The 251,117-nt window shown below is 40.8% G+C and overlaps 1 protein-coding gene and 1 non-coding gene across 3 annotated transcripts; both read right to left on the bottom strand.

Moving 5' to 3' along the window:
- Window positions 1–38,093: 38,093 nt before the first annotated feature.
- Window positions 38,094–38,252, bottom strand: LOC115577459 (U1 spliceosomal RNA). The gene has a single exon (XR_003983166.1). It is a non-coding gene; the product is annotated as a U1 spliceosomal RNA (small nuclear RNA).
- A 35,759-nt stretch (window positions 38,253–74,011) lies between these two features.
- On the bottom strand, window positions 74,012–185,081 carry nlgn4xa (neuroligin 4 X-linked a). Of its 2 annotated transcripts, XM_030410141.1 has the most exons (7): window positions 184,648–185,081; window positions 168,783–169,509; window positions 147,092–147,154; window positions 134,812–134,964; window positions 89,957–90,142; window positions 85,423–86,212; window positions 74,012–76,448 (listed from the first exon to the last, which is right to left on the bottom strand). In XM_030410141.1, the coding sequence occupies exons 2-7, from the start codon at window positions 169,231–169,233 to the stop codon at window positions 75,554–75,556; spliced, it is 2,538 nt and encodes an 845-aa protein (XP_030266001.1). In that variant the 5' UTR covers window positions 169,234–169,509; window positions 184,648–185,081; the 3' UTR covers window positions 74,012–75,553. The 2 variants fall into 2 exon arrangements, with proteins under 2 accessions (XP_030266001.1, XP_030266002.1); XM_030410142.1 differs by lacking the exon at window positions 147,092–147,154 and having other exon boundaries at window positions 184,648–185,080.
- Window positions 185,082–251,117: the final 66,036 nt, after the last annotated feature.

Raw genomic sequence — 251,117 nt, forward strand, 5'->3', positions numbered from 1 at the left:
GAATCAAATCGAATCAAATGATGTACAACCCTGATTCAAAAACACTTGCAAAATGTGTACGAACAAAATGTGATCATTTGCTCACTTTTTTAGCATAAAGTCAATTGAAAAAGTACAAAGACAATATATATTATTTTTTACCTTATCAACTTAAGAATTGCCAGCTACATGTTTCAGACAAGTTGGGATGGCCATCCAAAAGACTGGGAAAGTTGTAATGCTCCAAAAACACCCATTTGGAACGCCGCACAGCAGGTTTACTGGTAACAGGTGATGGTATCATGATTGAGTATCAAACTGGCATACTTGAAAGGCTCAGTCGCGAGCAAGGACAGAATGAGGTTTGCGAAACACTTTGCGAAACATATGATTGTATAAAGGATATCACTACATGGCTCAGGAACACTTCATTTGCATAGTGCCAAACAAAACATATCCTAAGAACTGCACTGAAACCTGGGAGCACACCAGGTTACACTAATGATTTACCCACAGGGTGAGCAGAGAGAGAGTTGAATCACACAACAAACACAAGATGAAAGAGCAGAGGTCATCAGTAAAGAGAAAGTCAGGGAATTACGTTAAAATCAACACCCTCAGGGAACACACAAGCAACATTTTGAGAAATCAGTTTGCGCGTGCCTCACGTCAGACAGACGCTCTGTCATAAATTGACCTTTTATCCGGGTTTAAAACAATTTCATGATCTGCTGTAAAGATCCTTGTTGTTTTACCTACATCTTTTGACTTGCTTAAAGATTTAAGTCATTGGAAGTCAAGATGTTTATACGACTCAACTGCAGTTAGCTTAACTGGGATGGTTTGTTTTTAACCTGGAGGCTAGGCTAGCCAGATGATTTTAAGGAGGATTATAAAACCTGTCTCATACCATAGCACCTTTGTTTTTCAATCCTGTCCCTGGGGGGGTCCTTCATGTTTTAAGGTGTTTTCCTGTCTCAACATGCCAGATTCAAATCATAGCTCGTCATCAAGCTCTGCTGAAGCCTGATAACAATGCATCACTTTGAATCAGGTGTGTTGGGACAGGGAAAACACTTACTTGCAGGACAGGGTGCCCCCCAGGGACAGGATTGAAAAACACGACCATAGCCTAGCCAGTTTATTGGCCATAACCATATTTCTCTAACATTAACTTTGGCATAGTTGTCCAGAGATTTTTTAAACAATTGCATTTATCCTGGCTACTTCTCAACATGGCCCAGTGTACTCGGGTGATTCTAGATAACGTTGAGCTAATCACTGGCCCTTATGGCGGTGTCATCTAATCAGAATAACAGCCCCCCTCAACTTCTAATGGTATTTCCTGTTTACAACATGGACAGTGATTTTGCTAGATTTTCGATATAATACGTAACTGGAACCCACAGGTGGTCATTTGAGAGGGTTCGGGGGAAATAATGAGAAAAAAAAATTGATTTCTGACAAACTGTAGTGATAAACATGTGTTGGATGTTTATTTGGGACAAATAAAATCCCAAATCTGAAAACAAAACACTAGCACATCTATGGCTGCCCCCTGAAAGTTGATGAGTCAGTCAGTCAGAGCCTAATTTTGTCAGGGTACATTGCACAAACAGAATAAAATAAGAGGCTTACAAAAATGCACATGGATTACAACTCAATGAGGTTGTATATATTAACAGAACCATACATATACTTTTGAATCAGCTGTTGCACTAGTTTAAAGAAATCTAACAGAGACCATGCAATGGTGTTCAACAGATAAGAGAAGCTGCAATTGGGGGGCAATATTGACCAGCAAATCCAACTCGTCAGAAAAAGAAAAACTGAAACTCTATTTAGATCACATTATCTTTATTCACGTGAAAAATATGTTGGTTGTTTTTTTCCCCAAAACCATGTTTGTTGCTTCGAATGTTGAAATCTTATATAAGGCCATTAGTAATTTGAGAAGTCCACTCAATAGAAGCCCCACCTTAGATTATGATACTTGACTCTGACCCATACAGGAATGGACACAGGACCTCTGGGGGTGTCCTGTGCTGTCTGGCACCAGGGCATTGATGTCCTCTGCGTTGCGGGGTGGGCACTCCATAGACCTTGGACTTGTTCTGGCACTTCACACAGATGCTCAATCAGATTTGGATCTGGGGAATTGGGAGGCTAGGCCAGTGCCTTGGGCTTTTTGTCAGGTAGTTTTCGGCATTCCTGAGCAGTTTTTGTGGTGTGTCAGGATGCATTGTTCTGCTGTGGGGGGGCACTAACATTGGGGAGCTCTGTTGCCATGAGGGGCTTGGTGTTTTCAAGTGGTAAACATGTCAATTCCAGGACCCAAGGTAGTCCAGAAAACATTACATTGTCACGTGGTGATCAATGTTATCAATTTTCCCTGTTGTTCCTTTTAATGTCAAGGCTGATCAGTAAAAAGTAAGCAATGATTAGGACATCTAAAAAACCCTGGTACAGCCCAAGAGACATAAAAAAAATCAATATTGTACTAGATGATCTTTACATATGATCCAAATTTACGCTTTATTGAATGTAATTACAGCTAACACAACCCCCTTTACAGAAACAAATGAGACACAAATGTGACATACATAAATCTTAAGAATGTGACATTATGGCCTCATAAATCCTTTGCATCTGATCGAGCAACAGCCAAAGGTCATTGCAATCCTCTGCTGAGCAGCATCAGGTGTAAGAGATGGGACAGAGGCATTTTTGACATTTCCAATAAGTCACCACTGTCAATAGAGAAGGTATATAAAGTTCACACAATCTTTGGTGAGGATTAAGCTGGGTACAGTCATGTTTGGACGGCTCCATCTATCAAGTACTAAAAGTGAAGCAGATATGCATTGGGTCATCCCTCTCCTTGTCACACCATAAGAGTAGGCGAGTGTGTACATAAATCTTCACCCTGTTTGCCACAGAGAATTAGCCTGACGCTTTGTAATGATCCCATAGCAACAGACGCTTCTCTTGATATTTATAAATTGATGATTATACGTGCTACATCATCTGATTATGCATGTCGACTGCTGCTCTCCAAACACTGGCACAGCTCAGGCAGGAAACAGTGTTTATCTAAGTATGATATCCCCTGCATGTGTAGGATGCATTATACAAGTACTTAGACTTAATGTAACTAGACAATAGACACAACCCCCACACACACACACACACACACACGCATGCATATACATATATATGTACGTATATGTGTGTGTGATGTCCTGTTGTCCTTAACACAACACAAGCCTTTTGTGTTTATCTTTTCATAAAACACTGAAAGGATGTGCTCCCAGTGCTTTCCCCTGTGGTATTGAATACCAATATTTTTCACAGCATTGCTGTGAAGTAGAAATTCTAGCATTGTGACAACACTAAATGCTACCGGGTCAGTCAATAAAGGCAAAAAACACACATCCTGAAAGCTGACTAGACCTCAATATCTTCCATGTCCTCCCTAAAAAAATTCATCAATGTCTTCATCACTCTCATAAGCCTTACTAGTAAGTCGCTGGCTGAGGTACACCAAGGCGCTGAGGTTGTTGTTTGTCACTGATCTCCTTTGGCTGGACAGCACCAGCTTGTAGATGCTGTTGCTTCGTTCACCATCTGCTGAGTTTATGCTGACTTCTGTGTATCGCCAAGACACTCAATACAGAAGGTCTCTCCTGCTGCCCGTTCCAGAACACATCGAAGTCAACCACTCCACACGCTGAAGTGTTGCTGGACAGCTGAAATAAGCATCAAATTCATCTTCAGGGACTGAATTGAAGCCTGAGAATGCATTTGACGAGGATCACACACCCATACATCTTGAAGGAAATTAATGGCAGGCTGTCCAGCTGTGCTCTTGCCACATATCTATGAATATAATAACAAATTAGTTGATTGTGTCAATGCAGTCACTTTTTATTGCAAAAGAACTAGTTTACATAGTGTTTTTGATAAAATGATTGTGAGTAGAGAAAATTAGCAGATCTACACAGGTTTTTTTAAAAGTGGGCACACCTGCTGAAAAGCACCTATAGGCAGCTTGTCTTTGATTTTTATTTGAAGTGTTGTACGTCACGTTTCACGTCATGAATGCACCAGAAACAGTTGTAATAGAAGAGAAAGACCCATTGTGCGTTGGTGGATAAAAAAATGGTGGATAAATTATTTTGAGCTTTACAACCCGAAATGACTCGTTTCACTGTCAAAATTTGAGCATTTCGGTCCAATAACATTTGGAAAGCCTGGAAGAGATGCATGATTAAACTATATCCCCAATCAAATTAGCCGGGTGCTAGACCGGAAGTACGCCAGCTCGGTCAGCTATCCTGGAATTTTCATAGCAGGAAATTCAAGCTTTTTTGGCTTCAAAACACCACTGAGCAGCTTTCATAGGAAGAATGGGGCTCCACCTCCAACACTGTGTCCCGTAATAAAATAGACAACATCCCAAATCCCTTCTTTATTCACGCGCCACCACAGCTGTTGGTAATGCGTCATACTTTGCGCGCAGTAATTAAGCATGTTTACCCAGGTCTTACATTTAGACCATAGCCCAGCCGAGCTGAGTCGAGGTAGTAAAAGACCCCAAGTCTACTGTAGTCAATTGACCCAGGTGTAAATGCAAATTTTACACATTCCCATTGCACACAAAGGTACAATCTTAGCAGGTTTAAGTGGGACCTACAGTGAAAAAGTGGTATTAGAAAGTCAAATGCTGACAGCAATGTAAGTAGCGACCCAGTCTTTATAACTCTTATGAAAACAAAAAAAATACAATATTAAAATGACATATTATTACAATTGTTGATCAAAGATTCACATTCCATCTGAACCTAACCTATACATTATATTTTTTGAGCTGAGTTTCATTTATCCATTTTCCTCTCTCTCATTTGCCTCACTTGCAACGTTATTTTTAACTAACTTTAGCAACAATAATGTTTGTGTTAATATATCTTCCACCACTGACTCACTCACGCATGCACACACACACATATAGTTTGTCATGCAAATAGCCAAACATGCTTCTATAACTCTTGCTATGACATATTTCACAAACATTTGTAATACACATGCGCATTTGATGATAACTTACCTCTATTCTTTCAGTACAGCTTTGGATGAAACAGCCTCTGCATCGTCGTATTCAAAACTGTGGCGATTGGTCAAATTTGTGGGAAAGTTGCAGTGATTGGATAAAATTGCAAGGTTGCAAAGAATGGATAGTGATCGGTTGAATTTGATGCAATTGGGTTCATCTCAAAATCCTGGAGGGACTGAGGAATGAAGAGCTAAGACAAATTGGTACCATGTCGCAGTCCAGCCCCATGAGTTATGGGCCAAGTTAATCCAAACCCAACTGTGTATTTTTACCAATGATGGTGAACATGTTAGTGTTTGGACCAAAGAACATACAAATAGACATCTGAGAGGTGGATAGTGGCTGGTTATATGGATATTGAAATGTGCTGGACTATCAAGTAACAGTTAGTAGAATATTAGTCAGGATGACAAAAAATTATTTGTTGTTTAATAATGTTTTAATACTTAGGATCTGTATAGACTCCAGAGAGAAACCAGTGCTGATTAAAAAGATAATCCATTAATTAAATCATTACAGAAAAAAGTACTCACCTTTATGTGAAGCAGTTTTATCCTTGTCTCAGCACACTCAGGTGAAACAATGATGTGTATGATCTCCTGTAGAGAAATCCAGTTACACCTAATGCCACTGATATTATTGGTTAAAAGTCACAATGACATCCAAGCCTGGGTTGCTCTGACATGATTTAGCTGTATTGTGTGCGGTACACAGTGTGTCACCACGGGCATGATGACTGACCTTGTTATTGCCAGTTCTCTTTGGTATTTCCCAGTAAACCAAAGAGTTCTCCTGGTCAGCACTTCTCACTTTACAAAAAGTCCATTCACAGCTCCCCAAGTGGGCAAAAAGGTTTTTGTATTTTAATAAGGCACCAAATTTAGACACACGCACAGTTCTCCTTCATCTGGGAAACTGTGCTCAGAGTAAGATAAAAGGCAGCAAGGCTCAGATGTCATTTACAATAATCACAAACCCTGGGGTGGGAATTTGCTAATTTGCAGCAATTAAGTCCAAATCTTTTAAACTGGTCCGGAACTTCACCAGTTAATTCTTCAGCAGATGCTGTTATAATCTTTAAAGGACCATAAGCGTGTGTGCAAAGATTAGGCTTGTACAAAACACTGTTAAAAGAATTATGCTTAGTGTGGACTTATTAATGTGCTAATTTTGCTGTGATGCATTTTGCAGAGGACGTGTTTGATTTCTAAACAGCTTCTTTAACAGACATTGTAACTGAATTATTCATAGCTTATGAAATGTCATATAGTTGAAACAGACGCTGAAGGAGAATTTAGTTGCATCTGAGCATTACAGAGCTCTGCAGTCGTTTCAGATGCAGCAGCAGTCACAGTGAGTGATGTAGAAATGATTAATGTGTATCAGTAGAAGGTGCAACACGAGCACCATGGGTGTTGATCACAAGCAGCGGATGATACACATGATAGAGATGAGCCCAGGAAACCCATATGATACATCTTTGGTGTCAGATACAGTTAAGAGGAGTCCTGTTTTAAGCAGCCTATCAAACAGATGCATGGGGTTTAGTGTGTGATGGTTTGAGCACTCTTAATGATAGAGAAGAGCAGGATGGAGGCAGATGATTTCCTTGCTTCACAACCATAACAACACTTCCTTGTTCTGACTCACATGTGACTAACTAACCAATCAGTAGCTAGAAGGACTGAGGTAAATGTCTTTTGGAAACCCAAAAGGTACATTCTTAGTCTTATCTGTGCTACTGAAAAGATTTAAATATGACACTATGTAAATAATAATAATGGTAAACAAAAATAAGCAAATAGTTACCTGTGTAAACATTTTTTAAAACGAATTAACTCAGGCCTCCTAAAATGACATATATCACTGTTCCCATGGGGAACTGCTTTAATTTTAAGAAAACATTGTTCTTTTACCTAAAGTAACAACATTACTTATGTTACATCAGTTAGAAATGTACTTTCTCTACACACGCAACTTCATTTAAGTTATGTATGTGATGCAATTCCACCATTTCAGTAAGTTAATATAACTCACCATTGATTTGATTTCTCATTGGACACAAACTAAGTGAAAGTCCTGTGCTTGTTGGAACCAACCATCCACAAAAACCTCCTCGACATGCTGCTCCTAATACCACTTTGCCTGAATTCCTCTGTTGCAGCCGTAGTACTTACTATGAACACTAGAGGTTGCCACCTAAAATGATAGCTTCTTTCACAAGTGACCTTTATGGTAGTCTTTTTCCGATGAGAACATGAAAATGATCCTGCCCTGGAAAGATCCTGCTGTTTTCATCCCAATGTCACAGTCATGTCAATAGCCACCAGAGCTTATTTTGTATGCTCGACGAATTCATATGCTTTTGAATGTATTTTGTGGCAGGGATAAAGTGGGCTGCTGCTGCAGCACTACAGGCATCAACACTCCATATGCAGAGGGGTCAGTCGCAATCCATTGGAAAAAAAAGAAAAGCTATGTTCAATCTTTCCCACTAAATTACCTTGGCAGATATCAAACAGAGTCCTTCACTCCTGCTGAATGATAATTGTAGCTGGCTGCCAGGACCAATCCTCTGGGGGTCATCTGTGGCAGAGAGGCTGGATGCTGTGAAGAAATTACCACTGCCTCCCTGTCCCTCTCCCTTTTTTTTCTCTCCTCCGTCTGCCTTGCATTCATAACACACAGCCTGGGAGGCAGCTCAATACAATCATACATCTTAAACAGATAATGACTCATGTGCAGCTGAAAATGATCAATGACCTATATTTATTAAGTATTTCAGAGCAGGAAATGAGGCCTAATTGACCTTCTCATCTTCATACATATCTAGTTGTACTCCAAGTCAGATTTGTAAAAGCATGTTGTCAGATTTTTTCACAGCTAGATGAGACATCTTCCAGAAATCACTGTTCGAGATTGCATTTCGACATTGAAAGTGTGAAACGACTGGAACTTTTGATGTAATATAGGCCAACGAAACCAGATATTTCAAGGTTATGGTTAACGATTATGGCTTTGAAGAAGGAAACATGGAGAATTGTTATAATGAAAAGTTCTGTATGGGGAGCAGGTTGAAGATCGTCTGGGTTAATACAAGCACAAAGCACAAGATGTTCCTTCAGGAGAACACTGTCGTGTTCACTGTGAAGCCAGAAGTCAATGGTGAGTTGTTTTAAATTACCAAAGTAGTGAAGTGATGTCAAGTAGGTAACAAAGGTATTTTTACGAAGAAAAATAGTGATTTTAACCCAAACCAATATTTTCCTAAACCATACCGAGTTTCTTTCTTTCCTAAACCTAAACACATTGTGACCAGAGGAAGGTCGTCATGTGTGGCTGTTACACTGCAAAGATCAGGTTGTTTTGGGAAGGTGCTATATATATATATATATATATACATATAAATGTTTGTGGGAGTCACTGACAACTTGTTCAGTTGTTATTTATGGGTCTTGTTCGAGAATTTGTTGAACTGAGTGATTTTTGCTCATAAACCTTTCCAAGCCATTTAAGCACAGCACTGCCACAACATAACATTGAAATAGAAGCTAAACGATTGTACAATTGCAACATAAGGGCATGCAAAGCTTCAACATATCTGTGGTTGGCAGAAATGTACATTGCCAATATTTATTCTGGCTATTTGGTGCACTATCGATAACATGGTCGCCCACACCTACAACAATGTTCAAAACTGAAAATAATAAATCAAATGCATAGCTTAGCTAAGTTACTTTGATTAAGACAAGTTGACCATGCTTGCATCTTTTTGGTTGAAGCAGTGCTTTGACCTACATGCTAACATCAGCATGCTGAAATCCTCCCCCTAAAACGTATTGCACAGTTTTCATGTGATGACGCTTGGAGGGTCACTGGGGAGTTTACCGGGGTAACTGTTATGGGTGATGTGTCTGGTGCTTGGCAACTAGCATAAGTTATAATGTTTCAAAAAAACTGATGCACTGGGGCACTTTAAAGGCTTTAGAAACACTAGGTAAGTGGCTTAATCTATAATAACAGTTTTAGTAGTAATACTTTGAGTCACTAACTAACATCTTCATAAATGATTTATCTAACATACAAATTGATGTAAGAAACAGGATTAGCGTTGCCTGTCCTGTTTGGGTGACTAGTCTAGTGCTCAAATAATTTAGGCAGGGTATCAAAGGAGTTACGAATATTGTGGATATTGCACAGATGTTTTATAAATACACACAGGGTCTGGACTCTGGGTTGAACATAGAAAAGTCGATGACATATTTCTCCGAAAATGTATCTTTAGCCTTCAGCTGTGCCACAGATGAAGTTTGTCATTATACTCTGAGCCTGTGATTCACTCACAAGTGATGTTGTTTTCAACTAAAATACATTTTAAACATTTGTTTCATTGTACACTTTTGAATGATGTCCTTCATTCTCAGTGTCGAACATTCCCTTGCTGGAAGTGCATGCAGGAAGCTTCATAAGTAACTGTCAAATCTGTCTCTGAGGACAGTGTATTTTTAGTCCCTGTCAAACTTTCAGCAGCATTCCTTGGAGGGATACTGAGTGGACATTAGTTGAAATGAGGGCAAAAGCTAAAGGATAGTGTCACATTTTAAAACAAAGGTGACCAGTGATGAGTTGTCATCAGCTAGTCTTATAATTTAAAATATCTTCTGTGATAGCTTTTACAAAGTACTCCGAGTCTCAAATGATCCTAGAGACCAGTGCAGAGAAGCTTATCAAAATAGACTGACACAACAAAAACACAGAAACTTCTCCGTCCTTGTAATCTTAATTTGTATGCCACTCGTGTAGTCACCTTTTAGATTTCACTTTCTCCCATATTTAGCAAACTTGAAGTTAAGCCGACAGAATGAAAAGGGACTTTCATTTCAACAATATAATAGGAAGAGACCCTTTCTAAATGGCAAAATGAATCTGCGATCGACCAGCTGCACATTAATGTGCACATATTCAATCCCGTAACAAAGCCTGAGACCAAATGTCCATACCTGTTACAGACGCAATTTATACACATCAGTTGTTTGCCTTGGTCGGTCGATAGAGAACTCAGGATCACCTTATGACATGTAAATGAGGGTCCTATAGTGTCACAAGACAAACGAGGCTAAATGAGCCATATTATTTTCCATCACCTGATTCTGGCAGTCCCTATAGAAACCCCACTGCTGCTGAAAAGTCATCATGCTTCCACTGAGACTAGATCATTGATGTACTATTCATAAGGCTGCATTTATTAGTCTGATTTTCAGTTATATAATGTTGATTTTGTTGTATTTTTCTGTTTGACCATGAATTAATTAAAACATAAAACCAATGCAACATTTGTGTGTCTATTTGTTTACATTGTAATTAAAAGGAATAGTTTGACCTTGGAAAATAAGCTTGGGAAATTGGCAGTGAGGATGGATATCCTTCTCTGGAGACTTGGCCCTACCACCTATTAAAAGCATGATTTGTAAAAAAAAAAAAAAAAAAAAAAAAAAAAAAACAATCAATCAGAAAAATAGCCTGGACCAACAAGTGTGGATCTTAATTTGTCAGTGGGTGCTGCTGATTCTGTTATATAACAGAAGTGATCAGTTGTAGAAATCACAATGTAATACAATCGATAGACTGATAGACATTGCTACAGTTTCGGCTGCCTTGATTTTCCCCTCCCATCCGACTGCTTTTTGACTGCCAGCCACCTGCAAGCCGCTTCCCACCCACATTTATGATTTTTGTGTGAATGCAATCACGAAAAGTAAAAAGCTAACGTTAGGCTAAAAAAACTGACTTCAACACCATCATCACCAAGCATCTTACAATGCTATAGTTTACACACTTTTACTATAAAATGATCAATCGACAAGTTGTGAAATTAGGGTTAGAAAGTTTGCAGTTGAAATCAGCCTTTAAAGACGGACCAGTGAGTAGATGAGACTCCATGTTTAGCTCAATTACATTAAATGTCGTCTAAACTGTAGTCTTAATTAGCTGCTTGCTAGCAACAACCTTTTTGAGACAGGTAAATGCTTTATCATTCAAATATGGGGTATTTCCTGGACTGTTTTAACCCGTAGAACAAAACCACAGACCTTATTTCATGCTTTTAAGCAGAACCCCATTGACTCATTTCCTGCAGCACTGTGTTAAGATAATTGCATCTTTGAAGCAAATTTGACCAAGTGGCCAAACTGTGTTACTACAATATCTGGGCCTATCACACTTGCCCAACAAGCCTTCGTCCTTCCTTTCTTTTCTTACATAGGGAAAAGGATGTCTATAAATCAGTGGTTTTTGTTAGGCACATCAACTTCCAAGTAGTAACATTTGAATAGCCCTTTTTTAAATTATTATGTGCTAAAAGTTGTAAAATCCATTCATTTGCATAGGCATAATGACACTCAGAGAGTGATTGCACCACCCTGCATGCTAATGTATGATATATTAAATTCTCCTGACTTCCTGCTAGATTTATGTGGCTGTAACCATTGATGTATTGGTCAAATGCATCAGTCTTATTATGGTTTAATAAAGTCATAGGCTGTATGCTGTAAAAACAGACTAATGTCTCTGTTACAAAACAAGTGGCTGGTTGCAGGTTATCAGTTGTAGACTTTTTGCTATCACATGGCGCAAAGGCAGAGGAGACAACCTCTTATAAGCTGTTTTTCCAACTGCCGTTAGCCAACAAAGGCAGAAGAAGGCATGATAAATGAAGATGAAGAAAACAGACAGACAGACAGATAAAAACATCAAACATGCAATAACAGATTCAACAGCATCACCCAGGTGTGTCAATCACCGGTGAGAAGCAAGAAATAAGTAATATTTAATAAAACAGTCCAAAAAACTTAGCAGCCTCTAGATGTGAAAGCAGACAGGGCCAAAGACGTTACCAGAGTAATTATTTTCATCAGCCCGATAGAGAGTGAGAGTTTGGGCTCACTGTTTACTGTTTAATATACTACCAATCAAGGTGAAGCAGCTTGGAATTCCTTAATCCCTGAACTCTGCTAAAAATGTCAGCTCATTGCTCATCAAAGGGCGGCTGTGGCTCAGTGGTAGACCCAGCGTCTTGTTTACGGAGGGCCGCTGGTTCAATTCCCCTGGTCTGTATGTCAAAATGTCCTTCGGCAAGATACTGAACTCCAAACTGCTCATGATGTTTTGGTCGGCACCTTGCATAGCAGCCACCGCCATAAGCGTATGACTGTATGTAAGAATTACTGTATGTAAGTTGCTCTGGACAAAAGTGTCTGCTAAATGTCTTTGAAATCAGGGCTTAAAACATTACTGTTTATTGTGGCTTCTCAATAAGACGCCTCTTTCTCTGATTGTTTATTTGCTTGCTTTGTTATTGCCTTTTTAAGGCAATCTATTTCATCTTAAACTAATTATTTGCTAACTTTCGCTTAATTTTATTATCGTTTTAAATGCAATTTCAGGTGGACTGAAAACCCTCACGCTGGAGTCTAGGTAGTAGTAATGGGATGAAAATTAATGGCTGAAGGCTCACTAGGTATCAAACAGATGGCTCATGGTGGTGCTGGTGGATAGCGCAGGAGGGAAGGCACAGAGGATCATTGGGAAGGTGAGTTGGAGATGCTAGAAGGCTAGTAGAGGCGGCTATGTACCACTAGGAACTGATGAGCTATCATTTAGCTAAATTAAAACATGTTGCCAAGTTTCCTTAGGGTCTCTTGTTCAGGACAAATTTCAACCCAATCCGATGAAAAATTATCAATTGAATATACATACAAGGAATCACTAAAATGTTGCAAGGGCCAAACTTAAAAAATATGAAATTAACATGCATTTGGAGTACAGCTTAGGGGTTTTGCAAGGTTTTTTGAATTAAATAGAAGTTTCAACATGTTTATTTCTATTTCAAGAAAATCCATGAAATGAACTAGGAAAAGTTCTGGGTGAGTTGCTATTAAAATATAGAATATTTTATATGTTTTACCGGCCTCAGGCTAAGGGGTACCTGGGCCAGAAGCTATTTTGCTGCACAGTCCTGGGTGGCTGTGAAGCAGTGAGGAACAAAGACAAGATATCAGCTTGCCTTCAACTCGAGCAAGTGAAAGTAAAAGATCCAAGTACCAGTATTGTAGCATTGGGGATACTCACATGTAAGTGGAATACCATTGCATCGTTACAATGTCAAATGCATGAGAATAACTAAACAAAACAGTTAAATTACAATCAAAATCAATCAGCATGTATTTCCCTTTTATTTTAGAACTTCTTCAGTCCTTTTACATAGAGCAAAATCACACAGTGTCCCTCTAAACAACAATTACCACCCATTAAACAGCTACAAATTTACCGTAATTTAGAGATAACTCATGAACTCCAACTTGAATACTTTCCATTAAAATGTTATGTTATGAATTTACTACTACACCTTGTTAACTTTGAAAGACGTGTCAAACAAACATTTAGTATTCTGTCCCCTACTGTGCCTGGTTTTACAGCAACACCTAATGTCACGAGACAATAAGAGCAATATTTCCCCAACTTCCCCAACTCGCCATTTACATGTAGAAATACATGAAAAACTAAGGGGGTGTCAGTCCGTCCTTCACTTTAAATTTAGGCTGTTTTTCCACCCTTCTAAATATACTAGGACAATATTGAACACAAAAGATTTTGCAGGAAGCTAGGAGAGGAAAATAGGAGAATAGAGGAGAAATTGTAAATTGTCAGGTTTTTTTCATACTTTGGCATCTGTTGATCAGCTGACATTTTCTGAGATGAACTCTGCACAGGACAGGATATTGCTGGGAAAAATGCAAAGCTTAACAGTGATGCTGACAACACTGAACAAAAGCATCAAGACTCCCTTGCCGCCAGTGTTGTCTGCTCTCTTTTTTTCCACTTGTCAGATGTAACTTTTCATAAATGCCAACATTTAACATCAAGTATTTTTGAAAAGATAAAGGTGTTTTTATGTTTTATTCCCATCCTTTTTGTTAGTCTTCACTGGATGTTGGGGCTTTACTTATCCTTCTGTGAATATTAACATTAACACTTGGTAAATCAATGAATGCCCTGATGCCCTGAATCCATTCATGCCCTTCATTGGGGCATTAATGCCCTGATATTGACTTTTTACTTGAAACACGTTGGTTCATTCATGATTTCGTGAAGGATTTTAATCATTTGTATCATCAGAGTGCTTCTGAATCCTTTCAGATCAACAGACTATGAATGAGAGTTGCAGAAGAGCAGGGTTTTCTGCTTCTCTGTAGCATCTGCTCTGTTTTATTTCCTGGTAATTGTTTTGTTATTTTTCCAGGTGTTTTAAGCTTTGAAGACAATTTTATATAGCTCCCAAACCCTTTCCTTACTGTGTCACCTGATGCACATGGGCCCATAAGCTTACATTGTGAAAAACACTGCTGTAAATTTGCTTGCCAAGGCAGGAGGATGCCTCTACGTAAAAGATCTGTAGTTCTATCCTGGAAGTCAAACCTCTTATTGGCTTCATTGACCACTGAGCAGCATTCACAGGGATGAACACGGCTCTGCCTCCGATGTTGTATCCATATTTATTGGATTAAATCAATGGGTGCTACGGGCACACAAACTGTTGGTCCTGTGGGCAAGCCTGAGACAGAACAGTTACAAGGCGAGGTAAAAGAAAATGCAAGCGCACTTGCTCCATGGGCTGCAGAGATGCGGAAGCTATTTGGAAGATCCAGGGAATTTTATAGCCAAAGTCGAACTTCCTTGGCTTCATGTGCATCTGAGCATCTGAATGGAGCCCCATCTCCAACACTATCCATTTCTCTTTGGACATACATGGTTTACTCCTGTTCGCAGACTTTGTGCTAAGCGAAGCAAACTGGCTGTAGCCAGCAGCTGCTTAGCAACAGAAGGTGAATGAGTGGTCATAATTTTATCATCTAAATGCAAGAAAGCAATTAAGCACACTTTCCAAAATGTCAACTGAGTTCTCTAAATAAAAGTGGGCTGCTATGAATATGAGGCCATATGTAATAAAATATAGATATAGAGAAAATCCAGTGCAACAATTTCCTCTGATTATACAGATACAACCCTTCTGCTGATTGTCTTTTCAATAGAGTGCTCTGTTCAGTGTACCACAACTGCAGCGCTTTAGTATTTTCCATAATGCCTGGGTCTCTATACATCATAATCATCTCCATCTGGAAACAGATGTAAAGTATCATCTGCCTGGCTATCATTTATTCAGTGCATTGCAAAATAGATGACTTTTCAAGTGCTTCTAAGCAGACTGTCCGAACCCATCTGGCACAAAAACAGCATAATGACAACTTTCTCTCATTCTGTAATTCAGCGGGAGGATCATTTCAGCCCAACAATGATAGTTGTCATCATTCCAGAGGCTGCTTTGCATTTATAATTGAGAACTTTTTGATTGTGAAAGTACATCCATAAGCAGCCCTTGCCATTGACATGATACATTTGGTTGATTGATTCTAACAAAATGGACTAAGCTTGTGTTTCTAAAAAAAAGGACACTCAAGTCTTAAATTAATATTATTCTTAAATACAGGACTCTAGATCGATACAAGGATCATTTCCAAGTTACAACATTTTATAAAAAGGGATCAGACATTTAGTTACAAGTGACCAGGTGCCTTTCATTAGCTGCCTTTACCATAGCACTACTTGTGTCTTTGTTTGTGTTACTTTGGCTTTGTCTTTCATTTGAGCTGTATGCATTTGTATAATTGCCTGTAAGGACAGGCTTGGCCATGCAGCTCAGGTGATTAATGCTGTTCTACATTTGTCAACTTGTATTAGCAGGTTTTGTAAATAACCAATAATAATAATAAAAAATGTTCATTTTGGACAAAGTAATAGTGTTACACACAAGAAGCATGAATAAACAAGCATTTGCTAATGCAAAAGCAGTAGGACAAAATACTAGTCGGTGGAATAGTTTGAAAACATTTGGGCTAATGTAAGTAGACAACTGGACTACCATGTTCAAATCCAGAGAAATCTGTAATTTTATCCAAGGTACATCACACCACTGTCGATGGTGTCATATACACTTTACCTGTTGTCTGTCCAGAGAGTGAGGAAGGAAGAGGGCCAACTAGTTGGCGAGTGACGTAACGTAAGTGAAGATGCGCGAGTAAAGACGCCTGAGTGACATTACGTAACTGACGATACCTTACATGATGCTATGCCACTTATGTAATTTATGTTAACAGACTGAATGTAGTTATTTCAACCCAAAGTATGATCTTCTCCTAAACCTAACTGAGTGGTTTTTGTGCCTAAACCTGAGAATACTGTCCTAATATAATGAACTGTGTCAGCGAGCCTTTATTTTGAATGTCATATATATATACACTACCAGTCAAAAGTTTGGACACACCTTCTCATTTAATGTTTTTTCTTTATTTTCATGACTATTTACATTGTAAATTCTCACTGAAGGCATCAAAACTATGAATGAACACATATGGAATTATGCAAACCCTTGGCCTTCTCTCAATGAGCTTCATAATGTAGTCAGCTGAAATGGTTTTCACTTCACAGGTGTGCCTTGTCAGCATTCATTTGTGGAATTTCCTGCCTTCTTAATGAGGTTGGGACCATCAGTTGTGTTGTGCAGAAGTCAGGTTGGTACACAGCTGACAGCCCTATTTGACAACTGTTAGAATTCATATTATGGCAAGAACCAATCAGCTAACTAAAGAGATACAACATTCCATCATTACTTTAAAAACTGAAGGTCAGTCAGCCTGGAAAATTGCAAAAACTTTGAATGTGTCCCCAAGTGCAGTCGCAAAAACCATCAAGCGCTACGATGAAACTGGCTGACATGAGGACCGCCCCAGGAAAGGAAGACCAAGAGTCACCTCTGCTGCTGAGGATAAGTTCATCAGAGTCACCAGCCTCAGAAATCGCAAGTTAACAGCATCTCAGATTAGAGCCCAGATGAATGCCACACAGAGTTCTAGTAGCAGACACATCTCTACATCAATTGTTCAGAGGAGACTGCGGGAAGAGGGCCTTTATGGTCAAATAGCAAATAATGACTACCTCATGAAGCTCATCAAGAGAGTGTCAAGAGTGTGCAAAGCAGTAATCAAATAGGGTGGCTATTTTGAAGAATCTAGAATATAAAACGTGTTTTGAGTTTTTCACACTTTTTTGTTCACTACATAATTCCATATGTGTTCAATCATAGTTTTGATGCCTTATGTGAGAATCTACAATGTAGTCATGAATTAAAAAAAATCATTAAATGAGAAGGTGTGTCCAAACTTTTGACTGGTAGTGTATTTACTTTGTCTGTGTGTGTGTGTGTGTGTGTGTGTGTGTGTGGTTGTTTAGGCCTTCATGATTAAGTCAACACAAAGGTGTGTGTGCTTTTGTGTGCATGCAGATGTTAAACATCAGCTCAAATGTAGCCTGAATACGCCCCAACTGCTCCACCTCCACATAAATAATGCCCAAAATAAACATCCACCTCCAACAAACAGTCCTGAACAGGATATGCTTTATAATGTGAAATTAAAAGGGGAAGTGTATTAAGCCATCTGCAACGGAGAGTGAAAAACTGAACGAATAACCCGTCAAATGCTGTGTCCGTTCAGATTACCTGCAGCCTGAGAAGCACATCTGCTCTTGATCCAATCAATTTGCTTTCTAATTAAGTTTGAAGGTGACGATCTGCACAACTTCATGGGGATAAATCTCTCAACACCTGGCCAATATGAAGTGACAAAAGAAAAACCTGAGACAAAGCCAGACGAGGCCAGGAAATACTTTTCCCCCTTCTTTTAGTCGGCAGTGTGGGATATTCAGGCCCACACCTCGGCCCGGGTTTCATTAGGTTGCTTTGAAAAGACTACCTATTCATCAATAATACATGGAGGTAATGCTTCCTTTTGAGACTGAATGGGAAAACTAGGCCGCAGAAGCCTCAATCCATGCTCCTTTCTCTCTAACTTTAAAGACACTTGAAGATATTTAATTCAAAAGCAGAACACACCTCAGTCTCTGCTACAGAATATATTTTATGGTGAAACTAAGTGCCTTCTGATTCTCCTCTAAGTCACTATTTGCCTTTCATCTGTACTTCCCCGCTATTTCCCCAAGGTCTCTCTGCTCTCTTTCACACCCATAAAATATTGATCCTTAAATATTTATCCTGCAAACATCCACAGAACCTGACCTGTATTCCCAGTATATGTGAAATATTCACCTTTTTGCTAAATAATTGATGGCAGCATCTGTGTGTTTCAGCACCTTTGTGAACCTTTTGGCGGGGGCCCTGCGCAGCCACTTGAGCATGTTTTACTGTGCAGGATCAAGCCTCTGAGCGACTGCCGTTCTTCGATAGCGACAAAGTATAGCAAGCGTTTTAATTGGGCCCTCGGCTGAGAGGTGGGGGGGGGTTAAAGGACTTGGAGTGTCACAGATAGTGGTGTAAAGAGGTTAGCATGATGACCTCTAAGATGTTGATGAGGTTGTTTTTTAGGTGGGTAAGACAGCGTGGTAATGGGTTGGGGATGACGCTGTGGATGGTGTTGGGGGTGGGGAGGGGGTCAGTGCTGACTTGTCACCTCTGTCCTGCCCTCCTCAGTGGAAGTCACATTGATCCACTAGCTGCTTCAACAGCTAGTTAAGACATGGTAATTCTCCCCCAGCTCTGCAGTCACAGCAAAGGTCAACAGGAGCAGCAAATCCTGGCTCAAGCTGGAGGACCCACAGGATATCTAGTGTCTGTTCACTTCCTCATGTAACAGAGTGGAACAACACTGTATGTGTGAATTATGCATGCATGCCTCAGGGGTGGAAAAGAGTGTTAAAAGATCAAGCTCAAAAAGAATTGGTACTGAAACTTTAGGAATTGTAGTAGAATGCTGCTTCTGTATTTCTTCGATCATGGCGCCCCCCGAGGCAGAAGTGTTTGTTCTCTCCACCCCCTGACCACCAGAGCTCTTTCTTATCCACTGCCATCTGACTCCTAAACAGCGCATAGGCATTTACAACCACATTAAGAAATTCCACCTCTTATTAATGTCCCGATCGTTTACATTTTGCACATGAGTAATTTTACGGCTCAGATTTGCACAGTGTTTTTTGTTATCATTATTATTATCATTGTATCTTTTTTTCTTTATTTATCACGTGCCTTGTAAAATTGCCTTATTTTGAATATTTTTTTTTTTTTTTACACTGATGCCATTCTGTGGACAATAAAGGAATAATTTCATTGTACAGAGAAACATGTTTCCTTACTGTGCACATGACAATAAACACTATGAATCTTGAATCTATATAGATGGCAAGGGTGTGTTTCAATAGCATTTCATCACATCTCAATCTGCCATCGAGTTTCTTTTCTTTATCAAAACAAAATGCTTCAAAAATCTCTTACTGAATCAGTTATGGTTAAGATTTCAACATTTGCATGCATCAATAGTGTTATGGCTCCAGCTGTATTTTGTATTTGTGTTACTGTTATTAATTTGTGTGTTTAGCAACTTTTGGTCCTTTTCTTTCACAGGGTTAGTTAGATCACCGATCGGAAGTTAAGATTGGGTTTTTGGTTGTTATTTTGGCCTGAGCTCACTCTGAACCGAGGCTTCACTGTCGTACATATTTTCTCTTGCACTATATATAGTCGCACTTTGTCTTTGTCAGTAAATTGCATTTGTAGCAAAATTGGTCGTGATTTCTTTCTGTAATATCACATGTGCTTAGATGAGCTTGATCAATCTTTAACATTAAGTTGTGAGCGAGTGGAAAGGAGCTCAGATTTCACAAGGGAGAGATGCTGCCACCGATTACTGGTGCTTACATGACATTTTTTTACTAAATAATGACAACGTGTAACTGCAACCTGCAACTGAGATGATAAACAAACTAAATAATATAATACTTGTGAGAACTGACTCAGGAAAATGACATTGCAGCATTTGGACTCCTGGCTCATAGCTCTGCATTTGACCATAACGAATGACATGCAACATTCTGCAATGCTGTTTTTTTTCCCATTATAATACCACAACCTTTTTTATAGATGTGGTTAGCTTGTGCATCTGCCTTGGAAGCAAGTGAAAGGAAAGAGCACCATATTTTTAACACCATAGCTGTTAAGCTGTTAATGAAACCCCAACACTTTCTGCCGATTATTCACATTCAAAACCTTGCAGGAAGTTCAGTATGAACTGACAGAAGGCTTTTAATGTGGAGGCTTTTAAGCTTGCGGGAGGAATTTCATTAATAGCAGCAGTGATCGGACGAATGCCAAAGTAGTGACCTCAAATAATGAGAGACTGAAAACATTATCAGTGACGTGACCCGAGTGGTTAGTGTTTGTTGCTGTATTGATTGTTGTTAAAATGTAAATGGTACAGACATAATCAGGTGAACCTGGAGGAATAGTTTGTATTTTAGTAAACACTGTATAAAAAAGGGTCAGGCTATGGGTTGAACTTAACATTTAAAACAGGGAAATTCAAAATGAATTTCTGCCCCTTTCTTCTTTCTTCTAAATTTGAGCTAAACAGAGGATCTGGTGTTTATTTGAAAAGCTGTGTTCAGATGTCTAATTTCCGTTTTACCAAGTTACGTTAATTATCTATTTTGTTTCCACTGATTGTTCCTGTGTTGTTTTTGTGCCAACAGAAGACCTGTCAGTCAAACAGAATGGCCAGTACTATGACTTACTGCACATTAGATTTTCTAGAATAGTGGTCAGTACAGCCAAGCCCACTGCACATGCTAATGCCGTTTCATGAATCCATTCAGAAAACAAATACATGCAGATCGAATGGTGAAATTGAATACACAGTAAGCAGTGGTGTATTTGTTTCTAAATGTGAGGGATTACAGTGCTTTCCACCCACCTTCAATATTCTTCCTCTGCCGTTGTTAGAAACCAGTCTTCAATTCTTTGCGTTGGCTTTTAATGTAAATATTGTCTTTTATTTCATTATTGACAGTAAACACAATTATAAAAGGGTTTGTTAAATGGAACTGTAAATGAATTGGGAATTAAAATGACAACACCATAATGTAGTACATTATTATATCAGTGTAAGAAAACAGAACATATTGAGGTGCAGACCAGATAGAAATATGTATGTACATTGTTAAAATATCTGTTTTGATATTCAGTATGTGCAAAATTTAAAAAATAAAAAGTCAAACACTTTCTTCAATTCCTTCATTAATTTGACTGTTTTGACTTTGAGGTGTTTTTTTTTAAGGTCAAGGGGTGTGAAGTGAATTCTTATCTCCCCACTGACTCCCACTCAGACTTACCCTACATGCATATTACTGCTTATTTATAGCCCCTCTTAGAGTCACTCAGGTGTGGACAAGAAATATATTCCATTACAGGTGCCTGAGCTCAGCTGCACCCCTTTTCGCTATTATGTGCCCTCATGTGTGCCTATACACAACACTTTATATATGTAAAAAGCAGCTAATGGATATACGAGTTGACAGCCAGGCCACTGTGGACATCGCAGTACATGGTTGTCCTCAGCTCCCTGAAGGGCAGAACCGAACCAGCCCAGTCACGCCTACCAGCTCCCAAGAGACCCAGTGTCCTCTGATAAGAATCCACAGGATATTCCAACCTCCTCATCAGTGGGCAGCTTTTAAACACTGGTTGGATAAAGTAGTTATAATATACTCTCAACTGACTTGAAATGGGTCCAACTGCACACAAGTATTGGATTGAGTGAGTCTAAAATAATACGTTAACCATTGCAATGTGTGGTCACTTTGTAGGGACTGTACTGTAACTGTAACAGTGTGTAATATCCAGCTAACATGAGAAGCTGAATGTCTCAATTTAGTTTAGTCAAAATTTAGTCAAAATTGCTTACCATTGCTCCATTTCTTACCTGTACGCTAGTATCAGAGCCAATAGTATCAAAAAGCCTTTTTTTTAGGCTTACTGGTATTTAAGAGTCAGTTTTGTCCTTGAAAAAATGTTCACAACTCATCCTGCACTTGGGGGCATATGTTCATTTTTAGCCTGCTGAATGCTCCTAGTATTTTATGCTGCTGCCATGGATGTATGAAAAGAGGAAGGTTGCCAGAGGTGCTAGGGACCGGACCTCAAGGATTACTGTTCAAAAACAGAACTTTCATGTTCTCTCTGCTCCTCCTCGGTTACTCTGCCTTGAGACACTCAGGACACATAGCTTGTTACTAGAACAACTGCTGACAAACTAGAAAAGAGCTGAGGCCAGTTACAGTACCGGGGGGTTGCTTAAATAAGGGCTGTACTGCTGCTAAATGTACACCGGCTGGCCAAAAAAATTTGATTGGATTTAAAGTGGCAATCTCAAAGACTTCTAGAAGCGGCAATTGCATTTTTCGGGCCTCACTGCTTCCCAGAGATCGAGTGTCGCCTGTGTGATGTCAGGCAATTGTCACTTGTCAGCTTTACCATGAGTCCATAACACCAAATGAAAGCTAAAAATAGGGAGACGTAATATTAGTGCACTCAGCAGCAACGTACTTGTTTTCTAGCTAATGGCTAACTACCTAATGGCAGCAATAGTTGGCAGCAGTAATCAGTTACTCTTGCAATATGCTGCCTCCTATTTGTTTTGAGTATGCATTCGAAAGGTGGACAATATTTACATATTGCACCTTTAAAGGGCCGCTTTGTAAGAAAGTTCTCATTCTCGGCTCATCAAATACTGATGCTTTGGGATTGTAAATTTGGTTGGCCACCATCCAAGTATCCGTATTTGATGAGTTGGGAATGAGTCAGCGAGGATGGAATAACATTCCCACCTTGAACTTGGTTGTAGTCCACCTAACCTGCAAATCTTTGTACTGTGAGAGGAAATCAGTGTATTTTGGCACTCTGCATTGTGAGAAGAGTTCCTCTATGGTCTGTGTTTCCGTGCTGCTGATCCACAATTGCTTGCCTTGCTTAGCCTGTTGCTTGTTGATATCTGGTTTTACCTGCAGTCTGTCTGTGATTATAGCAGCCTCCATCCCTCAGCCACTACAGATTTATGTGTGTGATTTGACTGTCAACCTGCAGCTTATTTATTGACTTTTGACTTATTGAATGTGCGTCAGTGGAGGCTGGTCTGTAGAGGCATAAGGGGTGGCTCCTCTGTTTTTGAAACATAACATCTATATATATATATATATATATATATATATATATATATATATATATATATATATATATATAGAATAAAAGAGTGATTAGTTCGAATAAAACATAATCAAATCTCAAAATCATTCATGCGATGATTGTTCTCTCTTCTTTTAAAAAATCCATTATCCAATTTATGATCAAGAACCAAACAGTGGCAGTGCAGGCAGAGGAGGTTGTCGCCTTGTTGGAACAATGTTTAGCTGCTTGTTAGTGACATTTACCTGAGTTATAATTATTTTTAACTGCGAGGAAGCTGCTGTTTGTGCAAATTAGTGAAGAAATCAGATGGATCTCTCTGATTTCCTTGACAATGATTCTGATGGGTAAGATGGGTGAGCAGCGCCTTCACGCAGAGGTCAAAAGGTATGTTACACCCCACTAATCTAATGTAACATAATCTTTTCTTCTTATGTATCCTATGGAGTAGAATAGAACAGCTTGCACAGTCATTCCAAGGCTGTTGACTGTACTTTATTTGTTACAGCGATAGTTATTTGTAATGTTGCCCACCCTATTTGTGTCAGTGAGAGTCGACTTTAATATTAGTAACAGCCTTCAAAAAAACTACAAAGTCAAAACAACAGCAACACCTCTTGAAAAATAAATACAGAAATAAACAAACAAATAAGGTTTTATATAGTAAAACCTCGGATTCAGGATGCATTTGATATGCTTTTCTATTAGACTGTAGCAGCCCATAAACTGGTATCTAAATATATATCATCATGTAATTTGTGCTGTAGTTGTAATGTACATGATTGGCCTGTATATCTAAAAACTCTACTTCTGCATTGTATGGTTGATCTGGAAACAACACAATTTAATACAAATGTATTTTGTTCAGAAATGACTTTTTTTGTTGAATATACTGCAGCAGAGAAAAGAAGCAAACAAGTGTAGAACAACATGATGCTGTGGGTTGGTTTTCCTCCTGTCCTCCCCAATTTTTTGAGTCACCAGCCGCTGCTGATCTGCATCATACTCCACCAGCTGTTGCTACTCTCCTTGACTGTTGAATTTGTTCTGCATATGAATTGTATCCAAACATTACATGGACCAAACTGTTGCAAACAAAACAGCTGAAGTGTTATAAGAAGTTATTATACAGCTCTTCTTAATGCTGTAGAATGCTCCATTCACTCCATTCACTTGAATGGTCCAACGTTCGGCGGTCAATTATTTTCGTATAATTGACCACTGCTAAGCATATTTGACCGTGGTCAAGGACAGTGGCCTTTTTGCCTCTGATCCACGTATTTCGTAGCACTCCGCGCTCTAAAATCTTTGCTCCGCAAGTAGTCGGTCACTTATCACCCCAGCGTCTTTGGTCGCTAAGTGTCTTCGGTCGCTAAGCGAACGGCGGTCATTATCGGGAAAATAAGACTTATTCTATACATTCTATACATTATCTCTTACTTATTCTTCCTCTTGGTGTTTTTTAACAGTTACCAGACATCTACGTTCATTACCACCGTCTTCTAAGCTGGAGCAGAATGGCATGTAGCCCAGGGAAACTTAAACAAGATACAAACAGATCTGTGATCTAGCCAACAAAAATGTCTGTGTTTGGCTACCTGTAAATGAAAGGGTCTCACATGCTGGCCACACTGGATACTGGATATGTTAGCAGGGCCTGTGCATGGCGTTACGTCTTGCTTTCATTTCGGTGTCAGCGTTAACAGGTTAGAACGGCCACACTGGCTTCGTGAGTCAAGCAAGTCTTCAGTGGTGCTTCATCTAGAAATTCGGAGTCTATCCTATTTTTACCGCAATGCGTGCTGTTCTTGGCAAAAATAGACCTGAAAACAACCTGCGTCTACCAGCACTTAACAACAGTTTTAATGTCTGTATCTGTAGAATATATTACAGACATGAAGAGAATACACACAACAGGCGAAGGGCTCCCACTTTTTCAGCAGGGTAAAGGAAAATCACTTCATCAATTTTATTAATAATTATCAGACAAACTCCATGTAAAGATGATGGTGCTGGCCTTCAAGGCCGTCATCAGAACTGCACCCATCTACCTCCAAACACTGGTCAGACCACACGCCCCGGCGCTCCACTACATCAGCTGGCCGGCCAGTAACGCCATCGCTGAGAACAAACAAAGGTCGCTCAGCAAAGTCATGACTCCTCTCTGCTCTGGCGCCTCAGTGGTGGAACAAACTCCAGACCAACCTCACAACAGCAGAGTCTCTCGCCATCTTCCGCAAAAGACTCAAGACTCACTGGTCAGAAAATGTAATTCAGTTGGCATTAGTTCGTGGGTGACTGTAGCTCAAGAATGGTGGAGCGGCCGTCCAGCAATCGGAGAGTCGGTGGTCCAATCCCCTGCCCCTCCAGTCTACATATTGAAGTATCTTGAGGCAAGATACTGATCCCCAATTTGCTCATGGCGGCCCTTCCATAGGTGCGTCAGTGTGTATGAATGGCTATCGCTCCTGATGAGATGGCAGCCCTTCTGCCATCAGCCTATCAATGTATATGTGGATGAATGAATCCTGACTTGTGTATAAAAAAAAACTTTGAATGGCCGCTTAGACAAGAGAAGCACTATGTGACATCCCTCGAAATTGACACATACAATCTGAAAAAATGTTGAAACCACTTAATATCAGATATATTTTGACTGGTCTGGCACACCATGAACCTGTGGGCTCAGTTATCAAACAGTATGTAAAGGCCCCCATGTCATCTTCCTATCTTTTTTTTCCAAAGAGAAATGTGATTGTTAATTTTTTTGCCTAACACCAACACAACCTCCCACGTCTTAAGGGGCAAGGGGCAATCAATAGCCATATTCTGATTTATAGAACTCCATTCCATCTGAGCTTAGGGTCATCTACCTATTTCCCACATTAGAACAGTTGAACACATAATTCCCTTTAGGTATTAATTCTTCATTGTGCTGATGTATCGTCCCTTACAACAAAATGATATTCCAAAGGACTGAAGGAGTGATTACTCTGCATCAGGCAGGTTCATGAATAATTTCAGTGAAACCAGTTGTCTGAGGAACAGAACATGGAGAGATCCAGATCAGTCTCTCCTGGATCTTATCAGGCCTGGAGGACTGACATGTATTAGGTAAAAGTGTGTAATAGACTAGCAATACTTTGCTGTGTCTAATACACTTAAGTCACTGACAAGTTTTCTGCTAATCTCCTTGGGACAGCGCTGAGCTGTGAGAATAGCTCTGGTTTAGTGGCCACAGTTGGTATTGCAGGATCGATTTATGGCAGCAGGCCCAAAAAAATATATTTTCACATACTAAATCTTTGCAGAAAGAAACTGCTGTTTAGAGTTTTCTGGATGCCTCAAACTGACTAGAACGGGTGTATCAATAAATTATTTCATGGCCTATATTCATCCAGGGAGTCAACAACTAGCTAGCTCTGCTGCCTGTGGGACAATAAGTTAACACAGTAAGACAGGTCTTTGTTCCATTGGCTCCTGTTGACAGTTGTCGACTATTGAAGCAGAAGCTTGTTTATTGGCGGATTTTATAAAACTAGATGGTGACACACACATGGTGTCCTTGGTTTTGGAGTCTCTGACTCTCTGCGTCCTCAGAGATCAACACACGTGTTTCTTTTACTCACATCAGGAATTTGTGTGTTGAATTTAAAAGTTAAGACTCACAATTTATTTCCACGAATGTATTCAGATTTGTTTTCCTCTTTTTTTGTTTTTAAATAGCAGATTCACGATTTAATGCTGCTTTTCTATTTGTAGCCCATATGTCATCACTGTTGATTCCGAATCCAATTATGATACAGACCTTTGGCTCGTTAAAAAAGTCTAAAGCACTTGATGTTGATGGTCCACGGAATCTGTTTACATTTTTAGGATATCAATTAAAGCAGCCTGTTCTTTACTTTTTGATAATTAATCAAATGACTCGACTTGAAAATTGGTGCACATTAATCACATCACTCTGGGCTTTGACATGAGATTGCAAGATATATTAGATCTGCTGATCAGGGAATTACAGACTCACTTTGTCTACTTAGGAAGTTGTCATATCAGTTATAATGTTTGACTTAATGAAACCAACATGTTTTATAATTTCATGATTGAATTAGCTCAGGTATATTTTGGTCCTGGCTGAAATTAGAGCAACGAGTCAGATAAGGCTGCCTGGGCAGCCAGGTATTCTGCCAGAGCCAATTAGAGAGCTTAAATGTGGAACGACAAGTAATGGCAAACCCTCACTGTTTCTACGAATCGCTGAACATCAAACTCTATAACTGTTCTGGATGACAAACAAGCACACATCCATGCGACTGTTTCTCACGGCAGAATTATTTTTCTCTGATCAGTCCCGATCAGCGACCTGCACAACTAGCCACACTGAACCACCCATCAAGTGTCGCTGCCATAGTAATGGCGACACAGATGTCACGTCGGTGAAGTCAAGGACAGGATTGCGAGCCACCAAGAGTCATTTAAATTAATGAGTGGGTGACATGGAGAGAGCTTCCTCAGTTTGACAGTTAACCACATCTGACACTTATGTGGGTGCAGTGGGAGGGTTGGGGGGTATATTTGAGCCAGAGTTGGCAATGTTCTTTGGGAACGAGGCGATGTGATGCTGAGCGAGGCCATCCAAGAGAAAGGTCAAAGGAGATGATGAAAAAGATGAAATGAGGAAGGGCTTCTCGCCAGGAAGTGACAAGACATAAAGAGGAGGAGGAGGAGGTCGGGATCTTCACCACCACCACCACCACCCCATCCTTCCATCACACACACACACACACACACACACACACACTCTTCTCTCCTTCAACAATTGCCAATTATCAGATATGCTGACTTGGTTCTGTTCACTTAAAGCTGTCAGTCACTGCAGATGGGCGGTTAACTGGCCCATTTATCCGACATTGTCAGAGCTGTCGGTGGGAGAGAACCCCCTCTTTGCTGATTTCTCTAACATTTCTTTCTCTTTAAGGTGTTCCACTTAAGTCTGATCTAGTAGTACTGAATGTCATGATAAGGAGAAAATGTTATCCAAAAACTGTTTGGACTACTACTACTGTTTTTGGAGACCTAAATGCGACCTAGCAAGCAGTTCTCAATTCTTTAGTCTTCATGTTCTTAACAGCCTTAAGTACCAAAGTGTTAGACAAAGAGAATCATTCTTGGACATGTATGTGTTCCTCAAGCCTTACCATGAGGGGGCTATCACAATAAAGTTTGGCCTGAGGGTTGTGGTACTAAATGGATGTTTATGGGATTATTGAAATCACAAGGGTTCATCCTGCTCAAAGCATGAATACTATCAGCAAACTGAATGGCACATCCAAGTTGATAGAAGTCCGTCCAGTACTTTTTGTTTCAGACAAAAATGACTGAACTTGGTTGCTGACAAACCAACCAAGCAAGAGACAGACATGGGTGACATAACCTCCTTGGCGGAGATGATAAAATTAAAATTAGCCGAGTTCATGAAATTAAACAAAATGTTGTTGTTTTTTTCATTCGTGCTTCTCAAGCCTACCAAACTCAGCGTCCTGTCAGTCTCGTGCACATATTCCCTCTGTAAGCTGGTGATTAACCACCTGCATTGTTGCTATCAGGAAAAGCAAAAATCACACCTGGCAGCAATTCTGTCCATAGTTAATATGTCTAATGATTTATCTCACTGGCTAAGCTAACAGCTTGTATACTATCAGTCATCTTTTTTTCCAGCTTGTTTCAGACTTTGTGTGTCATATAAGTTGCATCAGAGTTCAGAATGCACAGATACTGTCAACTTTGTTAATGTGGATTTTGCATTATGTGAAATATAATTGTTGGGTTCAATACATATGGCAGTAAAAAGACTGTTTTAGCTCTGATTTAAGTCAAACTGGACACTCAAGACTCTCGAGACTTGAGTCAGTCCAAGACTATGACCTTGATGACTCACTCTCTGATCACCCAAAATATTAAAGAGCTTGCTGCCAGTACAAGTGATTTACTAATTTGACAGAGCAGTATGTGGTCATCAGCATGATAGAGTGTTAAATGATAAAACTTTGTGACTCCAACCATTTTGATAATAAAGAGGTAACACGCAATGCAATACACTTAGCAAATGCATACCCAGGTAATAGCTTGGTATTAACAATAGACTGTAATTTGTGGAACAGGGTAGTAAGAAACCACAAACTAGGGTAAATTAGGGGGGGTAAATGCACCGAGCTTTCCCAAACTACTTTAGTCTTGTTTTCTTGCTTTTGTATTGTCTTATTCTTCACTGGATGTCAGCCATATGTTATTAAAGCTCTTTATGTTCCTGCGACCTGCCTGTCCTGTGTCCTGCATCGGGGTCCTCTTTTCTAAAATCTGACACAATCAGACTAATCACCATGGAACGATGAATATCTCATCGGTCAAACTCTGCGCCAAGCGAGTCTTTGAGATGTCAAAACATTGACCTGCCAGTGGCACTATGAAAAGGTCATGGGTCTACAAGACTTATTTGAATTATTCCTTGGGGCACTGCTGATGAGTGTTTTTGAGATTTCTCAGTCTGGACCAAAGTGATGGGCCGACAGAAAGATCGACACTGCCTCGAGCTACACTGCTGGAGTGGCTAAACATATCAGCTATACTCTGAACGAGCTGTAACTGTGAGAAAGCACACTGATCTCTTGGCTATGCAGCTTACACCAGCAGCCAGGTTGGATCTTGCATGATAACTCTGTGCCATCGATTAACAGCCCATTTCAAGAACCGCAGACCAGACAACAAACACTGAAGCTGCTGCTGCTCAAAATGTTTGCTCACTGCTGGTAAAGGTTGTTTTTTTTGTTCAGGGGACTCAACGACCATAACACACTCTGATCTGGGAGGTTTCTATGGTTGCCATGATCACGCTGTGAGTAAAAAGTTCGACCTCCTATATATTTTGCACACAAGCCAAGTCATTTCACCACATCTATCAACATCATTTTGATACATCTCCAATTTTTGAAGTTTTACTCCTTTTGAAATCATTTCTTTATTCACACCAGAGAGTGTCTGGAGACCTACTTTATAATTAAGAGTCCAATTCCACTCAGCCTCTCATGGATTCCCACTGTGTCTGAAACTCTATTAGATATCACTATGACAGATGTCTTTGTAAATTCAAACCCATAATCCATCATGGGGCACTGCTGGTGTCTAGAGAAACAGCTTCCTTGTTACTTTGAAGCAATCACTTTGGTAATTCGCAGCAGGTCTCAGGTCAAGTAGTGTTTGGATTGCAAATTGCTGAGAAGTAACAATATAGTTTGTGCCGCGACTCTCTGATGTAGACGTTTAAACTTTTCTACACTTTTATCAATTCTCCTCAAGGCCCCTGGCAAATGGTCCGTGACATTACTGCCACCCTAGCATGGAAACAGTAAATGAAAATGACCCGGAAAGAAGAATACATTTGTCTCTTTAAAGATACACTCTCACAAGGTATTTACAATGTTAAATATCACAGGTATGTAATATATAACACATTCTAGGTTGACTTACGTCCATTTGGTTGCCATACTTCCCATCAGCACCAGTATCATAGTTGCTTTTTCATGGTTTTGTGTTGGGAACTCAGAGCACTTGGCTAAATTTTGGACAAATATAGTGGTCTAGGCTAAATATTAAAACATGTGACCACTGACTTGAGGCACAAGAGAGGACATGTTGACTTTTTTAGTTTATGTAAAACTACAAGTGTTTCCCTAATTCACCTCTGTAAGGTCAATGACTGTATTTCTCTCATGTCATAGTTTCAGTTATGTGTATAAAAAAGGAAATTGTTTGGTGCTGATTATTCATTGCTTGTTTTGAGGTGGAGTTAAGCAAACCAACAAATCTCACGTTCACTTTTTCTTACCAAAAAGCACCATCTGTGTTTATGTGACTGTGAGACTACTGTGTCTCTAGCAGAAAATGACAGACTGGTTGGCTCTTTAGTAGAATTAGTGTGGATACAAAGGTGTTAGCCTTATTCTTCAGCAGTCTTTGACACCTGCTTGTACAACTATGGTTTAATCCTTTAGACCAGAGGGTCTTAGTTTCCACAGAAGTCTTTTTTGCCTTAGTGTTTTGCATTCCTACGTACCACCTTGCCATCAAATGACTCAGCAGTGTAATGTGTTTGTGATGCCTGTTTAGAAGAAATCACATCACAGATCATCCGACACTTTGCAGGCTCGAGCGCCGCGCTGTTGTCAGGGCAACGAACAAAGCAATCATTTGCATACAAAACACTGCACATGTTTATACATGTAGACAGAGTGAATAAGATACGCTTGGAACACACACAGACTTTCACGTTTTCATAATTTTTGGGGACTGTGCAGAGATATTATTTTCCTGGACAGTAACCTTAACATAAGTCTGCACCCTAAAATCTATTGACTTAGGGTTGGGGTTCAGCCTTTTAGTCCCTACAAAGCTGTCGGACCCCACATCGTGGGTGGGCTCCCAGTCTTGGACAAATATTTAAAACCAAAACCACACACACATTAACTCGATCCTTTCAAATACTGCTTGCTGCCGAGGAGATTATATTAGCCACCTGTTGCTGCCTGGCATTTTGACAGTGCCTCCCAGTGAAATGGCGTCTCATATAAACGAACGCAGTCGCGTCACCTGGCCCAGCGAAGAGAAATGAGAATTAAGGAGATTATTTCAAAAGATCAATCACAGTCTGTTGATGTGTTCCCACAGCTCCCTCTTTTAAAGGCTGCTCCGTGTCACTTTGAGCTGCTAGACTTTATTTGCACATGGCGAATCAAAAGTAACTGATCAAACAACAGATGCCTCGGAATGTTAATTGTGATTAGTGCATTGCCTAGTGACACAGGCTGGGATAATCATGATCTGGAAGTAGACAGGAAATAAAGCATTCATAGGTATACATGAGGATACCACCCAGATCAAACTTATGTAAGCGACCCTGTAATTATCTACCCATATATTAAATAATGAATATTCTCCATATGTGGCAGAAGCTATTAGACGCACAAGTCTTTGACGAAGGATGACAGGTGGAGTAATTGTGGCGACTGTGCTTCAGACAGCTCCTCCTGGCAGTACAGAGGGACGGCTGCATTACGACTCCGACTGTAGGCTTATTATTCCTGCTGGGCGAATGCACAGCCCACTCCGACAGCGTCCCAGTGGGACTAATTTACCACTGCATCATTTACAAGCCCCGGCTCCCCCCCAGACGCCGCAGCAGCCGGCTCTAACCAGCTTATGGCAGAGGCGTCTGTGCGCTCCGCCGCTGAGCTGGCTGGATTGATGATTGATTGGCGGATTGATTGATTATGATTCATGTGTTTGCTGCTGCGTTTCAGGCCCAGTGTCTCTGCGATGGCTGGCAGCTCATTTGTTAACATTAGAGCCTGCGTCAGGGAAAAACTACTTTGCATTTTAAGCGGACAGCAGTTGGCAGTTCGTGTCAGCGGTGGCTAGAAGACTGCGTTAGTGCTCACGTTATGTCACCAAATTCAGTGTTGGTGGGCCACTGCCTTGCTGCTGAATGACTGTCAAATGGAGGTGGGTGTTGTTTTAATTGTGATTTTTTTTTTTTTCAAACATGACTTGAATCATGTTGAATTTCAAGCAACAAGCAGCAACCCCAAACCCCAACATGACATCCCATCCCACTGATGATTCATTGTGTCCAAATTTTGGACAGGTTGAAATATTCTCTTTGTTTAGGAATTATTATGTAATTACCTTACAGTACCTTTTGTCTCAAATCTTTTCAGTTACTGTAAAAATCAAGTAGTCTCCAAATGTTTTTAGTAGGAGTGGAGAGCAAAGGGAAGCAGCAAATTGAAAACTGCGACTAAGTTGAGTCCAACTCATTACAGAATGTTTTGAGCAAGTAGGCTGCTGCCACTCCACTGTGCTTTCAGCTGCAGAGAATACAGAGATATTCAACTGAATAAATTAAACAAACACTGTAAACAGTGTTATGCAGTAGGTTAAGAGATGTGAGATCCTGGACATGCATTAGTTGTGTTGTGTGTGTCTCTCTAGGCCATCGACTCCTCTGTGCCCTGATATCTGACCTTTCAAGTCTACCGCATCACCTTCTCTTTAATTGTTGGAGTGAACTTTGAGCTGATTCATTATTCCACCGCCTCAGTCCTGTGGAGCAGCGCATCACATAATCCTGTTTATTTTTAGGCCGTTTAACACAAAGCCCGCAAGACTCGCTGTCTCTGTTTGGATTCTGTGACACAGGTTAGCACTGCTGATATTTGTTATGATTTTTGCATTTCACTTATCGAGACAGCATTTTTGACCATCCAACACGCCCATATGTGCGAGCTAGTGTGAGTAAGGTTAACCTAGACTATACTGATTCTGTAACTTACACATTGTTTGATAAAAGAGGTAATAATTGTGTACATTAAAAAGTATTTTTTGGGTCCTTGTGTGTCATGTGATCCCACAAAATCAAATGTGGCCATTATCCTGAGATATCCCTGTAATGCTTTTCAAGGAAACCATTGACCAGCAAAGTGTGGAGCTGATGTATGCAGCCATAGAAGTTGCTTTAATTAAATCGTGTGGTGTTGGTGAGACTGATATGATACATTGAGTCCGCATGAATGAATAAGATGCAACAAAGTGCAGTTCAGTCTCGTCATACGGCTTGTAATACCCTCCTCTTGGTCAAAGATGAATCTATGCTTCTGTTTCTCATGCACATCCTTGTTAGGAAATGACAAACAGAAGCTGTGTGTTGGCACATTGCAGCATACAGATGAGGAGCAACTGAGGAGCAGATTAATTTGAGATGCAGTAGTGTCTCAAACAAAATTAACCCTTTTAAAATAGAGCTCCCCCGAGTGGCTCCCTGGTGGCCGCAAGAGATTGCTGTTTACGTCATCCTGTTAATATAAAACGGTTCATTGACTTACATAACCTTTTAGCTTAGTTCGTACAAATTTCAGGGATATGAAGCGTTTCAAGATACCATAAGAACTGAAATCAAAATATTCAAAAATGCCAATGTTGGCACAGGCAAATTATTCTTATTGCAGAGGTCAGTGGGTTATATTATTTACTACTGCAGTGTAGAAATAATATCAGTGCAGGTCTTTCAGGGTTAAGTAGTCTAAATGTTGTCTTGTCCATAAACATCGGCAATATCTTAATATCAGCTATTAACTCCACTGATGGTCAGCAGCTACATATTTGTTCATGATTTGTTACTTATCATTTACTTATCTTTAAATGAAACAGCTGATTTAAAGAACTCACTCACATGCTTGATTGGTACCACTAGTAAATTGGGGTCTAGGGTTAAGATTTGCTGTTTCTGTGCCATAAGCAGCACAGAATTGGGGAAGGGTTTATCAGTTAATCATCCAGGTGTATTAATATTAATAATGGCAATACATATTATATCAGTCACCGATTATTATCAGCAATCGATTATTATTATCGATTATTATTAGCAGCAGAGTGCTTCACTGATAAGGGTTATACATATAAATTGTACATGTTACTCCGAAAGTGCAACCACATGCAGATGATTTGGAGACTAAAGTATTGATATTTGTGTGAATGGATGTCTGTCTCCCTCAGTCAGTGCCGTGATTTAGTGTCTGGAGTAGGAGTGTGGATAGGCTCCAGCTTCCACATCTCTGAAAGGGATTAGTGGATATAATTAAGAGATGGATGGACTATTACCTTGTTGTTAAACATTCACAATGACATTCATTTTGGTGGACGAAGCACAGACATGACTGGGAATACAAGAGACTTTCTGGAGACTAATGATTAATAATTATGTCAGCTTAGGAAAAAAGACAGTCACAAACTTTGAACAATAACAAACATCACGATTGTACGTATGCAGTAAGTCATACAAGAGTAAAATATAATGTGTGAATATTTTACTTTAGTAAAAAGCAACAATTGTAAAAAGTACCAAAGGTACAAGTATATGTATAATATTTTGTTTATTTGTGTAAGAATTCTGACAGCTGATTCCAGCTTCTACCAAGGTGTATAAGCCAATAGTATAATGTTAATGGTATCTGTGTTTCATCAGTGATCAACAGTCGTGGTAACTTGTGGGAAAAAAACAACAAACCTAAAAAAGGACTTCTACAGCATACTGTACTGCCCTAATGTTAGCCAACACTTACAGCGTTAAGGTTAGCTTGCGTTATGTTGCTAATATTGTTGACATATGATGTCAATGCATGTCATTTTTCCCAACAAAACACATGCACTAATGCACATACTTGCATGCTTTCTAAGTAAATAATCACCGAATGCACACGGAGTGTGTGTACAGAATACATATTTGGTGTACATTTCCTTTCTTCCCATCCCTCACCTCTAAACAAGTGCTAAGTTGATGTGGTCCACAAGAATCCATTTTCATTGATTTTAGCTGCTGTTCTTCTCATCGTTATGTCCCCTGTCACTGTTTTCCATGGGCTCAGGCCCCTCCATGTTTCTCTGCCTCTTTATGTTGCCCCTGTGGGCATTTTGGAGCACAGCACTGAGCAGGTTCGCCCTGTAAACGGAGCATCAAGGTCATTGTTAGCTGTGGGAACTGTGTACTAATAAAGCTGGAGCTGCAGCTGGAACAGCATGCTGTGATGCAGAGAGTGTTCTGCTAACTTCTCACCTTGTAAAGTCAAACAGCTGAGGGAGTCTGCTGTTCCTTTCATTTCTTTTCTTTGTAAATATTGTGGGCATGAATAAAAACCCTTTACAAACAGGTAATTATAGTCATCACCTTACGCCTACTCTTTTTATTATTTGAATCAGATGCATTTTGGTCATCCATGGAAACAAAATAAAGAATAAGTTCAATAAATACATTATTCCAGTCGCTAGGCAAAGCATATGATAGACATGCCGATCCACAAGAGGGCAGTGTTCGAGTGTGATGGTTTGACTCACCAAGACAAAAATGTATGAAGGTACCAGCATGGGGCATCATGACAGAGGGTGAACATAGTACAGAGAGCCAGAAATGGAGACTGTTTTAAGAAAGCGGTTATTTAAAATAAAATCAGGATGTTTTACTGAACCTAACTGTGGAGCGTTTGTGCCTTTATTTTGAAAGTACATGCAGAGATTTCATGTTAGTTATTGCTAACTTGACGTCAGAATAAGACCATGTCGTTCACAGGTAGGCGAGACCAAACACAACAGCGACACAGCAACGCATTACGGACATGCGACAAACATTACATCAGATCTGTCTGATCGGAAAGAGCTTATCAGTCGTGTTAGTTAAATGCTTGTCGTAACTTAAAAATCCTGTGTGGAGACCCTGCCCAACCAGACCCCTTGCACTGTGGCAACAATAGACCATATTCAGATGGAGGCCCTTTTCTCTTACATCACACTCAAATGTCACACTGCTGTGTTCTGGGCTGTATTGTGTTCTGTCATATAAATGTGTGTGAATTGAACAGCAAATCTAAAGAAAACAGTTTAATCTGAAATCTTATCATATAACCAATCTGATGATATGACATGATACATGATAACCAATTAGTTTTTATCAGACAACAACTAACATCAGCATGCAGCTACATTCTAAGTAATGTTACTGTTTGATACGATGCTCTTTTGATGTAATTCAATTAGGGAAGGTGTAAATGATCAACACACACCTCGGAGACATTTGTCTAAACCTCTAAGTGAGACACACAGGATGTAATCAAACGTCGCTGTTAGTGAGGAAGTTGCTAACGGGTTATCACATATATTGTTTTGCCTTGAAATATATATAACGTGCCTCCAGATTTTCACTATCTGCCGTGTTTTCAGTTGCTGATTCACTGGGAAGCTGTAAAATGAAAATTTGAATAAGGTTTGGATGCTACAGGGTTCCATGGGGCAGAGTTCTTTAATCCTGGTCCCGTGGGTGCATGTTTTAGACATATCCCTGCCCCAACGCATCCGATACAGTATATGGGTTGTTATCAGGCTTCAGTAGCGCGGAAAAAAACTGTTGCTGTACGTGCCGTGCTTCTTATGAATTTAAACTGCTGCAAGTAAATAAAAAAGCTGTCTTGCAATTGAAAATGTTTCAGAAAAAGATTTAAATGTGTCATCAACCACCTGCGCTAGTCACCTTCTTCAGCATTATATCATTTGTTTAAGGGAGACTGGGCAAAGGCAAAAGAAGGCAGAAAGTATTAACATCTATATTTATAAGGGTCATCTGAAATTACTTTGGCCCAACAAAAAGTGAAATCCTGGCACCGTGCCTGCGTTGCATTTCATGTTTTATTGTTTACTTGACCATGGAGCCCTTCATGCAAAACTGACAATAGAGGGGTAGGTAGTGTGTCGTAGGTCAAATCGGCCGGGGATGGAGCAGCAGGCAGGGAGAGGTCGTTATTGGCAAAAAAAAAAAAGCATTAATGAAACCAATAAGGGAAATTAAAATGGCACTTCAGTCTAAAAATGAATACAAAATCTAAACGCTTGAGTGACCCTTTAGTTACAACTATCAGTCTGATGTAAATTACACAAAACTGGGCTGAGGCCAGCTTTGGAGAGGCAGACTACACTGAGGATGGTTCACCACGGCAACAACCCTTACAGCAAAAAATGATGTAGTCGACATGTGTGTCCCTGCGCTCTTAACTCACATGCATCGGGTGGAGGGCCCTCACCATCAGTGCCTAGCCTGCCAACAATAGACAATCTGACACCACTCTCAGGGGGGAAACTCAATTCAATTCAAAATACTTTATTTGTGCCCAGGGGGCAATTAAAGGCACTTGGAGTAGGTGTACAGAGACACAAGCAAGTCAGCACATCAAGTACACAGTCAGCACGTTAAGTACACCAAAAAAAAAAAAAAATCAGGGGAGGGTCACAGTCCCCCACTACCACAAATTATGCAGTCGAGATTCCCACATTTTGGAAGTTCGCAGGGGTCAGCACAACCGGAGTGCAATGGCTGAGCCTTGCCCTGGGTGAACCACCTTATTGATCATAGTATCTCCCCTGTCAGGTACTTAATGAATGTAATCAAAGTGGTAGTTAGTGAGAAAGTGGTTCAACACTAACTATAGCTAATGGGTTTTCAAATATGCTGTTTTACATTGAAATATGCCCTGATATCTACCCGTATTTTCACTATCTATCATCGTTTCAGCATCAAGATCCCCACACAGTGTGACGTCAGAGGAAAATGGCCACTATGTGAAAATGGAAGGCACTCACCTTCACTGTAAGAAGAAAAAAAGTAATATGAAAAGCATTATGAATAAACAAATGACATGGGATCACCCATAAATGTGGGCAGGAGAACTGTGGGGTTTACCACACAGGGGTCTGCCAATGGCAGGTCACAGCTGGAGCAGCTGAAGGAAATTAACTAATAAATGCTTTGTGAAAAAAAAAAGAAACAATGGTGAAATGTTCAAGTTATATAATAACTTTTCTATATACATGCAAGACCAAACATTACCGGCAGTAAACAGAGAAAAATAAAATGATCAAAAGGCCAGCAGGAGTTTTATATAACCTGGCCCTGATCAGGGAGTTCGCTGAGGAGGAGTCAGGCCCGAGGCTATGTTCACAAACTACACAATACTGCATCCACTCACATTAGTGGAACCTAAAACAAATCAGGCTCTTCTCATTTCTCCATTTTATGCCTCCTAGTTGCCTATGTCCTACGTCCCCATGCCTGTGACCCAGAAATTGATCTCGGCACACCATATTAAAGGATGTCTCAGTTCCTAAAGTGCTCCTCAAGGAAAGAGGAGGCTTTCCAGAGGAGCTATAAGCGAGAATGCAATGGTGGACCCTTACCTGAAGTTTATTGAAACACACAGATGTCTCATTTTGTTAAATGTTTGGTGCCTCAACTCCCCTCTCCTTGCGTCTAGTCCTCGCCTCCACTGCCCGCAACCCACGTGGGAGAGACTAAGAAGCGAGGAGAGGTGGCACACAGAGATGTACTGAGAAAAGAGAAGAGGGGCGGACCGGTCACCTACATTAAGGTAGCACAGTAGTCTGTCTGTGGAAGGGTGCGAACAGACAGTAAATCATCAATTTCTACATAATGTTGCTTTAGATCAGTGAAGTCTGGTGAAGAGCACCATGAATGGACTCTCTAGAAGTCTGCAGACAGTTCCCTTGAGGCCCATTGTGGACTTCATCCATGTGGGTTCGGACAGCCCTCAGCTGTCACTGACTTCCTGCACAGACAATGAGCGAGATGTCTGGACATTTGGATTCAGCTAAAGTGCAGATGTTGTGCTGAATCTGAAGGGGAAAAGTAAAAACAAAACACCAAACAAAGAAACATAATAACAAAGTTTGGTAAAGTTTTAAAATGTATTGTCATTTTATAAAACACAAGGGGTTTTAAAAATAAAACTAAGTTCGAGGTTTGGACATTGGATAATTTAAACATTTAAAATATAAAGATGAAGATGTGCAATGAATCCCTTTGCTGACATCTTACAGAAGGCCCTTAAGCATTCAGAATCAGCAGGTACTATCAGCATAAAAGGACAGCTGCACAGCATCAGTTCAGTGTTACACCCACAGACAGGCTTTCTACATTTGCAAAAAAATGCACATTCCACTCATCTGTGTTCAACTACTGAACCTGAAAATGTATTCCACCTAATTATGTTAAAGATACCATCTCTTCCACTTGCAAATGTCATCCTCCATGCCAGGTCAGTAATAATGTTTCATAATGTGGCCATGTGGGTTTTCGTTCATTCTACAGTGTCCGCCAAAGTGGCTGGAATGAACGAATGATGTTTTCCTTTTTTGTTTTTTCTGCACTGGACACAACAAGGTGCTCCAACAGGTTTCTTTTGCACTTGCAGATGTAGTACAGGTGCATTTCATTCCATATGGCTTGCATTAGTATCCTTAATCCTCAAGCTGTCCCCTCTTCTTCTAATTAGGGTAAAATGTTAAACAGACGGCATTCAGGTAGCACTTTTCTAGCGTCACCACTCATCTGGAGCACCATTCATAGGCACACTCACACTCCGAGCCGAAGGGAGCAATTTGAGGTTCAGTACCAGGACACTTTGACACGTAGACTGCTGGGGTCAGGGGTTGAACAGCCGCCTCTCTGATTGGTGGATGACTGCTCTGCTCCCTGAGCCAGCCCATGCTTTTTTCTTTGCTGGTGAGCCCTTCAGGATAGGAGTTATGGCGTTTCGGATACTGAAACTCTCGCACAATTTGAAATCTATTTTAAACCACCCTTGCTGTCCTTTTCTCTGCACACGCCTCAAGCTGTCTCACTTATCTCCTCAAATAAATGGGCCAGAAATTTCTAGCGAAAAAAAAGCAAACATTTTCTTTAAACATTGTGACCCTAGTTCGTTTTTTTCATGATCTGAGCATGGTAGGCAGAGTGACACTTTGTGCAGGAAGCCATTCAAGTGAGGAAAATTGGGATCAGAGTACCATATTACATCTTAACAATACAATGTGATACAATAGATGTTTTCTTTTAGCACATGGCTTACCATTAAGATACAGTAAAGGCCCTCCAAGGAAAAAAAAAAAGTATGGTAAGCCCTGTTTTGAATATATCTCACCATCTCTTTTTATCACTGTTATGTGCTGTAGAAAATTCAAATCAAGTAAAAGTTTCCTGTAGAACTTTATATTTCCTGAGCAATATAATGAAATTTGCTCTCTGCATTTGCCCCATCCCCGACATCATACAGCGCCCAACTCCAGAACCTTGGTCAAGGGCACTGACTGGAGATCTGACCTGATGTTTCAAACCGTGCACCCAGAGAATCTGCACACTTCACACAGAAAAGCTAGGAATTGATTCTAGGACCTCCTTGCTCTGAGGCAACAGCGCTAACCACATGTGCCACCATGCTGAACTGTAAAATGTGCATGTCACATTTGATGCTTGTTACGTGTATATTCATACTCTCCACTTCTCTTCTGCTTTGCAGGGGACAGACACCCTCCTTCTCACGCTGTCTCAGTTGGGTTCTTCTATTTCTAGCAGTGTGTTGGTCCACACTAACTCTGAGATGCACATGCAACGCACACCAACCCACTATATTTGTTGATCCTCTAAGGCTATTCTTTTTATCTCTTTTTTTCAGCTTACTATACACTCATACACAATTCTGTCAGTAGTCAAAAACCATAGGGGGCAAATTTCTGGCCATGCACTACCCCTTATTCCTAACACAAAAAACTGTTCTGTAAAATGCAAAAAAAGCAAATGAGTGAAATCCAACACTCAGCTTACTAGAGACCATCTTGCGGTGGGATCACACCAGTTGCAACGCCCATAAACATGTTGCTGTTTCAAGCCATGAGTATTCAGTAGTCATTACTCTATACTACATGAGTTGGAGCTTTCATTTAATCCGCCAAGGAGGTTATGTTTTCACTCGTGTCTGTTTGGTTGTCTGTTGGTTGGACTGTCAGCAGGATGACACAAAAACTAATGAACGGATTTCCACAAAACGTGGATGGAGTCTGGGCCTTGGCCTAGATTAGATCAAATACACTCTTGGTGTGGATCTGGATAAGGGGTCGGATCCAGGAATTTCCTCTCACTTTGTTTATCATAGACCATATTCACAAGACGGCCATTTTCCTCTTACATCACAAGCTCAAATCACAAACTGCTGTGTTCTATGGTACAAGTCACACAAATTGTTATTAACTCGCTGCTTCCTGATTGATTTGCATATGTAGGGACAACGGATACTATAATATTTCAAGGTAAAACAACAGCTTTGATAACAGGAGCTAAAGTCACTAGCTCGCTAATGTTACTGTGTGATACAATACTGTTTCGATACAAAAGGATAATGAAAGGTGTAAATGAATTCAATGCTAGTTTGAAAATAGTCGAATGCTAACATCAGCTAACACGTTATCTTGTTTTATCATGAACGCAGCAATTGATTGTCAGATAACTTTTTATGAGCTGGAACACAGCAGCATTACATTATCCAAGCATTCAAGTTGACCATCCCTGAGGAAAAAATCAGCACTGTGTGAATACGTTCTAATGAAAGAACATTTACTATCTTTGAACAGTGATGAGTTACCATCTTCCCCATACACTACCGCCTGTTTTCACATTACCAAAGTTCTATATTAAGATCACAGCTGCAGCTTCAGGTAAACCTCACTGAATGTCACCAGCCACTTAATGGTTTAATGAGTTACAGCATAGTCTATTCAAAGAGCCAGCCTAAGAAAATCAGCTGTATTGTCTATTGCATCCATTTATTATTTTCGTTGTTGCACATAATGATCGCGACTGACAGTAAAAGCTACGTGAAACCATGTGTCTAACACCAAATGAATCCTGTACACGCTGCTCCTGGCAGAACACTGCTTCTGATTCATTAAGGCTAGTAGTTCACTCACTTCAAATAATAAACTAGTTTCATGTTGGAGTTCTCTCCATTATTCAAGAGCCCAAAATAATTCCGTCTCACAGCTTCACTCTCATTTTCGGATTTGCTTTCTGTTATGGCTCGTGTTGCATAATATGAGAAAAAAAATTGTAGCAGAGGATGTTTTATTAATGCAGATCTGCTGTTCTGTTTCTATACAGCATTTCCTGATCGACGAGAGAAAGGCAAGCTAAGGCGGGGCCAGACATGCAATGGGCCGAAATATCAAAATGATATTTCCGCCACCTGACATATTGTTCTCCTCCACCTCATCTCCAACTGCACCAGGTGGCTGATTGATGATAGGTGGATCAAGGTCCGTTGTCCGTTGGTCCGGCTCTCAGCAAGCAGCTGAAGTCAGGTCTCTTTTTTCACAGTCAGAGTAGCATATCTCTGCCACTTACCCACTTACCTTACTCCACAATGAAACTGCGTTCAGATAAATGCAATCAGGACGCAGTGATCTGACCCCTACCGCAGAACTACGTAATTTCTCGGACTCTCAATAAAAACAAAACAAAAGGAATCTGAACAGTGTTGTGCGGGCAGAGCTGGGCAGAGCTGGTTCATGGCTGCTGCTCAGCTGGAGGCATACACACCTGAAGTCACATGTGACACAGAAGCCGTTGACCACTGGCAGGGGAGCTTGTAGATAGCTTTTTAACTAGGGGGGGATTAAAAACAGGATTTATCATCATGACTGTAGCAGAAACTCGTGGATGGAACCACACTGTCACACCACTGTTGGGCGTTTATGCTATGTAACGCTGACTGCTGACTGGAGCTGGAGGGGAAATATGCTTTACTTCATGAATGTAATGTCAGAGAAAGGGGAAGGGGAAAAAGATGAGAGAGAGAGAGAGCCAGAGTCTCTGGTGAGTGCTGAGCTTACAGCTAATGTATAGTAGAGTGATCTGGATGATGTCACCTAGAATATGACAAATCTACTCACTTTACTCAGATGATTTACAGATGTGAAAGTCAGCAGGACAAAATTCCCAAACCATTCTGTTTAAAAATACATTCAAAAGTTTATCTGATGAGGCAAGGAAAACCCATGTAAATATGAGAAACTGAATGTTGTTTTAATACATTAAATTGTTTGTAATATTTTTTTGCATTTAACCCAGCAGTGGGCAGCCAACATACAGCACCCAGGGACCGATTCAAGACCTTAGATAGTGCTTTGGGCACTGACCAGAGGATTAACCTAATGTTCTGTTGGGGGGGGGAAACTCGAACAATCTAGAGGAGCCCACGCAAACCCAGTGCGAACATTCAAACTCGACACAGAAAGGCCCTGCCACAGCCGGGATTTCAACCCCTGACCTTCTTGTTATGAACAGTGCAAACCACTGTACCACCCTCAGTCCTCTGTATTCACATGATTCTTTGTCTGCTGTGAATCCTCTTTCAGCCAAAGGGGTTTGGGTAAGTCAGGAGAAATTAGCATTTTCCTTGAGAGACCCAGATGTCAAGCTCTTCTGTATCCTCGCCTCTGGTTGTGATAACAATAGACACAGGTCTCCGATGACACATTTAGACCAGGAGCTGGAGTTGGAGTCACATGTATTGTTTGATCTCCTCTATTGACAGACATGTCATCCGAGGGGAGGATTTCCTCTTACATGAGCTCAGAGAACTCAGACATGTTACACATAGTCACAGGTTTGTGTGAGAAAGTACTGAAATCTGTGATTGTACAGCCTGTTATTGTAATGTATATTTGTATATATCCCTTTCAAGGTTTTATATTACATCTGATGTTTTTGGAGTAATATTATTGCTTATTCATGTGTATTTGTCATTTAACTATTGAAGATGTTTAAGGTGGAGCTCATCTCAACTTCTTTATATACTGTTGGCTATGTTTGTTGTGTAGATGTCTTGTGAGAACTACACATCTATATAAAGTCAGAAAAACAGCCTGTTTTCAGCTTCGTCACAATGCCTTATCCAGCTAATCCAAGAGGATTTTTAACCTTCCTGTTGTGTTCGGGTCAAATCTGACCGATTTACAACTTCATAAAATCCTAAACATTTTAATTCTAAACATTTCTGATTGTTTAAAGGCCTTATGATATCATCCACACCAGGCATTTGAACATATGAAATTGCTCATCACCACTTTCATTGAATTCTGAGTGCTCTAATCAACTTTGTAACACCATTGGTGTTCCCGGTCAAATTGACTGGCGTAGGAAATTAATGGGTAATTCTAGATTCTGTTCATTCATTAGATGGAAAACATCCCCATGCACACCCACACATCCAAATCCACAACCACAAACACTCCCACACACACACACACACACACACACACACGCACATTCTCACACACATATATTCCCCCACGTGAACCACACATTTCAGACTGAAGAATTAGGTGTCATTTATGGGAACCTGTCTCTTTCTCATGCTTATGTGCCCACCTGGGAGCCACACACACTCTTCAGACCTAACAATGTATCATACCTGTTCAGAGGCCCCATATATAAAGATTTACACATTTCAAACTAAACTATTAGGTGGGAACCGATCTCTTTCCCGTGCTTCTGCGCCCATCCCCCCTCGTGAACCTTACTTTATAGAAAAAATGATGTAACATATCTTCTTGCAGACACCCTATATAAACCTTTATATGTGCTTTGCTCTCATTTTACTCTGTGACCACAGTGAGTAGGCAATGTACTGCCAGAGAGGCTCTGGGACAAATTTTTGAATCAGAAGCTGAACCGGAGATAGAGAAGGATGTGGCAGAACTGGAAGACAACATTGATCCTGATTTTGATCCGGACCTTTATGAGACTGACCAGTCAACAGATGAGAAGATGCACCTGAGGTAACATTCCAGTCCAAGGGTGGCAACTTGCTCCGGTATTCTTCCTCCCAGGACAGAGGAGGCAGAGCAAGAGTGGAAAACATTGTATGCATTGTAATGCATACATGTTGTGGATGGTGATCAACCCGGTCTGGAATCGGGGGAAATGCTTCCAGAGGCGACTCTTACTTACAGAGCTTGGGAAAGCTTTTGTGACTCCTCTCTTTCAACGGCAACATCACCTCCTCCGCACACCAGTCTCTGCCAGTCTGGTTAGGAGTCTGCAAGCCCCAGCCACTGCCCCAGGCTCTGCCCCCCAACAAGGACAGGGGAGAAAGAGGAAGAGATGTGAGCTCTGTGCCCCGAGAGACAATAAAACAAGACTGACATGCTACAAATTTGATGCCTACGTTTGCAAGACACACTCCAACCTGATTGTACATGCACGCACACACACACACACACACACACACTCACACACAGATGATTATTCATGTTGATTTTTTCTGAAGCAGTTGTCAATTTTATTTTATTTTTTTCGTACTGATGACTCAACCAGGAGAGTTTGATGTCCATCCAAGTCTGGAGGAGTTCCAGCTGTAACTGACCAAAAGATTAACGACAGGTATTTTGGTTGTTATTAGAACTACATAACTCTGTCATTCAATAGCACAGCATTTTGTGTTTGGGTTCGCTAAAGTTGAGCCAGACACAAAACATTATGGGGATTTAGTGATGTCACCAGCCACATGACATGACCAGTCTGTTCACCCTGCTGCCATCTGACAAAAGATACATAACTATCAGCTGCCATACCACCAGACAACAGAGCAGCTTCTTTCCTCAGGCTGTGAGACTCCTGAACTCATCATCAACACTCCACCATAAAACAATTCTCGTCTAGCATAAAGGGACTAAAAAAAAAAAGACAATTAAATGAACATTTGAACCTTTTGGTCTGCTGAAGATGAAAATTCAATTGAATTCATTTTGATGTAAAATTTCAAGCAATGGAAATCATAAACAGTAACATCCACATCCCTAGCATCAGATGATGAGTCCCATGGAGCTTATGAAAGATTTCACACAGCTTTGAAAGCTCTTTAAATAGCGTTTCTCATCTGGGGTGGTACAGCCCCCCGGGGTGTGTTCAGAGAACATTTGGGGGTGCTGGAGGCAATATTTTTGGAAGTGGTGTTCTTGGGTAGCGTTTGTTTGAGACAAATTTACACCAAAGAGTCCGGGTGGTATCAGTTAAAACTTTCAGCGTCTTGCAATAAATTGTGATCTCCAACTTTTTAACAGTGTATAATTTTCATAGCAACCACTATTAACTTCAGTGGTTCTGTCAGCTCTGTGTATTGCAGCACCATGCTGTAACATTTCACCAACATGGCATTTACTGTGTCAGCTGATGGAAATGGATGCTCTCATCTTTAGGGTTTCCTGTGGAGCAAATTAGTAGTTTCTTCCTCTGGAAAGTATTATATTTATTTATTATTTATATTTAGTTCTACCAAGGATATGCCAGGAAAAAGACTCCTGCATGCTGTTCAGTTCTTGGGAGAACCCGATGAAGGTCTAAGTACCGAAACGTTGTCGTCATTAAACTTAACTGCAAGTGAGGTGGACAGTGTACGGGAGTCTTTTTCCCGATTTTGTTGGCCTTTAGTCTTCTCCTATGCACCTGTCGACCTTAAGGTTGTGCAAAAGCTGTACTCTGTGCACCGAGGACATACCCTAATCACTGTTCTCACCATAACTACACATTTTAAGAAGTTATATTCTGCTGTCAGTCTTCAGCAGATGCCCTCACCTGATAAGCTGAGTCACATCAACACAATCAGCCAGCCTGATTCCAGCTGAGATTGGGGGGTGTACACCACTGAAACTTTTCCTTGCAGTGTTAAATGGTTTTGTCTGGTTGTGAATCTTTGCTTACATTTCACATCTCTGGGCGTCATGTAGGTCAAACATGCCCAGCATTACCTGCCTCACGGGCAGATTGAGCAAGGATTCAGCCAGGCTCTAAACACAGTCCAAGTATGCTTTGACCTGATGGCTGCAGGCGCAGTACGGCCGAGACTAACTTCTGTGCAACCTGAAATGGAGTCACTGACAGAGAACCACAAAGTGCGGAGCTGTCATTACATTCAACGCAATTAAGCTTATTTCGTAAGACAGTCCACTGTGTAGGATAGCCTACATATCTATCTGCTGTCTTTTCCAGTAACCTAAGACGATTTCCCTGGTGGGCTGCTCTTGTTGTCTGTTGGAACAAATAAAAAGACATTAAAGAACCATATTGCATATTACATTCCACCTCTCTCTCTCTCTCTCTCTCTCTCCCTCTTTCATCCCCCGTCTGGCTGGTACATCTAAAAACTGCTGCAAAGGTTTTCTCTGAGGATGAGTGCTGTAGCGCTGTTCACATTTTATAAGCTATGAATGGTAGAAGACACCGAAAAGAAAATTTCCTTTGAGATGCTTCTTTACAAAATAACAAAATAAGTGGATTAAGGTGGGAGGTCATTGAAGATTTTAAGTGCATTCAGTGGGAATACACTGTGAGTTTGTTCGGTGTTCACATTTTTTAAGGAAACTAAATGTGGATTGACACAATCAAGTGGCCAGGATGTAATGTAAGTACTGTAGTTAATGTTGGTGCAAACCACCGATATGCCCAAGATTGACATTTGTTCCAAACGTTGCATCACATGCTTATCATCAACATGGCTGCCCAACGGCTGAACAGAGTTCAATTCACTGTTCACTTTTAACTCTCAGAAAACATATGTCGCTAACATTTCCTCACAAGAAATACAGCAGAATCAGCCATTTTAGCAAAGTGCCTTAAGAAAACATACAGTATGTTTAGCTTCAAGTGACAAATCTCTCTTGCAGCCGTAGGAATTATTGGGACACAAAAGAGGAAATAAAGCGATAGATAAAGTGTGTATGTAGTGTGTAGTCTGCTGCTTGTTGGCAGTATTTAACTGTGAGTCAATGCCGCTAACTTTTAAGCTTGACCACCAGCCCTCACTCACCTTTACCATGCGGTTACAATAAGTTAATGCAGTTGTAATTTCAACCCAAACCATTTTCGTTCCATAAATCCTTTATGATGCCCACTTCCTCTACCACCGTTGCTGCTCCGCGGTAGCTCTTAATCTGGTAAATACTCCACGCAATACATTTATAGAAGCCATCCATTCAGGTCAACACGAATTGCATGTGTCAGCCTTAAATGGAGTGGATCTGGCTCCAACTAGTAGAAAGTTTGAGATTCTTGGTCCCCTGTCAGGCATTTATCTCAAGCGCTGTGATTCAGAATTGACTCAGCACAAGGCCATCAGCAGCAACATTAAAATAGAAGCTCGGTCTTAAGATCAAACCTCTCAGATATCAGTGGAGCCGTGATCTAATCACGAAATGCATTCTTCTGAAAATAAAGGGTGCTATTGTCTGATGGTGGTGTTATGTATGAGGCGGCCTCTTTGCACACGGCACATGATGGAGCAGCTTCACAGCCTGTAAATGAAACACTGACTGTTCACTGTGTCACATTTTGCTAAAGAAAGATCTCCCAGGCCCACAGCATATGAAGTGAAGTAGTGTTACAGTAAGAGTTATTTTGGTTCACAGCTGCTACACATTATAGGTATACCTTAAAAATAACTATACTTCATAAATAATATGTCACATCTTAATATCAACTATAGTTATTTCTGATGATTCATGGCATTTCTTATGTCTTACAAGTCTCACTTTGGCATGAAGCAGCTGTCACTCCATACAGTATGAACTTTACTGCACTATATGTTGGATGTTTGTTTCTAAACGGAGACATTGCAGTTCCATGAATGTAAGTGGATTCATCTGGACATGGGCTTTGCACTATTACACAGTTAAAGTAATGGATAAAGAGACATGATTCCAGTTAGTAAGGGTACTTTTTCAGGAATATGTCCCTTAGAAAATGTTTCTTGTAATTACATAGGTAGTGGGCCATGTCTCTACAGTAGTCCTCAAAGACAATCCTAAGGAGAGGCTTGAGTTTTTCCTGACAATTCTACTGGAGAATGAGTTGAGAGCTATGTTATTGCAATCTGCAACTTTTGCGCTTGATTCCACTGAATCGCACACATTATATTACATGTATAAATATCATTATGTCCGTTACCTGTGTGAGTGTGTGATTGGCTGGAGGTGTGTTTGGCTCAGTGAATGATGACTGAGTGTGAGTGTAGGGTGTCGGAGTGAAGTGATTGGTTCCAGCCTCCAAGCCAGAAGTTTAAAGGCCGGCTCCTCCCAGCTCCCGTGGGCTTTCCTCTCTCTCAACGTTCAGCCAGACTGCCAGCTTGTCTGTGTGTTGGAGATATTTTTACATAAAACCTATAAAATTCTTTGTAGCTGGTGATGCTCTGGAGAGGGGAAGAGGGGAGTCTCATTTTCATGTTGTGCCAGGGTTTCCACTAGGCCCTGGTTGAAAAAGGACTTAGAGGTTATGAGGTGAATGGCCCAGAGTAAAAAGCACATGACAGTGAAGACGTGAGGGGGAATGTTAATAGATGTTTAGTTATTGTCTGTCAGACCTTTAAGAAACTTATACACAACAGTGACATCGCACAACATATTTTGGCCATGCAGAAAATGTTGTTTCAATTTATCTGAGTTTTTGAGATATCTGTCTCTGTTAGTTCTGCCTCCTCCCAGTACAGTGCAGGTGAATGCTATTTTGTTTGTTGACACTGAAAAATGTAATTCCAAAAGAAGTCCCTAGGAATGTGTCTCTCCAGTTACTGACAGTAACCTAAGACCTCAAAGTTAGAACCACACCCATGGGAGTTTTAGCACCAAGTAGGTTCACCCAAAAAGGATTGCATCTCTTTTGGCCCTCAAGTTCAGAAGGGTGGGCATGGAGGACTGCTCACCTACCACCATGTAGCTAGGTGAAGATACATCTACATTGGATGTAAATGGTGGATAAAAACAACAAATCCCATGATGGCACTGACCACATCATCATCATCATCATCATCATCATCATAACTATGACTTTTGTTTTTATGTGTTTCACTTAGAGACCCCCACTGGCTACAAATAATTAAATGTGCATTGAAGGAAATGTCACCTCGATATTACTGGGCTCGCACTGGAAGTCGATTAATGAGTTCAGGAGCTGTAGCCGTAGATGGAACAGAGGCAAGGTTAAACATTTTGTTTAAATTCCTATGTTGACAATGAACACAGTGAACTTTACATGTTATAGTCGAAGTTCAAAGTGCAGATCCTGTAACCATGCTTAATGTGGGTGAGCTTAGTGTGTGGTTATGCACTTTGTCAATGGCTGTCAGTGCAGAGAAATGGAAGCAAATAAGCAGTAGCATTACAGCAAACGGTTAATGGATTTGTCAACTGGTTATTTGTGGTTCATAAAAAATGGAGGAAAGATGAAAGGAAGACAAAAATAGCTTCAGACTGTATCAGAACAAAGCTTGCGCGAAGGAGAAAGCAGTCTCTTGGAGTGAGGGAAAACACTGATCCCTTCATCTTTTCATGCTTGAGGCAAAATACAATATACAAACCCTGCTGCTGGCTGCTATTTACTTTTTGTGCCACTCCTCTGATCACTCAGTGCCCAGGTGTTGTGACTGCTTGGAGATGACAAACATACCGTGCACATTTTGTCGTTCCCTGTGCACGAGCCGGCTGTGTCGCTGTGACAGGCAAAGCGTTGATTAGGACACACATTGTGCCACTGTGTAGCAATTAGCACATAATCTGAGCTGTTAATTACTCTGCTTTTGAGCCCCTCTGAGTTGCATTGCTGTGTGTCTGTATGGTAAATACTGAGGGTTTACAACGAGGGTCCACCGGCCAAACGTCCAGTGTACTGAGCCTGATAATGCTGCTACACAGTTCACGTCCACATAAATGCAGCTTATTTCTCTCCATTTCAGCCCTCTGTCTCAGACCACTTGTAAAAAAATACTTTGCATTTGTTTGGAATGTAGTTCTATTTTTATTTTTTTTAATTATAGGCCTAACATCACAAGTACAAATGTTCATGAGTATTTGGCACTCAAGCTCCTATGGAGGAAAGTCAATGACAGTCTAGACTCCTTCACTGTCTTCAATCCTCAAGTAGTTCTTGCGCAGCTCTGAGGTGTGTTCGGGCTCATTATCCCCCCGCTGTATGAAGTCAAGGGAAAGCATGGCTTGACTAAAGTGACAAAGGGGGCATGGCATAAAGCTCTAAAAAGCTTTTCAGAAGCTGGATCAGTTGTATCCGAAGCGTGACCACAACATCAGGAGATCAATACATCAAGCTTTGTCCCCTGAGTTAGAAAACCAACTTCGTCACAGATACAGAATTTGCGAAACAAAGTCCAATCGGCAAACTCCCGTCAGAACAAGGCTGTCTGGTAGTGTCTCAGAGGACGAGTAGCAGTTTCTAAACCATTGCTGGGGAGGGGACACAAGACATAACACTGGGCTAAGACAAAACTGATTTTCAACATAGATGACTGACAAAGAGTCCTATTAACTGATGAATTCAAGTGTGAGATATATGACAGTAACAGAAGAGTGTATGTAAGGAGAGAAACTAAAGACAGAATGTTAGCCCACAGTGAAAGACAGTGATGAAAATATTCTAGTATATTGCAGTTTTGCCTCCTCTGGAGTTTGACACCTGCACTGAATCGACTCCGCCCCGATCAAGAAGAAGCACCACTTCATTCTTCAAAGGCATTCTCCACCTTCTGGTTTGATCTTTGTGGAGAAGGATTCATAGTGCAGCAGGATGATGACCTCAAAGCAAGAGTTGCAGGAACTCTTTCAAGGCTGTCATGACTTCCCCCCCGTGTCAGGACAATTGCATGCATTGCATTGCATTAGGGTCAAAGTCAAAGGTGTGGAAATACCAAACATTAAAGGGATAGGTAATTTTTTTTTGAAGTGGGGTCATATAAAGTACATATCTATAGTCGATCTGTTCCCTACCGTGATCACCAATCAGCGCAGCCTGAGTTTGGAGAAGTAGAGAGCCGCTCCAGCCCAGACGCTCAGCTTTGTACTGCAGTGAACGGGGTCAGGAGAAAAAGCTAAATTTATATATGGAGGTTCTACGATTCAGCAAATGTAGTGCCAAAAGAAAGGCCGGTCTGATGGCAATGTAAAGCTGTGTGAATTTTCTCTATACAACGTACACTTGAACTAATATAGATTTTTTTAGGTGAGCCTTGTTTTAGGTGGTTAAATTTCGCTTTTTCTCTGAACCCCGTTCACTGCAGTACAAAGCTGAGCGTCTGGGCTGGAGCGGCTCTCTACTTCTCCAAACTCAGGCTGCGCTGATCGGTGATCACGGTAGGGAACAGATCGACTATAGATATGTACTTTATATGACCCCACTTCAAAAAACACAAACTATCCCTTTAAGTTATTCAAGATTAAAGATGTGATTTGTATTGTTAGTCCTTATAATATAATAGTTATAATTTATTTCACACACACGCACGCATGCACGCAGGCATGCATGCACACACACACACATATACTACCTATATACATATCATCATAACTTTATGTTGTTTTCTGTTGTTATCTGTACTGTATGTCCACTGTCTGTATGCATTGATCCTCATGGTGTGATGTACTTGTCCCCCATGTCACCTTGTCTTTCACATAATTTCACCAATAAAAAAAAAAAAAATAAAAAAAAATGAAAAATGAAAAATAATGTTTAACATTCAAACAAATTTAGAGGTATAAAAACAGCAGTAACATTGCTGGTTTGAATGTTTATGATGACATGGATAATTTACATATGATATTAAGTGAAATTAAATGTGTGAGAGAATCATTATTAACCAACTAGCTTCATTTCACCACCTCAGCATCTGTGATTTTCCCCTGTCTCAAAGATATCCACGATATGGGTCAGAGTTTATGTACGGGTGCACACATTCTCCTGTCAAGTTTGTTTGTATTGTCAGATTACATCCTGACCATGACACAACATGATTTGTCTGTCCCACTCCTTACCAGATCGTGACTGCAATGCAGTTTTGTCATTTGCCGCCAAAAACAGGTTGAAGAAGAAGAGATTTAATGTTTTTTATGTTGTTCAGGTCTTTCAATATAAGCAGATGTCTCTATTCAAACCACCTGGGAATGCACATGCTGATAGACAATGTTTTCAATGCTTTTTGTGGAGTCAGAATAAGAACTTAAAAAAAGTATAATTAGTTTGGAAACTATTGAGGGAATATTCTGGTACAACTTGAAATGTATTCGCTGTAACACATCTCATTCTTTTGGTCTTTGTTTACTCTCAGTGGATCTGAATGAAATAGAGGTAATGCACACAGTACCTGGTAGAAAAGTTGAGATTTGTTGCTGTCTTTGTGTTGCTAGTGCAGACTTTGCTTAATAAGTGAGAGGGAAACAGGTGTGTATGATTGGCTGGCGTTTCTACAAAATGTGTCATATCACATTCAAATTACATGGTCACAGTTGGAGGGGAAGCGGAGGAGTTATAGGCAAGAATGAGTGGTTGCAGCCATTTATGGTCTTTTGACTGGTTGAGCTGCAGCTGAAAGATGACCCGTGGTGCTGTCCCGACAGCACAGATTTGGTCCATACAGAAACTATTCCTCCTTGCAAAATGGTTAACGGCATATTGATTTTTCTGAACAGCTTACCCTGGTGGAATCCTTAATAGAAGTCAACATTTCAATACGCTTCAGCTATTCCCTGCTTGTTTTTGTGACATTAAAGTCACTGCTAGACTTTGAAATTGGATTATCATGGAATTTGCTTGAATATAACTCGAGCCACTGTAACAATGGCAGAAACCAAGTCGACTTATAGGATCAACAACTTAGTGAATTTCACAGCAAATAGGGGAAAATAGCATGGCTTCTTATGTGATAAGGCTTTCTCTGTCACATTCTTAGAGCTGTGAGAAAACTGACAGAAACATAAAAGCACAGTGTGTTGAAGTGTCATTAATGAAGTTAAAACCATGAAAGCATTCATTTAAGGCAGTGCTCTGCCATTCCTTCTCGACTCATAAGTCTATGTTTAGAAGTGAAATGCTGGAGGCAGATAGATTTTGTTAACGTTGAGGTTGAAAATTGGAATGTACGCAGTTTTTCCCCATCCTTTTGATTGAGTTGCTACAAACACAGAAATATGACTCATCTCCACTCACAGGTATGTACATCAACAACCATCTTGAGGAGTGTATACAGTCAGTCAGGCTCAAAAGCAAAGCCAAACACTACACAAGAACTCAAAGAGTGTTTGAAGTTAAATTCCAATACTTTGGGATTTGAACTGGTAAGTAAAGTTTGGTTGATGTTCAATATGTTGATTGTGGCCATTTTTATGTGCAGGGCTTCATTTTTCAGATACTGTTTACTCATGGCTGACAACAAAGTCCTGTAGAAAACATTGCCATGAAAATGTACCTCCTCCTTTGGGTAAGGAGCACCATGGCTCTTCCCTCATCAACTCTTGTATCGTTGCTAAAGCCATGTGTGTAAATGCATTATAGCGATTTATTGAGGAATAATACATGCAAACAGCTTGCAGCTGTTAGGCAGTGTTCACTCATCACATCTAAATGTAACATGATTCTGAGAGATGAGATTTTGGTACGTTTGGCAGTGTGGACAGGTGCCCAGTCCTGCTGGAAAATGAAATCAGCATCTCTATAAAGCTTGTCAGCAAAAGGAAGCATGAAGTGCTCTAAAATTTCCTGGAAGATGGCTGCGTTGACTGTGAACTTAATAAAACACAGTGGTCAACACCATTTTGGGTTTTCATTATCTGAAAAAAACATTTTTGACATGTACCTGTAGTCCATGATTACCTGCCACCATCTGCTGCTTTTTCATATTGAATAGTAATAAGCCTGTTAAAATGTGATGTTATGATATGCCAAAAAAAATTGCTCAAGATCAATGGCAATAGTGTATGCTAATAGATAAAAGAGTGATGATAACAACACAGTACATGCTTTGAATTACTTGGATATATTTATGCAGTGCTCCTATCAGACTGGATGGCAAACAGCAATTGATAGAACATTCATTGCCGTAAGAGACTTGATTTGGACTTGTGACCAAAGACTTGAGGCAGCTAAGCCAAAAAAATAGTCAGCAGGAGTTAGTGATTCTACTGCCCCACTATAGTTTTGGAGCTGCCTTAGAATGTCTTTTGAAACATTGTCCAGTGAGGAGAAGTTGGATTTAATACAAACATAAGTTGTGAATACAGTATAGCTAAACCTGGCCAAACACGGTTGGACTAGTTGGACACAGGCATGCAAACCCACAATTAAGTCGAATGAAGCAGACAAAGCGCACAATCGCTGTGACATTTTATTAAAATATGAACCTTTAAGCTGGGACAATTGGGTAGAATATGCAGATGCCTTACTTTTCCCTCCATTTTGACTGTGTTTATCAAGAGAACTACAAGGAAACACACTTCAGCTGTAAATAAGGGGAACTGCATTATAGCAGTAAGGAAAGGTTCATTTGACCAATTAGCCTTTTCTCTCTGAGCATCACATAATTGAAAAGCACATCACACAGCTACGAGAGACTTTGGTATTTTTTTGTGAGAAAGTTATGAATGTGTCTAACGGAGATTTGATATTTGATCTTCCTTCACCGTTGATGAGAATGTATCCGGACTGCCTTTCACTTCATTTTAGGATCCTGATCCAAAATCCTTTGTGAGTTACAATTAGGACTGACACATTCATTATTTATAGGAGATTCTCAGATCATGGCCTGCACTTCTCCAAAGATTACTGGTCAGTATGCCCTGTAATTATTAGATGACTATTCTCACTGTACCTCTAGAGATTTCACCAGAATACCAACACCTTGCCATGTACTGGCTTATCTGCACTAAACGTCTATCCATAAGCACCAACTTTTGTCTCACATTCACACAATTTTTTTGACATCATCCAGAGAACAAAAATACACACCTGTGATAACCATGATAGATATGTGTTGATGATCCATTAGCTGTAGCCATGTTATCTTTTAAACAGCAACAATGGCACTCAGAACAGATTTCTCCCTCAAGGCCCTACAGCCCTCTTTGATTCAATTACTATTGAGTTTTATTGTGTCCTCTTCCACTTCTGCTTTTGTTTAATGGCAGTTGGAAAACAGTTTTTAGACACATTAACGCCACTTACTGGATTGTTATTCTCTCCTATATGTAATCTCCCAAATGTAATGTATGTACACATATCAAATTCCTTTTTATGAAATATAAATACATACATATATAACGCCTTCGGATCCTCCCGGAAGAGCTGGAGGAAGTGTCCGGGGAGAGGGAAGTCTGGGTGTCCCTTCTCAGGCAGCTGCCCCCACGACCCGGCCCCGGATAAGTGGACGAAAATGGATGGATGGATGGATAAATACATATATTGAATTATGTGTCTGGCAAATCACATATTTTGGCATTTGTCACACATTCGTACACAGGACATGTTGTATTTGAACAAATGTGTAAATTATGCATGAAGTGCTTATTGTTTTCACTAATCCTCATCTTCAACCTTAATACACACTATATATATATAAATATATATATATATATATATATATATATATATATATATATATATATATATATATATATATATATATATACACTACTCACAATAAGTTAGGGATGTTGTGAGAGAGACTCAGTGGATTTCATACATATGGTGTTTGTTTCACTTCAGAGAGTTTTGGGATAGGGAGGCAATTGTATTGGGGTGATAGACACACCTCCTATTGTGTTTTCCATGTAATGGTCTCACTGTGTACAGTGTGCCTTACATATTGGGGCCAATACCGAAAAACTAAAAGAAAACCCTTTTCAATGTGGCATCAATTTCAACATTCTGTGGGTATAAAAAGCTGGTATTGTCAGTAAGTCATTCCAAGTTCATCATTCAAGTTCGTTCATCATGGTGTGTCTCAAAGTGTCATCAGCAGACTTGCATCAAGACACAGAACTACTGGCAGAGTTCGTGACAGACCCAGGAGTGGAGCCCCATGAGTGACAGACCGCAACGATGACCAGTACCTAAGGACCTATGCACTCAGACATCGTCATGCAGCTGCCACACAGCTGCAGGCCCAGTTACGAGATGTGAGGGGTACTAAGGTTTCCAGAAAAACTGTTTGAAACCGACTCCACCACTTTGGCTTGAATGCCAGATGACCGTTTCAGGTGACTCCACTGACACCAAGACACCACCGTGAAAGTTTGCAGTGGGCACAAGACCATGTGACCTGGACAATGCAGCAGTGGCCTACCGTCCTGTTCACTGATGAGTTTCGGGTCACCTTGCACAGAAATGATGGTCGTCAGCGTTGCTAGAGAAGGCGAGGTGAGCGATACGCCGATGTCAACATGGTCCCCAGGGTTCCCTTTGGTGGAGGAGGTGCAACAGTCTGGGCAGGCATCACCAGTCAGCGCAAAACAGATTTGGTTATTGTAGATGGCTCAGTCACTGCACGTTCTTACCTCAGAGACATCATAGAACCCATCATCATCCCCCAATTCCGCCAGCACACCCCCAACTTTCTGTTCATGGATGATAATGCTCCACCACATCGTGCCAGAATTGTCACAGCTCGACTTCAGGAAGTCGGAGTGCCTCATATGGTATGGGCAGCATTGTCCCCTGATCTGAACCCCATAGAGCACGTCTGGGACCAGCTGAAGCACAGACTGGATGATCGTACCCCACCCCCACGTGACCTGGCAGAACTGCGTGTAGCACTTGTGGAGGAGTGGAACGCATTGCCTCAGAACAACATCATGAGGCTAGTGAGGAGCATGAGACGTCGCTGTCAAGCTGTCATTGCGGCAAATGGTGGAAACACCCGCTACTGACATTGTCAATTTTTGTTATTTGGGGCTATCCTTGTTATTGTCTAAATTTTTGGGGTAACAAATATTAAACTAATGAAAATGGTGTTTCTTCTCATTCATTATTAGTAATATCAAAGGGAACTTTTACTTATTTCATTAAAATTCAGACCAAATAGGAAAAGCACTCATGTAAATAACAATATCCCTAACTTATTGTGAGTAGTGTATATATATATAAAAATATATATATAAAAGGCATGAGGTAAAATACCACAATGGTAGTTTTTAATTTTTAACAATTGGCTGTGGGCTTACAAATTACAATACTTATATCTAGGGGTATAATGGTACACATATTCATTATATGTCAGTGGCCGTGCCCATATGGAAATGTTATAGATGACATATATGCCCCTATATCAAGAGTGATGCTGCCATATATGTTACCTATAAGGCAATATAAGATTGGAACTAACTGCGTGAATGACATAACTCACATAGCTAAAACAGTTACTGTAGTCTATTAAAAACGTTTCTGAAGATTATCAACAATAACTACTGAATCACAGGTAACAGGTGTGGTGGTTTAGAACACGAAACACGTAAACAAAGTTTACCTCAGTTAATGGCCTCAATGACATAGTTTCAAAGCATGCTGGGAAAATCCGCCCACCTACCCCCAACAGGCCCCCTCAATACATATTATTGCCTCATAGGTAACATATAAGACAGCATCACTCCTGATATAGGGGCATATCTGTCATCTATAACATTTCCCTATGGGCATGGCCACTGACATATGATGAATATGTGTACCATTATACCCCTAGATACAAGTAGTGTAAGTTGTAAGCCCACAGCCAATTGTTAAAAACTACCATCATGGTACTTGCAACTTGGCTCATATTGGTACTATACGATTAAAGATATTAGGGGGAAAGGGTAACATTTTCATTAACTGAAGGAGAGAGTGTAAGGAAAATATCACACAAATAATTTCCACACAGTCCCTAGGCACTCTCCCATGTTAGCAGGGAGGTAATATGTGCCTTGCTGCTGCCATTTCCATCTCTAATGCACAATACGCACTGCTCTGTGTACATTAACTTTGCTGTGGAGGTGGCGAGCTGGAAGTCAATGCAATTCCCTTTCAGTTGTCACCGCAGAGCATCTTCTTCCTGCTTGACAGATGAGCCACGCTCTCTCCTGCTCTTTATGTAGCACTGATTAGATCCAGAGGCTTCCTGTAGCATCAGCATCAGCACCTGCATGGTGATGCGATCCAGCTCACAAACAAACAGGTGAAAAATTAGTCCGGTGACTGTTACAGTTAAGATTGCTGTACTGTGCCATATAGAAGGAGTTTTGATGTAGTTATTACTGCATGTAACAGCATTAATACTCTGTCTCAGTTTTATCCTTTCCTCTGCTCTCAATAATCTTTAAGGCCTAACATTACCTCTAACAAGGCTTGAGAGTAAGTTTTGGTATCACCAACTAAATGACTACTAGACGTTAAAGCTACCAGCCTCTCTAAAGTTTGACTAGGCAGGTGGGTGTTTTATAAAAACACTGTGTACCTTTCTCAAGAAAGAGTTGATTGTTGTGCCTCACTTTCAGGTCATCAAATGCTGACACTTTGAACTGGACCCTCAGGTCTGAGCAACAATCCACTGTGTTTCTCCAAAATTGTTGTAGAACTTACATAGTGATGTTTTAACAAACCAGGAATACAAGTCATCTCAGCAGGGTAAATCTGGAGTGGGAAAGCCCCTCGCTTCATTAACATTACTGAGGTATGTTTGAGCAAGCTGCTTTAATGGAGCAGGTAGGACCTGCGTGGTTGAGACTGACTGTACTGGCACAGCTTCCATTTATGAATATACAACACATTCTCACTCCCAACTCATTAAATACAGCAGCTTGACTCACCTTCAAACTATTGCGCTCTATCTACCCCTCTGGTGTCAGTTCTGCACACATAGAGCACCACTGTCAAGGTAGTCATAAAAAATATCTACTTTGTTAGGTTTAGGAAAAGATCATCACTGATAAAACGTAAAATGTATGCTGAGTTACTAGCAGAACAATTATTCAAAATAAATCAAAGCGTCAAACTTTACAATGTACAGTCACTGTCCAGGCTGCTGTGTTTGACACTATATTTTTACTAACTTGATTTATTCAAATCACTAAGCCACCTGATTGCCATAATAACGATCATGGGTTGACGTAGTCTGACTATCAGTGAAAAATGCCTGCTCTTGACACTACATATAGCTAAACAATTCCCAAGTGCCTAAATGTGCACAAGCTCCCGGGACAAAACTGAGCCTATAAAGTTGTGTTTGTGTTCAGTTAATAAATGTAATCCCATTATTTAGTTTCCATCTAGCTCTGGTTTGGTCTCCACCAACTCCTGAGAAAATTGCCTGACTGCTTACTGCTGCTGGAAGGTTCTGTGCAGTGTTTTTACTGAAAACATCTCCTTGCTGCTCCTGGAAACCAGGTTGAGGAGAGTGCTCTGACTGAACCAAAACAGGGTAACTGCTGGCTGTAAAACTGAAACAATGAGCTAAAAGAGGGTGAGATGTATTTGTTGAAACAGCATTATAGAAAAGTGCAGGGAAAGCAATGTCTCTGTGTGAACAGTTAAATGTTTTATTTATGAGCATGTGAAACACACCATGTACTACATCATAAAGAGATCTTATATTATCTTTGTCAATAATGTTTTATTAAAAAGACAAAAACTTCTGTTTAAATCAAACTCTACAACCAGAAGCAGAGTAATACTAAAGATAACGGCTGGACTGCCGTTAATGTAAATAAGGCCTTTCTGTAAACACACAGTATGGTCAGCCTAATGTAGTTCAGTTGTTTTATTTCCTTTCATTTTCTACTGCTGATGCTAATTTGCAGCGAAAAACAGCGGTGTCCCACAGCACCAAGGCCTGAATTAAGCAAATATTAAAGCTCCCAGACAAGAGGAGAAGCAGAGCCGCACTGGGCTGCTGCCGATGCACAGCTAATATACATGTTTTCTATTGGATAATCAATGAAGACTGCGCTGCCTCTGTGTGAATACTCCCCCCCTGTAATAAACTCCACTTTTGTCTCACACAGAACAATAAAAGGTCCACTTTACTTAAAGTGTTTGTCATGAGCCACAGGCACAGCATGTGAATTTATTGCATAATTATTATATTCACAACTTTATAAAATATGGTAGAATACATATAATTGTATGCAGGTCATAATGAAATTACAATGTGTGTCTGTCTGATTATGATTCAAGAACTGTCATTGACTCCCTAAAAGGAATTACTGTTATGTACCTTCAAGTGTCAGCAGGACCTTTCTTATATGGTCCTGGTTTGGTAAGATTAAGGCACTAAAACCACTTGGTATAGTTGAGATAAAGATTGTGTATTCAGTTAAACTGTGTTAAAACTTTAAACTTTGGTTTCACACCCAGTCTCCTGGGCGAGGGTCCTGTGTTTGTTTGAGCAGACCATCCACCCCAAGCTCCCCATGTTGATGCTGTCACTTTTGTATACCTTGGCAGGTCACTGAATAAACCATTAGTCTATCAATGCATATTGTGTGCTAACTTCCATCAATCAGCTTTTTTCTCTCAGCCATATCATTATGGCATTATGGCATATTGTTTAGGTCCCCCTTTCGCAACCAAAACAGCTTTGACCCGTCAAGGCATGGACTCCACAAGAACCTATGAAGGTGTGCTATGGTATCTGGCTCCAAGATGTTAGCAGCAGATCCTTTAAGTCCTGTTGGTCCATCGGACTTGTTTGTCCAGCACATCCCATAGGGATTGGACAACACAGGCTAGATTTTGTTTCCCACAGGTTTCACAAAGCCTTGGGCGACCATGATCCTGTTGCAGCTTCAGCGGCTGTCTGTCCGTGGACCACTTTTGGTAGATACTCACAACTGCAGACCAGGAACATGTGTTTATTTTTGTCATGCCCAGGCCTGTAGTATAGCCATACTTTCTTGGAGGCATCTATTACTGAACAGTCAACTATTTCAAATAGTGGGCCACATGTTGCATTAAATTGAAGAACACTTGAGGTGATAGGCTGCAAGACAAACCATAGTCTTTTTTTTTTCAATGTGGGAACAATAGATTGATTGAGGTATTGTTTGACTTAAGATGTTTCTCTACAACATGGTGCTTGGTTATTCTGGGTGATACCTTAAAGGTATTGAAGAGTATAACAATAAAAATCTGTATTTTACCACATGCATGGTACTCTGCATTTAATCCATCCCGGATGAGCAGTAGGCAGCCAGCAGAAAATGGACAAATTCCAGATCAGAGTCAGTGCCTTGGTCAAGGTGACTGATTGGATAATTAACCTGATGTACATGTTTTGATGGTGGCAGAAAGCGGAGTACCTGCAGGAAAACCAATCAAACATGGGCGAACATGCAAACTTAACACAGAATCCCCAGCTAGGATTACTGGTAATTTTAGCAGTAGTGGAAGTGGATATATTTTGGACAAGTATTGTTAACTGGTTCATTCTTCCGTCAGAATGTAACTAGATATATCTTGCATCAACCTTTAATAAATGAGTGTCGGGACTAGTCATTAAAGAATTACAATCTAAACTTTGGAAGAGACACAACCCTTTTTTTCATTTGACCCATGGGCTGTGCCTTAGAACTTGTGATTTATGTTCCAACCTGGCCTAAAAACAACTCCAACCTTCCTCAGAGGATCCTGCATGTTTGTGCTGCAGCCGCATTGACAGGACTACATCTGTGTCTGCCGTAAAGAGGCGGGGAGAGATGAGAGACCTCTCTAATCCAGCAGTATTAAAACAACCTGCAGGGAAGTGAGGCCATGATTAAATTTGTTAGTCTGAGACAGACCCTTTACATTTTGTGAGTAACCCAATTTTGGCTGTGTCTGCTGGGGCCAGTGAAAACACAACTCCCTGCACTGCTGCCATCTAGCCAGCCACCATAAATCATCTGTGCTGTTTCATCTGGCGACGGAGTGGCAGGGCAAAATATCATCTGCCAATGACCTCCATGTCCTACATGCTATGGTTTCCATCAGGGAGTGATGCACACCCTCCTTTGTTTGCCTACAAAGGCTAACACCATACTATATAAAGACCAGGGCCTGTATATAACATTATATTTTCACAGGTTCCCGGCAGTTCCCAGCAATTAATCAAAAACAATGTACATTCAGTAAATATATAATAAACATCAACCTAAAGAAGAACATAATGTTCATAACATGATGTTACAGTGCTATAATTTCCAATCAAAGCAGAGAGAGGCAAAACTGTTGTCTTCATCTGTACCATTATTTTTACCGTTTAACATTTGTTGCTCAGTAAATATGCGTTCTAAATTTAAAACACACATGCAATTTGGTTGTCAATGATGTGCACTAAATTAACCAGGAGTTTGTTGGTTTATTATAGACTCCACATGTCATACATGAATGGCGGTGACTTTTTCTCCCTGCATGAGGAGTAGAGGGCCCTGGTGCAGGTAAATCCCACTGGACAGACCCGAATAAGTGTATGGAGAAAATTCAGAGTGCTGTATTGTAGGCAACTGGACATGTTACAGTTTCTTGAAGACATTTCACTGCTCATCCAAGAGGCTTCTTCATTTCTAACTGACTGGAGGGGGGTAGCAGGCTTTTAAAGTCTGTGTGGGAGTGTCCTTACAGAGTTGTTAAGGACCTGTGTGCGCTCTGAGTTAGGGTTGTTAGGGCCACTTGTGGGTCGTTGAACCAACCAGCTTTCATGCGGGTTACTGGGGCTAGGTGAGCTGAGATGTGATTAATAATAATAATAATAATAATACATTTTATTTAAAAGCGCTTTTCTAAATACTCAAAGACACTGTACAGAAAATGAACATCAAATCAGCAAAACAATAGAAAAGAGTACACTAAAAACACATTAGATTGTATCACAAAGGTATATAGCTAAACTTTAAAAGCCATTTTAAAAAGGGGTGTTTTTGTCCATGATTTGAATGCTGGAGGGTCGGTACAGTCATGGATGTGTTTGGGGAGAGAGTTCCAGAGGGTGGGGGTAGCTACAGAGAAGGCTCTGTCTCCCCAGGTTCGGTGCTTGGTCCTGGGAGGTGGAGTCAGGAGGTTTGCATCAGATGAGCGGAGGCTGCGGGATGGATTGTGGCGATGGAGCAAGTCAGTGAGGTAGGAAGGGGCCTGGTTATGGAGGGCTTTATGTGTGGGGAGGAGGATTTCAAACTGAATACGCTGTGGAACTGGGAGCCAGTGGAGGTTCTGGAGGACGGAGTGATGTGATCATGGGTGGGGGTGTGGATTGGTTGTTAAGTTGGCTGGGGCGGGGACTCAGTACTGCAGTAATGTCGTAGCCACCTCCTCTGTTCAAAGATGGATGATATAGATGAATTATTTTGCTGAGATCAAGGCTGAGATCAACTAAAGTATTTAAGGTCACTGAAAAAAAAAATCTTCTTGTACATGCTTTGGTAATATTATATACTGTACATCCATCCATTAATCCATCTATCCCCTAAACCGCTTATCCTGTTCAGGGTTATGTTGGGCAATGCTCTGTGTGCTTTAAACTAACTATCTCTTGCACAGACTGGATGGTGGTCATGCTTCAACAAAAATGGTAACTCCTAGTTTAAAAAAGAGATTATTATGATAACCCCATACATCACAGCAGGTGCACCCAAACCTTTGCTTTGTAGTCAATGTGCCGTGTATATCATCTATACTAGTTATGTGTGTATGAACACACAGTGTTGGTTATGGTGTCTGAACTTGGCACTCATACATTTTGATGACATGTTATTTAGTATATGTAAGCAACTGGCAGAATGCTTTCTTAGCATTAAATTTAGTGCTGTACCATATTTATGTTTTGGTGCAGTCTGCTTTAAAAACAAAAATTACATGTTTTCTCCCTTACCTTTGGTGCTCTATATCCACATTGTTTTGGTTTGATATCGCCCAAAGAGATTTCTGCCCTGTCTCCAATATAATGGAAGTAGATAGAACTCAGCTTGTGGTACTCAAAGCACCATTAAGTACATTAAAAATACTCAACAGCAATGTGTCTTTTCAGATTACTCAGGATAATCCACAGACCTTGTTGTTAGCAGTAACCCTTATCTTTCTTACACCAATATATCTACTCGGAATGAGAGACTTGTGCTCGTGAAAGCGTTGAATGTAAACATCAATGCCATCCTCTTCGACTGTATAATGTTAGCGAGCCTAATTAGCGTGCATCTCATCCATGAATACATGCTTGCTTCCTTCTGTGTGGTTTTATGGTTGGTTGATGAAGACAGGAAGGGATTTTGAGATCAGTGGAATTCCTCATTACTTCATTGAGAAATTAAAGAAGTTCTTTTGTTGGGTAACTGTAACTGTAAATATGCTAGTCATGCTTTATTAGCAGTGATGTTATAGAGAAATCAAATGAGAAATGCTGAACGTTTTGCGGATATGTCCGATTAACTTTTCCTCATTATGTTTAAAGAAACTCAATCTGCTCAGCATTACATTCCATCCAAGCATGCTAGCCAATTCACATGAGCGCCATTTGCATGCAATTTATAATAATAATATGGCTTCCCTTCATGACTGTTGAATTACTCATGTGTTAATGTGTTCAGCAGTATTGTTGTAACAATTAATCTTAATGCATGACCTTACCTGATGTTCTCAATGTGTAACATTAATTTGGACAGTAAGTAGGTACTGTAAATGTCATATCATTATAGTGAAGTAGTAATAGTAATGGAGACTTTTCTGATTATTTTACAGCATTGTTCGACTATAAAACTACATTAACTATTCAATGTTAAATATCCACAAAGTCAAAATCAATGCGTAAGTGTTTGTATCACTAATGTTTTTGCTTTATAGCTCACCTGTACACCATTATCAGGCCCAACCATCACAAAGGTCAATTTGTTGGAATCTTAATGGCATTTTAGACCTTGTAATACCCTGGAAAATGATTAGATATATAGATGACTCATCTTGCAGTGTGGGGGTGTATGCAAATGTTTTGTCCAATAAGTCTCTACATTTTTCCGCAGAAAAAAAACTTTATCGGTTTATTCACCAATTTGAGTTAAACTGGATCATATCTTATGGATAAAATATTTTCTGCCTCAAATCTGGGCTGGTGTTTTGTCGCATAAGTAACGGCTAACTTCTGTTAACCAGCTGCTTCTTGATAAACACCTCCGGACTGGGACCGTAGGCAGCCTCAGAGAATGATGGAGGCCAGTTGCAGTACCAAAGTGGTTCTGGCGTTTCCAGATTACAGATGCGGGTAGCTTTGTCGCTCAATAAACCGCTTATTTCTGCTAACCAACAGCCTCTCAATGAACAACTCTTGCTTCAGCCTGCATGCAGCCTCAGAGAAAATGGTGGCCTCTTACAGTATCTGCATGAGACAGTATGAAGGATTTCCTGACAGACAGATACATGTAGCTGTTTAATATAGATTTTGTTACATAGTTAATGATAGCATTGTTACGAGTCAGATTAGCTGGCACCTTTGTACTGTCTTGGTTGTCGTCAAAGTGGCATCTGTCTTGGTTTGGTATCCTCAATCAATATCTGCGACACGTCTCTCCCTAGCTGTCTGTTTTACAGGGAAATAGGTCATAATGCCGAAACAGATAGTACTGTTCTAAGTCATTTCACAAAACTTTAAGAAAATAGATCCTCTGAGGGCTTTAATAAACCTCACTCAGATTGAGAGGCAGGTAGAGATTTTTCTAATAATGAGCCCAAGGATAGGCTCAAAATCCAAATATTGTTCTGATATTCTGCTCCTGATTCTTCCTGGCTTTATCTTGCATTATACTGGAGCTTTTTTGTATGCACACCTTTGATTCTTATCCTAACTCTTTTGCTTTCTATCATCTTTGATGCATTTCGCCTGGTTCCCACAAAACATGTGAATCATTCTGCCACCACATTTGAACCAACAAATTCATACAGGCATGGACACTGCTTAACAATGGCAGCAACAATTCTAGATTTCTGTCATCGGAAAAAGGGGTGGTGAAGTTGTGCAACAGCTTAGCACACAATATGGCAGTACATCTGCTCAGCAGTCACACAGCTACATTCAGCAACATAATTACACTGCATCTGTCCTCCAACCAAAAGCAAATTTCTCATTCATTCCTTCCTCTTTTCCTGTCTATCCAGTTCACATTGTCGACTGTAAACATTCTAATTGAATGGCATCAGTTTGATGTTGTGATGAGACAATGGGAAAGTGAAGAGAAACGAGGACATTACAGCAGGCCAGCTGCTTCCCCCCGATGCACCCAGGTTACAGCATTAGTCCGTCTGGGATCACTGGCGTCCTGCTGGTCAGTCCATTACACACAAATAAAGCCATAAAGTGGACTGGATCAAAGTCAAATTCTGGTGCAGTGAATTGCATACAACATATTTTTCCAATTGAAGTCAGCACAAATGGATGGATGGATGGAAAAGGACATTCGCCAGCATGTAAGTTAAGCAAAAACAATCATCCCATGAATTTAATTGTTACATCTGTCTCTAAAGTAAATGCATTTATCACAAATCTCCTAAACTAACCACAGTAGTGCTTCCTACAAAGAGTACAAGGTGTAGAGAAATGGTATTTTGGATGGATTATGTTCGTTAGCAACCTTTTTTTTTCCACTCCATAAAGTGTGTCATCCTTTAATGAAGGGTCATACCTAATAGTGGCACAAACAGCCTGCTGTTAGAGAGGTGTAAGATACTGTGCATTATACAAATGGGGACAATGATGCATACTCCAACTCAACTCTAAGGTATTCATAGTGTCACACTCAGTTGTACAAAAGACAAGTAAAAGGACATTTTTAGGTGTGATGTAATTTGAAGTAAATAGGCTAAAATGAGAGCATTGGTTGTTTCAGCATCTTCCCTGTGGCTTTAGGAATTATGATACTTGTCCATCATGAGCAAAGGAGGAATTACTGTGATGTTCTTTTAGAGCTACAAAGTCTGCAGAGGAGGAGGTTGCGGAGGAAGATGAGTCAACAAATACCTGACTTTGATTCAGGAGGCTTTTGTTTCCTGTTTCCTCCCACTCAAACACTTTGGGTTTGTGATTGATCATGAACACATACATTTCATAAACATAGCTAAGATGTTCTTTTAACTACAACAGTGAAGGTTGCTTAACAAAGTAATTATTTTTACCCAAAAACAATGTTTCCCTCGACAAGTAGCCATTTGAACCTAACTCAAGTATCAGTGTACTGAAAGCAATAATTGGCAGCTAGAGCCGGGTAGAAAAATAACCATAGGCCGAAAATGAAAGAAGGTTGACCCATATTTATGTTTGTTGATAGGCAGAATCCTCTAGTGGCTGTAAGTATTTATTACAGCTGAAAAGTAGGAAGTGAGTAGAAGTTGTATAAAATGCAAAAAGTTGGCATAAGGAAAGAGGAGGTTGGGTGAAACAAGCATGGGACTTTCATCTAAGAGACTGCTGAACCAGAAATCAACAGTGACATATTATAAGGTAAGGTATAAGGTAAGTGACTGAGGTAACTGCAACAGTTGTGTTGTTTTGGGAGCCTGACCATTGACCTGTTCAGTCATTTAGGTATGGCGATGCGTTGGACTATTCATCTGAAAGGGGGGCGGCTCCTCAAAAGGTTGGCATAGCTGTTATATCATGAGTTAGAGCTGAAGAGTATATATCATTAAAAGAGGAGCCAAGTACAGCTCCGAAGGATTTTGTCGATGCAAAACATGTTTTTACTCAGCGCACTCTCCTACTGATCTGATTGGTTGAAGCTAGTCTGTGATAGATTTATAAAAACTGCCAGACCTGCCAAGTACTTTTCTGGAAATTCCTGCTCTTTTCTAAACAGATGCTAGGGACACCTTTCCAGATGGTTCTGTGCAGCAAACTGTCTGATGCATCGGGCTAACTGACCCTCTAAATTGGCTTCTGGATTATTAGTGGGTAGTTTGGGCATTTAAAACCTATAGGATATATACAAACTGCAATGAAAAGGGGAGAATTGCCCACATGGTATTAGTCTTGCAGACACTGGCCCAACAAATAAAAGTTACATTGGAAAGATTTACAATGGGGAGCTTTTGCTAACTGGGAAGACATTGATGATATGCAGACCAAATCTGATGTCTCACTAACAGCCTCCCTATTAGCAAATGCTCCCCATACTATGTTTCTTTGCCAAAACTTGGGCTCAAGTATACTACATGGTAATCCGGTCTTGGATAAAAGATAGGGTATTTTGGATTTTCTGGCCATGACGAAAAACCTGCTGCCATGAAAACAATGGCAGCAGACAGTGTAATGGCTCCATCCAGAGACCTACAAGAAGATAAACACACATGCTAACACACCTTTTATTCATTAATGAATGGACAATTTTTTTAAATTTTGGAAGTGCATGTTGAGGCTACGGATTTAGAAATTCAGCTGGCATGAGTCCCACAGTCCTTTGCTGTCATCTCCTCTGTGTCACTCATTTACATGGGCAACACGTGATGTAGAAAATTCTGCAGGTCAGGTACTTCGTGCTGCAACTGATGAGAGAACTATGGAGGAGACTGAATGTAAGCAAAGTAAAACATGTAGAGGGGGATTTCTGGAGGCCAGTGGCTGCCACCTCAGTTTCTCACCACTTAACTGAATATATATTGACTCTGAAGATTTCATATTCATCTATTAAGGCTCCAGCTACCCAGGGAGGGAAATGCAATCAACTGGCTTCGCTGCTGAGGTATTTACCTGCATTTTAATTCATGTTTGGGGAACACAGCAGAGGTTCTCACTGCAGCTGCTCACAGCAGGGTTTGCGCTGCACCTAAACATCTCAGCCCTCTCTCCCATACCCCGACCCATTCACACACGTACACATGAAACCTTCATCTCTGCCCACTCCCATTTGGTGCACTACCTTGTCACCGTGACGATCGATATGCCTCGGTAATGGCTGCCTGGAGAGGGGAGCTCTTGAATGACAGTTCTGGGGCCGTGGTTGAGTGATGGAGCACTGTTGCCAGCTTAATTAACTTCCAGTCGAGTCTCCAGTATTCACATTCAGCTTCCCCCCACCACCCCCTACCGTCATTCTCCCTGCTTACAAAACCCCCTATCCGCGCACGAACCCAGCATCCTCCTCCACCCCATTACCCTAAGCATAAACAACATGTCAATTAAAAGGGTGCCTGCACATTCACACTGCTTTGTTTGCACACAAGTCTCAAAATAAATATTCATCTCAGTATGTATAAGGCTTGTTTGCCGGATCATATATTATGGATCAAACAATTTTGCTAATGAAAGAAACTTTTCCCCATCTCATAAAAAATAATTTTACACATCAGCCTGTACTTACGGGGGAGCTTTGCAAATGTCGCAGGAGATTGCATGGAGACATCCATTGTGCCTCAGTAACTGCAGATTACTATTAAAGATTTCAATTTTCCCCCTGTCACTTCAGTTTTAAGTCAAAAGCTAATTTGCTTGGCTTGTTGCGAAGGGGATCAATAAATTGAATAGCGAGAAGGGAGGTGAGGTGGTGCTGATGGGGAGGCTGATTTCAAGGCAGTTTTACTGAATGCAAGATGCTCAGAGTCTGGATGCGAGTGTCAGGGGAGGCCTTGTAACCACGGCAGCAGCTCTCTTTGCTATTCAGCTCCAGAGGCGCGTCTTGTTTTCCCTTACGGAGCACAACAGCAATTCACAAAGGCCGAAACAGTCAAAGAATTTAGCTTAGCTGGCAGGGCCCAAACTGTTTGCAAATGCAATTCAATGTTTCGAAAGTTTCAAGTGCTAGATTGCCAGTATTGATTGAGTCGAACTCAATAAGAACCATACAGCTGCATCACTACAAGAGCCAATTTACGTTCTCCAAAATGGGGGACTTCAATTGTATCAGAGGAATGGTGTAATGAAGGTAAACAAACAGTGAGGTGGGCCGACATTACCAGTACTATAATGGTGTACACGGTAATTTAAATTCCCTACATATTTTCAGAGTAAAGTTCTCACTCTTTCTGCGTCAAATACCGCAGCCCGGTCAGTGGTCCTACCTCCTACATTGTCTACTGGAAACCCCTATATGGCCCATACTAAACCCAGAAATGTGGTTTCCTATGAACTTTTATTATCAAAATGTCATCTATAGGTTTAGCAGATGAGATTAAGCTTGGTTGATAAAAGTTGCATGTTGGGCAATTTGAGTAATTAACATAATGAGCTAATTAAGGGGAGACACTACAGGTGAAGAATAGGGACATTTTTTTTAACTAATATATATCACCATGAAACTTCTACAACTGATTACTTACATTAAGACAGTTATTTTTTGTACTATGAGTTTTCTGAAATTGTATGTTTAAATATGCAAATGATGCATTGTCTAATTAAATATGCGTTAATGTGCATACATTTCCAGAACATAAATCTAAACATTGGATAAAGCCAGGTTCAAAATTCTTGTTTGATTTTGTTGACATATTATAGCCAAAGGTTTGTACAGAGGGAATTTTGGATATCTCTTTTTATCACTCCATAAATCAGAAAATACTGGCAACAGCCATAAAAAAAATCAATTTTCGCCCTGTTTTTAGGAATAAAATGTTATATAAATCAGGTATGAGAAAAAAAACATTTTGAGAAAACAGACTTTGAACATATGTATTGTGTAAGAAATCTATAGAAGGAAATAGACAAAGTGAAGTAAAATGAACACCTGTGTATTTTGGATGTTTTCTTTCCACTAGTCTGAAAGAAGACATGTTATGGAAGCAAAATAACCAAAAATCTCAAAATTGACCAGTGCATAAAACAACAATGTTTTTGCCTGCCATGTTTCCCCTTAATTGCGAGAAACTGAAAATGGCTATAATGTTGCTTCTGGTAAACTTCGAATGTAGATCTTAGAGTCTAAGTTTGTGATATCCAGAAATCCAAAAGTGCAAATGTTTCATAACCCCCTCCTCCACCCTTCTATAGATTTCTTATATAATACATATCTTTCAAGGCCGTTTTCTCAAAATTAGTTTTTTCTCATACTCTTTTTTTTTGGCTGTTGACAGTATTTTCTGATTTATGGAGTGATAAAAAGAGATATCCAAAAACTCATAATACAAAAAAATAACTGTCTTAATGTAAGTAATCAACTGGGGAAGTTTCATGGTGATATATATAATAGTTAAAAAATGTTCCCTATTCTTCACCTGTAGTGTCTCCCCTTAATTAAGTAACTATGCTAATTACGCAAATTGCCCAGCATGCAACTCTTAGCAACCAAGTTGAATTTCATCCACTAGGCCTATAGATCACATTTCAATCATAAAAGTGTATAGGAAACAGTTTCTGGGTCCAAGAAATTTCCAGTAGACTAATATTCTAATTCTAATTCTAATTCTGCTAGGAGTGGTTGGGAGGATTTGATGGTCCATACAGGACTTTTTCTCCAGAGACCAGGTTTAATGTCCTGTTTGTAACTGAGAGTCAAGACTGATTTTGAAGTTATGTATAAGTTAGTTAATGTATCTCATGTCACTTACTCACAGCTGACAGTATGTATGATAGTGATAGGTAGCCTAAGACTTCACATTCAGCTGGATAGATAATATAATACAAATGTAATATTCAAATTAAATAGATACAATTTTTGTACAATTTTATTGCTGTCCTGATGCACTAGGGAAACATTTCCTGAAGGCCATAGGGGACAGCTGAACTCCAGCTACAACACACTCATAAACAGCCAATTACGTGTGTGGTCATTGTGTAATTGATAATACGCAGCTCTGGTCGTTATTATCATAGAAAGCTGCACTTTCTCTAAGGTAGTGAGTTGCAGAGGACACCCACATGTAGGCCCGCCTTCTCCCTCACATTCGACCATGTTTAGAAGTGAATTAACTGAGATGCTGTTGTGCTTTACAGACAGTACACAAGCCTGGTTATATCAATGTTTGAATAAAAATCTAAAATGTTATGCCTTCTGATGTTCAAAGATAGAAATGTTACTTTTCCACTACCATTTTCTCCTTGAATGACAAATGTGTTGTATCTTGTAACAGCATGAAAAGGATCTTGTAAGTAAAAGACCATTATTTGTATCTGCTTGGACCTGCTGCTTCAGTGACAACTTATCATAGAATAATTATTCAATAGGCTCCCGACATAAATTCGGTTTAAATAATTGGATCCTGTGGGGACAGATGATTTTGTGTTTTGAAGTCATTACATAAGAGTTCAAGTGTTAAATACTCCAGTTCATTAATGGAGGCATCCCGACATGTTTTGTATTTACAGCTTTGTGGTTACAAAATTAATTATACCATCACTTCCACACATACTCTTGATGCTGCAAAGGAAGAGCAGCAAGAGGATCGTATTTCAAAGACTTTGGTTGTATGTCATCCTGTTTAGATCTGTAAAAGCGACTGAAAGTATCTCAGAAATTATGCAAACAGTATTTTTGCAGTTCAGCTAAATGCGTTTGAGATTGTGCAGTATAATCAAACTAACATGGACAGACATTTGCACACACAGCACACACAACCATCAAATTAAACCTCCCAGCTTTCTTTTTTTCTCTTTTTTTAGAAAATACTGTGATATTTTATTAAAAATGTTGCAGAAAAAGTTTATACATGTGTCCAGCCAGAAATATCTCTATTATCACTTAAGGCAAAACCGCAAACAAATATAAGACAAACTAAGGATTTTAAAACTCTACATTAAAACCCTTGTTATCATGACTGGTTTAGGGAACAAATGGCAAGAATATATCTTTTATAGAATTTACAAATGTAGCTTAAAATCTTCTGGATGTATTTCCATTTTTTTTTCATAATAGGATGCAAAACGGAACGAGAGTTAATGGTTACTTCTGTTGTAATTTTATAATAATTAATATCATTAATATTTACACTCATTCACTTGCTTTTGTAACCCAAAATATCACAAGCCTGGCACAATACTTTACATATTGCTAGCATATGACAATTTGAAATATCTAACATATATTTCTTTACAAACATATCCAACTAATATTGATACAAAAAAATCACTGCCTTTTTTATTTCTAAATAATACATTGCTGGTCACATTGTAAGCTCAGGCAGTGCTGAGATTGCAAGACAGAAAAAGCCCACAAAGAAAACTATTAGAAGCATAACAGGATGACAGCAGGTGATGGGATCAAGTCAGTCCTCATTCTCAGAGATGAGACGTGTCTGAAAATGGAGAGTAAAGCTCTTCCAGGACATGCAATGTCTAAAGAGTGGAAACAAAGCAAATGTACGAGACAGTATGAGATGACCTGCAGACACAGAATGTGCAACTCTCCAAGGATGGGATTGTGTTCGCATTTTGGTCGTTCTGTGAAAAAATGAATGCAACACGGGCTGTAATCAGAAAAAGAATGAACGGTGTTTGAATATATTTACACGCATCTAAACAGAAAGCACAAGCTGGAAAAACCCAAAAGATCTCAGCCAAAATAAAAACAATAATAGGAGGAGCTCCTTTAATATAATTTTTTCTTTTTTAAAGTTTTAAATTTCCACGCACAACTATATACCTTTTTTTCTTTTTCTTTCTTTTTTCTTTTTTACAAAGTTTTCATAAATACATTTCAGGCTGGGGTGTAGAATTCTGTGCCCAAGTCAGGTGTCCGATGCATGAAGTATCATGAAAAGATGATGTTCCAGATGTTTAATTGTTGCTTTTCAACAACTGATGCCACTGACCTCCTTCTGTTGCCTATATTCATGGCACAAAAGCGTCTGCAAAGGCTTCTTTTGTCCCACAGAAACAGTTCATTTTCTGTTGTAAGAATATTAACAGTCATCCCCTGGTTGCCTTGTCTTTTGGTAAAACTCCTCAAAACCTTCCATGAAGCTTAGCTCCAAATAGAGTTATGACTATAGTAACATTCACTTTGAATATTTTCAATTTAAACTGTATATACTTTCAAGAAGGCATGGTAGCAAAATAACATCTGCTGAGTCTGTGCTTCACACAGTTTTATCTTGTCATATTTGCCTTGCGAGGTTATTGGCTGATCCAGAGGGAATCAAGCGTCATCCTTTTCCAGCGGAGCTATACCCTTGTGGTGGAGTGGCCGTGGGGTAAGTTGGTACTGTTCTGGCTGCCACCGAATGTATTGAAGTTGTGCAGAGGCTGCATGCCAGCCAGAGAGTTGGGGATCATGGTGATGGTGCTGGGCGTCATCAAGGGTATGTCGTCAGGCGACCGGCGCAGGGTGAGGGTGTAGTCGGGCGGGCACGTGAGACGCAGTGTGTCATGGGTCTGCATCGACTCGCACTCGTGGTGGTGCTCATGCTCCAGCTGCTGCTGCTTCATCTGCAGAGACATCAGCTCCTCACTCTGCAGGTGAGCCACGTCGTTGGCTGTGGAAGGTGTGTTGGTTGGAGCAGAGTTGCGTTGTGGGGTGGGGACACGGCGATTCGACTCGTGCCTTCTCTTGTCTTTCTTGTAGTAGAGTGCAGCGAAGGCGAGGATGTTCAGAAAAAGCAGGGATGCTCCAACTGCGATGGTGACGCTGAGCTCAGTAGAGTAGTCCCTTTTAGTCTCAATTACCACGGTTGACTCATCGGTCAGGTCACCACTCTTGTGCTGGTCGGTTGTCTGTTTGGTGTTGGCAGGTGGGACCCCTGGGTGACGGGTGGTAGATGGCCAGTTGTTTTTGCCAGGGAACCGTTTGGTGTAAGGGTAGGGGGTGGTGTCCTGTGGAGGTATCTTGGTGGTGGTGGAGACATATTGAAAGAATTCATTAATGTTATGGAGATGCGGAACTAATTCTAACCAGAAAGCAACCTTGGTCGCACGGTAGTGGTCTCGCACTCGTGGTTTGAGGCCAATGTGAAGGTAGAGTTGGTCTTTGGGGTTGTACTTAGTCCAGGCTACCTCCTCAAAGCGGTTGGGTTTTGTATGGATGAACTTTGTATCCTGTGGAACTGGTTGATTTGGATCCCTGAAAGCAGAAGAGACCAAAATCAAAGACATGTAATCAAATGACTAAACTGCTTTCATGTACCTTTGGCATATATTTCTGGACAATTTAAATACGTACAGATTAACAAAAAGTTCTTACTCCCAACTCGTCAAATGTAGCAGCTTGGTCAGTGGCTTCATGCTTTAAACTATAATGTTCTACCCCTTTAGTGTCAGTTTTGCACATTAAAGGCTTTGCAGTCAAGTTTGCGATTGTACATAGGCAACATCGATTCAGACTTTCAAAATAAAGCTTGCTGACAAACAGTTCACATATTATGACAAACTATGCCTTTTGGACTGTTGTGACCATTTGTGAAATGGTCATACTTTGGTGGGGTTAAGGCCACAAAATAACTTGGTTAAGTTTAGGAAAAGATGATCCTAACTTTTCATAACTATGTCATTTTATTTATGCTAGATAGCTTAATTACATAACATAAAAACAACAAAAACAAACCACTCTTCCCAATTGGTCACACAAAGGACTCAGACCAACAGTGTATGACCTGTCCAACCTTCCTGACCACCCTGTGAGTCTTATGGGTCCCACTCTTTATGATGCTGAACTAGAGGGGCACTTAGAGAAATGATGATAGAGTGGTAACTACAGCATTAGACTAAGAAGGATAGGGCCACTGAGTGACAAGTGAAAACAAGGAGTGAAAACAGGCTAAGTATCTCCAAACCCATTTTGACACAGTTACATTACGAGACAATAAATATATAAATAAATAACATAACCTAATGATCATATTTAAATTAGCTTTATACATTTTTTTCCACCACTGCATGTTGAAACAGATGAGAGAGTCTAGAGTCAAAGCCTTCCTTGTATTTTTCCACCCCCTTTGTTAAGGCTCAAGCTACACGTTTCTAGGTGACTCACAATTTGAATGCACAAGCTGACAGAATGTCCTGTGTCCTTTATAAACGAATGAAACGTTTCCAGGTCTGTTGTCACATTTTCTTAATACTCAGTCTCACCTGGGGTGTTATTTTTTTGTAGTTTGGAAAAGAGCTGCCTCTCTAGTGACTTTGTGGAAGCATTTCATTAATTTTGGAGAGGTGAGGGGGAGTGAAGGCTAGACAACAACCTTGGATAAGACACACTGGAGTGTTTGTGTATCTGTGTGTGTGTGTGTGCGGTTGTGTATCTGTGTGTGTGTGTGTGTGTGTGTGTGTGTGTGGTGGGCAGGCTGTATATCTAGATACTTAATAGGAAGGAGTCATTTAGAGTCATGCATTGCACTTTGGGGATGACCAAGGGACACTGACAAACTCCAGCTACTGTATTAGTGACAACAGGTCAGGGTTAGGTGTGTTTGTGCATTTTGTGGACGAAAAGGTCCTGAGTGGTTATGAATACATGTGTACACTTGAAGATGTGTGTGTATACATGTGTATGGAAGGTATGTGTATCTCCAATGTGTAAAATATAGCAGCCTGGACAGCAGGCATACACTTCTAAATTTGACCCCAAATTTGTTATCGTGCATCCCAAATGTACTTTAATTGAAACAGAAAATGCAAAGCTGCTGAGCTCAAACATCCCTTTAGGCTTCATGTTTGAAAGGATGTCATGTCAGACTAGAGATCAGTGTCATAAGCAATTAACAGATCCATAGATCAGGGAACATTGTGAGCCAAACCTTTGGTTCTTATGCAGGATAATCATCTGGAGTGAAGCAATGCATCAAGTCAGAGGAATAAACTTGGTTAAGACTCCTGCAGAGTCATCACATCTGAACCCTATAGAATCTGTTTGGTGGGTGTTGTTGGTTTGAAAGGATCATAACTGCACACAAACTAGAAGTTTTTAGACGTCTTTTTGGGAGCCGTAGCTGACCAGAGAGTTGTGAAACAATGTAATCACAGAAAGGGACGCAGTCATAGAGAGAAGTAAATCAGCAAATGCATCAACAGACCTCCACACACGCACCATCTGCTCGTGCTTCTTTGTAACTGCCTATTTTTGAATTACCACATTGAAATTGTTGTTCGTTTTTTCAAGTGAGCCACATGCCCGCTGCTTATTTGCTAAAGTAAATACATGGTTGCATTTTATAGTACTTTTATCCAAAATTTCAGCAATGTGCCTCTCACTTGCCCATTCATTCACACACAGACACACACCAATGGCCCATTGCTCAAGGATGACATGACATGGAGACACAGCCTTCATCTGAAACAAACAATTACTGACTCCATTGCTCTTGAAAATGTTCTCTGCATTCACTGCATTTAAAAAGTAATGCCAGTAGTACCAGAAAACCAATTATTAAATACTTCAATGGTAACCTGGAGTGAATCATGCTCAGGCTTGCTCTATAATCCGCTCTTATGCAAATGTTTCAGTGTGTCAGCTGGCTGTAATGACCATCTTACACAGACCCATCTAATGCCCATGACACATATTACCTAACGTTCTTTTTACTGTGGGAGGATTCATATGGGACAACTAAGAAGATATCAACTCTGAACTACATTTTGCCCAATTTGAGTAATTTTCAAATAGTTCCAGGAACTTTTTCAAGAATCAAGCTCAGGATGTAAAAAAGGAACTAAAAGTACCATTTGAGCATTCATGCTCTTTCAAACTGCATCCGCAAGTTCAACTGATTATGCAAATGTGTCAGAAAATGAATACAAAATGATACCTGCCTTATTTTGACACATTACTTTATGTATGTATATTTTTCCATAATTACATAAACTGGCCTTAAAGTAAATCAATTAAGTAACTAACATAGATAAAGGCAGCATGGGATATTTAAGAATAGCCACCTGTCGATTTCACACTCAAAACAATTACGGGGCAGTCTTTGGTGTTGTTGCTGCTAGCGAGGGAGCTTTTGACCTGGACATGCTGGGGTGTGCTTGGTTAGTATGCTTAGATTATGATATAGATATGCTTAGAACTTAGATATATCTGCAACACAATATAACAATCATAATATCCAGAAAGTTATTTCTTTGCATTGTGGTTTTCAAATAAAATTCTAAGATATTGCACCTGTAAGTTTTATTTTATGCTGTAATATGGAAAGTTGTAAACTGTCTCTGTAAAGGGGCAATGCGTAAGATTATAGAACCTGTTGAATTCATATGTTAAACAAATAGGGGGCAGCATATCACTGATGAAACCGCTAACTGCTGCTTACTGTAATTGTCATTAGCAAGTAAGCTCAATTAACTCTGCAGCTGGTGGGCATTTTAGCCCTCTCCGTAGATCCAGAGCTCAGGGGTACTGTTGGTATTTTTACTATCAGACCATCAGCTCTGAAGGTACAAATTAGCTAGGGGCAAGCTGGTTAGCATGCTAACTTCAACAGATATATCTGCAACAACTGTTTTATTAAAGACTATGGTATAATTGAAATGTGTCATGGGATAACTTTTGTCTTGAATTGGTAAAATTGACCCAATCCAAGTCTTTCAGATCACAACTTTCACACACTCACTATGTTATTGTTGAGCCAAGTAATGTGGCTGGCTTGCTGTCTGTAGATCACTTGGCCTGATTTTCATTTTGAGTAGAATTATATCCAATAATATGCTGTTTTAAATAAACAGCTCATCTCATTCACACATTTATCTACAACACTCATGGTGTAAACGCAGGCTCTTCCCAACCATTTGCTGCCATGCTGAGGTCTCTCAGAGAGGAAGTCATTATCTTCACTGTCTTTCCTTTCAGAAAGCGACAAAGTCAGTGCCAGTGAACCAACTCTGTGATGTCAATTACACAACATTTATCTAAAGTTTGCTAATGTAAGCTGCCTTAAGCTGCCAGTCATACCAGACCAAATAAGGCTTTAACCCCTGAGTGTGTGTGTGTGTATATATATATATATATATATATATATATATACATATATATATATATATATATATATATATATATAGATATATATATATATACATGCTATCGCTAATCCATGCTAGTGATGGTCTTTTTTTGAAAAAAAACGAGAACGTTAGACAAGATGAAAAAACTGACTGGACGTGGGCCCTTTTTTGTCTGTTTTAATGGTGTTTGTTTGTCGATATTTCTGACTTTGTTCTTCTGCAGGGTCTAAATCTGCACATGGAGTTGTACTTTGAAAATGTTTGGATGCTGGCAATATATCAGATTACATGCAGCTTCCTTTGGAGCCAAACTGCTTTTTTCCCATAGTTCCCAGTCGTACTTCCAAAGACCTGTAAACACGCTTTATTCAAAATCAGCATAGTCAACCTTTATAGCAGACAGTAAACTGCTTTAATTCATAGAAGCAATTCTGCGGTCATCCAACTTTCCAAAAGATGAGTGAGCTCATTTATTTTGTGTTGTGTTACGTTGAATCTGTAATTGTAACAGTAATAAACAGTTTGAGCATTAAAGCAGGAACAAAACAGAAAGGACAAACATTTGTCACCATCAATGCTGACATTAATTATAATTAAGTGAATTTTGCTAATATGGACCCCAGGAAGATAAGTCATCCCCATGGGAACAGCTACAGGGGATCATTTAAAGGTCACCTGTGCCATTCCCCTAATGTGGTTCCCTCATAAAAAAGGCTGTACTCAGCCATTATGCAAGGTCTGCCCTCCAACTGGTGGCTACATATGGAACCATACATAAGGCACTGCCAGCATGTGGTGGGCCTGTCATCTTAATACCAACATATGTTGAAACAATATGTCACTCCTCTCCCACTGTATTTGCTCAAAGAATTAGATAAATAAATAAAAAAAGGCAACGCTCAAAGCCTTCCAAGCTCACTGAACTGCAAAATGCATGCTTTGTTTGCATGTGCTTCAACAAAGCATCCAATCTGGTGCTAAGTACAGTGACTCTTGCCATAAGTGTACATGCTTAATCTGTACATCTCTCAGTCAGACAGGTGTATGAAAACTGAAATTTCACAGTCGCCAGAGTGGTGGAACAGATGCTCCCCTGTACTCGGATGAGCTGTAATGTGTTCAGTGTTACCTTGTACTTAACTGACACAAGAGCAGCCTTTAAAGGTCCCAAATGTAAGATTTAGGGATACATATTGGCAGGAATGGAATTTAAATCAGCTATCTTACCTGGAACTCAGAATAGTGTCTTTGTTACCTATTAATGAGAGCTTTACATCTACAATGGTAGCCCCCGATGGAAAAATCAAACACTGTTGGGCTTTCAGGCACTTAAAGACCACCATGGTTCTCATGCATGCTAGAAAACTCCACAGTATAACTGACAGCTGACTCAATGTTGTCTGTTAACAGCAAAAGATACAATACACCAGTGTTTTTCAATTCTGGTCTTAGAGGCCAACGCCCTGCATGAGCCCTCCCTGCCCCAGCATGGCTGATTCAAATGAATGGGTCATTATGTGGCGTCAGTAGAGCTTGATGAAGAGATGGTCAGTTGAATCAGGTGTGTTGGAACAGGAAAACATCTAATGCCCATTTTCCATCACATCTGCCTGCCTGGCTCTACTCGTTTTTCTTGGCACTGCTGGAGCTATTTCACCACAACATGGCTACCTGCTTGATGTTGTGTCTTACACCAATGATGCGCTTGTCCAGATCCCTGCAGTACTATCGAAGAATCAGTGCTAACAGAGTGGCTCCACTAATTCAGTTACAAACACATATACTTTTCATTTAAAAGCTTTTATTATGGCACAGCTTTACATTAAATTGGCTGCCTTCGCAAGATGTGAACCAAGGTTGCCTCAACTCGCCGCAGTAAAACTGGTGATAGAAGAGCAAATCAGTGCAGCTCGGTTTGACTCGGAGCAGCCAAAATTGCTAGTGGAAAAGTGGCATAAAACATGCAGTAGAGGGGGCCCCGGGAGTCTTTCTGAGACCTTTCAATTTTCATTTGACCTAATGGCTCGAATTTCTTTAGATGTAGTCATGCTGCAGTGTTTGTGAAGCCCAGAGGAATTTTACCCTACCACTGGAGGAAGATTGGACTGACAAAAGTACAGTCACCACTCTCTTTTTCCTCAGTGAATAAAAACTAAACAATAATGTGAAAGACATCTGAGCTAATTAATGTCGATCATTGAGCCCTCCCTGACAGAGTTGGAGGTAGAGTGGGTTAATAAGGGCCGAGCAGCTCATTTTTGCAGCCAGAATAAAATGTGACAGTTTACATTGCTGCAAACCACAGATATATTGAAATTGTATGTGCTATAGGTACCATATTCACATTTTTACAATATGTATGACATTTACATGAGCTGACTTCCAAATCAGGAAGTGGACTGGGATGGTGGTGGCTTGACAGCTAGGCAAGAAGGCTGCCAAGCAAGTGTGTGTAGTCCAAGATGTTTCAACATTTGTAACACATGATGGGACATTTTCCTGCTGTGTTCATGGCAACTAAAGTGGGTGTTTTGAATGAGACAAATGGTCATTTTTAGTTGTTTTGTGATGTCAAAACAGGATATTTTTCATGGGACAATGGTAAATTTTGAGGCATGCAACAAAGCAGATATTTTTAGCAAGACATCACGACATGTCCTGTCCAGGTATATTAAACCATGTGGTTTTTCATGCCTAAACCCAACCAGACAATATGTATGCAATTATTGCAACATTAAATTGAAAAATAAATCTGAAGAATCATGAACTTGGAAGATTAGGAATGCGAAGATTCAACATATCCATGGTTTGCAGGATGGTACATTTTCAATAGTAATTCTGGCTGATTGGGTTATATTTGTGCCCCTTGGTCTTCTATTTCTAAAGTCCCTGCAGTATTTAGCACTGTCTGCTTTGACTTTCAAAATTGTTTTGTTCCCATTTGTTCCATTGACTGCCCTGGTGTCACCCATTACCATCAAAGTATGGCATACTTGTATATTATGGCTTTTATATAGAAATGGTGTTATGTTTAAACATTTTAAATATGCCGGTTGAAACACAAATAACAATTCATTAATCATTTACGTGTTGAAGAAATTCCTCTGTTTCCAAATCAAGCCACCAAAGGCTTGAAAGAATAATGACAGCAACACACATACCCAGCCCGTACATACAAGCAGCTGCATTCGGTCGTATTGTGTGTACATCTAAACTGCCATATTCTTGTGCTCTGACATCAAGACGATTCAAAGCATCAGTGTGCACTACTTCACAACAGGAGACTTTGCAAAGAGTGTGGCAGAGCTGTTGAAAAATGGCCACACTCCCAGTGACAAATTTTGCTTTCAGTCACTGCTTTATTATAAGCACAGTGAAAAGAGGAGCGAGAGAAAAGAGCCATCCCAAAATACCTATAAGGCAGCCAATCTCCTGCTGAGCATCAGCTGGATAGAGGCCAAACAGAGGGGAGTGAACTATGAAGCTGATCAAGACTCTATTTATTCACCTTAAAGTGAATTTTCAGTATGACTAGGCTGCAAGCACCCTGATACCTAATCTCAAGGTGCGTGAAACAAAAACGTGATCCAAATATAAACAGCAGGCAAATCCTCTCATCAAATCTAGCACTACCACAGCACCAGAGGGGATTTGACTTGTTGTATTAACCTCCACTTGATCTCTTTGACTGTTAAGTTAATCATTAATACTCTAATCAGAAATAAAGTTTTTTGTTTATACCGTATCCCAAATCTATCTTTGCAGTATCAAATATGTATTCTCTGGCGGTTTTAAAGGTCATTTTAACTGTAAGCATAGTTGAACAGACAACACGGACCCATTCCCTTTATTCACAGGCATATGACATTGTCACTACATGCTGGGTATGCTACTTTCAGAAGTGACACTTTTCAGATGCTCTCAATTGGCAGATTAATGGTTCTGTATCTGATCAGATAAAATTAGATAAAACTGTTTGTTTTTTTTCATAATGAAAGTATTTGTGTTTGTTCATAGGTCATCAACATAGTGTACACAATGTACCAAAACTACTGCTAATCAACCAGACATGTGATTCAAGTCACGAGGTCCAAGTTTCAAGCAACTCCAAAGTCATTTTTTTTCTAGAACGAGACCCATCAAGTTAAAGGTAAAGTCATGTCGTGTCCTTGGTTAGGGCAAATCTAATTCTAAATCAGGTTAAACTAAAAACATAAAATGTACACTAAACAAGTCATCTTGTCTCAAGTCAAGTCATAAGGCTTAAACTTCCAGGTCCAATTCTGTGAAATCATGTTGCAAGAAATGGAAACAGTGTCCTGAGTGGACTTGAGTACAAAAGTTCAAAATATGTATTAATTTGGTCACTCCTGTTGTTTTTCCATATTCAATTACTATGAATGTTGAATTTTTTAGATTTATATGTACAGTTCCTATTATGCTTTGTGGCAAATTGGCATCTTTTCTTAAAGCTTTTCAGACTTAGGAAAATCTACAGCATGTAAAGTATTAGTGTATTATCTACCTGTGGTTTGTGTTTGACATTTCATGGACCACCTGTCTGTTAAACATGACCACGCAATAACTGGTGTTCCTCCTCCTCAATCAGGGAAAACAACAGAATAGCCAGAAATATGCAAACAGGGCATAAAGCCTATTTGAATTTAATTATTTTCTCAGCCCATGTTCTGTTGTCAGCTTGGTTCACTAGGTTGAGAGCATTGTGTTTTCCATGACCTTATGGATGAATAAATTCAACCTTGAATATTGCATGTTTAGACAACAATCACTGGATTGCTTTTGATTCTAAAGAAACATCAAAACATGATTATCACGAGGCAAGGTCTGAGATTATGAAGAGCACTCTTTAATATAATTTTTAAGCACATAACGGCCGTTTACTCTCAATGGACAGTGCAAATAGCAGGAAGTATTTGACTGAGTGAGTACTGTAGGTATATTGGGTGCAATTTTAGATACCAAAGTGAGTAAAGGTATATCATTTACTGTCAGAACAGATTCTCATAAGAAAGATGTCCTAACATGAATCGATATTCAGGGAAACCCAAAGAAAGGAAAGGACAACAGAGGGGAGTACTCACCCTGTTTTAGCAAAGTTAGTCCAGTAGGTCATGACCACAGCACTCAGCATCACGTCATTCTTGGAGAAGTTGCAGTTGAAGAGATCTGTCGGGCCGATCATGGGGATTCCAAATACATATGGTACTTCATCACCGTGGGCCGAGTCGGCCCAGCTAGGCTTCATGTCGCTCTGACAGTGGTGGTAGAAAGCGTAGAAATAGGTAGGTGAGCCATATTGGGCATGGAGATCAGCTGTGGCCACTGCTGGCGCCACCCACTGGTGGTCAGTGAACAGAGCCACTAGGGTCTTGCGCCGTGTCTCCGGGTTCTCCTTGTCCGCCCAGTCCGTGTACATGAATTTGATGGTCTCGCGCAGGGTGTCCTTGCCCTCCGGATAGCCATAGAGATGGTCCACAAAATCCGACACAGCAAAGTCAAAATCATTGGCAGACACACCATCCTCACTATCCACAATGCCATCCACAAACTTAAACCCCTCGCCCTGGTTGACCCCCAGCATGATGTCATAGTTGAGGAACTCCCCCTGCTCCATGAGGATCTGAGGGTCATCCGGAATGACATCGCCATCAATCACAGGCCCAAAGGCGATGTGGTACTTTGCGGGTGTGATGTACTGTTCAATCAGCTCTTTGTAATTCTTGTTCTGCAGGCACTCCACCAGGTCAATGGTGTCCAGCATGTTGCAGCCCACCTTCTCAGCCAGGGCACGCGTGTACTTGGCAGGCTGGTAGTTGACTGCCCAGCTGGACAGAGCTGTGCCACTCTGGATGATGGCTTTCTGGAACAGATCTGAGATTAGAGCTGGTATTAGTGAAACAGAAATACACACACAAGCGCACACAAATGGTGGCAGCGAAGAGTTCATACTTGATAATTAGGTGAAATGCAGCAAATGTTAGCTTTAGTTAAAAACATGAAAGAGGGAGCCATGTTTCTCTTCCTGATACAGATGTCAAACTCAAACTAATGTCATCTGCCTACACTGAGCACTACTACTGATGTGATACCAGTGACGTTATTTCCTTCAAATTTGAAGTTCATCCAAAAACACAAGTCTAAGCGATTTTTAAATTCTAAGTTTCAGAATTGTTTTAATCATTAAAATTATGAAATAAAAGGTCTTTGGGGAAATATCAGAAATGTTCCTTTTTGTCTCTCTGCCTCTGAGGAGGCATTTCTGTGTCTCGGTTTGATTGAAAGTTAAGCCCTGACAGGCTCAGTTCCAACGGTCAATCAGAGAAACAATGTAAACAGAGTTGTGCTGTAGCTTACAAGCTACTGAAGCACATACTGTACAGAAAATGCCATTATACTGTTATGATAAAATTCACTGGTGTGTATTTACCTGGATTGTTAGTCATCAGTATTAATTTATTTTGTACAATTCAAGAATCTTAAAGTTCTGTGTGGCTCTGTTTACCTAGCAAATGTCAAGATGTTAAGAACTGATTAGCTGAATTTGGGTAGGCTCATCTCATTTCACCTCTGTGTAATATAAATATTCAGTATTCACCTCATATTTCTATATTTCATATTTGAAATTATCTATTATTTTTCTCTTTTCAGTTTTACCCTGCAACAGTAGCTTTATACAATAATGGGACATTGCAGCAAATTAGTGGCCTATAGAGATCCATTTAATGGAGTCCAACAAATCACTAATTTCTAGTTAAATTAACCAATTACATTGAGAGAAGCCCAGTCAAACTTAGAATTCTGAAGCTCTGTCTTTTGTCTTTTTTCACGCTCGCACAAATAAACATTACAAAGCATTAAAAGGGTGATTCAGAATATTGACGGTACATCTTTGTGTCCCTGATGAGCAAAGCGAAACATAAAAAGTATTTGCTGTTCATATAGAAACAACACCTTAGGCAATTCCCACATCCTGGAACACGGCTTCACAGACTGCCAATCAGCAAGTAGGCCACAATACACTAGAACATTAGAGTTACGTGCTTTTTTTTTGTTTCAGAGTGTGCTATTTATACTTATGTAAACACGTCGGTGGTGACTCAACCAGGCCGACTTGAAAAGTATGTTTTGAGCACACAGCAGACATCCTCCACTAGGCCTGGTTAGCGGTACAAGCTTTTACTGCTGCCGCTGTGAGTCAGATGTGGAGCTTCAGTTAAACCTCAAGTCAGATGTAACTTCAAAACTATACTTACAGAGTGACTGGAGGTTTTTTTTTATGACCTTGGTATGTTTGCTGATGCACAAACTGATCGTACTACTGTGTTCATGGCAGCTTTACAACAACCGACCTCCGATAGCGACTGCAAAAAGGAGCATTACCTTTCTTGGTGATGTATTATACATCACCAAGAATGCTTGGCAGGGCAGAGAGTGTTTGTTGACTCTCTCTCAGCCATGATTTCCATCCATCAGAACATGAGGACTTTTATCTAAATGTAAAGTAAGCCATTCCTAACCCCTCAAGTACACGATGAACAAAATGAAACAGACCTAATAACAGCATGAGAAGACAAAAAGAAAACAGCAAGTCTTCCTCACTTTGATTGTCTATAAGGTAAACCCCAATGGATTTCTACCAGCAAGACAAAAAGGTTGATTTTGTGAGAAGGTGCATGTTTCACAAAATCTGTATTTGTCTCACACAGAGAGAGAAATGGTCTGAGAACTGCAGCAGCACTTTCTGAAAGCCAGTCCTCCAAATCCTGCTTGTTTTTTCCCTGACAGATGGCTGGCTGTATACATTTGAGTTGCACGAAGCTATTCATTTGTGCAAACCAGGAGCTGGGAAAAAATAAAAAGTCATTCTGGCTTGCTTAGTTATAATCTCCATTAATAATACATGTAAATAAAAATGTAAATACAGTATGATAATCCAGAATCTGTTCCCATTCAACTCTTCTCCTCTAATGCTTTTAGACTAAGGCGGCATACACACTTGAATGAACACATATTTTGGTAGGTGTTCTCTGCATGTGGTGATGAAATATGATGGGTAATCTGTTGACACAAAAGGCTATTTGTATAACTAATGCGACTGAACTGATTCAGTGAATTCTTCTTGCACAGGTGGTGTTTTGTTGTGGTGCTTCTGGTCTATCTGCTTGTGATTTTTATTTACATTTTTGCCACACATTTCATTTTTGTTATGCCCTGTATCCAAACACTGCATGACAAATCAGGAATCTCACTGATGCTACACTAGGCAAAAAAAAAATTGGGACCGAAATACCCTAAAAATCCAAAGCAAGAGCAAATCTGCAGCATAGTTATTGGCCCCTAAATTCTGTAATATGAGCTGTCATGGCTGTTTTTTTATAGAATCAAAACAGGTTCAAACACAGGTCAAGACTAAGAAAAAAAAAAAAAAAAAGGTGCTAACTAAGAAGGAAACATCTTTCTGCTCACAGCTTACTGGCATATGCAACATGTGATAGCAGGTCGCATAATGATGATTCAGCTTGTATTTACAGCTGTACTAGCTTTGGGCTCAAGACATAAAGTTCCTGAGCACGGAAAGGGAAAATTATCGGATCATTTATTTTGAAAGGAAATATTCCCATGGGTGTTCAATTGTGCTCCGACTATTGAACAGCAGTCCATCCATTAGATTGTAGCTTGTGTTGCTCTGTTGTGTTTTTCCCTGAAGGGGTTCCTTCCTCGTTCGCATGATTTTACAAATTATATATCATTGTGGTTTTCTGAATACATACTTCCTCCTGATGGGGGGGTCACTACTAGGGTTGGGCTGACGGTTTGACATAAAGATGAATTTTACCAGTAGATGGCGAAAGTGACTCAGCCGCTCCTGGGTATAACATAGGGATTCTCAGTGAATGAGAATATAGATGCACCACCATCCATCAGAACAACTGTAACACATTGTATTTTTATGTCTCTCAACAACCAGTCAACTTCAAATGCAAATGCAGCAGCTCGTCAATTCTGCGATTTAAGGACTAGTTGAGAATGAATCACAATTTCTTTTGTATTGCCCTTATTATGGTGAGTCTTTTTATTGTGTTAAGTTTTCCCCTTCTTCGGATCAAGGCTCTGAGGAAGGACAGATGATTTTGTTTCTCACACAGCCCGCTGAGGCAACGTGATTGTGGGTTATGCAACATAAATAAAATTGATTTGATTTGATTTAGCATGCACACATAGTCCAGGAGCTCAGATTACAAGCACACAGAGCGGGAGTGTGACGTCGTCGTCTGTTCAGGACGCCATTACTCACCTTTATCTTTACGAGGCGAACAGTTGTTTGCAGCGACGCTAATATTCTAGATCTCATATATTTAACCTGTTATCACACTGTCAAAATGCCTGAATATGTGAATCAGTCCGCAGAGAAAACATTCTAAATGTTGCTTTAATGTTGCCCTTAGCACCTGTGTGTGAAACAAAAACAGGGCTCTTCGCTGTGAATATTCTTAATGTATGAAAGCGTACAGAGTATGCACATATATAGCAAAGACGACAACATGATGAGAGGCCCTTTGTCTGTGCGTATATATCTCTGTGTGGTTATGCATGCCTGTGAGCGAGCAGACGTACCTTCTGAGTAATGCGAGAGGGTGAGTAGGCTGACGCACGATGCTCCGGCGCCAGAGCCAAAAATGGTCACTCTCTTCGGGTCTCCTTTGAAGGCCTGGATGTTTTCTTTGATCCACCTGAGAGCCTGAATTTGATCCAGCAGGCCGTAGTTGCCCTTGGCCGCCTGGTCTCCTGTGCTTAGAAACCCTGGATTGATGAAAACAAACAGGAGAAAAAAAAAACAGGTCTCAGCTTCACTTCAGGAAGGTTCCTGGCATTGATTTAATCCCGACTGAGAGTTCAAAACATTTGCACTCTTTGTATCCTAGAAGTGAAGTGCAGCATCCATAATTTTTTAATCTCATTTCAAGGCTTTTATATCCCTAACTTGTTTGAGTGAGTATAGTCAGTATTATTTAGAAAGGAATCTGAATTTTATCCGGCTGGTATTCAGTATTTAATGAAAATTGCAGGCTTTACTTTGTGAATAATAGCTTTATTATTGCATCAGAACAGTGCTTCCTTCGCTTTTTGGGTGAGGTCTGACCAGTAAGGAGCTCCGCACAGAAGTGTTTCCAATAATAAATAGCTGAAGCCTGTTTGAAAATCCGAATGCCACGTGCTGTGTTAACAAGTATTGTGTGTGTATCCAAAGCCTGACATCCTCTGTGCCATAGAGCTCCGTTGTTGCCTATTTCAACTTAGAAGAACACATCAATGAGCCACATTGCTTCACTGGATGACATGTTCCTTCATTACCACGAACACGCACACTCTAGTTTATTTTGACTCAGTCCTACATACACCGTCCTGTCAGAAATACTTACTTAAGGGCCAAAATGTGGATTAGTCAGCCTCCGAAAATAGTCAACAGATGCATTTCCTCCTGTTTAAAACTCTACTTTACAGTGTTTTAAATAAGGTAAGATAGAATTGTATCAATCCTGAAGGAAATGTGTATGGCAACGCTCAAAATTACAGTGACATAAGAATAACATACAAACAGACTAATACAGAATTAGTGTTAAAGTAAACATTGCTGAGTAAAATGATATACTGCTTGTATGAGAGAAGAAAGTGCTCTGCTTGTGCTGCCAAAGTCTGCTTGAAAGGAACACTTAAAAAAATAAGATGTAAAAGTATACTGTAATATTGTGGCGGCAAGGGTGCCAAAAATTCCTGTAAAATATCACATATAAAAAAACAATGAAATAACCTTCAGATATGATCAATCACTGTAAAAAATCTCATACTCTTAATACTTAATCAAAACCTCTTCATCAAAATAACATAAACCAAATACCAGCCATAAAACATTTGGTTGAACTTTTAAAGTAGGAGCCCTCTGCACTCAGTCACATAAACATTCATAACCCTAACCCTCATATTACATCAAGGCTGGAGCATTTTTTGTAATTTCTGGGAATTTTCAGGGAATAATCCCAGAAATTACAAAAAATGCTAATTCTGGGAAATTTTTTGGGGAATAATGCATGGATTATTTGCTGAAAATTACCAGAAAAAAATAATGCCCATTCTCTCAATGTTAAACAAAGTGACCCTAACCCAAAGGTAACTGGGTCTAATCTGGGCCTCTGACAAACTGCCAACAAACCAACCAACCAACTAATCAAACTGCAAACAGACATGGGTGTTTGTGTTACCTCCATGAGGGAAGTAAATCCATTAAAATATCATTGTACAATTCGTCATGAGATTTAGAAATTGCAACAATGCACTATGGCTCTACTTTGACCTTGACATTATTGGCCAGTATCAGCCTATCACAGACACATCAGTAGTGGTGACTGCATTATCAAGCAACACACCAAATTTAAACAGGAACATAAAAGAGTAAACTGTTCAGTACATTGTATGGCTCCATTGCTCAAGCAATGTTTGCAGCACATCATAGCTGATTGTAGTGGTGGAGCAATGTCAGATTTGTGGAATACATTTCTGAAAAGTTGATAAAAACACATTTATTTGACTTACATAATTACATCAGTCAATTATCAAATAAATCACTGTAAAACAACTTGTATTCAACTTGAATGCCACAGTTAAATCATTAAACCAATAAATAAACTAACATTCTTTATCTTATTTATTGGTTATAGATGTATCATATTATTTCATATTTGACAAGTCAGTTTACAGTCTGCTTTGTAATTTTATGGATACATCTGTGTATTTCAAAAATACAAATAAAAGTCCATAAAAATATCAAGAATTTGACATTGTATTTGACAATCATACCACCCTTGTGCAAGAATGTTAAGTATAATGAGGGCAGGGTCTGTTAATTGCTTTAGGGATACAGAGCATCCTGATATATTCAGGCCACCCCCCACTTATGACAAAATACAAATTGTATCATATAAAAGTATTAGTCATGTGCCGGCATGAGGGCAACGTGAGCAAAACAACTGGCTGCACAGAGGTGATTATGGAAACTGTGCTCGACACAAACCGACCCGCAAGCATTACACTGTGTCTATATAAGATTCATTTTAGGCGCATTTTTAAGTCATCCGTCACACACACACACACACACACATCTGACAGAACAGATGTGCCTCTATTTTAGTCAGTCCAGCTGCCCACATAGACTCTGTAATAGCTCAGGTTTTTGCGCTCCGAAGCGTATTTTTACGCCTCACGTCTGTTTTCTTCAGTTTTGCACGCGTTAACAGCAGTGATTGTGTGTTGGGGCTCAAATCACTTGCCAAATCGTGGGAGACCTACGTACACTTCAATACTGTGCCTCAATGCATCCTGTGTAGCCACAGACGGAGCACTGGAGCTGATGCTACACCTCCCTGTGTGGACACAGTGTTGGCTCTCTTTAGAGGCAGCAAATGTGTGAATGAGGTGTGTGTGCTGCTCATCTGCAGGGCGAAATCTGCCAAAAAAGAGACAATTTACTGTATCTGCCGTAAGTGTCTTCTTTTCCTGTATTGAAAATCCTCTGAATCCGCCTCCAATGATCCCAGCATAATTAATCATTACTTAGACTGTCAGTAAGCCATTCAGCACTGAATTCTGCTGCCTCAAGAGCCAAAACACAAATAGTCAAGTATGAAAAAGCCTTTGAATTTGATCTCACTCCACCAGAAATGGTCGGCGAGTCAAGTGCCAGACCAACCAGCCTGGCAGGGAGCGCCACATCCGAAACTTGTTTACAAATTAGCAAATGCGCCTAAACCCATTAAGTGGCTTTCTAAATGCTGCCACTGGGGGAACTGGTGGCTCCTCCTTGCCAGGCCTGTGAGCTCGGCGGCCAAGCCTGGCAGTGACAGCCTGTCCCTGCGAGCTGACCAAGACCGAGGCAGTGTAAATGACAAATGGGATGAGGACCGCTGGGTAAGAAAGGAGGAAAAATAGGAGAGGTGGCCTGTGGCTCTTTGATAGAGAGCAGATCCGGTTTGTCATGGTGAGGTGGTGGGGATGATAGAGAGAGAAGGAGGGCAGGGGTGGGGGGGGATTACAAGGCCTTTGGCAGCCTCATACACCCTGTAGGATGACCGCAGGTCTGTCGCTGCTCTCCCCTCTCAACTCCCCCCCCAGACACACACGCACGTGCACCTACACACACACACACACACACACACACACACACACACACCTCCTTCGGTCTTTCTCATTTTTTCTCTTGTTACCCCCTTTTTTTCTGTCTCCTGTCATCCCTCACTGCGAAGGAGCCGAGGAGCGAGGCATGCCTACAGGAGCTCCTGAGGACGTGTGAAGATTAGTCAAAAGCTTCATTTCAAAGGACTATGTCCTGAAAATAGATTGCATACATAACTAAGCCTACCACCTATGGACAACTTCTAAAAGACATAAGATGTTTTTTAGGTGTCTTTGATTTATGAATCAAAGAACTTTAATTGTTCAAAGATACGACCACATGCAGATGTTTCTTTTTTTGCTGGTAGGACTGAGGGATAATAACTTTAACTGCTATTAATATGAAGATTTAAAGTTAAGTCTGTGACCATTTGTTTCACTGGCTACAATTCCCACAACTGAAGCTAAATACCATTAGTTCTGTAAATTGGCCAAACATCCACTCAGTGGGCTGCTTGCTGTTTTTGCTGTTCATTTGTAATCACAGAGTGGGGCGTCTTGGTAGTTGTTGGTTTAATTAACAGCAGCTGAATACTGTTAATATTTTTATTTTCATGTATTTCATGTTGTTGTAATCACCTCAATATAGGCTGTTTCAGAATCTGGTTTTCTAGGATTTAGGGCCGTAAAGTAGATTGTCCTGTTGGTCTCACCCTTCTGCCTGAGTGTGGAGAGTAGAGAAAAAGGTTGCTGAAAAAACACTCTATAATAGTGATTACTGTTGGAATACAGAGCTATTCAATGCTTACTTTGATATGAAATTAATGCACACAGCAGCTTCAATAACAAAAAAGCCAAATATATGCCTGAGTCCACAGGTGTGGTGTGGCATTAAAAATCGAATTGAGGCACCCACGTGCAAAGACAGAAGCACACTTGCTTCCTCAGGGTATCTGGAAGTAGTCTAATTCTACACACTTGAGTTGAGTTGAACCCAATACAAGCGCATATTAGACCAGATGCTTTCTGAGCCACTTTGTGCCAAAAAAAACAACAACAGCATGATGACATACATACGCATAATATTAAACATCAACTCAAGCAGCGAAAAGAAACCTCAAAATGATATAACTATTTATAAGATGAGCAGACAGAGAGACAATTTGTCTGTCGTGTTAAAGGGCCACTTTGTAGATTTTTAGAAGAAATTCAAACTCAGAATGTATATTTTTTGTGTGAAGTGAATAAATAAGCTGTTCTCAAGGGAAAATGGGTCAGTTATTGAAGCTAGAAAGGTGGCATGATAGGATGCCCTTTATCTGGTACAATTATATCTTTGTATCCCCCTCATGGAGCCAAATAGGCCATAATAAACTATATAGCCCCAAGAGCCATACAAACTGCTGGCAGTCCTTGTTGACATCCTGATAAAAGCCAAGAGAGTGAGAGAAATGGTTGGTGAATGCAAAATGGCTCATGCTGGCACTGACAAGTTAATAGATTGTCCTTAGCTGACCTCTGGTGACCAGATGTGACTAGAATGATGAACATCTTAGCATTCCTGACTGTCTACTACAAGGTTTTCAGATGGTGCTCTCAAAACATTCACCCAGCAGTAACCAATAATCCAACCAGTGTCTGATTCATATGCTTTTATGATACGCTCATGCCAAAGAGAATTAAACAAATCAAGGTACACTTCCTGTAGCATCTTAAACTGGCCTGCTGGAGTTCAATGTGCAGCAGCTCATTTCACATTTCCTGTTGGAAGGAGGAAGTTAGGTCATTTTTGTGTGAAAAGGTCCGTTCGATTGACATGAGGAGGTGTCTTTAATTACTGTATATCGGAAGGTCACAAATTCTTATTTCAGCTAATAAAATATATGTCTGTATCAAAAAGATTTGAAAAGCTGAGGACAGAAGACTTAAAAGCTGTTATATTTGTCGGCCAATAACTGATGGAGAGTTTGTTTGCTCGCTTGTTTGATTTTTCTTTTTTTTCTATGTAAGGATTTTTTTGCTATGCTGCCAGTGACACTGTGATCTCTCACTGAGCACAGAGGAAACCCTTCATCATCAGCAGCGCTCCCACCGCTCGGAGGGGGAAAGCATTAATCCCTCACATTTGTATTAAGGCTACTTTGACAGGGCCTCGGAGCTTAATTTAGGTCAGTTATGACAAAGCACAGAGTGGTCGCAGCCACAGGATTTGAACAGCACTGAGGCGGGAGGTGTAATGAGTGACAGCGCCGATTGATTTCTAGCTATTCCAAGTGAAGCACTGTCCAAAAAAATAATACCTTTTTGTTTCTTTCGAGAAGTTTGTGAGGTTTGGGCATGTGGATCCATGCTGTTAGGTGCATTATAGCAGTGGTTCTCAAACTTTTCAAGGTCATTCCCCCCTTTGGAAGTACAAGTAAAAGTAAGACAATATTTTTCTTTTATTTACAATAAACCAAAACCACAACCTCTCCCTCGTGCTTCAGCAGCCTAAATTTAACCACACAAGGCTCCTTCCCACAAGTTAAGTGGGGTGCAATTAGAACTTCACCTTCATTTGGAGAAAAACACTGTCCGTGAACATAATTCTGGCAACAATTATGCTTTGTAGGAAAGAAATAGGAATATATAGGAATGAGACGGAAACAGATATGCAAAATGGATCAATTAATTATCTCATGACAACATCAGTATCAACACGGGGACGGAGCTCTAAACCTCCAAATCCTGATGACAAAACCCATGTGGTTGAACTTAAAAATGTGATGAGATGTTGGCATTTTGGAGCCATGATAGATTGTCACCTGACAACAGAAATGTGTTCCCAGAGCCAAACACGAGCACGTCGCTCCGTTGCATTTGGAGCAGCCAAAGTGACTTAATCTGCACAGAACATCTGAGTTGAAATTTAACAAAATGAATTTTCCCCAAGTCCTGGAAATACCATCAGAGTGTTATCTAAATGCCACAGCAAGCTAGTCTACGCAGTTTAACGCTTAAAAAGTAGCAGCATCAAATGACAACAGAGCGGCGGGAGTGACGAAAAATGACACAGAGTGAAATGGCACTGCAAGCTCTGTGGACAGACGGTGACCCGGCTGAATGCCAAGTGTTTCGAGCTTTGAGCACAAAATGTTCACAGACCAGAGAGCAGATATGAGTTTATGCATGTGTTCAAGTTCATTACACCAATCAGCCTGGAAATGAAGCAACGTCTGGTTTTATTTCCAAAAACCTCTGCTAAATGCCTTAAATGTAAATGTAAATATTGACACATTTACAAAATGTGTCATATCACGGTGCAAGTTTATTACCCGACTTTAATGTTGGTGAGCGGAGGGGACGCTCCGTTTGTTGGTGACCAAAATGGTGTGTTATTAACAGGACCCCTAGACAACTCCAGCTGTGTTTGTGGTGGGCAAAACAGATATTTTAAGCCAAAGTTTTCCTACCCCTAACCAAGTGTTCTGCCTTCAGTCAAATGAAAGAGAGCTAATTGAATTACCTTCATTCGTATTGAGAGAGAAAAACTTGATTCAGTGCATCTCCCAATATGTAAGCCTCTTTCAAATCGCATCATTTACCCTGAAAGAATCAGCACATCGAGGAATGAAAATGCAATAAAAATGACCTACTCATCCCCAGCTCAGCCAATGACGGCTTCATACAGCTCATCTGGCGTAATCCAAGTCTCCAGAAGCCCTGAGATCCCAAATTGATTTGAATAGATGTCATTCACATTCTTAAAGTGCTGCTAAGCTTCCGACACTTCAGACAAGGTGCCCGCTCACCCTTTTAGCGCTTCCTTTAACCACGCTGTGTGTTGTGATCAGATTTCATCACTATTACATGTATTTAAAAAAACAACATCTATGAAACCAGCAAATTATCTGCAAATTTGGTGCTGGTGACAGTAAGAACAATGAATAATATCGGTATTATTTCAGCTACCATTATCACAGCAGGCGCATTCTACAGAGAGTACTTCAACGAGACTGCATACCAAAGTAGTTTCACTTGAGAGAAGACTGCATACGAATCTCTGAGATGAGCATCCCATCACATCTTTGAAACATCTGGCAATCATCTCAAACGACTTTTCAAGACGGATTTCAATCCACCTCTGCCTCTTTGTTGCATTTGTACTTCAGTGTGATCTGTGACAGACATATTATCGTGAGTGGCTCATAGAGATACTGCATGTGTAAAGTCCCACATAACATCTAACATTTTGTGAATCCACACTAACAGTGCTTGGCAGTTTAATTGCAAAAAAAATTTAAAATACAATTGTGTGTCTTCTATTATTTTAGGAAAGGTCCTTTATCATGCTGTCCAATGGAGATGCATGGCAAACTGACATCGTGACAGTAATGGTTCCTAATTGTGCTCTCTGTCCAGAAGATAATCTCTCCGGCGGCTCCCAGATTAAATGGTAATTATCAAAGGGAATGATGGGAAGGGAATAGTTTGGGATAAGCCCGGCAAGGTCAGCGCCACTCAGTCTTAGCCACGTTCGAGCCCCCTGTCTGTCAGATATGAAGTCGTCCACTAGACCGGGTCAGACGGGGACGGGGGAAGGTGAAAAGAAGACAATTAAAGTCAGGCTTTTTTTCTTGCGGCTGATGTCTGTAATTAGGCTAAAGCATTAAGCCCACAAGGGGCATGCCTGGTGTTAAACATAACCTCCCCTGACTGACAGCGCAGCAGCGAAACAAACTCACCACAGCTGTCAGAGCACGTCAACCCACACCGATGCATTTGAGGGTCACATCATGTGGCAGAGTTTGGATGACAGCAGCGCAATGAGTCACACCGAGAATGACATTATGATAATGACTGGAAAAGACAAATGTGGACATTCGTCTACAACTTCCCTTTTTTTTCTCACTTAAGCTGCAGATTAGCTGTGGTTGGCTAGGCTACGTCCCGTCTCCACAGACTACACGTATTTAAGGGTATTTTAGAGGATGACACCGGTGTCTTTTTTTTTTTTTTACATCATCATTAACGCCTGTGAAAAAACCTGGGATGTACTTGCCTCTGAGACACTGCTACACTGCTACAGGATCTCTCTTACCTCCCCCCCAAAAAATTCATGATGAAGTGCTGAGAGACACAGTGCTCCCTTGACTAATGCCATCCATCATGTTCAACAACACATGCTCGGCAGTTTTGTCTCGCTGTGTCTTTATTATGCAGCTAATTACTAGTTTAATGGGACTACTTTAACTTTTTCCATATTTGTGTACCGTTACTTACATTGAACGGCTTGCACTCAACCAATCAGAGTATCCAATGGCTCAGACGGCCAACAGCCAACGTTCTCAGACTTCGCAAGTTGAATCGGAGCAGATGCTGTCCACGCGGTTCCAAAAGCTTCCAACGCAGCTGAACACACCGAAGTGATTTGTTCCTAAACTTTGATTTGTCCGAGTCTCCCCAAACGCTTCAGATGGCCAAACAGTTGGCCTGGTGTGTTTCAGACTTAAGAGCAACAAAAAAGTCTGTGTCATGGGAGGGATGGTCAGGGATGGAGTTCGTGCAGTGTTTGGGACCTTTTGTCTGATAACTCAATTGAAGTTTTGAGACTGAATGTATTTATATTCACCATATGACGGCATCAATAGCAGTTCAAAAGTCAGAATATGTCATCACACATGAACCGTTTGTTAGCAAGCATTGTTTTGCTACTTGACTATGAACAATGTGTAAAACTGCCACTTTAGAGGTATGTAGAACTTTAATTTGAGGCTTAAGGTCACTGCTGTATTGGACATGTTGAGAGTGAGAACATTTCAAACACTCGATTACACCATTGGTAATTGTAACTTCAGAGATAGGTTGATAAAACCAAGTAGCTGACCTTACATGGTCTCATAGACATGCTCTCTGTGTTTTAATAGAGTAGCAATAGCCATGCTTTGGCTCTCTAAATCAGTGGGAAAGCATGTCTCTGTGAACTTCATTTTGACAACAATGAAAGCTGGTGACATTTGCAGTCTGCAGTATTATAATCGTGCCTTGGGATTGTCACAAATTCACTGATGGGTTCGAAATTTCTGGGGGGTTTTGATGGTGAAGAAGGTCACCTCAAATCATGTTTTAAGATTCTTAATAAATAGGCTGTCAACTAAAGACCACAAGCAAAGGTGAAGAAAGAGTGAGAAACAGAAAAAGCTTTAATGGCAGCTTGAATTGACTCATTCAGTGCCAGCTGCACACAGATGTTGCCCAGCTTAATTATATGGAGATGTTTTGTGAGGCAGGTGAACAGTGTAAGTCTGGTGTCTGGGTTTTTTCTCTCATTTTTAGCGTGCAACTCTTTGATGCGATGTGACTTCTCTCCCAATAACGAGGCACAAAGTCTTCTCCTCTTTGTTTATTCTGACAATGAGAGATGACTGTTTCGCAGCATCAAAGGAAACAACAGTGAGTTCATTAGCCGATCTAGGGCGAGCCAGCTTTGGGCACAGATACACAAATCTATGCATGAATTCTGTGTCTGTACATCGGGTGTGTGACTGTATCGCAGTCTTGTGGCGTGAGGGCTGCCTGTGTATCAGGAACAGCAATCTCAAATCCAGAATTGATGTAGCTGGCAGGGGTGTCACGATTTTGATTCTGAATCTTTTCCGCTGAACCCAGGAATCTTTATTTGAAACTGCTTAACCCTAACCCATCCTCATCCCTCTGACCGGGAATGATGCTGAGAGGAGGAGTAGGAGGAGGAGGAGGAGGAGGAGGAGGAGGGGGCAGCCTCCTGTCAGCTGCTCTGTTTTTAAACAAGAAATAAAAATGTAGCAAAACGTGACTAATGACATGAAATCAAAATGAAGATTTGAATAATGTTGACACCCCTAGTAGCTGTTCACTGCTTACATCCAACAGTAGATGCAGGATTGACATCTCGAGCCTTATCATAGAGAGGATCTGTTAATCACAAAGTAATATTTCCTTAGCCTGTCATTTTAATCTTCACAGGTAAATTTCAGTGAGATAAAAATGTACAAGGGATATCTGGAAAAAGTCATTCTTACACCGCATTTAGTTGAAAAATATAAGTTTTACCTTTGTGGATTTTTGATTATAAAAGAAATTCAGAATCCCTTTTATTCTGTTGATGCATGCTGTCTACTGCATTGGAAAATAATAATCTCCTCATAATCACACTAACAGAAAGTGATGCCAAATCATGAAGTAGTTACTCCCACTTAACAAAGCTGAACTTTATATGTTTACTATGACGATTAACTCATTTAGTCAAGATGAAAATACTTCAGTGCTAATACCTCAAAATTGTACTTTGATTCAGCACTTTTTAAAATCAGGTGCACTGTAAATATGAAATACAACTATGACTCAAAAGTTTAGGGTCACTTAGAATTGTCCATTATTCTTAAAGCAACAGCACTTTCCAACTAAAATGGCATTGAATGTATCAGAAACATGGCTGATTCTTAATGGGATATCTCCAAAGGTGTACAGAGGTCCATTTTCAGCAACCATCACTCCTGTGGGCCAGTGACACATTGTGTTAATTATTCATGGCTGGAAACTGTTGCTGATTAAAGAAACAATATAATCGGCCTTCCTCAGGCTAGTTTAGTATCTGAAGCTTCCGCATTTTTGGGGGGTTTATTACAGTCTCAAAATGGACACAAAAATGTAAAAAAATATTCCGTAATCAGTCTATTTCTGTTCTGAGAAATGAAAGCTATTCCATGTGAGAAATTGCCAAGAAAACTGAAGATCTCATACAAAAAAACTCTCTTCAAAGGACAGCACAAACTTCTTCTAACCAGAATAGAAAAAGGAGTAGGAGGCCCTGGTGCACAACTGAGCATGAGCACAAGATCAGATCAGAGTCTCTCATTTGAGAACCAGGGGCCTCACAGATCAACTGGCAGCTTCATTAACTGGTACCCGATAAAACAGACTCAATGTCAAAGGTGGAGGGATGACTCCAGGATGCTGGCCTTGTAGGCAGAATTTTTTTTAAAAAGAGCCACATCTAAGACTGTCCAATAAAAGGAAAATATTAAAATGGGCAAGAGAGAATGGACACAGAAAGACTGGAAAAAAATGTAATGGACTGATAATTCTAAGTCTGAGGTATTTGCATCACATACTCTAGAAGAGAGTTTACGAGACACAGAACAAATGTGAAGATGACAGAAGTGTGCTTGACTCTATCTTTATACAACTCCAAACTATGAAGAACTATTTAGGGAAGAGGCAGTCAGCTGGTATTCTGTTTATAATTGAAGGGACCAGCACAGCCTCCTCATCTCAATCCTATTGAGCTGCTGTGGGAGCAGCTTGACTGTATGGTACTTAAGAAGTGCCTATCAAGCCACTCCAACTTGTGGGAGGTGCTCCAGGAAGCGTGGAGGGAAATTTCTTTAGACTACCTCAACAAATTCACAGCTAGAATGCCAAGGCTGTAATTGCTGCAAATTGACAATTCTTTGATGAAAGCAAAGCTTGAAGGACAAAAAAAATCGTTATTTCCAACCTTGACAATGTCTTTAGTTTTCATGGAAACTGCGACATTTTTCGGGTGACGTCAACCTTTAAAGTAGCATAGGGTGGTGGCACAGAACATTGAGACCTTTAAGTTTTTGATGTGCTAAATATCTTAGAAGCACCAGAAGTGTTTTGGATGAGATGTTAACTTTCATCTGTGAGCAGGCAGATAAGAATTCAAAGTATTTCTATGTGATGACAATGTGTTCACCAAGGACATCGGGTGGTGGAATGCTGTCCACTGCATTGTAACGTTTGATTAACTTCCAAAGCTAAAGAAAAAAACAGGTATGGTTGAAGTGAATCAAGGTAAAAACATCAAGGACAAGAAAGATAGATTTAAAATAGAAACCAAATATGTAAAATATGTAACTAAAATGTGTAAAAAAGCTTTCTCCTTACTCCTCTTCTCCCTCAGTAAAATGCTTCCTGGGATACACATGCAAGAGCGAAAGCCATCGACATAGGAGGGGGATAAAAAGGAAGTGGGAATGTGCCAGAGTTATTCTGCTGCAGCGAGCCCCTCTCGACTGTGGAAAAGTGCGATTGGTTACACATCCATTCAGCCGGGGCTCTACCCCAGTGATCCACCGGCGTATGTTCATTAAATTCTGCAGAGCTAATTAGAATCTATTTGACATCCGTGGGGAGACATTTGCACAGCTTGCAGAACTGCACAAACAATTCACGGGCACAAGCAGCCGTGCACACTGCAGGCATTTTAAATGGGAAAAGATGCCGTTACAGCAAGCAAGGTATTGTAAAGTAACTAAATAAAGCCTGGGACTTTCCTCCACTTGAAATGCCTTATTAGTCGTAATGGTGCAGTAATGATGGCACCTTTTCCTATTAAACCGCTTTAAACAATATAATCAGCCATTGACAGCCAATATCTATCATTATACATTTGTGTTATCTGACAGCTGTATCAGCACAGCACTGAATGACCATCACTGTATAAAGTCTGTGAGTTTAAATTGTTCAAGGCTTCTTCATTCTGATTTTCATTCATGCCATCCAGGATTTAGGTAGAAGAAAAGCTTTTCAAATGTCATAAGTGGAGAAACAAAAGAAAATGGTCCAATGGCCAATAAGTGAAACATTTTTTTGATTTTATTCCAAATGTAAATATTCCTTTACATTAACCGACTAATGGTACTCAGTGAAATGTTGACTGTGAGCCCCATTCGATGCTGTGTTAGTTTTACTTTTGACACAGGTAGACAGGACAGCATTTAATGCAGGACTCGCTTTGAGGCCTTTAACTTGACTGGTGCTTATTCAAAAACAAATTAATCCAATTAACACTAACCGGTTGACAGACAGAATAAGAGGGCCCCAGGGGACGCCCAATTGTGCTTGCCAGTTTGCGATCTAGCAATGTTAATAGCAACCCCAAAGCCTGAAATTAAATCCAGACTAACTCATATTTTCAAAGCAGACACAGTCGAGATTCAAAACACCAGTGCAAGAGCACAGAAGCCATTTTATCATGGGGGAGTATGGACAGCAACAGCCAAACCAATACTATATACAATATGTTAAGATACGTTACTAATCTGTAAAATGACAAGTCATGTAATTCTTATGGGAATTCATTTGTTTTTGAGACAAAAGCTATGACTTGCAATTATGTCTTGGCATCTCTTATTTATCAGTCAGTGGACACTTATCTGACTCATATGACTTTGTTGAACACGTGTATGTCAATTCTCAGTGTCTCAGCTCTTTACTTGGGTAGGGACGATACACCCAATTCATTAGTATCACAATACTTGGGTGCCAATTCGATATGTATCGATTCTACATATATTGTAATTTAAAATTGTGATTTTTGTGTTTACGTTTAAACCATGGCAACAAAGTTTAATCATCATTTTCTTGATACTGTGTGGTATCATGAGCTTCATTTCCCAAAACAATGTACATCACATGCCAGTCAGTCTTTCTGAGTTTTGTTTCAGCAACTAATTGCTATCCTATAGATAAATGTATAAAATCAAAAATATTTTAGGGAAACTGCTGCATTTAGCTGTTCTTAAGAAAATAATATATAAAACATAAAATAAGGTTTTAGGCTTTACTAAACAGAGTCCCTGAAAACTGAACAAAGTACAAATGTGAGTCTAAATGTGAAAGTACAAGTGGAAAATAAAGTGTACAATAGAATGATTACAATTAAAACTCAATGAGGTGTGACATTTAGCTGTTCCTACTCTCCATCTAGTGCTATGCGAATACATAAAATAGAAAACATAAAGGTGTTTGCTAAATATGAGCTGCCCTCTCCTGGCACACAGTGTCTCTATTAGGAATTTTGATCCTGAGATTTGACCCTTTGAAGTTGCCGCAGTTGGTCAGTGTGGTGGAGTTCATTGTAGCTCATTAAGAATGTACGAGGTACTGTACATGCCTATAAGTATGAGCATACATGTATACATGTATTTACATGTTAAACATGTGAAAAAGATGGACTGTTTGGTCACAACGCTAACATCCGTTAGCATGTTAATAATTATTATTATTAATTATTATTATTATGTGATAGCATCGATTTAACGGACAAAGTGCAAGTTACATAAAATCAATTTCAGGAATCGTTAAAAAACTCATGATACTCCACTCCACTCCTTCCTACTATTTATTCAAAATTGTCACAGTTGTCGTTATGCAACAGAAGATTGTATAACGAAATGTCTGTTTTAATTCCCTAAACTACACACACAAAGTAAAACCTGAGACCGACAGATTAATGAATAATCAAGTCAGAAAAATAACTTGCCATGGTAACATGTTGAGGATAAGTCTCACAGCCTGTGGAATGAAGCTGCTTTGTAGTCTACTGGTATGGTAATGTATACTTCTGTATCTATTGTCAGATGGCAGCAGGGTGACCAGACTGTGGCTGGGGTGGGGTGGGTGTTATCTGTTAGTATCCTTTGGGCTCTGTGCAGACACCTCAGTTCACCAGCATCACTAATGCTCAAGTAGGTGAGTACCATCACGGCACTGATCTTGTTGTAATACTGATCGAACTCCAACAAACACTATTCTGGTCTCTCGTTCTAATACGTGTTGCAATGTAGAACATTTTGGATTATCCATGGATGTCTCATTTTACAATAAAAAGGCTTTACATGAATGTGATTATAAAGGTAGTCATGTTGTCAGAGTGAGAGCATGGCAGCAGAGGGCAGGAGTGTCACAGTGGGGATAGTTGGTGGCACCCTGGTAAAAGGCTGAGCGCTGTTACTGCAGATGGAACATGAGCCAATCAAATCTCGACCCAGGTTGTTAGGCTTTTTTTTACACCGTGTCACATCGTGTTTGGTGAATTCACCTCATTGAGCAAACACAGAAGGATGAGGTATTAAAATCTACAGGTCAGTGTCGGTGTAAACAAGCACAAATCCCGGACGAATCACCTTGAAAAACAATCTGCAAACTGGGTTTGTCACATTCCAGCGTAGAGTGTGATAGTGAGACCCTGAGGCCTGCGACCGCCCGAGTGTTTGTCACTTCATAAATGTCAGCGGACTCGTCAAGCTCCGACCATATGTCAGTCCGAGTCAGGGCTACCTCCTTTTCCTCCTCCTCTCCCTAACTTCCATCTGTGACGCCGGGCCCGAGGCAGGTCTGCTGAGGCTTCGACACCCACATCATTAAAGCCTCATCATCGCGGGCCATCCACGTGACGGTACACGCTCACACACAGGCTGTTAGAAGACTGACAGACCTGATGCAGGATCTCTGACAAAGCTCCCGCTAAACAGCCAGCGACGATGAACCAGCCGGGCAATCGCATGTCTATCTGGTCCAGAAAAAAAGACAGGCCTGCACGATGTCTTCCCCTCCAAATTATTTTGTCTTTTCTCTGACTTTGCCCCCCGTAACACTCACCCACTCTCACTCTCACCACCCCCCCACCGTCATGCGGCTGAGTTGAGTGGGGATGTCAGCCCCCTCTTAGTTTTCCAAATTGCTCCCGAAACCTAGCCAGCCATGGCAGATCTGCACTCGGCAGAGGACGGAATGAGGGCACACGGAGAGGAATAAGTTTTTCCGAAATGAAACATGTAGATGTTGCTGAGCACGATGGCCCCCGGGAAACAGGCTTTTTAAACAGGGTGAAGGAGTCACTTAGTCATACCAGCGGATAAAAGCCAACCTTCAGGAGACTCGTGCAAGGACGAGGAGGCGATTTTTAATGATTTGATTATTACTGCAGCGATGTGTGTGTGGGCATTTGGATGTGTTAGGCAAGTCTCTTTGATGAGGATGCAAATGAACTGATAGCAAAAATGAGAATTCAAATCAGAGTCAGAACTGCTCACACATCAAAGATGCACAGTTACCAAGTACATTGGTACAGTTCAGGACTTTCTCCTGTAGTCGCTGAGCGTCCTCTCAACATTAGATCAGCTTTTTTTTTCCCCCTTGATTTTCTGTAAATCTTTGTTTTCTTCCTACTTCTCTTCCCTTCTTACCGCTCTTAATTTCATCCTTGCTCACCGCTGTCTTTCCTCGTTTCCTCGCGTTTTTCCGTCCCTCTTTCTGTTGTTCCCTTATGCTTTCAATCTATTTCCCCGATTTCCCTGCTTCTATTCTTGTCCTTCCCTGTGTTTTTTTTTTGCTCTCTATTTTCTTTCCATTTCTTTCTTTCTTGACCCTTGATTTGTTGCGTCCGCTTCCCTCCTTCCGTCTATTCATCATCATTTTCTTCCTCGCTATCCTTCATTCGCCCCGTCTCTCCTTTCCTTATTTCACTCTTTCCTTCCTTTAGTAATTGGTCTGCGCTTTTGATCTCCTCTCTCTTCCTTCCACCTGTCCTTCCTGAAGATAATATGTATAAAATATCATCATTTCCTTCTGTCTGTCCTTATTGATTTCTTGCTTATTCTGCCGCTTCTTCTTCTCTTCACCTCTTGCTTGTCCTACTTTTCTTTCTCTCTTACGATCACATTTGTCTCTTGTCCTTCAGTTGATGTCCTTGTCATCTGCTTTTCTTGCCTCTCTGCTCCCCTTTCTTCCATTCTATGCCTCCTTCCTCATTTTTTCTCCTTTGCTACTCGTCCTGGTTTTATTTCTGTCTTTTCAACTCTCCTTTTCCTCCTGTCTTTCTTCTGAATGAAATCTCCCCCAAGTTACTTTCTATCGCATTTTTCCTTTCTTTTCCTTCCCTCATAATGTATGCTTTTATTTCACCGATTGTATCTCTTTTCTGCCCTGTCTCTCTTACATCCTTTAATGTGGAAAACTGGAAGAAAAAAGGAAAAAAAATGAGGATCAGTCTCCTCTTATTGCGCTGTCCTTCATTTAATGTATTACTCTCCTTCTTTCTTTCCTTCTCTCTCTGTTTTTCTTTATTTTAAAGAATTCCTTGTTTATTGTTCATATTAATTCCCCTCTCTCTTTCTTTCATAAGCTTATCTGAATGCATTAAAAAATGCTTTCTATCACTGAAATTAACTGTAATTTCAGCTCCTCATATTGACCACTTTGACTTTTTATCCTCAAGAGCAGGTTTGACTGAAGGCTTTTACAAGCAATACAGTATTTTACAGTAGTTGTCTTGATACCTCTGAGCATCAGAATATTTTCTGCACAGTAGAACTCTTCATATGAGGACAGACTGAGGTGTGGATTCACTGTCATCTCAGCACACGACAGACAGCGAAAAAGGAAATAAGTGGAAATTGGAGGCAGCGGCGGCGGACCTGGCAGCGAGGGCTTAACAAGCTTTCTGCTCTGACCCCAGCTGTGCTCGGCCCCTCCTCGGACTCCTCCGCCAGCGATGGCGTACATATTGCAAGGGTGTATGATGTGTGACAGAGCTGTCACAGGTATCAAGCCTGTGTGCGGCAAATTCACCGACTGTGGCGAGGAGCGCAGGGAGGACAGGCGGGATGGAGGGGAGTAATGGGGGGCTGGAGAGGGAAGAGGAAGGGAGAGTAGGGATCTCCGTCGGAGTGACAGCTCGTCCAGGTGTGGGACAGCTGGGTGACAGTGATGGAGGGGGAGAAGCTCCGGCACACATTGTCATTACGTCCCCGTAGTCACTGCTATTCTTTGCCGTCTCGCAGACTTACTGCTGTGTTTTAGCAGATTTGTGCAGTAAAAGAAAATAATACAGTGTGCAGACATACTGTACTGCAGCATGTGGAGCTATACACATGCACACTCACAGTGAAACCCTACTACAGCACTGAGCACTGGACACACATCACTGCCCAGGCTAGATCTGGGTCACAAGGCATTAAATCCCCTTGTTCATCAGCTGCCCTTACACAAACACACACACACACACACGGGCGCAAACACACACTGCAACCCGCTACTGTCACCTCACCGCATACCATCTGTCCTCCAAAAGCTGGGCTATGAAATCCATCAGGGTCTAACAGGTCAACCTCCACAGAGCTGCCAGACGCACGTGAACCAGCCAGCTGACAATGGCCCGTCTCTGCTAACAACACAACACACAGCCAGGGTAGAGCCAGACACTAGGCTGATGCCGACTGCTGGTTCTAACCATAATGTGCATAAATAATTCATAGGAGAAAGAAACTGTTGTCTGAACGGTACCATAGTCGGCCTTTATTTGAAAATGATCTTGTTTCTTTTAATCTTTTTCATCCGTATGAAATATTTGTTTGGGTATTATAACACAAAAGGACATCTTCACAGTTAATCTACTGTGAGAAATGTAGTAGTTTTTGTTCTGTATCCACAAAAAAACCTGTCAAACACAGATACTAATCCCTCTGATGAGAAGCTGTTTCTTTATCATTTAAACAACTACATTACAGCAGAAACAGAAAATACACACAGACACAATTGATAATAATAACTTTACGGGTGTGGAAATTCCATGGTAAGTAGTTAATACTTGAAATGTCTTTAAAATGAGCCCTACTACAAGAAATAACACAGTATCATTTAATAATAATATACTGTTATTTACCAATATGTATCGTAATATGTTACCTGGTATTTTTTAAATTTATCTCAACTAAACTTCCAACTGGTCTCTGCTTTACTTCTGCTCATCATGTCATTTTATTTTCCCTGCCTAACATCCCCTCAGCAGGTCATTAAACTGAGTCGTTGCAACTCAAAGAAGCACTCTGTAGATATGGGGGAGACATTTTAAAAGACGGGAACCAGTGTGTTTATTCAGTAAGTTTGTATTATGACTAGGGGTGAAAAGGTATAACGTATTTCAGTATACCACGGTGGTGTAAAGCCACGGTGGTGACACCGTGAGATTTCCAAGCTCACGGTGACAGTAATTAATTATTTTGATATTATGCGGCGCTGCCGGTGTTATGCCGAGAAGTGCCTGCATGCCTTGATCTGCATGCCGCTCGCAGCATGAGGGGGGTGCAGTATTCTGCAGAGCTGGTTTTGAACTTGCCAAGATATGCATCCCTGGCTGCTTATGACAGACACACTGCTTTATGTATGGAGTCCATGTTCATATAAATAAACACTCTTATGAGGTTAGAGAAATTGTAATTAAAAGTGTTTATTCATATGAACATGGACTCCATACATAAAGCAGTGTGTCTGGCATAAGCAGCCAGGGATGCATATCTTGGCAAGTTTAAAACCAGCTCTGCAGAATACTGCATCCCCCTCATGCTGCGAGCGGCATGCAGATCCCGGCATGCAGGCACTTCTCGGCATAACACCGGCGCAACTCCACTTTCACAAGTAGGGAACTCACAAATAAAACATTTCACTTCACGTTCACATTAAGATCAGTGGTGGTCAGTTGTCACTCAGTCACATTATAATCTAATTTTACAGCTGCAGCAGTAGATTGAAAAATCGTTTCCTACCTGTGTGCTGCTCAAATGTAGGCCTATATTCCATTTAGTTCAGGGCAGGCTGCATTGTCAGCGTCTTTTAGTTGGTTCTGTGACTGTCCAATCAAAAAAGGTAGTTTTGGTAAGCACACGCGAGACCCACATGATCCAGGAAGCTAGAAAAAAGCATGGCATGATGATGGCAGACTCTGAACCAGAGGCAGATTTACCCGCGGGCCCGGTTGACCCGATGTCCCCTACTTCACCACCTCTTTATCCTCCAGCCAAGCGACTCTGTTCATTTGTTTGGGAGTTTTTTGGCTACCCAAAACAACCGGATGGATCCATAAAGGACGACGGAGAGCCGACTTGCAAACTATGCAACAGGAAAGAAGTTGCAAGATCGGCGAATACATCTAACATGATGTCCCATCTCCGCGAGTGGCATAAAAAAGAATATGCACAGCTTATAAATCCCACTGTAGCCGGTCTACGATGTTTCATTCAAAGAGCATGGTTTTGTTGTTGTACGTCGCTTTCATTCTCCGTGGAACGGCATGGTCTTGTTGTCTACAGAATATGCAGATCTACAAGGCATCACTACGTCGCTTTGCAACGCTTTGTTCACTTGTAGATTAGTTGTTTGTTTGGCGCATTGGCAGTGATGTCATGCCAAAGAAAAAAAAAGACAAAAGAAAGAAAGAGAGAGATTGAAGGAAAGAAGGAAAAAAATAAAATACCGTCACCGTGAAATACTGTGGTATACTGTACTAACACTGTCACCGAACTGTACTGTAAAATCCCATATCGTTACACTCCTAATTATGACCTCAATAATATTGGAAATATAAAAATTCTGAGTTTGAATTTATTCTCCAAACCTAGAGCCTCTTTAATTCCCAATAGTTTCTGTCGAACTCCTGCAGCTCAGTCCATCGAAATATATTTTAAATGGCTTGTTTATGTTGACTTATTTATGAGTTGACAGGGACAAAACTGACTGACAGATTGAGGGCTAAGCCCTGGACCGCCCCTTACCCCCTAGCTTAGGGTCCTAAAATGATACTGAAATGTTTTGTTAAAAAGGGGTTCAATATTTTTTTAACAAGTTTTGTCACATCCTTCAACTCAGTATTGACTTGTAATATCTATCCAAAACTGCAATGTTGCCAACCTTGTACGCACAATATGACATTTCTGCCAATGGGGGGCTCTAAATCAAAACAAGACAAAGGACGTAAGCAGCATGGGCTCATGGGAGTTGTTGTCTTTATTGTTCAGCGACCACCATTTCCAAAGAAAATCTGTCTGCATGTTTCAGATAGAGATGTTCATCGAGAAGGTAATGTTTGAACGTTATAGTCACAGTACGGTTAGTGTCATTCACCAGCTTCCTTCCCCACTCTCTGACTCTCTCCAGGGCGTTCAAGAAAGAAGAAGAAAATTCACGATGTCTCCGGCATGGATGTCTCCACAAAATTTATATAACAAAGGTTTAATCATTAGAAATGTTAATACATAAATCTAGCATATTGTATCTTTAACCAAGTGCATTACTAACCATCGTTCCTATCTTGCACTTTTTCATACCAGCCTGCCAGCCATACCTTCAGTATGCATATTGTTTCTGGCAGCAGTGATCTTCCATAGGTGAATGCCTCCATATTGTGACCTTACCATGCTCGGTCAGACGGCTGCAGAATACAGTCAGGCAGACAAATTGACCAACTGATGGAAGTGACCATAAAAAGGCGAAAAGACAGGTCTCAGAGAGACAGAGACAGGGCGAGACATCGGATGAATGAAAGCTTTCTGTAGAATAAAAAAAAGAAAGAGTCTGGTGGGCAGAGGAGGATCAACAGAGATCAGGCCGGAACAGAAATAGCCACGTCAGCTGAGTTTTTTCTGATAAAAGCTCAGCACTGCTGGTGTTTTTTCCCAGCTGGTATCTACTGACAAACTCTACCGAAGAATGCTTCAGTTGTTCTGATGTTCATTCCAAGTTAAGAAAATCAATCAAGGGAGATGAGAAAACTGACCTCCACCACAAAACAAGGGGCAACAGAGCACCGGCACAAACATTCTGTTCAACCAAGCATCAGGCTTCATTTATCGGTTATGTCGGGCCAGAGGGCTGTTTTAACAGCGCCTGAACAGTTCTGGAGCACCCGCATCCAATTGCAGCCAGTGTTCAAGCTGCGACAGGGTTATGTGGAGGGTGATGGGAGTTATTCTATATAATAAACAATCAATATCTGTGATAACATATCAGAGTGACTCCTGAGGCCACTGATGACGGAGTGTCGGTGTCTGTGCCCTGACTTGCCGTCGTTTAAGGCTGCAGCCATTACCCTGAGCATCACGCCAAGTCAACAGAAGTGGGTCGCAAAGCAGGGAAAAATTACGTAAGGAATCGATACCAAGCAAACACACAAGCATGTCAAAGCAGCTGCTAATCCTCTTTGTCGCGAGTGCCTCGCCTCTTTCAGGCAGCAGCTCCTACAGGGAAGCTGACGGGGGGACGTAAACAGCTTGATGCACCCCCCCCCCCCCCCCCCCCCCCCCCCGAAAAAACAATGTGTGAAATCAATGTGCTATTATTGGAATAAACAAACATAATTGAAATAATTGCTACTGAAGCTTTTCTAGTACATCTTGCCCTTTATAGCCAAGATGGCTCCTCAGCATTTTCAACGAGTCCCGGCTGCTTTGGTAATTATCACACATGAATGCAATGAAGAGCAGAAGTGTGACAGGTGATCTCCTCTGGGTGCTAAGAGAGAACAGGACATCACTCATCGCAGTCATATGGGATGGATCCAGGCTAGGGGCTATTTTTAACAAAATTCCCTCCTAACTCACTTTGAGTGTTCCGAAACTCAAATTAGGGAACACGACGCCGTGCCATCCTTTTGTTCAGAGGGTGCAATGCATAAGAAGTCACACTCCAAACAAATGGGGGCAGTCAGCCCAGTCGTCAGGATAATATGTTGGCACTTAATGTTTCTGCAAACCACTGATACATGCCACTTTGACATGTCTACAAAAAGAAGAAATATTTTATTAATTTCCAGATTATTATTCATTCTTAAATAAATGGTGAAAAAACTGTGTTTTTTCAAAGTTTGCTTCAATCATTTAATTTTTGTATCAATTTTTTAATGTATTTATCTATGTTGTGATGATATAATAGTTAGGTACAAAAAGACATACCATGAGATAATAACTTTCAATCAATCTTTAACAGTGAGCTTCTTAACTTTAAACTTATTCATTCTGAATGTCTATATTAAGAGCACATTACAATGTGTGCTGATGCATAAAGGTCATGGTGCATATGGAAAACATGTTGCAAGTTCAGATTTAAGAACCTCGGTTGTATGAGTGGAGGAGCTCATATTCATGCACATTCATTAGGATTCAGATGGGTTAACTAGGGAGAGTAGCAGCCGCCGCCGTCGCCGCCTCCATGCTTGTGTCTTCAGAACATCAAAGCAGCGTTGGCCCGCTTGGTGGTCGGCCATCTCACTCTTCTCCGTCTCTGCCCTCAAGTTGTTGAGCGACATCACTCTTTAATCAGCTTTGCATCTGGGGAACGCTCTGCCCCACAGATATCATGCAAATGAGCCCACTCCTCTTTGGTGCCTGATGAGGCCCGACGTGTTCGGGTGGTCTGCTGCTCTGTGGTCTGTACTCCGTTATTATGTAAGATTGGATTCGTGCAGGCCTGAGCCAAGGCAGCGCTGTGTTTTTCCAGTGATCACACAGGAACAAGAAGTTTACCTCTTCACCCTCAATTCGGTCCTGGCATGGATCTAGTTGTTTGGGTGGGATTCCAGGTGGATGGAGCTGGAAAGTGATCTTTTCTCTTGGCTCATGAGGTATCTGTGGGTGGGTGCCTGGGTCATTGAATGCGTTACTTCTGGTTACATTCACCTCAGCTTTTTCAATAAAGTCATGGTGGCTGGTGTCTCTGGCCTCTGAGATTGACTTCTGCTGGTTCTCTAACAAAAAGTGCAACATTATGGATTAAAAAAAAAGATGTCGAATAATTTACAAATAGAGGCGGAGGTATGACTTGAACCAGTGACACACCAAAACCTTTTCCTGCTTACTATGATCTTTGAATTTTGGGATCCAACTTGCGGGTATGTTATCTGGCAACAGACACAAATTATCATCATCACCTTTTAAGTGGAAAATGTTCTCGCAAACAGTTGCTCTTGAAACCTTAAAAAATATGGAGGATTTGAAAACAAAAGTGAGGGTCTTGTGGTCCTTCCCCTCAAAAATTGTGAGTTTCAGAGTCTTTTCTGTATTCTGGTAACTTTAAAGTTTAAAGTTAAACATTTTAATAGCAAGATAATAACACTGCAACAGGAGCAATTTTACTTTTAAATCCCAGGAAAAAACACTGATTGACAGAAACATTGACTTGGCAGACTTAACAAAATGTCTTTTCCTTTCCTATAAAACTTTTCATAAGAAAAAGGACATCCAGGACGAGTATGTTTTCTCTTATCTCTGTCCTTCTCTCACTGGTTGAGGAGGACAAGACTCGACGGTAGAGCAGACTACATGCTGTACAATAGCAGAAATAGGGGGAAGAGGTGCAAACATTTCTAATAACGTGCGAAATACAGGAAATTGGGAAGCAAGAAAGAAAGACAAGAAGGAAATGAAAATGAGGAGTCTCCCGGGAAATCCAGGGGGTCAGCAAGTATAACAGGGTATTTCATAAAGCAACGTCATCATTTGTTTGGAGGCAAATTTGAATTCTCACTCCCTTTTAGCTCCATTTTTGGTCCCTACCAACTCCTGTGTCTCTGGCTCTGCAGTTGTGAAATGCTTAATGATCACAACCTCTTCTTTTGTTTGTTTGATGCCACAGTGTACGGTGGGTTCTTAGAGCTTCTTCTGTGACATCAGCTGCCCGTTGCTTTCACGTTGTCCTTTGATACATTGCTTTTTTTTAAATTCCCTGAACCTTACAACGGTAAAAAAAAAAACATACTCCTGCACGCTGATTTTACTTGCAGATTATTTTGTGGGTGCTGCTTCAAAGTGGGCCAACATGGTGAAAAAAAAATGTGTTTCCTAAGAGTTAAAATGAAGACAGATGCTGAATCAGTCTTCATTTTAACCCAACAATGGATCGTTTTTTCATAGTTTTCAAGAGGTTCCAAGTCGTGTTTGCATACAGCATCCTAGACAATGCGACACACCCTTACTCAAAACACAATGCTACAAGTAGGGATTGCCTGGCTGCTTACATAGGCAATGGATGACAATGCATGGCAATGACTGGATCTGTGGACATGCACCATAACTGTGTATCTGCCTCCTGTAATCTTCAACAAAAATGACTGGAGTATTTTGACTTGTGCAACTTACAAGAGATAATGGTAGTCTGAGGAAACCCAAACCATAGTGCATGTTCCACACAAGGATGAAATTTTGATTTCAGAGGTGGGGGGACACAAGTCTTTTTAATAAAATTCCAACTCTTTCAGTCCACTGTGTTTTCTAGTAGTTCTTCTAGTTTTCTTTTGCTACTTTAAGTTTACTGTTCCCTTTTTTGGTTTGACTGGTTGTGAAGCATGTAGCAAAACATTATCACCCAATTCTGTGTTTCACCTGTTAGTCAACTTCACTCCAACTCAGTACCACCAATTTTACCCTTATTTTTGGAATATATGGTAAACAGACCTAATTTTATAGAGGAAAAAACTTAGTTTCACAATTCTCATGAGTTTAGATGTATAAAATCACATTTGTAATCCGAGGTTTTACTGTATTTTTCCCTAAATCTTTCATTGTTGGTGTTTTTTTAAACAGTTGCATCCTTTCAACATAAATAATGCATGAAAATAAGCGTATATCTTTAGCATTAAACATGAGCTTTTTAAAAATCTTTGCATTGTTGAGGCTCTACAGTTTTAATAATAATAATAATAATAATAATAATGATAATACATTTTATTTATCAGCACTCAATAAAACTCAAAGACACTTTACAAGATTATTGAGAGCTTTGTAATTGATGAGGAGGATCTTGAAGTGGATATGCTGCTTTGTTGGGAGCCAGTGAAGGTTTAGCAGGATGGCTGTAACGCATTTCTTTGAGTACCGTAAATTACCAAATAATAGCCGGGTTTCAATTAACCGCAGGGTCCCCTTTAAGTCTAATTTATTTTTATTTTTTAATCAAGGCGGAAGACGTGACCACTGACACTGCACGTTTTTCTTCTTCACCTTTTTCACATATTGTGCTGCTTCCTGTCAGTCAGTATCACACTGATGATCGCCATGGCTCCGGTGCAGCAAAAAAATTAAAAGTACGACTTGAAATTTAAAATTTCCGTAGTAAAATATGCAGAGGAGAACTCTGGAGAAGCAGCCGCTAGACGTTTCTCTGTCGACCCCAACAGAGTGAGAGACTGGCGAAAAAATCAAACTGAGCTTCAGTGTCTGTCCGAGGAGGACAGCAACAGGGCCAGGCTGCCTGCTGGAGGGAGGAAGAAGGCGAGCGAGGAGCCTGAGATAAACATGCGGGGATGAGTTATCGGCAAACGGGCACGCCAGGAGAGAGTGTCTCGCAAAATGATCAGGGCGATGGAGAAACAAATGTCCGCCACCGTGAGTGACAGCAGAGGTGAGGAGTTTCCTCCGCCGCAACAATTTCACTTGCAGAAGACACACAACTGTTGAATTAAACGCCTGATCTGTTAAGTGATTGAAACAAATAAACGACCCGGCTATTATTTGGTAATTTACATCCTGGCTGCGCCTAATTCCCAAACACACATACACACACGCAATCACGCAATCACATACGCACATGGACACCGATTCAATCGTTAATGTAAATGAAACCACTGATATTACAATCCTTCTAGCGGACGTGACCCAGACAGGAGTGGCAGATTAATAAAGACTCTCGGGCAACTAGCAGACCGGTGTGCAAGCAAGCAGGAGTGACAGCGGGGACGGCCAATCACACAAGAAACGGCAGAGCCAATCGAGGAGCTTGTGGGCGGGTCTAAACTCAGGGAAATGGGCTTCAGCTTGAGCGGCCATTTCCGCTTGGTCCTAGTGCTTGACGCGTCTCTGTTAAATATAACGTAACATTGTTTTTGGACGGTAAAAACTGCAGGGGACATAAACGGCCTTTTGAAAAAGTGTAGGGGACATGTCCTCTGTGTCCCCCCCCCAAAATTACGTCCATGGTTCCACATATGCTTTTATTTCATGTCAATTAATATGACTTTAATTAGAAAGTCAATTTTCTTTAATAAAAGGTTCAATCTCATTGAAATTTGAACTTAAAGTGGCCAGTGGTCACTTGGAAAATACTGTTTTTATCTTGTTACTTATTTATCCTTTAACTAAAAAAAAGAGATGCTCCTTCAGCTGATGCTTATTAACCTTACATCAGTTCTTGTTCCTCTCCCACACATACCGGTCACTCCACTCCTTGTAAATTTAGACATGATTTATTTCTCACTACTTACATACATTACTTCAGCATGTGAGCACCCTGCAGGACAGCATAATCTGCAATTTACAGCAACAACCATTTATGAAAAGCAACGCTGCCGCCATTTGTGAGCTGCATGTGAATTGTTCTTGAAAAGGGCTCCAGGCTGTTTATATTGTGTTCCTCAGTTCGTTCAACCCTCCACACCTGGGGCAAGAGTGAAACACTGACCCTTTGCCCTGGTTGAGGAACCTTGGATCACATCTCGAGCCGCTGTCAAAAGGTCTTCGGAGAAGGCTGACGCTACCACGATGGGCTGCTGCAGGCAGCGGCATAGCACACAGCACTGGGCAACAGCAGCAAGTGTTCTCACATGTCTAGGAAAACTTGAAAGCATGTGAGCAGCACCATCCCCTCCGCCTGAAGTGGCAACATGGCTACTCACTACTTAGAATGCGTCTCGAGATGGATCTCAAGTGACCGCTGTGATTGGATGTTACTTCACTGCTCTATATGCAAATCCAGGCTAGGACAAAAGGACACAATGTTTTTTTTCCACAAAGTAAGAAATATTTTCCTGTAGAACATTTGCAGAATTTACAAGAAGGCCAACATAATTAAGAAGTTGTAGAGAGTTTGTAGAGTTTTGTCCTGAATAAACGATTCACAAAATTGAATGATTTGTTTAAAAGAGTCTGGGGATTTTCCCCATGGGTGACAACGAAGTAGCTTATATTGGTTACTCTGTACTGTAATTGAAACAAAAAAAAATATCGTCTTCTTTCATAAATTTAGTGCAAACTGTGAAATCAATTGCCAAATGTTGAATGGTACGATGCAATTTAGATAAACAGGAAGATGTTTTTTTTTGTTAATCTGATTTGGTATATTACAGTGTATTATGTCACCGTTTTATTAATGGTTGTGGCTGGTGGAGAGTTCCTGCCTGTGTGATGGCTGAATGTCAGTGCAGAACAACGCCTTGAGAAAAAGCCATGCCTGTTTGATTCTGACACCCAAACCTGACATTTACTGTTTATGATTTAGATCTCCAAACCATTTCCAGCTATCAAACTCTATAGCAGTGTAGAGCAGAGCTGTCTCACTTTGACACCACATCATGAACAATTGACCAGTTATCCACAGGAAGAAAACCACCAATAACAGATGAAATTGATGCCGCTGCGACAGTTTTTTGGGTCTCTCGCGTCTACTATCCCGTCGTGAGAGAACATGAACAGTTCACTGGCTGATCATATAGTCCCTAAGCGATGTCCATCCTCATCTCTTTCCATTTTTCTTATTTCCATGCCTCTTCCACCTTAATACAGGAAATGACAGCCAACAGATAAGAGAACTTCAGTAACAGCCTCTGATGGCAGCTTTTTCCTTTCTGCAAGTGTAAGGAAGCGCTGTCTTTGATGTGCTAACTGTCTTCAAGAGCTGAATGAAGGTTTACTGAGCCTCTGCTCTTCAGCCATAACAGAGAGCAAGTGTGATTTGAAACCTCACACTGACAGCTGTATATTCACAGACACCTTTGAGTCATGTGGAACAAAGCTGTTGAGCTAGTCAGCTCTCTTCAACGCAGTTTAGTGTTTCCTATTATGGCTTTTACCTCAGCTGTCATTCAGATTCTGGGGCTCTGGGCTCAGTACCATCTTAAACTGTGCAGATGAATGTCCTTTGAAAATAAAATGCTAATGTGACATATCAGCTGTTATAAAGAAAATGCTGAAGATAAAGGTTGAGCGCAGGACAAACAGAGACGAACACTCCCTGCTATTTTGGTGGAATCAAAGCACGGCTAAGCATCACAGAATCAAATCTACATGACTGAGACGCAAGTTATTGATGTGGGTGTTGTCGAAATGGAATGACTTTCAAACCAGAACAGCACGGCGGCTCATTTAGAAACTTTCTCAAGGAATGCTGAATCTGTCTTTATTTTATCGTTACAACAGCAGCAGGTCACACAAGATGCCCTGGATGTGCATGAAGTAGCCTTGACCTCAAGTTTAACCAAGCAAGGGCCCACATTGGAGGTCAAACAGTAGAGTCATGATAATGTCAGAAAATATGAAAAGGCTGTACATGATGTTATTAGCCTGTATTTGCTGACACTGTACCCTTCTATACTGATGGACTGAGATTTTGCTATTTGATGGGTTTGATTTTTAAAACTTAAACTTCATACAAAACGCTGTAGAGCACTGGGAGCTGGTGGAATGGAAGAACCCAGAGACTTGTTGTTTACTTTCAGACTATCATCTCTTGAGGTACTGCTGTTTGCTAGTTTGCTCAGTTAGCCATGCAGCCAGCCACAGCAGCTTTGGAAGGCTTGCTTGGTTAGCATGCTAACTTCAGCAGATATCTGGGAAACACGCCAAGCTCAAGTGAAATTCGTACATACTGCGTCTTTAAATTCACTGGTGGTTTTGTTTTGGCTGACCTATCTTGGGTCAGAATAAGTGTTAATTCTTTCAGACATCTGAGATATTGTGCTGATCAGTAGTCAACAGTAGTAGATGTGGTAAAGTCACTTAATGGCACGTACCCACAGTATGCTTGCCACAGCACAATCACAGTAGGTGGCCCATTATATTAACAAACACATCACATGCTATTTTGAGGAAATTACCGTATTGGAATATGAGAAGTTCCATCAGAAGGCACTGATTGAACTGAAATATGGCGAGGGTCACAGGAAGTGACTCGTACACTCCCAGGAGGCAGTGGAGGAAATGGACCGTGCTGATGTTCTTTGAGTGACTGTAACTGCTATGCCAATGTAGACACCAGCTCTGTGAGCTCCAGAATAACAAATCAACTGGCTGACACACTGCTATCAGAGATTAAAAGCTAATGCGACTATCTTTGCTGTCATTCTACTCCACTTAGCCATCTCTGATGTAGATGTTTTGGGGACATTTTTTGTGTTTTGTTTTGTCAGAATGTCCATTTGAATGAGCTATTTGCCGTTCCCTTTCATTATCCACCAGACCTGCTGCGCTGCTTTTCAATTCAGGCAAAATGAGCCGCCATCTCGCCAACTGTAATTGCTGGAAATTCATTTGCGGCACGCAATTATCTTGACTATCCTTTGCTTATAACAGCATTTAATCAAGGGGACAGCATATCACTCTCATCTAACACATTCTCTGAGGAAACAGGACGGGAGGTGGGGGGTAGAAAAGTTGTTGTTGCTGCTACAGTCGTCATCTGTCATTGGAGGGCCGGCCAGGGAGATTGAAAACAACACAGCCTCGGATCATGGAGATTTACACAGCCGCTGACCAAAAAACCCCATTCTAAACAACATCCTACTTTCAGCCATTTTATCAGGCACTTTATCAGCCGGCCGTGGCACAGTCGTGTGCATGTGCAGGTTGAGGCCAGCAGGAACATCCATCTCCTCCTAGGGAAAAAAACCATCTGGGCACTTTTCAAGCCTCTCAAATCCCTCCAGTGCATCTGTTGCATTCTGTACATGACAGTCTGTGTGGAGAGCAGCTCCCAAAGCTAATAAATGCTTGATATTGTAACATTTTCAGAGCCAAGAATGACTCCTCCAAGTAGCATTTTGTTGTGATCCAACAGTTTTTCTATCCCTACCAGTTATTTCACGCAGCCGAGTTGCGAAAGAACACACGACTTCAACATGAATATCAATACACTTTGGTTTTTGTTTGGATTCAAAGTGAAGGCTGAGCAAAGGGCAATGACAACACTGACCTTTATAAGGCTGGATTGGTTTGAAAACACAGAGGCTAGTGTTATATAAGGAAAAACCTTCCAATAAGCTCTGAAAGCAAATGGAGTGAAGTAAGAGATCCACAGGGAGAAAGAGCCACAGTCTCCGGCAACAAAATGAGGGTCACCAGCTTCACAGAAGTGCCTTTTTGAATGAATGAATGAATGACTTTATTTCGAAGCAAAAACTGAAGCAACATAGAAAAAACTAACAAAACAAAGTCCAAAAAGAAGCAGGTAGAAGTGCACCCCCTCCTCACTTTTCCTCTTTTGCCTCATATATTGTTTCAACAAAAAAGAATAGGGTGGATATCAGTTTCATGTGTGGAGCTTCACTTCGGACCTGATAAGGCTAAGGGTAAGGTGACAGAGATTCATCACCAGGAATGTGTCGCCAGCAAAACCATTGTTTTACAATGGAACATGTGTCGGATGTGTGCTCCACTCCTCGCTGCACGTTGCATTTTTTTTTTTTTAAATGTGTTCAACTGTACAGCGCCACATTTCCCATTATTCACATATGAAGGCTGGGCCTGCATGCAGCTCACCTTCACAGACATTACAGGATGTTTTTCTCCAAAACGTGCTTTATCCTTGGCGTTTGAAGCGACCACACCTCCAGTAATGAGTCTCTGTGTGATCGCCCCCTTACAGAATGGAAACAGTGAGCCTGGCTCAGCCAAAAGTCCAAAAATACACTGTCTAACACCTTACAAGCTCACTGATTAATACACGGTATTGTGTTTTTGGTTAATCTGTACAAAACCCGATCCAGGATTTAGTGGATTTTACACCGTCAGAAAAGAAGGTTAATCGTTGTACATTTATGGGTACATTGTCACTGGGGCAGTACCCTGGATATCGGTTACCTATTTGCACCTTTGTGGTTTGTTCCTAAAAGAGCCAAGTTTTGTACCTTAAATTGTACCCTTAATTTAAGGCAACACAAATTGACCTTTTTAAAAGGTAACTATCAGAAAAAACATCAAATAATCTATCTTTTTGGACCTTTAAAGGTCCAAATAATGACCTTGATTTCCAAAAATTAGTCGCGGGGGTACATTAGTGTCGATTGTACCCTGGGGGACAGAAATGGACTCCTACTGTGCTCCTATTTCTGACAGTTAGGAAGTTACATGTTGTAGACTACTAATGTAAGCATTACATAGTGGTCAATTTTGTTGTAAATTAAAGCACTTTTGGCACTATTGGCTGTGCATCGAGGGCAAAATTATCCTATGAACGTGATAATTATCGTACATCTGTACACTGACTCTCTGTGAGAGATGCACATTTTTACTTTTAGTGATGACATTTTTGCCCATCTTTTTTCGCCACTACAGCCCTGCTAAGAAGTAAAGGGACATCTGTGTGTTTGTTGCACTGTGGTGATGCAGTTTTCAGCACTGTTGCCTCACAGCAAGAAGGTTCAGAGGGCAAACCCGCCAGCTGGCTGGTGCTTCTCTGTGTGGGGTTTGCATCTTGTTCCCATGTCTGCGTGGGTTTTCTCTGGTTGCTCCGGCTTCCTACCACCATGCAAAGACATGGACGTTAATTGGTGACTCTAAAATTGCCTCTGTGTGTGACTGTAAGCGTAAATGGCAGCTTGTGTCTATACAGTATGCCAGTGCTGTGTTGAACTGGCAACCATTTCTTTAACAGGATAATCTGAATCAAATCAAAAAATGCTGTCACATGAAGGCAGAGGAGAAGGCCTGATGTAGTGGACACCGTTGATTAGTCAGGACCATGGCGGTGGCACACAAAAACAAACCGAGCACCATTTGTCATGTTAATGACTGTTTTGCCAAAGCGACAGATGACTCTGCTCACCCTCCTCCCCTCACCCTCGTCATGTATGCCGGCCAACACGAAAAGCGTGTTTTGCAGGGTGTTTTTTCCCCCTGTTTTTCTTTCAGCAGGATCTGAGCTGCAGCTGCAGCTCTCTGCCTTTCTGTGTAATGTCAGAAAACATCACCTCATCCTCTGACTCACGACTGGAGTGTATATCTGCCACTGACGATTGTTGTGAGACAGCGACGACACATTTCCCTCTCACTCCTCACGTGCTATCGCCAGTCCACTGCCGGCGGGGGAATTTGGAGTGGTAATGACCTCCTCCCAGCTACAGCTGTCCTTGCAGAGATTGAGGATTCATAAAGAAAGAGGAGGCTGAGTACCTGCCCTCTGGCTACTAGAGGCCACTAACAGACTAGAATAGAACAGAATGATGTAGAATGAATTGCAGAAAACTGGAAAGGAAAAGGATAAAATGGATAAAAAAAAGGGCAGGTGAGGTTAAATGTGTCACTTAAAGGAGTCATCACCCGGAAATCGCAATTTCTCTCATTAAATCATGCATATTGGTGTTGGACCTCTGTTGAAACTTGCCTGAAAAGCTGGAGGTTGAAAGTGGCTTATTTTTTTCGCTTTGGCTCTTTTTCCGAACAGCAATAGCACACAGTAGTGCGCGTTCCTAAAGCACGAGATTTTGACTCTGCTCCTGTGGTGACGTTACCACAGGAGGCTACTTGCATAAGCATCGGCTCACAGCCGTCCTCAGCCAGACTTTCTGAGTGAGCGCCGAATCTGCCTATTTCTCTGTCATTTTCACGCCATACATCGTCACCGCCAGCATTAAAACTCAGGTCTTACATGTAAAACACGAGTGTGAAAAGTAAGACGGAAAAAAAAAGAATTTACCATTCAGAGACGTCCTGCTGTAAACATGTCTCTTCCACCGTCTCTGCCTCTTCACTCTCCCGTTCGGTTTCCGACTCTGGCTCGTACATAAATGCCTGAATTCCGTAGGGTTCGTCATTTAGTGTGTGCGCCATGACAGGGGGCTGTTTATGTTTTGGAGTCTGTGTGTGCATGCAGGCTCGCCCCCCATTCCGGCTCTGTCCTTCCTGCGGCCAATCAACGCGCGCCTCATTACATATTAATACAATGCACATCCGGACCGGTCAAAACCTCGCGCATAATCTCTCGTGAGAAAGTCGCGGTATGAAAAAGTGTCATAACAAGCTCTATGTTTGATTTTTTTTTTTTTTTAAATGTTCTAATAAGTTTTAAAAATTGATCCAAAGCGATCCAAGAGGGACTGGATATGTAAAAACCAGGTGATGACTCCTTTAAAAATATGTAATGAAAGTTCACAGTGCAGGTCTCCAACTTGACTGCAGTGTCAGTTTGAGGACTGAAAAAACTAAAGTTAATCCACCCAAAACAGCTAGATGATTTTATTGTAGCCTACATTAGTTGTAAGATTGCAAGCAATGGCACGCACCAAGGGTGTGTCTGTGTGTTTGAATTCTGGACAACCGGTCCCTGAACTTAACACTCACCAGAGACACTGGTTCTCTTTCTTCATTTCCTGTCCCCTCTCTGTATCGACAGTGGAGATCACCTCCGCTGATCACTGCTGCAGTCAGGTTGATAAACAGGAGTGAAGATAAATCCACTTTTTAATCCCAAATGTAAAAGACAATCTATCCTATCACCAGTATATGGCTCTGGAGCTGAACGTATAAGAAATACAACACACCCTTTGTCACCCTTCTGTTAATTTTGGTGTGGGCTTGACCATTAGCTTACGGTGGGTAATGTTAGCATCGATTATTGAGTCTGTTAACTCTTGACTCTGTAAAACTATTAAACAATCTTTCAGCGCTTACTATTTCCGCTGATTGCCATTTGCTGGCCACTACCTGATGTCGAGCAATTGTTACTGGCTAATATTAATTTAAGGAGAGGTTCAGTTTCTCAAGATTTGCAGATTTTAGTCATGGTTTAACTGTCAGTCGCTTCCTCTCCAATCATTTTCCTCCTGAAGCCCTATTCCAGGTTCCTTTTATAAAGAAAAACTGTCAGCTATTAAACCGCTTTGAAGCAACCAAGTTGTCGAACGGACAGACTTGTTTTCTTGAAGATGCCTTCTTTCTTTAATAATCCCTGAGGTTAGGCAGAGTGCAGGTTATTCCATCTGATTGGTGTGCTACAGTTTGACAGCCTCTATCTCCGAGATTCATCACATCTGTCTTGTTTGTGAGAGATTTCCCTCTCAGGGTCACTGACTCATACTAAGCAAGCAGTTTACTGTGCCAGAAAGTAATACCACGGAAAAGTAACTTGTTGTTCAACTCGTCAGTGTCAGGATATCAGCAGGATATCTTATTTTCCATCACACTCTGGCAGGCTGTGGAAGGCTGATTGTGATGTAAGAAATTGCGGTGCTTAGGATCATCAGAACAATGTGATGCAATTTCTTTTCTTAAATGACACATACTGTATATGTTACAATTTCATCAAAACTGTTATCTCGTTCCATACTGAACATGAACATAACAAACAGATTGTTTGATAGATTGAACTTTACTGCCTTGAGTACAGGTAACAGTGCATACAATAAAATGCAGTCTAGGATCTAACAAGAAGTGTAGAATGTAAAGAGCAGAGTAATGTACGTATGTAAAGTGGCTATATATATATATATATACCTTGTTTTCAGCAGCAGCATCAGGCTCATATACAAGGCAGCCAGAGAATGAGATGTAGAGACTATCAGGTGAACAGAGCAGAGCACTCACAGCTAAAGAGCCAAAGGTTTGAGTTGGTGGAGACAAAAACACAGAGAGGGAAATTTCTTCAACACTAACAGAACAGTGTTTGCATTAATTTCAGAAATCTATAGAGGGTTCAAGATTTTTCAGGCCAAATATTTATTCATTAAATGTGATTCAGAGCTGAATCCAAAAAACACTTTCTCTACTGTGAAGGACCTCTCATATAATTGTAATGAATCAATACATTCAGTCAAATAGTGGGTAAGCTGAATTTAGATGTTAAAGGCTCATTTTTCCTTCTCCTGGACTGCAGCACATCTCCATCAGGCAGCCATCACTAGTCGCCTCACGTCTGGTCACAATGGACTGTGGGGTTGGGGTTGGGGTTGGGGAGGGGTTGGGGGGGGTTGACGGAGAGAAAATGGAGAGTGCCATGTGCCGCTGACAGATCCCATTGCAGCGCAATGAAGCTCACCGTCACTCTGGCTCGTGTGACACCTTCCTGAGGCCAGATGGCACTCAGTGTTATCCAAGAGGCCTCGTCCTGGTACCTCCAGCACCCTGCTGCTGTAACCGAAATCTTTACTCACTGATGACCCACTGTAGTGACGGTGCAGGCTACATCCTGTGAGCCATTTTGCTTTAAAGAGAGGAACCTAGATCATGGCCATGTTGATGTATGATGCCGATACATCACTGTCTGTCCCTAATGGCATGTGTTGGCCTTGAAAACGTCTTGCTACTGCCTAACTAAGATACCTAGGATTAGTGTACCACCCTCCACTCTGTTGTGTATAGCCATCTTTGATGTTGCACCGTGGATTCACTTTCGCTGCTAATATTGCTTTCTCAGCTTCCCACTTGTAGAGAGAAAACCATAACCACTTAGAGAAAGCACCTTGGCTTGTAATAGACTCCTTTTTGTCACTCTCTCATTTAAGAGGTACAAGTGGGCACAGAAGAGCCAGCCTAAAAGAGACAAAGTTACAATGTGACCTGGCCCCTCGGCTGAACTGTTGAGGCAGAGTCTCTCTTAAGCAGCTCCAGACATTCCAGGAGCGCGTTTCCACAGCATCAGTGGATCAGGTTGGGTCAACTCGACACCCTTTAGGTTACTGGTACTTTTCTTGGTTTTGTTTTCTACAGACATGTTTTCACTCCACAGTTTAGTATCAGCTCAGCCTGCGAGGAACCTTGATGGAGGTGAGGCAAAAAAAGTGCCAGTTCCTATCCACAACCTTTTTCCAATGGAAAACCAAAAATGAGCTTGTATGGTGGAGTCGAGCTGAGCTGCACATTTCAGTGGAAACATGGCAGTAGATGGTCCTCTCACTAGAACGTTGGACTAAACTTAAGACTAAATTTGACTAACTTGAGACCTAAGTTTGTTTAAATTGAGAATTGGAATCCAACACCCTTCCCTTAAATGATTCATTCCTGTTTGATAATTTGTCAAAACAATGTTAAAATCACCATTAGTGTAGTTTTGAATAATGCAAAACGCTGCGTGTCTTTGATGTTCTTTTAAGGGACCTGAAATATTTGCAATTTGTGACATTTTAATTCAGTAACGTCCGAGAAGTTTCTTGGAAACCACTGTGTTATTTGGTAGTAATTATAGAGAATCAATTGGTTCACTCCCAGCTAATTCCAATAATTGCTCCCGTAGCAGAGGAAGTCTTGTCAGTGCTCGACAGAGATGTGCACTGACAATGAGGACTTGACTTGGGTTTCTCTGAAGCAATTCACTAATACATCACTGTCATATAGAGATTTACAGCTACAGCTTATCTGATTTGGATCATATCAAAGAAAAATAATGTTTCTGGTCTTCCATGTGATGTGCTCCTGCTGCCATGCCTCAATCTGGTGATTTAGGGAATTTTACTGTTGTACAAATAGCTTATCTTGTTGTTACAGTAACCGCTAACAGCTGCTTACTGTAGTTGACTAGCCACTAGTTAGCCATGGAGCGATCTATACTCCTCCTCCCTGCAGTCCACAGCTCCCGTGCCAGTGGTGTAAACACCAACACTCGCCAGGTGCTCCAGATGTTACCACCTCTTTCCCTCTTCATTCACTGTCTAGCTTGCTTGACCACCGTTGCTCTCCCAGCTTAATTGAGCCAAGGAGGTGGGGCTGATCTGCTTTTAAACTGCAACAGACACTTGCTGCGCATGGCTCTAAATTAAATATGGTGAACTTAATAGGAAACACTTGCTCAAAAAGATATCCCACATTTACGGAGCAGCGTTCTCATTCTTTGGCGTTTCGAGAGAATTCAAAGGCCCGCTCACTTTTAACTCTTTTTCTTGGTTCCTCCAACTCCTGAGGGGAGCTAGTGGCCATTTAGCTGCTTAATGCCACACTGTTCACCTGTTACTCTCCAACTGTATCTTGTCTACTGCTTTATTAAGTAAAAAACATGGCAGTTGTTGGACAGGAAGCTAAACCATGAGCTGGAAGGAGCCACATATGATAATTCCCATAAGAGACCACATTTACAGTGTGATGTCTTTAAACTGTCATTTCATAATTACTGCCCATGTATAGTGCTGATCACATGTGCTTTGAATAGTAATATACACATCATGTCTCATGCTTGAAGTCCCTGCAGACTGCCTCTGTATTAAATGGAACCTTGATTGTTCTCTTATCTCAACCAAGAGATGCCAGTAACTTCACAGAGTCATTAATAAGGTTGATAATGCTGTCGTACTGCAGACTGGATATTTTGGTTAAAAAACGAAGAAAGGAAACACGTAAATTAACATTTTAATTGTATGTTAACTTGTGATCCATCATCATCTATTATCATGTTGGTTGTTGCACATTAGTTGGTCGGTTGGAGTTTTACAGTTGAAATGAATACACACCCTCAATAAGAATGGATGATTCTGCGTGGCCACCAGTTATAAGGATTTTGACAATTCACATATAAATTCTTTGAATTTATTGATAATAGCTATGTGAGAGGAGAAATAATAATAATAACAATACTAATAATACTACTACTACTAATAATAATAATAATAATAATAATAATAATAATAGAAGGAGAAGAAGACGACGAAGAAGAAGAAAGATAATTAACACTGGTCAATAATCTTTATTGTGGTGAACTGAAATATATCAATATAAAACTAAATAAAGAGATATGTGCCATTAAATACATATTGATATTTCTGTTTTAATTTGCTTCAGTATTTATTTGCCTTTCTATTCATTACCCCATTCAATTACTTTACTATTTGTTTTGCTGTTTTATTTATTAATCCATTGATTTAGAAAAAACAAAAAACAAAAACATAAATCAATATATTCTCAAATGATTGAAATAACTAGAAAATGGCAAACAAAATCGTACAGTAAATAACTAATCAAAAGTTAATAAATACAGGATCAAAAACAAATAATACAGATACAAACTTGTATAAATGCATTGTTTTCAAATGTTGGTGCATTTAATGGCATATTTATTGAGCCATTAATCATTTATTTCTTTATTTTTGATGGTCTGCCATACCAGACAACAGCATTATAATTTCCATTTTAATGCGACCAACCCATCCTGACTCCACACTGATTCTTGCAGTCTGCTGAGCCACGCAGCTCTTTGAACATGTCGAGCTAGTTTTCTTTTGTGAGCATGTTTGTTTTGTTGCCTGAGTTTCAGCTTTGAACTAAACAGTTTGTCAAGCACTTTCAATTAAATATGACCTGACCTTCAATGGTTCAGACCATCATTTTGCATTACTCATCATCATCGTAGTCATGTCACTATAAATAACAAGTGATTAAACCCTTGGCTATCAAGAGGCAGACAAAATTCTGAGGGAACCTTCATGTTAGGTATTTCTCCCTTTAATGGCACTGTGATGATATTCGGTTCTATCTATTCCATGTTGTTGCAGATAAATGTTAGGCGCAGAAAGAGCATGCAAATAAACAGGAAGAGAAAGTAACTTTAGCTGGCATCCCCCTCACTGTATCCCACTATGCAGGCGCTGGATACAGTAGCACATTCGTACCTTTGAATCAACCTGTGGAAAGCGAGCTGAGGGTAAGGGTGTAAGCGATCCAGCCACTGACTGTCCGAAGGGATGTGTGAGGTTAAAGTGGCAAAGGGTGATGAGTATCTGATGACTTCTTTCCCTCCACTCGCACTCTTCTTCCACCAGCCTGCCGGCGCAGACACTATTGAGAGCCTGCAGAGCCTCATCATCTCTTTACACAAGATGTCTGCTTCAGCCCAGCCGCACACTGTTCACACGCTCAGCACACCGAGCGACGTCGCGCATTAGCACCTTCCACAGCAGCAGCTGGAAGTTTCTGTTTGAATCATTTGAACCACAACACCTAGACATCTTGTGAGGGCGCTGCTGTGTTCAGCAGGCCTTTTGTGTTCTTTCAAATGTGAATCTAAGTGTGCGCCTTCTGACCTCCATGTCAGTTCATCAGGAACATCCTGTACAAAAAAAATCGTGTTGAATGAAAGAGGTTGAAATTAATGCACACTTCTAATTTGACAAGATGAGAACTTATTTTTTCACTTGGAAACTTTCATTCTGTTCCAGCTCTTCCAATATTTCCTTTGCATTTAAAGGGCTCTTATTATGCTTTTTTTTTAATGTCATATTTAAATAGACTTTTTTTTTTCATTCTTTTCATTACTGCAGCCCTCTGTTTGAACAATCAGTGTCTCTTCAAGGCTAGCCTCTAACCTAATTTGCTCTGATTGGCAGGCACAGGCACCACCCATGTGTTTCCGCATCCGCTCTGCCAGTGTTGTTGCACCTACTTAGCTGCGGGTGGTGTCTGAAGTCCTTGCAGTTTATTTGAAGGCAGGGTTTCTTAACATGGTGCTGTGTACATTACTCCTTTGAAATTTGAATGAATTTATGTAAGAAAAAAAGAATTCATTATGGGATCTTCTGTTTGTGATTACTTCTTAGTCCATTGCAAGGTGTCAAGACATAGCGTCAACGGAGCAGAGCAGCGATCAGCAGTAACAAACAAGACTAGCTGACAACCGCTAACAGGCTAACAAACACACACTGCAGCATTCAAGTTAAACAAACTCTGCGGTGAACAAAAATAAAGAAGACCCCCGGAGCGAACAGTGCAGCAGGCTGCTCTCACTGCTGGACTTATAACATCAGTAACACAGCAGAGCACAGCCCTTATTATGTTATCCACAAACAGGCATGCATGTTTTCAAATTGATTCATTCATTAATTGATTTTAAAAAAGACTTTTAAATGAAAAGGCTGAAAATCGCTTATCTTAATTTCCAGCTGTGTTCCCAGTGAACGGTTTCGCGCACAGTAAACTAGGGGGAAAGATGTGACGGCCCCTTTTCTATTCATTCAATGCATCAATTTCGAATTGAGACACCCGAAAATTTGATTCACAGCCCTATTGGCAATAGTGAAATATCACTAAATCACCCAAATTAACAAACGCCATCATGGGACAGATACTTCTTGGCAAAACCACTTTTGGCACAACACTGGTCTGCCATGCTTAATGATACCCAAAGGACCGACACGACAGCAAACACCAGCCAGTCCACTTCCGTTTGGACAGACACTGTTAGAGCCTTAAATTTTGTCACTTTTCTGTGCACAGATGATTTCCCTCTCAGTGACTGCGGCGACACAAGAATTTAATATGAGCACGCAATGTGAACTAGTGTGTGTCAATTAGTGGAGAGGGAGCACTCATCCCCGCCAGAGCCGCATGCACTTTGTGATTTGTAGACGGGCGGGTTTTTACATCAGAATCCGCAGCCTAACAAGATCACCATTTCTACGTTGTCACTTTCTGGCTGTTCTGCTCGTCTTCCTCTGTTGTCTCTATCTGTATTCTCATCTGCATTCTCTCTCGCCCTGTCTCCCTCCCTTCATCTCCTTTTTTTTTTTTTCCTCTCTGCAGTGCACACTATTCTAGAACACCTTTTCCCCCCGGCTCTCAGGCAACTAAATTTAGTGACTGGTGCAGACAGCTCGGCCTTATAACAAATGGTAAGCAGAGCAGAGCAGCAGCGGTGGCAGCAGGAGCATAAGGATGTGCTCTGGCTTCACAGAAAATAAGCAAAGCACACAGCAGATGCGTTAAATTTAAAACTGCAAACAATGAAGGTAAACAGAAATTGACACCTGATGCCAGGAGAGTGTTATAGAGGTATGTTGTTTTTTACCAAGGCTATGCCTGCACAAGTACATTCGCCTTTAAATAGGACCATATAAACTAAAGTATAATTTGCCTACAACTGGACAGCATAAGGGTTCATTTTCCATGCAAAGAACTTGAAAACAGCAGCAGAGATGCAAACTTTGATGTGAATTAATTGTAAAAATATTTAAATAGACAGCTCATCATCATCAGAAAAAGACCCATTTTTTAATTTCTTGTTAGGCGGCGCCCTTTAGTGGTCATAGTAATCATTATGACAGCAAAGGAGGGAGTAGTGTAAAGAGCGACAAAGGCCCTATTTGCACTGGACTAGTATAACCTGGGGATCTCCAGTAATTTGTAATAATTGCGGAGGTCGTCTGTGATCTTAATCCTGTGCGAATCTGCCATGTCCGTAATTTGTATGGTAAAAATTCCACCGAAAATTACCTACTATATTTCGTCAAACACAGAGGTTATGTGATAATATTAGTCCCGTGCAAATCGGCATCTCTGTGATTTGGGGTCGTTTTTAGTTTTTTTTATTTTATTTTTTAGTTTTTGCACTTTTTTTCCACTTTTTTTCCGCCTTTTTCCCCGTCCCAATACACAGCATGGAGACCCATTCGCAGAAAGAGCAAGCTTAAATCTATCGGAAGAGCTAAATCTCGAAAGATGATGAGATGGATTACATGCATGGCAGCATGCGGTAAGGAACATCTGTCTTTCTATCTATTGCAGAGCCTTGACATCATATCCTGGGGGTTAATTTCAGTAAATTCAAGTTAAAACTCGTGGTGGGGTAATTTCTAAATCACATGAGGTCCCCAGTTAATAGTAGTCCCGTGCGAATAGGGCTAGAGGCAGCATGGAGGTCTGAAAGGATGGTCGGCTTAAAACAAACACAGGACTTTCACTTAGGAGACCAGTGTTTGTGTCCAGTGTGAAAAACAAAAGTAAATTGTGAGTCATGTAAATAAGTAATCTTGGTAAGTTTATTACTTGAGTTACACAAGCAACTAAAAATCTGGTGTAAAATCTCTGATGCCACCGTGTCGACAGGGAGTCTGCCTTCATTCGTAGGAGGAACTGTTGGCCTGTTAGAGGATATTTGAGAAAAAAGAGGCCTGCCTGTCTCGTAATCACACAGCACTATTCATGTTTCTAGAGGAGAATGTGAGAACATTCTACATGCTCCCGACTCATGCCAGACTGCAGTGATGAGAATATTTTAATGCTATGGCTGAGGTTTCTGTCGAGTCGAGAGCATTTTTCAAACCGCTATTTCCTCCCATACAGCCTCCATCTCACAAAAGAGCGAGAGTGAGTGCAGTTCTGAAGCATGTTTGATGGTTTCCTTAACTGACATTTCAAGCTTGGTGGCTCAGGACTCTCAATCTTCACTTTTCAAACAAGTACAAGCTTAAACAGCCTTGCACCAGACCTCAACACAGCAGTGTATTCAAATGAACACAACTCCTCGTTTCCATCATTGATGTTCATAAATATCCCACAACAGTGAAACAACCCTCGCCAAGGCACAATCCCATTTCAAATCATGAAATAAAAAGAGCGCTGCTTCATTACCTGACCACAATTAATGTTTTATAGGCTAACATTAGCAACCAGTGCTCTTGTCCTGTCAGTCTGTGCTTGGGAATGCAACATTGGAATGCGTCAGAATGCGGGGCTGTCACGCACAAATCAGCACAAATAATGTAATGTTAGCTTACTAGCTAGTTTCACAAAGAAAAGGACGATGTGACAAGGTAAGTTGTCACAGACCTCAGTCTGAAGTGTGCCTACGTCCGAACCTTCCATCCAAACACGAGTTCGGACACCCTTACTACTTGGTGTCAACGCACAAAGCGGAGGTGTGGGGCTGAGCAGCAGGGGTAAGGGGGGAATTGGGATTGAGCCGAATTAGGCATTTCAGGCTGCTGACAAAGGTGAGAAAAACAGGTTCACAGGTTTCTTTTCTGGCAAATACAGAGGTCACACTTTCTAATTGGAAAAAAAAATATATTTTCTGAGAAACAATTTCTGCAGCAAATACTTGTTCAACTTGACCAGCAGAGATTTTCTGTCACAAAATGGCCACTGCTGTTCCCTCTCCCGAAGGACTCCAATACAGAGTGACTTAAAACTCTCTGCCTCAAAATGTTCTCTTCCTCAGACTCAAGCATTTTCTTGGGCAACAGACATTCAGAAGCCAAACCTTTATGTCAAAGGCAAGATAAAGAACCCCTGTGCGAGCCAGAAACTACTTTCATCTTGCAGACAGAAACAAAATCAGATGCGCAGCACTGTTGTGTAGATACACGCTCAGATCACAACGGATCAATTCTTCCCAGCATGGAATTTTCGGGAGGCTCGCTGGATGTTTGATGCTGCGGAATGATTAAAGTAATTGAAAACGCTACGAATTGTAAGAGTCTTCGTTTAATTTGCATGCGCTTATCTTGTGCTGCGGGGGTCATTCGAGGCTGCATCTGAATACAACCATTTGAAGGAAAGAGAAGAATGCTGAAAAAATGCAAACCAGCACCTACGCTACCATTAGCGGCTGATTGGCACTGTGAAAACAAAACTCTTGATAGCTGGAGGCAGAGCAGCCCGCAAACCATGCACACAATCATGAAATAGTGTATGAGATGTCTCTGCAGTGTGTATGTGAGTCTGAGTGGATTAACCTGCTGGATTCGCTTCAGTATATGTTTGCTCTATCACAACACACGCATCATGAGTGATTCCAGTTGAATTAAAGGCATTAAAGATTGAACATTGTAATCAAAAAGAGCTTAAGAAGGTTCCCACTGTCCACCTCCTTTGTCTGCGAATAAATGTCATCCGCCGTAGCTTTACCTCACGGCGAGACCAGCCGGTTGGTAAAACAACGGGGCCCAATTAGCCATTCAATCAATCACGAAAATCCATAAATCACTTTCAGACACAACACGCCTTCTCAAAACTGATTAAAGGTGGACTCACCCAGAACTCCGAGCCGGTAGTTGATCGTGATGACGATGACATTCCCGTAGCTGGCGAGGATGCTGCCGTCAATCATGTTGCCGGTTCCCTCCATGTAGGAGCCACCGTGGATGTAAACCATGACCGGCTTTAACCCGTTCTCATCGTGGATATCTGCAAAGTATGAAAAGCAGGGGATATTGAATCTAATTCTATCCAGCATCTAGTAAGCATTTTATGGGCCGAGAGTACACATGTAACCATGGGTCATTTTGATCTGCTTTCTTCTTCGACCTGTATGGTTCTCCGACAAATGTACCTTGACACCTATGCATTTAGGGATCAAATTCAATACAAAGATCGGGGAATTCCTGAATTGGACAGAGATGTAGTGGTCTTCATTCACAGATCCAATACTCCTGCCACTACGGTCTAAGTCTTCAATATAAAGATCTGTTGCAGCTTGGAGCAAAACCCCGATAATGTTGGAAAACACTGACAGCCTTCATTCTCAATGTAGTAAACAATAAGCTAACTCTAAACAGTATCAGTGTCTACGCCACAGGCCAATAAGTTTGACCATGAACACTCATCTATTTTAACAGTACAGCGAAATAGAGGGATAGATGGCATTGGAGATAGGGTTTGACATTTTCTGGAACTCTTCGTGGCTCCCTCCCCATGGCTTTAACCCTGCAATCTCTGCATCTGTCTCCTCCCCTGCCTGCTTCATTTGTTCTTTGTGTAATATGCCGGGAACGCTGCAATTAGGCCAGATGAATACGTTGTTTATGAGGCTCTCCAATTGTGATTAAGCTGGGTGATTAGTACATGTGTAGGTGGTGATTATAAATTAGGAGTGGGCCCCTTTGCATGAGAGAAGATGTAAGGAGAAGATATAAATCCTCATAACAAAAAAGGGCTCACAATGAATCAGCCGGCAGGATGTATATCATGCGAGGTCCGCAGCTGATTTGAACAGTGAGTCCTCTAGATGCAGTCTGACTTTACTGACACTTAAAAACAGGCAGCCTGTCGCAGAAATAGGTTTGTGGAAATGTTTGTTTCATTTCACTCCTTTTAACCCGAGAAACGAATCGGCATCACTGTTGTCCTCGCGTGGCCCGGCATCTCACATCTCCTGCACTACAGTAAGCCGCGGTTGCCTGGAACCAACAGCTGAACGAACCCATTATCCCCGGCCACGCCGACCGGGCTGCTTGGAAGTCTCTTAAATGTCATTCGGGTGACAGCATCTGCTGGGGAAAATATTGAGGGGAAAGGGGAGCTGGCCTGCTTTCGTGCTGCTATGTGAGAAATTTAAAGCCACGATATTATGCTTATGGTTCATTCTGCCCGTTCTCACTACTGAGGCATCAAATACAGCAGCATTTTAAGCAGCCCTGCGCTTCCAAGTATGGTGCTGTAATTATCTACCTAGCATTATTTGCCCATCTAAAGCAGTGGTACAAAGAGCAGGAGATGGTTGGTGGTTAAATGGGTCATATAAAGGACTTTGTGTCAACATTGATTTGCTTGATAACTTCCAAAAATGACACAAGTGGCACGAATCATCTCACATTAGTACAGTAACACAGTTGTTTTAACCCTTTTCCGAAACCTAACCAAGAAGCTTTGCTGCCTAAACCTAACGGCCATCCTTTAACAATATGAACTATAATCATTAGAGCGCATACCTCTGCACAAGCCAAATAGTCCCTTTTAATTGAATAAACCCTTTTCCAATATGAAATAAAATGTATTTAAATCCAACAGATCTGGATCTTTATATGGATCCGTATCAATTTGTGCTCACTCATATTGTAGATAAGAGTCGTAAAAATACGCTTGATTTTATTTCCCTCAAGATCCATGCATGATTCCCTGGTTTGGTCTGGGCTGAGACCCGCCCTCCATCAAAGTTTCACCAAACCCTACTTTGGAGTTTTTGTGTAATCCTGCCGAGAAACCAAAACGTAATGTCCTAGGTGGAGGAAATAACCGTCGAGGGTGACACATGACTCCCAGAGTCTACTTTAGTCATACATCATTATTCCATACAAGCAGCAGCATACATGTTGTGACTTTGAGCGCTTAATTTGTCAAACAGTGTCTCATCAACAGTGCCAAGGAAGGAGTATGGACTGTGTATGAAATAAGAAATATCGTAAAAATACCAAAGTACACCAGAGGGGGGCTTTGAGGTTCTACAATGAAATGTACGTTATAGTTCCTTTATGCTACACAAGACTTGAAGAAACTCTTTTCATGGTGGAGTGGTGAGGGTGACTTCAGGAGTCTCACAGCCTGGGGAGAGAAGCTGCTCTGTAGTCTGGTGGTATGGCAGCTGATACTGCCAAATCTTGTTACCAGACAGCAGGGTGCCTTTCAGTGTCCTTTGGGCTCTCTGTAGACACCTCACTTAATCAGAATCACTGACGGTAGACAGGCAGTGATGATGTTCTGGGTGGTTTCAATCATCTGCTGCAGAGCCTTCCATGAGTTTATTGCTAATTTCCTGTTTCATAATAATTTAGTGAAAAGCCTGTTTTCTGATACTGTTTCACTCTGTTGTTCACGCAATCAAAACAATAACTGCATCAGTAGAATAACAGAGTCAGGTCAAACTCATCATTCTGCCGCTGTTTGTTTCTGACATAATTAGTGTTTCCATTCACCAATTGTTTTCAATTTTTCGCTATCTCTAGGAAGCTGCCGTCACTGGAACACGTTCCATTTAGAATACGCTCAGGAATATGAACGTTGTTTGAAAGCATCTCTCCAGTTTTAAAGAGTCTGCCTGGATTTCTGGTGCCATAAAAAAAAATAAAAAATCTAAAGAGCTCCAGTTTAATCTAATCTAATCTGAAGAGCTCCAGTCTGTGCCGTGTAATTGGTTTTAAAAGGATGCCTGCTGCCCACACCAATTATTGGTTTCTCTTGCTGTTGCCACAGGCTGTGACGAGATTCCGTGACAGTATGTGACTGGAACGCTGGCTGTACTTCATATGTTGCACCTCAGTGGGCTTAGCAGAGAGCAACACAGCCAGCCAGCCAGCCAGACAGACAGGGCGGCAGGCGGGCAGGCACGGGGCAGGAGGAGTGCATCATTCTCCTCCTCCGCAAAAGAAAACAGCGAGGCAGAGGAGTGGAAAGCAACCCACAAAGACAGGTTATTAATCTCCGCTGTGCTCTGAGTGGGTGCCTCAGCTTTACTAATGTGCCTGCATCTCTTTCACAACTCCTCACCTGCGACCACGCAGGGGGTGGGTGGTGGGGTTCCATACAGAGAACCTGAGGAGGAGCTGGGGTCAACATCCTGGACCAGACGGGAGTCCCTCGGTTAAATACAGGCCCACTAATTACAGAGGCAGGACGGCAGGAGGGTGTCAATAAGTTCCTGTTTGTGATTCAGCTCTACATTATGAAAGGCCCGGTGGAACAGTGTGGGCGGCGGAAACAACCTTGAAGAGGCAGATGCACATAAAACAAGAGCGGTGCCATTAAGTTGTCACAGTCTCTAACTGATACGCATCTGATGGTCACTGCAGGCCTCTGTGGGCTCAGACAAAACTATTCCGCTGGCTCTCCATCAAACAAACAGGCAAATTGACTGTTACTACCCATCTCTTTTTGTGTAGTGCTGCGGTGGAGTCAGAAAGTCAGGAGGAGAGAGAGAGAGAGAGAGAGAGAGAGAGAGAGAGAGAGAGAGAGGGAGGGAGGGAGGTGGAACTCAGGGCACTTTGATCCAACAGAAAGACGCCCTGCAGATTTAGAGCCGTGTTTTATGGCTGGGGAAGGAGAGGGTGGTCTCGGGGCACCGTGTCCCAATCCTGTCAGCGTGGAGTGCACTTAAAACTAAAGAAATCAAACTGCTTCAAGTGCTCTTCTCTCTCTCTCTCTGTCTTAATATCTGTGCGTCTCTCGCTCTCTGCGCTCTCTCGGGCCTGTGGAGCTTCCTGGGTGACTGTGCAGCGAGTTTGTCCCGGACATTCATCACTGCCACCCGGGCCGGGGGGATAATATATTCCTCCACTGGCTGCGCGGCGTGGCACACATTACTCATCTTTATATGGGTGAGGGGGGGTGGGGGGAGGCAGGGGGGCGGTGTTCAAGGGAGGGGGGAGCTTGTTCTAGGGGGTCTGTCTGAATTTTCCATCGCTTTCAGCATTTTCTACTGTTAGTGGGACGAATACAAATGGCAGTTAATGGATGCAACGTAAAGTGCGTTTCCCCATTGCTGCCTCCGCCTCCTCCACTAACACTGCCATCAACAGTGCCTGTCCCTGTATGCTCCCTACAGACAGCAACCTACTTCCTGTTCAATACAGTTCTAGTGACATGCAAAACAAAAGCCTGCTTCCTCTTATCAGAGTCATATACAAATTGTTATGCCAAAGTCACACAAATCTGTCAGGAAGAGTGATACAACTAGTGAGAAACGGTTGTTGAGTATATTGTCAAAGAACCAAACATTAAGAATGCGGTCACAAATATGGAGACTACATACAGTAGTGTATTTTAATGTACAGTCAATGAACATTTAATTTAATCCAGTATCAGCAAAACATGTGTTAATATTAAGTTGGAGTATTTTATGTTTGTATAGTGTATGATATAATGGGCCTGTAAATGGCATAACAATTGTGCACATACAGTATGATTATATAATAGACAATCCAAATTCATGCTATTTTCAAGTTATAAAAAGTTACTTTAATTCTTCCTATGATCTCAGTTGCCCATGGGGATGAACTGCTCATAACATATAATGTTGATTATAGCACCATGTGCTATGGCAACAGCAACGCATAAGGATGCAGAAGCCAATAGCTCCTCTAAATTATGCTACATTTCTGTTTTTTTTATTCATCATTTAACTGGCTTTATAGCTGAAATACAGCAGAAAGTACTATCATCATCACTGGAGAGGAAAGCTTGTTTTGGATGAATGCAGTGGGCTTCATGGTAGCTCCTGGCTAATGACTAGTTGCAGGAAAAGGAAAAGGACAAAATGGGAAAAAAACAACATGGAATCAGAGACTGCTGTGCCCACAGAGACTTGTCTCCATCACAACATCTCCAATCGAGCTGTTGCACGACGGGTGCGCTGTGTTCTGTGCTGACAGAGTGCAGAACTAAAGCTGGACGAGGCGAGACGGACTCTGTCTTTGTAACATTGATGCTTGGTGCTCACACACAATCACCATACTGTTGCTGCTCATTCCATACACCCTGATGCATTACATGTTTCTACATATCTGTATATGATAAAACTTTATATATGTTCTGTAATTTCTGTTGCCTGAAGGAGTTTACAAACTTTAATTTTGTTATGTGTAATGAGGAATAAATTAGCTTTTGCCTTGTACCTTTATATAATTATTTGGGTATTAGAATTAATCAGAACTTTGTATTCCAATCACACATTGAAAACCTTGTCACCAAGCTGAAACTTAAACTAGGTTCTTTAATTGGGGAAAAAAAAAATTCCTCTTTCTTCCTCCAGGCAAGGAAACGCTTGATTTCAACAACGCTTTTAACATGATTGGTTTAATTGCTCTTTATGAATGCACCCGACCAGTGCTTGGAGAAGTTGAACACTGTCCTATCAACTTACCTTTGATTTTATTACTAGCTGTGGAAATCTCGCACACCACTGCAGTCTGTATGCTGCTGCCCCATCTCTGTGTACACATTGGTCGGTTTTCATATAAATCCCTCCTTGGGCTGGAAAAACTAAAATCAATATAGCCTGCGCTCTCACAATATTCTACAGACGTCAGTGCCCAGAGTTAGAACAGAATTAGGCAAAAACGGATTTTATATACTCTACCCCTAATTCCTGGAGTAATATACAGAAGGACCTAAACTTGTCAGAGTTGATTGCCATGGCAGAATTTAAGTCAATTTTTAAAGATTGTGAAAAAAGTTCTCTTGGTTAATGTGATTGTTCTTGAATCTCCACAAAAATTGTTCTGCTTTTTTCCTTCTGATCTTGTACTGCACTTTAGCTGTATATTGTGTTCACTCATTTATAGTGCCCAACAGTTGAATGGGTATCTATTGTGTTCACTGTTATAAAGTTGCTTATGATGCCCTCTGGGCCAGGACATTCTTACAAAGGAGATTTTAATCCAAATGAGGCTTTGACCTGTTTAAATAAAGGATATACAGTATAAATCAGGAAGAATAATCCAGTCATGGTGGAGTGTTGAGGCTGAGTTCAGAAGCCTGAGTAAAAAAGCTTCTCTGTAGCAGTATCTTCTATATCACCTGTCAAACGGCAGCAGGGAGCGCAATTAATAATTATGATACATATTTGGTCTTGCATTTTGTATTCCTGCCGCTTGCATCACAAGGCAAAATCTCCCTAAAAATGAAGACGTATGATTCAAGAGACTTTCTTAAGTTTTAATGCTGACAAAATGTTGCTTACTTGGCTGTAGACATTAAAAAAAGACAATTAACTAACAGCTGTTTAATCACGAGCACGCTCATAGTGCTGCTTCTGCAACATGATATCGCACAGAAACATAATGCTCTCGCTCGCACTCATACAGGCAGCTTATCTCCCTCCCTCGCTCACACATAGACATGTTAACATGGCTCTATTGCTGTCCGTCTCAACCTCTCCAAGCCTCACATGCCACGTCTCTATATCTCAGACACGCATGTTTCAAGCTTCATTGACATTTAGAGCAGAGTGTCAGAGATGTCCAGTCATACTGTGTGGTTATTAGAAACTAATCCACAACTGCCAGCCTGTCAGAATAGCCATGTGCCAAATGTATCCCTATTGATACCAATATGCAATGAAATACATTTTTGTGTCAATCAAACAGTGTGTCAGTTAGTGTCACTCTCATATATATTAAAGTAAATACTTAATAATGTGCTTGCAATACATATATCAGATATTTTCTCAATATTGCTAACTGATCATTGCCATGTCATATACATTGTGAAAATATTACCATGTTTTTTTCCAGTACTGTTTTCTATATTAATATAAAGCAGTATATGCACAAATATAGTGATCTATATTTAAAGTAGTCCATTTTAACATACATATAATGAATGTACATTTTCATTAAGATATACAAATATTTACTACAATATATATTATAGAAGCGAAATGACAATTTTTTTGGTAGGAATTGTCACGCTAACTCACCTAAACGAAGAAACTAATGTGACATTAGTGATGCATTTATGTGACGTGATTTGTACCACTTAACCTAAATTACATTACGTAACGTACGTGACAGAACCTAGTTATTTTAACCTGAAATATGACATTTTCCGAAACCTAACCACATAGTTTAGGTGCCTAAACCTAACCAAATTATTTTTTCCACCTAACCCTAACCAAACCGTGACCATTTGACAATGTTGAAAACATATTTAGACATATGTCTAAATATGTGAACTGTTTGTCAGCAAGCTTTATTTTGAAAGTCTAACTCTACAATGCACATTACATATTGCTGACTTGACCACAGAGCTATTCACATGCAAAATTGGTGCTAAAGGGGAAGCTTTAGGTCACTGACCAAGCCACTGTATTTGTTCTCAGAGTGAGAACATGTTGGTACCTTATATGGCCACTTACCAGATTTTTGTATGGGAAAATACATTTATACTGAATATTGTACATGCAGCTTTGTAGTCGTGCTTTGAATGCACCCTAATCTTCTTTCCACAGTGTCTCTTTTCAAAGGAGCAAAGTAATTACAGTAAAATCTCAAAAAGCAATTCTAGTAATGCCCTTAACACTTCTTGTTCTGGGGACATAATTGAATAATTAGAATTGAGGGTACGTTTGATTCAAATGGAACTCTCAAGGCGAGCACTTCTGACAAAAGCTCATTTAACGGTAAAGAGCAAACTTCCAGAAGGAACGACTGAGCACAAGGTCTGAGAGAGGTTGTCTGCAGTGCTGCGAGGTTTCTCTGCAGCAGCCGCTGAGGTATAGGTGGAACCACAGGGGATCCACAGGAGTAATTCATTGCCACTGCAGATGTTCAAACAGTCAGAGTGCATCGATCCTGCGTCCTCTCCTCGAAACACAGGCAAGCCAAGGTAGTGCCTGAACACACTCTTTATCCAGACCTTTCACCATATCGGAGGCTTTGTTAAAGTGTTTGTCTTTTTTTCCTGTAGACTCAGGGTAGCACAGCACATCACCAAAAGCTGAAATACATTTGTTTGCTTCTCTCATCTCTATTCAGTAAAACTGTGCTGATAATGTCTGAGTAGGCTGTTTGCTTACATAATCAAATGCATTGGGTTTACTCCTCAAATTCCAAGGTGGATGCTGTCTATCTCCACAACAGCTGTGGGCAGATGGTGTGTTTTAATCGGTTTTAACAACACAGTACCATCTCCCAAAGATCTGGCCCCTCTAATATGAGGTAAACTATGCTACATCTGTTAGGTGCAAATCCAATATATGATGGTATTTACAAACCGGCGTTATGAAACCCCAGAGGAAATTCAAGCTTTTAGAGGATCAGGGCCAAGCAAAACTAAATAAATTACAGTTTCCAAAAGAAAATGAGAGGTATCACTTCATAAATTCAATTTGGAGATCATTCTCCTGTGAAGAGGAAAATTCAGCTTACATTAAAGAAGTCTGCAAGGTGAATCTGTACCACTTCAATGCATTTATTCGCAGACAATTTAAAGATCCAGTGTGTAGGATTTAGGAGGATTAATTGGCGGAAATGGAACATAACATTCATAATTAAGGTTTTATTTGTGTGTAATGACCATAAACTAAGAAACCTTAGAAGGTAACCTTGTTACCTTAGAATAAGCCTTTTATCATCATCAGTGGTTTTTCACAGTGCTTCTCAAATTTATTGCGGCCATCTTAAATAACGGTTAGATGAGGAGTGTTCAGTTGGTTGTAATTGGCATACCCCTTTAGTGCATTTTCATTTTGGATGTCCATGTCTTGCTTTGAGGGCGCTTTGATTTGTAGATGGGAAGAGCCAGGCAGCAAACCAGCAAGCCTGGGGATTTAAGGGGTTTACATGTAAACATCATTTCACCTGTCATGAGTGGTGCTGTCACAGCCCAGGTGCCAGGAAAAATGTTAGCAGTTAACATTTCACTGTGTTTTGGCAGCCAAAACAGGTATTCCAAGCCAAAACAAGTGGTTTCCGGCCAAAAGACCATTTGTACTGCATTGTCCAAAATCAAACCTATAGAAACGTAAAAATGTAACATAAAGAAATGTAAAGTTTCAACAAAGGTCATAATAAGCTGCATTCACAGTCGACCTATGTGATGACGACAGGCTGAATTCTACAAAACCAATTGAATCCCATTTTGCTGTCAATCACCTGCCATCTCAGATCCCGCCCTTCCCTTAACCATTCTCATAACCCCTGTGTTTCCCATCACCTGTGCTCTTCTGCTCGTCTGCACATTTGCTCCCACTTCCCTTTTGCTTTACAGTATACAATAAATACCAGCCCATTGTTTTTCATTCCTGGCCAGATGTTCTAATGAGTATGCCAATTACGTTATGGCTTCCATCTCTGTTTGCCTGATCCTTGTTTGTCTCTAACCTTGCTTGCCTCTTGCCCTACACATTTTTTCATCTTCCAAGTCTGCCTGCTATTGATCTGCCTGTTTCTGACGGCATGTAAAGCTGAACTTTTACCTTTGCCTGTCAGATCTGTTAGTTGTGCATAGGTTTGCACTGACTGCCCATAAAGCTTTATTGTTGTCTGAAAACCATTAAAAATACATCAGCGAGCCACACTGTTCCACTACGTGACCGTTCCTTCATTACCATGAACCCCCACACACACACTGCAGTTTATTTTGATTCAATCCCACATACACCATCCTGCTGCCAGAAAAACTCACTAAAGCACCAAATGTGGATTAATTTGCTGCTGAAAATAGTCCCCAACAAATGTAATATGTAAAGTAAATGTAAATGTAATAGCACAGGGCAAAGCCTTTTCACTCAATTTGGGCTCAGACTTTGCATTTAATTAGCATCTGATCTACCAGCGCAGAGGCTCATTACACTGGCATCGTTGTGCAGGTGGAGCAATCGGAGCAGGTCGGTGGAGGATTTATCTGAGATCACCTCGCTCAGAACAGGAGGGATAATGTGATGCCGCATAACAATAAAGCAGAGACATTCACGTCACTTGAGAATAAAAATGTCTTTTACTCATTAAATTATAACATGGACAACTCTGTAAACCTACATTGATGCAAGTCAGAAAACGGAGATAAATTCAGCCAAATGCACATTTACATCATTAGCTTTCCTCTTTAAATGTTTAAAGTTAATTAATAACAAGATTCCCTGAACTCCCTGTCTGCTCTTCGATAGCTGTTATATTGTCTTCCCTTTAATTCATTTTCAAACTTTTTGCAAATGATATGAACCTTGATTAATTCACCAAGCATCAGCATTTAACAACATCTGTCGTTTTGTCTGTACTCTCACTTCATCATATCTTAGCTTGTAATTGATGAGGTTGAAGAGTGCTGTGCACAGATCACCAATCTTCACCAGCTGATCACTGACAGGCGTACTACCAGGTAAAACACAGCATCACTGATGTTCGCACTTTTCTTCTTGATCAACACATCTGTACTTTGACTAGGCCTGTAGTTGTCCCTAATCTGGTTTGCAGTGAATTGACTAGGTTATCAGTGTGTTGATAATAACCAACTTGAGTAAATATTAGTCATTTGTGTCATTATTTTTTATTATTATTTATGTGTTACTCCCTGAGAAATTAACAATGTCAAAAAAATCTCCTATCTTGTGATATCAAAGTAAGTAAAACAAGAAAATCCTGGATCTGTCTTTTTATCTCAAACCATCCTCCATCTGTGTATTGTGGAAATCCATCCAGTAGTTTTTTGTGTAATCCTGCTGACAAACCAACCAACCAACAAACAAACCTTTTGATTGTTAATTGTTATATTGTTTACTTAATAATTATACTATTATTCTTATTATTCTTATTATCATCATTTGTAGTTAATATTATTATTTCACTCAGGATCTCCATACACCTCTATACCCTTATGTATGATGGAAAGCAGTCGCTGAGAGTTCAGAGTATATTTGGACCCATAGATGACTAATTTATATGTAATTTTCTTAGTTGGATGAATTGGATGATGGAGTCGAGGTGGAGAGTTGCAGCACTCCTTGCATAACGAGCATTAATGGCAGCAGAGCTAATACACAGAACATGTCGATCTTAAGGAAAAAAGTAGTTTGGAGACCCAATGAATTCATACTTTAAGGTTTGATTTGTTCATAGCTTGTCATTTATTTTATCTAACCATAAGTAAAATCCATTCTGTCGGTGCAGTGACCTATCACTTTCATATATTTGTGTTCTATGAACAATCCAATAGAAACATCTGTTTTAAAGACTGGTTTCTGGTCTATCCACAGCACACAGAGCTGCCCGGCTAATGCTTACTCGTGTAGAAGAATGCATGTTGAGGATTATGTCAAATATCACTCTCTCGGGCAACATCCGTAAAAACTGAACAACTGGCCATAATAATGGGATTCAGAAATGTCACTGCTTTTCCTGGCACTTGCATGTCTCTCCGCCAGAAGACAAATGGTGCCCTTTAACTGAAACGTCTCCTATGGCTTTTTCACCTCCAGTCATCTGCCAGTCCCCACAGATTACCCAACACAGTCAAGAAAAAGTGCGGCACCATTTGGTTATTTTCATGCAGAGAAACAAGGTGTTAATAGAAAAAAAAAATAATAATAATAATAATAAAACACATGTGGCAGAGATTTTTCTCTTTCTCCAAGCCACTGATGAGCAAATTTCTACTGTCAAAACAACATGGGTTAGTGCTCATGCTTCACCGAGCAATGGGAGAAGAAAAAAAAAGGAAATGTAGAAAGGGAGGAGAGGGGCATGATCGCTTTATAAAAATTTAATTCATCAGAGGAGGCAAAATGACATGCAGAGCTGAATTCAGATCACGTCTGAGTCAGCAGCGACAGGTGAGATAAGGATTACTGGGACCTCCTTCCTGTTTAGAGGTGCCCTCTCACCTCAGGTAAGATCCTCTGATTTACATGACTCCAAAGAGGAAAGAGGTTGATACAAAAATGAGGAGCTGAGACGAGTGCACTCAGATGCACCTCGAGGGGGGTAAAAAAGAGAGGGAGGTCAAAAGAAACTGTTTCAAAAAGAAGTCTGCAGGTTTGCTGTCATGCACGAGTGTCAGGCTTTTATTTTGTTGGTCAAAAAGGGGAAAAAAGAGAGAAAAATACCTTCATCACCGCCACCATCATTACTGTTGAAATCTGCGCCTTGCGCCTTGTTTGAGTTGGCCCCTGGTGTTGAGGAGAAAAGTAGAGTAAGGGGAGACATTTAAAAAGAAAAAATAGAGAAAAAATAAAAAAAAACTTTTTTTTCCAGCAAAAAAAAAAAAAAAATCTGATTTAAAAATGCATGAAAAAGGTTAGGGGGTGGATGCTGTGTGAGGAAAAACAGATTCATTGTGAGCTGAAAAAGCTGTGGTATGATGAAGTCTTTCGCTAACAAAGTGCAAAACAGCAGCCCAGCAGGGCCAAAACAGCAATTTGTGACCAAACAGTTCCATCAGCTGAAACAAATCTGCCACACTGATGTGATACACACTCTCATTAACTGTATAATCAGTGTGCAGCATCAACGCAAGCCCATCACTCAGACATGAAGAGCTCATGTTTCTCAGGGATGTGATGATCGCTCAAAGGATGGTCTGTGAGTTGAAAGACATTAAAAACAAAGCAATGTTCTCAGGTCAGAACCATTTCTGTCAGATGTGACAGTCATAGTCCTAACAGATGCGTAATTAACATGCAAACATGAGACTGACATGAATCTTCTCACCGCAAGCTCGTCAACATTGCATCTCCGTCTCTTGGCTAACGTGCTGCCAAAATCAAATACATATATTGTATTTCATCGATGAAAACTGTTATTAATTTTTTTTTTTTTTTTCAAATAACATTTCCCTTTCTTATATACTTTATGTAAAGTAGTATGCATGACTGGTAGCCACTAACTTTTATCTAGAATCAGTATTTTAGGTATTTAAAGGGCTGTTTCATCCAAATTCCCCAAATTATTCATAAACATATTTGTTCAAAATTTTGGAAAAATATGCTTATTCACTTTCTTGCCATGAGGTATATTGATAACATCAGTGTCATGACTGTGCAGTTAATATGAAGATGGAAGAAGAAGATGGTTAGCTTAGCCTCACTCTCATTTACAGATTAGGTCCCAATCAGACAGAGAGAGGCGCACTACATGACTGTTTTTGTTGAAGCACAACGGACTAAAAAAGTGCAGCGCTGTGCCTTTTAACACTGTTTTGAGGCTGTTCCTCAAAAAGGCAACAGTGATCTGTGTGGGCATGATGATAGGTGCTTTTCTGCTCTGAGTTGAAGTCTTTTTTTTTGTTTCAAAACTCTGTTCAGAGTGTGTCTAAAATGCAAGATGAGCAGGGTGCATAAGTGGCATGCAAATCGCTCACTGCTCATAGAAAACAAGTGGAACAGACACCTCTTACTGCATAAGCTGTGCTCTATCTGATTGGTTACGTTATATATCTGGTTGGTTTAACTGAAGCAACACTCAAAACAGTGAAGTTGTAGTTTTATATGATTCACATTTTATAGAAATACAAAAAATACTTCCAAAAAGGTAAAAAACTAATAAAGCAATGATGAAAAAATGAATTAATCAAATCAAATAAAAGGAACACATCACAACACTTTAAGCCATTGGTTCCCTAATGGGTGCTGCTGCACCCTGGGGTGCCTTAAGCACAATTCTATTTGAGCATTTTTAATAATGTTTCATCAGCTAAAGACTCACATTTGTTGGTTGTCAACGCAACACAATGTGATTTTCTATTTTCTGGCAAGAAAGTGTTTTCGGGCGCTCTGTAGTAAGAAAAAAAAAATATATAAAAAAATTGCAAACTGAGCTCAAAGAAATCTGCCAACAAACACCACATAGCTCAACACAGTCTAACAGGACTGAATCTGAGCCCACCAACCAATCTAAAATCAAAGTCAACAGTACTAGCACTACTGTACTGTGTATTCCCAACATCATATGTGATGTGGCTTTCTTATCACTGGTATACATGTAAAAGGAGGGTGTTGTCTTTCCCAACATTAACACTAGGCTCCATTAAAGTGCCTGAAATCTTTTGTCTTGTTTTGTTTTGATTCTTTGTGTCTGTATGCCTTGAATATAAAAGTATATAAATGGAAAGAAATGGAAAGAAATACTGTTGATATATTGGCTTATTTGAATGGTATGTATTAATTACTTTCAGTTAAATATTTACCTGTGGTGCTCATATTGACTTTTAGTCTGAATGATAGAGTTCTGTTCTTGTCCGAATATTATATAATATAATATAATATAATATATTGTAATGTAATGTAATAATGCTAATAAAGGCTCAGGTGTCTTTTGACAGGGCATGGTCTAAAAAAGGAAATAAAAAGTAGTTGTCACAGGGTCTCTTTTGATCTTCTGATTCTTGAATATATGCTCCTGCAGATTTGTTTTTCTTTTGTCAATATACTGTTGAATTAGTGGCAGAATTCACAGAGACAGAACCAGGACAAATCAAACCATTTGGATGAAGAAACACCGTTTTGGGGGTGATCTGTTATTACAGCATACTTGTTGTACTGCACACACATTGCTGTCTGTACAAATACAATTCTGATCGGGCCAGAAGCATGAACTGGTGTGTCCGACTGTGGTGAACAAGGGCAGATCAATCATGTCAGATCAGAGAAAAAAACACCCCCAACAGTCACCGCTACTATGGAATCATACTATTTTTTAAATATACCTGTGCTTGGTTTCAGTTACAGATGTTGATCAAAATAATGAGTGGTAGGGTTGGGGTTGGTATAAGTGTATTCTAGGAACTCTATCAAGCTCTCCAACCCAGAGAGGTATTTGGATGTTAAACATGAGGTGATGGGCATTAGTTGTAGATACAGCTCCTGTAATTGGAGCTCTCTTTGCCAGCTGGTGGCTTGCCAAATAAACATGAACAGCAAGCAGACAAGCTTTACTTACAGCAACATTTGAGACGCAACCGCTTTCAAAAATATTAAGGTCCTTCAGTCTTGATCTTGTCAGATAGCACTGACCTGTTGGACAGGAATGGGCATCAGGCAGCAGTGTTAGCTTATAAGATGGAAGCATATTTACAGTAAAGCAGTGTGATATTAGCTCAGGCTCCACTTCACTCCACTGTCTTTTCAGACAAATAGCTTTGCCTGCTGTAACTGGTGGAGAAAACAATCTTTTCATGCTGAACTTTCAGCTCTTCTACTTTTCGCCAACAGCTGCTGGGAGATATCCAACCCAATGATCACAATAAATGTTATCTCTGGACGTTTCTGCAATACCACAGACAAGTTCATTTCTCTGTCTCTGTTGTCACAAAGCTGTGCTCATGCTCTGCTTAGGTTTAGACCTAAAAACCACATGGTTAAGGAAAAATCATTCTATGGCTTAATATTCCTGTTTTGGTCGCCACGATCATGGATGATAATGTCCAACTTCCTGTTAAAAATACCTGGTATTGGTCATAACAAAAACAATTGAAAATGTCCATAGGTGTTCTTTAAAAAACAACAGCTTTGATTTGAACTCCAGTGGGCCGTTTGGCAGCCTAACTGACTATAATACCGCTTCCTCTGTCTCCTCCACCTCCTGATGTCAAAGTCAGCTAATGAGCATTGTAATGTAACCATGACATGCCACGTTTGGCACAGATGTCAATCTTGGACGTATCTGTGGTTTGCAGAAATTTTACTGCTAACTTTATATCCTGGTGACTGGGCTGGAGATCTACAATGTACAGGACTCAAAGCCTTCTGCAGAATATCCACTTGGTTGGTTAGATTCATATATCTGTTTGTTTTCATCACTGATGGCTATGCTATTGTTAGACCACCGCATCTGTCTTTGTAAAGATCGACAGATTATTGGTTTTGTGCCCTGACAACTGCCATTTACATTTAAGAAATCCAATTTAAAGAGATTTGCAACATGTTTTTTTTTTTTTTGGACAGAGCCAGACTAGCTGTTTCCCCTTGATTCCAGTGGTTGTGCTAAGCTAGGCTAACTGCATCCTGACCTCAGCTCTGTATTTAACATGCAGACATGTCACTGATATCACTCTTCTGAAACAAAAGTCTATTTTCCTAAATGCTGAACCATTCTGTTTCCTCAACTTGTTCTTGCAACTCGTGATCTGTAAGCTGTGGTGACTTTCAAAAGCTCACCAGTTCAGAGGGAATGTAATCATTTTGATAATACTACTTGCCGCTAAAACAAAACTATGGAGTGTGTCTTTAAAATAGGAGGTATAATATGGGCTTATGGCTGCAAGAGCTGATGCACTGTAATAAAACAAAGCAGGCATGGTATAAATGAGTGATTTTACTAAAAAAAAAAAAAAAAAGGCTTATTATCCATGCTGCCCAATAGTCCTTAAACTCTTACACTGTTCACAATGTATCATCTGCTCATCTCATTGTGCTCCCACCTCCATGATGCGTGCTGCAGCAGTCACTGATCAGCAAATGGTGGAGAATAGGTCTCAACAGGCACATAATGTGGCAGCATAGCTGGGATGGTGGAGTGTTTGCACAATATAGCTGCTCACTGAGAGAGAAAGCTGCACAAATACGGGCTAGTGCCATGTCAGTGTAACCTGGCCAGGCGTGAACAAGCACATCTGTTCAGGCTGTTCTTGCGCACACACCTACACACACGCGCGCACACACATACACACACACACACACACACACACAAAACATGCCAGCCTCAGTGAATAAGAAAACATAAAGATGTATATATGTACAACCTCCATTTCGTGAAATGAATATTTCACAGCTGCTTTACACACTCAGAAAAGTAAAATGTACAGTACATGGCTGTCATGAGCTTGGATGCTGAATTTACAATCACCTTTGCTGTATTTGTTATATAAAACTTGTGATCGTAATGAATCGGCTGAGAGATGCGACTTTATGGCCAGCATGACGACAGGTGATCAGTGTGCAAAGCTCAGCATTCTGAAATTCAAATGAAGTTTGCAGTGTGTACAAGTGCAAAGTTATAAATACAATGGCCCTGAAGGGACCAATAGAGTTATTATGATTTATTCATGTATTAATGTATTACCATTATATACAGTCTAACTTGTAAAAAACGTATCCACCTTCTTCCTAGCCCCCATGACTGAGACAACTTTTTCCAAATAACATTGATTATTAAGTTAACATATTACAGAACTTGTGACACACTTCCAGTAATTCACTTATGTTACATGACGTTGAGTTACGTCATTTAAGTGAACGTAACCCTAACCCTATGTAACAAGACTGAATGTAGTTATTTCAACCCAAAGAACGATCTTTTCCTAAACCTAACCTAAGAGGTTTTAGTGCTTGTTAACGGTGATTACACTCAAATGAAAACATACATTTAAAATGAATACTCTGCGGTCAAGCTACTGATAAAACATACTGAGAAATGTCCACAATAAAGCATGCTGACAAACCGAACCTGCTTAGGTATGTTTAGGAAAAGATCATACTTTGAATTAAGATAATTACCTTCAGTTGTGTTACACAGGCTTATGGTTACATAAGTGATATAACTCTGTATACTACTACAATAGATGGACACTTCAAGGATTACTGCAGTGCTAGAGGAGTGAGAATGGGCTGGAATGATATACATGGAATTTGAGTTACAGTGTGCAAAATAAAGCCACGGAAGAAAAACAAATAGGTAGTAAGAAGAATGCTAGTGTGGTGAGTGTGACTGCTGCTGACAGCAATCAACTGACAGTGAGAAACACAGCCTTTGAAAAAAAAAACGGGCAAGAAAATAAATGACATTACGCACATATTGATAGACTAATGGTATGTTTTTGAGTCAAAGTAAAGAAAAAAATGCCACACTGGAACAATAACCGTATTATGTGTGCTGACAGCCGCCACAACAAGCTCCTCAGAGGAAACAGAAGTGAAGAAGTGTCCAAGCTGTTTTCCATCTTTGATATGTGTCATTCCGCATCACGTGACATCCTGTATTTTTCCAGGGCTACCTTGAAGACAGGCTGATGGCAACCAAGCGCTGCATGTCACAAGACTACAGATTCAAATGTCACATCCTGGCTGTTGTTATATCTGTTGCTTTTGACGCAACATTAGGCGGACTGAGAGAAGGGGGAATTCATGAAACAGATACTACCTCTCCGTCGCTCTGCTGCGTCGTGACTCAGTCTGAAGTCCTACAGCCTCTCCCTGCATTATATTCCTGTCATAAGCCCCCATGCAATGAAAGAGAAAATGGCAGCTGCATTCAAAGGCACTTTGAGCACTTGACGGCCACTTAGTGCTGAAAAAAGAGGGCCACAAGATCACAGCTCTGGTTATAGCAACATTCTTAGATTAAACAGTAAACACTGGGATAAGGCCAGTCATGACGGAGTCTGTTTTTCCAAGTTTGACAATATTTTTCTTGGGCATTCGGTGAAAGTGACTAAAAAGCAGTGTTATAATTAATAGATTACTCTACAGATAGTTACAGATGTAATATGTTACTTTAAAATGAAGGTAACTAGTAATATGTAATATATTGCATTTTGAAAGGAACTTGCCCAACACCACAAACACTATTGTGCCTCACTACTTTATTTTCTACCATTGTCCAGCTGTCAGTGGCTTTTGGGGAAAAAAAGGGTGACATTTACACATAGTTCTGTAAAGCCGTGCTCCTTAAAGGCAAAACTCATTTTAGAAAAACCCTACTTATGAACACGAATGCTCTTGGAAGGCAACTGGACTGAGATGGCTCCATTGTTAGATCAACTGTAAAAGTGGTCCCACGCAGTAACATGAAACTTGCCATCGGCAGCAGAAAACTAGTGTCCAGGTAATCAGATTATTCCAGACAATCGCCGACATGTCTGGGATTATTAAAAACATCAGTGAGGCCTCTAACACATCTAAGCAAACATAAAAGTGACTACTGGAGGATCGGCCGTGAGCAGGTTAGCATAATATTTTAGCTCGACCCAGCTTGCACCTGTTGGTTATGCAACACTGTGGGTGAAATGGATTTGGGCCATTTAGTATGCTATCTGGGTGGTGTATCAGTGCATCAGTGATGATTAACCGTTTTTAAGTCATGCTGAGGCACAATTATGCTAATCTCAACCATAGCCGATAATGACATGGACGTTACCGACACTGCATTAAAATGATTCAAAGACAAAGAATACAGAAAAAATTGGAATAAACTTGATAAATTAATTCCACTCCTATTTATTTGACAAATTTGACAAACAAGCAGAATGCTTAGCTCATGTGCCCTGAGCCGGGGCTTCTATAAAGGCCCAAAAAGTGGAGGGTATAAATAAAGTGTATAGTCTCAGATAGGGTAAAGACACATAGACAACAGAACAGTTTGATGGTCTAAGCCACAATTTTCCACCTGTGTACTGACCACATAAAAAAATGCAGGTCATGTCTTCAACCAACTGGCTTTCTGCGTCAATGTGTGCACTATAGATGTATTTAAAAAAAAAAAAAAAATGATTGTCCCCATCCACTCCCACTGACTGCTCCCCTGCCCTCCGTGCCCTGTCGCCGCCAAGTTTGCATTATTCAGCCAAACAGTACTGTAGTGCTAAAATACAACCTGGCCCCAGGACAGTCACAGTGAGGCACTTGATTAAACAACTCTGTTTAAAAACCAGGTTTTCAGCCGGGGTCCTTCCTTTCACCTTACTGTTGATAAGTCCTGCATAAATCTACAGTGCATCTATTTATGTGAAACTAATTGACACTGCACAAAAAGCAGAAAAATGTATGTTCCAGTTGGGAGCTTGGAATAAATCTCTGCTGCTGCTGAAACCTTTTTTTTTGCTGCAGCCGAATCTCCAGTCTGGAAGATTTAAAATGCCTAAATCAAACCAAATCAAATAAAGAAATAGAATGGACTGCATTTCATTCCTTCATTCCTTCATTCCTTCATCCCTCCCTTCATCCTGCGTCATTCTTTTCTTCCTTCCTTTCTTCCCTCCTTATTTCATTCCCTCCCCCTGTCATTTCTTCCTTCCTTTCTTCTTTGTCATAATTACAATTAAAGACAATAGTTGAGCTTTTTGTCTTTGTTTTTCCTTCTTGCATGACATTTTCACGTCACAGTGAAATAACATCCACATCCACATTTTGAAGACAGAGCGATGCTGTTCGTGCCAAAGGAGAAAACAATTAACTGTCCAATCACGGTTTGGGGGTGTGGCTTGGTGTTACTCGGAGTTACAAACAGCCACTCAAATGAAACCACTTTCCTGTGGGGCAGCCAGCTGGACGGACAGGAGGGAAGCTTTACAAACAGACGCTCAGCGGGATCATCTTGGCACAATAATTGGAAAATGTTGACAGCTAGAAAGTGTTAGCGGGCGTTCGCTAATAGAAAGGCTGTATGTTGTTGCTGCCATCGGCTCATGTCAGCAAGAGAAGCGTTTTGTGGACAGGGAAACTTCACCTGACTTTATAGTCACATGAGGAGAGATAATAACTGCATTACTATTTTTAGGTGAACTAGTCCTTTAAAGAGAAAAAATTCTATGTATGTCATGTTATCATACACCTTAATTAGATTTTGATTGTAGTAAATAATCAAAGTCAAGATTTAAAGTAAAGATTTGTTTTTATATGGGCATTATAAATCTTCAGTACTCCAGCGTTATGAAAGTGTTTATAGCAGCTGATATCACTGTGTGGATGTATTAAAGAGAAAGGTGAAAAAAATAAGAGTTTTTTTTTTTTTCATTTATTTCAGAAAAATAATAGAAACTAGAAACTCACAAAGCTGATCTTGCTCCATGTTATTTCCGCAACAGTGCAGGCAGTTTGTGCCTGAGTGTAGCACAGATTTGGACTGTAGGCTACAGCAAATAAAGGGGAAGTGCTGACTTTACGCCCTACAAAATTACATAATCACTTGATGTGTTTGGCATCGAGACGCAAGTAAATAAAACTGAGCTGCAGTGGCTTGGGAAAAAATGCAGTCTTACAGCTATTCTCTCTCTCTGTCTCTCTCTCTCTCTCTGTCTCTCTCTCTCCCTCTCTCTCTCTCTCTCTCTCTCTCTCCCTCTCTCTCTCTTTGTTTACCTCAGTTTACCTGACTTTATCTTTGCCCTATAAAATCTTCGCAACGAGTATTTTAATTTAAGGGGAGCAGCTTGCTCCGCCGCTGCACAAAAAGCTGAAAAATGTCTTTTGGTTTGGGCGCTTGGAATAAATCAGGGCTGCTGCCGCTGCTGAAACATTAAGCCGTTGGTCGTGCCTGTGGAAGGGCATATGAAGGGAACAGGCGGCTTTAACACTGCGCTGGGTTTTACATCTGAGTTGAGTGTCGAGCAGTAAAACAGACAGTAATGCGGTAGATGTCGACAATTAAAAAGTGGAGACGAGGCAGCCGAGGCATTGTCTCCCCCTCTGAGAAAGACCCCCACCACCCACCCGAGGAAACATCTTCACTCTGATTAATTCACTATATAGCTGCGTGCCTCGTCCCCAGTCGGTCTACTGCAGAGGCTGATAAAGCCAGCTTTACCGCCTTAACACTCACACAGGCGCTATCCCAACTAGCCTCTCTTTCTCTTATTCTTCCACACTCCATATCCTTGTAGCCTCTTTCTCTCTTTATGCACACGAGCTTCTCGGGGCATTTCAGCCGCAGACAGCCGGCACCTTGTCTGCTCGGCCAATGAATTCAGAAGGACATCCAAAGAGCTCTGACAATAGAGTCATTTGGGCATGCTCTGTGCTGGCCATAGTGGATTTCCTCTTTCAACTCCAAATCAGATGACAAAAGAATAGGCGTCGCTTAATCTGTCAACCCACTTGAGGTGCAGTAAAACTATAAATCCCTCCCTGATCCTCGGCTGGCAGGATATTTTGACATTACACCGGATTTATGAAAAGGCCAACTCAGGGGATATAAAGATGATGGGCAGCAAGGGGAGCTCTAACTGGGATAGACATGTCACTCCCCGCTGAGCCCCGCTGTACAGACACATTAGTGTCTGTACTCTCCTCACACTGTTTTTTTTCTCTAATTGCGCTAATGAAAAATAATGCTCAAACAAAATTGGACTATTCGAATACGTTATCTGCATCTGAAAAATTGAATCCAAATGGTTTGTTTACCAGAATGCAGATGTTAAACAAGCCCTCACATTTTCCTTTGTGTTCGGATGAAAACTTCATAACTCCTTTGGGTGGTTTACACAAACAGTCTGAAGTCACAGCGGTGTGTTTTTCTACAGGTTCACCTCATCTCGAAGCACACGCTGGCTCCCATTGCTTTCAAAAATCCATTAAAAATAGCTTAGAGACATAGTGCTGCCTGGACTAATGCAGTGCATCATGTTTCACAATGCCTGCTCTGATGAAAACCTTTCAAAGCCCTGTCGGATAAATGGATAAAGTCTGAGTTGCTGTGCTGAACAACAGCGCATTCTGAATTTTTTTTTCAAACCTTGAAACTGGCTTTCAGGACACACTACCTGATGTTTTGCAGGTAATAAAAATCCTATACTGCAAATAGCCAGTGATTATCAATGAGTCAACTGACGGAGAATGTATCTCTTGTAAACTTTTTGATGATTGCCTTATTGTGTAAAGGTGTCATCTGTGTGGTTATTGGCCAAAATTCAAAGGTGGCTCCAAAAACATAGCAGGACACGTATCACCCGATTAACCAACCGCTTCTGCTCTTTGCTAGCTGTCCTTGGCTATAGCTAGTCACCTTTAGCTATCAAGCTCATGCTTCAGTTAGCTCTGGAGCCAGTGGCCCCAGAGTTTGCCTGGACCGGGTCCTGGATCACAGCTGTAGTCACCAGGATTGAAGGGGACTGGACATAGTCTTCAAGACCAACTGAGCTCAGTTTTGATGACAGGAGATAAACAGACGTAATTCAGTGGCTCTGACTAGGACTATGACTTTTGGGGAGACGTGTTTCATGATCAGTCAATGAGGCAGTTGAGCTCATCTTAGTTCAATAATCGAGAAACTTGAATACAGACACTAGAGTTCTCAACGGGCATGAAAATTACAACCCGACCCGGCCCGCGGGTTTTTAAGCCCGAACCCGACGCAGCCCGACACACTAGCATGAATTGTCTGCCCGAACCGGGCCCGAACCCGACCCGGCTCATTTGCGTATTTTTTCGGCCCAAACCCGGCTCGAACTTGCGGGTCCGGTCGGGTTTGTCGGGCCGGGCCGACCCGTTGAGAACTCTAACAGACAGAGTTAGCTGTATTGTATGCTTTGGACAATTGAAGTCAGAGTATTTCATTTCATGACATTTTGTGAGTTTTTTTGTTTATTTATTACCCTTTATTAATAAACAGGTGGCATAAAGGCATAACATGTGGCATAAATCAGCTAGCTGAAACTACAGTCGGACTCTCCCTTCTTGCTGGTACTAAGTGGTATTCTGAGACAGGACGAACTAGTGTTAGCTGGTTAGAATGCTGACTTCAGTAGACTTCTCTGAAACACACTGCATAGATGTCTTTGAAATAATGTCAACACTGCTTTTCCCTAAACTTTTTGTTATTAGTTAATTTTTTTTTATAATTCAGGGGCCTCGTTTATCAAACTGTGCGTAGGATTGACGTCAAAAGGTTGCGTACGCACGAAACACAGAAAGTGCGTAAGCACAAAAATATCCTGATTATAAAACAGTGCGCGCACACCGATTTCCCTTTATAAATCACAATCCACTCTAAATGTGGCGCACCTGTGTGCGGGTCATACCACGCCCATATTTGCCTATGAATATTCGGAGAAACGCCCCTAATTAATATTCATTCATGACTGAAAGCATGCCGAAAGCAGAGAGAAAGGCGAAGAAGCACAATTTCACCCACTGTGAGGTGGAAGTTGTCGGGGAGGTGGAGAAGTGGAAGGCTGTATTATTAGGTGGACACAGTGTTGGGTCGGGTCACTAATGCCAAAAAGGCTCTAGAGTGGCAGCATGTGGCAGACAATGTAAATGCTGTTGCCTCAGAAGGTCGGAGTGTGGCCGAAGTGAAAAAAAAGTGAACAGATGTAAAAGTGGAAGCAAAAAAGCGCCTGGCGTCACACAGGCCGAGCGTCTGTGTGAGGGCGGGGGAACGGGCCGACCGGAGCTCACCCCGCTGGATGAACAACTGGCGGGGATCATCAGGGAATCCCTCCTGAGTGACGTGGTGATGGAGGTGGAGGGGGACACCGGTGCCGGCCCAATTCATTCTCACTCGGTGCTCTTATAGCAACATGAGTGCAGTTAGTGGCACCGATATTACATTTGGGAAACCAGACATTGCTGCAAATTGCGCATTTTTATTTGCCTGTTTGCCCACCGTTTAAGGAAACTTTATGTACTGCTGCGACAAACCAATTATACCTCCTAACACGTCTGGCATGACACGGCTAAAGGTTGGCTGGGATACCCCTGACCTGTCAGCCAATTCCCTCTGGAATGTGCCGGTTGAAACCCGAGTGTTGTGAGCACTTGAAGCGGGACTGGCACGGCGTGGTTTCTGCGGGTGCTCCTCTCTAACGCTGGGCCCATCAGCCACTCATCACTGTTGGCCAGTGGATCTTGCTGGTCTCTGAAGTTCCGCTCCCTCGTATCCTTCCGTTTGCCACATCCTCCAACAGCGTCAAAGCAGCCATTGTGCGCCATAACGCATTGTGAATACATGCCTTTATATACCCATCTATTAGGTAATGTCTGCTACACGTGTGAGAATAATCTGATTGACTAACAGTCCTTTATACTAACAATATAAGATAATTATAGTCTTTATTTGTATGGCAACAAAACACAGTTACAATGTGTTTTATGTGTTATGCATTGAAAACGGAGATGAAACGAAATGGTCTATATGATATAGGATATTAATATATTCAAGTGCATTCATATCAGTGTAAACGTAATTTGCTCTACTGTTGTCTTACTATTGTTCTAAATCATACGTCTCCCGTGTGCACTCCAGGGAGTATGTTGTTTGTAGAAATATTTTTTTTTATACATTTTCACACAGTTTCTCCCGTTTCTTTCTCCTGCCATCAGTGGCGCAGTTTCTCCTTACCCCAGTTATGTGCGTACGCATGGGTCAGAGTTTGCATGGAGGACGCACATTTTCCCGTCAAGTTCTCTTTTTATAAATCCCACGGTGTGCGTAGAGAGTGGCGTACGCCTTCTTTTGTGCGTATGCAACGTTTATGAATGAGGCCCGTGGTCTTATCGTACAAATTGCCCCTCAGCAAACGGAATATCTTTGGGCTTTTGGTTGACCCTTGGGCATTGGGAAGAAACTCTAACCATAATGTGTTCACAGCTCAATATGAGATATGAGGTGGACAGGATCTAAGATGCATAGCACTTTATTGGAATTAACTAAAAAAACATGTAAATGAATAAAAAAATACTTGCTGTGAACTTGAGCTGCTATTAGCTGGTTAGCTCAGTTAACCGTGCAGCTAGCCGACTCTTCCCAAACCAGACACAGAGTTTTGCTCTTTACAGCCATAGCAGTGAAGCATTGGACCACTGGGAGGAGGTTTGCTGGCCCAGAATGAGTTGCTGGAATGGGCAAAATAACCAGAGCTGGTTGAGCAGGAAACAGAGCTGAGCTCAAGAGCCTCTGTGGACATCATGGCAGAAGAAAAGTGACTGACTAAGAGTCTGGAAAGGGAAGGGACAGGAACAGGGAAGTTTTCCTCCAATGAGACTGTATGTTCCATGCAGTAAAGAGAACAGCTGTCCATTGCCCTTAGATGGAGCTGGAGTGACTAGCAGGAATGCCCTAGCACTGATGCACAGTCCATAACAGACATAACTGAAGATAGCCTTTGCTGGTGTGGGCTTCATGTTATGCAGATTAGGGGGCAGACTTAAGAAAGGTGAAGATGTCAGGAGAGGAGCGGCTAGGAAGATGTGAGGATAAAACCTGAAAGCCAATTCAATCCACCGTCTCAACCACAACTCAACTTGACATGATCTCCTCCTCAACAGAAACACTGGACATCTTTGAAAAAAGTGTCCCACGCCCCCTGAACCTGCTCTGGAAAATGTCCCTACGGTTTAATTTATGCTATTACTTTGCATAATAAATAAAGAAAATGATGTTGGCACTGAAATAGGTAAATTACACAAAAAGCAAAGAAAATTCGATGACTGATCAGTGATTCTGGTCATACGCAGTCATACTGACCACAGTGAATTTCTATTAATAACACTGAGACATCAGTGGCCACACTGTGCTGTGCAGCCACCTGTCACTTTTGTCTCAGATCTATGATATTCTCTAAACTATATGCTATATACTCAGTTCTCTAACATATTTATAGCCTATATACTATATAGAGGGGTGTCATCCTCATGATCGAAGTGATAACAGGTAGTCACAGAAGAGCGAGGGGATCGAAGAAACTACAGTGCTGCCTCTAGTATTCCTATAATATCAGCCAGGATGAAGTGTATGAGGAGCCTTGTAAAAATGATACAATGATAATAATAACATTTAATATTACTATTATTATTAGTAGTAGTCGTAAAAGTATCATTATTATCATCACCATTGTCATTAATAATAAAAATACTAATACTAATAATAATACAAAATAATGATGATAAAAATTATGATGATAATAATAATAATAATAATACATGTTATTATTATCATTGTAGTTACTGATATCTTACCTGTTTGTGCCTACTGTGTTAACAGTTCAGATGATGGTCTAACCTCAATAGTAGTACTGTTGCTTGGTGAGATAAGCCTAGGGAACTGAACCTTGCTATCTATTTGTATGCATTGGACACATTCAATCTATTCATTTTTATTCTTTCAAAGCTTGTAAAAAGAAAAAAACAAACATATTGACTGATTGGTTGGTTTGGTTCTCAAAGTGAAAACATGAAGCGCCTGAAACAACAGCATCCAAGACGCCCCGTTTTTAATCGAACCTTTCTTATCCACCTGCTGGAGGACCATAACAGGAACATTTTTAAAAAGAAATCAGTTCCTACTATTTTGAAACTAAAAGAATTATGATGAGAAAGGCAGTTTGTACCATTTTTTTGTTGTCCAAAGCGGCTGGCAAGACTAAGATTAAACGGATGTTGACATGAAAAAGTTCACCATTACGTCATGCCCAATGATGATGCCCCCCCCTCTTCAAAACTCAGTGCAGTGCTGCTGAGGTTATGTAATTATAACAAATGGACATGTACAGCTGTTCATATTAACAGGTAAATTGCAAACAGAAACAGTGATTTTTAATCACCCATCGCTTGATATGATACTCATGATTGATATGTTTTCCGTGGTGGGGTTGTTACAGCAGATGCGCCGAGCCGTGCGGTGAATGGCTGGAAGTGGTGGAGCCATACAGGTGTGGGAGTAGTGTTTGGTGAAGTCGGACCTTTTCCACCCACACTCTTTTGGTGACACACTGTATTTCCTATAGGTTCTTCAAGATAAAAGCTTTAGCAGTAGTGTAACAGAGCTCTAAATTGGCTGAAAACAATCAGCAAACAGCAAATAAGGCTGATTTGTGACCGCACAGAAACACAGGAGTGAAACTGAATGTGAAAACACACTGATTCTGTGAGGAGCTACAACAGAGAGATGAACACAGAGGGACTTTCAGAAGCAGAGCTCTTTCTTCTAGCCACCAGTGCAGCCACACCACGGTGCCAGACAGGGAGGAGACCATCAGGCTGCTACCAAGCAGGCACAGAACAAACTGTATCCAACCGCACATACAGGACGGCTGCCCGCTGATTTGTTGAGCTCACTCTCTGCTCGAGTACAATAACTTTTTTTTCGGGGAGGCATTTGAGAAAAGCCCACAATTGCGCAGAACGCAGGATTGTGAGATTATCTCTCTCCTGCACTTTTTAATCTGCCATGTACTGAAGAGCTCAGACTAAATTTAGCGCGGAGCTGTCAAAGATCTCCGGCAGACACACACGTTAATGTGCTTCGCTGTCCTTCCAGAGGCCATCCACACTGCCCAAAACAGCTCAGCCGGCCTGCCCCCCCGACCTCCGACCACTCCAGGTTATGCTCAACACACGTTGTACAAAAACGCACACTGAGTCCTGTACACGACAGCTACTGAACGACCTGAATGGGGTAAAGTGCTCTGCTGATACGAGTATCACACCCACTCCAAGTCACAAGTGCTTGCCGAAACAGCGGAGTGCAAAAAAGATAATGGATGAACCTGAGAACAATCCAGAACCTTACATCCTGTGCTTCTCTTTATTTCTTTTAATATTGTATTACATCACTCTTGGGTGAAAGCACTCTTATCAGTCATAGTCACTGGTAACGTGTTACAAAACAAACCGACCAAAGTGAAGCATTTATTGTTTTTTTGAAGAATCCATCCACACCAACATGACATTAATACAGGCTCCATGTATTTAATACAACCGAGCCTTGTTCAGTCTCTGTGTGACTGAAATGAGCCTAATAAGCGCACTTTAAATCACATTATTGAATCACATATGTCCATGCATTCCTTGTTCTGTGGACTAATATGAAAAAGAGAAAGAGATTTTTGTCCTGTCATGTCATTATAGGCTCCATTATAGAAGGTATAGATCTGCTGTGTTTCATATGACTGAGCCTACAATTAGAAATATGTATTCCTATCGCATTAATTATCCATATAGCTATAGGCTCATTCCTCTATTTAAAAAGATCTTGGCTATTTAATTGTTCTACCTAGTTCATTTGAGCATTTTGTTTGAAGTAACTTAAAAGTAGCGTAATGAGTAATTTATTACTCTATAACGGCAGCAATGGTAACTAGTAGGTAACTAGTAATATGTAATACATTGCCTTTGGAAAGTAACTTGTCCAACACTGGTCGTAGTACAAAACAACACGGCCTGACAGGGCGCTGTGGCAAGAGGCTGTGCATTCCCTGTCGTTTGGACAAACCATTGTTCACCCATCAGACTGCTGGCAACTTCAACAGAAAGGGAAAAAAAGGAGGTTATGACACATTAGTCAGTGAAAAAGAAAAATAGAAATGCATTGTGAAATGGCATGCATGGCTGTTGTAAGCCTTTGCATTTGAGAATAAAGCTTCTTTGTCGAACGGAGTCTAACAAAATTCACAAATGAAAAGAGCTCAATCATGTCAAAGTGATTTTTTAAATGTACTGTTAATACTTTTTCTTTCATTTTTCAAAGGAAGAACAAAAGCTCTTTGGGGTGTCACAAATGCTCCCTTTTTCTCCAGTCCTCTGAAGAGGTGTGTTGAAGTGTTGGATTGACAGCTGTGCCGGCAGGATGAAACCTGCAAAGTTTCCACATATGCAGACGGAAACTGAACTAACTACAAGTGCACTTTGTAGTTTTAGGGGATTTTAATCAAAAGAGAAGGATCTTCATTGATTGATTTTTCTGCATAAGCAAACAAACCTTCTTGGTTTCCATGACTGAATAAACTGAATACACAAACTGACCTTAAAGGACAACACAATCTCACACTGCTTTGTTGATATGTTGCTAACCTCGCCACCTTTCTAACTAACTAATTAATAGAGTAAATATAACAATTCTGAGTTGAAATTTCCTCTCCAAACCTACAAAGTGCAACCAAAAAAACACATCAATTATACAGCTATTCAGTTCACTTTTTATTTACAGAGTAAATTTAAGAAAGGGACTTTAACAGATGAGTGAAAATATGTCGCTTCGAAAAATATGACAATAAGACTGAAGCACTCCTTGTTGATGCCGACCCCTCTGGTTCCTGTGACTCTTTGCATTGTGTACGTATCGTGTTGCCTTTAAATTTCCATCGGCTACAGAGCACACAGCAGACTAAACACGGCAGCTTTATTATATTTTGTATTTTGCCCAGAGCCACTGAAACCAGTCAGTGCCCCAAATACACTGAATCACTGTCAAATTGTCACTTCGAGGTAGAAAACTAGCACCTGATTTGCATTGTGGAGCTATGTGAAATCAGCAGCAAAAGTAAAGTAGTTCTCTTTACGTCCAGCGTTTAAAGATGACTATCAAACACGGTGGTCCAGCCTATGTGATTTTTGCTGCTGTGCCTATTTTGTGTAATGTGGATCTTTTTAAGCATCTTTGATAAACAAAATCTACCGAATAGCGACATCTCAGACTAACTGCTAGTTTTGGGTAAACTCAGGCTGTCATTTTCTTTCTCCTGTGGCCCCAGTCCAACATTAACTCAAGAGTTGTTATCAATGATATGATATGAGGGCCTGTGTGTGATGCAGGGTTTGGGCCAGCAGTTAGTGCAGACAAACACTGTGATTGGTTCTATTCTGGAAAATGTTCAGCCCATTCACTGGGATATAATGTGAGCACTTAACGTTACTGCAAACCACGGATAGCGCCAAATACGTACATGTCATAAGCTACACTGACAGAAATGACAGATGCGTTAACTAATTACAAACGGTTAAATCGTTTAAGTTCATCCAGGTTAAAATAGCAGACCCTTTTCCCGGCAGACTGTTTGACATGTCAGAGCAGTAAAGGAAGTGTGACCAATGATGTTAACAATGGCTCCATTCTATTAAGTGCCCCGGTAAGTCACATCAGTGAGTGAGCATGCACAATACCAGAGTCTTGGAACAAGCTCCCCTAGATGGGATGCAGCTATAATTAATGTTAGAAATTCCACCTGTGCTTTTCTGTTTTGACAAGTCAAAATGTCTGCCGTGAAAGGAATGGATGAGCTTCCAGGCAGCGGGAGCCAGCAGAAGGGAGACAGCGTGTGGCTGCAGCTCTGATGGCGCTGACTGAAACCGCCTCCTGCAGCACAATCCACTGACACACTTACAGTTTATAGGTGTGTAACGTCTCCTGACAGCCAGCAATCACATACAGAAACGGCAAAGCACCCACATTACTGCCTACAACAGGCAAGAGACAAGATTTAAAGCTTTTGTAAATAAAATGTTAAACCTTTTAATACCTTCAAAAGGATGTTTTTTAGGAAACTAAATTCAATGCCTTTTAAGCCAAACCCTGCAGCTACCATGCTATTTCCACAGCACTAATTCAATCAGGGCAACAAGAGAGTCGTGCCATACTGACCACTCTGCTCCTCTGTGTTTCTCTTCTCTAATGGTGCACTCAAACTGAAATCTGTCAGAGGAAACTTCCCTGCATAGTGTGGCTTGCTTAACATGCTATTATGACATTTTTAATTTGTGTTTTAATGAAAATTTGACTGTCATTATCCGCTTTTACTGCCCTGCACTCACTAAAGACAGGCAGCGTCCTATCTCTTATCACCTGGTATTGCAGTTATAATTAAAAAAAACACACAACTTTGTGAATGAGAGGTCAATCAACCCCTTGTCTCAGACTGCACACAACCTACAGGTGAACCACTGCCTTAGAAGTTCAAGAGTCTGCAAATTGCACTGCAAAGCCATAGGATATGGTCATCTGTCCTAATGCCCTAATCCACAGAGGGAGAGGTGTGGGTGACAGGTTGATTGAGACCATGTTCCTGAAGCGCAGAAAAGAAATGAAATAAGCTTGGTGTATTTAGCACGGGGAGGACAGGCAGAGGTTCTGTCTTAGCAGAGCTCAAGTGTTAACCACAAACACTGGAGCACAGACTGTACTTACTTCCTATTATCTCCATACAACCCAAATAAGACTATGTTCCAGACGAATGTGCAGACACAGACAGAAATCAAAGCTTACAAAGACAAGTCAGGGTTGTGGGGTCACAGAGTTGCTGGGCAGAAGTGCCTAAATTTAGTTATGCATGGGTCAGAGTGCAGGGTCACTTACACAGCCCCAAAGAGAATCAAAAAGTCAAGCATTTCAATAGTCAGCTCCTTCAACCAGCACAGTGGAAACTCTGACCATGCAAAAGTGGTTTGAGACTTTTGTTTGTTTGACTTGCCAACATTATCCTTTACAAGCTAATGATAATGATTTAGCATATTTCCTGAATGGTTTTAATTTGCAGATGGATATCATCAATGTCATCCATCTGATTATTATCTTGGTCATTTTGAGATTTGGCATCATAAATTCAAAATGGTGAATGAATAAAAGTACCTCTTGAATAACTATTAAATCCTCTTTTTCTCGGGTAAAAAGTGAATTAAGTCATAAGATGTGGATGTTAAGCGCAAAAGGGTATATTCTGCTGACTTACGTTCTGCATAATTTTTCATGTTTTATTTTATTAATCATGGTTTATGTTACACTCGAATAGTTTTAGTTAAAAAACAACATGACATTCTTCAGATTCTATCTGTGTAAATATAGCCCCAATAGTCAGATAAACCCATTTGTGCATTATGTACACAGAGGGAAAGATGTTTTATCATTCAAAGAAGAATGAGATACAAAAAAGATATAATTGTCATCTGGATAAAATAAAATACTTTAACCTGTCTAGTTTTCTGAGAATAAAAGGATTTCACATTTATTCCCGAAACACTTTATATACAGTCTACTGCAGTGGCTATGTATATAACTATAAATAATAATGCATATTAAAAAACAGTCACTGACATGAATTTTCACTTGTTTGAGAACAAAATCAAACCCTGAACAATAAATATGACTTTGGCACTCAATATTTCATGCATGAAAAGGGCTAGTGAAAATAATTGCTCAATCAAACATAGTGTTTTGCTTGGTTCAGTAGGTTGCCAATATTGAAAATAATAACAGATTAATTAACTTTCTGTACTGATGTTTGGAAATACAAGGTTTCCCAAAGAGCATGAACCATCCTTGTTAGACTTTTAATTTGTTACATAGACAAGAATAGCAACTGCTGGCATTTAATGCCAAACTAAATATATCTTAACATAATATCAACTGAAATGATAAGCTCTAAAACAAAATTTGACACAAGGTCCCTTCACAAGACAGGGTCCTAAATAAAATAAGACAAAAATGCAAAGTGCTGGGGCTTCCTGGTGGCCTAGCAGTTCAGACACACACCATATAACCACAACGCCCCACAATCAAGTCTGGCCAGCTGGCTGTCTGCTTAAGGAGTCTAGAAATACCATCTCGCAGTTCCATGCCTCCACTCCACACGTGCCTCAAGTTGTTCTTCCTGAACTGTGGCATTGAATAAACAATGTCACAGTGAAGTTGGCCTTTTGACCTTTTGGATATAAGACATCACAACTTCATAAGTTTCTGAGAAATGGTGATAGTGATAATGGGACTCCATGTGGTCAGTGACCTTTGACTACCAAAATCTCATTAGATCATGGACTGTTATGAAGAAATTCTCTCTACATGTCGTTGAGATAGCATTCCGAAGAATGGGATAACCCAAACACATAATGCCTCAAGCCACAGCAATTGCTGGCACGGACACAAAAAAAACAAAGGCCCATAATTTCTGCTTGTATTGAACTCCAGTGTTGGATATTCCCAGCCAATTTAACAATCATCAGCAATCAGTAGTCCAGACTTGTGTAGAAGGCCTGATATGACAAGTTTAGATGGATTAGGATTAATCCTTTTAATCCTTGAGTTAGGATTAGAACAACTTTCCCTTCAAATGATGATGACATTAAACAGACACGCCATGATTTTGTTATAGTGTTAGTGGGCGCCATCGATACGGACAATAATTGTAATCCTCAAGAAATCATATTCATTTAAGGATAAATCTCAAGCACAAAGTCATATACCATTTCTTGTGATTGATTAATGACTGTGCGACTGAACCCCAACCCTCGAAGTTGAAGGTGCACAAGCGTGAAATACAATAGCAAATAACATAAAGACATCCGGGAAGAGGTAAAAGAAAAAAGACAAGAGACACAGTTGACCTACCGTCCTCTGTGGGGACATAGATGTTCAGGTAAAGGCAGTCCTCGCTCTGCTCCTGCACATAGTTTACCACTGTATCCAAGTTAGCGGTGAACCAGACAGGGAGCATATCATTGAGTAAAAAGCGGTCCTCTAAGAACTGAGGACAAACCGGAGCAAACTGAGTAGCATTCCTGATGCCCGGCCAGGACATGGGTGGCTCAGGTGGCTGGAACCTCCGCTCCCCCGTTGGAGCCAGCGCATACGGGATCCCCAAATACTGCTCCACTGGTCCCAGGATCTCATTGGGTAATGTTACCTTCACTCCGCGCAATTTTCCATAATTGGTGGTGACCACAGGGTGTTGTTGGGCCTGAACAGCGGCCACACAGATGGACGCCAGCCCCATCCACAGCAGAAGGTAGGCCTTGGCCGTGGAGCGACACATGCATGAAGGGCCTCCGGGTGCTGACATGCTCCTGCTGTGCTAAGCCTTAGCCTGGCAGGTCGTGGTTATGGTCCACCCTTGGGTCCTCTGCGCCCCCCCTGCCCCTCCACCGAGATGCTTCCTGCTCTTCCTCAGGCTGTGAGCTGAGCGAAGCAGCCCCGGTCAAAAAAAGCAGATTTCTCAGAGCTCCCCATTCCGAGAGCCTGCATGGAGATGGGCGGCTGCTGTTCGACTCTCCAGTCCAGAGTAAGAAAGAGCCTAGGACGCTCTTTCGTTAACAGGTCTCCTGCTTGATGGGATATCCTGAAAGACAATAAAAAAGAGTTTAATCCATGTGCTCATATAGCATTTGTACCATAATAGTTGAACACCAGATTTAGTTGCTTTTCTTCATAGTAAGTGAGGGGACCAACGGTTGAGTCCAACCAGCAAAACAATCAAATCTTGAGTTACTCAGCTACCATTTAAATATTCAGTCTTTAAAATTGACAGTGTGACAACAAAATCTCAACTCAAAAGTTTACTTACTAACTCAACTAACTTTTTGAACTTGATGCGTTCAAGACAATCCTCAAAAGTCACACAATAGGTCTTGCTTTAAAATGTTGGTTAAAAAAAACTATTTTGACTCCATTGAGGACATGTTGCCCTCAAGAAACTGGGCTGTTGTTGTTTTATTCATTAATATGATATCGAGGATACTAGCGAGCTTTGCTGTAAGAATAATCTTGACACCAAACCAACTGATATTTTTATGGAATGGAATAAGGTCAGGCAGTTTGGTGGCTTTCAAAAATGCAACTGCCTTTGAGTGAAGCAGCAGAGTCCCAATGAATAATTTATCATTGTTTTTCTACAGTGTATGTATATATTATAATTTGTCTATGTGGGTTTTGTTTGAATAGAGTAGTTTGAACAAATTATGTGTGAACTTTTTTGTCTCAAGTCCAAAGACATGGACCTTCCTGAGGTTTCTTCCATCTTCTTTTTTCCCCCTGTTAAAAGTTTTTTTTTTTTCCATCAACAAGTTTTTCCACGCTCCAATCGAGGGTGTAAGGACAGAGGATGTCGTTCACTGTACTGATTGTAAAGCCCATTGAGATAATGTGACTGTGATTTTGGGCTATATAAATAACATTGATTTTATTTGAGACATTCATGCTCCCCACATGACGTCAAGTCAATTTTATTTATATGGTGCAATTTATCTGATGGCACGTTTCAGCTGGAGCCGGGCTACACCATACTCACTTTGGAGATTTCTTAACCTTTCATCTAGCGCTGTCAGGAGGTTAATTTGTCTTAATTAGAGGAGTCTTGTCTGGTTTCATGATCCAATACCTCCAAAACTAATGACATTCCATCAGCCTCAACTGTACTTGTGTTTAGTGCTAAGTGCAAATATTAGCATGCATAGGCTACTTGTATAATTTAAAGCATGAATATGGTAAACGTTACGTTTTCATTATACACTTTCATCATAGACACCATCATACTTGCCACAAGTTGTAGACACTACTTTGAGTGACAAGACGGCACCAGAACCAGCATTTTCCATGCAAACAGAGCGCTAAGTCTCATTCTTAGAGCGATTGGTATGGCGTAACCTTCATTCACAAAGATCACACTGGACATTTCAGCCATAATAGTTTCTCCAGTAACCTCCCCAGGAAGAATACATGCTGAACATCTAACATAAGGTATGCACTGTCAACTCTAGAGTCTTTGTCTGGTGAAAAGGCTTTTTTGCTATGCTTTGTGCAAGCAGATCATCTCATAAGTAAAATGCTGAAGCCTGAAAGACTGACAATCAAATATTTGAATTTGTTTGTATTTGTGGAATTGTGGTGTTTGTTCATTCCAAAACTCTTTGGCTAAAAAGATGACAGTTTATTTTCAGGCTCCTCTGTAAAGGAATTTCAGCAAACCCTCTGAATTAGAACTCTTGCTCTTTGGATTTTGAGGCATCGCATGGACATTTGTGTCGAAACTAGATGGCACTCCACTTGTTAATTCAATTTCCTCTTGGAGCTTTCACCTCATTCTACTGCCCCCAGGTCATGAGAAATGTTTTAACATATATTTTTATATTTTAAGCGGTTTGGTGGAAGAAATCTCAGGCCTGATTGCTTCAATCTGAAAGTGTTGATTAATTATCCTCTCACTCAAATAACAGCGTGTGCCACTCAAAGTCAGGCCAAATCAATTATTAAGTCTTGCGCTGACCAGCACTGACTCTCTGAAATCAAATATAAATGAAAAGGCTGCATGAATAAATAAGCGGAATCCTGCTAATAGAGTCAAAGTACATGCCAATCTTTGCAAGCAAGCTTTTTAAACTAAACAGTTTTCCAACATGGATTAGTGAAGCTGAACAGAAAGGATTCAGGTTCCTGATTACAGCAGCAAGGATCTGTCATGTAGTCCTGTCTGCCTGGGAACACATCAGCGCAGAAGAGAAAATGCTTTAGGGCAGCAACACACAGTAACTGACTGAGTTAACCATCACCCATACAAGCAGAAAAAAGCTTAATTTATGTTTCTGCAAATAGTAGGAACCTTTCATGTGACTTATAGAATGTTAGATATTATCAATTTCTTTGGGAGAAATGTTGGTTTGGAGTCATCGTCAAAGCTGATCACGATACAAAAAACTTACAAGACTGTATGTATGTAATGGATTTCATTCATTATCAATGATAGACACTGGCTTTATATGAAACAGCCCACCCAAAGTGAAGCTAAAATATATTGATTGCCCCCTGGGGCCAGGCGGAAGTCTTCACACTCAATGTTAGCAGATAGGCCAAACTAAAAACTCAAAGTACATGTCAAATGATTTTTCCAAAAGACTGTTTCTGTCATTTTTAGGTAATTCGATATTCGACAAGGTGTGACATCATCGCTGACAGCTAAGCCCTACAGCTGACTTGATTGAGTTGGGTGGTTGTACCTCGATGAACGGCTCCACCGCCCAATCACTACAGCCCAGACTCTGGCTTCAAATGACGTCACAGGCGCAAATGGCAGCCAGGATATTTTGGCTTCATTGTTTTAACAGTGGGAGCAGACAGCAGACAGCACGTCTTTTTAATGTCTTTGTGTGTCACATTCTGGATAGAGGTAAAGGGACAAAAAATAGCAGTGTGCTAAGTGCCGCAAGTTCCACAATCAAAATCTTGGGTTTGAGAAAATTATTGAGCCTTCTTCAAAGCTGCAATGATTCCATTTTTAGTGGGAACCAATGGGCTCGGAGCTGAGACGATGAATGATGCATGCTCTCCCCTCGGAGATGAGCAAGGTAGGGAGGTCTGAAAGTATTGAGAGACAGATCTGTTTTGGTTTTATTCCTGGGTTTTGTTGATGAGAAAAAATATTTATGGACTAATGCAACCCTGAACTTTAATCACTCTGAAGGTAAAATTTGTATTTATTTGGTAGAAGTTTGCCATCCTACCCTCAGGCTCATCTCAGAACTAGTGGTGGTGTTGCCATGGTGACAATCATTGACACCTGCTGACAACTGGCAAAAACCAAGGGGAAAAATGTCTTGTAATTTCTGCTTTGACAATGTTGTGGAGCGGGCAGTAGGAAGAGAATGCATCTTCCAGACTTCAGTATACAAGACTTTCCAATGATATTTGAGAGGAAAATACTTCTTGTAGCTGTCTGTCAGAGGAGCAGCTGAGCAGCCTGCCCACAGCTTTCAAATAGGTCAGAATTTTAAAAGAAGCTTTCTCAGGAACATTACTTCCCAGTAAACACAGCAAAGTGCAATCATGCTCCCTCTACACCTGTAATACACTGTTTTTGATATTTGGCTGTAAGCACCTGTGGTCAGCTACAGATGGCTCAACTTTCACTGCGATGTTACAGGATTTCAGTGTTGGTGCTGGAAATCCATACTTCGACTGATGTTTGCTGGGCTCAGTTTACATTGCAAAATAAACACAAAGTCCTCCTAACTCTGCAAACATACACGGGAGGTGTAGTTTTTCAAGAGAAGTCAGACAGTGGAGGAGAAGATTTTATGTACTCCTCTGAGATTTCCCAAAGTCCACAAAGAGTTTTATTTATTATGATTTTCTCTTGCATGTTTAGATCTTTTGATGATGATGATGAAGAACGAATGATGGAACTCTGCATCACTTGCTGCCCCATCAGGACAAAGCTACCATCAATAGAGTACTGCAGGGATTAATTATTTTTTTAGGTCTACCCGGAAGTTAGCATCGCCCTGGTTCCCCCCACAAAAAGCCTGGGATTGTTCCATAGGGTTTTGGATTGTTGCTGTTGGACTCTGACACTTGCGCATCTTGTTCAGTGGGGCGATCTTCACAGATGAACAGGACTTTTATGATGTTTGAAGTGTAAATCACCCAAAATAAAAAGATGACTTCGGCGTCCTATCTGAAAGTGTTTACTATGATTCCAATGACACAGTACTGTACATATGTTACTATGAGTACAGCAATCCAGAATTTGTAAAGTTAAGAGTTAAAGTAAAGTTAAGAGTTAAGACTTGAAAATCTCTTAAACTTGTTATTCCAGGAATCGGACCAAAAACCCAACAACTGGCTTTGAGACGAGGGAACCAGAAGTGCCAAGGATAACTTATTTTCAGGTTTTAGCACTCATTCCTGTGGTACTCTGTGGAGAACCTCTGCACCCAGCTAAATCAGATCAATTTAGGTCAACAGGATCATCACGGAACTCAATCAGCCCAACCACACACTGTTCTGTCTGCTGCTGCAACATCTGTTCCCGCACCATCAGGTTCAGGGGCAACTTTCAGGCCATAAGAATGTTGACCTCATGAGCTCATTACCATCTCTTTACTGGAACTGCCCTGGTACACTTTACCTTACATGTCTGCACTTACAAAGCTGTTAACAAGACTAATGAAGACTATATTGTGTACCATGATCATGGGTTGTCAGTGGGAGTCTCTTTGGACATCCCAGAGGACCATTGTCATGTTATATGTCCTGTTTCATAGGTATTATTGTGAATGGAGGCTGCTGGGTTGTAGAAACTCAAGACAGCATGGTATAAATCCACCACAGCATGGTTTAATACATTGTTAATAGAGTTGCTCCACAGAGTGTCCTCAACAGGGACAGAGTTGTACATGTATTGATTGAACCGACTGTAGAGTAACATCACAGTGTTGAATTTCCATGGACACACGCACTGCTGACATTGTAAAGAGTATTTCATTCATTTGGCTCAGTCTTAAGGTGACAAAACAAACAAACTTGCATACTTGTATGATTTGTTTTAATTCATGTTTTCTGTTTACAGTAAGCAGTGTCAGTAGTCACATCGGGATATAAATGAAGTGTGAATCATAGTTTCCAAGTACTTTGCAGTTAAACATTACATGAAAACAAAAATTAAGCTTCTCCTCAAAGGTGTCACTTGCGGACTAGGGTGCCATAACACCTCCCAGTGTGAAGAGGAATCACATATATATGTGTATATATATATATATATATATATATATATATATATATATATATATATGTATATATATATATTTCAATCTTATTGACTGGAAAGATTTTAAAAAACTCTCCTTAAATCATGTCCGATTCATACTTAGAACAGTTGTCTTGGTAGCGTGGACAGTCATCAGTAATAGCGATGGTTTACCGAGAGGTTTCGGCTTACTGCATGCAGTGTTGCAAATGTTTGGTTTTTTTTGCTTTCCCGGCCTCCTCAGGATCAGGATAAGATCAAGTATTGATTCAGACAGGTTTGACTGATTTAAGGCTTTTCCTTTAGAAAAATTTGAGACCAGAAGAATGTTTCCAATCACGGTCCATTATTCAGCTTAGACGAGTGTGCGATGTGGACTTTGACTGTCTGCAGTCAAACTTCAGTAATAAGAAAATTAGAAAAAATAAATAAATATGCATAGAGTTCTTGAGTTGTTTAATGTGTTTTTTTTATTTATTTGCATAATGATATGATGCTTTTAAAATAAAGGTAGGCATACAGATAAATATTAGTAGGAGACCAAGGACTAATACCTGATTACCTAGTACCAGTTACTCAGTTACTAAGCCATGGGTTTGTTTTCGCTTGATAAAGCACAGATTTATGTAGTAACTGTTATCACTGTAATGCACTAAACTAACAAAGGCCTTACTTTAAGGCCCCTATAGTTTTCAGTGGTATCGGCCTTCCCTTCATGCAGCAAACATCTGGAGGGAGTGTGTGTTTGTGTGTGTGTTGAGGAGTCATCACTGCCAGGAAGACCTTCAAAAAGGAGTACAGCAACGAGCAAGCGAGACAGAAGGAGATTGTCAAGAGAATATGAGAGGTTGAAAGCATACTAGTTTTTCTTCAGACCTGTTTCATCCATTTTCAGCGGCAAGCTGAGCGGAGGGATTTAGGGAACGCAGTTTCAAGTGATGCACATTAGGCAGGGTCATTAGCCTGCGCTCACCTCATCTCTTGGTGGGGTTGCCAGATACCACAACACATCCCACAAAAAACAAGGACACCTCCGTTTGGTTTGATTACTATAAAATCGAGATATTTATGGAAGAAATGATCAATTGGGAGCTCAGCAGGAGGTTAAAGGGTTAAAAAAAATAGGGAGGTGTGTTGGCAGGTATGCAGTTGATAATGTGCTTTAGTGGTGTATCACAAACTAATTGCTTGGTGGACTCGAAGCCTTTAGGTTCCCTAAGGGTCTGGGGCAGTCGCACACTATGACCAGTTGGTAGTCCAGGCTCCCTGCCAGGAATATAATTATGAGGAAGATGAACTGAATCCTTTCTATATCTATTTTGTTTCAAAGTAAATCTTCAAAAATACTGACTCTATAATACTACAATGCGCCTTTGAAATACTATCAACAACATGGGCTTTGAGCTGAGAGCCACAGACTGTATAGGGACGTGAGATGATATTGCCAGATGGACCTACACATTGCTGGCGTTGGTCTTTTTATGACCAAAGACCACACAATCCTTTCATAGGGGAGTTCAAATTGTCGCCAGGTTTCTTACACTCCTTCACTTGCCACAAAAGCCCTGGAAATCTTCAGCCATAATGAAACTACACTTAACTCCCATTAACAAGTCTCTGTTCAGTGTTAATAGGACCATGATGCATTGGACACGCGAACCCGAGAACAGAACCTAATAGCTCTTCATATGCACCCTACAGCTTTTAAGTGCAACATGCGCAATAGTGTAAAGCATAATAACATGCAAATGTGCATATGTGACATACACATTTACATATTAATAAGAAAACTCACTTTCTTTGAACTCCTAAACGCTTGGAGTGTACTACATTGATAAATATTAATACCTACAGTGGAAAGACATAAACATGTTATTGAGTAATGCAGTGTGTTTATTGATTCATTTAACAGCTCCAGTGATATTTTTACTATAACAGTGTAATTATGGTGGGACATTTTGAAGCCCCCTTTGAATGTATTGAAATTAAATTATATTCATGTATAATATATATATATATATATATATATATATATATATATATATATATATATATATATATATATATATATATAGATATATATATATATATAGATATATATATATATATATATATATATTAGCAATGGGAGATGGATTGAGCACATCATTTTGTGTGGAATTTGAGAACAACCACGAGCTGCTCATCGCTGAGCGGTTATATAGAGATGAAATGTGCTACTACATGAAGAATATAAGTGACTGTGCTTGCATGGCAGCACAGAAATCGTCAAAAAGTAAAAGGGTTAGAGAGGAGCAAGGCTTTCCTCTGGTCGAAATTGTTGGTCATTGTTCACTGAGGTTATATGCTTGTAAAGGTGTCTGTGATAAATTGCGGCAGTGTACAGTATTTGTAATAATGTGGCATTTTATGATGAAGCGTCCTTCAAATGGCTCGGGCTGAATTCAGAGCGCGCTCCGTGGCTCTCCTTGGCAGGAGCACGCGGGAGATTGCGAACATTGTTCTCACACTTAATGATGATAGGAGATAAGTCTTATGAATATCAATGAAGGTGCTCTCTGTCATTTGCATTTCAATCATTATAGAATGATCCTGTCAGAGGTGCCCGTCCTCCTACCTATAAAATATCACAGACACTTTGAACCACTGCAGCTGATGGTGAGCTATATACACGTTACATGAGCTGTATGTGTATATGTTTTCGTGTTTTTATACACTGCGTGTGTTTTCCTGTCATGAACACAAAGCAGCTGGAGCATAATAAGCACCATGATGTGGATCAGATTTACTAAACCTACTGCCAGGGTCACAAAAAGTCTGTATCGATTTCTGCTTTCAAATGTGCACACTGCATTTTAACACTTAATGGGTGCAGCCTACTCTATAATAGTTTGAGCTGATATACACATTTAAGTAAGACCTGCTGCTGAGCTGTTTGAGATGCATGTTGTGCATGTCTGGAGAGCAATGGAATACAAAAGAAAGAGTTTTCTTGCAAAATGAATACTATAGGGCAAAGTATATGAAAGTACATAGTTATACATAATGAAATATTTTCACTAATAAAAATTGGAGAACAATGTGTTTTTAAGGTTCCAAAGATTGGTTCCCCCCCACCATATGCCTCACAGTGGTTTGGTCCCCTGCCAATCAACCTGCACCTCAAACACCTGTCTCTGTGGAGCATCTCTCAACGTGGCGCTAGTTGTGCTGGTGGACTACGTTAAGAAGATATTCGGCAAAAAGAGGAGTGGCTAGAACACTAGATGAGAGAGTTGGGTGCAGAGCGAGACTTTCTGGAGGAATAAACACCTGGAGTCACATCGGATTCTGCTCTGATTCAGTCGTTTGCCAACAGGAAAACCCTAACCCCTAAATTCCACCAGATCCGTGTTCAGTCCGGCTCCGTGTATCTGCTGCGTATCTGCACCGTTGCATGGAGCAACAATTCCCACTCCAAAACAACAACATAACATCCAGTTCATTTTCAGAATAAAACACTCCGCGTTCAAGCTGTGCCAAGTTACTAGAGTAACCCGCAACCTCTGTGCATGCTGTTGCTTGCTAGCTTACATCTAAAGTACAGCATTCTGGTTGCAAACACAAGGATTCTGCGGTCAACCTTGCACATGCAATGCCTAGGTGTTGGTGAGCACGCCATTAGACAAAACATTTTTCTGGCCCACGCACAAATGTTCAGGGACGAGGAAATGTTTTAGTTTTATTCACGTTGCATTGAGTCCCATTTGCAGACTTCTTTCCTCACTCTCTGACTCTCTACCAGGAGTAATAGTGGCAGGCAAACAAGTCAAGCACACCGTCACCTTGACAAAGATCTAGTCATTTGTTGCACATTCTTTTAAAACGGACAATTTAACAATCGTGACCCACTTTAAGTGTGTAATGTGTGGGTGTGAAAATAGGCTGGGCTTAGATATCTCTCTCAAGCTCCTTTTTTATTCATACTTTACACAACTACTTTCTAGCTTTCCATGAACACCGCGAATATCTAGGGATGTACTTTCCAAATAGGCGTACAGTTGTCCTCGTTTAAAAGATTCATTGCACTGTGCCTCGCCTTATGAAAGCAGGCTTTTCACCCGCCAGTAAGTATGGCTGTTCACCCTTTTTTAAAGACATGGTCATGGATACACTTTTTAGAACATCAAGAACATCCACAGACGAGGGGCACCAGCTGGCCTATTTTCTGACGGCGCTACACAATGAGCCACCTTGCAAATTAACGACATTTCCTCTAGCAGGTTGATGATGTCTACCACAAATTAAAATTTTAAAAGGCCCTGCGCGCCTTCAACTTTACACCTTTTCCTCCCAGCTCCCACTGATGAGAGCTCACTTTCAGCAGCCTTTTGAATATATTTCTAACCTCATAATGAGACTGGGATGTCATTGTATTTCGCCGTTTCTGTTTTGATTCATTATTTGTGACTTCTGTATCTGACTTAAGAGTTGTTTTTTTTCCTGTAGGCCGACTTAGAAAACAATGCAACACACACAACAAAGAAATGAGTACACACTTATTCGCAGCCATTCTTCCGATGCTATTTTTTTGGCTCTGTTATAGAGAGACAACTTCCCCAATTTTTAATCGTACTGACGCACTCGGATTGGCTTTTGTCTCCAACCTGGAAAAAATGAGCCCAACACCAGAACTGTAGGTATGTTAATAGTTATAAAGGAGATGGTCATGACAACAAGCAACAAAGTGAGGGCAGGGTGGTGCTGTTCTTGTTCGGTGCTTCTTCTTTTTTTGCTTACTATCATATTTAAAGGTGCGTTGTGCAACAGAATATCAACAGAATAACTGCTAACTGCTGCTAACTTAATTCTCCGTTTAATTATTAAAACAATTTTATACATCCACCACTGTAGCTACTGTTGACTTGCCACCTCAGTTAGCCGTGCGGCTAGCCCCTATCAGGGGAGTGTTGGTTTTTACGCTGCTAGCACAGGAACATTAGACCACTGGGAATAAGAGGTTTTCAGGCTGGTTAGCCCGGTTAGCATGCTTCAGTAGATATCCCTTCAACACACACTCTTATCTCTTCACAGTCTGTTAAAATGTTCTCCTTTTTTCATTTTTTTTTTTTAAGGTTTGTACAAAAATGTATACTTATTGCACCTTTAAGTGATGTCATGTGAATAAGCTTTTGTTGCTTAAGTGACATACATAAAACTGGTTCTGGTGATGCTAGTAACTCATTGGCATGATGTGGGGAAGCGTTTAAGATAATTATGAATCTATATTAATGTAAGATCATTTTAGAAATGAAGGAGAAAAAACCTCATCAGGGCTTTTTAATTCTGAACAATGCTTATAACAAGTTACAATGACTTGAAAGAGGAAAATTGTTGCGGGGAAATGCACCTCTTGAGAGACAAACTACCTTTTCATGCGCGTGTATAGGAGCCGCGTGATGAAACGAGAGCCCACTTATAGCTAAGTATGTAAATGATGTGCTTCACAGCTTGAGGCGAGAGACAGCCTCTTCATCTGTATGCGTGAACTATAAATGAGACACTTCCGTGCTTCGCGTTTGGTGTGACACGGAGAGGTCAGCCTTCATTTTCTCTAGTATGACCACAGAGCGAGACAGGAAGCTGACCTACCGGAGCCACCATCTCATAAACAATCAAGCTTTTCTTTCTTTCTATCCTTTTTCAGTCTGTGGAAAAATTCATATGAAACAAGTTTGTGGAGACAAAATTAAAAATAAACTAGACACTGGGCAGGCCCGACCCAAACTGTTTGTTACATCCAAGCCTCAATTGATGTAAGCAGAAGCACTGAGTTTGTGTTACTCTGTCACACTGTCAAATTTGATGACTAAATCAAAAAACCTCCATGCTTTTGATTTCCCTGCATGGTCTTCAGTAGTTCTAAAGTTTATCTTACATCCTACATCCTTAGCTAGAGTAAAGGTGCAATATGAAAGACTTGGCCATGTCGAAGTATTTCTTCAAACAAATAGGGGGAGCATATCACCAGAGTAATCGCTGTTTGCCATCGGACTGGCACCTGTTAGGTACAAAGTGGATGGGGGCCAACTGGCTAGCATGCTCCTCAAGATGATTGACTCTCTGCAACACAATACATAGCCTTTACATACGACATGACGTCAGCACTGTTATGGCTTCACATTGTGTTGGTTATTGTGGTTCATTTTTCAATGTTTTTAAATGTGTTCAAAGTGTCGCCATGTAAATTAGCCCAAACACATAGTAGGCCCATCTCTTATAAGTTCATACAATATTACTTATTTTGACACTATATGTATTTATTTTTATACTTTAGTTCGACTAAAAGAACTTGAAAGCAACATGCCAACTGATGTGACCAAACTGACCCAAGCTTGGACATGATTTCTAAATATTTATCGGGTCCCGACGGGTTCACCTGTGACACTCAAATAGTGTAAGCCAGCCAAACATAGGACTTGGTTGAAAGGTTGTGCTACCAGCGCCATTCATTCTGATAGAGTAAAAATAGTGTTGACACATTTTCTTATCAGAGACCGTAAAACACCCCTTACTCTTCCAAATACAGCTCACAAGATTAAACCTATAGTTAACAGTCCTGGCAGAGTGATGTCATTGCCATGTTCTTAGTCTTACTGCAGCACACACACACGATACGCACAGAGGATAGTGGAGTGATGAGTGTGTGTGGAATTGACAGACAACAGGGCGTCTTACTGTGCAATAATCCCTCTTTCAGACCTCCGGTAGCTCTCTTTACACAAATTAAAATGCATCGGTAGCGGAGAGTCCAGCATGGCAAACACAACACGCTTACACGACTCCGCTGCTGTTTCGACCTATTAGTTACGTGTTTTTGTGTGCATACGGTTTGGACGGATCAGCAAACAGCTGCTTGCTCAGCATCCGCATGTCATCACTGACCTGACAGACGAGTGATGAATACGTTGATGTGCCCTATGATGGAGGGCCCGCCGAGGAAATGAAGACATTACTGAAGCAAACGAGGTTATGATTCCACAGCGTCCATTTGTTGGCTGGTTGGTTTGTCAGCAGGATTACACAAAAAACTACTGAGCAGATTTCCATTAAACTTGGATGGTAGGATTGGTCTCAGCCCAGATTAGACGCCATTAACCTCTGGTGCTGATCTGAATAATGGGATGGATCCAGGATTGTTTCCTCACTTTCTTTAACATTGTGAGATAGGGTTTTTTTTTTTTTTTTTTTTACATATTTGTGAATTTCTTGGGAAATAATGCATGGATGTTGATAAAAATAAATAATAAATGAGGTGTATTTCAGTGGCTGCTATCTATGAGTGAGCAAAACAGGGGAATGCTGGGCCTTGGCGGAGGTTTGCACTCTCCTTTCTACAAATTGTCAGGCATTAACAATGGCAATTTTGCTTCGTGCATTTGCAAAAGCAAACATGGAAGACTGAGGTCAGACATCCATGGAATTAAAAATTAAAGGAAAAAAATGAAGATTCAAGGCAAAACAGTGGGTGGATACTTCAGACACCTGCACTCACCGAAGATTATTCTTAGAAAAAACACAAAAAACAATTTCCTGCACGTGTCCCCTGACATGCTTCCAGGAATCCTCGGTTTTATTTGGAACATGCAGGAGGAGCGGATTATGGAGCCATGTCGTGTGTATGTTGTAAATATTTGACTTTCATTTTGACTGACATGATTGTGTCGGTGCAGTCTGTTGAAAATGGACAAAAAATCTTGTAGGACAATCACAATCCCGGAGTAGGAAAATGATTGGAAGAGGATGACTGTTTGATTGGACACAGAAACTGAACAGAATTTTTATTTTTTTCCCACAATAACATCCTAAAAGTAGGACATGTCCATCTCTCCCAATCACTGTCAAACAACAACTCATTGAGATTTACTTTAATCTTCAAATGTTGTCTCAGTCATCCTGGAGTGATTTTAACACCTGCTCGGCCATTTTTTTCCCCCCTCTCTTCAAAGGATGGCAACGACACGCAGCCATGCCGGGATGAGTCGATGCTTAGCCGCACTGGCAGCCCAGCCACCAGGATAGTGTTGGCAGTTAACGTTTCTGAAGATGCTTTCAAGTTTCCACATTTCATAAGCTATATTGGGATTTCGAAAAATGTGTCACATCATGTTCACAATGCACGTTCATGACCCGACTTGCATGTTGAGAGGTGGAGGGGGTGGTGGTAAGAGTTCAGACGGGAGATGGCTGCCAAAGCCAGTGACCACAGTTCAGGTCTGCGTTTCAACATTTGTAAGTGAGAAACCACTGGATGTTTATGAAGGGACCTTGGGGGCGATCTCAAGCCGTGTTTGTGGCGACAATAACAGGTGTTTTCTACGAAACCTTGGGACTCCTCGAGCTGTGTTTGTGGCGCCAAAAACAGCTGTTTCAAGCAAAGACATGTTGTCATTACCCTAAGCAAGTGTTTTTTTGCCTAAACCTATCCAGGCCAAAAGCAAGAGACAAATTGAAAATTGAACGATAAAACGTACTTCACCAACATTTATTCTTGTGATGAGATTGGCACTGGAGGGAGATATTAAACCTTTTCAGATTCAGTTATTATCAGTTATTACCTCTCGAACAAGTGCAGTGGAGACCTGAGAGGGATTAAAATGCACAAGAGGTTGCACCTACACCTTTTCTGCACACACCCCCACACGCAACAGCATTACTGCAAAGATATTAACAGATCTTGTATTTCCTAAATAGATTTTGTCTGTCTGTGTCCTGCCGTGCTCCCTTTTCTCTGTAGGACCTGAACGCCACTCCGAAGATTATAATGTCATTTTGGAGCAGGTGTATGTGCATGGCAGCACACACAAGGTCATTGCATGTTAAACCAACAGCCTTGTGTGAAGCTCCAGGCCGTGCAGAGCTGGTGTGAATGCCACCCAGCGAGAATACAAGCTTGAAAATCACAGCATTAGCAGCGGTGGAGCTGTAAAAATTCATGCAAGGCACAAAACCCCTCTCAATCCTCCTCCAACACCCCCCCACTTTTTTTTTTCTTTTTTTCTTTTCCCCCTAAAAAAAAAAAAATCCACATCCAGATATCCACACCACCATCTTGTGGCTGCTTGGATAGAGATGCGCGCATGAGAGCCCGCTTTGGATAGATGCTCGTCTTTTCTGCTGCGCCTCGTTCAGACACAAAAGAGTTGCGGTAGAAAACGCAGGTGTGAAATGGGGTTTTAAACGCTGCGCAGGTCTTGAGGGAGAGAGCGCGCTTTGTGGCGGCCAGATCACAAACCACACCAGCCTCTCTCCTGTCGTCCCCTGTCGCAGTAAAGTTAACCGAGCTGTTGCTTTGGCACCGAGTTGTGGTCAAAGCAGCATCCCGGTGTGTGCGGGAATGACACTCGTCTACACAAATAAGACAGAGCTGATCTGTGATCTGTGTGGTCTGTGTGATATGTGACTTGGCCATGGTGTTGGTGGTGGTGGTGGTTGCAGCCGTTTTTGATCACTCTTTCTTCCATCAACATTCACGCATGAACGAAAACCTCTACTGGAGTCGGATGAAAAGTGCGCAAGAATGAGCTTCTGCTGCTGCTGCTGCTGCCGCTGCTGCTCCTGCGGGGGTTTTTTTTCCCATATTGCTTCTGTTTCCTTTTTTTTTTTTTTTTTTTTTCTGGGAAGTTCTGATTGTTACAAAAAAACAAACAAAAAAACATCCAGCTGAGGTTAACAGGGGGCTAAATGTCTCTGGATGGATTTCCCTGTGGATTATGCTCCTTTGTGAGACTGAAGCGCGTCCGGACAAGCCATCAGTGGATCAGGAGGAGATGGAGGAGGAGGAGGAGGAGGAGGGGGGTCAGCGCCTGAAAACGCGCAGAAATTAAGCCGCTTGTCTATAAATTGAGTCCGTTTCCCCCCCCGCTGGGAGGTAAAAAAGCTGTAAGGCTGAGCATCACATGAAGCCGGCAGCACACTTACCTCAGCCTGTATCTGCACCGTCTGACTCTCGGCCGTAAGTCCCGACTTCAGGCGGAATACACACCACATAGGGGAAAAAAAATACAATAAAGTCCACGTCCAGCCCAGCCGCGCTGCAAATCCAAAGTAAGGAGCGCAGTCCCGATGTTCTGAAGGCAGCCCAACTATACGTCCTGTGTGCGCGCGCGTGTCTGTCAGTCCGTGTGTGTGTGTGTGTGTGTGTGAGTGAGTGAGTGAGTGAGTGTGTATGTATGTGTGTGTGGTGGAGGGAGAATAGAGATGCGGCTTTATCAGCGCAGAGGATGTTTCAATGAGTCATTGCAGAGGCACTGGAAACGGCGCTGAATCTAATTGCTCTCATAGAGCGAGTGTATTGCGAGGACAAGATTAGTGATAGAGAAACCAGGTCTCTCTCTCTCTCTCTCTCTCTCTCTCCCTCTCTCTCTCTAGCTTGCCATTGGACTACACCGACTGAAATTTACTAAGCCTGCAGCCAATGGATTGCCGCATTCTCTCCATCACCCTTAACCAGCCGCTGTGTTGTGGCAGCTCTGACACGGAGCATGGAGCACGGCACCGGCTGCTCTTCAGACCTGGATCTGAACCTCAGACACGTGAGGAATACTAACTCCACTGTGATGCCGACAAAAGTTCTTCTTTTTTTCTTGTCATGGTTTGATAGGACTAAAGGCTATATAGCGGTCCTGTCAGGGCCGGGTTAAAGGAAAAGAACCACCCCCCTCCTTCATGCTGATGGAAAGTCAGGTGAACTTTCCACAAAACACTTCTGGAGCTTCACAGCAAAACAGAGTAGCAGCAAACCGCAAGCCCCCAGCAAGGAGGTTGACTGTGTTTCTTTGTTGGTTGGTTTGTGAGCAGAATTAGGCAAAAACTACACAAAACTTCAATGGAGGATGGATCTCGGCCCAGAATAGACCCCATTAACCTTTGGTGCAGACCAATCATTTTCATTTTAAAGTGAACTGTTCCTTTAACCCAATAGGGGCCCCTGTTGTAGTTTGATTATAACCCCTGTGTTTCCCTGACAGCTGCTTTACTCCCTCCATGATGATAACAGTTATGATTATTGCAAAATCAATGTTTTTTTCCCCCCAATTATTAAGAACATATATGTTTTTAATGTATTTTCATCTGACCTTTTTAAGCTTTAACCCGCAGACTTGGCACATCTGATGATCATTTGATGAAGGTGACGAAATGCGAGCTCTTTTTTGGTATATGCTCCAAACAAGTGAGAGCAACCAGGGCTGGCAGACACAGCTCTGTGATCTGTGTCTTTGAAACGAGAGAAAGAGAGAGTTCCCTTTTGCTTCTCACACACAAAGCAGTAAAAAGTCCTTTCAACACCAATGACAGATATTGAGCAGATAAAAATTGTCTTTAAGGTTTTACAGCACGGGTCCCTGAAACCCCAGACAGAGGCAATGTGTCGTTTAGGGTTCGTTTGTTTGTTCGTTTGCTTGTTTCGTGGTGTCCAACAAAATAATAAATTATAAAAATTATTTGCCTCAAACATCGACTGTAGTATTTTTTTATTTAGTTATTTAATGTAATTTTCTATTTACTTTTTTTCTACATCTATTCTGTGGGTTCAATGTAAAGAATCACATGTTCAGTTAGTGTGTATTAATTACACGAGATGTTGATGATAAATGATGCATGATTTATTATAAGAGACGGAATAGCCAATTTAAAATGCATTACTTTTATGTTTAATAATTGAATAATAAACACTTGAAACATATGTTTATGTAAAATCCACTTGATACATGCAGTAATTGAATAAACACGTCATGTGTAAATGTGCATTAATTCATTCATGAAATATGTAATTTATTCACACTGACACAACATAAAAGAAACATATAGTGTGACATTAGATGGGAAATTTACATGTAATTAAAATAGTTAAAGTTAACCTTTTAGCAGCCTGTCCTCATGAGAAAAACAACCATAGAGGTTGGATGTGAAAGCCTGTTCTTGGCCATGGTAATTAATACAATAGCAAAGGAGGAAGTCGGGAAGTCAAATATAAATAGCAACACACCAGAGTGTAAATTTATATGTCATTATAAAACTGAAAGTCAACGTTTTAGCAGCCTGCCCTCATGAGAAAAACAAACCAAGGGTTTATTTTTTGAAGAAAAGGGCAAAGACACACAACCGGGTCTACATCACTGGAGCCGAGGTGGAGAAAGTGAACATCTATAGGTTCCTTGGATTTACCATCATAGAGAACCTGTCTCGGTCATCACACATCACCACACTGGTGACAGAAGCAGAGAATAGGCTGTACTTCTTACGAAAATCTAGGAGGGATACATTTTGGAGCCAGATTCTGTTTAACTCTTACAGAGGAGCAATGGACTAGAATCCCAAACCGGCATGGTTCATCACAGCCCAGGACAGGAAGTCTCTACAGTGGGTGATTAAAACCACCAGAACATCACTGGTACCATCTACAGAGCATCAGAGACATCAGTAAAATGAGGTGTCTACACAGAGCCTATAGGATACTAAAGGAAAACATCCACCCAAGCCACAGTCTGTTCACCCTGCTGCCATCTAACAAAAGATACAAGAGTAGCTGTCATGAGACCATGAGACTCCTGGACTCATCCTCAACACTCCACTTTCCAAAATACACTAGATTGTGAAAAGTATTCACTCACCTGCCTTGACTCGCATATAAACTTAAGTGACATCCCATGCACTGGTGCACAGTCATGTTGGAACAGGAAGGGGCCATCCCCTGTTGGGATTCCCACAGTTACCACAAAGTTGGGAGCATAGAATTGTCCAACATCTCTTGGTATGCTGAAGCATTCAGAGTTCCTTGCTGCCGAACCCAGCTCCTGAAATATAACCCCACACCATGATCCCCCCTCCACCAACCACTTGGTACAGTGCAGTCAGACAAGTACCGTTCTCCTGGCAACTGCGCAACCAAGGGAGTAGGTTTGATTTTGAGATTGGTGGGGACACAAAAGTGCTCCAAGGCAGCACTCCTGAAAGTTAACGTTTTTTTACATTAGCAATCATAATTTCACGTCATGATGATGTTATAAGTTAAAGCAACTAATGAAGGACAAGGAGGCTACTTCAAAGAGTTTTAAAGCCACATGGGTGAAGCATTGCTATTCAGATCATCATCACACTAACATTTGTCACAGTGCTGAATCTCATGACTAACATATCCATCATAAATTTTAACCTCACCTGTGAATTTCCAGCCTCTCTTTCAGCTTCTCCTCCTACATCTCCTCCAGCTTCTCCTCCTCTATCTCCTCCAGCCTCTCTTTCAGCTTCTCCTCCTACATCTCCTCCAGCTTCTCCTCCTCTATCTCCTCCAGCCTCTCTTCCTTCATCTGATCCAGCCTCTCCTTCTCTACCTCCTCCTGCCTCTCTTCCTCTACCTTCTCTGGCCTCTCCTCCTCCATCTCCTTCAGCCTCTCTGCTGTCTGTCACCTTACAAAAATATGTTGATGCATGACATATGAACAGATACATTAGGGATACAATGATCATAGAGCTTGATGGTACAGTTATTGCCTGAGCAAAAAGGCTTTTACTAAATATTAATATAACTTAATATTAATTAATTATATTTTATAATTATAAAATCAGATGATCATCTAGAACGTGAGGTTTTATTGTATTTCCACCACAAAGTTTTTTCATTTGTGTTTTTAAACCGTTGCTCACTTCTACACAAATATATGAAAATAAGAATTTAAAAATAACTTTAAAAAAGTGTATCTCTTTGGCATTAAATATTCTCTTTTATTCAATATCTGTATTGTTGAGCCTCTACCTATACACCCTTGAAGTAACTTACACTTTGACTTCTTAAGAAGTCTCTTATATCCAGTTTTCTTTTCTTTGACATCCTTCAAATCCTATACAGCACACACGTACGCACACACGCACACGCACGCAAACAGACACAAACACAAATGTAAATGACACCACTGATATTAAAATCCGTCTAGCTGACGTGACCCAAGAAGAACAAATGCTGAACACATTGACAACTTACACTCGCAGTTGCAGATAACATGCACTGCCTCTCGTCTGGTCCAACTAGCAGGTTTTACAAGCAGACAGCGGGGACAGCCAATCACATGTAAGTTAGCGAGAAACTGGCAGCCGATCAGGGAGCGATATTTGGGATAGAGGCGGGACTTCTAGCAGAGACCGACATTTAGCCCTTTGTGTGCCATAATCATTGACTAAACACTACGGACAGCGGTTGTATTGATAGTGACTACACAGTAGCGGCTGAATATTGGTAGGGACGTGTCCCTAGGATCCCTACCCAATTCTACACCCTTAAGCGAAACCCAGACTCGTCCATCAGATTGCCGGATGGAGAAGCGAGATTCGTCACTCCAGAGAACTATCTCCACTGCTCTAGAGTCCAGTGGCGGCATGCTTTACACCACTGCATCCGACGCTTTGCATTGCACTTGCTTGGTTGCAGCTGCTCAGCCATGGAAACCCATTCCATGAAGCTCTCTATGCACTGTTCTTGAGCTAATCTAAAAGGCCACATGAAGTTTGGAGGTCTGTAGCGATTGACTCTGCAGAAAGTTGGCGATCTTTGCGCACTATGCTCCTCAGCATCCGCTGACTCCGCTCTGTCATTTTACATGGCATACCACTTCATGGCTGAGTTTCTGTTGTTCCCAATCGCTTCCACTTTGTCATAATACCACTGACAGTTCACTGTGGAATATTTAGAAGCGAGGACATTTCACGACTGGACTTGTTGCACAGGTGGCATCACAGTACCACGCTGGAATTCACTGAGCTCCTGAAAACGACACATTCTTTCACAAATATGTGCAGAAACAGTCTGCATGCCTAGGTGCTTGCTTTTATACACCTGTGGCCATGGAGTGATTGGAAAACCTGATTTCAATTATTTGGATGGGTGAGTGAATACTTTTGGCAATATAAACGGCAAATATTATCGTTTTTTAAAAAACGACAATATTTGTATCTTGTATATTGGTTGAGTGAGACCTTCGTCCAGGAAACCACTGTTTGTGTCCAGTGTGAAACCAAAAGTCAGCAGTGAGCAATGTCTAAATTACTAACGTATTGTGGCGACACATACCTAACATAACTGAAGTTGTGTGTAACTCAGCCTAAGACCTAACCACGTTTTCTGACGTGTACCAAACCAAACTGTAGTACGACAAAGGTAAGGTACACATGTCCCTGGTACGCTGCAACAGTCATGGTGTCTTGGGGGTCACTGTCAATCGGACCTTTTTTTTTGAGTGAACCTTAATCATAGTGAGGACAGATCAGAAAACTCTTATTCCGTACATGTCAACACACAGGTCATACAAGTCCTCAAGTTTAACTTCAAAAGCAGCCCACACTGATATGTATTTGGGGCTCCAGGACACTAGGATGCTCAACATTTTTTCTATAATTTTCATCTTTTCAAACCCCTGTAATGATTTCTCCTTTCTAAGATGCAGATCTACAGATATAAGCCTTTGTATGCAATTCACATACAAGTTTTATTTGATCTCAAGCAAGCAAGGAGAAGAATATTCATAATCCACAGATGATATCCTTTCACTTCAACAGTCTACTTTTAAATTTAGATAATGATTAAAGGCTGGAAAAGGATGCTAAACCTTTTAAAGTTTCATAAGATTCCTTGTGATATCAAGGTCAAGTTAATTTCAGACCCGCATGCTTCTCATCATCGCGTCGGAGAAAACAGGCCTACAGCTCGGCTGAACAGTGGCGTCGGAGCCTGAGATGATGCGGGCAGAGAGCACCACAGAAGGCAGGCCTCCCTTTGATATCGTCATCATTTATTCCCTCTCCCAACATCATAACCCTCAGCAGTCGGGGGTATCCTCCGCGCCTCTGAAGTGTATATCAGCTTCTGTCAGCAGCTCGGCCCAGAATGACTGGGTGACTTTCATGAGATTGACGAGGGGATGTCACCGCTGCCTGGGCCAAGCCAAATCAAATGCTCAGCAGTCCAACAAATCCACCTGCAACAAGTGGCAGGGGAAGTTTGAATATGACACACTTGACCTTTCCCCTGTCACTGACAATTTCATCATCTGATGTAGAGCCATAGTGAAGGTCTTAGTAGAAGTGTTGCAGATCTGCTAAAGCTGTATTCGAGATTAGTTATGTCAAATTGTTATAAACTATGGCAATAGTTCAATAGTATGATGTTAAATCTCAATTTCATAACAACACCTTTTCTTTTTGATTCAGTGTAATGGGATACATTTGTCAGTTTGAAGTCAGGTCAAAATTAAGAGTCTATTTAACTCACTCAGAACCATGTCAGCACTCTAGAGTTCAAGTTGAAAATGATACGCTGACTTGATGTCGAATAATTTAACTGAAAAGCTCAAATGTGTGTGGTTAAGAAATATTCAGCCCAGTCCTCTGGCAAAGTGTGTGACCTGTGGACCCACCAGAGGTCAGGTCAGGTCATGTAAGGCGGGGCAGTTTAGCTCCTTAGGCACGAAAAGTGCTCCTGTGTATGAAGGTGCAGTGCCAGCAGGGGGCAATAATGATGGGAACAAAAGACAGACACAATTCAAAGAGCCAGAAAGTCCGCCTTGGCAGGAAGTTGGGGATGGTGGGCAGGTTTATTCATGAGACTTTCAACCAGTCTACCAGTGTCTAAGTCGACTGTGAGGTGAACAACCAGTGGTGACAAATCCATGATCTTCTACCAAACCTCACCAAGTAGTTTACTGCCATTATTATGAATTGCTGTTGGTGATTAGGTCATGAAATGAGACTGTGTTGTTGTCATGGGCAGGGCGAGGCCAAATGCGACAGTGATATAATCATCTTTAGTATGTAGAATATACGTATGCAAAACACAGCATGTGTGCAAGCTGAGAAAACACCGATGACACTACTGTGACATCATCAGGATTATTTAGTCTAAAGCAAAGGACCACTACTTTCAGCATGAAGCATCAGATCTGTGCAGAATGTAAACGAGTCAAGGCCCACCGTAAATCCAGCAGTGGATGGAGTGTGTATGGACGGGTGGAGTGTGTGGCCGTGTGCTCTCTTGCAGAATGAAGAGACTGTCAGACCTGTAGACTTACAGAAGATGAGGGCAAGAAGTGTGGCGCTTAATACTTCACAGAGGACATGCTCGCCTCTGATGATTTAGACAAACAGTGGCAGTAACCACATGCAGTGAGACAGAGATGGGGGGGAGAGGGGGAGATCTGAGACAGCGAGGACTCCTCTCTTCCTCTGTGTTTAAGCACAGACAATTCCTGTCGCCTCGGGGTAGCAAACAGATACATAAAGGCAGTAAAGCGACCGCTGAGGCATGACAATGGGATTCTTCAGGAGCAGCCAGCTCTCCAGTGTTGACACGTGAAGACGAGGACGAGGCCTCTTCAGCAAAAACTCGACATTGGAATTGACATGTCTGTGTTGATGCAATAGAGACGAAGCAGATGGCTTCTTCTGCCTGTCTGTTTTAGCCATAATCTTTAAAGGGCCAATCAGGAACATTTTACAGACTCTCCTCGCAAAAGAACCACACTCTGCCAGTGATCAATGCCTGTCACCCCTCTGCTGCTCAGTGGTGCCGAGAATTAAGGCTTTCTGAACACACAGAGACTTTGTGTATTTGCGCCACATTCCCCGGACGATCTGAAGAGGTAAGACTTCACTCTCCAGGTCTGACGACATCAGTCTGTAAGATGCCCTTAAAGGAAAATTCCACATTCAGATACTCTGTGAGACTGGGTGAGTTAAACCAAATTACAAGAATCAGATGGCTTCACTGCGCTGGTTTCTCGCCCCGCACATAGTTTTGGTTTTACGAGCTGATGTTGTGGAGACTGCCTTCACCTTGGTCAGTAGTTGTAGTTGTGAGGGGGATTAAGGTTAAACTCTCTGATGGAAAGAAAGTATTGTGTTTTGGTTGGAATTATATTATACAGTATATAGTTGGATGACCCTGCAACTCATGGTGAATCTGATTTTGATTTTGGTACTCGGCTAATGTTGAGTCATGGTTTTGGGTTTTTATTTCAGTCATTTCCTGTTTTATTTTGTAGGTTTTATCCCCATGTCTCATGTTTTGTTTTACACTTCATGACTATGCATTTTTTCCTCCTTTTTTGATTACCCTATAAGTCTATATATATCTATGTAGTATTGCCTTCGTGTTGTTTCTATGCATTGTGGCCTTCCATACTTCCACTCTACTGCAGCTTTTAAGGTCACTGAAATCTGAGATTTCTTCAAAATACCTTCCACACTGCATTTTTTTTTTAAACTATGGTTTCGTTGTGTCTCCATCTAGTTGTCTGTCCACACTAATGGATGACCTTCTGCTTTCGGTTTCTACACCGCACCTCAGCGGTGTGAGAGAAAGGTGTTCAAAAGGTAAGGGAATAGCCCCTACTGTTTGTATTTCATTACTGCCAAGGGGGTAAAAGTTCACTGAGCCTGCTCAGAATGTTCTTCTCTGATTTTTTACATTACTGCCAAGCATGCCTGTTTCACCATTTGAAAGCGTTTTTGCATTCTCGTGTGTACTAAATGAAGGGCATTTACGGAGGATGCTTCTGTAAATACATGAGTGTATCAAAAAGTAGGACACTGAAACCATTGAGAAGCAAAGAGAACCAGCCTAAACAGCGTGCACAATCTAGAAGTTTGTGGGTGAATATATCTCGCCTGGCAAAGTAACTCCCACGCAATATGTACACATGTTGGGTAAAAAGTTCACATGCCCATTTGAAGGATACAGAAACTGAAACCACCGTCGTCTGTCTGTAAGTACCTTGTGAATAAAAACACTGCTCTTAGTTTTAACATTACTGGCACATAATCCCTGCATGAACAAATAATTCCTTGTCATTTAAAAAAATATCAGGAAACAGTTTGCACTGTTCATACAATGTTGCACAAATTGTACAAACCACCACAAACAGTGTACGGTACAATGCAACTGGGCAATCAAAGTTTTGCCGAAATTGCAATGAGAAAATTCACACACAATCCAAATAAAATGTATTAAAATAATGACCACATTTCACATAATACCCAGTGGTGTTGCTACATGAAGGGCTGCTCCCTTACCAAGAAGGGAGCTGAAAAAAGAAGAAAAGAGAAAAACATAAATGGGGTGGACCTACTTGTTGGAATAGCATACATGTTAAATTCAGTGTGAACTATATTTCAAACCACTATGTAAATCCATCAACTGAGCCATAGCATAAGCAAATAAAGAGATAAGAAAAGGTCTTTACGTTCTCCTTTTCCATTTTTATAATAGCTGTTAAGCCACTGTCAGTTAAACACAATAGCTCTTTTGGTCGCTTATCAAACTCAGCAAAGGGAGAGAATACGTCCTTTGGAAGGCTTAATGTGAAACATCTGGGGTGGAAGTATTGAGTTACTGGAGGTGGTTTAATACTGAGCAAGAAAAAAGCAAACAGAAACAACAACTGGGCTGAATCAATGAGCGAGGACAATATGAATGTTAAAAAGAAAGCGAAAGCAGCAGCATATTGAGGATGACATTACTCTGTTGTACTAATGGAGTGAGTGCTGTGGAAATGGCAGTACTTCATGCTGACTACATGAAGACAACAAGAAACAGAAGCAGATAACAGGAAGGTGTAAAGTCTGTTTGAAGATCACTCGGATACAAAACAGAAGAAATGTCCTAGTTTTTTTATATAAGCCAGTTTCCAATGGAGCCTTCTCTCTTCAGGTGAGATAAATACAGACAGTAATACTATATTTCATGCATATATCACACACATATATAGTTTCCCATCATTGGTATGTAAATAAAAATGTACAAGAATATTCCACGGAATGGCTATGTTTGGTACAGTGACATTCCTGCATTCATGGGAAGGTTAAAAATAAGTCAAAGTAGCATCCCTAATCATAGAATAAGAGTGTACGTGTGTTTTGACTTGTGTTGACTTGAGACCATCTTTGAGTTGGTCAATGGCACTGTTGCTTTCCGCTGCTGCATCATCACTGGCCCTGATCACAGCCCACTTTAAGACCAACATGCCCAGGGACGCACAAGTGGGCGCGAGTACATTTGCTATTGATGCAACGTGGGTGCTGGGCAGGAAATGGCAACTATGTCGGCCTCACTCTAGCACTGACACTTGCGCTAGGCACCCATTGTGCGAGTTGTAAGACAGACCCCGTAGTAATGAAAAGAATGACCACAGAGAGTTCTCAGTGAATTTTGTAGTTAGGCAGACGGCACAAACAGCTGCCAGCTGCCAGCTGCCATGGTCCAGTAGTAAAGCAGTAGAATTCAGTCAGGTGCTGGTCACACTGTTTAGCCCCTCAAAAATTCTTGACCAACTTAAAACTCCTTGGTATTCATTACCAGCTGCTATTGTTTCCATCCTCTGTGTGTGTGTGTGTGTGTGTGTGTGTGTGTGTGTGTGTGTGTGTGTGTGTGTGTGTGTGTGTTCTAGTCTAGCAGGAAACCCATCAGACGCAGTTTTGAGTGCTTTCCCAGGTGTTCATGTGCCTGTCCGTCTGTCCGTGGACACATTTTGTAAACCTGATGGCATCACAAGCAGTAACAAAACATTAGAGCTGTGCAGTTGTAAGCAAGATGAAGGCTGTGCTTACCTTTATTATTCAGGCTAATGAGTAAGGGTTGACTTTTATTTAAGAAATTGTACTTTTGAATCTTGAATATGATTTATATACATCTTGTAGCTTGTTGTAGCTTTTATTTCTGTTTCTGGATATACCTGTATTATGTATGTTTGTGAAACTTGTATGGTGTCAGGTGATTTGTATCATAATAGGAATTTTAATAAGTTTAGAAGTTGTAGGTTTGCCAAATGTTTGGTATGCAGTAAGCCCTTTCTGTGTTTGGACCCTTGTTGGTATTCTTCATCTTCCTTCTTCCTTCTTTATCCACTTTTTGAATCGCCAGAGGTATTTCCACCATCTCTGGTTTGTATTGATGTGTCCACCCTTTTTTCTCCTTGACCTCAAAGTGATCCTTGCTTCGCAAACAGAGAAGTGCACCTCGCAGACGTCCCATGTCACCTGTGAGTCTCATGAATTTGGATTGATGTTGCCCACAGTTTCTCCCCGACCTTAGAACATGGAAATTTCCCGGCAAACCACTGACCAACGGGGCTTTGATCCAAATCCTATATGGCAGCTGCCATAGCGAACAGGCAGACAGACAGATGGGGTGTCATGGATCACAATATGTACAGGAAACCATAAGGTCTAAGGTGAAGTGCATATTTCAGTGCTGCAGCTGGTGTTTGTTGTGCATTTTAATCAAATTATATTCTATATTGAACTGAATTTGGTTTAGCTGCAACAGTTTTACACATGATTCCACCTTTCACAAAACTGTCCTGTAGCAGTCGTACGAGCTTTGTTGTCATTGCCATTTCTTTATTTTGCTTTCTTGACCATGGTGACAGTGTCATATGCAGATGTCACTCTTGTCGTTACCTTAAACTCTGGTACATTGTTGTTTTAATTGTTTGTTTTTAAACTTTTTGAAGCACATATGATTATGAATGAAATACAATCACCAACAGCAGAAAATAAATTGTGGGGATCGGATTAAATACAACAGACCTTGAGGCAGTCTCAGCTAATGGCATCTCCCAACCAACAAGCCAGACTAGCAGGACCAAACATTATGTGGCATGATCACCCCAGGAACAGAGGGAAAAAGTTAGGATCTGAAACAAACCCACATTGGACTAAAGGCCATTCCTCTAGCCTACTCTCGCTCAATGCCCAGTCACAGAACAATAAAATGGATAAGACTCATGCTGACTTAAATCAGAGTGCCCACATCTTTACAGTGGCCTTGCTCCCCGATCAATCTATTGCACTTGTTGGGTGGACCAGGATCCAATACGACAGAAAACAAGACTCCAGTAAGACTAGGGGAGATTGACTCTTTTGTTGGCACTAATTTTGATAAAGTGGACAACCTCCCTGCCAGCCCGCATCATCACAAGTATGCATTCAAAACCATCAGATCAACAGAGGATGCCATAACCACTACCCTTCCACACAGTCTTCATGCACCTTGAAAATGTCACCTTCATCAGCATGCTATTTGTTGATATCATCTTACCATTCAACACAATCTGATCTGAATCTTGAAAGTCTTTGGACAACTTAACACTCTGATACTGAATATTTGACTTCCTCACAAACAGACCCCAGACAGTACAGATTGTCACAACTCTACCACTCTAGTGCACAATACCGGGGGCCCCCAGGGCTGTGTGCTCAGCCCCTTCTTGTTCACACTGTACACCCACGACTGCACTCCCAGAAATGGAGAAACCTCGCTTGTGAATTTTGTGGATGACGCCCCCATCATAGGCAGAATTTCAAACAACTATGATAGTAGTGATAGTTCATAGCTGGAGGAAATATGAGATTTGTGCATAGAGAACAATCTACTGCTCATCATAATCAAAACCCAGGAGCTCCTCTACTCATCCTCTGCAGTTCAATATAGAAAGAATTTAGAATTGTTGCTCTCAGTGAATTGTAGTTCCCTATAAGCAGCTGTCTATTTCTTCCTTTTCTTCCCAGAATTCTTTTAGACAGCTTTCAGATAACAGGCCTAAACCTCTTGCTTTCGCAAGTCAAAGATCCATTGGCATCCGAAAAGTCTAACGATGTAGTGAATCTGTTCTGAGGTATGTGTGTCTATGATTATATCTTGTCTCATTCCTAACTTGAAGCGCAACCTGTCTTATGGCTGCATTGCATCATGGTCCACTGAGGGAGCTGTCAGTAAAGTAATGCATCTTTGCCCTTACTATCAGAATTCTCACTCTTCAAATCTGACATGTTTAGCTGAGGTTTTCGATGAATAAACCTTCAAATGCCAGTATTGACATGATGTCACACCATCTGTTTGCACAGTTTGCCAATGCTTGCTGACACTACCAAATTAAACCCACGGGTAAAGCTGTTTATCTTAGCAGCATCTTCTTTCAACCTGCGGTGACATAAAAACATGTTAGAGAAGAGCTTTACAATACAATCATGAGGGCAGGTAGCAATGAAAAAAGGAAACATGAAAGAATCATTTTCATGTTCATATGGCGTTCCCTTCCCCTCTTGTCAGTATGGTCCTTTAATGCAGTACAAAGGACACTGCCGCTCCACCTCCATGATTGATCTGGCCCCCAGAAAAGATTATAGTACAGCTGTTGTTTTATGTAAGTAGTTGGTCTCCATGGGCCACTTACTTCAACTTAATTAATTCAGGGACAACACACATAGATTAAAAGAAACTATAAATACATACAACAAGACTGTAGGAGTCCACATCCATGCTAATGGTTCTGTAAGGGTATACGCACAGTGTGGCTTAATGGTAACTGTTAACATCAGCATGCTAACACAATCAGAATGAAAACCCTAAAATGCTGATGTTAAGCAGGTTTATTCTCATGTCATGTCTCTGGGTTGTAAAATGCCCTGTTTCTTTTGTAATTCTTTGAATTGTATTTGTCTTGGGCAGCACTGAACCCAGGATGCAGTGATGGTCCCCCAGAATTAGGGTATCTTACCACTTTCAGGGAGTAGATTGTTAACTCAGAGGTTGCTGTTCCCCATCAAGACACAGATTTTGGAGATCTTAAAGTGAAAATAGAACACCGACTATCATAGCAACAGTGAAAGCTTTGAAGCTTCAGAGCATTGAGGTCGACACTGGTACCAACCGCATGGTGGCAATACAGGACATGCTGGATGATCCTGACAGTAAATAAGCTTCATCTCAATAGTCTGTGCCAAAATCATGTATGTGATACATCAGCTGAAGAGAGTAAGGCGACCCTTGCTATCAATGGTGACAGGCTTTACTTCGTGGTGGCGAGTGGTGAGCATGTCTATTTATACCCTCCACCTTGATGCAGAGAACCCTCTACAGCTCAGGGTGACTCAATGTGTAGTGACACTAGTGAGGGCCTAGTGGGCAGGAACTACTTTGGAAAAGGTCATTGTCACTGCTTTTTACAGTGTATTGTGGAACATTTCCTCAGAATAGCAGTTTATGTCAAATGGAAGAAATGCTCCACCACAGTCCTGCATTTTTGCATTTACAATTGCTATACAAACAACTAATTAAATGAATTATAACTAATTATAACACACTATAATATTTTTTTTAACAGAAACAGATTTTGAAGTGTTCAATTTTAATTTCAAGTGTATAGTGTATAATTACACACGTACAGAGTTTTACAGTGTCTTATGAAGCATACATTTACAGTTGATACACATTCTCAGCTTTTATATGCACGATCAAATCAAATTAACAAATCCAGTCCATGCCCTTGACCTGTAAAATGGAGGGCATACCTCGCAGCACTCACTGGCCGCGGTTACTGAGAGCCCATTAGTAGCTGGCAGGCGGTGTGGATGCTGCAGCTCTCACCGCCTGGTTTTAGGAATTTTGTTTAATCACATAAAATCATAAGCAGTGGGCATTAGTTTGTGTAATCACGCATGTCTCCGGCTGTGTGAGTCAGCACAGTGAGGAAATAAACTATGTCAAATGTTCATTATAGCTGCATTAGAGCTCTATCTGTTGGACAGAAAGTGGCATTGTGGGAGGCCACAGTTACACAGCTGCCATGTTGGATTAAGATGGATTATTTGCTTGGCAGAAAAGTAATCCTGAATGATTGCTGATTGGCTACAACGTCCCTGTTTTGTGATTGGTGGCTGTCGTGAGAAAGGTATTATTCCTTCAAAAAGAATCACCTTACCGCAACACTCATTCGTTTCTGTTTATTCTGCTTCGGTCGTCAGTTAACTTTAGATGCTTCCAGTTCATTTAAACCTGAAAGTCAAACAGTGTGTGGGGAAATCATGAGCAGTGCAGCGCAGTAACAGCCACAAGGACATGTGTTCAACACCTGGCTGTTATTCCTCCTTCAGTGAATAACGCACAGTCTGAGACTGATTATGCATTCAGGCAGTCACCTGTAGCCGACACTATATTTCTCCACATTTGTTGTGTTGAGTGCAAAAAAGAAAATAGCTCTCCGGTGTTTCACAGCTTTTAACAATGGGAGTGAATTTAGGGTTTTGAAGGACTTATTGAGAGCGCCCGCTTGGCTAAGGGACTGCATGAAAATAATTAGGTGGGAGGGTTGGTCAGAAAAGGGCTAGGGTTTTTGGGAGAGCAGGAGAGGCTCTTTCAATTCATAATTGCTCATGCCAGATATAAATAACTCTTCCACTGTGAGATTTATGTGGGTGGTTAAAAAAGGTATCTAGGTCATACAATCTGTATGACTAAATACCTTGGGGATAATATCTTAGTTGTTCTCAAACTTTTTCTTTAATATTTTACTGCATTGTGAATCTTCTAACCTGCCCATAAATGGCGCAGAATGTTTTGTCTATTCCGTCCACCTTTCCAGGCCCCAGCGGCCCGCGTGCTGCGCCTGTGGAGTGAGCCTGCGCACACAGGTTGTGACATTGACCAGCTATGTGACTCTGCTACTTGCGTTTAAAAGTTGAGAATAATTCGATTTTTATGTGACTCCAAAATCTGCTTGAGGAGCGAACGGCAGGCACGCCAAACCAAGACAACATGTCTCTAGCGATGTGACTCCGTTCGATCGGCTGCCTGAACTTCTCCTGCCACTCTGGTTTGAAAGATCTTTAGTCTGTTGTTGCACCTTTCATTTCTTCAGGAGCTTGACGTTATGCTGTTGTCTTGTTGGCCTCAGCTTCAGTTCTTGGAACTTTTTTTTTTATCAGACTGGTCCAGAGATGTGCGCTTCACCTTTGACATTTCGGTGTTGTGTTAAGTGCTTTCAAGCCAAAGCACTGGGCTGTTGCTGGAGTGTCTAGCTTTTGATTCTTACACCCATATACACCAGACATGTCCATACACTCCATGTCTTAAACATATAATATAAATTCTACATTTAAATGGCGTTGTCTGTTCAAACCAGAGAAATCTCAAACTCTCAAAGTTAAGGTGCTTAAATCTGAATCTTCGGAAACGTCTGGGTTAGGCAAGTCAGCAAACAAGACTAAACTTTGGAGGAATAAAACTTCAGAACATGTATGAACATGCGTGAGGCGGAGGCGGATGGGTCTTGTGAGAAGATAAGCGGCCACACAGCTTGTAAAGGCTAGGTTAGTTGCATACTAGATGATCTCATCTTGTTCTTTGTGACTGGACAAAATATTAATCTTAGCTCCTTAATGCAATATTTGTTGAATTTGTTATTAAAACACCTGAACAATGACACCTGCAGACTTTTTATATGAAGATGCCGACCACATTATCAGCACCATCTCGTTGCTGCTGATTCCATACACCCTGACGCAGATTTAAAAGATGCACCACATGTTTATGTATATTTCCATATTAATAACTGTATACAAGTTCTGTAATGTACATAACATGAAGGAGTTTACAAACTTTCATTTCATTATGCAACCCTGTGTTATGTAATGACAAATAAATTACCTCGTACCTGTTTATTGCCCCTCTCAACAGTGAAATAAAATATCCTCTCTTGCCTGTGGCATTGTGTTGTCTAATAAAACTGCACATTTTAGTGTGGTTTGTTATTGTGATCAGTCTGAGGCACACCTGTGCACTAATGATGTTGTTTAATCAGCATCTTGATATACGGCTCCTGTCAGGTGGGTGGATCATCTTGGCAAAGATGAAGTGCTCACTGATATGGATTTCAGACAATTTGTGCTCAAAATGATTCTTTTGTGTTCATAAAAAGTAATACATCTTTAACTTCAACTTGTGAAAAATGGGAGCAAAAACAATACTTGTTTTTTTTTTATATATATTGTTGTTGAGTGTAGATAAAAGCCTCACAGCACATAAGAAATTGCATCAGGCCAGTAGCTGTCATAACTTCACTATGGCTTTATCTGAACAGAACTGCTTCTCTATACAAAATTGAATGTGCCTAAAAACATTTAAGGAAGAGGAATTTGCAAAATCCAGCCTACGAATATTCATACAGGAGGGGAACAACATACACAGCTAGAGTGGATTGTAGACACAAATCATACGTAAGTGGTAATAATTTCATTCATGCTATTTTTGGATATGTAAACTGGGTACTCAATTACACAAGGATCAGCCTTTTCCTGTGGCGTTTATATATTTTAGGGAAAAATAAATGACAATGGACTTTATCAGGTCTTTTACTTACTATGAATTTTAATACATTCAGAATTTTGTAATACTCTGCTAAATATTTTTTATATATCCCATTATCCCAAGAGGAGGGGAGAATGAGATCCCCAATAGGACAGAAGTGCTAAGGACTACAGCCCATGCAAACTGCCAGACGACGATGAACACAAGATGCATCTTCCACAAAGAGTGCAAGAATCCACTCTGCCTTCATTTCCATCAGAATGAAGTGCTTGGACAAGGAGCAAAATGGGTGTAACACACAGGACCAGTTCCTGGTGGGACGCATTAGGAGCACAGCCAGGACTCACCCTACAGTGTCCAGCACCTCTGTGCACCTGTGCCCCAGACTCCATGCAAAGCAGTTCCCCAGCATATCAAATGGCCTCCAGCAACCAACAAGAGTGATCTGTCCCCGGTGTGAGCCTAGGGATCTCTTTGACTGCAGCCTGAAGGACACCACTGCCATCCAAACAACCTGCGGAGATCTTCGATCCTGGCTAACCAGGATTGACAAGTCTGAGTTGACTGGTCTTTTCAAGGTTTTGATATACCAGATTGCCATTCTGACCAGGGTCTTGTGGCCCCTGCCCTATGTCAACTATGGAAACTCTGGAGAACAAGATCAGTATCCATCTGCGAAAGTGGCTTGGCTTGACAAGGAGCTTTAGCAGTGCTGCTCTGTACGGGTCCACAAACCCCCTACAGCTCCCTTTCAGTGGCCTCTCAGAAGAGTTTGTGGTGACACAGACAAGAAGGGCAATGGAGTGCATAGACTCCAAGGGACCCCAAAGTAGCAGCAGTTTGCATCAAGGTTCCAACAGGCAGATTGTGGAGTGCTGCCAGAGAGTTGCAGGCGGCGGAGGCAGGGCTAGGTCAGAAGAAGCTTGTTGGGACAGATCTTGAAATTAAGAAGAGATTGCTTTAGATTTTGTCATATCTGTCTTTATTTTTACTTAAAATATCTAATTTTAGTTTTAACTATGAAGCTAACACACAGGCCAGATCCTCAGGGTGTACTTTCAGGGTCATGAAGGCAAATTAAGTGAAGTCTAAGAGTCTGGGAGAGAGAAATTATGCTTCTAGGTGGAACACTAGTTCAGCAACAGTTCAGCTTTTACAGAGGTTTGCCTTCTCATTTGCATGGTTGATGGAAACTCCTTTTGATTTTACAGTTGGCCTTGAATTCATTTTTACTGCCTCTCCATGCAAACACTGTTTTCCACCCCCGCCAATGTGTTTGGAGAGCTTTTCAGGCATGTATTAGAGAGCTGGAAGGGGCCTGCTGCTGAAGGAGGATGATGCTGAGTTTACAGCGCTGCCCTGCTGACCTCCACTAAGGAGTCATCTCACACACACACACGCACACACACACACGCACACATGCACACACGCACACACACAAACCAGTACAAATCACTGACACAGCTCCACAACCCAGATAAACAAGGGAGAGTGAATTTACCTGCAGAGTTTCTCTCTTTTTATTGCATGAGTCTGAACGGTAATGCTTTATTTTATGTCATTTTTCAAACCTTTCCTATTTCTTCCTGGAGAGTTTCCTAGAATGAACCATGTAATTTGGTTGGAATTATAGGGATAATGGAGAGAGTGTTAAATCGGTTCCAGTTATTTCATTGCAATGAATTGCTTCTGTAAGCCAGATCATCTTTGAGTAGGTGCACTGCAGGTCAACTGAAAATACATACATTTTGTGAAAAATTGAATGAAAAACTGAATGAAAACTTGGATTCTTAGGATTAAATTCCATAAGTCTTTCCAGAACTTAAATGAGAAACCATTGTGAAATGAAGGACCCATAAAAAAAAAAGATCTACGCAATTTGAACACGCTGTTTTCTTTTTCGGTTTCCTGATAATAGAAATCAGACTCAGTTATTATTTCTGTTGATGCATGTTAGCAGCAGTGCCATCCCAAGCCTTTTTGGGGCCCTAAGCAGAATTTCATTTGGGGCCCCCCTCCCACCTCCGTGGAAACCTTTGCTTGACAATTATTGACACAAATGTCACACTATAATGTTATATTATAAATTGTATGAATAGAGTGACGGATTATGAACTACTGTCCCCCTGGGCACAGATGCATAAGGACCCTCATTGTACAAAGGCATCTTTGCAAACTCCCATCTTGGCAAAGACTTCTAGGTAGGTGATTTTTCATCACCATCTCATATACCATTTGTACCAGAGTTGGGACCCATGCTGTATGTGGTTGTGGCTGATGAGGCATTCCCATTTCAGTCTTACCTCCTCAGGCCTTATGCAAGGTGTCATCTTCAAGAGGACATGCAGGTTTTCAACTGATGCCTCTCCAGTGTCTTGGAGAACAGTTTTAGCAGTTTCGCTGGAGGACTGTTGAGGAATGCAAGTGTGAAGGCAACTTGCATTCTCTACAACTTCCTGCATTCTGCTGATGGGGATGAGGATCCAGATGATGAGAAACCAGCTGACAAAGATGGTGGAAAGAGCAACCTGCCTCCAATCAGGAACTTGTAGGGGTACAGGACAGGCCCCGAGACTACGAGGAACCTAACACAACTACTTTATCTCTCCAGCAACAGAAGTTCTCCGGCAATGTGAATCAAATCAAATCAATTTTATTTATATAGCCCCAAATCACTATCACATTGCCTCAATGGGCTTTACAATCTGTACAGTGAACAACATCCTCTGTCCTTAGACCCTCGATTCGAGTGAGGAAAAACTTCACATGTTGATGGAAAAAAAAAAACCTTTTAACAGGGTAAAAAAAACAATGGAAGAAACCTCAGGAAGAGCCACAGAGGAGGGATCCCTCTTCCAGGACGGACAGACATGCAATAGATGTCGCGTGTACAGAAAAGAGCAAGTCACAGTTTACAAGTTACAATAACAGAAAGTCTGATACTTGTTATATGTAAAGTGAGAGGATCCAGGAGACGACCGAGCAGGACGAGGCATCACCAAGTGGTGCCCGAGCCACACGACCTCCTGTCCACCATGATGACCTGGAAGAGGGCAGGCCACACAAGATAATTAGTACTTTAACAATGTGCCCATGTACACTGTGGTTTTGCTGCCCAAAGCAAGTTGCATCTACCCTGATCACGTCATTTCATTTCAGATTATTACAGGTCATAAGAACTATGATTCTGATTAATAGGGGATGGGGTAAGATATATATTTTTTTATGAATAACAGTTTAAATCTCTGTGTAGCTACATTAGCATGAGTGACTGTTGCGTCTCCAAGTATGCAGTGGCCGATAGATCCCTCAAACAGTGTAACAAAGATACACATCAGAGGGGATTTAGAAGTGGGTATATGCCTGAACTGAAAATTATGAATGAATGAATGAATAGTTTTATTTCGGTTACAATATAAAATACTTAAATTATGTGCAATCAACTGGCAAATATGGACTTCCACTCAACATTTTCTCACAAAAAAAATATTAAACAAACTCTCTAACCGAAAAAGGAATAGGCTGAAGCCAAGGCTTATTTTTGCCTATCCTGTGCAATCCATGAAATAACCCATAGTATCAGTAATAACCCAAAGTATCAGTAATAACCCAAAGTATTAAAATAAAAGTAAAATGATGTAGTTACACATCTTTAGTTTATTCAACTTAGTTCACATAGCTATTAAATATCTGCCGAAATAGTCTTTCATATTAACATAGTGTAGGATATACACCGATCAGGCATAACATTATGACCACTGACAAGTGAAGTGAATAACACTGATTATCTCTTCATCATGGCACCTGTTAGTGGGTGGGATATATTAGACAGTAAGTGAACATGTTGTCCTTAAAGTTGACACAGGAAAAACGGGCAAGCGTAAGGATTTAAGCAAGTTTGAGGGCCAAATTGTGATGGCTACATGACTGGGTCAGGGTCTCTCCAAAACTGCAGCTCTTGTGGGGTGTTCCCTGTCTGCAGTGGGCAGTATCTATCAAAACTGGTCCAAGGAAGGAACAGTGGTGAACCGGGGACAGGGTCATGGGCGGCCAATGCTCATTGATGCACGTGGGGAGCGAAGGATTGCCCGTGTGTTCTGATCCTATTGGAAGAAGGAAAGCCGGCGGAGGCAGTGTGATGCTTTGGGCAATGTTCTCCTGGGAAACCTTGGGTCCTGCCATTTATGTGGATGTTACTTTGGAAAGGACCATCTACCTAAGCGTTGTTGCAGACCATGAACACCCTTTCATAGAAACAGTATTCCCTGATGGCTGTGGCCTCTTTCAGCAGGATAATGCTCCGTGCCACAAAGCAAAAATTGGTCAGGAATGGTTTGAGGAGCACAACAATGAGTTTGAGGTGTCGACTTGGCATTCAAATTCCCCAGATGTCAATCCAATCGAGCATCTGAGGGATGTGCTTGACAAACAAGTCTGATCCATGGAGGCCCCACTTCACAACTTACAGGACTTAAAGGATCTACTGCTAACATCTTGGTGCCAGATACCACAGCACACCTTCAGGGGTCTAGTGGAATCCATGCCTTGATGGGTCAGGACCGTTTTGGCAGCAAAAGGGCGACCATCAATATTAGGCAGGTGGTCATAATGTTATTCCTGATCTGTGTAAACATCCACTTCCTGTGAAGTTAACCAGCCGAAATACGGACAGTGCAACCCTGCCATTGCTGAGCACATTCTGGTCAAAGGAGGTATAAAGTAAAATCCTATCGTCATGATTTTACCACCATTATGATTCAAGCATTCTGCAGCCACCTAGCATCTACAGTTATGAAACGCAACCCTCCAATACGTTGCAATGTCACCGCAGTAACACAGCTGCAAGCCGTCATATTAAAGGAGAGACATCTGTATCAGATTAAAACAACCAAATATGAAATACATAAACATTTAAATATGTACTAGAGCAAAGTAAAATGTTGGTATTGATGAGAATACACAACTCTGACCTCTGCCTCATGACACAAGTGCATTTTAAGCTTAACCCAGGATTGCCTTTCTGGGGTCGAGTGCTTCATTGCAGGTGCAAAACTTGAAAGAAACAGAGCGATGTCATCTCTCTGCAGTGCTCTCCCCGTCTTTCTGTTGGCTTCCTCAAGTACTCCTCCAGCATACTATCGCTGCTCTTCCTCTTTGCCTGGGCTGACCTGTGAGCAACAGCACCACACTCTCTCACTTTCTGCCAGTCTGACACCTGTCCTAATGGCCCTGCATCGTCCTCCTGCTCTTCCTCAGCATCCATATCGCTTTGGAAACGTATGCAAAAGCAACTGATTAGTACTGTTCCTTGTAGAAAAATTGTAATTAATAAATGTATAGGAGTCTTTATTTGGTAGATACTGACTGACAGAATCACTGGTATATTTTTAAAATGTTTTTTACAAAGAAATGAGAGTATCTTGATTTTTGTGCCTTTGCACCAGTGATAGCCTTGTCTGGAGGCCATGTTTTTGGGTTGTCTGTCCATCTATTCCCATTCTTTATATCCAAAAAGGTCAAAGGTCAACTTCACATCATCATTATATCATGCACATAATTTTCGGGCCATTATTAAACACCATAGCTCAGGAACAGCAACTTAGCTGGTGCTCAGAGGCATACAATTGTGAGGTTGAAATTAATTTGAATTGATTTTAAGATTTTACTGATTTTTGTATGCCTGAGTTTCCTGTTTTTTGCTTGATTTGTCAAGATTTGTTAAATCTTAACAAAAATGTACTTGAAATTGTTTTTAAAGATAACATTTGAACACTGTTTGTAATGTTCTTACAGTAAACTTCGGATAATGGGTCAGAAAAAATCTGGAGCACAATTGCAAATCACATGTGTTTATATTGTACAAAATATTGGGATCAAACTATGGGAGTTCAGGAGCAAGAGGAACATTTGGCTGCTGCACAGTCTGAAGAGAGTGCTGTCATCTGACACTTTGATCTGATGTCTCAGTGGGATTTACCTGACTGTTAAATCTAGACTGTGCTTATGGTTCAAAGCAGTCTGCGCTGACCCCATCAGTTTCTATACAAAGCAAATGCAGAGACTGGAGATGGACTGTTCAGTATTCACTGAGGCCCACATAAGTGTTTTTTCCCCCTGCCATCTATTTTTTAGCAGTGTTAGTTTTGGCCTACATAGTTTTTTTTCTTTTTGAAGGAATCTTCACTCCTGAAGCTACTTGCCTCTGGGTCTGCTGTATGGAAGGTTATTAGTCCACTTAAGTTTAGCAGGCAGGTCTGTGGGTGGCTGTAAACCCACCGAGAATATGGGAATGCCAAAGCAATAAAGCCTCAATTGAAAATGGTTGCTTCTCAGGAGACTTTCCTATTTTTCTAACTACGAGCATTTTTACTTGTAAAGAGTTTTGAAGAAGTAATCTTTTTATATTTTACCCAAACACAACCTAGTTTCCCGAAACACACTCATACTGAAGTGAGTAGTTTTGGGGAAGAAATTTAAATCAGAAGGGAAAGAACTTCATTGGATTTGTTCTGCCTCAATAAACAGACTGACCTTAAAGAACAACACAATTTCATCCTGTTTTAATTTGGCAGACCCCACCACTTTTCTAGCTTCAAACTTTGTTCTGGGAGTGGGGACCTCTGAGAACAACTTGTTTATTCAGTTATGGAAACAAAATAAATATAACAATAATAAATAACTTTAAATATCAGATAATATATACAGTTTTCCATCCATTTACCCCATCAATATTGTAAATATTAAAATATGTCCTCTTTGTAACTATATAGTGACCCTTTAAGTAGAGCAATAGTGGGTATATGTCTCATCAATATTGTAAATATTGAATGCTTAATATTGTGCATGTCCCTCAGGATATTATGAACAAAGATATTACAGCATGATTTTTCTGCAGTTACTACCAGACGAAACAACAACAATTTGCTGTCCTGATTCTAAAATGGTGAAATGAGCCTATGTACAGCAGAAACGTATGCAGACTGCACCTAAGCTCCCCCCCCCCCCCTAAAAAAAGGAAATGATCTTTTTCTGTCCCTTATCTTTACCTCTGCCAAAGAGGTTATGTCTTTACTTGTGTCTGTCTGTTGGTTGGTTGGTTGGTTTTTCAGCAAGATCACACAAAAACTACTAAACTGTTTTCTAATAACTTGGATGGAGGATGGGCCTGGGCACAGAGTAGACCCCATTAGCTTCTGGTGTGGATCCAGATAAAAGGGAGGGATCCAGGATTTTTTTCTCATTCTCATTAACATTGTGAGATAAAGTGCTTTCTGACAGTTTTGTTAATGTCTTAGGGAATAATGCATGGGTTTTGATGAAAAAAAAATCTGCCATAATTAGGTGTTATCTAGATTTTTATTTGGTTTCACATCAAATTGTAATAAACCATAAATAATTGTGCTTCATTTGATATTGGATTAGGGCTTACCAGCTTTAAAGGGGACTGTTGGGCCTTTGTGGAGGTATGCGCTCTACCGAGAACAAATGCAGTACTCAAAGCAGGTCAGCATATTCTCTGTGACAAGGTCTGACACACTAGATCAGGACCCAAATGCCAACTCAAGACAGTTCAGTTTAAAAGGCAAAAGGTCTTTACTGAAGACAGGTTTGGTACACAGGAGATCAGTCAGCGAAACAAACACAACAGAGGGATTAGGCAGAGGCAAAAGTCAGGATCAAAAACAGGGTAAAAAAAAAATGGCAGGAAGGCTGTCACTGGGAGAAATGCTGGAACAAATGCTCTGAAGACAAAGATGAACTGGCACAGAAGACGGGGAGCATGCAGACTTTATACACAAGGGATGTGGGGATAATGAGACACAGGTGTAGCACATCAGGGAGGGGCAGAAAATCACAACAGCGGGAGAACACGCAGGGACAGGAAGGGATCTGTAACGAGAGGAGAATTAGACACCACAATGATACAGAAAACAGAACGACAAGACAAGAAGACGAGAAAAACTTGGAGCATGACCTGAAGGGAGACGAGACATGACATTCTGGAGTTGACGTACCTGCTTGATTCTTTTCTTTTTGGTGGGGGGTTGTTTATTGGAGGTTCAATGATTGTATGTCACTTTGGATAAAAGAGTTAATGTAATGCAATATATCTGCGGAATGTGCTTTTAGTCGCTCCCTTTACGGTTAACTCCTCCATTTCAAACACTTAGTCAAGTAGAAGTATATGCAAATGTGTAAACATGTAAAAAGTGCTACAACTAAATAGAACTAACGTCAGTGAAGATATAGCCAGGTATACATATTGTATACCTGCACAGTCTTACACAGAATGGGCATACAGCTACAATACAAAGACAAGGAGAAATGGTGGAAGGCTACATCTAATCTTTTACTTACAACAATCTAGTTTAAAACACTAATTGCTGAGCGGAAACAGCAATGTATCATAATGCATGTCATCTCCTTTCATCTCCGGCTCCAATTTTGATTCTGGATGACACTGTTAACAAGTCTTTCTCATTAAATATGTGGCCTTTGCTGTGTGATACAGCACCTCTTCTCTTTCCCCTGAAGCTTAATATTTTGTAAAAGTGAATAATAATGTATTCTGACATTAAGCAGGGACCTTTATTTCAGGCTGTGCCTTGCTTTAATTCCTTGCAGAAAACCCTGACAGTTAAATTGTCAAAGCTACATATCTCAGCCGACTCAACTAGATAGGAACTTTAATGCTCATGCCGTATGGACCCAAAGAGGCGGCGAGTGTACCTAATGAGCCACTTTCAGCAAAATGAATGGGGAGCCCATTTGGAGCTTGGTCTTAAGTTTTTTTTTTTTTAAGAAACACTTCAAAGTGTTAATCTAGTCGCAATTATGCTGCTTGCTAGAAGCCAAAATCGGCACAATTGAGCATACATAAAGTAAAGCCATGCACATTATAATCTGCTATGATGTGGGAATGAGGAACTTGAATTGAATCTTGAATTTTAAAATGAAACCAACTCATATGATCAATGAATAATATATGCTGTGTATACAAAGCATCTTCACCCACAGTCCCTCTGATTGCTACTAGATCCAGTCTCCAGAGAACAAATACAAACACAACACGTCAACAGTTGATTTCACTGATTCTAATTAGTGTCTTTTTAAAATGCTCACATGATTAGACACACAGGGTTGTGCTTGCTCCACTAACCGATGCTTCACCTCCCTACATTCAGTCAAGGTGATTACTACCTGCACATGTTCACTATGGCTGGATAATTTTTTTCTGCCATCCTAAGAAAAATATTTTTAAGGTCCAAAAGAACAACCATGCAGCCATCAAAGTATGTGAACAAAATACGACACATGGCCCCAGTGATGTGAGAGGTCGAAACGTGGTCATCCCAGTGTGGAGCACATTTAACGACACCATTGCCGGTGTCATTGAAGCCATCAATGGATCCTCTGGTAACATAAGCGGCAGTACCCAAAAACTACAGTTAAATCATTCCACAACCAGAAACCACCACAAAGTACCACAGCCATCGGCCGTAAACGCACACACCGCAGCTGCAAACTTGGGGCTGCAGTCTTGAAACATGGGCGATTATAAAGCCGCAGCCTAGTTTGTAAGAAGAGCATTAAAAGAGGCAAAAAGTGGACAAGGATAAGAAAGTGGAGCTATAACTCCAGGGGGGAATCCCAGAAGAGCTATGACAGATTATAAACCCACCCTCCTCATGGTCTGTGCTAATGAATCTTTAGCAAATTAGTTAAATGACTGGATGGTGTTCATAATGACATTGATCCTGTCCCTAGTTAGGTCAGTCATATCCATGTCCTTTAAGAAGTCCACCATGTGCTCAAGAAAACCATACCAACCTGCCTGAAATACTACCGCCCACTGGCATTCACCTCTGTATTGATGGAGTGCTATGAACGGCTGGTCGAGGAGTACCCCACGAGCTATGTGAGACTAATGTGCATCAGGTAAAGTTAAGCACAATCATGGTCCTGTCATTACTGTCTTGGGGAGTTTTGTGTTGTTTCTTTGCAGATCGCTGCATGTTTCCCTGCTGTGTTCCTGTGTTCCAGCCTGATTTTTCCTCCAACACCTGCCCTGTGTCAGCCTCGTTATCCCTGCCCAGGGCCCGTTGTTTGTCTCGGCCTATCAGCTCCTCTCCCGCTCCCTTGTTACTTCACCTCATTCAACTCACCTGTATTTTCCGGCTCTCTTCCCCCTGCACCTCGTCCCCTCGACCACATGTTATGAATAATGACGAACAAGTAAAGACAGGGCAAAAAAGATGCATGTAATTCTACCACTTTTTTATGGGTCACCAAAACCCTCTTTTTTAGGTGTTTGACACAAGCTTGACTAGTTGCTACTATACCAGTCCAGACAGACCAAACTTGGGAATTAAATGTGAGTTGTGGACAGTGGTGAAGGGAGAGTGGAGGTCGGTGAGAGACCCTTGAGAGGATGTTTTACTTAACATCCATTCCATCATGAGGGCCACGTGGAGTATGTGGGTAATGACGGTTGCATTGTTTGAAACAGATGTATCTATTTTCGTACATAGAGGGAGCATAAAACAGCCTTTAGTCTTGTTCCATGATGAGTGAATCCATGTGAATGTGGTTATATAAAAATAACTAGAAAGTAAACAGGACCTTTGCCTCCCAGTCTACTTAGACCAGAGGAAAGAAACATTATTCTACTGTCCGCAGTGTTTGTGTATAATATTCCTTTTACCCCCGGGCCATCTGAGCGGATATCAAACAAAAATGCATCCCCAGTGATATCAGGAATGTCAGGCTCCTGCCACACTTCTTTTTGCACTCAACTTTTCCACAGGCTTAGTGTGAGTCATAATGGATTTATTGGTGATGTTTGCTGCCCTCAAAACCAGGCAGTTGGCGAGTACATGACCCGTGCAATCACTGTTTTACAGTCAGTTTCCTGAAGTCAGAGAGTGCAGTGTGTGAAAGTATATTAAGGAAAGGAGCAAGCATGGGGGAAGGGAATGGGAGGGGGGGTTAATCAGCCACAGTCAACAAGGCTCAGGGCAGACCATCAGTGGCATTCAGCTGCCCTGCTCATCCCATGTGAGTGGCATGCGGCAGCCCTGGCCCACTTCTCCCCACTGAGAGACCATTTATGGGCCTCGCAACGGGGAGAGGACATACATAAAACAAGGCTGCGCCCCTGGGGTTAGTGTGTGGACGGGAAGCATGGGTGCAAATTCACTGACACAGAAAGCCTCTTATGAAACCAGAGAGGGCAAGCAGAGAGAAGAAGCACTGCTGGCCACATGGAGTGGATGATGGATACGCCAGCGGTTCTCAAAGTGGGGTCCAAGGATATGCAGGGGAAGGTGAAGAGGTTCTAGGATCTTCAGGGAAAATAGCAAACGTACCTCTTTACTTTAAATCAATTCACTAGAAAATCCCAAAGTGAAAACATTTAATTTTGAAATAAATGAAATAAGATTATTGACCAATTCAGTCCCATTACTCTGACACTCTGACCTATGTTTGGAGGAGAGAAGTTGAGGCCTTTAACCCCTCAAGAACACCAGACCTAAAATTCCCCACTATCAAAATCCCCAACTGAGGGACATTTAACTAAATATTAGAATCTCTGTATGTATGGAGAAGTGGTAGTATGTGTTCCATTCATTCATCATTGCTATAGAAATCATTGGAACTGAAAGCTACCATAATATACATGTTCTTTTCAGTAAGTGTATGTAAACTTCTGACCACGACTGTACATAAATATACACGTTCAATATACAACATCAGAAGATTAAACAAGGTTGGATGAGTGGGGAGACATGTTCAACACAGGCATTCTATTCTACAGAGAGAGCTGGAGGTGATATTTTGAGTTACTGTCAACAAAAATATGCTAGCTAAGGTTAGCTTGATGGCTACATTGGCTACAATCTTTACCATTGCGTGCAAACACAGTCAGCCGCTCTGTGTTGCCTCTTTCATTGGTTGTTGTGGTCGCGCTCGGAAAGTTCCGATGTCATCTTCCAGATTTTAAATAGTAAATATCAAACATATTTGATATCATTGGTGCAGCCTGATGAGTCTGTGAGCAGCTCAGGAGGCTTACGGCTGTAAACCCTCACATTACCAGAAACAGCATGTTTTGAATGGGCACTGTAAAGTAAGTAAGTCAAATTTATTCATAAAAGCACATTTATAACAGTTCACACTGACCAAAGTGCTGTACATAGTGCATTCAATAGGTAAAAAATATGTAAAAATAACAATGTTAAAAAGTGAAGATCCATAAAACACAGACAACCACATATTAAAAAAGAAAGATAGTAGTGGAGAGGTAGAAAGATTAATGGAGAGAAAAAGCCAGAGTGTACAGGTGGGTTTTGAGCCTTGTTTTAAAAGCAGAAATGGAGGGGGCATCGCGTATGTGTGGTGGCAGTTTGTTCCACAAGTGCGGAGCAGCTACTGCAAAGGCCTGATCACCTTTTTGCTTGAGTCTGGAGCGGGGGATATGGAGAAGACCCATATTAGAGGATCTTATGGACCTAGGGGCTGAGTGGGGGTGTAAAAGGTCTGAGATGTACGATGGGGCCTGAACGTTGAGGGCTTTGAACACTATTAGGACTGTCTTGAAATGGATCCTTTGTTGTACTGGCAGCCAGTGAAGAGATGCAAGAACAGGTGTGATATGCTCCCACTTTTTTGACCCAGTCAACAGTCTTGCTGCTGCATTCTGAACCACTGCAAGAATATACTAAAATTGGAAAGTTCAAGGTCATGTTTTTTGTCATGACTCAAGAATTTGTACAACTATTCGGAGAGAAATTTCAAACAGATGTCTGATAAGATAAAATAATAAAGTGATGACACTTCCAAAAGGTCAAAGTTCAATTTCGCAGGGACATAATAATAATACTATCAGTAGTTGCCACTAGATAAAGGCACTAACCTATATTATCATGAATTAATGATATGCCATACCAAGCCATCTCATCTCTCAAGAGGATAAAGCGTTTTGTTACTTTGGAAAATGCCAGCTCCATTTAAAGGTGCAATATGTAAAAATTGGCCACCCGTGGAATTCAGACTCCAAACAAACAGCTTAAATAATCATGCAGCGGTCGTTTTAGTTGATTCTGCCTAGACTCGTACCACAGTTTTATAGGAACTATCCCCTCTTGACGTACTCACTAGCTTATAGCTAGCACATTAGCATCCTTAATTCAATATCTCTGTGACACAGTAGATAGACATCTTGTCATATTGTCTAAACTGTTATTTCTTATTCAATTTCTATTTCTTTAGATAATTTAAGAACATGTTTTGTCAAGTTTTAATCTAAAATTCTTACATATTGCACCTTTAAGGGACATGGTATCGTGGTTGCTAGAATTTGGTGGATATCTAATTTTTCCACTATTATCTCCACATTAAGCACTTGCACATGTGCAACACAAATCAAATGCATCTCTACGAAATTGCACTGCACAATTTTACATGATTTTGATTGGCTACGTTTGTTGGGGTTTATGCATATGCAAGTTTTCACAGATCTATTAGTTTGTTTTAGGCCTTTTTCTGCAGCTTTCCTGACCTTCATTTCTCTGTTGACTTCACAGCCTCAAAATCATCTCACAGCCACAATGACTACAGATACACGGTGTTAGTATCTTAGTGGAGGGAAAAACTGTTTGCAACAGGAGTTGGTGACAAATGGCACAGCCTGTGTTATGGTTCTATGACATATAGCTGTAGATCTGTCATTAGCCACCCAGGGTATCATGAGAGCCAAATGGACTGGTAGTTGGATCCATTGGACATTTTCTTGGAATGGCTTGATGAGTTTGGGGTGCGATCAATACACCCACTGCCTGCCATCCATCTGTAATGCCTCCCTTGCTTCATCCTTCACGTCCAGAGGTCTACATGTTTCCCACTAACCGCGCCGCATCTCCAGACAAGAGCTCTTCATTTTAATAGATTCTAACTTCCCCTCCAATAAGCCTACAGAGGAGAAAGGATATATAGAGAGAGCTTTCTTCATTAGGCAGCCGGGGAATCTTAATCAAAAAGCTATTTGCCCTCTGCAATTGATTTGTGTCTCGGCGTTCATATATTACTGTGAAAATTCCCTCTGAACTAGGTGTCCTCCTTTGCATTACAGGTGATTAGAGGAAATGTGGAGTCTAAATCAGAAAAAACAGAGGAATACCATGTCTCTGAGAGAAGTTTTATACAATACGCAGTTTGCTGTTACACAAGAAATTACCCTAAAAGCATCAACAAATGAAGCAATATTCTGGAATAGACTTCTTGATACTGTTTTCTATCGCACGATAACATGATTCCAAGGGATAGTCAGACTTAACAAGATTTCATATTCACTTTGTCTTTTTCGCTTTAATATCTCTGTGTCTCACCAAACTTTTACCTCCCCATTGTCAAGGAACAGCAAGTTCTTGTATAACACACTAACATGTTATCAATCTAACATTCATCTGTTGGCTCTATTGTCAGGACATTATATGTGAAAGAATGAGTCAATTATAACTAATATGCAGGGATGCCCATTACAACACAACTGGTAAGAATGAACAGCTCCAGGCCATTGACTGGGTAAGGCAATGAGAAAATCTAACCTTTGCTCCCCTTTAATGCATTTAATAATGAGCATACAGCTTTGAGGCATTGCTTCACTGTTGAACAACAGCCCAACGGACCGACTACTATAATAAACAACTAGAGTTAGGGAAGAGCACAGAGTTTGTTATTTAAACGTTTGGGATTAAAAAATATGATTAATCTTGAATCTTGCTTCTCAGCCTTTGTGCAACAACGAGCCATGGAGGTGCAAAAACCCACTGTAGCGCACTGTTATTCTTTCTCATTTGATTGCTGAAGAGTGGGTATGTAGTTTATCAACATACAGAGTACAAAAAACAAAAAAAATTGAAAGAAACAGATTATCTGGTAAGTGCTATTTTGGTCAGAGACAAAACTGAGACAACTGTTGGGTTTTGTCTTTTTAAGATTTGTGGACAGTAAAATAGTCTATTGTCAAGTATATTATTTAATCATTCTGTAAAAGGATTCTCACAGTGCACTTAAATATTCATTTTTGTACGATTCCCGCAATTGTAGAAAACAACACAGTGGTTTGGCTTAAAATAACTACATCACTTGTGTATGTATGAACGTACTTACATTACATGCATAATTCACGTGAAGTATGTGACGTAACATTTGTCAGTAAATTGAAATAACTCACCCTCGACTATTGCTTTCACACTGGAGAGGAACAGCGGCCTCCTGGATAAAAGTCATGTGCCTCTTTGACCCAACAATCCATTCCTGACCTCCTCCCTCTGTAGACTCTGTCGCTCTTTATATTATCTTCACCTGACTTCCTCATTTGCTGCTGTAATATTGTAGTACACAACAGCAAGAGGTCACTGCCTAACAACAAAGTCAACGTGGGTTTCACAGTTGACCTTCAGTATATGGTCATTTTTATGATGTTGACAGGCTGTAGAAAAAGTTAATTTGTTAATTACTTAAACAAAGTGGCATAGTAAATACAAGTGGGTTAGGGTTAGAAAACACAAGAAACTTTACACTGACTTTTCTAGAAAAGATCTTTAGGTATATATTATCAGTTAATAAAGTCCATTACATAGAAGAACTAAATACTAATATACTGAAATAACGACACATTATTCAATAATGTTACCCCACTAGCAGCAGAGCTAAAAGATTGCAAAATCACTCATGCCATCCATGACTAAATGTCTGGACAACTGCTGCCAAGATAGGCATGACGTTTGGTTAATGTTGGTGTAAGGCTCAACTCAAAATGTTAACATCACAATGAATGTAATGTTCTTAATGGCAGTTAGCCAAAAGATTTATTGGTTTTGGTTTCTGTTGTTTACTCTGCCAAACATTAATGAAATTTCAAGTGTGGTGAACAGCAGAAATCAATGGTCATTATAATTAGTTTGTTCAGTGGTCTGATGGGGTGTAAATTATCTTTTGGCTTTTTGTCTCTTTTTATGACATAAAATAATCATATATTATGTTATCACAAAAATCTATGTATTTTCAATAATCAGCCAGACCAAGATAAAACCAAAGATATATTTTTAGTACAATTTTAAAAATCTAAAGTTCTGTATTTGAGTAGGGACTTTTTCTTTGTTAAGCAGTCTGTCAGTGTCTGCTGCTCTTGAAATGTAAATCAAGTCAACGGCCATGTCTGATTGATATATCATTTAAGACAGAAGAGAGGAAGGTTAAATTAGGTATTGAACCAGCCTCAGGCTAATATCATCCATCGTTTAACAGCAGTCTGACAAGCCAGACACAAGATGATATAAATGTCTATATCATCTGTTTGGGGCTGATCCCTCAACAGCAATGGGCTATTGATATAGAGTTAAACTGCATTACAACAAAATGAGCTGGACTTCAATCTATAATCACTATATGGTTATGTTTCAAGATGAAGTTAATGTAAAACAGACATAACATTGAATGAATAGTGAAGTTAGTAAAAAGAGTTAAGGTTTCAAGGATCATTAAGCTTTGTTCAAGATCACTCAGCTGTGATTATTAAGATTAAACACTCATGTGTGTACCAGAATTTCAGTCCATTTCTTGTTTCTGATGACCTCATTATATCTTACTCCCCTCCAACAAAAGTCTTAGTCAGCTGGTGACTTGTTCACAATGGCTATACGTGTGGTATCCATACACACACACATGCTATGTGATGTTGATTATACACTGCCAGCAGTGCACACTGAGCAGTAATCCCCTACGAAACCAGCGGAGCCTTTCAAGTGGAAAAGCAGTTTTATTCACAGCGGGCAAATGCATAATCAATACTTAACTCCTTGATCAATTATGTTCATGACACATTCACATTTACATAAAGCTGCTATGAATTGTGTACCACTGTTTTTTTGTTTTTTTTTAAATGAGTGATGTCCAGTGATCTTACATACAGTATGTGGCCCTGCTGTTCTTACATTAGCCCAATATTCCTAGATATGTAAAACTACTATGGTTAAAATGGGAGTATTTTATATCTTAGCCCCATTAGACAGAGATTGAGCTTGGAATGACATTTCTTTATGTTCAGTGGCCTCCTTTTTCAAAGGATTTCCACATGGTGTCTAAAGAACATCTGTGCGTGGTAGCTCTAAGATGGTTAAGCTCATGGAAATATATATATATATATTTTGCTGAAGAGACATATCATTTTCTCAGGAATTGGTGGAGACCAAAGACAGAGCTAAACTTAATATATGTGGCAGGCAATTCAAAATGTCACAGCGCCCCCATCATGTATGAGACATTTTACGCTCGCCTTGATCTCCTCAACAAAGACTGTTAAGGCTCCTCTACCGTTTATAAGGACCAGCCACTAACAACAGCAGATTTGAGAAGAATCCTGCTGAAAGTGAATATAAACAAGGCTGCTGGTCCAGATACTATACCTGGCATGCTCCGGTCAGCTAGCTGATGTTATTACTTACATGTATAACATCTCACTCTTACAGCAGACTATTCCCTCCTGCCTCAAGACAGCCTTCATTGTTCCAGTACCTAAATATTATTCAGCATCTAATCTTAACTCAACCCCATCCTGATGAAGTGCTTTGAGAAACTGGTTCTCCAGAACAACTCCAAGACAACAGCCCTGTCAGCCTGGACCCTCAATAGTATGCTTTTAGAACCAATACATCCACAGAAGAAGCCGTATCTACTGCCTTTCACTCAGTCTTCACGCACCTGGAAAAAAGAGCAGCTACATCAGGATGCTGTTTGTTGACTTCAGCTCAGCATTCAACCCAACCTCACCCATGAAGCTGACTGGAAAACTAAACACTCTGGGCCTGAGTACAACTCTGCAACTGGATATTGGACTTCCAAATTGCAGTCACACCTCCTCTATGTTAGTTCTCAACACAGAAGTCCCATGGGGCTGCGTGCTCAGCCCCGTCCTGTTCACACTGTACACCTATGACTGCACCTTCAGACATCAGCAGACCTCTTTTGTGAAGTATGTGAACAACACCAACATCACCAGCTGAATTAGAGTTCTGAACTCATCCTCAACACTCAAGGACTAAACCTTATATCTACCTTGTACCTTGAAATGAGACTGAATTTCAAATGAATGATAATGTTTCTATGTGTCTGACTGGAAAACTAAACACTCCTGAGTACCTACCTGTGGCATAAAATATATGATTACATTCAAAATTAAAGCTGCAAGCAGCGTTGAACGGGCCCTCGCAGTCCACGCGCGTCGGAGCCTGCTGCCGTCGATGCATGCTGCCGTCGGGGCTTGCTGCCGTCGGGGCTTGCTGCCGTCGATGCATGCTGCCGTCGGGGCTTGCTGCCGTCGGGGCATGCTCGAGCAACACCTTCCGCCGAGGAAGTCGTTGCTTCATAATTCGATGGACTGCTATTGCCGGTTTGAAATAATGTCTGCTGAAGTCAGAAAAACTGTGTCAACTGCTGCATGATTCTCCGGACAAAGACTGAGTCGATGGTCCGCCTCTGGAGCTGGCTGAAGAGAATGTGCACACTAGGCATGATGCAATGAAATAGTTTCAGGAAGAGGCTGAGAATCATCCTCCAGTAGCCTCACAAACCTTCTAGCTTCTCGCACAGTGGTAGGCTCAATCTCCCCTAATGCTTTCAAAACACTGGATGATGGAGATGTTCCATCTCACTCTGTTTGCTCTTGGGAGTCTGTGTGCCACCACTGTGTCACACACACTGGTTCTCTCTGGAGATCTTGAAAACAATCCATGAAAGCCAGCCAGGTCAGAGGAGAGCTGATTAACTGATGGGATGTGAGATGTCACCTGCTGCATGATGAAATCTGAAGAAGAGGAAGAAATTGCAGCTCATGGGGGAGTTGCTGTTGTGCTTGTCCCTCTGGGGCTTTAACAGCCAAAAGTCCTACATCTAAAATAAGACCATCAGCCGAAAGCCAACAAGATTTCCTACATGTCTATGTATATATTGTCTATGTGAAGTTAAAGATGTGGGATCAAAATCAAGCTGAAGAGAACTTTTTCTACAGTTCTTCCAGCTGCTCTCCACTGTAGCTATGATGTCACGCATTCTATTTCACGCAACACCAGCATCAGAATAAACGGCGTTACTCACAGCGTTACTTTTTTTCAGTAACAGGTAATCTCACCAATATTACTATTTCCATCGCTACAATGCCGTCACCGTTACGGACTATTAAATGTGGCGCGTGACAAACTGAAGCTGATCACTGAAGCTGTTGTCATCCATCTCTGCTCTCAGCCACCGGAGCTGCAGAGCTGTATTGTTTTTCCTCCGGTGAGGGAGGAGGGAGGAGCGAGACAACCGCATAAGTGGTGATGATTGGCTCCCTAACGTTGAGTGAGAGTTCTTAAGCCAATCAGTGGCAATGTTCGGTTTACACACAAGCCACACACGCACACAGCAGCCTCACACACTCAAACTAGCAGAAGGGAACTGTGGCAATGGCGAGTCCGGAGGGAAAGTAAATGTTTGCAAATTGGAAGTACAGACACTGCTTTAATCTCCTTTGTCCATGTCCGTTGTAAGCAACTCTGATCTAATGAGGCCTCTCTCAATGGCACACGCTTTTACAAAACTAACACTGGACAAAACTCTGTTGCTGACGCTGTTGATGATGATAGCAGGCCATTTTCTAAATACATATGTAGATGCCAAGTAGCTAAAATGACTGCTGAGCTCAAAAGGGGGGTAGAAATAAAAGTAGCGCAATAGTTAATTTCCTGGTAACTAACTACTTGTATAGTGGACTAATTCTATTACTAACTCAGTTACTTTTTGGGAGAAGTAACTAGTAACTATAACTAATTACTTTTTTAAAGTAACATGCCCAACACTGCGCAATACACACCCATTATAAAATGAGAAGACGGCCTAAAAATCTTTAAAACTAAAACTGTGATGATTTGAAAACTGTAAAAGATTTTCAAAAACTGATTACATGCCCAATAGTTTGAGGTCTTCTGACTCTTTAAAAGTTGGAATGGAGTGTCTAGCTCAAAGTATGAGGGACAAGAAAAGGATGAAGGTCAATGAGTTTTGAAGAGGACTTGAAGATCCCATTGACACTGATTAGACTGCGACCAGAGCGCCATCTATTGGCCGATATGCACCAAATTTTACACAAAGCCTCATCATGCCATACCACACAATGAAGAGTATTCATGTGATAATCAGACAGTATTTTGTAAAGATATGCAAGATTGTCTGTTTTCAACACAATATGCAGGAATTTGTCATTTTATTTTTCGGGCAGTTTATGGACTATCAAAATTCTTTTGATAACTTTTTGTCAGGAGGGTCTACAGATGCTACATGCAAAGTTTGGTGCAAATTGGTCAAATTCTCTAGGAGGAGTTCGAAAAAGTACGTTTTTCATTTGTCGCGATTTTGCGAACGGAAAGTTACTGCAAAAGTGGGCGTGGCCTACACCAAACAATTCATCTGAATGGAGGGAACACATCGGCATGAGGTTTAATAATATGCAACATATTAAGTGGGAGTTATGAGCCAAAAACGCTTTTAAATTGAAAATAGCGCCACCTGGTGGTCATTTTCGGTGAGTGAGTCACAGGGGCCATTCTATAGCACCTCTATGAATTTCATTTCCATAAGTGTTATGGTGTGGGCACAGGGCCAATTATACAATTAAAGTGACGCCAGAGCGCCACCTAGTGGTGGATCGGTAAACCCTTTGTCAGATGTCCTCAGGAGGGCACTGACAATAAATGTACCAAGTTTCGTCTTATTCCGATGCACCGTTGTGGAGATATAAAATACATCAATTTAAAGAGCGCCACCTTGTGGTCATCGCCTAAAATTTTGCACAGGGCCTCAGGGGCTCATGGGGAAGTAGTATCCTGAGTTTCATGTCATTAGACCACACCAATGTGGAGATATGCAACACTTCCTGTTTTGAGCCAAATCTGCAGGAATTTGTTATTTAATAACTTCAAAATTATTTATTTAAATTAGAATCCTTTAATAACTTTTTGTCAGGAGGGTCCACAGATGCTGTGTGCCAAGTTTCGTGCAAATCGGTGAAATCGCCTGGGAGGAGTTCGAAAAAGTAGGTTTTCGACATTTTGCGACGTAGCGAAAAAAAACGGTAGGCGGAAATGGGCGTGGCCTATACCACGAGATTCAGCACAATCCACTGAACGCGTGGATGTAAGGTTTTTGAATGTGCGACAAAGTTTATGGGAGTTATTAGCCAAAACGCGCTTTCCTTAATAACAGCGCCACCTAGTGGTGGAAATTCAGGACGACAATAGATTATAAAATTTTTCGCCAGGTGTGACTTATATTCCAAGTTTGGTGAGTTTTGGGGTATGTTCAGGCAGTGAAAAATGCAATCATTTTGGACAAAGGAAAAAAAAAAGAAGAAGAATAATAATCATTACGATTACAATAGGGACCTCGCAGGTTCCCTGCTCGGGCCCTAATAAATGCAAAATATGGACAACATGGACATTTCAGCAGTTCGAACACTTAGTAAGATGTTATAATAACTGATAACATATTGAACCCAAAACTGTGAGAATGGTGTAACATAACTTGACAGCTTGTTAACAGCTGATTCAGACAGATGGCAGTGTGCTTTGCTGTTTTGCTGTCTGGAGGAAAAGGCAGACACACTGCCTCTAAAACACTTATTACGTGATTTCAAATCATCCATTGTGGTTTCCAAACAAGTCAAGATTCAGAAACTGCTTTGATTTAGTCCTCACCTCAGACATACGGGAACTGATTAAAGTTATGAAAGTTTAAGTCCAAGCTGCCAATATTCTGACAACAAAGAGATGGCTCAGTTATGTGGACTGGTATTTACTGGTGCCTGCTCTCAGTTTACACCGATGCAAACCTCCTCATTCCACCACAGAGGACCAAGCACTGAACCTCGGGTGACAGAGCCTTCCCGATAGCTCCTTCTCGAACTCCCTGCCCAGACACATCAGAGACTGTACCGACCTCACAACCTTCAAAAGACTCACCAAAACTCACCTTTTTAAAACTGTTTTGAATGTTTAACTTCAGTCTCTTTTCTATGTTTCTTGTGTGCTGTCTTTATGATTATGTGTTTTTGAGTTCTTTGAAAAGTGCTACATGAAATAACTGTATTATTTTGTTATTATCATGATTAATAAGAAAAGCTTTTTGGAGACAATTCTACTCTGCCTGATGGCCAAAAGCTCAAGGACCAAATCTAAAAAATTATATTGTGGTGAGCCATGTGTAAAACAATCAAAAAAGCCCTGTAGGTGGGGAATTTGTCAGAAATCACATTTCACCATACTTTAGTATTAGTTTACCAATTTATATTAGACGAGTGGCAGCCTGCTACTGCGAGTGCAACAGGCCATGCCTTCAAAATGTATATAACCAGCCACATCAGCCGACTCAGCTTCATCCAAGGAACCCACTGTAGAAAAATCCTTATTTCTCTCAACGGTTCAGGAGTTTAGCAAAAACATAAAATACCTAATAACTGACCATGTTATCATTGACCTCGGGTCGAAGTCCATCAGACAGAACAGCTATCAGCTAGCAGGGGCATGGCTGATTGCTGCTACAAACTAATCAGCAGCTTCCAACGTACTGTAGTACAAGGGATCACTTCCTGCTGGGGGCCACAATCAACTGGAATTCTCAGTCAGCATCAAAGTGATTCCACACCTTTCCCACTAAGATAAAGTCACAGCAAGACAGTCTGACATCATCATTGTGCGGTGCAGCAGCTGGTCTTGATCTCCGCCTCCAGCCCCTCTCCCCTCTGAATGACTGACAGGATTCAGCTGCCGGGCCAATTAGCAGCGCACGATTACCCTAGGACAAATGTGACCCTGAAATTGATTTAACACTTTGCCAATTGCGAAGATGACAATTAGGGGAAATTGACCTGAATCGTGGTACTTGGATGATGAGGAGGGTTCCTGTTGGGAACCACGGGACCTCAATCCACATCACAGAGCAGATAATGACAGTACATATCAGAGTCACACAATGCTGAGGACAAGTGATTCTTAGACTCTGTTGACATATGTTCATCAAACTAATGGAGATTCTCTCACATGAGTGATCCACTGGTCCAATTTAGCAGGTCACTGATGTGGCCTTTTTCCTGCCAGCGCAAGAGATAGTAATGTAATGTTCCAAGTTATATAAAGCCCCACAGTAATGTTCCAGAGAGAAAAAAAATTAAATAAAAAGAACATAGCAATACGCCATGTATTAGAAACACATCTTATTTCTAGGAATTAAATGACTCCTACTGTACGTTTGAGATTGAGGCTATTTCAAGTGGTAACGATATGATCAACTGCAGAACACAATTAGCAAACACACATGTCACACCATGCATTGTTTCCAAATGGCTAACATAGTTTGCTTCTTAATTTCTGTTTTGTTTTGGGGTTTTTTGCCATTTTTACATGAAAGATTACCGTTAAAGGGAGGGGAGAGGGCATGGATGACTGTCATCCCAAAGTCTATGTGGATAGAGTGATCATCAAAGTAGTCTCTCATGTTGAATATCTTCATAGTAACCCTCAGCTTCACCTAATTTCTTCCAAAAACAAGTAAAGAATGCAAACTAGAATTGTAATCTGTAGAGCACATACCTCCGCCAAGGTCCATAAATCCACTTTTGTATTCATTCATAGATACCAGCCCCCTAAATATACCAGATTTTTTTCATCAGCCATGCATTGTTCCCTAAATAAATTAACGAAAATGTTGAAAAACTTAATGTCACAGAAAGAAAGAAAGAAAGAAAGAAAGAAAGAAAGAAAGAAAGAAAGAAAGAAAGAAAGAAAGAAAGAAAGAATTCCTTGAGCCGTCTGTTCTGTACAGGGACCCATCCTCCAGCCAAAGTTCATGGAAATCTGTTCCGTAGTTTTTGTGTAACCCTGCTGACAAACTAAATGACAAACTGACACAGGTATAAAACATAACCTCCATGGGTTAGGGTTAGGTTATAACCAAATACAACCTGACAAACTCTAGATATAGTACAACCTACATCACAACTGATATTAACAGTTTTTTGGAAACCCCAAACAAGCTTGAGGTTTGAATGATGTATTTTAGGATGATGTAAGGAAGAAATCCTTTCATTTTGAATTCCTCAGTTCTCTTTGTTCCCTCAAGTGTGGGAGTCAGAATTAACCAAAGTTGAATGCAAATGCTCGGCGCAGATTTACTTCACTTTATGATCAAATCCACTGATCACTTAGATCCCATTGAAATTAATTGGTTTCTGACCAAAATGTAATTGTTGTAAATGGGGTTCTTCTTCTCAAAGACTCAATTTGCAGATTTTCCAAAAACGTAAGAAATTACACAACTGGGATAAAGTGAACCATGATGCAAATGAAGGCAGCATGGCGACCCAGTGGATAGTACTCTTGCCCCACGGTAAGAAGGACCTGGCAGGGCCTTTCTGTGCAGAGTTTGCATGTTCTCCCCCTGCCTGCGTGGGTTTTCTCCGGGGACTCCGGCTTCCTATCACAATGCAAAGTCATGAAAAAAGTTAGTTTCATCGGTTACTCTAAAAATTGTCCGTAGGTGTAATTGGTTGTTTGTCCTTATATGTCAGCCCTGTGATGAACTGGCAACTTATCCAGGTTGTACCCTGCAACGCCTTATGTCGGCTGGGATCGGCTCCAGATCCACCCGTGACCCTGAAAGGATAAGCGGTTTCAGATAATGGATGGATGATGCAAATGAAGTACGGAGAATGTACACTAAAAAAACACCCCTTATAACAACCGAATATATCTAAATGTATACATCATGTGAAGACAGTGAAAAACCCTGGATACAAAAGATAGAGCAGGAGCACCTAGTATACAATACAAATTGACACATACAATACATATATACAATACTATTGACATTGTCATGGTCTGTTTATAAATGAATCAGTTTTCCATTCTAACTGTAGAGTTTGTGTTGCAAGCCAATTTTTAGTGAGAAGATGACTCCTACCTGGAACTATTTGAATTTTCATGCCTTTTAGTGACGGCGCTCATTTCACTTATCTAGTGGGTTGCATGCAGAGGTGAGGGGCCGGCGCACTTGTCAAGCAACTCTTAGCGGAGCAGTAATCACGCGCAGTGTGTCACGGCACATTTGCAAATCTTCCATTAGGTGTACTGAAACTGTAATGAAAATGAATAAAAGCAAATGAGACGATGAGTCAAAACAATTCCAGGGGGCAATGTGAAATGCAAATGAAGACAAACTTAGCTCTGGCTTAAGCCGCTGATGCCTTTGAACAGATGCTGATAGACATGATGGGACTTCATCAAACGTAGTGAACAAGAACGTGTCTGTTCTTGCTCACAGTGCTGGAGGTGTTAAAGGTTTACATTGAAGATGAGTTCTAAACTTTAATGTTTCCCCACCAATGGATACTTTCACCTTGGGAACTCCAACCAAACTTGCCCCATGTAAACAAACTTGTGCAAAGTGAAACACATTATGAATCTAATCTAATTACTATTGATCTCATGCCTGTCTGCATTCTACAAGTTAATTAATTTGGCCAGCGCTCTGTGCATCGCCAGTTGTGGTCTAAAATCCTTTCAGCCCAAGCAATTTACACAAAAGCCAGCAGCTAGTTGAGCTTGGAAGACAGCCTCGGAGCTATAGTTTGTGCTGTCATATGTGCTATCCAATTACAGTATTGCTCCACTGAAGTACTTTTTAATTATGATTTAGTAGGCCAGCCTAGATTCTCCTCATCTGAATATGTTTTCACCCCTTTGCTTCGTTTGAGGTTATTGCAGCATTGTTCTACATGTGTAAAACCTCTTGAATTTCAGCTCTCTCCACAGTGAAGCCTGTCTAATTCAATCCCACTTCATACAGAAACACTCCACACAGCTTAAGCACTGTCTGGAACACTATCTCCTGCATACACACCAGCAGAGCAGCTAATTTTTTACCTGCGACGCAAGACAACTTTGTCCTCTTCATTATGGATGGGCTGAGGTCCGTGGCATTCTGTGAGGTTAAGAGCAGCATCAATGTGACAGGCAATAAACAATCTCTGGAGCAGATACAAATGATCACGGTCATTAAACACTGAGTCAGGGAAAGGAAGGTGCCTGTGTGTTTGGGCGTGAAAGAGAAAGAAGGAACTGCTTGAGTTCACACTCATGAACAATGCAAGTGTAATGTATGTATTCACATGCAACCCTGCAGTCAGATTATGAAAAGCACAGAAATTCAAATTCATCCATGTCATTGTATTGATTAATATGTTGATTTGTTACCAGTGTCGTTTTTTTCATGAATTCTTGTCACTTCTTTTGTCAGCTCAATTCTTTGTATAAAAACGGCACTCATCATGGCAGATGTCCTTGTTTTTCTCTTGCACACTCATAATTACCCACTGTATGTGTACAGTTTGTGCACAGATTGCCACCTACCACTGCTTATTGCACTAATCATGTTTTTACATATTGTACATTGTACAACTTATGTATATCTTTTTATCAAATTAACTACTGTTTCTCATATTATGTGTATATATATACATACATATATTTAGTTATTTATCTTTTTTTTCTTTAGGTTATACCACGTGTTTCATTGTACAATGTTATTCAGAGTGGAAGGCAAAGGAAGAATTTCATTGTATGGGGAAACATGGTAACTGTGCATATGACAGGAAAGGATCTGAGGATCACTTACTTTGACAGGAATGGTGCATAAATGTATTTCTTTTTTTTTAAATGCTATGAGCTGTCTTTCCTTCGCCAGACAACAATAAAAGCTATACAGTTGAAGGGGCTGCACATTTTATCTATTTTAAAAACAATGTTACTATTCTCTTTTAATTGAGCCACAGTACAGGTAGTTCTATTAAAATACTTTCAGGTCTCTGGGATGTAATTACTGCTTATGTAACATAAGTAATAAGAGAACGTCTGCTCTTAGGCCAGCTCATATTGCACAGTAAGACTTTTCCACTTCTAGCTAAGCAGCCATTGAAAACTGACAAATGACAAACTGTGACCATGACATGACAATTGGTTACTTGAGTTCATCATGTTTCAAAAACAGAAAACTACTGGGTACATTGACTGTCCCAACAAGTAGTGTGGGTCTTATGCCCAAAAGGCCTAATCAGTAATCTATCTATGCACTTCGAGACTAAATATCAGAAGTTGGTCGTAATACATTTTTGTTAATTGTAGTATTAATAAGTGGCCAAACAATCACTGTTAACCTAAAACAAGACTTGATGCATTTGACTTTAGGGCTCTATTAAACAATCTGTAGCTCATGGTCTAAAGTGCATTGTGCAGGTACATTTAGGGTGTGTCCAAGTCCCTTTTGCTAATCTAGATAATTTGGGCACATAGGGGTCATATTTAGACTCTTAATTAGGTTTTATTCAGAGGCTTAATTAGTTGTGTGTTGTGTGTTTTGGGCATAAAATGGATGAAACCAATTGCAGTGTCATCTCCCATTTCCTTTTAAAAGCCCAGTGCACCTACATCTGCGCATTGATGTTTAAACAGCGGCTCATGTCTTCGCTGAGGGACAGGTATGTGGTCCTTGGCCAGTAGACAACTGTCCCATCAACAACTCCATTTGACTGCATTTGAGCAAATGGACTAATAGTTAACTGAGGATCGCTTCTATACACGCAGACGGATAATTATTGTATTTGTACATGATATGATCACAATAGCAAAAAGTGGATCCTAGTGCCTCATGCTTGGTGTAGGCTATGATGATGAACGTGATACACCGGCATGGCTCTCATTCTCTCTCTTGTAGCTTATATCATATTCCAAGCAACACCGAGGTGGCACATTACTTACAAAGGTATGTGTTCAACCATTAAGCAAAGTTATTCATTTTTAATATGTCAATTCAGATTACACATTTTCGCTAATTTGTTCTTGTGGTTCTGACTTTCCTACAAGGTATGGTGTGTTAGATTAACATCTGGTAATGCTTTGCCCTGTGTATTTATTAGTGATGCGCAATCATGGCAAGTGAATGGGATGTTTATGGGTTAAATATTCCTTAATAATGTATATAACATTATTGTTATGTATATACCATTGTTATAAATAACTATTATTGACATCACCTGCGGCAAACTCCCAGAAGTGGAAACAATACATACAGTTCTCCATTAAAAGGGGTGAGGTATTTACATTTATATTTACATTTAGGGCATTTAGCAGACGCTTTTGTCCAAAGCAACTTACAATAGCACATAAAAAGACACCTAAAAATGTCACCGCTGTTCAAGGACGAAAGAAATATAGAAACAATTGTCAAGCCCTAATCTGAGCATCGTAGCTGCTATTTATGAAGGATACCTTAAGTGCATAAGTGCTATGCTTTAAATGCTAAGGATAAGAACATAAGATGTAGGACAGTCCACTGTAAAGGATTATGTCCAAGTCCCTCGCAGTCGACAAAGGCGGTAATGTGACGTCCTCGACAGTGACTTACGGGTCCATGCAAGGGCAGTCTTTCCCCGGGATGAAAAGGAGTTCAGTTTTACTAAGGTTGAGTTGAGGTGATGCACAGTTGTCTGCCAGACATTCCGAGATGTGCGTTGGGTATCACCGGATGGGGGAAAGAGAAGAACAGTTGGGTATCATCTGCATAACAGTGGTAAGAGAATCCATGTGATGTGATTGCAGAGCCTAGTGATCTAGTGTATAGTGAAAACAGAAGTGGTCATAATACTGAGCCTTGAGGGACACCACTTTCCCAGAGAGCTGGGTGTGGAGAATGAGCCATTCCATGTCACCTGAATGGTGCGATGTCAGATGCGAGCATTAACGCACCAGTCAAAGAAACGTACATTTTAATCAACTACATTGATTATTTAAATCTCCTGAAATGTCGACAGGATAAGGAAAATTGTGTAGAGTAAAGAAGCCACCCTCCTGATAAACCCTGAGCTCCATTAGAGCTGTGTAAAGTGTTTTATTTCAGAAGCTAAAGGTTTAATTCTGTTTCTTCTGTAGAGTTTCCTCTGTCCTGTCAAGTTTATAACACAGCTTTTAGTTTTGCTGCTTAAGTGTGTCATGATATTTGCTGCAGTGACATTACTGCAGGCAAAAAAAAAAAAAAAATGCAAGCAGTCTCTCCAATAACTATAACTATACTAACTACATCATAGTATCAAAATGATAACTATGTGGGTCGGAAAACTAACAATGTCACTTGCATTGAACGCTGCTTGGCCTGTGACAACAGCCTCAGTCTTTTACCAAGTGGTTGGCATTTCTTGGACTCTAACAAATCTTTTCATTTTCAACTGGAAAAGAATTTCAGAATATTACAAGTGGTGTTATGTTTAATGATCATTTTATAAATGTTTTCTTATTTCTCACGAACAAAGCTAGTGCACTTTGTGTGACCATATCAGTCGTCCAAATAACCCCCAATCTTTGGGTTCGGATGAAGATAATTATGATGTTTCTGGATTCCATAAAGGGAGTTGGGGCCTGAGCAGGAACACTGTCCTGCAGCAAAAGCTGTAGAGGAGCTGTGGCAAAACAAAGGGCCTTCACTTATTAATTCATTCACTGAAGCAATCAACGAAGGGTTTTTGTGTTTCATGACACGTGTGAGCCTCACGGAGTTAATGCTGAAACCATGTAGGGTTAATTGATGCAGTAAAAGGAACCCTCTCTAACGGCTGTCATATTGGGCAGAAAGAGCCTTCATAAATAATGTAGGAATTATCTTTAATGGCATCGCACAGCGATCTGCTTAATTGGAGCAATCAAGCCCTGCTTCAAGTAATCTGAGGAGGAACAAACCTGAGTGTGAACAGCAGGAAACAGGGACAATGTGAGGCAAATTTCAACTAATATATTACTGTTCACATTTGCCGTTTTCTATTTTGGACTTTTGTGAACAGATGATTAAAGAGGCAGTTATTATATTATGGTGATTTGCAGTGTTTGTAGAATTTGACTGTAATTAAGTTGACAAAAAGCTAATTGTGTGTCGCATTTGCTGTATTTAGTTGTGTTTTCTATATTTGCACCCATCTTTTTTGTAAATGCTGCATGATGTGTTTGTCAAATTGGTGAGGAAGTTTTTTTCATTTGCTTTTGCATCATGTGCATTGCCTCAAGCTTCTAGAGCTTTGTGCTATTGATTATAACTGATCATCAAGAATACTACCTTCAGCCATATATGTATATCTATATCTACATCTATCTATCTATCTATCTCTCTCTCTCTCTCTCTCTGTCTCTGTATGTTACTTAAAAAAACATCTTCAGCTTAATCAATGATAAACATGATTTTACTTTGTTATAGCCCTTGACGTGATTCAATATCCCCAGTTTGAGAAACAACTAGACATTTTGAAAAATATATCGCCTTTTTAAGAAAAGAAAAAGCTCTGGCAGTAAGTCAACATCTGAGGTGATGGTAACCATCAAATATTGTTGATTGTATTGCTTTGTTGCTTGTTTAGACTTGAATGCACCAATCGAGGTTCAGATTGTGTGTGTATGTGGTGGGCATGTGAGTTTGTGTGTGTGTGTCATCAGAGGGGTTTGATTATCTTCTTTCACTTCATTGGTGGTAGTTTGTTTAATCCGTTCTTATTTTGTGATGAGGTGATTGTGTTGACTGGCAGACTTTTAAAAGTGATTGAAGCCAACAAGGAAAAAAAATTATTTGGGTCTTGTCACAAATAATAAATCTCACACTAATTCACATGATTCAGTAAGAACTCAAAAATCCTCAGCCAGCAGTCTTGGTGATGATACAGTACACTGTGCACAGTACAAAATACTTTTAACTTTTAAGTAAAACGAGAAAAAGACCCAGTGCCTCAAGCAAAATCAGTAAAATCATAGCAGGAAGTTTCCATCCATGGAGGAGCAATACTTCCTGATCTGGAGCAGATGGTAATGTAAAAGGCAGGAATATCCTAAAGTGTCAAATGGGACACAAGTGGGACTGAGGGTGAGCCCAGTTGTTGTCACTGTGTGGATCTCTGAAAGCGTTTAGCACATCTCCACAGTCAAAGCCACAGATTCACCCCATGCCCCCTTGATGTCTTCACGCTTTGCTCTGCCAACTTCAAACTGACTGGAAAGTCTCTCGGCTGAAGAAAAAGCCTGTGTTACAATGTGCCAAATGTAGATTTTAAACTTTAATCAACCTTTCAATTAAATATAAGCAGGAACAGTGAGGGGAATTCAGTATGAATGGATACTGTGACCAGAAAAGGGCCAAGACAAATGTGGTGGTTTCTGGGGAAGACATTTTTATGATGTGTGATGATGATGTTTAAAATATTTGCAATCAGGAAGATTTAATGCAGAGTTCTTGTGTCTGTTGCATCTCTGCACCTACCTTCTTACAAAGCTGGCTGTCAAGAATAGCCTGCCTTTTCCAAAAAATACAACAGTGTTTCTTCATAAGGCTGTTACTATGTAGGTTATCCCAGCTATGCTGCACAAGACGCTTTTTTTACCAAATATATTTCAGGGTAGTCAATTTATCATGAGCTGCAGTCAAAAAAATTATCAGAATAAGTTAAAGTAGCAGTTGCATGTTTTCATTATCCAGTTGTGTTTTGATGCAATGTTCCATATTCATGTTAATTTTGAATAAATTGAACACAAATTATGTGTAATTACGGAAATCAAACTGGAATGAGGCACACTAATCAAGCGCCTAACTCATCCTGAACTCATCAAATTTTAAAGGTCAGCCAAATACACCAAATCAGTCGAACAACAAGCGCTAATCTCAAAACAAACCCCCCATGCAGATGAAGAGTTACATTCTTTTTTTAGATGTAAAGCATTTGTACCAAACACTCACTGGTAATTTTACCCAAACCTAGAGACGCCAGTGACGGCAATGTTGGGTGGTTCACTACTTTACAGAGGCCTTTTTCACATTTGGTTTTTGACATGCATCTTGCTACAGGGCCTGAAAAGGCGTGAACATCCCTAAGACCTAAGAATGAGGATGCACATAACCAAAATCTTTTAGCAGTGTGTACATTAGTGTCGTGGTTCACATTGACGGACCACCTACTCAACTGCCATCCTCTGTGAAACAAGAGGAAGCTACAATAACAGCAAAAGTAGACAACACACCGTCGGATTTTCATGGAGTGCACTATAATCAGTAAGCAATTTGAGGGGGGATGCCATCCCCCTTGTTAGCAAAATTACCAAAAAGGATCCCCCTTGTTAACCTGACATCAGTCTCCATCCGCTAGTGGCAGATAGTGTGCTAAAACGAAACGGCATAGAGTATCCAGCCAGTTTTCAAAATAAAAAACTCTGTGCAGACTCCCGACTGTATAAAAATGAAAAAATTACCAGATCAACGAAGTCTGGCAGGCAAAAGACTCCACTTCTGAAACGTTCCCGTTATGGTGCCATGTGGAGGGCGGAATAAAACCTATAGCAGACGCACATGTTTATTTTCAGTAATGTTTAATTTTTTTCAGATTTGAGTTTTTTCTGACAGTTTAATATCAATAGTAAGTTTGTTATTTATGTTCTAAAACTAAATGTTACTTTTTGTGAGTGTTTTTAGTGTGTCTGTTAAGAACATGGTGGCTTATGTTATGTTGGTAATTGTCATTTTTGTGCTGGTTTATAGTTTAACCATTAGTGAGGTAGCTGTTACATTTCCGAGCTCTTTTACCCCCCGTCCAAACGCACCCTGCAGGAGTGACTTTCTCCATTCTGTATTTGTAGTTTTTAAATATAAGGTCTTCATATCAGACAATATATTCGCTGATACCGATATATCTGTGATAATATTGGATAAATAGATATAATAAATAGATAAAATCGGCCAACAAATAAGTTTGAGTGTGAAGTTGAGAAATTTAGATGGTAAAAAATTCCAAGTGTGAGAAACATGAGAAAACCCTGCCTGAATAAACTCAGTCCACTGCATACAATTTAAAGGTGTACTTACTCAATACTTTAATTCAGTTATAAAAAGACCATTGTAGTAGGTAGAGAAGGAAGATCACTGGATAAAATTGAATTGTAGAATTAGAAATGTCATAGTTATGGTTAAGAGTGTGTACATAGGTGTGTCGGGGCAGGGTAATGCTCGCGTTGGGCCATCCCCCTTGTTAAAAATTTACAAATCACCCACTGACTATAATGTAAATAACTGCCAATGTTAGCAGTGAACTAACCAGTGAGCTAGTAACTGCAATATCCCCCGACTCCCTTACAAATTGTGTGATTATAATTGTAGTTGTAGGGAGAAAATGAACAAACATTGCAAAACGGATGAATTATTCTGAATCAATCAGAATCATCTGTGCCTTCTGGTAAATGTGTAATTAAATGCAAGACATTAAGTTGTTTCATCCTTGTAAGAAATGTCAGTTTGTGGCAGCCTGTCTGCTTCTGTCTAAAGTACCTCCACATTTAGCAGCTCTTTGAACAAACTGAACACAAAGCTGATGTCACCATGAACACACATTTATTTTTAAAGAAGACAACATTTTATTGATTGATTTACTTGTCAAATCATACACACACAGCAAACAGAGCATAATCAGCCTACTTCTTTGTCATTAGCAAAGAAATTCTCCAGACTGTCCAAATCAGGGCTCTGCAACCTTTTTGATATGAACTGACATTTTTAAATGTTCCTGTTAATCAGTGTGCCACATCAACATCAAGGTTAGTATTACATTTAATTATTATGCCACATGAAAAATGTGAATCTCCAATGGTCTTATTCCATCCATATATAGGTAACCCGCATACCAATATTTTTCTCCCTTAATCGGGACATTTTAATTATATATGAGCGCATTACACATGCCTGCCATCCACATCTGAGTTGAAATCATTAACCCTACCACCACAATCATGTTGATCAGCTATACTAGCTATACCAAAAAGGGAGAATTAAGTGCAACAGAAAATATGTACACCATACAAGAATGCCGCCACCTCATGAAAAACCTCCACAACTGAGAGAAGATTGGACTGAGACAAAGTGCTCCATAATGCAAAGTCATGTGTGCTACAAATAAGCACATGCCTGTCAGTCAATGTGATCCCTGGCCCTGCTTTCCTTTGCTGAGCTCTTCCTGTGTGAGAATATCTGCTCACAGAGATATGTTGATCTGAAGACAGTCAGCACAGCCAATGCAACTTTCCTGAGGCAGCTTAACTTCTCCGGTAGAGATATCCAGCAGGTGAAGATGCAAGTCCCGTGATCATGCCCCGCTGTGGTTTCCAGCTGTAGACAAAACTTGGTCACCCGCAGTGAACCTCTCAGCTCAATCAGAGGCATTACCTCCTGTGTATCCAGCCAGTCCCTCAGAGATAAATCCAGTTCATGTCCATCAAAGCTGTCGGTTTTGATCAAGAAAGCGAACATTGGCCCATACTTTTTGAAAGTCCAGTAATATCCATGAGAAATATGACATTCACAACACACTTCACGTCCTCAAGTTCTGGATAATCTACAGAGCTACAGAGGAGAGCCTCCTGAATATACTTGTCACAGTGAATGGCTTTCCAGTGGCTTTCTTTGCAGTAGCAAAGAGTTTGCTTGCTTGCCATACCTGGACACAGAACATTTGATGGATAAAGCCTTGTCTGCCTCATCCTTGAAAGTTTTGTCATGTTTTGTCTCAAACACTCAATGTTCGGCATTAAGTACTCACAGCCAGTCCTTCTGAAACACAAAAAACACTCTTCTGTCCATGACGGCTGGAGTGACCGAACTTTTACTTTAGCTTTTTTCTAGCGGGCCTGCCATCGTCGACTCTCCCGAGCCTGCTCTGGCTGCTGCGGCAGAATTGTTTTTCCCAACGGCATTCTGCCGAGAAGGCAACAGATACTAACCAATCACAGGCAGAGTTTGGCGTTTGTGAAAGAGGTGATTTGGCATGCAGATGAGAGGGCACTTCAATATTTTCAAAAACTCTCTTGTACACTTCTTGTTAGTGTGCCATTGGTTAACCTACCTAAAAGTTGCCGACCCCTGGCCCTTAATAAAACGCCCAATTTTAAGACTTATTCCATTAGGAGAAACTTCATTTCCATTCGTTCTAGTGATTTAACTGTATATTTGCATATAGAGCTGGTAAGTGAGATCCAGTCTCGCGAGAGATATGTCGAGATGCGTGTTGACAGGACTAAAGCTGTCCACTTGTGATTGGATCCCTCGGGAAAGATGGTAAAACCAAATGTGAGCAGCTTCAGACAGAAATGTCTCAGCAGCTATTGGATGGATTCCTTCGTAGTGGGGATACAACGATTAAATCATGCTGCATTGGACTGAATGGCTCATATTCTGATCTGGAGTTTTACACTTAGTCAAATTAGCTTTAAAGCCTGGTTCCTGGGGGCTTGTCAACTATGTCCTTATTTAACAGTAATCAGAAAACCACTGCTCCATAAAGTAAAACACATCTCCTGGACACTTTTCATGAAACATTCATTTGAACCAGTAGTTAAGTTTTAAGAGCTATTTGAGGGTTAATGTTAATGTGACTTGTGGTAGAATGTATCTGTGTAAACACCAACTAACCAACGTTGCTTACTGGCAAATAACTTCGATGAAAATGTTGTAAAAATACAACATTATACAAGACCCAATGAATGCTTTTATCACAGCATAATTTCACAGTGTTCCAAGAAGTTTCTATAGTGTCTCTAAAGCGCTTAAATTGGTGTTAATGTTCGATGGGGGTTGAGGTCAAGTAACTGGAGTAAAGTCCATGATAGTCTGGACTCATTGGTCCATTTTGGTCTTCGTGTAGTTGTGGCAAAGCTTTGAGGTGTTTGAAGTCATTATCCTACTGCAGTATGAATCCACAAAGGTCAAACCAGAGGGTCTAGCATGTCTCTGAAGACTGGAGTGTTACTTCTCCTTGGTCAGGGTGGAGTCAGTTGTGTGCAAAACACAAACAGAACAGCCCGAGACTTGAATATTCCCTACTCCATGTTCCACTGTAGGTTTGAAGCACTGTGGTCTCATTCTCTCTCCTGTTCTCTCTCATGTTCCTCCTAGTGAGAATGAGGGGATCAGAGAAGAAGATGAAAGAAAAGAAGAGAGGGGTGAAGAAGAAAGCAGGGTGAGATGAGAGAGGGGAAGAAAGCAGGGGAGGAGATGAGAGCTCCAGGCCAGATACAAAGGTATATTCTTCTTCATGTCATAAGTGATACCTCATTTCTTGTTTCACTGTTTTGCTTAATTTGTTAAATGAAAGCTTCTAACAGGCTCCTCTTCTCTAACCTGGTGTCTGGCTCTTGCAGAGAGTGTCTGGCTGCGGTGTGGCCTTTCCATATAATTAGCGGACGGTGATTTGGAATTCACAAGTAAAGGCTGGCAACATCCGTCAGGAGCAGCACAAGCCTTCTCTCTGCCAGCCTAAAGTTCCACTTCTCTAAAAAATGAATGAACTTACTCCTCCAGATGCATCACAAGTTTGTTTGGTTGTGTGGACTTTTCTGCATTTAACAACGCTTCTCACGGAAAGAATAAGTGGGTAATGTGCACAATTGAGCAGCAGTCTGTACACAATGACAGTCCATCAAGCTAAAGGAGGGTGGACGCTGTGCATGGAAATGATGCTCCAAATGTGGATGCATACAGAGCTAATCACTGAGGCAGAAATAAGCAAGAGGCTTCAAAAGAGTGGAGGAGTCTATATTCCTCTCATGTACAGGATGAGGTGCCGGTGCATTTTGCTGAATTTATCCCATTCTAACTTGTCCTGCTCCCTAATTGAAACCCCTCTCCTTGGGTAGGCATTACATTAATTCTTCCAGACAGAGGCTCTTATCAAAATGCAGCAGGCCTACTCGGGTAAATAAAGGTCTGGCAGGGGGGAGGCAGCAGCGCGCTACAGCTGAGCCGTGGGCGCATATAAAAAAGATATTAGATCCATTCTAATTATGCTCTTGGAAACACGGTGGCTCGGCCTTCGCCATGTACAGTAGAGGTCAGCGAGAGAAGTACAGCAGTGATTATGAAATCGATAGCTCTCCACTAAAGGGCCAACGGATTCTAAAAGGCCAATTATCATGACAGCTGCCTCAGCAAATATATTGTATTTTTCTACTGCAGAAATCTGAGTGGAAATAAAACTGTTACCCATGAGTAATGCTGGTGTTGTAAATAAGTTGGGAAGGCCCTTACTCAGATAGAAGCATCTTTTCTACCACATTTAATCATTGTGAAAAGTTGACTATTTACACTCCACTGTCCATTCTGCTACTGGACTGTCAGTGCAACAAACAAGGGTCCTCAGCTTGAGATTTGAAAACAACAGACCATCGATTTTTGTTCTCAGCAGAAGAGGGCAAACAGTCAGAACAACATGCCCAACATCAGAACCAGCAGGGCCATATTAACATACTGCAGGGGCCCGGGGCGAATTAACTGCAGGCCTCTCTCATCAAAACATTGTCAACTAATCTTTGACTTAGTATGTAATCACAGCACGTGTAAAGTCTCATTATGTTTGAAAACACATTCAGGGAGCCAAGATGGTAAGATGGATGGACAATGCATTCAACTTCCTGTTTCCCAACGATAGTCTATGTTGGTTTGTGTCTTCCTTGTTTGTTTTTAACTGAACAAACCCTGATCTCTAACCAAGTTGTTTTTGTGCCTTAATCTAACCAAAGGTTGACCGTAGAGGTGAAAGATCATTAAACTGTTGGCTACTGATGAATGATTCTTGTAGCAGCCACATATAGCATATTTGGAGGGCACAAACAAATGATGTCATTCAGCTGATTGAGAATCAGCCCACAAAACAATGTCTGGTTGGATCTGCTCATTTGTACCCGCAGAATATATGGGTTTCTGCAACACAAAACTCCACCTCAAAGCCACTTAAAGGGTAACTTTGTTTTGTCTTTTAAACTTAGACCCTATCTTCCAGTGTTTTCACATCAAGTGGTAATCTTAGGCTGTCAGAATTGAGGCCTATGTGAAAGACCCAAAAACACAGTACTTCAAATGGCCATTTGAGGCTGGCTCCAAAAAAGCCCATGTTAAAATGGTTTTAACTATAAAGCAGACATAAAAATGTTTGCAGCCTGGTACAAAAAACGGTTTGGGTCTCTCTTTATAAACATATGAACAGGAGATGTTCGTTGTCTGATGATAAGTCAGATCGAACACAAATACGTACCCTCTGTGCCAGCTGGATGTGGTGAAGACGAAAGAGATGGTGGTGGACTTCAGGAGGAACAAGTCCCCACCCTCTCCAGTCTGCATCGGTGGGACAGATGTTGACATTGTGGAGTCATAGATGTCCGCAACGGGATGCTCCAGATGTTTTATCAGTCTGTTGTTACTATCTATGTATCTTTCTGTCTATCCATCTATCCACAAGTTATTCTTGCAGTTTGTGGCAAATGAACCCACAATCAAACTCTCACAAGTTATGTTATGTGAAATGTGCTAATCTTTATGCGTGGAACACAGACAGCTTGTAAGTGTTAGCAAGTTCCGTAGCTTTCAGCTCGGTGGGCTTGTTTGACTAACTAGGCTCGCTTCAGCTCCAGCCAGCTCTCTGCCTTTTTCTATTAGCTGGGAGTTAGGCAGAGTCGGGCACTGCCAAGGTGGTGATAGCCAGTGTCACCCACACTGAGCTTCATGCTGGCTCCTCAGAAACCTATGGGTGATGTTGCTGTGGTTCTGTCTACTATTTTATACAGAAAGTGTTTTGCATCGAAATGCCAAATTGTGACAACAATTTAATGAAAGTCCAGTATAGAGTGAAAACCCGCTGCAGTCTGTGGCCTTCAAGCAATTGCGCACTTTCAGTGCCAATTCACATAACAAGCATCTTTATTTCCACTGACAGACTCTGAGTGTCAGACAACATTATGGAAAGATACAGAGATAGATCTTTTTTTAAAGAATGAGATCCTTTTCTTTTAACCAGAAGCAACCGCTCGCCAAAGCCAACATGCTCCAATTTGAAGCAACTGTATTTTCATTTTCGTAAAACACACTTTCTTAAAACTTCACAGTAAAACAAAACACAACAGAACCTTCTTTGATCCTTGAATATACCAGTAATCACCAACTCTTAGTTTAGTCGAAATAAATCCTTAATTCACTTTGTAGATTTGAAAATGTGCCTCTACATTCTGTTCTTCCCCACTCCCTCTCCTGATACTTTCACATTTAACAAGGTGAATTAAAGGTTTATTTCAGCCAAACCAGAGTCGGTGATCGGTGGAACAGCTCACTTGCAGAAAAAAACAAACATTTTTTTGGTCCTAATAAACCTGATGGCGCCACTCCTCTGTACCCCAGATTGTGCATTGGGGCCAACCCCTCGTGTCACTCACAGGTCCATAATGTGCAGAGGCTATAACACTCTAGAACTAGATTCTCTCCTCTCTGGCCAACTTCCCCACCAAGAGGCTTCACAGTGGGATCCCTTTGATGAGCACAGATTCTGTGTTATTAATGAGGGGGAAATTAGGGGATATGGGGATTTATACCAGCCCTAATTCTTCTGACATCTCATTAAAACCCAGCCTTGAAGTGCCCTGTCCTATAGCTGCCCCTGCTTGGTCTATAGGGGAATGGGTGGGCATAAGCTCTCCATTCTGCTCCAACTCCCAGAAGATCCGGTTTCTGATGGGGTGGGACGGTTTCTGGGTGGGACAGTGGATCCCCTGCAGGAGCCATGAAATGGCAAAGTAATCTCAGGCCGTTGGGAGTTTGAGTTTAATTTGCTCCTGTAATAATTCCATTTTATCAAGGAACCACATATGCACACACAGGGTATTCATAGTTGGCTATCATTCCGCTACCAACCCAAACCAACCATGTGTGCCAGAGCAACCTGAATGCATCCTTCCATGATAACATACAGTCAACATCCTTTTGTTTATTTGTATTTCCACTTAACCTCAATACATAAAAATAGATTTTAATTCAACAACCATCAAAGTGCCAGAGATAGAAAACGACCTGAACACATTCATAACATGAAAGACAAAGTTTTTTGCCAACGTTTAAAGCTTGTCAGTTGAGACTGTCATGTGAAGTAGGGATATGTTTCATTGTACAACCTTTTGTTGTAAAAAAAATAAATAAATGAATAAATAAGTGAATCTTACCTTGTATTTTGCTATTTCTAAATTCTAGAATAAATGAAAGGACTTTAGATTTGGACCCATTGAGTTAAAGGAAGTTTTGAGAGATTTAGCATTTGATGTCAGAGACAGGCCACAGCATGAGAAAACAAATAAAACTGTGTGTTGTCAGCATAACAGTGGGTATTAACATTATGCCTGTGGACTATCTGACCCAGCGGAAGCATATATGGAAAATAGTACAGGACAATGAACGGACCCAAATGAGAGCGGGGCTGAGAATGAGAAGATTTCTCCAATTATAACAGAGAAAGGTCTCACTGAGAAGAAAGAGAAAAAACAGGTAATAGCAGTGTCCTTAATGTACAATGCAATGCATAAATGATAACTTCTGCTGCTATGGGGCACTGTATACCAAGTGTGGAATAACAGGGGGCATAGCAGTTGATTTAGTCACTCAGAGCCGGCCCAAACATTCGGGCCGACGACGGCTCTTTCCTACTGTAGTAAGGTAGACAACGAGCTACAACTGTATTTTCATCAAAACGAGCGTCTGGACATTAACTCTGGTCTGTATGGTCAGCCAGCTGTGAGACGAGGGCGCAGGGACCGTCTACAAAGTGCAGCACTGAAAAGAAAAACTACAAAAAATTCAATAACTTCACTATTATTCAGAGTGTAGTGTCACCAAAATCACTCCACACATCAGTGGTCTCCTGCTGGTTATTCTACAATTTTTTGTTTGGAAAAAATGTGCTTTGCCATAATTTTGGGGAATTTCTATTGGGAGAAATATTCAATAACACTAATATTCAGTGAGGTGTCACAAAAATCACCTCACCCTAACCCTACTTAACAAAAACTACTTTCTAATGTAACTTTTACTTGATTTTGGTATTATAAAATGTTTTAATACACAATCCATGTCTTCATATTTTACTCAGTGGCCTTTGTGCCCTGTCATGTGGCCTTGGAGCCCCTGAAAAAAAAAGTGAAGGCCAAATGGACTTGCCCCTAAAATGACAAAATTCCCTCGCTGACTGCATGCATTCCCACTAGTAAGCTACAGTTACTCTATGTAAGCTGAGTCCAAGTTGTCTCTAAGAGTCTCTAGAGTGTGAAATATTGCACATTGCCTCAGCCTGCTATAAAACGGTGGTCAATTCATGATACTTTCTCATCTCCTAATTTTTATACTTAATAATACAATGTCACTGTTGTGTAAGAAGAATCATTAATTAAATATATGAAAGTTACACAAGACAACAATATAGAAGAATTTATGGATTTGACGCTGTGATCGGTGATCGGCAATATCGGGATCGGCAGATACTGCTTTCGGTGATCAGCCCCAAAAATCCTGATCGGTGCATCTCTACTTAATGTTACAGTAATGTTGACCACCTGTGCTGGAGGGGAAATACACTTTAGGTCATGAATGTAATGTTACAGGAAGAAGAAGGGAAAAGAAGAGAGAGAGAGTCTCTGGTGAGAGCTTAATTAGTGCGTGCCATTGCTCACTAACATTAATTCACAGCTAATGTGCAGTGAAGAAATCTGGCTGTTTGGGGCGGATAAACACTGAATGAGTAACCCGAGTAAACATGAATGATCGCTTTGCTTGTGATGAGCACACCATTTACCAACCACCCCTGCTGATGAAAATATATCCGATGTGACTCAGGCACAAATGTCGTCAGAGGATGTTAAGTTTTCAAGTTTCATTTGTGTTAAGTTTAGTCTTGTTGGCAAACTCACCTATCCTAGAAGTAGCAATGGACTTAATCAGGGTGGGATGAGGCATTGGCATCTTTAGTAAACGTGTGGATTTCTCTGGTTTGAACATTGTTGGAAATAGCTGGGATAATAATGTGAGTACACAATTAAACACAATATATAATAAATGTCTTGTTGCCTTCAAAAATTTGAATGCAGAATCATGTCTTTGATACCAACACAGCTTTCAAGGTGATTTCTAAGGATATCGAGATCAATTGTATCAAATGCGGGACTCAGATCAAGTAGAATTCAAATTGAACAACCCCCAGACTCCGCGGCGAGACATGATTCATTGGTGACCTTAACGAGAGCTGACCATCTGATTTGTAAAGGACAGAAAATGCTCTGGAATGTTCTGCAATGGTGTCTGTGAGCACTGGCCACCGTTAGGTAATGTCTGCAATTTTACTACCAAGAAGACAATAGTTCAACAGATCTAACAACAGAATAAGCAATGATAAGGATTTCAAGTTGCCTGCAGCCCCCATTGAAGATGGAGACTTTAGATAAAAGAGGTGGATGATTGTTATTAGCCACAGGGCAATGAGAGTGATAGCAGATGATGATTAAAGGAGTTGCACTTGCGGAAGACGGAGGGATGGTGCCAATAGTGACAATGTCACCATGAGCCACATCAGTTTCCAGGTGGGTCAATGGAAGAGCTTCTGATAGACAAGCACAACACTAACATGTGCAATATAATATGTTTGACAACAAAGGGTTACGCTATAACCCATTATATACTAAGGGAACAGTATCTGATTAATAAGCAAGTAATGAGAATAACAAGTAGAGAATGTGCCATTTACCAGCAGATTCCACCGGGCATGTCTGCCTCATGTTACAGCTGGAGCCGATCAAAGCTGCTTTAGATGAAGTTTGAGTTCCATCAGCTGCAGCACTGCGCATGTCAGCAACCATCCAAGAAGCAGGTCTCCGCTCTGCTCCACCGAGACCACGCGTCAAGTCTATTTTTGACTCAGCTGCACAGAGAAGATTGAGCCAGATAGGAAGTCAGACAGCGGTACAGCATATATAGGCCTGACATGACCTTTTGAAGTTAGTGCAGACTACAAGAGGTTTTACATTTCAGACTGTTGAGGTGTACAAATGTATCAAGGACCCCGTGTGAAAACATATTTCAGGGAACAAAGCCTGATGTATTGATTCTTTTCAGCGCCATTTAGAGTTACATTCACTGCCCACTTAGAAACCTTGGGGCTAGCCATGAGTGCTGAGCAGGCCCCTCTTAGTTCCTCTGTTTGGAATGACAATTTCACATCTCACACTGTGATGTGCTCAATGAATCCTTAAAAGTTTCTGGTTGTTTTGAGGATTACGTGATAGTATTAGAAATGTTCAATGTGGTCTCAGACTTTTGGACCCAGTTTGGGAAAATGATAGTGTGCTTTGCAGAGGTAAACACTTGCAGCTGCTTGATAAACAGGTGATATTGAGTGAGTTCGTGGCCCTCTACACTGGTGATCAAACTAACCAGAGGAGAGCGGGTCATCTTCTGTGCTTTGTGAATTTAGGTTTTTGAAAAATTTGAAAAGACTCACTATTGACCCATGTGGAGTATTCACATACCTGGAGTGGTGTGAACAGTGTGTGTTTACAGATGGTCAGGGAAGGCATGACTCAGCACACAGCGCTCATGACAAATTCACTAAATACTGGGGACAGAGACGACAGTGTGCGGCTGTAGAGAGAGCTGTGTTTGCATCTGTACTGCAGCACCACTTGAATTATGAATTATAAAAAAATGATGAATTACTCATATCTTCTGGTGCTTTGGAAGCTAATGCATTGATTATAGGTTGGGTAATGGAGGAGGGAACTGAGATGAGATATGTCACATTAAAGCCACATTTACAGATCAAATGACTCCTAGGGATCCCTTACACCTCCATCCACAGTTTGAAATCTTGAATTTTGAAATGTATTTTGACATTTCTTTCTATCAACACAATCAGTAATGTAGTAAGTAAAGTAATATATTCAATACACAGTGTTAGGGGGAAGAAATTATTTGTTTTTGAGTGGTGCTGATTTGTTTAAGGAAAATAAAAATAAAATATTTCAACAATAACAGCATTTAAAGTGATAGTCATTTGATGTGGAGTTGTATGAATTACTTGTACTGCTAAATGGTACCAATCAGCAAGAAGTATTTTAGCCACCTACAAGAGTACAAATATATATATATATATATATATATATATATATATATATATATATATATATATATATATATATATATATATATATATATATATATATATATACATATATTTTTTTATTATTATTTTTTTTTTAAATTGCCACCAGACAGCCTTCACAAGCACAGCTGTGCCTGCTCTGCGCTATAATACAATGCAGATCAGCTGTACGGGTCGGATTTTCAGGGTTGTCTGATGGCAATGTAGAGCGGCCAAAAATGTTCAAAACATAGCGTACACTTAAACCGATATGTTTTTCCAGATGTGCCTTCTTTTAGGTGGCTAAAATATGTTTTGCTGTCAGTCCCGTCTAACAGTGTAATGCTCTGCTTCTCTGTCAGTGCTGCTTCTCCACACAGCAACAGAGCTGACGGTCATCTGTTAAACTAGTGATAACTTATCCATTGTCAATGTATTTCCTGCAGTCAGTAGGCAGTAGGCACTTATCCTGGATAAGTACCTCAAACCAACCATCAAAATTATCACTTTAAATAACTTCTTTAACAGCAAAATCTACTTGATGTTAAATTATTTTTTTTCTCACCAAATGAATTGGTGGGCTACACAGCTGCAGGCTACATGACTTCTGCCGTGACCTGCCTCTCCCAGACAGGTCCGGCCTCATGCAGGTCACAACAGCTGACCTCAAGAGCTGTCTCAGAGGCTATCAAAGTTCACAAACATGGTTGATTTTACCACAGGCACAAAGAAAACCTCCTTCTTGGAGAGAATGATGGCACAGCACAAAAAACCTAGAGCTGGTAAAGTTTTGTATTCGATAGCACAAAAGCCAGACATTTCTTCATTCCCAACATGACATACATAAACAATGAATAAAACAACATTTTATTCATGGTAAGATCACTAATTTGCATATAATAAATTTCCCCATAGGCTAAAGTAGAACTCAAAAAAGAAAAGTGGGGAGTGATCGCTGTGTGAGAGAAAAACATTTTTTTTATTCTTTCCTGCCACACAGTTTCTTCTAACCTTCTGGGAAATGGCTGACTAAAAGTTTGGCCGTCCAACATAGAGTCTTAAATATTGTTCAGGCTTTCATGACACCCTGGAGATTTGCCTCCATTTCTGTCTGTGTTTTATTCGTCACAAAGAAAAGCAAACTGTGTATAATTTAAAGTGTGCGCCATCAGTGCTGAAACTCTCCCCTGCCTCTGGGGACTATCCAATCATCTATAAATGAACAAACAAGTGTTTTTGGACCAGATCCTTCTGCTGCCAGCAGCCTGGTATCTGTGACTCGGTTTGTTCAGCACCCGCTGACATACGCACACACACACACACACACACACAGGTTACTGTCTCCATCCACCTATCCAGCAAAGCGCCATCATTACCTAGCAACACGCCCCCGCATGCTGGATTCAGCTGGGACCCCCCTCCTGCTCACATCTGACCTCCGTTTCCCAAAATAAATTAAAAGTGGATGACAGTTACCCAGTCATAAACACGTCTTGTTTCAATTTGCTAGAAACCTGTTGATGCTCTGCTGCTGTTGGATCAGGTGTGATTTAGCCACAGAACAAATAGATGATAACGCTTAATTTTACAGGTCTGAAAATTTGATGGCAGTAGGTGTGAATACCAAGTGACTTATTGAAACATTCTTTGAAATTTCCCCCCTGTTCCAACATTAATTAGCTTAAATCTGTTTGGAAATTATCCCAACATGATTTAATAATAATATCATGCCATTTTTCAATAAGCAGTCACAATAGGTGGTTAGTTCCTTAATACACTTCCGGAAAACTGGTTTCTGTCTGACTTTCATCAGCAGCCCACTAAATTGACATGAGATATTACAGTGTTTTTTGTTATCTTCAAGTTTCTGCCCAGCTTCTGTCAACACATTGAAAAAAACATTTTTAACCATTTGCCTTCTTACCAATGTCAATGTCACCAATGCCAGCAGATCACTCAAACTTTGGAACAATTTTCTAAAATGGCAGGGTTTTGTTTTTTTATACTGTAAGCCACCATAAATAGCTCATTACCAACAAATACAACTTCATAATCAAGAATCAAGTGACATTTTAACCATTTCTAATGGTTGAAAAATGTAAATTTACTTTGCAGAAACAAGTTGGTAATCAGCTGCAAAATCTCACCTCAATTTATTGGCCTGTTAGACAGGGTTGGAAATCAAAATGGCATAATCAGCAGAAGTAGAGCAGAGACCTGTTGAAAGCTTCTTGGAAATGTAAAACCAGCTATTTATTCAATGGTATTTACCAGCTATTTATGCCTGTCGAAAATAACAAAATATTCAAACTAAATATGATATATGTTACTTGGTAATTACTGAAGATAACAGGGCTCAACTATTCTTTGAGTCATGGTTTAAAAATGATCCAAGTGTCAATATGGTATGCATGACGCACAAATTAGAGACAGCTGGGGTTTGCAGATACATAAAATGCCAACCTTTTATCCTGATGACTAGGCTCTGTGTCGTGTTTGTGTGTGTGTGTGTGTGTGTGTGTGAATTTGACACGTTTCGTGACACTCAATGTCATTCTGGCATGTGAAATCTGAGTTATCGCTATTATCTAACGTATCGCAGCATAATGTGTGGTGCGCATCGTAGTAAGGCGAGTGCATGAAAAATGTGGGACAAATTGCATCTTATATCCATTCAAGAAGGGAGAGGAACAGGATGGTGGTCAACCCTATGGCTTGGTATAATGGCTCAGTCATATTACAGCTGAAAGTACACCAAAATATATTTCCGGCAGCATTTGAGGTGAGAAATAGGCTATACACAACCAGAATCTTGATTTATATTTGATCAGTACTGTCAGATGTAACAGTTTGATCTGAAATACATTAGCCTGTACTTCATAGCATGACACAAAATGGCAGCATGATCATCAGAGATATTCTTATTTTCAGGTAAGCTGTACACTGAAATATGTTTCTGGAAAAGCTCGAAGCAAACAGAATCTTGATTCATATTTGCTGAACCGCCTAATTTTATGGTTTAGTGAGCAGTGTGCGTTGAGATGTCTTGTTCCTTGTCATTTTCACGCCCAGCGCCCACGTTGTGTAAATAGTAAATGTACTTGCACCCACCTGTGCGCCCCCGGGAGTGTCATGAAGTGAGGTGTGGTCATGCACACTGATGACGGATTGTTATCTTGAGGCAGCAGAAAGACCAACAAAAAACGGTCGAAAGTCCAAAGCGCAGTCAGTTTCCTGCTATCTAAAGGACACATTAGATGTGCCTAAACAGGCAGGTTCACACAGTCCATACACTCTGATGTTACAATTTGAGAGGCTGCTTTTAGTTATTTTAAACATTTCCATAAAGGCAATAATGTACTGTAAAAAATATCGTGGCACATTTAATGACCAAAACTAAAAGCTGTAGTTTTAAACTCTCCAGAGGAAACGAGTCAGGAGTTTTAAATAATCTATGAAGTTTATCAGCTGTTCCTCCGGCCCAGATTTTCATGTTAATGTCCAGTTGCACATGTCGTTTCTGCTGCTAGAGGATCACTGCAGGTAATGTCGTTCATATTATCCTCATTAAGGACATATTTCAACCACTCATCACATCCTTTTTATGACCCGTCCAGACTGATCTACAGACTGAGATCCACGCACACACAGAGGAACCACAGCGGCGCTCCTCCTCCCCCTCCTCCTCCTCCTCCTCCTCAGTTAAATATAATTATATCTTTTCATATACAGTCATACAGAGTTATTGATGGGACAGATGATTGTGAAACAGTGGGGCAGAGGGTCCAGCAGCCGAGGATCACATCCCTTTCTCTCAGCAAAGACAAGAGGCACTTAATATATGCCAGGCCCTGATGCACCTGGCCATTAGAGGCAGTGGGAGACGACACTCAGATTGGTTTGATTAATGCTCTGCCCAAAACACACCCATGACTAATTCAGAGTCTAAATCCCACCTCTTTGGCCGTGCGCCCCAGATTATCCTTGGATTAACTGGCAAAATGGACTTGGGCACCTCTTAAATGCAATAGCACACCATGCTTTAAACCAAGCACTACAGACCATCTAAATAATACCCTATGAGTTGTTATGGCTGTCATCACTAATGGTGTCTAACTAATGGTTTGTCCTTTAAAGGTCCCATATTATACTGTTTTTCATCAATTTCACACAGCTTGTCAGAGGTCCAACAACACCGTATTTGAAATGTATTGCCCCAAACCCATCCGTGGCCCTGAATTTCAGCTGTCTAAAAGTCGCTCAAGTGAGCTCTACTGAGAGCAGGCTGTTTCTGGCCTGCACCTTTAAATGCTAATGAGCTCCGTCTGTCAGACTTCCTTGCCTGCTACACGCCGCTCTCAGGGAGAGGATGCCGCTTTCGCTAGCAGTAGCATGCACGAATGTTTTATGGTGGATGTATCGCTATGGCTCGCCGAGATGCTGTCATTCAACCATACCAGTTTGACCCAGAATCGGACACAGAAGGAGAGGCTCCTGAAGAAATACAGACTCTACGGCTGCAGCAGGACATTTCAGAATGGTTAGTGTGTCTGAATAATGTTACTTAGTTTGTTCGTATGTGTTGTTACATAAACTACCATGTGGCTAATGGCTAACAGCTAGCGTAAGCTGTGTTTGTCTCCAACACAGTCTCCAAACTCTTGGGCACGGTTCGCATTGTCTCCGTCTCCAGTCTGCAAGTTTCCAGACTTTTTACTGTGACAACCAAGCTCCATCGTAATATTATTATTATCAAACTTGCTTCAAACGCCATTGCAAAGTGGACCAAAGCGGAGCTAACTAGTTAGCCAATTTCAAGCTGACTTCGCCATACTCATACATGCTCCTGATGTGCAGTTGGCACCTTGTGTGGCAGCCTCTGCTGCAACCACTGGCTCTTCTGTTGTTGTGTAGCTGGGACAGAATATAGGCACTGATGTTGATTTGTACAACCAACAACCTCTGAGCAACAACATTGCGAAACACTGCTATCTTACTGCTTGACACACCGAACTTCACCTCAGGGATGAACGTCCCCCTCTTGGATATCTCCTATCGCCGTGCAGAGGAAGCCTCGATGCAACTCGAGGTCTATTTTTCGATCTTTCAAAAACATTTCGC

This window comes from Sparus aurata, chromosome 24, assembly GCF_900880675.1.
Source record: "Sparus aurata chromosome 24, fSpaAur1.1, whole genome shotgun sequence".
NCBI classification, from domain to species: Eukaryota; Metazoa; Chordata; class Actinopteri; order Spariformes; family Sparidae; genus Sparus; species Sparus aurata.

Coding starts and splice junctions, on each gene's coding strand:
- nlgn4xa (XM_030410141.1), bottom strand. CDS start 169,233: ATGTCAGCACCCGGAGGCCCTTCATGCATGTGTCGCTCCACGGCCAAG. Junction 90,143..134,811: donor CTACCGGCTCGGAGTTCTGG/GTGAGTCCACCT, acceptor TCATCAATCCAG/GGTTTCTAAGCACAGGAGAC. Junction 76,449..85,422: donor ACTAACTTTGCTAAAACAGG/GTGAGTACTCCC, acceptor TTCTGCTTTCAG/GGATCCAAATCAACCAGTTC.